Here is a 288,358-nt window from a genome sequence, read left to right as displayed (position 1 = left end):
TCGATGGAACATTTAAAGAAGATGTGAACTTTTGATGTGACTGATGAATGACTTTTCAGAAATCTGTTTGGTCTGCTGAGCGAATTAACAAAGCGGGCAGATTGTTAACCTGCTTGATTATTTGCTTCTGTCCTCGTTTCTTTTTCATTAATTAAGTGATAATTTTCATAGTTCATCAGGATTTTTTCTTAAATATACATAGTAGGGTGGCTTATGAGATAGATACTTATTTTTTTCGAAAAACAGTTTTTCTTTGGGTGTGTAAGTTAAATGGAAAATGGCGCAGATTTTTCTTCATTAGAGATTACATAGCATTCTTCTCTTTGTTTAATTTTATTGTTTTGGCGTTTTCGGAGACTGTGTCTGCATTCCCCAGATTATTTTTCAGGATTAAGTATAAATATTTTTTCCCTCTACAGGGCTTTCCTGTTTTAGGGCCGTGTGTTGCTTTTTTTTTGTAGCTGCGGGGAGGAATTAAGGAAAGCTTTTAAAATTAACAATATAAAATGGGCAGCTCGCGAAGTCTTTCTTTTGTTTTACTTCTATAGGGATGCATTTCGCTTTTCTTTGCTGAATTACGGGTTTTTCGGTGTGGTCGGAGGACTGGGGTTAGTTTTGAGTTATAAGATTAATTGTAGGATTTATTTTAGTTTTCTTTTTTATATTATTTCCCAGTACGGAGTTCCGGAGCATAAATGTTTTGTATATGGTTATATTTCTCACCGCCAGTTTTGATTAGCCCGCGCTGGTATGCCTGAATTTATGTGTTAAATAAAATAGTTTTTTTTTCTGTTAACTAGCAGAAAATAGTTAGAAGTTGGAAGATACGTGATTAAAATCATCCTGTAAGCGCAAGGGGACTTTTAAAACCATTAATCGAATCCAACCCGATATAATTTTTGCTCAGGAAACGCATATCAGAACGGGCGTTTTGAATAGATTTTTTAAATGTGGAAGGGCCTTCAAATTCAGGCTACGTCGAAATAAAACAAAGGGAGTATCTATTTTTATTAAATCTAATATTTTATTCATCGAAGAAGACATTGTGTCAGATATTAATGGTGGATTTTTAATTGTTAAAGGATAAATTTGTAATAGAAAAATTGCCCTGGTTAATCTATATGGACCTAATGTAGATGACGCTTCTTTTAAAAAAATTGCTTTGTTAGCGGATTTGAATGAATATATGTTGTTAATGTGGAGTGAATTCAACTGTTGTTTAGATCCTTTGATTGACAAAAGTTCAACAGATCAGCGGCTTCCGAGTTGTTCAGCATCACTTGTTAACTATTTTTTATTTGAATTTGGCCTAGGTGCAATTTGGAGACATTTACATCTTGATGATAGAGATTGTTCTTTTTTTCCACATGTTCAAAAAAATATTCGAGAATCGATTATTTTATAGCTGATCCCCGATTTTTGTCCAAAGTCCAGAAATGTGAATATGTTGCTATCGTTCACTCAGATCATGCACATTTAAGCTTAACTTTTGAATTGAATGATGTTGTTATTGCAAATTTGCCTTGGCGTGTTCCAGAAATTTATTACAAATTTCGGACTTTGTCAAATTTATTGCGACTCAGATAAAAGATTTTTTTTCTTTTTAACAATACCGGAGATGTTGAAATTGATTATATGGGATGCAATTAAAACACTTTTGCGCGGTCAGATAATCTTCTATTTATCTAAGCTTAAGAAGCAGACAAAAACAGATTTAGATAAGATTACAAAACAAATTAAAGACTTGGATAATATTTATGCAATTTCTCCTAACATTAATTTATTCAAACCAAGAGTTGAACTCCAATCACAATGTTATTTATTATTAAGTTATCCTATTGAAAGAAGTTTGCTTAAACTGAAAAGTCAATTTTATGTGTTTGTGAATAAAAAATAATAAGCTATTAGCATCTCAATTAAAAGCAGATAGAGCTAAAAGACAGATTTTAAAAATTCGTAAGGGAGACGGTATTTCAGCATGTAACTATGAAGATATTATTAAAATTTGTCAAGACTTTTACATTGAACTTTATAAATCTCACTTTCCAGTTGATTCTTCTAAAATGAATGCGTTTTTACAAAATATCGTTTTTTCCTGGACTTTCTGTTGAAGATCAAGAAACTCTTGAGCTCCTATTACGGAAAACGAATTTCAGAAAGCTATTGTTTTCCAATGCAATCTGGTAAGGCTCCTGGACTGGTTGGTTATTCTGTAGGATTTTACAAAAGATTTGAAAAATTGCTTTCTCCTTATATTTTGGAAATGCTTAAACCTTTTTTGATGGGAGAGTTACCTCCCACATTTAATATAGCTTCTACTTTTTTTAATATTAAGAAAGGTAAAGACCCTACTGACTGTGCTTCATATAGTACTGTTAAATTATTAAAATGGGGATGCTAAACGTCTTTCAAAAATAATGGCTAAACATCTGGAGAATTTCTAGCTAAAATTATCTCTCAAGATCAAACAGGTTTTGTAAAGGGCCGTTATTCTCTAATGTCTGGAAAATGTTAAATGTAATAAACTTATCCTTCTCTAAGTCTCCCCAATGTGCTGTCTCTCAATGCTGAAAAGACATTTGACAGAGTTGAATGGAAATACTTATTTAAGGTTTTAGTGAAATTCGGCTTAAGTATTATTTTCAATAAGTGGATCTGAATGATATATAAAAGGTCTAATGCTACTCTTATTACTAATAACTGCACATCTCGTTATTTCTTTCTCTCGCAGGGTGCGAGACGAGGATGTTCGTTAAGCCCTTGCTATTTAATTTGATGTTGGAACCCTTGGCTATTGTACTTCGTGAAGCTAAAGATAGTCATGGAATTTTCATAAATAGGGCAGTTCATAAGATCTCCCTTTATGCTGACGATCTCGTAGTATATATTTCGAATCCCGAAGAATCCATTCCTTTTAATATTGAAACTAATAAACAAATTTGGAAAGTTTTCGAGATATAATCTAAACCTTCATTAAAGTAAATTATTTCCCGAAACGATTCCACTTGTATATATGACTCGTTTAAATATTTAGGTATTATTATTACTAAAAATTATAAAAATCTCTGTATAGTTAATTTGCTTCCTTTAGTGGATTTTATGAAGCAATTATTTTGTAGATGGAATCCACTTACACTTTCATTAGCCGGCCGAATTCATGCAGTTACATTTAGGATTTTACCAAATAAACAATTGTGTTTCCCCCTCCAATTGAAGAATTTCGCATTCCCAACGTTGTAATACATCCGAAATACCTTTGCCCTCTCTCGGAACCTGTTCATATAACTGTGCAGACTATCCATATCCAAAATTAATCTACTTTTCATATTAGTGTGATCAGTAAAATGAACTTCGCATCGCTGTGTCCCCTCGTCCAACCCGGTGATATGGAGGGTGAACTTTTATGGGCCCTGATCGAAACCGCTTAGTTTTCCGCTCACCACTGAAGCCCATCCAGAGGAACATCGGTGGGAGGAGTATAGCTGAGACATTGGGGTTTGTAGGATGAGCGACGGAGTCAGAGACAGGAAACGGCCGCGTCATTGGGAGCAGGGGTGGTCAGTGGCAGGAGGGGGAGCGATTCCCCATTACAGCCTCTCCAGTGTATTCATCTCACATCTATTCTCGCTTCTCTGCCACTTGTATAGAAACTTCGCCGTCAGTCGGCTCTGCTGACAGCCACCGGACTGTCACCTTTCTCAAACAATGTAGGTCCAGCGGGGTGTGATTTGGGTCCCAGCAATCCAGAAAGCTGGGAGGTTTTCAATAACGGAATCCCGACCTGAGCGACGGCGGTGTAAATATTACCCATATGCAGTTGTGCATCGGTAAGGTATAGCAGATTATACACCGTATAGAATTATAACGTATGTTTACGAATTCCAGCTTCAGCGAACAGTTATCAAGAGGAAACGAAGAAAAATCAAAAGGTCCATTAACTCTCAAAGATGCATCTCACACTGATGGTTTCTATGCTCGTTGTTTTTCGCCCATTTGTTTCCCTTTTGATCTACCATGGGAGTGGGTTTTGGGGTCGATATTTTTGCTCTGTTCTGCGCGGGGCAGGGTGATTGGGGGTTGGAGATCGGGATACTGCTCCTTTCTGTGCGGTGTGGGGTTCATTTTTCTCTCTGAACGGTTTTTCTATTCTCTCCTCGTCTCGTTCCTATCTCGGTAGGTGCACAGATGGGAACGGGTGTGGAAGGCTAATATCCCGGTGTACGACGAAGGTGGAATGTAGGTCGGCACCAATAGGAAGGGACAAGGATCATAGAACATTACAGCTCAGAAACAGGCCTTTTGGCGCTTCCTGGCTATGCCGAACCATTTTTCTGCCTGGTCCCACTGACCTGCACCTGGCCCATATCCCTCCATTCACCCCTCATCCCTGTACCAAGCTTCTCTTAAATGTTAGAAATGAGCCCGCATTTACAACTTCATCTGGCAGCTCATTCCACACTCCCACCTCTCTCTGTGTGAAGAAGCCCCTCCCCCAGCGTTCCCTTTAAACTTTTCCCCCTTCACCCTTAAACCGTGTTATCTGGATATTTTTATCCCCTCGCCTCAGTGGTAAAAGCCCGCTTGCATTTATTCTAACTATACCCATCATAATTTTATATACCTCTGTCAAGACTCCACTCATTCTTCGACGCTCCAGGGAATAAAATCCTAACCTATTCAACCTTTCTCTGTAACTCAGTTTCTCAAGTCCCGGCAACGTCACTGCAAACCTGCGCTGCACTCTTTCAACCTTACTAATATCCTTCCTGTAATACGGTGACCATATCTGCATAGAATACTCCAAATTCGGCCTCACTAATGCCTTATACAACCTCAACATGATATTCCAACTCTCATACTCAATACTTTGATTTACAAAGGTCAATGTACCAAAAGCTCCCTTTACTACCCTATCTACCTGTGACGCCACTTTTAGGGAATTATATATCCCTAATTTTAGGGAATTATGTTCTACTGCACTCCTCAGTATCCTACCTTTTACCTTGTATGTTCTACCTTGGTTTTTTCTTCCAAGGTGCAATACCTCACACTTGTCTGCATAAAACTCCATCTGCCATTTGTCAGCCCACTTTTCCAGCTGGTCCAGATCACTCTGCAAGCTTTAAAAACTTTCCTCATTGTCCACTACACCTCCAATCTTTGTGTCATCAACAAATTTGCTGATCCAATTTACCACATTATCATCCAGATCATTGATACAGATGACAAATAACAATGGAGCCAGCACTGATCACTGTGGCCTCCACTCAGAGAAGCAATACTCCACTACCACTCTCTGACTTCATCCATTGAGCCAATGTCTAAATCCAATTTACTACCTCTCCATGTGTACGTATCGACTGAATCTTCCGAACTAACCTCCCATTTGGTACCTTGTCAAAGGCCTTACTGAAGTCAACGTAGACATCATCCAATGCCTTCCCTTCATCCACTTTCCTCGTATCCTTCTCGAAAAAATCTAATAAATTTGTTAAACATGACCTACCAGGCACAAAGCCGTGTTGACTCTCCCTAATAAGTCCCTATCTATCTAAATACTTGTAGATCTAATCTTCCAATAATTTACATACTACCGACGTCAAACATACCGGCCTATAGTTTCCCGGGGTCAGGTTGTGCGCGCGCTGTTCGATAACTCTGCAACCTTTCCCTAAGAATCCTGCCGAGTATCTTACATACCCCTGAAGTGAGGCTGGTCTATGTTTTTCAAGAGTTCCCATCCCGCTTCTAAATTAACAATTACTTTTATAATTGGCTTTCTGGAATCTTGCTTGTGGCTGGGGAGAACCCAAATTTATTGGTTATATCCGCAGTATACCCATCTCCTCCTTCTCAATAATACACATGCTAAATGGTTATGTGATGTTTAAATCTGGAGAAGATTCATTGTTCGATTTCCCATGCTAAACAATATTTTCAAACGTTATGGAGACCCTTTCTGAACCATTTTAAAAACCTTTCAATTCTTATTGTAACATAGATCCGGGATATTATTATAAAGTACTCTTTTCTTTTTTTCTTGTTTTTCTTTCTCCAACCAGCTTCGTCTTGTTAGGGGATATAGATCTTTTTTAAATAATGTAATCAATCATGCTAATGTACTTCATGACTCCATTTATTTTATTTGATAGACTATCAATATGGGATACTGTGATTGTATGACTATGATTTATATATAGTGCATTTTGTGCTATCTTATTTTGATTTATAATAGGTCTCCTTATGAACTCTATGTTTGCGTATCCGAAATTAAAATAAAAATTAAAAAAAACGAAAGAAAGAACACGCAGTGATCTGGAAAGCCTGTTCCCGTTCTGTCCCTTTCTGGTTCGGTGAGACCAGAACTGGAGAACCGAGTGAATCTCTGGTCGTCCGCCTCAGAAAGGACGTAATTAAGCTAGACAGGCGCGGTAAGGATTCACAGATTCTGTTGCCGTGACGGGAGGACTCGAGTCAGAAGGAGACTGGATAGTGACTGTGCTCGGATCCCAGATATGAGCGTGGTACAACAATGATTGTTCCCTCCGTCGCAACAAGTCCCACTGTCACGAAACATTTGTGGGGAAATGTAAACAGAGGCAAATTACACAAGCTGTTCGTAAGAGGAAATGCGCGACATCATTCACAAACTCCATCATCGAATTGTTGTGTTCACTTCACCAGTCGGTGTCTGACATAATGACGAAAGTGTAGAGCGACTGGATTTTGGTTCATTCGGAATCAAAGTAAAGGTCTCCGACTTTTGTTATAAACTGAAAATTCAGGGACATATTTTTCTCGCAAAACCCTACTCGGCCAGAATGCAGGTCGGCAATGACTGGAGGAGGGAGAGGGTCTGTCCATGTGCTTGTAAATCTACTTCCTCTCCCTAACAATCCTCTCCAGTAACTTACCAACCCCTGACATGAGGTAGGTCTGTCTTTTTCAGGAGTATGGAACCCGCTTCGAAATTGAAAATAATATTTAATATTGGCTTTCTTGGATCTACTTGTGGGTAAGGAGAACCCAAATATATTGGTCAAATCCGCAGTATACCCTTCTCCTCCCTTTCAATAATGTGCAGTCAATCCCGTCAAGGCGCTGGAAACATATCCCGCTTAATGCTCTTTAAGATACTAGACACGACCTCCTTCGTGCCCTTGTACTGAGACGAATTCAAAACAAGTTTGTATCCCTGCAGAGTAGTGAAGGTTTGGTCACAAACTCTGACAGCAGGGAACGGCCACTCCAGCACATGCTCAAAGCGACCGAGGTACATCCAAGCCAACTCCTGTCCCAGAGGAGATGAGTCAAACGCAGGCAGTTGTTTTCGCACGATTTATTTATTTATTTGTTTGTTTTTAATTTAGTGTCCTTTACGATATTTCTCCCGAGACTGCTGGGGGGGGGGGGGGGGGGTGTGGAGGAAAAAAAGTCAACCGTTGTAACAGAGTAATGTCAAAACTGACCCATCATGTTTTCTGGAAATGTGAGTTACAAATCTTTTTTTCCGACTGGAATGAATTGCCGGGACGATGTTAGAGGCAGAGCCGATGGAGGGTATTAGAATCCACAGGAATATAAGGAAAATAGAGGGATGTGGACCTTGTGTGGGCAGACAAGATTGGTTCAGCTCGGCAGGAAATTACCAGTTCAATTGTTTCAAAACAGGCAGTGATCGGAAAGGCCTGTTCCCGTTCTGACCCTTTCTGGTTTGGTGAGACCACAGCTGGAGAACCGTGTGAATCTCTGTTCGCCCGCCTCAGAAAGGACGTAATGAACCCAGACAAGCGCGGTAAGAATTCAGGTCTTTTGTTACCGGGACGGGAGGACTCGAGTCAGGAGGAGACTGGATAGTGACTGTGCTCTGATCCCAAATATGAGCGTGGTGTAACAATGATTGGCCCCTCCGTCGCAACAAGTCCAACTGTCACGAAACATTACTGGGGCAAAGTAAAATGAGGCAAATGACATAACTGTTCATAAGAGGAAATGCTCGACATCATTCAAAAATTCCATCATAGAATTGGTGTGTTCACTTTACGAGGCGGTGCCTGATCTAATGACGAAAGTGTAGAGCGACTGGTTTTGGTTTGTTTTGAATCACAGTAAAGGTCTCCGACTTTTGTTATAAACTGAAAAGTCACGGCCGTGTTTTACTCGCAAATTCCTACGAGCCTGCGTTGATTGCGTACTCATCCCAGAATTCAGACCCACCACTACAACCACACGGTGCACTATGTCCCGACAGCAAAACCAGTAAATGCATGTAAATTGTCCACCTTCCCGATCTCCAGCCCCGCATTGACGGTGGGGAGAACTTACATTCAAGGTAGGTCACTCATGAAGCGGAATAAGGCCCAGGGCTGGGCAAACTCTATAACACAGCTCCCCCGCCCCACTTCCTGGCATCATCCTCGTAAATCGTTTGTGTACACTTTCCACTTTGACCACATTTCGCTGTCACTCATACACACACACACACACACACACACACACACACACACACACACACACACACACACACACACACACACACACACACACACACACATACACAATCTCGCTCGTTTTTCCAATCACCTCGCTCGGCCACTGTCTCAAGGCTCCCCCTTACAACCACATCCCTCTCTCCCTCGATCACGATGCACGCTCTTTCATACTCTTCTAGTCCACACCCCTGCTGCTCCAAATGCCCAGGCCCTGCCTGTCCATGGAACACATCTCCCGGAAATAACACATGATAGATCAGGCGGTGAATGTGAGGATCTGGGGACCGGACTGGAGACACTGCTGCCGCCTCCAGACTCCGCTCAGTGCGCGGCTTGAGTAATGAACTGAAGCACCGAGGTGAACGGATATTTCACCGCGCTGATCACCTGCTCCCTGAATTTCGACTGAGTGACCGCGTAAATAAATGTGTTCGTGCAGCAGTTGAAATTCTTCAGCAAGGCTCCAACGTAGTGAAAGATCCATTCAGAATCATTGAAATTGAATCCTATTCCTGAGATCTCATAATACATGAAATTTACAACGTTCGTCATCCACAGGAGGATGAAGCTGCCGGAGATGGTGAAGAGTAAAACCACAGACCTCCTCCGGCTCTCCATCTCGGGGTCTCTGCTGTTCTCCCCCTTGCTCTGACCCCTCAGCCCCTTACGGACACGACTGGCCACAACAATGTGCCTGACCGTCAGAGCGTTGAGCAGCAGAATCACAAGGAAAGGGATGAACGGATTTAAAACTATGTCGAGCCAATCGTATACTATCCACCCGAGGTCAATGAAAGAATTGGCCGTAAGTTTACAGAACCACGGTACATTGTTGACTATCTTTCTGTGTTCAAAAAGAAAATAGCGGGGAACGTTTTTCAGAAAAGACAGCACGCCGGTTGTTGTGAGAACCACAGCCGCAGTTTTCCCGGTGCAATATTTTGTTTTCAGCTTCTGACAGCAGATGGCGACAAATCGATCAAAAGTGAAGGTGACGGTGAACCAGACAGAGCAGTATGTGGCTGTGAGTCTCAGTACCTCGATAACCTTGCACGTAGGGTAAATCCTCAGAAAATTCCACCGAAAGTAATAATCTAAGACTTGACGCACAAGGACCTCTATGACTACGGTCAGTAGATCCCCCGCTGCCATGGCCACCAGGTAGCGAGTGGTGCAGGTAGAGAGGCCGCACTTTCCCCGGGACAGGATCAAAATCGCCGCTAAATTCACTGCAGGGGGAGAGAAGAGAACAGACACCGGACATTATTAAACTCATTCTCCGGAAATGGACACAGGTTCGGGTTTCAGCCAGAGGTCAGGAGACTAGATGCGGTGAACGGCTACTCATCCAACACCAAACATGCGTCACATTGTCTCTGACCTGTCTTCTTCAGTGTGGAGATAAGGCGATGTGTCGGTAATCGTCGGGGTTAAACACGAGCTGCACGAACAACAACGATCGGTACTTAACGCGATTCTAGTCGCTGGTGGGGCCGGTTTCACTGATTTCCAGTGAATAACCGGCCTCTGGAAACTCAGCACCTGACGGGGCCGAAACAGTATCCACAGGGTGAAAACGCACACTAATTGCTGCTGGAACTCAGCAGTTTTCGCGATATTGTACAGACACTCGAGATATCCGTCCGAGACCTTTTTTCAGGGCCGAAGTGTGAACCGAGCTATGTCGGGCCTCTGAGGGAAAGCCGGGACAACATAGTAACCAGATGCCGAGTGGCTCCGTTAATGGATTACTTCTACAGCGCAGCTCATTTCGACAACCCGCGTCAGTAGATCTGTGCACTCAGGTTTGGAGATCAGACACAATTATTGGTAAACAGACAATAGAATGCGACTGTGACAGGTTCCACAGGGAGAAGTAAAACACAGGAGCAAGGGTTCAATCTGATCAGAAACACAATGACTGAAATTCAGTCTCTGCATTCGTTCCCAGTCACACCGTCCCGGAGTGCTGCCCGTCCCCAAGACTGGGACAACTCTGGAGACGGTGCCACTGAAGGTCTCCTAGTCTCCCCTTCCTGGAGAGCTGTCTGTCCCCAACAGTGGGTCAACATGGACAAGGTACCATTAAAATTTCCCAGTCACACCTTCCTGGAGGATTCACGGCTCCCACATTGACACAACATGTACAGGGTTTCATTAAAGGACCTAGTATTCACTCCGGTTAATAACTCATTAACAGTCAACACCACAATGTATAACATTCCTAGTCTCACATTCCCGGAGAGCTGCCTGTCCGCAGCATTGGTACCACTCTGCACAAAATTCCATCAAATGCAGGAATAACGTTTTAGTCGATCCCGAAAATTGGAGGAGAGACAGGGGTTTAGTTCAGTATTTCATTAAATATGATAAATCAGAATATTGAAGAGACAGGATAGATATCACTGACGGATATTACTGCCACGAGCATCAAGCGGGAAGCTTGTAAAATGACACCAAACAGGCTCACTCCGGTTTACAGACAGAAGCGCCAAACACGAATATCTGTGCTCACTCACCAGGAACTCCAATGGCGACAATGAACACGTGCAGTATTTTATACACAGGTCGGAACCTATTCAACAATGCAGGCATTTTCTCTAGCCTGTCCCCGTGTGCTACAGAATATCTCCCGAAATGAAATGTCGAGGCTGCACATACCTGGGGTTTTAATGCTATTTCGCTACTCCACGGGGACAGGTTTCAACAGATTTAAAAAGAATCATTTTTAAAATTTATTTACAGTCTGATTAAGTCAGCCAAGTGCAGTCCCTGGTTGCAACACTCTGATTACCTCAGTGAATTAATTGAGAAACTGAAACAATGGAAATTGTGATGTGACTAAGGGTTGTAAATACCGAGTGGCATTCCTGCAGCAAAGGGGATATTGTTTCACACTCCATCAGACCCAGCTCTCCTATGTCTTATGGTCTTATGGTATTCCAAGGGAGATAACAGGCACAAAATGCTGGGGGAACTCAGCAGCAGTCGCCACGTTGAACACACACTCAAAGTACGAGATCGAGGCCATTCTTCAGGGCAAAACGGGGCACTACTTGATGTCGGGCCTCTGAGGGAAAGCGGGGACAACATAGTAACCGGATGCCGAGTTGCTCCGTTGATAGATTACTTCTACAGCGCAGCTCGTTTCCAAAACCCACGTCAATAGATCCGAGGACTAGTTACAGGAGATCAGACCCAATTATTGACAAACAAACAATAGAATGCGACTGTGACAGGTTCCACAGGGAGAAGTGAAACACCGGAGCAAGCGTTCAATCTGATCAGAAACACAATGACTGATTTCAGTCTCTGGAAATCGCTCCCAGTTACACCGTCCCGGAGTGCTGCCCGTTCCCAAGACTGGGACAACTCTGGAGGCGGGGCCACTGAAAGTCTCCTAGTCTCCCCTACCTGGAGAGCTGTCTGTACCCAGCATTGGGACACCATGGACGAGGTGCCATTAAAACTTCCCAGTCACACCTTCCCGGAGGATTCCCGGCTCCCAACAGTGGCATATCATGGAGAGTGTTTCATTAAAAGACCAAGTATTCACTCCGGTCAATAACTCATAAACAGTCGTCACCTCAATGTATAACATTCCTAGTCTCACATTCCCGGAGAGCTGCCTGTCCCCAGCATTGGTACCACTCTGAACAAAATTCCATCAAATGCAAGAATAACATTCGAGTCGATCCCGTGAGTTAGAGGAGAGAAAGGGGTTTAGTTCAGTTTGTCATTAAATATGATAAATCAGAATATTGAATAGACATGATCGATATCACTGATGGATATTACTGCCACGAACATCAAGCGGGAAGATTGTAAAATGACCCCAAACAGGCTTACACCGGTTTACAGACAGAAGTGCCAAATATAAATAGCTGTGTTCACTCACCGGGAACTCCAATAGCGACAATGAACACGTTCAGTATTCTGTACACAGGATGGAACCTATCAAACAATGCAGGCATTTCCTCCAGCGAGTGATCTGGCCCCGTGTGCTACAGAAGATCTCTCGGAATGAAATGTCGAGGCTGCACATACCTGGGGTTTTAACGCTATTTCGCGAATCCACGGGGACAGGTTTCAGCAGATTTAAAAAGAAACATTTTAAAATAATATTTATAATCTGATTACGTCACCCAAGTGCAGTTCCTGATTGCAACACTATGATTACCTCAGTGAAATAATTGTGAAACTGACACAATGGAACGTGTGATGTGACTAAGGGTTGTAAATTCCGAGTGACATTCCGGCAGCAAAGGGGATATTGTTTCAAACGCCATCAGACCCAACTCTCCACCTCATCTTGCGTCAGTACGACTCTTGTCCATCGGCTGAGCAAAGAGACTGAGAGTAAAGCGGCCTCTCCACTCTAATTCTCCACCAATTGTAATCACATCTGATCTCACTATAACCTTATCTCCCAGTCCCAGCACAAGAAACCATCCTCAGCTTTTCCGGGTGAAGTGTGCCAAACTTTGTCCCGGGTCGTAAACATGTTTACGTTCTTCACCGTTTAGAGGAATGTTTGCTCTGAGAAAAGAAACTTTTGTTTTCTGCTTGTCCTACATAGAACAGAGAAAGTTAAAGAACGGGAACAGGCCCTTCGGCCCACAGTACTTGTGCCAACCATGACGTCATATTTAACGGAACCCTCCTACCAATGCATGATCAGACGCCGTACTCTCCCTGACTGTCCACGTGTCAACCCTCCGAACAGCAATCTTGGGCTTCTGGGATCTCAGTTCTCAGAAGCTTTTTGACCATCTGTGTGGATTAGTTGCAACCACCAAAAGCGACTGAACGTTCAGAAATGTCTCATCAATTGCAAACTGCTTCCACTGTAAATCTGTACTTCAACGGAACCTTTTCTCAGGCACAACATCTTGAATTGTAACATTATAGATTTTTTTAAATGTATTGTTACCAGGATTAAGGCCCCTTGACGTAATTTGGGTTTCAGAGTCTCTGCCGAGAGTGTGTCCAAGAAAATGCTTATTTGTGGTGATGAATAAACACCTTCATATCCACCAAGCTGTCAAGTGTCTTCAGTGACTCCCTCACAGTCAGAATATTTGTGGACTCCTTCAGGACCCACCCCTAAACCTAATGCATGACCACCAAACTCAGCAGTCTAAGTGAATGAATGTGTGTCAAAAGACCACGACGGAGAGCTGGACGGGCGGATAAGAGAGTGTACTTGTGTATGTGTGCTCTCCACAGCACTGTATCGGTCCCTAAACTAATCACACTGCCCCCGCTTAATCCAGAGCACTGTATCAGCGTCTAAACTAATCCCAACGACACCTCTCATTCACAGCACTGTACCCTTTCTAATCTACTCTCACTGCTTGGCGGCTCCTTATCGACGTCACTATATACGTCATAAACGCATCCCACTGTCCCCTCGCTCTCCACAGCACTGTATCTTTCCTCAAACTATTCCCATTGCTCTGCACTATCGTCACCGCTCCGAGTCGATCGACAAAATAATATAACACTGTCTGTACCAACAGCCCAGAGCCAATCCCCAAAATAATCCATCGGCAACACTCTTTCGCCACAGTTGGAGAGACAAAGAGGAAACGTAAGTCAGAAATGTGGGAAATGTTCAGGGGATATTAGCGTGGAGTTCTGCATTGGTAAGTTCTAATCAGAAAGGAAAAGGATGGTAGGGTACAGGAACAGAGGTGAACCAAGACAGTTAAAAATCTAGTCAAGAATAAAAGAAAGCTTAAGAAAGATTCGAAAACCTACGTAATAATAGAGATCATGAAGATTATAAGGCACGCAGGATGGAGCTTAAGAATGAAATTAGGAGAGCCAGAAGGGGCCGTGAGAAGACCGTGGCGAGTAGGATTAAATAAATCTACAAGGGATTCCACAAGTATGTGAAGATAAAGAGGATAAGCCGTGGGAGAATAGGACCAATCAAATGTGACAGTGAAAAAGACTGTGTATAGAACGTTAGAATATAGCTGAGGTACTGCAAAAGGATCTTGGCGATTGCAGAGATGGCTTACAGCGGATTGAAAAGCTTGAGCATATACACATTAAGGACGAGTATGTGCTGGAGCTTTTAGATAGCATAAAGTTAGACAAGTTTGTGGGACCGGATGAGAGGTGTCCCAGCTAATGTGGGAGTCGAGGGAAGAGATTGCTTGAGCCTCTGGTAAGGATCTTTGCATCTTCAATCGGGATGGGAGAGGTTCCAGTGGATTATAGGGTTTCGGATGTGGTTCCATTATTCCCGAGCGTGAGAAGGGATAGCCAAGGAAATTATAGACCAGTGAGTCTTACTTCAGTAGTCACTAAGCTGATGGAGAAGACACTGAGAGGCAGGATTTATGAACAGCTGGAGAGGCATAATGATCAGGAATTGTCAGTATGGCTTTGTCAAAGGCAGGTCGTGCTTTGCAAGCTTGAATGATTTTTTGAGGATACGACGAAGGACATTGATGAAGGTAGACCACTAGATGTAGTGTACATGGATTTCAGCAAGGCATTTGATAAAGTACACCATGTAAGTCTTGTTGAGAAATATGGTGGCGTGCGTTCCAAGGGGATCTTGCTTAATGGATCCAGAACTGGCTTGCCCACAGAAGGCAAAGAGTGGTTGTAGACGGTTCATATTCTACATGGAAGTTGGTCACCAGTGGTGTGCCTCATGGATCTGTTGTGGTACCCCTTCGCTTCGTGATTTTTATAAATTACTTGGATCAGGATCTGTAGGGCTGGGTTAGTAAGTTTGTTGATGACACAAAGGTTGTGGGTGTTGTAGATTGTCTGGAGGGCTGTCAGAAGTTACGGTGGGATATTGATAGGATGCAATACTGGGCTGAGAATTGGCAGATGGAGTTCAACCCAGATAAGTGTGACGTGGTTCATTTTAGTCGGTCAAATATGATGACGAATAGCATTAGTGGTAAGATTCTTGGCAGTGTTGAGGATGTTTCTTGGCGTCCGAGTCCATAGGATATTCCAAGCTGCATTGGCCTTCATCAACCATGGGATTGAGTTTAAGAGCCGTCAGGTAATGTTACACATATATAGGACCTTTGCAGACCCAACTTGGAGTACTGTGCTCAGTTCTGGTCACATCACTGCAGGAAGGATGTGGAAACGACAGAAAGGGTGCAGAGGAGATTTACAAGGATGTTGCCTGGATTGGGGAGCATGTCTTATAAGAATAGGTTGAGTGAACTTGGCCTTTTCTCCTTGGAGCGACGGAGGATGAGAGGTGACCTGATAGAGGTGTACAAGATAATGAGAGGCATTGATCGAGTGTGTAGTTCGAGGCTTTTTTTTTCAGGGTTGAAACCGTTGCCACAAGAGGACACAGGTACTGGGAAGTAGGCACAGATTAGATGTCAGGGGTAAGGCTTTTACGCAGAGAGTGGTCAGTGCGTGAGATGGGCTGCCGGCGACGGTTGTGGAAGTGGATGCGATAGGATCTTTTAAGAGACTCTTGGATAGGTACGTGGAGCTTACAAAGAGGGCTGCGGGTAACCCGAGGTAATTTCTAAAGTCAGTATGTGTTCGGCGCAGCTTGTGGGCCGAAGGGCCTGGATTGTGCTGTACTTTTTCTCTGCTGTCCTCCGCCGGTGGTGTTTCGAAATATTCTAATGTGTTTCCCTTTACCACCATACCAGGCAGAGCATGTCAGGCATCCGCCACTCTCTGAGTAAAGATATTTACCTCTCACATTACCCTCGATCCTATCCCCTCTCGCTGTCAATGCACGCTCTCTGGTATCAGACCTTTCAGCACTGTGGAGCAGACACTCCCTGTGCCTTATAAAGCCTCGGAATTCCACCCTTGCCGGTACACTCTCGTCCTCTTGAAATGAATGCGAAAACTGTATTTGCCTTCGTCTCCACCCACTCAACCTGCAAACTTACCCGAGGACTTCCAACAACCTTTGCACCTCCCACTTTTGGATTTCCTCTCCGTTTAGAAATATTCCTTGCTTTTATACCTACTAGCAAAGAAAATGACCTTACACTTCCAGACACTGTATTTCATTTGCCATTTATTTGCCCATTCTCCTAATCTGGACAAGATCCTCTGCAGCTTCCCTGCTACCTCCACAGCAGATACGGCTCAAACTCCTCTTAGTATCTTCGGCAAAATAGTCCACAAAGCCATCAATTCACATACATCGTAAAAACAATCGCTCGCGACATCGACACCTGCAGAACACTACTAGCCACAGGTAGCTAATCAGAAAAGACTTTCTTTGTCCCACACTTTCTTTCCTGCCAACGAACCAATGCTCTATCCATGCGAGTAGCTTTCCTGTAATATGACTGGATCCAATCTTGTTTAACAGACTCATTATGCAGCACCTTGTAAAATGCCACTGAAACATAATGCTGCTTATTTCCTCAAAGAAAATCCAGCGGATTTGTTATACAAGATATTCCCTCAGAGAAACCAGGCTGATTTTATCTTGTGCCTCCAAGTACCGGAAACAACTTCCTTATCAGTTAAGTCAAAGATCTTCCAAACCACTGACGTCAATCTAGTTGTTTCTTGAAATATCATTCCTAACGCCTCCGGCTTCAGAACCCTGAGTTGCGGTCCCTCTCGTCAGCTAACGTTCTGGCCGTTCAGATTCCGTAACACTTCTCCCTGGTAGTAGCAACCGTTATCACTTCTGCCCCCTGACACCCCACAACTTCCAGCATACTGTTCTGCCACCCGCAGTGACGGCTGATGTAAAACAAAAACATTTTCTGTTCGTCCGCCATTTCTTTATTCCCAATTACTACGTTTCCAGTGTAATTATCCAGCCGTACAACATCTTTTCTCGCCTCTCTGTCTCTTTTTATATATGAAGCCCCTTCACCAGGCTTGAATAAAAACGTAGCTGGTTAACAGGCTCTGCTAACAGCCACTAGACTGGACGGAGAACAATTCATCTTTCTCAAACAATGTAGGTCTAGGGTCGGTGTGATTTCGGCCCCACCAAACCAGAAAGCTGCGAGTTTTCGAATAACGGAAGCCCGATTTAATCGATCACGGTGTAAATATTGCCAATATGCAATTATCCTTCGGCAAGGAATAACAGATCGTAAAACGTATGCAATGGTAATGTAAATATATTTACTAATTTCAGCTTTAGCGACCAGTTATAAAGAGGGAAAAAAATAAACAGTAAAAACAAACAAAGGGCCGATTGACAATTAAACCAGTCTAAATGCACCGGAGCTCATATCTTCCAAAAGCTGGGTGTGTACTTTAATCATGGCGCCGACTCACATCAACGATCAGCGGAAAACCTCCCATCTTCGAACCCTGCCGCCGTCTCCACTGATCTTCGTCTCTCCCCAGCTCCCCCGAAAAGACCCCGAAACGCAGCAGTGTCCCTCACAAATCGCTTTCTGCCCAGCTATGCCTGAAACCTTTCCTATTCCCCCACCCTGAATGGTTGACATATTAGTTTGTCATCACCGTCCCCTTATCCTTAACTGAAACTTAAACTCTACCAACAGAGCTCGCCGCTTCCACAGAAAGATAGAAAATGAAATCTCCTACAGCGCTCGCAGTGGAAATCTTAACTACGGCAGTACATATATCTGCAAAATCTTTGATATTGTTGCTAGCTTGCCTTCCTATTTCATATTTTCTCTGATGTCTCTTTAGTTTCCCTCTGGTGATTTTTTTCTTAAAGTTTTACAATCCTCTAAGTTCCCACCAATTTTCGTTCTGTTATATGACCTCTCATTTGATTTAATGTTGACTTTGACTTACTTGTCAGCCATGGTTCCGTCATCAATCCTGCTTCTTATTCGGGATATGTGGCTTTTGGGAATTGCTCCCAGAAACTCCAGCCATTGTTGCTTAGCTCTGATTCCTGCAAATTTCCCCTTCCAATCAGCATTGCCCTGCTTCTCTCTCATACCCGTGTGATGCCCTTTACTCCACTGTAATACTGAAAGATCTGACTTTCCCTTCTCCCTCTCAAATTGCAGGGTGCATTCTCTGGTATTAATTTTTTTAATTCTTTTACCGAATGTGGGCGTCGCTAGCTAAGCCAGAATTCATTGCCCATCTCTATTATTTTGATCACAGTCTCCGAAAAGTTCCTCCACCGTAAGCGCCCTAATCAAATCCGGTTCAGAACGCACACCCGATCCAGATTAACCGAGCCCCCTGTGGGTCAGCCAGGAGCTGCTCTGAAATGCCATTCTACTAGTTTCCTCTCTTCAGATCCAACACCAAACTGATTGTGGCAAACTGCCTACCTTTTGAAATCCCCTATGACTCCACAAACATTGTCCTTTTGAGATGATAATTCTGTTCACCCTTTGTAATGTGTGGAGCATATCTTTGCAACTGTTCTGAGTTCTGTGTGTAATTCCCATCAAGGTCCTTTTACCCTCGCAGTTTCTCGGTTCTACCCACAACGATTCTACACCTTCCGATACTGTTACACCTCTTCACCGTGGTTGTGTTTCATTATTATTATGTATCTTTACCAATAGATCCACCTCATCCACTCCGGCTGCCTTCCTGTGCTTTCGATACAATCTGTATCCTTGGACTTTAAGCTCCCTGCTAGAATATTCTTCCCGCCACGATTCAGTGATACGCGCAATGTCACTCCTGCGAATTGTATAACTATGCCAGAATTTTATTCTCCTTATTCCGCACACCGCGTGCGTTCATTATAACATCCTCAGTCCTGTATTCATCAATCGTTTTGATTTTGTCCCCTTCCTCCATTGCATTTAATTCCGTTGACTGCAAATTTGCCCTGTCATGGGCATCGTCTTTCTGACGGGATCACGACACAGGGCATCTGTTTTTAAACCAAATTCTCCGTCCTCAGCCCGATCTTCCCGGTTCCATTCCTTCCGACAAATTAGTTTAAACCCTCCCGAACAGCTGCCGTTTTTGTGTAAAGTGTCCTTTCTGTGCAGGTCGTACCTTCCCTAGATAATATCCCAACGATTCGGGGACATCGAGAGAGAGAGAGAGAGAGAGAGAGAGAGAGAGAGAGAGAGAGAGAGAGAGAGAGAGAGAGAGAGAGAGAGAGAGAGAGAGAGAGAGAGAGAGAGAGAGAGAGAGAGAGAGAGAGAGAGAGAGAGAGAGAGAGAGAGAGAGAGAGAGAGAGAGAGAGAGAGAGAGAGAGAGGGGGGGGAGAGAGAAAGAGAGAGAGAGAGGGGGGAGAGAGAGGGAGAGAGAGAGGAAAGAGAGGAAGAGGGGGAGAAAACCAAGAGAGAGTACAAGAGAGATCGGCAGCAGATGGGGAATAGGGAGAGTGCATGGGATGGACGGGGAAAGGTTTTGAGAAAGACCGGTGTAGAGAAGGTGCAGAGACAGGACGAGAGGTGGGGAGAGGTGGAGAGAGAAGGAAGATCGAGGGGAATTCGGCGTGTGGAGAGCAGAGGAGAGAGTTAGGGAGGAAGGAGGTTCTGGGTAGGGGAGAGTTGTGGGCTGGAAGACTGATAGGGCAGATGGGAAACAGGAGAGACGGTCTGACGATTGGAGTTGGTGCTGCACTTTATCGTTGTCCTTCTCCAGTGACGTTTCAAGTCTGAGCTCAGCGCGGAGACGGTTTAACCCCGCGGAGTAGCGAGCTGAACCGGCCCCTCCTTCTTCACTCTCCGGTAAATCCGGACCGTTTCCACGGCGTTCGGCAGTGGAGAAGTACTTCGACGCGAAACTGTCCTGCTTCTCTGCGGTAAATCTTCGTCAGTGGGAAGTGACTGGCACCAGGTAGACTGATCAACGTAATGTCTGAGCAAGGGAGCGTCACAAATTTGTGAGAGGTGCGGGCGAGGGAGCAACTGAAGGAGACGGGGAGTGCTGTAGGTGAAGGACGCGATGATGGATCCCCGGAGGTGTGTAGGGGAGGGAGGAGTGACGAGGACGGTGTGGGATGCAGGAGAAGGAGGGGATGGGCAGAGAGGGAGTCACGAATTCGGGAAGAGACTGGGGGACGAGGTTCCGCTAGGGTATGGAGAAGGGAGTGGGTAACGGCTGTAGGAAAGGGAAGTTTGAGTAGACGGTGAGGGCTGTAGGTACCTAATTGAATGATGAGCTCTCTAAAGTGTTCAGAGAGGGGAGCGGATATGGGGGTGATCGGCGTATCGAGGACGGAGCGGTTGCCGGTACAGGGGTAGGGTAGAATCGACTAACACATTAAGTTGCGTAGCAGGTGCAGGGGTGACGGAGGCGCGGAACTCTTCCCTAGAGAGAGGAGTTCTTAGAGTCCGAGTGAGTCATTGGGAAGGGAGTGGCAACGGAGATGGGGTATAGTGTAGAGGTGGATAGAGGATGAGGGGAGGGGCGATGTAATGACAATCTCTCACAAACTCTCCTCCCCTCTGTCAATCACAGTTCGATATCAGACTGACCCTAAACTATCTACATCTTAAACCGCTCTCTCAGCGTTGTGAAGAGCAAGCCTACTTCGGACTTCAAGGAAACTACGGGAGGAACGACTCTCAGGTTCCCCTCCTCTGTAGCCGGCGGAGGGAGTGAGGACTGGAGAAAGGAGGGATGTGGACCTTGTGTGGGCAGAAGAGATTGGTTCAGCTCGGCATGAAATTACCAGTTCAATTCGTTCAGAAAAACGCACTGAGCAGAAGGACTTGTTTCCGTTCTGTACCTTTCAGGTTTGGTGAGAACAGAAATGCATTGGTCAAATCCACAGTATACCCATCTCCTCCCTTTCAATAATATGCAGTAATTCCTGTCAGGCGCTGGAAACATATCCCGCTTAATGCTCTTTAAGAGACCCAACACGACTTTCTCAACGGCCACATGCTTATACAAACTTAAAAGACGTTTTGTTTCTCCTCATGGTTTTGTATGCTTGCAGGATAGTGAAGGTCTGGTCATACACACGGACGGCGGGGACAAAGACCCTTCAGCGCATGTGCAAAGCGACGGGTGTCTATTCGAGCCAATTCCTGTCCCGGGGAGATGGTTGAAACGCAGGCACTTGTTCTTTAACTATTTATTTATTTATTTATTTGTTTGTTTGTTTGTTGTTTTAATTTAGTATCATTTTGCATCTTTTCCCGACACTGATGCGGGGGGAAATAAAACCACAAACTGTATAACACAGTAATGTTAAACCTTAAAATAATGGACTCAAGAGATGTGCGTTGCAAGTGTTACCTTTCTCATAGTGGTGAGTGTCTGGAATGAATTACAGGGGAAATGGTAGAAACAGAGGCGATGGAGGATATCAGAATCCTCATGAGGAGAATGGAGGGATGTGGACCTTGAGTGTGCAGATGGGATTGATTCAGCTAGGCATGAAATTACCAGTTCAATTGGTTCAGAACAGCACAATGAGCAGAAAGGCCTGTTCCGGTTCTGCCTCATCCGGGTTTGGTGAGATATGTCATAGGGTGGCAAGCTTCAGACTCTGAAATACCAGGCACAAGACTAGGGGTGTCAAGAAAGCAAGGGAAGTGGGAATGAAATGACGGTGGACAAGACACAGGACCTGTACGAGACTAGGATACAGAGCCTGGTCTAGGACTAGACTAGGAAAGCAGGACCTGGACGAGGATCTAGGAACTTGGAACCTAACAAGGACTCCGACCCAAAGACTGGACTGGGAATTGGAACCTGGGTCTTGACTTGGGCTCGGACTTCGGATCTAGGCGGGGGACAATGCAAGGCAACAGGATTGGACGTGGGACTCATGGGCTGGATGCGGACATGAAGCTCAGACTTGGACTTGGCAGACTGGAACACAGAGCCTTGGTCTTGGGAGACAGGAACACAGAACACAGAGCCTTGGTCCTGGGAGACAAGAACACAGAACACAGAACCTTGGTCCTGGGAGACAGGAACACAGAACACAGAGCCTTGGTCCTGGGAGACAGGAACACAGAACACAGAACCTTGGTCCTGGGAGACAGGAACACAGAACACAGAGCCTTGGTCCTGCGAGACAGGAATGCAGAACACAGAGCTTTGGTCCTGGGAGACAGGAATGCAGAACGCAGAGCCAGAACCCCTCCTTGGGAACAGGACGTAGGACCGGGACTCATACACAGGCGGTGCCTGACATGATGACGAAAGTGTAGAGCGACCGGGTTTGGTTTCTTTGGAATCAAAGTAAAGGTCTCCGACTTTTGTTATAAACTGAAAAGTCACGGATATGTTTTACTCGCAAAATCCTACGAGCTTGCGTTGACTGCGAACTCATCACAGAATTTAGACCCACCACGACAACGACGCAGTTCACTATGTCCCGACTGCAAAACTACAAAAATGCATGTGAATTGTCCCCAATCCCCATCTCCATCCCCGCATTGACGGTGGGTAGAACTAACAAACAAGGCACGTCACTCATGAAAGAGAATAAGGACCCAGGCTGGACAAACTCTGTAATACAGCTCCCCCACCCCACTTCCTGGCATCAGACCCGTAAATTGTTTCCGTACACTTTGCACTTTGACCAAATTTCACTCCCTGTCCTACACACACACACACACACACACACACACACACACACACACACACACACACACACACACACACACACACACACACACACACACACACACACACACACACACACACACACACACACACACACACTCCACCATCTGCTTCTGGTCCACACCCCTGCTGCTCCTAATGTCTAGAGACTGCCGGTCCAAGGAACACTCCTCCAGGAAATGACACATGAGACATCAGCGGGTGCATGTGAGTATCTGGGGCCTGGACTGGAGACACTGCTGCCGCCTCCAGACTCCGCTCAGTGCGCGGCTTGAGTAATGAACTGAATCACCGAGGTGACCGGATATTTCACCGCGCTGATCACCTGCTCCCTGAATTTCGACTGAGTGACCGCGTAAATAAATGTGTTCGTGCAGCAGTTGAAATTCTTCAGCAAGGCTCCGACGAGGTGAAAGACCCATTCAGAATCATTGAAATTGAATCGTAATCCTTTGATCTCATAATACATGAAATTCAGCACCCACGTCATCCACAGGAGGATGAAGCTGCCGGAGAGGGTGAATAGTAAAACCACAGACCTCCTCCGGCTCTCCATCTCCGGGTCCCTGCTCTTCTCCCCCTTGCTCTGACCCCTCAGCCCCTTACGGACTCGACTGGCCACAACAATGTGCCTGACCGTCAGAGAGTTGAGCAGCAGAATCACCACGTAACGGATGAACGGATTTAAAACTGTATCGAGCCAACGGTTTACTACCCATCCGAGGTCAGTGGAAGTGTTGGCCGTGAGTTTACAGAACCATGGTACATTGTTGATTATCTGTCTGGGTTAATGGAGAAAGTAGCGGGGAACGTTTTTCAGAAAGGACAGCACGCCGGTTGTTGTGAGAACCACAGCCGCAGTTTTCCCGGTGCAATATTTTGTTTTCAGCTTCTGACAGCAGATGGCGACAAACCGATCAAAAGTGAATGTGACGGTGAACCAGACAGAACAGTATGTGGCTGTGAGCCTCAGTACTTCGATAACCCTGCACGCTGGGGCAATTTTCAGAAAATTCCATCGAAAGTAATGATTTATAACTCGACGCACAAGGACCTCTATGACTACGGTCAGCAGATCCCCCGCTGCCATGGCCACCAGGTAGCGAGTGGTGCAGGTAGAGAGGCCGCACTTTCCCCGGGACAGGATCAGAATTGTCGTTAAATTCACTGAGGGGAGAGAGAAGAGAACCGACACCGGCCATTATTAAACTCATTCTCCGGGAATGGACACAGGTTCGGGTTTCCGCCAGAGGTCAGGAGAGCTGGATGCGGTGAACGGCTTCTCATCCAACACCAAACATGGGTTCCGCTCTCTCCGACCTGTCTTCTTCAATGTGGAGATAAGGCGATGTGTTGGTAATGGACTAAAGGTTCCCAATTACACCTTCCTGAAGGATTCCCGGATCCCAGCCCTGGGACAAGATGGAAAGGGTACCATTAAAGGACCAATTATTCAATTGGGTCAATAACTCAAAGCATTCAGTGTCTCACATTCCCACAGGGCTGCCTGTTCCCAGCATTGGCACCACTCTGCACAAAATCCCATTGAATGCAAGATCAACGTCCGGGTCGATTTCGTGAGTTAGAGGAGAGACAGGGGTTTAGTTTCGTTTGTCATTAAGCATTTTAAACCAGAATATTGAATAGACAAGATCGATATCACTGACGGATATTACTGCAACCAGCATCAAGCGGGAAGCTTGTAAAATGACCCCAAACAGGCTTAGTCCGGTTAACAGACCGAAGTGCCAGACACGAATATCTGTGCTCACTCACCAGGAACTCCAATGGCGACAGTGAACACGTTCAGTATTTTGTCCACACGGAGGTACCTATCAAACAGTGCTGGCATTTTCTCTGATCAGCGATCTGTCCCCGTGAACCACAGGCGATCTCCAGGAATGAACTGTCGAGGCTGCACATACCTGGGGTTTTAATATCATTTACCGATTCCACGGGGACAGGTTTCAACAAATTTAAAAATAAACTTTTTAAAAATTTATTTTCCATCTGATTGCCTCAGCCAAGTGCAACCTTGGGTTGCGACATTGTGATTAACTTAGTGAATTAATTGCGAAACTGCAAACAATGGAAATTGTGATGTTACTAAGGGTTGCAAACAGCGAATGGCATTGCTCCAGCAAAGGGGATCTTGTTTCAAACTCCATCAGACCCAACTCTCCACCTCACCTTGTGTCAGTGCGACTCCTGTCCATCGGCTGAGCAGATAAACTAAGAGTTCAGCAGCTGCTCCACTCTGATTCTCCACCAACTGTAATCACAGCTCATCTCACTGTAACCTTATCTCCCACTCTCGAGACTAGAAACCATCCTCAGCTTGTTCGGGTGAATTGCACCAAGTCTTGTTCTGGTTCGAAAACATGTCTACATTCATCACCACTGACAGGATTGTTTGCTCTGAGAAAAGAAACTTCTGCCTTCTGTTTGTCCTACATGGAACAGAGAAAGGTAAAGAACGGGAACAGACCACTCGGCCCACACTGACTGAGCTAACCAAGCCGTCGTATTAAGGGGAAACAACTTTCCTTCTATCTTATCTATCCCTTTCAATATTTGGTATGTATCTATAAGATCCCCTCTCATTCTTCTGAATTCCGGAGAGTATAGTCCCAGGCGACTCAATTTCTCCTCATAGCTTAACCCCTTCCACCCTGGAATCAACCTGGTCAACCTCCTCTGCACTGTTTTCAATGCCAGTATTTGCTTCTTCAAGTATGGAGACCAGAACTGCACATAGTATTCCAGGTGCGGACTCACCTGTACCCTGTATAGTTGCAGCATGACCTCCCTGCTCTTGAATTCAATCTATGTAGCAATGAAGACCAACATTCCGTTTGCCTTCTGAATATCCTGTTGTACCTGCAAGCCAACTTATTGCAATTCATGAACAAGCACTCGCAAGTCTATCTGCACAACAGTATGCTGCAATATTTTACCATTTAAATAATAATCTGCTTTTCTATCATTCCTTCTAAAGTGGATGATCTCGCATTTACCAGCGTTGTGTTCCATCTGCTAGACCTTGGCCCACGCACTTAATCAATCTTTATCCCTCTGCAGACTCTCCACATCCTGTGTACAATTTGCTTTTCCACTCAGTTTAGTGTCATCAGGAAAATTTGCTACGCTACACTCAGCCCCCTTTTCCAAATCATCAATGTAAATGGTAAACAGCTGCGGGCCCAGCACCGACCCCTGTGGCACCCTACTCACCACTGACTGCCGACCGGAGAAACACCCATTTATACCAACTCTCTGCCTTCTGTCGATTAATCAATCAACTATCCATGCCAATAAACTTTCTCCGACTCCATGCATCCGTATCTTATTTATAAGTCGATTGTGCGGCACCTTATCGAACGCCTTCTGGAAATACAAGTATACAACATAAGAACCATAAGTAATAGGAGCAGGAGAAGGCCCCATCCGGCCCATCGAGCCTGCCCCGCCATTCAATAAGATCATGACTGATCTGTCCGTAAACTCAGCTCCATCTACCTGCCTTTTCCCTATAATCCTTAATTCCCTTACTATATTAAAATCTATCTAACTATGTCTTAAATATATTTATTGAAGAAGCTCAAATGCTTCCCTAGGCAGGGAATTCCACAGATTCACCACTCTCTGGGAAAAGCAGTTTTTCCTCATCTCCGTCCTAAATCTTCTCCTTGAATCTTGAGGCAATGTTCCCTAGTTCAAGTTTCACCTACCGATGGAAACAACTTTCCTACTTCTATCGCATCTATCCGTTTCAAAATTTTATATGTTTCTATAAGATAAACTCTCGTTCTTCTGAATTCCAGAGAGTATATTCCTAGGAGGCTCAATCTCTCCTCATAGGCTAACTCTTCATCTCTAGAATGAACCTGGTGAAGCTCCTCTGCACTGGCTCCAAAGCCAGTATATCCTTCCTCAAGTATGGGGATAGGACTGCACACAGTACTCCAGGTGCGGCCTCATCAGTACCCTGTCTAGGGCAGCATGACCTCCCTGCTCTTGAATTCAATCCCTCTTGCAATGAAGACCAACATTCCGTTTGCCTTCTTAATAACCTGTTGTACCTGCAAGCCAACTTGTTGCGATTCATGCACAAGCAGTCCAAGTTGTTCTGCACAACAGCGGAGGAGTATGGCGGAGAAGTCTCGATGGGTAAAATGGCCTAATTCTGGACCGATATCTTATGGACAGGAGATGCACACAATACTCAAAGTGAGGTTTGACCAAACGTTTATATGTTTGCAGTATGACTTCCTAACTGTTATGCTCAACAGCCCTACCAATGAAGGGAGGCATACCGTACAATTGATTCATTTGTGTAGCTACTTACAGTGAACTGCGTGCTTGGAAATCCAAATCATTCTTTACATCAATGCTATTAAGCGGTTACCCATTAAGTGTATACCTTGCCTTCCGTTTTACCTCACAAAATAAAGCAACTCACAATTACGCGGATTAAACACCGTGTACCATTTCTCTGTGAATATCTATAACCGACTGTGCTTTTGATCTTCTTAATATTGCAGACAATCCCATCAGACTTTGTATCATCAGCATTATTGGTAATGCACCTATGTATTCGTTTAGCAAAATCATCGATATAAATGATTTGGCAAAGTATAGTTCTCTAATCAATTCATATATTGCAAACACGAGTCAATCTTCAGATGCTGGAAAATCAAACAACACACACAGAATGCTGGTTGAATATGATCTTATTGAATTCTTATATTGTCATGTTCCGGCCCGAAGTCGCATTCCAGTTCATGGTCCGGTTCACAGACTCCGGACTCCGGGTCCTCCGGCTATCCCTAGTTTCGGTTGGACTTAACCTGATGCTCATCTTAGTACTGGGCATCTTGGTACTGGGAATAAAAGTGGCCCTGGGATTGAGTGTGTTTGCGGGGTCGTCTTGCCAAGATTCCCTGGGAGCAAATGGCCGGTGGAAGGCTAGAACAGCCACTTGCCAGCTTTAGGCCGCGTTGGAGAACCATTGCTTCTTGGAGCCTTGCTATCAGTAGTCGGAGCTGTCATTGTGGTATGGATTCAGCCGTTTCCCGGGCCAGATGGGTGGCCGCCAGCCACTCCGAGCTAGGTAGTGATGCAGTTGTTTCCGTAGCCAGCCAAGGCTGCTGGACGTAACTGCGACTCGGAGCTACCCCGATGCAGAGATGGAACTGTCTGAAGTTCTTTGGTGTTTGTCTCTTCCTGTCCTCGCCTCCGTGGGTTCTTAGTCTTCCTCCAAGCTCCAGCCTCCGAGTTATCCAAGCCTCATGACTCAAGACCCCAGCCTCAAGCCTCAAGACCCCAGATTCAAGCTTCAAGCCTCAAGACCCCATCCTCAAGCATCAAGACCGCAGCCTCGAGCCTCAAGACCCCAGCCTCAAGACTCGAACCTCAAGACCCCAGCCTTAAGACTTCAACTTCGTCTCAAGTCTCAAGAACCCAGTCTCGAGTCTCAAGAGCACAGCCACGAGCCTGAAGACCCAAAACTCAAGCCTCACGACCCCAGCCTGAAGCCTCAAGCATCAGGAACCCAGCCTCAAGCCTAGAGCCTCGACCCCAAAGTCAAGCCTCAAGACCTCAACCTCAAGCGTCGAGCCTCAAGACCCCAACCTCAAGCCTCAAGACCCCAGCCTCAAGCCTGGTCTCAAGATCCCAGCCTCAATCCTCAAAACTCAAGACCTCAGCTTCAGGCCGCGTCTCAAGACCCCAGCCACGAGCCTCCAGACCCAAAACTCAAGCCTCGAGCCTCAAGAACCCAACCTGAAGCCTCAAGCCTCGACTTCAGCTTCAAGCCTCGATCCTCAAGACCCCAAACTCAAGACTCAAGACCCCAGCCTCAAGCCTCGTCTCAAGATCCCAGCCTCAATCCTCAAAACTCAAGACCTCAGCTTCAGGCCGCGTCTCAAGACCCCAGCCACGAGCCTCCAGACCCAAAACTCAAGCCTCGAGCCTCAAGAACCCAACCTGAATCCTCAAGCACCACGACCCCAGCCTCGAGCCTCAGTACCCAAGGCTGGAGCGTCAAGACCCCAAACTGAAGCCTCAAGACCCCAGCTTCAAGCCTCAAGCTTCGAGCCTCAAGACCCCAAACTCAAGCCTTGAGCCTTAAGACCCCAGCCTCAAGCTTCGATCCTCAGGACCCCAGCCTCAAGCATCAATCTTCAAGACCTCAGCCCCAAGTCTCAAGCTCCAAGAACACAGGCCTCGTCACGTCTTCTCCTGGTTTGGGGTCCGAGCCCGAGTCAAGACCCAGGTTCCGGGTAATTGTCCGTCTCGTGCTCGGAGTCCACGCACAGGCTCTTTGTTCCTAGTCCCTCGTCCTGGACCTCTTCCCTAGCCTAGTCTGCGACCTGTCCCGTCCTTCAGTTTTGTCCCGTCCTGTTCCTAGTACTTCAGTGTCTGTTTCCTGCATTTGGGTCCATTCCCAACGCCGCCCTTATGACATATATATTACCACAGTCCTGGACTTTCAGCCAGAATGACTCACGCCCCTCACCCCCTTTCTCAGCCCCCTCTGGGTTAGCCAGTTCCCAATCCAAACTGCCAATTCACACTGGCTCCCACGAGTCTTTCTATTCAGAATCAACTTCTCACCTGTGACCTTATCGAATGCCTTACTGAGGCCCACGTTCATATCCACTGCCTTGCCGTCAGAAAGAACCTCAATCACTGCCTCAAAAAAAGAACGAACCTCAGAAAGTTCAAAGTTCAAAATTCAAAGTAAAATTTATTATCAGAGTACATACGTGTTACCATATACAATCCGGATGTTCTTTTCCTGAGGGCATACTTAACAAATGTATTGAACACTAGCTTTGAACTATAAAGATAAGGAACAGTAAACTCTAAACACACTATGCAAATGCCTATATAAATAAATAGTAATAAAAATTAGCATGAAATAACAATATAACTAAATAAGAGTCCTTTAATGAGTTCTTAAATGATATAGACATCTCATTTTGTACAGGTGCCTGATGATCAAGGGGTAGTAATTGTTCCTGAACCTGGTGGTGTGAGCCCTGAGGCACCGGTAACCTCTACCTGAGGGCAGCGGCGAGAAAAGAGCATGGCCAGTGGGTTGAGGATATTTGACGATGGATGCTGTTTTTATGCGGAAAGTTCCATTCAGATATGCTTTACCCGTGATGTGTTGGGCCTAAGATTTTCCGTTCAAAGCCATTGGTGTCCCCATACCAGGCTATGTCACAGCCAGACAGCACACCTTCCAACATACATATATAGAATTTTGCCAAGAGTTTTTAATGACATCCCGAACCTCCGTAGACTCCTGGGGAAGTAGAGGCGCTGTCGTGCGCTCTTTGCACTTACATTTATATGATGGGTCAAGGAAGGTCCTCTAAGATAGTGACACCCGGGAATATAAAGATATCGACCCTATCCACCTCTGAAACTCCGATGATTACTGGCTCATGGACCTCTGGTTTCCCCCTCCTGAATTCAACAATCAGCCCATTGGTCTTATTGACATTGAGTGAGACGAAGTTGTTATTACGCCTATCAGCCAAGTTTTCAAACTCCCTCCTGTATGCTGATTCATCACCCCCTTTGATACAGCCCACAACAGTGGTGTCGTCAGAAAACTGGCATATGGTGTTGGACCTGTACTTAGCCATGCAGTCGTCGGTGTAAAGTGAGTAGACCATAGGGCTACGTAAACTTCCCTGCGGTGCTCCTTTGCTGATGGAGATTGTGAAGATGTGTTTGCCAATCTGAACTGAGTGGGGTCTGCAATTAAAGAAATTCAGGATCCGGTTGCAGAAAGCAGCATTCGGCCCAGGTCTCTGAGTTTACTGACTGGATTTGAGTGAATGGTGGTGTTATATGCCGAGCTGTAATTAGTAAAGTGCATCTTGATAAATGCGTCTTTGCTGTCCAGATGTTCCAGAGTTGCGTGGAGCGAATGAGATAGTTTCCGCTGTAGACCTCTATGGTAAGCTATATGGAGAGGATCCAGGTCGAAATTCAGACAGGAGCTGATATGCTTCAACACTAGCCTCTGAAAACACTTCATCACTGTGGATGTACTGGGCGTTAATGATTTAGACAAGTTACCACGCTCTCCATAGCGGGGACTAGGGGCAGGAAGCAGGAAATTCGGCCACTTCGAGATTCCTGCTACATTCCCCAGACCAGGCTGATCATTCCCCCCCCCCCCCACCCCCCAGCATGTTTATCCACTGAGCAAATCCCACGGCCTCGATCATGCTGGTTGTCGGGAGAGCTGTGAGCGACAAAATGATGCGAGGTCTGGGCGGACAGAATCGCAAAGAGCCATTGCACTCGAATGGATGGGGGGATGGAGGGAGCGGAACAGAGAGGTGGTTATAGTGGAAGTTTGGCAGCGCTGAAGATGGAGGGGCAGGTGGAGAGGCGAGAGAGCACCGATTGTGGGAAGACAGGGTGCGGAAAGGAGAGGGTGGGGTAGGAGGGTGTTGGCAGCAGAAGAGACAGTAAAGTGAGAAAGAGGGCGAGAAAAGGGAGAGAGGGAAACTGAGTATCGGAGAGAGCGAGAAAGAGAGAATGGGACAGAGAGGGAGAGAGAAGGGGACCGACAGAGGAACAGAAAATGAGATGGAGTATGGAATACGGATGATCATATAATCACACTTCAGTGCAGTGTAAGTGATCGCTGCAGACTCAGGGTCACAACCGAGGTACCTGTCAATTTAACATAATTACATCTGCTAGACTTCTGTATGTATTGCCCATATCAAAGTCAGCAAAATCATTCTCGCCCCATGCAATCACAGCCCAGGACACTGGTGTAATACCTTAGGTCCACCAAGAGAAAACTGGGTCCGGGCATCCGGCGGAAGCTGCGCTGCTGGACACGAGGCGGAATTGTGTGGATGAGGGCTCGTCGTGAGCCATTGGGAATTAAACCTGGATAGCGGCCATTGAAGGGCAGGGCAGGAAATCAGCCAAAATGCCCCCATCCCGCGGGCGGGGGATGTTCACATATATAGATGTTCAGAGTTGCACTTTCACTCCGGGTCTGGGTTCCTGCAGAGATCTCAATTCCTTCATCCCAGTCCAGCTGAATAGATTCTCCACTAACCTGAAGCAGATGGGATAGTAAAGAGGAAATTAACAGAATGTAGAACAGTGTCAGTAACAGTGGACTGGGGTTAATATTTCAACATCTCTCATTGACAAATATCATCAGAAAACCAATGGTTTCGCTGATATTTTATCACATTGAACATTAACACAAACACTCACCAGATCCACTCCAGACTCGGGAGGGTCAGGATGAGTCGGCGGAGAGCGGGGACAGATTGGTCTGTCAGCGAGTTTGATTCCAAGTTCAGCATCGTCAGTGATCGGATTTTGTTGAGAGCACAGATGAGATCCTCGGCACCAGCATCTGTGAGACCGACACCCCCCAGCCTGGAGATGAGAGAGAGTGAGGGTGAAGGACACAGAGAGACAGGAGACGGTACAAATCCACAGGGTTTATCAGTAACACAATTACTGATCATATTAATGTTCAGTATCAGACACCCAGTGACTGTAAACACAATCTCCCACAGTCTGGTACTTACCACAGTTTCTGTATTTTACACTCCGGGTTCCTCAGAGCCGCAGACAGCAGTTTCACTCCTGAATCTCTCAGTACATTATGACTCAGCTTTACCTCCGTCAACGATCGGTTTCTACTGAGCGCGGAGCCGAGATCCTCGGCACCAGAATCAGTAAGACCAACCTTCCTCATCCTGTAGATAAGAAACAGTGAGGGTGAAGGACACAGAGAGACAGGAGACGGTACAAATCCCCAGTGTTTATCAGTAACACAATTACTGATCACATTAATGTTCAATGTCAGACACCCAATGATTCTATGCACAATCTCCCACAGTGTGATACTTACCACAGTTTCTGTATTTTACACCCCGGGATCCTCAGAGCATCAGACACCATTTTCACTCCTGAATCCCCGAGGTCATTATCCCCAAGGCTAAACACAAACAGACAAATTGATGATCAAATTGGTTTACACTGCAGGTCTGAGAAAAGCTCAACACTCGGATATTTCAGGAAATATTAAACCTATCACAGTCAATATCCCTCACTGTCTAGTTGCAGGTTATTCACCGAATGTCAAGATGTTAGTCTGTCGGCGTGACCCTGTAAGCAACCAGCATACTGACTCATTTCGAGACGTTTAGAAAAATGTTCCTGAAGTGAGTGGGTCGGAAAGGGACAGTGTTAAGCGATGAGAGAAACTCCCGCTTAGTATGGGAAAATGTCCCCGGATGATAGCGGAAAAGACACTCACATGAGGAAAAGGTATAAGAAGGAAGATCGCTAGAGGAGAAAATGGGATGGGGAAGAGAAATAGCGATGTGAAACAGCAGATGATGCGTTGGTGTGAATTGAGGCCCACAATATGGAAATGTCCACATCGGGGTTGTGAATCTGCTAGTCAGCAAAGTCCCGCAAGAGGAGAGATGGTGATAGTCGGACCCGGGGAAAAGCAGGGGGAAGACCATTGCATAGAGGTGCTTCTCGCCCTGTCACTGAACCGACGATTAAAACTCACCGGGGAGAGGGTGTGAAACCTGTTGTAGTCAGGTTGGACTGGGTGTCAGTAACAGTGAGAAGGAAATTTGCGAATGGACTTGACACACGTTCTGAGAAACATGGCTATTCCCACATAGGAGATTGGTGGGTAAAATCAAAGCTCATGGCATTGGGGGGAAGACATTGACATGGATAGAAAACTGGTTGGCAGATAGAAAGCAAAGGGTAGCGGTGAATGGGTGATTCTCGGAATGGCAGGTGGTGACTAGTGGGGTGCCACAGGGCTCGGTATTGGGACCACAGCTGTTTACGATTTAAGTCAACGATTTAGATGAAGGCATTGAGAATAACATCAGCAAATTTGCTGATGATACTAAGCTGGGTAGCAGTGTGACATGTGATGAGGATGTTAGAAGAATTCAGGGTGACTTGGATAGGCTGGGTGAGTGGGAAGATAATTGGCAGATGACGTTTAATGTGAATAATTGTGAGGTTATCCACTTTGGGAGTAAGAACAGGAAGGAAGATTATTATCTGAACGGTATAAAGTTAGGTAAGGGAGAAATACAAAGAGATCTAGGAGTCCTTGTTCATCAGTCGCTGAAGGTGAATGAGCAAGTGCAGCAGGCAGTGAAGAAGGCTAATGGAGTGTTGGCCTTTATTACAAAGGAAATTGAGTACAAGAGCAAGGAAATCCTCTTGCATTTGCACAGGGCCCTGGTGAGACCACACCTGGAGTATTGTGTACAGTTTTGGTCTCCAGGGTTAAGGAAGGACATCCTGGGTGTAGAGGAAGTGCAGCGTAGATTCAAAAGGTTAATTCCTGGGATGTCAAGACTGTCTTACGCAGATAGGTTAGAGAGACTGGGCTTGTACACGCTGGAATTAAGGAGATTGAGAGGGGATCTGATTGAAACATATAAGATTATTAAGGGATTGGACAAGATAGAGGCAGGAAATATGTTCCAGATGCTGGGAGAGTCCAGTACCAGAGGGCATGGTTTGAGAATAAGGGGTAGGTCATTTAGGACAGAGTTAAGGAAAAACTTCTTCTCCCAGAGAGTTGTGGGGGTCTGGAATGCACTGCCACAGAAGGCAGTGGAGGCCAATTCTCTGGATGCTTTCAAGAAGGAGCTAGTAATGTATCTTATGTATAGGGGAATCAAGGGATATGGGGATAAGGCAGGAACCGGTTATTGATAGTAGATGATCAGCCATGATCTCAAAATGGCGGTGCAGGCTCGAAGGGCCGAATGGTCTACTTCTGCACTTATTGTCTTTTGTCTATGTCTATTGTCTATTCCTGTGATTTAAGATTAAACCACTGGACGTTGTTCACTGATCTGCTGAACTCTCCAACATCCCTTCACAAAGAACTACAGAACCTTCCCGTCCTTGGGGAATTACTGGCCGATCCCCTGGCATTTGTCACAATTCTTCACAATCTGATTTACTACAGTTTTACCCAAAAAAACCTATACATTGAAATAACAGAATGGAACAGTTTCACCGTTCAGAGGAAGAGACAAGTCAAGTTACCCCAACTCCAGGCACTTGTGCAGCCCGGGTCCCAGCCGCTGGATTCCTTCATACTGAATGATACAGTTCTCCAGGTCGAGGTGTTTTATTGTATCACAGAATCCGATGACATGAGACAGGACCGCGCAATCGATCGGGGTCAGTGTCATTCCACTGAATGAAAGTGTTTCCACAGATCCCAGTGCGTCCTGAGCCAGTCCACTATTCTGAGACTCAAACAGGTAGTGCAAAGTTTTCAGGAGGCTCCTTTTACCATATTCCCCAGTAGAGTTTTCATTCTGGCGTTTCACCTCCTCCTTCACCCAGTCAATCACCCGGCAGGTTGTTTGATGAGGAAATGGACCCAGAAATTCTTCCAGCCCCCGAGCTGTCATTGGGGAGGAGAGACCAGCAACAAAACGGAGAAATACCTCAAACCGCCCATCTGTCGTGCTGTGGGCTTCAGTGAGGAATTTCACGATATCCCCTTGATGTGGAGTCAGAAATTGTGCGACTGCAGCTATAAACTCTTGGATGGTGAGGTGTGGGAATGTGTACACCACACACAGGGCAGAATTATCTTTCTCCAAAAGCTCCATCAGGAATCCGGACAGGAACTGGCAAGGCTGTAGATTGTGTTTTTTTAAATCTTCATCTGTAAAAATAATCTTCCTCTTGGTCACTCCTCTAAAGGCCATCTGACCAACCCTGAGTAACACATCACGGGGGCTCTCAATCTCACGGCCGTGGTTTTTCAGGATGTTGTAAATATAGTAGGAGTACAGTTGGGTGATGGTCTTGGGAATTCGCTGCGGGTCCCTGATTCTTTGTGTGAAGAAGGGGCCCAGAGCCAGAGCGAGGATCCAACAGTAGGAGGGGTTGTAGCTCATGGTGTACAGGATCTCGTTCTCCTTCACGTGTTTGAAAACAGCTTCCGCCACCGTCTGATCTTCAAAATGTCTCATGAAATATTCCTTCCGTTCCTCACCAACAAATCCCAGGATTTCAGCCCAGACACTGATCTCTGCCTTTTCCAATAAATGTAACGCAGTGGGGCGGGTGGTCACGAGCACTGAACACCCTGGGAGCAGCTTGCCCTGGATTAAACTGTAGACAATGTCGGACACTTCACACCACCACTCGGGATCTGGGCACTGGTGCTTGGGTTCTGTATACCTCCGACTGTCGGCAAAATCATTTGTGTGTTTGTATTCATCCAAACCATCGAATATAAACAGCAATCCCTCTGGGTTCTTCCAGACCTCTCTCAGTAAATTCCTAAAGTAAGGATACTGATCCAGAATCAGTTCCGTCAGGCTTTTTCTGCCGTTAATGGAGTTTAAATCCCGGAACCTAAAACTGAAGACGAACTGGAATTGTTGGTATATTTTCCCTGTGGCCCAGTCGTAAACAATTTTTTGTACCATTGTTGTTTTCCCTATCCCCGGGACTCCGGCCACTGTTGCCTTACATCCGGGAATCTTTTGGCCCCGTCTACTATGTGAGTAATTTCTCTGAAACAGATGTCTGGTGCTGATTTTCTCCAGCTCTCTCCGCAGATGTTTCTCTCTCCACTCTTCATGGTCTCTGCCTCTTGCCAGCAGCTCATGTTCCATCAGGCTCCGATCTCGAACAGTAGAAATGACCGTGAGCTCAGAGTATTGATCCACCAGCTGGAAAACCTTCTCCTTCTCCCTCATCAGAATCGTGTTCACTCTCATTGTTTCAGTTTGTTCCCGCAGAGTTTCCTTGTGTTTGCTCTGAACATCTTAAAACATAAAGACAAAAAATGAATGTATCTATCCTGATTGCATTGGGTCTGTCAGCACATTTTTTTTTTGCTAGGACTTGTTTTGCAAGTTTAACTGTCAGCTGGACTCCGACTTATAGAGCTGGAAATGAATACTGGAGCAAAATCATTAAAGAATTCCCAATTCCCGTACCCCATGCGTTTTAAGTCTTTCTCCTTTGAAAATAATTTGCAGCTTCCCCGAAACTCCAGTGAACATGAGGTCAACGCAAAGTCTTGGATAGTTCACTGTAGTGTTTTGTTTTTCCTTTCACCCGTGTGCTTCCCTAAGACTCTCTTAAATGCTGTAACATATCAGTTTATCACCGCCCTCAGAAACCACTCTCCGGGGAAAGAATAGATAAAACTACCTCCGACATCTCCCTTTAATTCCCCTGATATACAGTAAACGGGACTGTTATGAAACGGAGGGATGTGGGAGTGCCAGTGCATATTTGGCTGAAAGCAGCATCTCAGGTAGATAGGCTGGTGAAGAAGGTGTTCCGCACAGTGGCCTACCACGGTTAGCGCATTGACGATACCTTGCGGTTATCAGATGCTTCTGAGGACTCACGTGGAGCACTTTTTACAGATTTAGTCACCTCTTTATAGTATAGATGTTATTAAACTAGAACGAGTGTAAAGAAGGTTTACCAAGATGTTGCCAGGACACGAGAACCCGTTACAAGGAGCGACTGCATAAATAAGATAATATACGATGGCGTGTAGGAGACTGAGTGATGACCGGATAGAGGTACACAGATAGGGTTCTCATCATCTTTTCTCATGAGAAATGATGCTAAAATCAAGTGGTTCTAGGGTTAAGATCAGCGGTGAAAAAACTCGAAAGAGGTTTCAGGGGTAGCTTCTTCACACGTATTGGGAATGGGCTGCCAGATGTAATGGTTCAGACGGGCACATTATCGACGTTTAAAACCCATCGAGATAAGCACATGGATAGGAGAGGTTTAGAGGGTTTTTGACCAGACGCGTTTAGATGGGACTAACTCGCTGAGTAACACTATTTGTTTGATGTCTTTGGCCTAAGGGCTTTTTCCATGTTGTAAGAGTCCATGACTCTGTTTATCCATCACGTCATCAGTGAAAATTGTAAGTTACAACTATTGGATTATTGTTGATTTCCACCTGCTGCTCCGGTTTCCTTGTGATTTGATGTAGATTGAAACTCTCAGTACCAAGCAACTTCCAATACGAACCAATATACTTTCCTTATCCGGTCTGAGCCAGTGCTGGTCCTAAAACCTCCGTAATATCTGCACTGCCGCCTTTACTCTGAGGACCTGACACTGTGTGTTCCGTTCAGTCGCTTACCTTTCAGATGCGCGGGCACTTCAGATAAACCCCGATCAGTGTCCATGTAGGTGAACTGGCCGTCACCTGTTCAAACAGATTAACCTGCATGAAGTCTGTTCTGTGTAATACTGTAAATTCATCAACTTTTACATCTGTAACACAGTGTACTTTTCAACATACCACATTCCCGTATTTCCTCCAATATTCTGCTCAGCTTCGGTAACGTGTTATGTATTTTCACAAAGGACTCCCACATCACCCTCCGGGCCCCGGAGCCCTTCTCCATCACCAGATCCAGGAGGAGTTTGGAAGCGCCCGCTCGGTTTCCCTTGGCCGCGAGTTCACTCACTTTCTGTAATGAACAATGGGGGACATATTGAGGAGAGGAGGGATCCGGGATCCAGGCGGTAAAAGAGGGTCAGCTGCAGAACAGGAGCCCAAAGGACAGTAGGCACAGACTCAGAAACTGGGCGAGTACTGGCCCACCCTGTACACGGACGAACACAACATCAGGTCATACTATGAAAGTGTCACTCTCGGGTTTCCCAGGGTAAACACAGCCGGTTCATGCTTCACTGCCGGGCTCCATGAGTGGGCAACGCTCAGCTACCATTCAGTCTGGGTGGCAACAGGTGAATGTGACCCCGGAACACAAGTTCCACTAGAAAGCGGTCCCTTGCAAATTTGTGTTAATTTGCACATTCATACAACATTATATTATTTAACTATATTAATTTTGCAATCACTGTGTTAGCAATTCTTTGTTCAGAGGATGGTAAATCGCTGGAATTGCCACAGATGCCTCTGGAGACCACGCTATTGGGTATATTTAAAGCGGAGGATGTTATTTTCTTGATTATTCAGGGCATCAAAGGTCACGGTGAGAGGCATCAGTTGAGAGATATGTTAAATCAGCTGTGATGGCATAGCGGAAGAGAATCAACGGACCGAATGGCATAATTCTGATCATATGTCTTATGTTTTTAACATTACATGTAGCGAGAATTGCAAACTGTAAATCTGATAGTGACAAGGAGCAGTTACTGTACTGCTTCATCATTTGTACTGTACAGGCACATGATTAAATACAAGAGGTTTACAGTTCCAAAGGGAGACGATATCAGTACCGCCTGGTTACTTGACGATGGAAGAACAGGTAGACTCAAGGGATGGGCTGAAAAGCAAGTCACTGTGTGTTTGATTTGTGGGAAACGGAAGGGTGGTCATCACGGGAACACAGACTGCTGAATGGACATTAAGGTTGAGTTTAGGGAACATGATACGAAGTCAGAGAGAGTGGTATAAACTTGTTCTCTGCCCACTTGCAATATCTGTCAATTGTCACATCATTAACATCACCTGTCAATCATTGTCTTTAACACGAAGACGGGAAATTCTGCAGATGCGGGAAATAAAAGCAACACACACAAAATACTGGAGCAGCCCAGCGGGCAAATCAACACATAGAGGAAAGAGTAAACAGTCTTCGTCGCGGTCCGAGACCCTTCATTGGGACTTGAGATAAAATGAGAAGTTAAGAGCACAAAGGTGGTGGACGGGAGAAAGACGAGTAATTTGGTAGATGACAGGTGAAACTGTTAGACCAGGAACTAAGGAACTGGTAAGCGGATCAGTGAAACAGATAAAAGGCGGTAGAAGGGGGAATCTGATCGGAGAAGACAGGAAGTCATGGAAGGAAGGAAAGCGGGAGGAGCATCAGAGGATGGTCATGGGCAGATATCGACATAAGATGAGAGAGGGAAAAGGGAATTGGAATGGTGAATTGGGATGAGACACTTAACGGAAGTTCGTGAAATTGATCTTCATGCCATCAGGTTGGAGAGTACGCACATGGAACATAAGTTGTTGCTCCTCCAACCTGAGTGCGGCCTCGTCGCGGCAGCAGAGCAGGCCATGGACTGACACGTCAGAATGGGAATGGGAAACAGAACTGAAACAAGCGATTTCCGGGAGATCCAGTTTTCTTGGCGGACGGAGCGTAGGTGCTGGCCTAAACGTTCTACCAATGTAAATCTGGTCTCTCCGATATAAAGGAGACCATACCGGGAGCACCGGGTACAGTAGATGACCCCGACGGACTCACAGGTGAAGAATCCTCTGGTCTGGCAGAACTGTTTGGGGCCGTGAATGGTAGACAGAGAGATATGTTGGGCCAGGTATGGCGGCTGTTCCGTTTGGAATGATAAGGTTCAGGAGGCTGATCAATGGGGAGGAATGAATAGACGAGTGAGACTGGAGCAGCCTTTATCTAAATACTAAACAGTCTAAAAATGAATGTGTTCAGATAATTGGAGCGAGACTTGTATTGGCCAAATAAAGGCTCAGTGTAACTGTGTACGGATCACAGACAATTCCCTATTTCATAGCCAGCGGTTCTTTTACACCAGTTCTATTGGGACTTTTTTAGAAGAACCTACAATCAGTATGTTTCAGTTTTACTTACATCATACTCCCGCCCTGTGAAGTGATCCTCGCGTGTTAACATGAGGCCGAACGGCCCCACGCCCTCCTCGATTGACTGTTCAAGTCTGGCCCGATAGAATGTTGTCAACTGAAACAGTTGGTGATCGTCACAATTTGACAGGAAGGCGGAGAATGCAGAACTCTGATCTGTGAATAGTCAGAGAAGATCACAACACGATCGTGCCAACTACGATGCGAATTTATAACAACCACGCTACATCCACCTGGCAAATATTCATCCACTCCGGCTCATTCATGATCTTTAACGCGTCTCGGATGCTGCTGAGTTTCTGCTTCCAGTCCCTCCCTTGGCAGCTCATTCCCGACTCTTATCACTCTCTCTGTAAAACATGCATCCTAAATCTACATTAAACATTCCCCTCTCATCGTCAACCTATTCCCTCTAGTATCTGACATTTTGCACATTGAGTCAAAGCACCTTGTCGATGTTTCTCATAAATGTATATAATTCTATGTGAAGACCTCAGCCTCCCACTTCTTAAAGAAAACAATCCAAGTTTGCCCAGTCTATCCTGATGTCCAATATTCTGTAACCCAGGCAGCATCGTGATGAGCCTCATGTGTATTTTCTCCAGATCATCAAAGTCATTTGTGTGATGTGGTGACCAGATCTGCGAACAACACTGAAATCGTGTCTTAAGCAAAGTTCCATCCAGGTCCATCGCGCATTTCCAACACTAAAAATCAACATCTCAATGAATTGTGTTCCTTGTCGTTAGCACCCTACCTACTTGCGTTGCCACTTTCAGGGAGACGTATACATACACCCCAATATCAATCTTCCTCAGCGTCCTGACCTTTACTGTGGACCTCGCTCTTACATTTGATCTCCCAAAGCGCAACTCCTCATATTTGCCAAATTAAACCTAAAATGCACCTCCCATATTGCTGATTGGATAATACTCTGCTGAACACTTTGGCAAAAGTCCCAATTTCCACAACTCCGCCAATCATCTGTAAATTGGCGAATCAGACCTCTTTGCTTTTAAAAATGATATATATCCTACAATTTAGATAATGCATCATGGATAATTGTTGTCTATTAATTAAATTGTTTACGTACGTATATCACACAACAGAGGGCTCAATATTTATTCTTGTAGAACACGACTGGTCACCTGGTTATAGTCTAGATGTTATGAAACTAGAGCGAGTGCAAAGAAGATATACCAAGATGTTGCCAGGACCCGAGAGCCGGTTACAAGGAGCGACTGCATAGAATATGACAGTATACGATGGAGTGTAGGAGACTGAGTGATGACCGAATAGAGGTGCACAGACACGGTTCTCACCATCTTTTCTCATGAGAAATGATGCTAAAACAGGTGGGTCTAGGGTTAAGATCAGAGGTGAATAAGTCGAAAGAGGTTTCAGGGGTAGCTTCATCACACGTATTTGGAATGGGTTGCAGATGTAGTGGTTCAGGCGGGCACATTATCGATGTTTCAAACAAATCTAGATAAGCACATGGACAGGAGAGATTTAAAGGGTTATGAACCAGACGCGGAAAGATGAGACTAACTCGCTGGGTAACACTACTCGTATGATGTCTTTCGCCTAACGGCCTGTTTCCATGTTGTAAGAGTCCATGACTCTGTTTATCCATCACATCATCAGTGAAAATTGTAACTGACAACGATTGGATTATTGTTGATTTCCACCTGCTGTTCCGGTTTCCTTGTGATTTGCTGTAAATTGAAACTCTCAGTATCAAGCAACTTCCAATACGAACCAATATACTTTCCTTATCCGGTCTGAGCCAGTGCTGGTCCTAAAGCCTCCGTAATATCTGCACTGCCGCCTTTACTCTGAGGACCTGACACTGTATGTTCCGTTCAGTCGCTTACCTTTCAGATGCGCGGGCACTTCAGATAAACCCCGATCAGTGTCCATGTAGGTGAACTGGCCGTAACCTGTTCAAACAGATTAACCTGCATGAAGTCTGCTCTGTGTAATACTGTAAATTCATTAGCATTTACATCTGTAACACACAGTGTATTGTTCACTGTACCATATTCTCGTATTTCCTCCAATATTCTGCTCAGCTTCGGTAACGTGTGATGTAGTTTCACAAAGGATTCCCACATCACCCTCCGGGCCCCGGAGCCCTTCTCCATCACCAGATCCAGGAGGAGTTTGGAAGCGCCCGCTCGGTTTCCCTTGGCCGCGAGTTCAGTCACTCTCTGTAATGAACAATGGGGAATATATTGAGGAGAGGAGGGATCCGGGATCCAGGCGGTAAAAGAGGGTCAGCTGCAGAACAGGAGCCCAAAGGACTCTAAGCACAGACTTCAGAGATTGATCGATTACTGGCCCACCCTGAACACGGGCGAACAGAACATCAGGTCATTCCATGAAAGTGTCACTCTCGGGTTTCCCGGGGTAAACACAGCCGGCTGATGCTTCACTGCTGGGCTCCATGAGTCGGCAAGGCTCAGCTACCATTCAATTTGGGTGGCAGCAGGTGAATGTGACCGAGGAACTCAAGGACCACTGGAAAGCGGTTAGTGAGTAATTCTGTGTCAATGTGCGCATACATACAATATTATATCTTAATTATATTAATTTTGCAATCTCTTTGTTAACAACTCTTTGTTCAGAGAGTGGTGAATCTCCAGAAGTAATTGTTACAGATGCCTCTGGAGATCGGGTCATTACGAATATTTGAAGCGGCGGATGTTGCGCTCTTGATTATTAAGGGCATCAAATGCCACGGAGAGAGGCAGCAGTTGAGAGGGATGATAAATCATCCAAAGGGAGACGATCTCAGTACCACCTGATCATTTGACGATGGAGGTGAACGAAGACTCAAGAGATGGGATGAAAAACAAGTCACGATGTGTTTGATTTGTGGGAAACAGGAGAGTGGTGGTCATCACGGGAACACAGACTGCTGAATGGACATTAAGGTTGAGCTTAGGGAACATGATACGAAGTCAGAGAGAGTGCTGTAAAGTTGTTCTCCGCCCACTTGCAATATCTGTCAATTGTCACATCATTAACATCACCTGTCAATCATTGTCTTTAACAAGAAGAGAGGAAATTCTGCAGATGCTGGAAACAAAAGCAACACACACGAAATACTGGAAGAGCTCAGCAGGCAACGCAACACATAGGGAAAAGAGTAAACAGTCGGCGTTGCGAAACGAGACCCTTCATTGGGACTTGAGATAAAATGAGAAGTTAAGAAGCAAAAACAGGTGGTGGACGGGAGAAAGACGAGTAATTTGGTAGATGATAGGTGAAATTGTTAGACCTGGAGGGGTGAACTAAGGAACTGGTAAGCTGATCGGTGAAACAGATAAAGGGCGGTAGAAGGGGGAATCTGATCGGAGAAGACAGGAAGTCATGGAAGGAAGGAAAGCGGGAGGAGCATCAGAGGATGGTGATGGGCAGGTATGGACATAAGATGAGAGAGGGAAAAGGGAATTGGAATGGTGAATTGGGATGAGACACTTAACGGAAGTTCGTGAAATTGATCTTCATGCCATCAGGTTGGAGAGTACGCACATGGAACATAAGTTGTTGCTCCTCCAACCTGAGTGCGGCCTCGTCGCGGCAGCAGAGCAGGCCATGGACTGGCATGTCAGAATGGGAATGGGAAACAGAACTGAAACAGGTGATTACCGGGAGATCCAGTTTAATTGGCGGACGGAGCGTAGGTGCGGGGCTAAACGTTCTACCGAAGTAAGTGTGGTCTCTCCGATATAAAGGAGACCATATCGGGTGCACCGGGTACAGTAGATGACCCGAACAGACTTACAGGTGAAGAATGCTCTGATCTGGCAGGACTGTTTGGGGCCGTGAATGGTAGTCAGAGAGATGTGTTGGGTCAGGTATGGCACTTGTTCGCTTGGAATGATAAAGTTCAGGAGGCAGACCAATGGGGAGGAATGAACGGACGAGTGAGACTTGAACAGCGTTTATCTGAATACTAACCAGTCTAAAAATGAATGTGTTCAGATAAATCGAGGGAGACTTTTATTGCTTGAATAAAAGCTCAGTGTAACTCTGTACGGAGTCTCCTTTGTTACCACTGACCACAGGCAATTCCGTATTTCATAGCCAGCGGTTGTTTTACACCAGTTCTATTGGGACATCTTTAGAAGAACCTACAATCAGTATGTTTCCCTTTTACTTACGCCATACTCCCACCCTGTGAAGTGATCCTCGCGTGTTAACATGAGGCCGAACGGCCCCACGCCCTCCTCGATTGACTGTTCAAGTCTGGCCCGATAGGATATCGTCAACCGGAACAGTTGGTGATCGTCACAATTTGACAGGAAGGCGGAGAATGCAGAGTTCCGATCTGTGAATAGTCATAGAAGATCAGAGCATGATTGTGCCGACTACGATGCGAATTTATAACAACCACGGTACAGCCACCTGGTAAATATTCATCCACTCCGGCTCATTCATGAGCTCTAACGCGTCTCAGATGCTGCTGAGTTTCTGCTTCCAGTCCCTCCCTTGGCAGCACATTTGGAACACTGATCACTCTCTGTGTAAAACATGCATCCTAATTCTGTATTAAACATTCCCCTCTCGTCGTCAACCTATTCCCTCTTGTAGTCGACATTTTTCACATTGATTCAAAGCACTTTATCTACGTTTCTCATAAATTTATAAACTTCTATGAGAAGACCTCAGCTTCCAACACCTCAAAGAAAACAATCGAAGTTTGCCCAGTCTATCCTGATTTCCAATATTCTGTATCCCAGGCAGCATCGTGATGAGCCTCATGTGATTTTCTCCAGATCATCAACATCATTCCTATGACGTGGTGACCAGATCTGCGAATAACACTGAAATCGTGTCTTAACCAAAGTTCCATCCAGGTACATGGCGCATTTCCAACACTAAAAATCAACATCTCAATGAATAGTGTTCCTTGTCGTTAGCACCCTACCTTCTTGTGTTGCTACTTTCAAGGGGATATATACTTATACCCCAAAGTCCCTGGGTATATCAATCTTCCTCAGGCTCCTGACTTTTACTGTTGACTTCGTCCTTACATTCGATCTCCCAAAGCACAGCTCCTCACATTTGCACAAATTAAAATTACAATGCACCGGCCCAATATTCCTAATTGGATAATGCTCTTCTGAACACTTTGACAACAGTCCCAAATTTCCACAATTCCGCCAATCATCTGTAAATTGGCGAATCAGCCCTGTTTGCTTTTACAAATCATATATAAATATACATAGACACACACACCTTATGATTCAGATAATTTAGATAATACATCATGTATTATTTGTTTGTTTATTAATTATTTTATTTATTTACTTATATCACACAACAGAGAGTTCAATATTTTTTCTTGTAACACTGGTCATAAATCTCCAGCCAGAAGTGCATCCTCCAGTCCTGGCCCTCATTTGTGTGGCTACGCCAACCATTGAGGAATGCAGTAGAACAGAGTGATCTAATAGTGCATAGTTCCCTGAAGGTGGAATCTCATGTGGATAGGGTGGTGAAGAAAGCTTTTAGTATGCTGCCCTTTGTAAATCAGAGCGTTGAGTACAATGGCTTTTTTCCATTGAGAGTAGGGGAGAATCAAACAAGAGGACATGAGTTGAGATTTAGGGGGCAAAAGTTTAGGGGTAACACGAGGGGTAAATTCTTTACTCAGATAGTGGTAGCTATGTGGAACGAGCTTCCAGTAGAAATGGTAGAGGCAGGTTCGGTATTGTCATTTAAAGTAAAATTCGATAGGTATATGGACAGGAAAGGAATGGGGGGGGGTATGGGCTGAGTGCGGTCCAGTGGGACTAGGTGAGAGTAAGCGTTCGGCACGGACTAGAAGGGCCTTCAACGGGAAATTAGGTTTGCCCTTCCAAAATATGAAATGTTTTATGTAATGTTCACTTCTAACTCAATCCCTAAATTCCCAGAAATGTTCCAACCACCGGAAGCTGTCTTCTACAATTGAAAACAACACCTGTTCCTCCAATTGACGTGTTGGAGACAATTCCCATATCGGAGTGTGCCAAGGGCTGAAATAAATTCGATCAGTTTCCTGGTCTGTTGCATTGCCCCAGGACAACCGTTGCCATATTCCTGTCTGTGTGTCAGCTGCACTCAGCTGATTCAGGACCTACTTTTCTTTTAATTCAGATGAAGATCTGAATGGTGAGCGGAGTGCTTCGACTATTCCCTGTGTTAGGTCCCTGCGCTGGAACTGGCGGGTTGTACTGATACTCAAAGCCGCTTTGCAGTAAGAAAAATGACCCCGTTTGATGGCACTTTGCCGTGTCCCCTTAGCGCCTCAGTAAGTTTGTTCCACTGAACTGTTGATGATTTGACTACACGTGTACCATAAGGTTTTAATCAGAAAGAGCCCAGTTAGTATACCTGTGTCCATTCTGACTCTGACTGACGATGGCTGATTGTCGGCTTCGTGTTCGGTCCGTGGGGAAGAATACTCCGCCCGCAGGCAATGCTCTGAATTACACAAAATAAACGGAACGAGTAAGTGGCAGTACGATTATAACGGCCATGTCTACATACTTACCAGAGCAGCAGCTCGATTAGGATCTAAGTATTCGTCGTTACCATTAAATTCTACATCATCTATGTCCAGTGACTTCCGGTCCATTCCACTGAAAGATTCACAAAGGAATACACCATGGACACAGGCTATTCGGCCTAACGAATCTATGCCGATCCCGATGACCATCAGCGGGCCCAACTTCCATGCGTTAGGCTAATATTCCATGATCCCGTTGTCCCTGCCTAAAATACTTCCTCTGGAAAATCATTCCACATACTCAGCAACCTCTCGCTGAATGTCCTGCTGCTTCGGTCCTTTTACAACCTTATATCTCAGCTTTAATCTATTTCCCTACTTTTGCTTTCTCTTGACTTCGGGGAAAAGACCTGTTCATACCGACCTTATCGCAGTGCTTCATAATTAAAAACACTTCTGTAAGGTCGATTCTCATTCTCCTACATTCGAAGGAGTAAATACATAGAGTACATCCTCTCCTTAGAACTGAGGACTTCGGGTACTGACAATACTGCAAACCTTCTGTGCACACTTTGCAGTTTAATCAAGCACTGTTCATAATATGCGGCCTGAACTGTGCTTAATACAACTGCAATATAATCTCCCAGTTTCTGCACTCACTGTCCCGACTGATGAAGGCAGGGGTGATAAATGGCTTTCCATCTCCCTGTCTTGCCACTTTAAGCGAAATATGCACTTACACTCTTATGCTTCTCCGTTCCGTTACACTAGCTGGTAAACAGCCATTCATTGCGTAAGTACTCCGCTGGTTTGATTTCCAGAATGGTCAGCATTTCACACTTAACTATACTGAAATCTAACACGAGGAAATCTGCAGATGCTGGAAATTCAAAACAAAAACACACAAAATGCTGGCTGAAGCCAGCAGGCCAGGCAGCATCTATAGGGAGAAACACTGTCGACGTTTCGGGGCGAGACCCTTCGTCAGGACTAACTGAAAGGAAAGATAGTAAGAGATTTGAAAGTAGGAGGGGGAGGGGGAAATGGGAAATGATAGGAGAAGACCGGAGGGGGTGAGATGAAGCTGAGAGCTGGAAAGGTGATTGGCAAAAGGGATACAGAGCTGGAGAAGGGAAAGGATCATGGGACGGGAGGCTTACGGAGAAAGAAAGTGGGAGGGGAGCGCCAGAGGGAGATGGAGAACAGGCAGAGTGATGGGCAGAGAGAGAGAAAAAGGAGGGGGGAGAAAAAACTAAATATATCAGGGATGGGTACGCATTTCAATTCTACGTCCGAGTCCCATTCTGATATGTCTATCCATAGCCTCCTCTATTGTCAAGATGAAGCCACACTCAGGTAGGAGGAACAACACCTTATATTCTGGCTGGGTAGCCACTAACCTGATGGCATGAACATTGACTTCTCTAACTTCCGTTAATGCCCCTCCTCCCCTTCTTACCCTATCCCTGATATATTTAGTTCTTTGCCTGTTCTCCATCTCCCTCTGGTGTCCCCCCTCTCCTTTCTTTTTCCCGAGGCCTCACGTCCCATGATCCTTTCCCCTCTCCAGCTCTGTATCAGTTTCGCCGATCACCTTTCCAGCTCTTAGCTTCATCCCACCCCACAGGTCTTCTCCTATCATTTTGCATTTGCCCCTCTCCCCACTACTTTCAAATCTCTTACTATCTTTCCTTTCAGTTAGTCCTGACGAAGGGGCGGCCTGAAACGTCGACTGTGGTTCTCCCTATAGATGCTGCCTGGCCTGTTGCGTTCCACCAGCATTTCTGTCCACTTCCCAAACCGAGCACAATCCCGATTATTTACGATAATCTTCTTCAGTATCACCAACGTTTTGTAATTTGTATTACCTGCAAAGCTATTGATCAAGACTTGTTCAGTCATATCCAAATCATTGATATAGATACCGAAATAAACAAAGATCGAAACACCAACCGCTGGGTCATACGAGCATCCATCTGCCTAACCCACCTACTCACCCTGCTTCACTTGTTGCTTCCCAGCTCTTCATGCACTCTCCACTTCGCCAACGTATACCATACAAAATAAAATCTACAGAAGCTAGAAATCAAATCTACACACACAAAATGCTTGGGGAACTCTGCAGGCCAGGAGGCATCTATGGAAAAGAGTAAACATTCGACGTTTGGGGCCGAGAGCCTTCCTCGGGACTAGAGAAATGTCCTGAGACTCTGGTTCTTCTACCCTATCCCATCAGATTCCCTATTCTCCAGCCCTTTATCTCTTTCACCAATCAACGTTCCAGCTGTATACTTCACTAAGCCCCACCCCTCCCTTTTCCACCTATCACCTACCACCTTGTGCATCTTGCTCTCCCACCTCCGACTTCTTACTCTGATTTCTAATCTTTTTGTCCCCCAGTGCTGATGAATGGTCTCGCCCGAACCGTCGACTGTCTCATCTTTTCCGAAGACGCTACGGGGCGTTCTGAGCTCCTCCATCATTTTGTGTGTGTTGACCCTCTGTGAGTCATCCAGGGAGGGGGGCGTCGACCTGAAATGGTGACTGTCCTTTTCCCTCCATAGATGCTGGCTTGCCCGTTTTGTTCCTACAGCAGTTTTATCCTTTCACTGCAAAACACGTGTGAGCGATAAGTTCAGGATTTTGCATATTTCATATGGAATCTAGATAAAGCACGAAATAATTGTGTGAGATAATTTTCGCTCTGATACCCTGTAACGCTTGAAATAAGATACAATGTAGATTTGTTCTCCCTCAGTACCCATTTCATTTTAATATCTTCCGCACCAAATCAGCCACAATTTCTGTCAGTTCTACAAAACTAGCTGACCTCACATTTTTCACATTAGACTCCAGTTCCAACAAACTCACTCCGCCTGCATCATCTCGACGCAGCTGGACATGATCATAAATGTTCAATCTGACTGAGTTCTGTCAGGTCTAGTCGCGGCTATTGCCAAGTGCACAAGTCCGGGTACAGAGGTATCTAGACCTTCATTAGAATCAAAGACTTTGCCTCCACTGGCGATTCAGGTCTCACACTGTTGCTTTGAAACAGATGGCCGTTGTTCTAGAGTTGTTCTTCATCTTTACTTAACCTGTGGAAAACGTCAATCGTGCAAACAGGAAACAGTAGGAACACACAAATAACCACAGCCAGAAGTGACTTAAAACGGAGAAAATATCTCCTTGATCGCTGATCCAATGAACAAACAACTGGTTGTTTGGATTAAAGATCCGAAATTAAGATCAGAAGTTGAATTATTCTCACCTCAATTCCCCAAGAGTATGCTGACAGAGCGGATGCAGTGTATCGTTTCTGACAAATAACCCCGTCCACCGTCCCACACGGATCTCTCGTAACCATGGCAACACACTCAATGCTGGAGAAACTCAACAGGCCAGGCAGCATCTATGGATGGGCGTAAACCGTCTACTTTGCAGACCATGAGGAGGAGGAGGGTAGATGATTGACTGATTTGGAAGGTGCGGCTTGTTGTTTTGTGAGACTCGGTGCTCAGGGTCTGCGAGCAAGCAGCTGCCTGTCCGTCACATTCCTCAGAACAGGGAGCGGCCGCTCCGCTGAATTCAAATCCAAACCGGTTCGACAAGACACTGTTGTTGAAATGTGAAGAACGTTTAATATTATATTTAACCCTTTCTGCTATAGGGAAAAGCGGTAGAACCAAAGATGCGAAGTAAAGAACATTACTAGTGGCCTTGAAGTTCGACTATACTGTTTTTCCATTGATTCTGCCTGGCCTGCAGAGTTGCTCCAGCATTGTGTTTGTGTTCCTCGGGTTTCCAGCATTTGCTGTTTTTCTCTTGTTTGAGAGAGATCGGTGACTGGTCACTGTGTGTGGGGTATTTCACATATCACTGCCAGGGTGAAAGATGCCTTTTGCACGCACTCAGTAGAAACCACACTGGAGATTACTTGTTGTTGACGTCGTTTCTCTTAATTCATTTCGACAAAAATGGGCTCATTAACAGAAAAATGTCAGATCTCCCTTCTCCCACTAAATTCACTCCCAATCTCTACCAAACCCGAGTCTCGCTATAAACGCTGAATCGTTGTGCAGAATCATAGACAACACTTACCTCTGATGTTGTTCAGGCTGGTCCGGGAAATCAGTCTGACATCCCGGGTGAGCGACAATGGTCCTGTACCGGTGTGCTCACCCTGTACGGAGAGTTGGGTCTGAGCTGCTGCTCCCGAGGCCACTCGGCTCTGATGTGTCCGTCGCTCATTACAGATGGACAGGGCCGGGTGAGCCGGGGTAGAGCGGGACTGCCGCGGTCTGGGTCACACTAACTCTCACCGGCTCAGGACGGGTCTGACAGCGGGAGGAGGCGGGAGTGGGATCAGTGTAGCAACCCTAAAGAGGAAAACAAACAGGCTGCGTTAACCTTTCTGTCCGGATTTCCGTGTGGATCTCTCCTTTTTCTTTCATCGTAACCAGTGGGGCGGAGTCTCTCTGTTTAACTCAGCGAATCCCAGGCTGAGAATCGTATAGCCCGGGTTCTGGGAGAAGCTGAGCTCCGCCCTCTGTGTCAAAGGGACTGCCCGGCTCAGGTAGAATTTCAACTCAAATGTCCCTCACCTGTTCCGATACAGGGAGCTGTCTTTCCATCTAGTCATAGGTCCCCATGGGGATGAATAAAGTATCTATCTATCTATCTACATAGGAGAGGCAACCATTGATGAGCAATCTCTACCTTCTCCCACAATGCTAATTTCTACTCTAATTTATGACTTCACTCTGAATGCCAAGCGAATGAATTTTCTTGATCAACCTCTCACGTGGGTACTTGTCAAATGCAAAGTTGACAACATCGACTGCCTTGCCTTCATCAACTTTCCTGTTGACATTCCTCGTAACTTCGTCGAGCACAAAGCACAAAGTCATGCTGACAATTCATAATTTGTCCTCAAATATTCAAATACTCATATATCCGCTCCTATCAATAACTTCCCCACTACTGATGTCAGGCACACCGGCCCATAATTTCCTGCTTAATATTTTGGAAGATTTCTTAACCAGCGGAACAAAAATTAGTTAGCTTCCAATCCTCTGCTACCATACCCGTCGTTGATAATAATTTCAGTACATTGGCTACATCCTTGCAGTTTCCGCACTTGCCTCCTACGGGGTCCTGAGGACCCAGTCACTGTGGCTTTAGCGACCTGTTTCTCCTCAAGTCAGCGACCACGTCCTCCTTTGTAATCTCCATCACGTCCATGACCTACTTCTGCTTTGTCCGACTTGTATAGATTCTATCCATTTCCCAAGTAAATACAGAGGTAAGAACTCCTTTTAAGATCTCCCTAATCTTTTTGTCTCCACGCCATAACTGCCATACTGAAAATCCAGAGGGTACATTTGTCCCTTGCAATCCCTTTCTCCTTAAAATATCTGTAGAGTCGCATAGAATCTCCATCATCTTGTCTGCTAGAGCAAACGTCCTGGTTTCTTTATTAAGTGTTCCCTTGAATTTATTATACTCCATAAGTACCTAATTTATTCCTACCCGCCTCTACATGCCCCACACCTCAATTTTACTCTTTACCGGGGCTCAGTATCTCTTCAAAACCAAGATTCCCCAAAGCCGAAGCATTTAATTTTTGTTCTGAAAGGCATATACAAGCATTGAAGTCTCAAAGCTTCACCGTTGACGTTCTCCCACTGACACGGTCCACTTTCGCCAGGAAACAGCCTGTTCCAATCCACACTTTCTGATGCCGTCAAATTGTCCTTTCTCCAATTTAAAATCTCAGCTCAAGAAACAAAGTATCCTTTTCTATATTTTCTTTCAAGCTAAAGACGTTTATATAGTTCCCCTTTATAAGCCTTTGTCACGTGTCCTGTTTCATTCCCTAATAAGAGATCAAGGATCACACGCTCTCTCGTTGCAGCTTCCACACACTAATTAAGGAAACATTCCTGAACACCGTTGGTAAACACTATCTCATCCATTTATTTTACCGTATTTGAGTCCCAGTCCTTTGTGGATAGTTAAAATCTCCTACTCTAACAAATTATGTCTCTTGCAATAACGCAATCTCTCTGCAAATCTGTTTCACTAAACCCGTGGACTGTTGGATGGTCTGTAACGTAGACCCATTAACGTCCATACATTTTATATTCCTCAGTTCCAGCCATAAAGCCTCATTACATTTGATACTTAGGGGCCAGAAAGGGTATTCTGTGACCGCCAGAAAGAGAGCCGGTGGTATCACCATCGGACTTTGAGGCAAATTGTCCGAAGTTCGAATCAGGCCGGTCACTGCACGCTTTTAACTCGGCGTTGTAAATTAGGTTCTAAGGAAACGGCAAGAAATGCCACCCGAGTGCCACAAGATGTGAAAACGAACGAGACACCAGGATTGTGTGTTACCTCCTGACTGCTAGGGCCCATGATGTATCAGAACATCGGCTGGGTGTTCTGAAGATGGAGGTGGGGTGACAGCCAGAGCTCGTGGTGCATATTGGAATCAATGACATAGTCAGAAATCGGGAAGAGATCCCACACAGTGAGGATATAGAGTTGGAAAGAGGCTGATGAGAAGAATCTCTAAGGTTGTAATTTACGGATTAATCCCTGTGCCGCGGCTACTGCAGGTAGGAATGGGGTAACGCACGGATGAATGAGTGGTTGAGGAGATGGTGCAGGACACGGGGTTTCAAGTTCATTGGTCATTGTAACCTTTTCTTGGGAAGGGATAACCAGTACAAGAGGGTCGGGCTGCTCCTGAATTGACGGGGGATGAATATATTGGACGGAGGTTCGCTGATGCTGCTTGGGAGAGTTTACACTAGTTTTGCATGGGGCTGGGAAGTGACGCTCCAGGTCGGTAAGGGAAGCATCGGACTAGAAGGTAGATGTAAGGGAACGTGCTGAAAAGCAAAATCGATATAACAATTATGATTGATCGGAGAGTTTGAGTGTGTATGTTTTAATACTAGGAGTAATATGGGTAAAGGTGATTAACTTCGAGCATTGACCAGAACCTGAAACTACGATGAAATTAAAACATGAAACTACAAATTGCCCGAAGTTCGAATCAGGCCAGTCATTGCACGCTTTTAACTCGGCGTCCAATATATTAATTCCCCGTCAACTCAGGTGCAGCCCGTCCCTCTTGTACTGGTTATCCCTTCCCAAGAAAATGTTCCAATGATCAATGAACTTGAAACACTGTGTCCTGCACCACCTCCTCAACCACACATTTATCCGTACATCACCCATGCGCAGGCATTAATCCAGAAATTACAATCTTGGAGATCCCTCTCATCAGCCTCTTTCCGACTCTATACTCTACATGTGTAGGATCTCTTTCCCATTTTTGACTACCTCATCGTTTCCAGTATGCACCACGAGTCATGTAGCCATGACTAAAACTTGGTTGAGACAGGGACAGGAATGAATTATTAATGTATCAAGTTTGTGAAGTTTTCGAAAAGATAGAGGAGCGGTGAAAGTGGGGGGAAAGGGGAGTTGCACAGCTGCACTCAGGGGAGATACAATGGAAGGGTCAGACTGGGTCCATTTCGGAAAAATTCCGGAAGAGGGAGGGTGTAATCACACTGATGGCGTTGTACTACATCCCCCTCCCCCATCCCCCCAATAGACACCGGAACACTGAGGCATATATATGCAATCAGATTAAGGACATTTGTAAAAATAATTGGGTTGCTGTCATGGTGGGTTTCAACGTCCCTAATATAAATGGGGTCCTACTTAATGAAAGGGTTTAGATGGGGCAGAATTTCTTAAGTGTTTACGGAGTGGTTTCTTAATTTAATATGTGGAGAGTCCAACGTGAGGAGGGGCCATATTGGACATAGTGTTAGATAATGAGTCTGGCCAGGTGGGTGAACAGTTAGAGAAGGCTGATCACAACTCCTTACTTTCAGGATAGGAATGGATACGGAGAGGCATAGTTCCAGAAGGAGAGCTTTAAATTGGAGTAGGGCAAATTACAAGGGTATTAGGCAGGAACTAAGAAGCGTTAATTGGGAATATCTTTTATCTGGGAAGTCCACATTAAATATGTGCAGGGGGATAAAATATCAATTGGACAGAGTACAGGAAAGGAATTTTTGGATTAGAAGGATGGATGGGGATGGAAAGACATGAGTACGTCAGATGTACAGAGAGATGATGAATTTAGTCAAGAAGGAAATGGAAACGCATGTAAAGTTTCAGAAGTTAGCATCAAACAAAGCACACGAGGACTATAAAGATGTCAGAAAAGAAGTGATAAAGGGAATTAGGAAATCCAAGAGGGACGATGAAAAGTCATTGGCAAGTTGGGTTAAGGTAGGCATGTATAGGATCCTAAGGCATTCTATACATACATCAGGAGCAGGAGGATAACGAGGGAGAGGGATGGACGACTCAACGATATAGGGGCAACATTTTCGTGGATGCAGAGAGTGAGGTACGTAATGAGCACATTTCTTCAGTATTTAACAAGGAAAAGTATATTGAGCACCAGGAAATCAGTGCAGAGTGTACAAATACGTTAGGGCGTGTGGAAGGCAAGGAGGAGGAAGGGCCTAATGGGATTTACACCAGGTTATTGACAAAGGCAAGGAATTAGATTTCTGCGTGGTTGACTAGTATACTGTATTTCTGTCACCTCTAGCCCCAGACACGGTTCTGGAAGACTGGCAAGTGGCTAATGCTGCACCTCTCTTTATGGAAGGAACAAGGATAAATCCTGGGACATACAGACCAGTGAGTCTCACGTGAGTTGGAGTGGAAGTGCTGAAGCAAATTATTCGCGATGGGATATATGAGTATTTGCCTGATTTGGGAGAACCAGCATGGCCTTGTGCGGAGCCCTACCAACGTGCTTCAGATATTTTGACAAGACGACAAGAGTGATTAATGAAGGTAGGGTACTGAATGTTGTCTACATGTATATTAGTAAGACATTTGACAAAGTCACTCATGGGGGCTATTCCAGAAGATAAGGATACATGAGTTCCGCATCGCATTGGTTGTTTGAATTCAGTACTGGCTTAACCCATAGTTTAATCCAGATAAATTCGAGGTGTTGCACTTCGGTAGGGCAAATGCAAGGAGATAATACACTGTTAAGGGCAAGATCATTAACAGTGTGGCAGAGCAGAGCGATCTTGGATCCAATCTCATAGTTCCCTGAAAGTGGCTACACGGGTCGATAGGTAGTGAAGTTGGTTTATGAAATGCCTGCTTTTATTAGTCAAGCCGTTGAGTTCAAAAGTCAGGAGGTTATGTTGCAAATTTGTACAACTCTAGTTAGGTCACATCTGGAGTATTGCATACAGTTCTGGTCTCTGCACTATAGGGAGGATGCTGAGGCTTTGGATGGGGAGCAGAAGAGGTTTACCGGGTTGCTGCCTGGTTCAGAAGGCATATGCTCTCACGAGAGACTGGATAAACTTTGTTTTTTTTTGTAGTGCTGCAGGCTGAGGGGAGATCTGACAGAGGTTTACAAGATTATGAGAGACATAGTTAGAGTGGATGGAGTATCTGATTCCCAGGGTGGAAATGTCTAATACCACAGGGCATGAATTGAAGGTGAGAGAAGGTAAATTAACGGGAGTTGTGAGGGTTAAGGTTCTCTATACAGAGAGTTGTTAATGCCTGGAGTGTGCAGAGACAAAGGTATTAGAGGCTTTTAAGATGTAAGCAAGACGGAGGGATATGGACATGGTGTATATGGACAGGGATCAGTGTTTCGCTGTTGTGATTTTCCTTTTAGCTGATTCGCACATCATTTCCGGCCACGTGGACTGTCCCTGTGCTGTACTCTTCCATGTTCTATGTGGCAGTGTTCTCCGGTCTGTGTTGACTGAGAAATGATGTGGCATTTTACCTGATTAGGAACGCCACAAGCTCCCTTTCATCACCTCCTCCGACTCTGTTGCATTTAAAATAATGGAACCCCTAAATATTGAGCTGCCAGTCCTGCCTCCTGAACCAAGTCTAATGGCTACAATAGGTCATCTGCCTTTCCTTTAAGACTTCCTACATTGTAATATATGCAACTCAATTCATTAGTCACAGCATGATTAATCTTTTGATTCCCGACTTTGTCTGAGGTCTTAACAAAATCTGTTTGAGAAACTTAGATAAGTACATGGATGGGAGGGGATGGAGGGCAAGTCAATAGGAACGGTGTAGAGTGAAACTCCCGGTGTGAGAGAGGGAGACAGGAAATCGTGTGCCGTGGATTTGTTCAGTGAATTGTGATCAGCCATGACTAACATCCTTGGTACTGCTGATGAATAAGTAGTTAATCTGATACTTTATAGCGGACACAGCGTATCTCTTCACTCATCTATGCCTCCGTACCACGGCTCTCCTTCACCCTGCTCTCTTCGGCATCCCTCGCACTGTCCCCTCCCAACCCTTCGCACTCTACTCGCCACCCATCATCCTCATCCCTCCTTTTTTACCACCTCCTCGTGCTCATCCCGCACCTTCACTACTTCGGCCTCAAACCGGCCATCTTCACCCCTCTCTCATTTACGCCATTCCCACTCACCAGCCCTTTCTCCCTGAATAACTCCTCCCTCCTCACTGGATGTCCACAACCTCTCTTACCTCGACTCGCATCTCACTCGTCCCCCTCTCCTCTCATCTCCGTTGGCAGACATCCTTGCGCGCTGTCCCTCTCGCTCAGCCATCCCACCTCGCCCCCTCGTCACCCTCCTCTCTGACTATACAGCCTTCACCCCCTTCCCTCCCCATCTCTCTACCACTCTCCCTAAATTATGGACAATCACTCCCTCTCTACTCTTATTGCACACGCACCCACGGCAGTCACTTTACTTAACGCCATCCCCTCTCTACCCACACTCTCCCCTTTTCTCCCCAATCTCTACCCCTCACATACCTGCTACCCATCTCTCCCACACTCTCTAGCTTTCTCTCTCTCCTCTCTCTAGCCATCGCCCTAAGCCACTCTCTCTTTCTCTTTCTCCTTCCGTCTCTCATACTCTCTCCCCCTCTACCTCCACTCACACACTCCTTCATCAGATTTCCCATCACACTGTTCACCCCTCACTCTCCCCCTGCCCCGCACCCTCACCAACATTTGAAAGGTTCTTGGAAACTAGAACTGGGAACGTTGCAGTTTCCAGACCCTAGAGTAAATATCTTTATCTTAAGATATGTCGCAGTTCGGAATCTCAGGAACTGAATTTTTTAAAAGATCCTTGAAGAATATTTTAACCCAACTGCAGATGATACGACTCTGAGATAACCATAAAATGCTGGAAGCTCGCGGCAAACAGGGCAGAGACTGTAACTGGTCATGTTGCGGGTTCGAAACCCTCGGTGATTTTCTTTAAATCATGTTAAAGGTTCTCCCGCTGTTCCCTGCACCCCAAATCTTGGCGTTATCTGTAAGTCTGCTGATCCAGTCAACCACATTATCATCCAGATTGTTGACAAAGTACAACCGAGCCAGCACTGATCCCTGCAGCACTCCATTGTTGACAGACCTCCAGTCAGAGAGGTGACCATCTACTCCCACATCGCAGCTTCTCCCACCAAACCAGTGTGTAGTTCAATTTACTGGCTTTTTTAATGTTGAGCAACTGAAACTTTTTGACTAAGCTCCCGTGTGGAACCTTGGCGAGTGCCTTGCTAAAGTTCATGAAGACAACGTCCACTGTCTTGTCTTTTATAAGATTGCTGAGACACGACCTTTCACGCACAACACCATGCTGACCATCCTGAATCTGTCAATGTCTATCCAACTAGTCATATATCCGGTCCCTTAGAATAGCTTTCAATAACATTCTCACTACTCCTGATATCAGGATCCCCAGCCTCGAATTCTCTGGTTTATTTTCTGAGGTTTTCTGATACAGGGGAACAACATTCGCTATCTTCCAATCCTCCACCATCTTACCTGTCGCTATGGACGATGTAAATATCTCTTCTCGGGCCCCTGCAAGTTCTGCACTTGCATCACTCACGATCTGAGGGAAGATCTTGTCAGACCTTAGGGATTTACCCTCCCTAACCTGATAGAAGCCAGGAAACACCTCCTTCTCTCTAATCCGTATAGGTTCCATGACCTCACTACTGGTTTGCCTCAGTTCTGCAGACACTACGTTCATCTGCTGAGTTAATACAGATGCAAACTTCCACGTAAGCTCACCTCAATCTCTTTTTGGCTTCATTTACAGTTCTGATCTTCCAGAGGACCAGTGTTATCCTTTGCCATCCTTTTGCTCTTGTCTGTGGAATCCGTTAGTGGGGGCCTTCACCTCATGCATTCCTTTAGCACTCCTGATTTCTAAAGTGTTCTCTTGCATTTCGTAAACTCCATAAATACATCATTTCTCCCTACCTGACTATACCTACAGTGAAGCTCCTTTTATCTCTTAACTTGAGCCTCAACATCTCTCACAGATCAAGGTTTGCTAAAACAATTATCCTAGCCTTTTATTCTGACAGACACATACAAACTTTATACTCTCACAATTTCACTTTTGAAGGTCTACCGCTCATTAGAACACCTTTGCCAGAAAACAGCCTGTCCCATTCCACATTTGCTAGATAATTTCTGATACCATCCAATTTGCAATGTCAACCCACTCACGGAGCAGAGCTAACCTTGATCATATTTCCCTTTATTCCAAATGACTTTCAAAAGAGCTCCCATACATAAAAGACTGTCACATGCCCTAACTCATTCCGTTACAGGAGATCAAGTATCACTCAGTCTCTCATTGTGAATTCAATGTCGAGTTTAAGGAAAGTTCCCTAAACATATTTGACACCCTTTTCATGGAGTCATTTTACAGTATGGAAATCCCAGTCCATATGTGAAAAGTTAAAATCACCTACCAACACAAATTATGTTTCTTGCAGCAGTGTGCAACCTCTCTGGAGATGTGCTCCACTAACTCTCATAGACTGTTGGGTTGTCTGTAATATAGCCCCGTTAATGTGGTCATATATTTCTTATTCCTCAGTTCTGCCCATAAAGCCTCACTAGACAAGTTCTCCAGTCTTTCCTGACTGAGCACTGCCGGGACATTTTCCAGGTGAACTAATGCTACGCCTCCGCCATTTGATTCCACATACACTGTCGCTTTTAAAACAACGGAAACCCAGAACAGTCAGTTCTGCCGCACCTGCGACCAAGCCTCTCGAATGGTTGCGAACGTGGTAATTCCACGTGTTGATCCTTGCCCTGAGCACACTTGCCTTTCCTTTAATACTTCGTGCATTGAAATATACTCAGTTCAGAACGTTAGTCGCATCATGGTTAACCTGCCATTCCTGACTTTGTCTGCGGTCCTAACAACATCTCTTTGAGAAACTTGGATAAGTACATGGATGGTATGGGATGGACAGCAGGTCAATGGGGCTTGGCAAGTTAACAGATCGACACGGAGACCGGGAACGGTGCAGAGCTAAACGCCCAGTATTGGATATAGTCATGGGGATCATGCACAGTAAAACTCCCGGTATGGGATATGGTGATTGATGAGATACAGAGACTGGGACTCGTGACCGGTAATACTCCCTATGTGGGTTGCAGAGATTGGGAGCCGTGCATGGTAAAACACCTGCTCTGGGTTGGAGACGGGGAACAGTGTGGGGCAAAGCTCCCCATGTGGAATCGCAAGACAGCGAACTGTAACCTCACTGTGGATTTGTTCAGTGACGTGATAGACTATGGCTAACACCCTTGCCTCTGTGAATGAATAAATAGCTTGTCTAATAATTCTGACCAGGCTCAGTGCCTCCCTCACTCATCCATGTCTCTTTCACTCTGGTCTCTTCTCTAATCCTCTCCCTCACCACCATTCACCCTCACCCCTCCTTTCTCACCTCCCACTCGTACTCACCCTGCACTCTGCACCACACACCTTCATTCCTGCCTCAAACCCCTCCCTCACCCCTCTCTCATTGATGGCATTTACACTCACCCATTTTTCCTCGCCGCCAATCTCAGTCACTCTTCATCCACACTGCATAGTCCACACCGCACACCCTTGTCACCCTTCTTACTCATCCCTCTCTCCTCGCCTCCCCTATTACTCAGCCCTTCATGCCCTCTGCCCTGTCCGTCACCCATCCCACCACACCCCCACGTACTCACTAATCCTCCCTTACCCTCTCTCACCCCACAATCCTCAGCTCCTGTCCCTAACTCACACAATGTCACTCCGGCTCTATTCCTACCATCACACTCTCCCTTGCGCTCACACATCCCCTTAATCCTCGCTGTCTCCTCCTCTCCCCCATTTCATTCAAACTTCAAACCTCTCTACCCTTCTCACTCAACCACTCACCAACCGTCCCACGCCATTTCTCTCCCTCTATCTCTCCCCCTCTCCAGCTCTATCTCCCTCTCCCTCCCCTTTTCTCTGTAACACTTCCCTCTCTGTGTTTCTGTCTCTGAGCTGCCTCCCCTTACACTCACCTTCATCTTCAGCTTCCTGTTGATCCTGTTCACCCCTCACTCTGCTCCTGCCCCTCACCCTTACCTCAACAGCATTTGAAAGATTCGAGGAATCTGTAACTGGGAACGCTGCAGGTTCCAGTTCCGGGGTAATGTTCTTCATATCAAGGGAAGTCGCGATTGGGAATGCCATGGACTGTTTTATTTAAACGATCTTTGAAGATTATTTTTAACCCAACTGCAGATGTTACGAGTCTGAGCTAAACACAAGATACTGGAAACTCGCAGCAAACAGGGCAGCAACTGTAATTGGTAACATTACGGGTTCGAGACCCTAGGAAATTTTCTTTTAGTCATGTTAAAGATTCTATCACTCTACCCTGCAGCTGAAATGGTTAAATACAATATTAAAGAGAATTTGTTCACACCCGAAGGAGAGCGAATTGTCAATCCGATTAGATTTGATTTCAGCAGAAAGCCGCTCCCTGTTCTAAGGTATGTTCTCGGACCAGCAGCTGCTGGCACGCAGACCCTGAACTGAGATTCAAACAGAACAACAACCCGCATCGTCGAAATCAATGATATGTCCTCTTCCTCATTCCTTTCCAATTCCACTGAGGTGTCTCGGCCTGAAACGTCCATTTATTATTCAGTTCCATAGATGCTGCCGGACCTGCTGAGTTCCTTCAGCATCTTGTGTGTTTCCATGGGTACGAAAGATCGGCGAGAGGGAGCATGTGGGGCAGTGAGCAAGCCAGTGTGAAACGACTTCAAACATAACTACACTGTTGGAATATTCTTGGAATTAGGTGTGAATAATTCAACTTCTGTTATTTATTTTGAGCCATCATTTAATCAGCTTGTTGTCTGTATTATGGATCGGAGATCAAGGAGTCAAAGAGTCATAGAAAAGTCCAGCACAGGAACAGCACTTTGGCCGAGGAATTTAAACTGCCTAATCCCACCGACCTGCGCTGAGGCCACAGTCCACCATACCCCTGCCATCCAAATGATTAATCCCACCGACCTGCGCTGGGGCCACAGCCCACCATACCCCTGCCATCCAAATGATTAATCCCATCGGCCTGCGCTGGGGCCACAGCCCACCATACCCCTGCCATCCAAATGATTAATCCCACTGACCTGCGCCGGGGCCACAGTCCAACATACCCCTGCCATCCAAATGATTAATCCCACCAACCCGCGCCGGGGCCACAGTCCACCATACCCCTGCCATCCAAATGATTAATCCCACCGACCCGCGCCGGGGCCACAGTCCACCATACCCCTACCATCCAAATGATTAATCCCACCGACCCGCGCCGGGGCCACAGTCCAACATACCCCTGCCATCCAAATGATTAATCCCACCAACCCGCGCCGGGGCCACAGTCCACCATACCCCTGCCATCCAAATGATTAATCCCACCGACCCGCGCCGGGGCCACAGTCCACTATACCCCTGCCATCCAAATGATTAATCCCACCGACCCGCGCCGGGGCCACAGTCCACCATACCCCTGCCATCCAAATGATTAATCCCACCGACCCGCGCCGGGGCCACAGTCCACCATACCCCTACCATCCAAATGATTAATCCCACCGACCCGCGCCGGGGCCACAGTCCACCATACCCCTGCCATCCAAATGATTAATCCCACCGACCCGCGCCGGGGCCACAGTCCACTATACCCCTGCCATCCAAATGATTAATCCCACCGACCCGCGCCGGGGCCACAGTCCACCATACCCCTGCCATCCAAATGATTAATCCCACCGACCCGCGCCGGGGCCACAGTCCACCATACCCCTGCCATCCAAATGATTAATCCCACCGACCCGCGCCGGGGCCACAGTCCAACATACCCCTGCCATCCAAATGATTAATCCCACCGACCCGCGCCGGGGCCACAGCCCACCATACCCCTGCCATCCAAATGATTAATCCCACCGACCCGCGCCGGGGCCACAGTCCACCATACCCCTGCCATCCAAATGATTAATCCCACCGACCCGCGCCGGGGCCACAGTCCAACATACCCCTGCCATCCAAATGATTAATCCCACCGACCCGCGCCGGGGCCACAGTCCACCATACCCCTGCCATCCAAATGATTAATCCCACCGACCCGCGCCGGGGCCACAGTCCAACATACCCCTGCCATCCAAATGATTAATCCCACCGACCCGCGCCGGGGCCACAGTCCACCATACCCCTGCCATCCAAATGATTAATCCCACCGACCCGCGCCGGGGACACAGTCCAACATACCCCTGCCATCCAAATGATTAATCCCACCGACCCGCGCCGGGGCCACAGTCCACCATACCCCTGCCATCCAAATGATTAATCCCACCGACCCGCGCCGGGGCCACAGTCCACAATACCCCTGCCATCCAAATGATTAATCCCACCGACCCGCGCCGGGGCCACAGTCCACCATACCCCTGCCATCCAAATGATTAATCCCACCGACCCGCGCCGGGGCCACAGTCCAACATACCCCTGCCGTCCAAATGATTAATCCCACCGACCCGCGCCGGGGCCACAGTCCAACATACCCCTGCCATCCAAATGATTAATCCCACCGACCCGCGCCGGGGCCACAGTCCAACATACCCCTGCCGTCCAAATGATTAATCTCACCGACCCGCGCCGGGGCCACAGTCCACCATACCACTACCATCCAAATGATTAATCCCACCGACCCGCGCCGGGGCCACAGCCCACCATACCCCTGCCGTCCAAATGATTAATCTCATCGGCCTGCGCCGGGGCCACAGACCACCATACCCCTGCCATCCAAATGATTAATCCCACCGACCCGCGCCGGGGCCACAGTCCAACATACCCCTGCCATCCAAATGATTAATCCCACCGACCCGCGCCGGGGCCACAGACCACCATACCCCTGCCATCCAAATGATTAATCCCACCGACCCGCGCCGGGGCCACAGTCCACCATACCCCTGCCGTCCAAATGATTAATCCCACCGACCCGCGCCGGGGACACAGCCCACCATACCCCTGCCATCCAAATGATTAATCCCACCGACCCGCGCCGGGGCCACAGTCCACCATACCCCTGCCATCCAAATGATTAATCCCACCGACCCGCGCCGGGGCCACAGCCGACCATACCCCTGCCATCCAAATGATTAATCCCACCGACCCGCGCCGGGGCCACAGCCCACCATACCCCTGCCATCCAAATGATTAATCCCACCGACCCGCGCCGGGGCCACAGCCCACCATACCCCTGCCATCCAAATGATTAATCTCATCGGCCTGCGCTGGGGCCACAGCCCACTATACCCCTGCCGTCCAAATGATTAATCCCACCGACCCGCGCCGGGGCCACAGACCACCATACCCCTGCCATCCAAATGATTAATCCCACCGACCCGCGCCGGGGCCACAGTCCACCAAACCCCTACCATCCAAATGATTAATCCCACCGACCCGCTCTGGGGCCACAGTCCACCATAGCCCTGCCATCCAAATGATTAATCCCACCGACCCGTGCCGGGGCCACAGTCCACCATACCCCTGCCGTCCAAATGATTAATCCCACCGACCCGCGCCGGGGCCACAGTCCACCATACCCCTACCATCCAAATGATTAATCCCACCGACCCGCACTGGGGCCACAGTCCACCATACCCCTGCCATCCAAATGATTAATCCCACCGACCCGCGCCGGGGCCACAGTCCACCATACCCCTCCCATCCAAATGATTAATCACACCGACCCGCGCCGGGGCCACAGTCCAACATACCCCTGCCATCCAAATGATTAATCCCACCGACCCGCGCCGGGGCCACAGTCCAACATACCTCTGCCATCCAAATGATTAATCCCACCGACCCGCGCCGGGGCCACAGTCCAACATACCCCTGCCATCCAAATGATTAATCCCACCGACCCGCGCCGGGGCCACAGTCCAACATACCCCTGCCATCCAAATGATTAATCCCACCGACCCGCGCCGGGGCCACAGTCCAACATACCCCTGCCATCCAAATGATTAATCCCACCGACCCGCGCCGTGGCCACAGTCCAACATACCCCTGCCATCCAAATGATTAATCCCACCGACCCGCGCCGTGGCTACAGACCACCATACCCCTGCCATCCAAATGATTAATCCCACTGACCCGCGCCGGGGCCACAGTCCACCATACCCCTGCCATCCAAATGATTAATCCCACTGACCCGCGCCGGGGCCACAGTCCAACATACCCCTGCCGTCCAAATGATTAATCCCACCGACCCGCGCCGGGGCCACAGTCCAACATACCCCTGCCATTCAAATGATTAATCCCACCGACCCGCGCCGGGGCCACAGTCCAACATACCCCTGCGATCCAAATGATTAATCCCACCGACCCGCGCCGGGGCCACAGACCACCATACCCCTGCCATCGAAATGATTAATCCCACCGACCCGCGCCGGGGCCACAGTCCACCATACCCCTGCCATCCAAATGATTAATCCCACCGACCCGCGCCGGGGCCACAGACCACCATACCCCTGCCATCCAAATGATTAATCCCACCGACCCGCGCCGGGGCCACAGTCCACCATACCCCTGCCATCCAAATGATTAATCCCACCGACCCGCGCCTGGGCCACAGACCACCATACCCCTGCCATCCAAATGATTAATCCCAGCGGCCTGCGCCGGGGCCACAGTCCACCATACCCCTGCCATCCAATTGATTAATCCCACCGACCCGCGCCGGGGCCACAGTCCACCATACCCCTGCCATCCAAATGATTAATCCCACCGACCCGCGCCGGGGCTACAGTCCACCATACCCCTGCCATCCAAATGATTAATCCCACCGACCCGCGCCGGGGCCACAGTCCACCATACCCCTGCCATCCAAATGATTAATCCCACCGACCCGCGCTGGGGCCACAGTCCACCATACCCCTGCCATCCAAATGATTAATCCCACCGACCTGCGCCGGGGCCACAGTCCACCATACCCCTGCCATCCAAATGATTAATCCCACCGACCCGCGCCGGGGCCACAGTCCACTATACCCCTGCCATCCAAATGATTAATCCCACCGACCCGCGCCGGGGCCACAGTCCAACATACCCCTGCCGTCCAAATGATTAATCCCACCGACCCGCGCTGGGGCCACAGTCCACCATACCCCTGCCATCCAAATGATTAATCCCACCGACCCGCGCCGGGGCCACAGTCCACCATACCCCTACCATCCAAATGATTAATCCCACCGACCCGCGCCGGGGCCACAGTCCAACATACCCCTGCCATCCAAATGATTAATCCCACCGACCCGCGCCGGGGCCACAGTCCAACATACCCCTGCCATCCAAATGATTAATCCCACCGACCCGCGCCGGGGCCACAGTCCAACATACCCCTGCCATCCAAATGATTAATCCCACCGACCCGCGCCGGGGCCACAGTCCAACATACCCCTGCCATCCAAATGATTAATCCCACCGACCCGCGCCGTGGCTACAGACCACCATACCCCTGCCATCCAAATGATTAATCCCACTGACCCGCGCCGGGGCCACAGTCCAACATACCCCTGCCATCCAAATGATTAATCCCACCGACCCGCGCCGGGGCCACAGTCCACCATACCCCTGCCATCCAAATGATTAATCCCACCGACCCGCGCCGGGGCCACAGTCCACCATACCCCTGCCATCCAAATGATTAATCCCACCGACCCGCGCCGGGGCCACAGTCCACAATAACCCTGCCATCCAAATGATTAATCCCACTGACCCGCGCCGGGGCCACAGTCCAACATACCCCTGCCGTCCAAATGATTAATCCCACCGACCCGCGCCGGGGCCACAGTCCAACATACCCCTGCCATCCAAATGATTAATCCCACCGACCCGCGCCGGGGCCACAGTCCAACATACCCCTGCGATCCAAATGATTAATCCCACCGACCCGCGCCGGGGCCACAGACCACCATACCCCTGCCATCCAAATGATTAATCCCACCGACCCGCGCCGGGGCCACAGTCCACCATACCCCTGCCATCCAAATGATTAATCCCACCGACCCGCGCCGGGGCCACAGACCACCATACCCCTGCCATCCAAATGATTAATCCCACCGACCCGCGCCGGGGCCACAGTCCACCATACCCCTGCCATCCAAATGATTAATCCCACCGACCCGCGCCGGGGCCACAGACCACCATACCCCTGCCATCCAAATGATTAATCCCATCGGCCTGCGCCGGGGCCACAGTCCACCATACCCCTGCCATCCAAATGATTAATCCCACCGACCTGCGCCGGGGCCACAGTCCACCATACCCCTGCCATCCAAACGATTAATCCCACTGACCTGCGCCGGGGCCACAGTCCACCATACCCCTGCCATCCAAATGATTAATCCCACCGACCCGCGCCGGGGCCACAGTCCACCATACCCCTGCCATCCAAATGATTAATCCCACCGACCCGCGCCGGGGCTACAGTCCACCATACCCCTGCCATCCAAATGATTAATCCCACCGACCCGCGCCGGGGCCACAGTCCACCATACCCCTGCCATCCAAATGATTAATCTCATCGACCCGCGCCGGGGCCACAGTCCACCATACCCCTGCCATACAAATGATTAATCCCACCGACCCGCGCCGGGGCCACAGTCCACCATACCCCTGCCATCCAAATGATTAATCCCACCGACCCGCGCCGGGGCCACAGACCACCATACCCCTGCCATCCAAATGATTAATCCCATCGGCCTGCGCCGGGGCCACAGTCCACCATACCCCTGCCATCCAATTGATTAATCCCACCGACCTGCGCCGGGGCCACAGTCCACCATACCCCTGCCATCCAAATGATTAATCCCACCGACCCGCGCCGGGGCCACAGTCCACCATACCCCTGCCATCCAAATGATTAATCCCACCGACCCGCGCCGGGGCCACAGTCCACCATACCCCTGCCATCCAAATGATTAATCCCACCGACCCGCGCCGGGGCCACAGTCCAACATACCCCTGCCATCCAAATGATTAATCCCACCGACCCGCGCTGGGGCCACAGTCCACCATACCCCTGCCATCCAAATGATTAATCCCACCGACCCGCGCCGGGGCCACAGTCCACCATACCCCTACCATCCAAATGATTAATCCCACCGACCCGCGCCGGGGCCACAGTCCAACATACCCCTGCCATCCAAATGATTAATCCCACCGACCCGCGCCGGGGCCACAGTCCAACATACCCCTGCCATCCAAATGATTAATCCCACCGACCCGCGCCGGGGCCACAGTCCAACATACCCCTGCCATCCAAATGATTAATCCCACCGACCCGCGCCGGGGCCACAGTCCAACATACCCCTGCCATCCAAATGATTAATCCCACCGACCCGCGCCGTGGCTACAGACCACCATACCCCTGCCATCCAAATGATTAATCCCACTGACCCGCGCCGGGGCCACAGTCCAACATACCCCTGCCATCCAAATGATTAATCCCACCGACCCGCGCCGGGGCCACAGTCCACCATACCCCTGCCATCCAAATGATTAATCCCACCGACCCGCGCCGGGGCCACAGTCCACCATACCCCTGCCATCCAAATGATTAATCCCACCGACCCGCGCCGGGGCCACAGTCCACCATACCCCTGCCATCCAAATGATTAATCCCACTGACCCGCGCCGGGGCCACAGTCCAACATACCCCTGCCGTCCAAATGATTAATCCCACCGACCCGCGCCGGGGCCACAGTCCAACATACCCCTGCCGTCCAAATGATTAATCCCACCGACCCGCGCCGGGGCCACAGTCCAACATACCCCTGCGATCCAAATGATTAATCCCACCGACCCGCGCCGGGGCCACAGACCACCATACCCCTGCCATCCAAATGATTAATCCCACCGACCCGCGCCGGGGCCACAGTCCACCATACCCCTGCCATTCAAATGATTAGTCCCACCGACCCGCGCCGGGGCCACAGACCACCATACCCCTGCCATCCAAATGATTAATCCCACCGACCCGCGCCGGGGCCACAGTCCACCATACCCCTGCCATCCAAATGATTAATCCCACCGACCCGCGCCGGGGCCACAGACCACCATACCCCTGCCATCCAAATGATTAATCCCATCGGCCTGCGCCGGGGCCACAGTCCACCATACCCCTGCCATCCAAATGATTAATCCCACCGACCTGCGCCGGGGCCACAGTCCACCATACCCCTGCCATCCAAATGATTAATCCCACTGACCCGCGCCGGGGCCACAGTCCACCATACCCCTGCCATCCAAATGATTAATCCCACCGACCCGCGCTGGGGCCACAGTCCACCATACCCCTGCCATCCAAATGATTAATCCCACCGACCTGCGCCGGGGCCACAGTCCACCATACCCCTGCCATCCAAATGATTAATCCCACCGACCCGCGCCGGGGCCACAGTCCACTATACCCCTGCCATCCAAATGATTAATCCCACCGACCCGCGCCGGGGCCACAGTCCAACATACCCCTGCCGTCCAAATGATTAATCCCACCGACACGCGCTGGGGCCACAGTCCACCATACCCCTGCCATCCAAATGATTAATCCCACCGACCCGCGCCGGGGCCACAGTCCACCATACCCCTACCATCCAAATGATTAATCCCACCGACCCGCGCCGGGGCCACAGTCCAACATACCCCTGCCATCCAAATGATTAATCCCACCGACCCGCGCCGGGGCCACAGTCCAACATACCCCTGCCATCCAAATGATTAATCCCACCGACCCGCGCCGGGGCCACAGTCCAACATACCCCTGCCATCCAAATGATTAATCCCACCGACCCGCGCCGGGGCCACAGTCCAACATACCCCTGCCATCCAAATGATTAATCCCACCGACCCGCGCCGTGGCTACAGACCACCATACCCCTGCCATCCAAATGATTAATCCCACTGACCCGCGCCGGGGCCACAGTCCAACATACCCCTGCCATCCAAATGATTAATCCCACCGACCCGCGCCGGGGCCACAGTCCACCATACCCCTGCCATCCAAATGATTAATCCCACCGACCCGCGCCGGGGCCACAGTCCACCATACCCCTGCCATCCAAATGATTAATCCCACCGACCCGCGCCGGGGCCACAGTCCACAATAACCCTGCCATCCAAATGATTAATCCCACTGACCCGCGCCGGGGCCACAGTCCAACATACCCCTGCCGTCCAAATGATTAATCCCACCGACCCGCGCCGGGGCCACAGTCCAACATACCCCTGCCATCCAAATGATTAATCCCACCGACCCGCGCCGGGGCCACAGTCCAACATACCCCTGCGATCCAAATGATTAATCCCACCGACCCGCGCCGGGGCCACAGACCACCATACCCCTGCCATCCAAATGATTAATCCCACCGACCCGCGCCGGGGCCACAGTCCACCATACCCCTGCCATCCAAATGATTAATCCCACCGACCCGCGCCGGGGCCACAGACCACCATACCCCTGCCATCCAAATGATTAATCCCACCGACCCGCGCCGGGGCCACAGTCCACCATACCCCTGCCATCCAAATGATTAATCCCACCGACCCGCGCCGGGGCCACAGACCACCATACCCCTGCCATCCAAATGATTAATCCCATCGGCCTGCGCCGGGGCCACAGTCCACCATACCCCTGCCATCCAAATGATTAATCCCACCGACCTGCGCCGGGGCCACAGTCCACCATACCCCTGCCATCCAAATGATTAATCCCACCGACCCGCGCCGGGGCCACAGTCCACCATACCCCTGCCATCCAAATGATTAATCCCACCGACCTGCGCCGGGGCCACAGTCCACCATACCCCTGCCATCCAAATGATTAATCCCACCGACCCGCGCCGGGGCCACAGTCCACCATACCCCTGCCATCCAAATGATTAATCCCACCGACCCGCGCCGGGGCTACAGTCCACCATACCCCTGCCATCCAAATGATTAATCCCACCGACCCGCGCCGGGGCCACAGTCCACCATACCCCTGCCATCCAAATGATTAATCTCATCGACCCGCGCCGGGGCCACAGTCCACCATACCCCTGCCATACAAATGATTAATCCCACCGACCCGCGCCGGGGCCACAGTCCACCATACCCCTGCCATCCAAATGATTAATCCCACCGACCCGCGCCGGGGCCACAGACCACCATACCCCTGCCATCCAAATGATTAATCCCATCGGCCTGCGCCGGGGCCACAGTCCACCATACCCCTGCCATCCAATTGATTAATCCCACCGACCTGCGCCGGGGCCACAGTCCACCATACCCCTGCCATCCAAATGATTAATCCCACCGACCCGCGCCGGGGCCACAGTCCACCATACCCCTGCCATCCAAATGATTAATCCCACCGACCCGCGCCGGGGCCACAGTCCACCATACCCCTGCCATCCAAATGATTAATCCCACCGACACGCGCCGGGGCCACAGTCCAACATACCCCTGCGATCCAAATGATTAATCCCACCGACCCGCGCCGGGGCCACAGTCCACCATACCCCTGCCATCCAAATGATTAATCCCACCGACCCGCGCCGGGGCCACAGTCCACCATACCCCTACCATCCAAATGATTAATCCCACCGACCCGCGCCGGGGCCACAGTCCAACATACCCCTGCCATCCAAATGATTAATCCCACCGACCCGCGCCGGGGCCACAGTCCAACATACCCCTGCCATCCAAATGATTAATCCCACCGACCCGCGCCGGGGCCACAGTCCAACATACCCCTGCCATCCAAATGATTAATCCCACCGACCCGCGCCGGGGCCACAGTCCAACATACCCCTGCCATCCAAATGATTAATCCCACCGACCCGCGCCGTGGCTACAGACCACCATACCCCTGCCATCCAAATGATTAATCCCACTGACCCGCGCCGGGGCCACAGTCCAACATACCCCTGCCATCCAAATGATTAATCCCACCGACCCGCGCCGGGGCCACAGTCCACCATACCCCTGCCATCCAAATGATTAATCCCACCGACCCGCGCCGGGGCCACAGTCCACCATACCCCTGCCATCCAAATGATTAATCCCACCGACCCGCGCCGGGGCCACAGTCCACCATACCCCTGCCATCCAAATGATTAATCCCACTGACCCGCGCCGGGGCCACAGTCCAACATACCCCTGCCGTCCAAATGATTAATCCCACCGACCCGCGCCGGGGCCACAGTCCAACATACCCCTGCCGTCCAAATGATTAATCCCACCGACCCGCGCCGGGGCCACAGTCCAACATACCCCTGCGATCCAAATGATTAATCCCACCGACCCGCGCCGGGGCCACAGACCACCATACCCCTGCCATCCAAATGATTAATCCCACCGACCCGCGCCGGGGCCACAGTCCACCATACCCCTGCCATCCAAATGATTAATCCCACCGACCCGCGCCGGGGCTACAGTCCACCATACCCCTGCCATCCAAATGATTAATCCCACCGACCCGCGCCGGGGCCACAGTCCACCATACCCCTGCCATCCAAATGATTAATCTCATCGACCCGCGCCGGGGCCACAGTCCACCATACCCCTGCCATCCAAATGATTAATCCCACCGACCCGCGCCGGGGCCACAGTCCACCATACCCCTGCCATCCAAATGATTAATCCCACCGACCCGCGCCGGGGCCACAGACCACCATACCCCTGCCATCCAAATGATTAATCCCATCGGCCGGCGCCGGGGCCACAGTCCACCATACCCCTGCCATCCAATTGATTAATCCCACCGACCTGCGCCGGGGCCACAGTCCACCATACCCCTGCCATCCAAATGATTAATCCCACCGACCCGCGCCGGGGCCACAGTCCACCATACCCCTGCCATCCAAATGATTAATCCCACCGACCCGCGCCGGGGCTACAGTCCACCATACCCCTGCCATCCAAATGATTAATCCCACCGACCCGCGCCGGGGCCACAGTCCACCATACCCCTGCCATCCAAATGATTAATCCCACCGACCCGCGCTGGGGCCACAGTCCACCATACCCCTGCCATCCAAATGATTAATCCCACCGACCTGCGCCGGGGCCACAGTCCACCATACCCCTGCCATCCAAATGATTAATCCCACCGACCCGCGCCGGGGCCACAGTCCACTATACCCCTGCCATCCAAATGATTAATCCCACCGACCCGCGCCGGGGCCACAGTCCAACATACCCCTGCCGTCCAAATGATTAATCCCACCGACCCGCGCTGGGGCCACAGTCCACCATACCCCTGCCATCCAAATGATTAATCCCACCGACCCGCGCTGGGGCCACAGTCCACCATACCCCTGCCATCCAAATGATTAATCCCACCGACCCGCGCCGGGGCCACAGTCCACCATACCCCTACCATCCAAATGATTAATCCCACCGACCCGCGCCGGGGCCACAGTCCAACATACCCCTGCCATCCAAATGATTAATCCCACCGACCCGCGCCGGGGCCACAGTCCAACATACCCCTGCCATCCAAATGATTAATCCCACCGACCCGCGCCGGGGCCACAGTCCAACATACCCCTGCCATCCAAATGATTAATCCCACCGACCCGCGCCGGGGCCACAGTCCAACATACCCCTGCCATCCAAATGATTAATCCCACCGACCCGCGCCGTGGCTACAGACCAACATACCCCTGCCATCCAAATGATTAATCCCACTGACCCGCGCCGGGGCCACAGTCCAACATACCCCTGCCATCCAAATGATTAATCCCACCGACCCGCGCCGGGGCCACAGTCCACCATACCCCTGCCATCCAAATGATTAATCCCACCGACCCGCGCCGGCGCCACAGTCCACCATACCCCTGCCATCCAAATGATTAATCCCACCGACCCGCGCCGGGGCCACAGTCCACCATACCCCTGCCATCCAAATGATTAATCCCACTGACCCGCGCCGGGGCCACAGTCCAACATACCCCTGCCGTCCAAATGATTAATCCCACCGACCCGCGCCGGGGCCACAGTCCAACATACCCCTGCCATCCAAATGATTAATCCCACCGACCCGCGCCGGGGCCACAGTCCAACATACCCCTGCGATCCAAATGATTAATCCCACCGACCCGCGCCGGGGCCACAGACCACCATACCCCTGCCATCCAAATGATTAATCCCACCGACCCGCGCCGGGGCCACAGTCCACCATACCCCTGCCATCCAAATGATTAATCCCACCGACCCGCGCCGGGGCCACAGACCACCATACCCCTGCCATCCAAATGATTAATCCCACCGACCCGCGCCGGGGCCACAGTCCACCATACCCCTGCCATCCAAATGATTAATCCCACCGACCCGCGCCGGGGCCACAGACCACCATACCCCTGCCATCCAAATGATTAATCCCATCGGCCTGCGCCGGGGCCACAGTCCACCATACCCCTGCCATCCAAATGATTAATCCCACCGACCTGCGCCGGGGCCACAGTCCACCATACCCCTGCCATCCAAATGATTAATCCCACTGACCTGCGCCGGGGCCACAGTCCACCATACCCCTGCCATCCAAATGATTAATCCCACCGACCCGCGCCGGGGCCACAGTCCACCATACCCCTGCCATCCAAATGATTAATCCCACCGACCCGCGCCGGGGCTACAGTCCACCATACCCCTGCCATCCAAATGATTAATCCCACCGACCCGCGCCGGGGCCACAGTCCACCATACCCCTGCCATCCAAATGATTAATCTCATCGACCCGCGCCGGGGCCACAGTCCACCATACCCCTGCCATCCAAATGATTAATCCCACCGACCTGCGCCGGGGCCACAGTCCACCATACCCCTGCCATCCAAATGATTAATCCCACCGACCTGCGCCGGGGCTACAGTCCACCATACCCCTGCCATCCAAATGATTAATCCCACCGACCCGCGCCGGGGCCACAGTCCACCATACCCCTGCCATCCAAATGATTAATCCCACCGACCCGCGCCGGGGCCACAGTCCACCATACCCCTGCCATCCAAATGATTAATCCCACCGACCCGCGCCGCGGCCACAGTCCACCATACCCCTGCCATCCAAATGATTAATCCCACCGACCCGCGCCGGGGCCACAGTCCACCATACCCCTGCCATCCAAATGATTAATCCCACCGACCCGCGCCGGGGCCACAGTCCACCATACCCCTGCCATCCAAATGATTAATCCCACCGACCCGCGCCGGGGCCACAGTCCACCATACCCCTGCCATCCAAATGATTAATCTCATCGACCCGCGCCGGGGCCACAGTCCACCATACCCCTGCCATCCAAATGATTAATCCCACCGACCTGCGCCGGGGCCACAGTCCACCATACCCCTGCCATCCAAATGATTAATCCCACTGACCTGCGCCGGGGCCACAGTCCACCATACCCCTGCCATCCAAATGATTAATCCCACCGACCCGCGCCGGGGCCACAGTCCACCATACCCCTGCCATCCAAATGATTAATCCCACCGACCCGCGCCGGGGCCACAGTCCACCATACCCCTGCCATCCAAATGATTAATCTCATCGACCCGCGCCGGGGCCACAGTCCACCATACCCCTGCCATCCAAATGATTAATCCCACCGACCTGCGCCGGGGCCACAGTCCACCATACCCCTGCCATCCAAATGATTAATCCCACCGACCCGCGCCGGGGCCACAGTCCACCATACCCCTGCCATCCAAATGATTAATCCCACCGACCCGCGCCGGGGCCACAGTCCACCATACCCCTGCCATCCAAATGATTAATCTCATCGACCCGCGCCGGGGCCACAGTCCACCATACCCCTGCCATCCAAATGATTAATCCCACCGACCCGCGCCGGGGCCACAGTCCACCATACCCCTGCCATCCAAATGATTAATCTCATCGACCCGCGCCGGGGCCACAGTCCACCATACCCCTGCCATCCAAATGATTAATCCCACCGACCCGCGCCGGGGCCACAGTCCACTATACCCCTGCCAACCAAATGATTAATCCCACCGACCCGCGCCGGGGCCACAGTCCACCAAACCCCTGCCGTCCAAATGATTAATCCCACCGACCCGCGCTGGGGCCACAGTCCACCATACCCCTGCCATCCAAATGATTAATCCCACCGACCCGCGCCGGGGCCACAGTCCAACATACCCCTGCCATCCAAATGATTAATCCCACCGACCCGCGCCGGGGCCACAGTCCAACATATCCCTGCCATCCAAATGATTAATCCCACCGACCCGCGCTGGGGCCACAGTCCACCATACCCCTGCCGTCCAAATGATTAATCCCACCGACCCGCGCTGGGGCCACAGTCCACCATACCCCTGCCATCCAAATGATTAATCCCAGCGACCCGCGCCGGGGCCACAGTCCAACATACCCCTGCCATCCAAATGATTAATCCCACCGACCCGCGCTGGGGCCACAGTCCAAAATACCCCTGCCATCCAAATGATTAATCCCACCGACCCGCGCCGGGGCCACAGTCCACCATACCCCAGCCATCCAAATGATTAATCCCACCGACCCGCGCCGGGGCCACAGTCCACCATACCCCTGCCATCCAAATGATTAATCCCACCGACCCGCGCCGGGGCCACAGTCCACCATACCCCTGCCATCCAAATGATTAATCCCATCGACCTGCGCTGGGGCTACAGACCACCATACCCCTGCCGTCCAAACGATTAATCCCATCGGCCTGCGCTGGGGCCACAGCCCACTATACCCCTGCCGTCCAAATGATTAATCCCACCGACCCGCGCCGGGGCCACAGTCTACCATACCCCTACCATCCAAATGATTAATCCCACCGACCCGCGCCGGGGCCACAGCCCACTATACCCCTACCATCCAAATGATTAATCCCACCGACCCGCGCCGGGGCCACAGTCCAACATACCCCTGCCATCCAAATGATTAATCCCACCGACCCGCGCCGGGGCCACAGTCCAACATACCCCTGCCATCCAAATGATTAATCCCACCGACCCGCGCCGGGGCCACAGTCCAACATACCCCTGCCATCCAAATGATTAATCCCACCGACCCGCGCCGGGGCCACAGTCCAACATACCCCTGCCATCCAAATGATTAATCCCACCGACCCGCGCCGTGGCTACAGTCCACCATACCCCTGCCATCCAAATGATTAATCCCACCGACCCGCGCCGGGGCCACAGTCCACCATACCCCTGCCATCCAAATGATTAATCCCACCGACCCGCGCCGGGGCCACAGTCCACCATACCCCTGCCATCCAAATGATTAATCCCACTGACCCGCGCCGGGGCCACAGTCCAACATACCCCTGCCGTCCAAATGATTAATCCCACCGACCCGCGCCGGGGCCACAGTCCAACATACCCCTGCCATCCAAATGATTAATCCCACCGACCCGCGCCGGGGCCACAGTCCAACATACCCCTGCCGTCCAAATGATTAATCCCACCGACCCGCTCCGGGGCCACAGACCACCATACCCCTGCCATCCAAATGATTAATCCCACCGACCCGCGCCGGGGCCACAGTCCACCATACCCCTGCCATCCAAATGATTAATCCCACCGACCCGCGCCGGGGCCACAGACCACCATACCCCTGCCATCCAAATGATTAATCCCACCGACCCGCGCCGGGGCCACAGTCCACCATACCCCTGCCATCCAAATGATTAATCCCACCGACCCGCGCCGGGGCCACAGACCACCATACCCCTGCCATCCAAATGATTAATCCCATCGGCCTGCGCCGGGGCCACAGTCCACCATACCCCTGCCATCCAAATGATTAATCCCACAGACCTGCGCCGGGGCCACAGTCCACCATACCCCTGCCATCCAAATGATTAATCCCACCGACCCGTGCCGGGGCCACAGTCCACCATACCCCTGCCATCCAAATGATTAATCCCACCGACCCGCGCCGGGGCTACAGTCCACCATACCCCTGCCATCCAAATGATTAATCCCACCGACCCGCGCCGGGGCCACAGTCCACCATACCCCTGCCATCCAAATGATTAATCTCACCGACCCGCGCCGGGGCCACAGTCCACCATACCCCTGCCATCCAAATGATTAATCCCACCGACCTGCGCCGGGGCCACAGTCCACCATACCCCTGCCATCCAAATGATTAATCCCACCGACCCGTGCCGGGGCCACAGTCCACCATACCCCTGCCATCCAAATGATTAATCCCACCGACCCGCGCCGGGGCTACAGTCCACCATACCCCTGCCATCCAAATGATTAATCCCACCGACCCGCGCCGGGGCCACAGTCCACCATACCCCTGCCATCCAAATGATTAATCTCATCGACCCGCGCCGGGGCCACAGTCCACCATACCCCTGCCATCCAAATGATTAATCCCACCGACCTGCGCCGGGGCTACAGTCCACCATACCCCTGCCATCCAAATGATTAATCCCACCGACCCGCGCCGGGGCCACAGTCCACCATACCCCTGCCATCCAAATGATTAATCCCACCGACCCGCGCCGCGGCCACAGTCCACCATACCCCTGCCATCCAAATGATTAATCCCACCGACCCGCGCCGGGGCCACAGTCCACCATACCCCTGCCATCCAAATGATTAATCCCACCGACCCGCGCCGGGGCCACAGTCCACCATACCCCTGCCATCCAAATGATTAATCCCACCGACCCGCGCCGGGGCCACAGTCCACCATACCCCTGCCATCCAAATGATTAATCTCATCGACCCGCGCCGGGGCCACAGTCCACCATACCCCTGCCATCCAAATGATTAATCCCACCGACCTGCGCCGGGGCCACAGTCCACCATACCCCTGCCATCCAAATGATTAATCCCACTGACCTGCGCCGGGGCCACAGTCCACCATACCCCTGCCATCCAAATGATTAATCCCACCGACCCGCGCCGGGGCCACAGTCCACCATACCCCTGCCATCCAAATGATTAATCCCACCGACCCGCGCCGGGGCCACAGTCCACCATACCCCTGCCATCCAAATGATTAATCTCATCGACCCGCGCCGGGGCCACAGTCCACCATACCCCTGCCATCCAAATGATTAATCCCACCGACCTGCGCCGGGGCCACAGTCCACCATACCCCTGCCATCCAAATGATTAATCCCACCGACCCGCGCCGGGGCCACAGTCCACCATACCCCTGCGATCCAAATGATTAATCCCACCGACCCGCGCCGGGGCCACAGTCCACCATACCCCTGCCATCCAAATGATTAATCTCATCGACCCGCGCCGGGGCCACAGTCCACCATACCCCTGCCATCCAAATGATTAATCCCACCGACCCGCGCCGGGGCCACAGTCCACCATACCCCTGCCATCCAAATGATTAATCTCATCGACCCGCGCCGGGGCCACAGTCCACCATACCCCTGCCATCCAAATGATTAATCCCACCGACCCGCGCCGGGGCCACAGTCCACTATACCCCTGCCAACCAAATGATTAATCCCACCGACCCGCGCCGGGGCCACAGTCCACCAAACCCCTGCCGTCCAAATGATTAATCCCACCGACCCGCGCTGGGGCCACAGTCCACCATACCCCTGCCATCCAAATGATTAATCCCACCGACCCGCGCCGGGGCCACAGTCCAACATACCCCTGCCATCCAAATGATTAATCCCACCGACCCGCGCCGGGGCCACAGTCCAACATATCCCTGCCATCCAAATGATTAATCCCACCGACCCGCGCTGGGGCCACAGTCCACCATACCCCTGCCGTCCAAATGATTAATCCCACCGACCCGCGCTGGGGCCACAGTCCACCATACCCCTGCCATCCAAATGATTAATCCCACCGACCCGCGCCGGGGCCACAGTCCAACATACCCCTGCCATCCAAATGATTAATCCCACCGACCCGCGCTGGGGCCACAGTCCAAAATACCCCTGCCATCCAAATGATTAATCACACCGACCCGCGCCGGGGCCACAGTCCACCATACCCCTGCCATCCAAATGATTAATCCCACCGACCCGCGCCGGGGCCACAGTCCACCATACCCCTGCCATCCAAATGATTAATCCCATCGACCTGCGCTGGGGCTACAGACCACCATACCCCTGCCGTCCAAACGATTAATCCCATCGGCCTGCGCTGGGGCCACAGCCCACTATACCCCTGCCGTCCAAATGATTAATCCCACCGACCCGCGCCGGGGCCACAGTCTACCATACCCCTACCATCCAAATGATTAATCCCACCGACCCGCGCCGGGGCCACAGCCCACTATACCCCTACCATCCAAATGATTAATCCCACCGACCCGCGCCGGGGCCACAGCCCACCATACCCCTACCATCCAAATGATTAATCCCACCGACCCGCGCCGGGGCCACAGCCCACTATACCCCTACCATCCAAATGATTAATCCCACCGACCCGCGCCGGGGCCACAGCCCACCATACCCCTACCATCCAAATGATTAATCCCACCGACCCGCGCCGGGGCCACAGTCCACCATACCCCTGCCATCCAAGTGATTAATCCCACCGACCCGCGCCGGGGCCACAGTCCACCATACCCCTGCCATCCAAATGATTAATCCCACCGACCCGCGCCGGGGCCACAGTCCACCATACCCCTGCCATCCAAATGATTAATCCCACCGACCCGCGCCGGGGCCACAGTCCACCATACCCCTGCCATCCAAATGATTAATCCCACCGACCCGCGCCGGGGCCACAGTCCACCATACCCCTGCCATCCAAATGATTAATCCCACCGACCCGCGCCGGGGCCACAGACCACCATACCCCTGCCATCCAAATGATTAATCCCATCGGCCTGCGCCGGGGCCACAGTCCACCATACCGCTGCCATCCAATTGATTAATCGCACCGACCTGCGCCGGGGCCACAGTCCACCATACCCCTGCCATCCAAATGATTAATCCCACCGACCCGCGCCGGGGCCACAGTCCACCATACCCCTGCCATCCAAATGATTAATCCCACCGACCCGCGCCGGGTCTACAGTCCACCATACCCCTGCCATCCAAATGATTAATCCCACCGACCCGCGCCGGGGCCACAGTCCACCATACCCCTGCCATCCAAATGATTAATCCCACCGACCCGCGCTGGGGCCACAGTCCACCATACCCCTGCCATCCAAATGATTAATCCCACCGACCTGCGCCGGGGCCACAGTCCACCATACCCCTGCCATCCAAATGATTAATCCCACCGACCCGCGCCGGGGCCACAGTCCACTATACCCCTGCCATCCAAATGATTAATCCCACCGACCCGCGCCGGGGCCACAGTCCAACATACCCCTGCCGTCCAAATGATTAATCCCACCGACCCGCGCTGGGGCCACAGTCCACCATACCCCTGCCATCCAAATGATTAATCCCACCGACCCGCGCCGGGGCCACAGTCCACCATACCCCTACCATCCAAATGATTAATCCCACCGACCCGCGCCGGGGCCACAGTCCAACATACCCCTGCCATCCAAATGATTAATCCCACCGACCCGCGCCGGGGCCACAGTCCAACATACCCCTGCCATCCAAATGATTAATCCCACCGACCCGCGCCGGGGCCACAGTCCAACATACCCCTGCCATCCAAATGATTAATCCCACCGACCCGCGCCGGGGCCACAGTCCAACATACCCCTGCCATCCAAATGATTAATCCCACCGACCCGCGCCGGGGCCACAGTCCACCATACCCCTGCCATCCAAATGATTAATCCCACCGACCCGCGCCGGGGCCACAGTCCACCATACCCCTGCCATCCAAATGATTAATCCCACTGACCCGCGCCGGGGCCACAGTCCAACATACCCCTGCCGTCCAAATGATTAATCCCACCGACCCGCGCCGGGGCCACAGTCCAACATACCCCTGCCATCCAAATGATTAATCCCACCGACCCGCGCCGGGGCCACAGTCCAACATACCCCTGCGATCCAAATGATTAATCCCACCGACCCGCGCCGGGGCCACAGACCACCATACCCCTGCCATCCAAATGATTAATCCCACCGACCCGCGCCGGGGCCACAGTCCACCATACCCCTGCCATCCAAATGATTAATCCCAGCGACCCGCGCCGGGGCCACAGACCACCATACCCCTGCCATCCAAATGATTAATCCCACCGACCCGCGCCGGGGCCACAGTCCATCATACCCCTGCCATCCAAATGATTAATCCCACCGACCCGCGCCGGGGCCACAGACCACCATACCCCTGCCATCCAAATGATTAATCCCATCGGCCTGCGCCGGGGCCACAGTCCACCATACCCCTGCCATCCAAATGATTAATCCCACCGACCTGCGCCGGGGCCACAGTCCACCATACCCCTGCCATCCAAATGATTAATCCCACTGACCTGCGCCGGGGCCACAGTCCACCATACCCCTGCCATCCAAATGATTAATCCCACCGACCCGCGCCGGGGCCACAGTCCACCATACCCCTGCCATCCAAATGATTAATCCCACCGACCCGCGCCGGGGCCACAGTCCACCATACCCCTGCCATCCAAATGATTAATCCCACCGACCCGCGCCGGGGCCACAGACCACCATACCCCTGCCATCCAAATGATTAATCCCATCGGCCTGCGCCGGGGCCACAGTCCACCATACCCCTGCCATCCAATTGATTAATCCCACCGACCTGCGCCGGGGCCACAGTCCACCATACCCCTGCCATCCAAATGATTAATCCCACCGACCCGCGCCGGGGCCACAGTCCACCATACCCCTGCCATCCAAATGATTAATCCCACCGACCCGCGCCGTGGCCACAGTCCACCATACCCCTGCCATCCAAATGATTAATCCCACCGACCCGCGCCGGGGCCACAGTCCAACATACCCCTGCGATCCAAATGATTAATCCCACCGACCCGCGCTGGGGCCACAGTCCACCATACCCCTGCCATCCAAATGATTAATCCCACCGACCTGCGCCGGGGCCACAGTCCACCATACCCCTGCCATCCAAATGATTAATCCCACTGACCTGCGCCGGGGCCACAGTCCACCATACCCCTGCCATCCAAATGATTAATCCCACCGACCCGCGCCGGGGCCACAGTCCACCATACCCCTGCCATCCAAATGATTAATCCCATCGGCCTGCGCCGGGGCCACAGTCCACCATACCCCTGCCATCCAAATGATTAATCCCACCGACCTGCGCCGGGGCCACAGTCCACCATACCCCTGCCATCCAAATGATTAATCCCACCGACCCGCGCCGGGGCCACAGACCACCATACCCCTGCCATCCAAATGATTAATCCCACCGACCCGCGCCGGGGCCACAGTCCACCATACCCCTGCCATCCAAATGATTAATCTCATCGACCCGCGCCGGGGCCACAGTCCACCATACCCCTGCCATCCAAATGATTAATCCCACCGACCCGCGCCGGGGCCACAGTCCACCATACCCCTGCCATCCAAATGATTAATCCCACCGACCCGCGCCGGGGCCACAGACCACCATACCCCTGCCATCCAAATGATTAATCCCATCGGCCTGCGCCGGGGCCACAGTCCACCATACCCCTGCCATCCAATTGATTAATCCCACCGACCTGCGCCGGGGCCACAGTCCACCATACCCCTGCCATCCAAATGATTAATCCCACCGACCCGCGCCGGGGCCACAGTCCACCATACCCCTGCCATCCAAATGATTAATCCCACCGACCCGCGCCGTGGCCACAGTCCACCATACCTCTGCCATCCAAATGATTAATCCCACCGACCCGCGCCGGGGCCACAGTCCAACATACCCCTGCGATCCAAATGATTAATCCCACCGACCCGCGCTGGGGCCACAGTCCACCATACCCCTGCCATCCAAATGATTAATCCCACCGACCCGCGCCGGGGCCACAGTCCACCATACCCCTACCATCCAAATGATTAATCCCACCGACCCGCGCCGGGGCCACAGTCCAACATACCCCTGCCATCCAAATGATTAATCCCACCGACCCGCGCCGGGGCCACAGTCCAACATACCCCTGCCATCCAAATGATTAATCCCACCGACCCGCGCCGGGGCCACAGTCCAACATACCCCTGCCATCCAAATGATTAATCCCACCGACCCGCGCCGGGGCCACAGTCCAACATACCCCTGCCATCCAAATGATTAATCCCACCGACCCGCGCCGTGGCTACAGACCACCATACCCCTGCCATCCAAATGATTAATCCCACTGACCCGCGCCGGGGCCACAGTCCAACATACCCCTGCCATCCAAATGATTAATCCCACCGACCCGCGCCGGGGCCACAGTCCACCATACCCCTGCCATCCAAATGATTAATCCCACCGACCCGCGCCGGGGCCACAGTCCACCATACCCCTGCCATCCAAATGATTAATCCCACTGACCCGCGCCGGGGCCACAGTCCAACATACCCCTGCCGTCCAAATGATTAATCCCACCGACCCGCGCCGGGGCCACAGTCCAACATACCCCTGCCATCCAAATGATTAATCCCACCGACCCGCGCCGGGGCCACAGTCCAACATACCCCTGCCATCCAAATGATTAATCCCACCGACCCGCGCCGGGGCCACAGTCCACCATACCCCTGCCATCCAAATGATTAATCCCACCGACCCGCGCCGGGGCCACAGTCCACCATACCCCTGCCATCCAAATGATTAATCCCACCGACCCGCGCCGGGGCCACAGTCCACCATACCCCTGCCATCCAAATGATTAATCCCACTGACCTGCGCCGGGGCCACAGTCCACCATACCCCTGCCATCCAAATGATTAATCCCACCGACCCGCGCCGGGGCCACAGTCCACCATACCCCTGCCATCCAAATGATTAATCCCACAGACCCGCGCCGGGGCTACAGTCCACCATACCCCTGCCATCCAAATGATTAATCCCACCGACCCGCGCCGGGGCCACAGTCCACCATACCCCTGCCATCCAAATGATTAATCCCACCGACCCGCGCCGGGGCCACAGTCCACCATACCCCTGCCATCCAAATGATTAATCCCACCGACCCGCGCCGGGGCCACAGACCACCATACCCCTGCCATCCAAATGATTAATCCCATCGGCCTGCGCCGGGCCCACAGTCCACCATACCCCTGCCATCCAATTGATTAATCCCACCGACCTGCGCCGGGGCCACAGTCCACCATACCCCTGCCATCCAAATGATTAATCCCACCGACCCGCGCCGGGGCCACAGTCCACCATACCCCTGCCATCCAAATGATTAATCCCACCGACCCGCGCCGGGGCCACAGTCCACCATACCCCTGCCATCCAAATGATTAATCCCACCGACCCGCGCTGGGGCCACAGTCCACCATACCCCTGCCATCCAAATGATTAATCCCACCGACCTGCGCCGGGGCCACAGTCCACCATACCCCTGCCATCCAAATGATTAATCCCACCGACCCGCGCCGGGGCCACAGTCCACTATACCCCTGCCATCCAAATGATTAATCCCACCGACCCGCGCCGGGGCCACAGTCCAACATACCCCTGCCGTCCAAATGATTAATCCCACCGACCCGCGCTGGGGCCACAGTCCACCATACCCCTGCCATCCAAATGATTAATCCCACCGACCCGCGCTGGGGCCACAGTCCACCATACCCCTGCCATCCAAATGATTAATCCCACCGACCCGCGCCGGGGCCACAGTCCACCATACCCCTACCATCCAAATGATTAATCCCACCGACCCGCGCCGGGGCCACAGTCCAACATACCCCTGCCATCCAAATGATTAATCCCACCGACCCGCGCCGGGGCCACAGTCCAACATACCCCTGCCATCCAAATGATTAATCCCACCGACCCGCGCCGGGGCCACAGTCCAACATACCCCTGCCATCCAAATGATTAATCCCACCGACCCGCGCCGGGGCCACAGTCCAACATACCCCTGCCATCCAAATGATTAATCCCACCGACCCGCGCCGTGGCTACAGACCACCATACCCCTGCCATCCAAATGATTAATCCCACTGACCCGCGCCGCGGCCACAGTCCACCATACCCCTGCCGTCCAAATGATTAATCCCACCGACCCGCTCTGGGGCCACAGTCCACCATACCCCTGCCATCCAAATGATTAATCCCACCGACCCGCGCCGGGGCCACAGTCCAACATACCCCTGCCATCCAAATGATTAATCCCACCGACCCGCGCTTGTGCCACAGTCCAAAATACCCCTGCCATCCAAATGATTAATCCCACCGACCCGCGCCGGGGCCACAGTCCACCATACCCCTGCCATCCAAATGATTAATCCCACCGACCCGCGCCGGGGCCACAGTCCACCATACCCCTGCCATCCAAATGATTAATCCCATCGACCTGCGCTGGGGCTACAGACCACCATACCCCTGCCGTCCAAACGATTAATCCCATCGGCCTGCGCTGGGGCCACAGCCCACTATACCCCTGCCGTCCAAATGATTAATCCCACCGACCCGCGCCGGGGCCACAGTCTACCATACCCCTACCATCCAAATGATTAATCCCACCGACCCGCGCCGGGGCCACAGCCCACTATACCCCTACCATCCAAATGATTAATCCCACCGACCCGCGCCGGGGCCACAGCCCACCATACCCCTACCATCCAAATGATTAATCCCACCGACCCGCGCCGGGGCCACAGCCCACTATACCCCTACCATCCAAATGATTAATCCCACCGACCCGCGCCGGGGCCACAGCCCACCATACCCCTACCATCCAAATGATTAATCCCACCGACCCGCGCCGGGGCCACAGTCCACCATACCCCTGCCATCCAAATGATTAATCCCACCGACCCGCGCCGGGGCCACAGTCCACCATACCCCTGCCATCCAAATGATTAATCCCACCGACCCGCGCCGGGGCCACAGTCCACCATACCCCTGCCATCCAAATGATTAATCCCACCGACCCGCGCCGGGGCCACAGTCCACCATACCCCTGCCATCCAAATGATTAATCCCACCGACCCGCGCCGGGGCCACAGTCCACCATACCCCTGCCATCCAAATGATTAATCCCACCGACCCGCGCCGGGGCCACAGACCACCATACCCCTGCCATCCAAATGATTAATCCCATCGGCCTGCGCCGGGGCCACAGTCCACCATACCCCTGCCATCCAATTGATTAATCGCACCGACCTGCGCCGGGGCCACAGTCCACCATACCCCTGCCATCCAAATGATTAATCCCACCGACCCGCGCCGGGGCCACAGTCCACCATACCCCTGCCATCCAAATGATTAATCCCACCGACCCGCGCCGGGGCTACAGTCCACCATACCCCTGCCATCCAAATGATTAATCCCACCGACCCGCGCTGGGGCCACAGTCCACCATACCCCTGCCATCCAAATGATTAATCCCACCGACCTGCGCCGGGGCCACAGTCCACCATACCCCTGCCATCCAAATGATTAATCCCACCGACCTGCGCCGGGGCCACAGTCCACCATACCCCTGCCATCCAAATGATTAATCCCACCGACCCGCGCCGGGGCCACAGTCCACCATACCCCTGCCATCCAAATGATTAATCCCACCGACCCGCGCTGGGGCCACAGTCCACCATACCCCTGCCATCCAAATGATTAATCCCACCGACCTGCGCCGGGGCCACAGTCCACCATACCCCTGCCATCCAAATGATTAATCCCACCGACCCGCGCCGGGGCCACAGTCCACTATACCCCTGCCATCCAAATGATTAATCCCACCGACCCGCGCCGGGGCCACAGTCCAACATACCCCTGCCGTCCAAATGATTAATCCCACCGACCCGCGCTGGGGCCACAGTCCACCATACCCCTGCCATCCAAATGATTAATCCCACCGACCCGCGCCGGGGCCACAGTCCACCATACCCCTACCATCCAAATGATTAATCCCACCGACCCGCGCCGGGGCCACAGTCCAACATACCCCTGCCATCCAAATGATTAATCCCACCGACCCGCGCCGGGGCCACAGTCCAACATACCCCTGCCATCCAAATGATTAATCCCACCGACCCGCGCCGGGGCCACAGTCCAACATACCCCTGCCATCCAAATGATTAATCCCACCGACCCGCGCCGGGGCCACAGTCCAACATACCCCTGCCATCCAAATGATTAATCCCACCGACCCGCGCCGGGGCCACAGTCCACCATACCCCTGCCATCCAAATGATTAATCCCACCGACCCGCGCCGGGGCCACAGTCCACCATACCCCTGCCATCCAAATGATTAATCCCACTGACCCGCGCCGGGGCCACAGTCCAACATACCCCTGCCGTCCAAATGATTAATCCCACCGACCCGCGCCGGGGCCACAGTCCAACATACCCCTGCCATCCAAATGATTAATCCCACCGACCCGCGCCGGGGCCACAGTCCAACATACCCCTGCGATCCAAATGATTAATCCCACCGACCCGCGCCGGGGCCACAGACCACCATACCCCTGCCATCCAAATGATTAATCCCACCGACCCGCGCCGGGGCCACAGTCCACCATACCCCTGCCATCCAAATGATTAATCCCACCGACCCGCGCCGGGGCCACAGACCACCATACCCCTGCCATCCAAATGATTAATCCCACCGACCCGCGCCGGGGCCACAGTCCATCATACCCCTGCCATCCAAATGATTAATCCCACCGACCCGCGCCGGGGCCACAGACCACCATACCCCTGCCATCCAAATGATTAATCCCATCGGCCTGCGCCGGGGCCACAGTCCACCATACCCCTGCCATCCAAATGATTAATCCCACCGACCTGCGCCGGGGCCACAGTCCACCATACCCCTGCCATCCAAATGATTAATCCCACTGACCTGCGCCGGGGCCACAGTCCACCATACCCCTGCCATCCAAATGATTAATCCCACCGACCCGCGCCGGGGCCACAGTCCACCATACCCCTGCCATCCAAATGATTAATCCCACCGACCCGCGCCGGGGCCACAGTCCACCATACCCCTGCCATCCAAATGATTAATCCCACCGACCCGCGCCGGGGCCACAGACCACCATACCCCTGCCATCCAAATGATTAATCCCATCGGCCTGCGCCGGGGCCACAGTCCACCATACCCCTGCCATCCAATTGATTAATCCCACCGACCTGCGCCGGGGCCACAGTCCACCATACCCCTGCCATCCAAATGATTAATCCCACCGACCCGCGCCGGGGCCACAGTCCACCATACCCCTGCCATCCAAATGATTAATCCCACCGACCCGCGCCGTGGCCACAGTCCACCATACCCCTGCCATCCAAATGATTAATCCCACCGACCCGCGCCGGGGCCACAGTCCAACATACCCCTGCGATCCAAATGATTAATCCCTCCGACCCGCGCTGGGGCCACAGTCCACCATACCCCTGCCATCCAAATGATTAATCCCACCGAACTGCGCCGGGGCCACAGTCCACCATACCCCTGCCATCCAAATGATTAATCCCACTGACCTGCGCCGGGGCCACAGTCCACCATACCCCTGCCATCCAAATGATTAATCCCACCGACCCGCGCCGGGGCCACAGTCCACCATACCCCTGCCATCCAAATGATTAATCCCATCGGCCTGCGCCGGGGCCACAGTCCACCATACCCCTGCCATCCAAATGATTAATCCCACCGACCTGCGCCGGGGCCACAGTCCACCATACCCCTGCCATCCAAATGATTAATCCCACCGACCCGCGCCGGGGCCACAGACCACCATACCCCTGCCATCCAAATGATTAATCCCACCGACCCGCGCCGGGGCCACAGTCCACCATACCCCTGCCATCCAAATGATTAATCTCATCGACCCGCGCCGGGGCCACAGTCCACCATACCCCTGCCATCCAAATGATTAATCCCACCGACCCGCGCCGGGGCCACAGTCCACCATACCCCTGCCATCCAAATGATTAATCCCACCGACCCGCGCCGGGGCCACAGACCACCATACCCCTGCCATCCAAATGATTAATCCCATCGGCCTGCGCCGGGGCCACAGTCCACCATACCCCTGCCATCCAATTGATTAATCCCACCGACCTGCGCCGGGGCCACAGTCCACCATACCCCTGCCATCCAAATGATTAATCCCACCGACCCGCGCCGGGGCCACAGTCCACCATACCCCTGCCATCCAAATGATTAATCCCACCGACCCGCGCCGTGGCCACAGTCCACCATACCCCTGCCATCCAAATGATTAATCCCACCGACCCGCGCCGGGGCCACAGTCCAACATACCCCTGCGATCCAAATGATTAATCCCACCGACCCGCGCCGTGGCCACAGTCCACCATACCCCTGCCATCCAAATGATTAATCCCACCGACCCGCGCCGGGGCCACAGTCCAACATACCCCTGCCATCCAAATGATTAATCCCACCGACCCGCGCCGGGGCCACAGTCCAACATACCCCTGCCATCCAAATGATTAATCCCACCGACCCGCGCCGGGGCCACAGTCCACCATACCCCTACCATCCAAATGATTAATCCCACCGAAACGCGCCGGGGCCACAGTCCAACATACCCCTGCCATCCAAATGATTAATCCCACCGACCCGCGCCGGGGCCACAGTCCAACATACCCCTGCCATCCAAATGATTAATCCCACCGACCCGCGCCGGGGCCACAGTCCACCATACCCCTGCCATCCAAATGATTAATCCCACCGACCCGCGCCGGGGCCACAGTCCACCATACCCCTGCCATCCAAATGATTAATCCCACTGACCCGCGCCGGGGCCACAGTCCAACATACCCCTGCCGTCCAAATGATTAATCCCACCGACCCGCGCCGGGGCCACAGTCCAACATACCCCTGCCATCCAAATGATTAATCCCACCGACCCGCGCCGGGGCCACAGTCCAACATACCCCTGCGATCCAAATGATTAATCCCACCGACCCGCGCCGGGGCCACAGACCACCATACCCCTGCCATCCAAATGATTAATCCCACCGACCCGCGCCGGGGCCACAGTCCACCATACCCCTGCCATCCAAATGATTAATCCCACCGACCCGCGCCGGGGCCACAGACCACCATACCCCTGCCATCCAAATGATTAATCCCACCGACCCGCGCCGGGGCCACAGTCCATCATACCCCTGCCATCCAAATGATTAATCCCACCGACCCGCGCCGGGGCCACAGACCACCATACCCCTGCCATCCAAATGATTAATCCCATCGGCCTGCGCCGGGGCCACAGTCCACCATACCCCTGCCATCCAAATGATTAATCCCACCGACCTGCGCCGGGGCCACAGTCCACCATACCCCTGCCATCCAAATGATTAATCCCACTGACCTGCGCCGGGGCCACAGTCCACCATACCCCTGCCATCCAAATGATTAATCCCACCGACCCGCGCCGGGGCCACAGTCCACCATACCCCTGCCATCCAAATGATTAATCCCACCGACCCGCGCCGGGGCCACAGTCCACCATACCCCTGCCATCCAAATGATTAATCCCACCGACCCGCGCCGGGGCCACAGACCACCATACCCCTGCCATCCAAATGATTAATCCCACCGACCCGCGCCGGGGCTACAGTCCACCATACCCCTGCCATCCAAATGATTAATCCCACCGACCCGCGCCGGGGCCACAGTCCACCATACCCCTGCCATCCAAATGATTAATCCCACCGACCCGCGCCGGGGCCACAGTCCACCATACCCCTGCCATCCAAATGATTAATCCCACCGACCCGCGCCGGGGCCACAGACCACCATACCCCTGCCATCCAAATGATTAATCCCATCGGCCTGCGCCGGGCCCACAGTCCACCATACCCCTGCCATCCAATTGATTAATCCCACCGACCTGCGCCGGGGCCACAGTCCACCATACCCCTGCCATCCAAATGATTAATCCCACCGACCCGCGCCGGGGCCACAGTCCACCATACCCCTGCCATCCAAATGATTAATCCCACCGACCCGCGCCGGGGCCACAGTCCACCATACCCCTGCCATCCAAATGATTAATCCCACCGACCCGCGCTGGGGCCACAGTCCACCATACCCCTGCCATCCAAATGATTAATCCCACCGACCTGCGCCGGGGCCACAGTCCACCATACCCCTGCCATCCAAATGATTAATCCCACCGACCCGCGCCGGGGCCACAGTCCACTATACCCCTGCCATCCAAATGATTAATCCCACCGACCCGCGCCGGGGCCACAGTCCAACATACCCCTGCCGTCCAAATGATTAATCCCACCGACCCGCGCTGGGGCCACAGTCCACCATACCCCTGCCATCCAAATGATTAATCCCACCGACCCGCGCTGGGGCCACAGTCCACCATACCCCTGCCATCCAAATGATTAATCCCACCGACCCGCGCCGGGGCCACAGTCCACCATACCCCTACCATCCAAATGATTAATCCCACCGACCCGCGCCGGGGCCACAGTCCAACATACCCCTGCCATCCAAATGATTAATCCCACCGACCCGCGCCGGGGCCACAGTCCAACATACCCCTGCCATCCAAATGATTAATCCCACCGACCCGCGCCGGGGCCACAGTCCAACATACCCCTGCCATCCAAATGATTAATCCCACCGACCCGCGCCGGGGCCACAGTCCAACATACCCCTGCCATCCAAATGATTAATCCCACCGACCCGCGCCGTGGCTACAGACCACCATACCCCTGCCATCCAAATGATTAATCCCACTGACCCGCGCCGCGGCCACAGTCCACCATACCCCTGCCGTCCAAATGATTAATCCCACCGACCCGCTCTGGGGCCACAGTCCACCATACCCCTGCCATCCAAATGATTAATCCCACCGACCCGCGCCGGGGCCACAGTCCAACATACCCCTGCCATCCAAATGATTAATCCCACCGACCCGCGCTTGTGCCACAGTCCAAAATACCCCTGCCATCCAAATGATTAATCCCACCGACCCGCGCCGGGGCCACAGTCCACCATACCCCTGCCATCCAAATGATTAATCCCACCGACCCGCGCCGGGGCCACAGTCCACCATACCCCTGCCATCCAAATGATTAATCCCATCGACCTGCGCTGGGGCTACAGACCACCATACCCCTGCCGTCCAAACGATTAATCCCATCGGCCTGCGCTGGGGCCACAGCCCACTATACCCCTGCCGTCCAAATGATTAATCCCACCGACCCGCGCCGGGGCCACAGTCTACCATACCCCTACCATCCAAATGATTAATCCCACCGACCCGCGCCGGGGCCACAGCCCACTATACCCCTACCATCCAAATGATTAATCCCACCGACCCGCGCCGGGGCCACAGCCCACCATACCCCTACCATCCAAATGATTAATCCCACCGACCCGCGCCGGGGCCACAGCCCACTATACCCCTACCATCCAAATGATTAATCCCACCGACCCGCGCCGGGGCCACAGCCCACCATACCCCTACCATCCAAATGATTAATCCCACCGACCCGCGCCGGGGCCACAGTCCACCATACCCCTGCCATCCAAATGATTAATCCCACCGACCCGCGCCGGGGCCACAGTCCACCATACCCCTGCCATCCAAATGATTAATCCCACCGACCCGCGCCGGGGCCACAGTCCACCATACCCCTGCCATCCAAATGATTAATCCCACCGACCCGCGCCGGGGCCACAGTCCACCATACCCCTGCCATCCAAATGATTAATCCCACCGACCCGCGCCGGGGCCACAGTCCACCATACCCCTGCCATCCAAATGATTAATCCCACCGACCCGCGCCGGGGCCACAGACCACCATACCCCTGCCATCCAAATGATTAATCCCATCGGCCTGCGCCGGGGCCACAGTCCACCATACCCCTGCCATCCAATTGATTAATCGCACCGACCTGCGCCGGGGCCACAGTCCACCATACCCCTGCCATCCAAATGATTAATCCCACCGACCCGCGCCGGGGCCACAGTCCACCATACCCCTGCCATCCAAATGATTAATCCCACCGACCCGCGCCGGGGCTACAGTCCACCATACCCCTGCCATCCAAATGATTAATCCCACCGACCCGCGCTGGGGCCACAGTCCACCATACCCCTGCCATCCAAATGATTAATCCCACCGACCTGCGCCGGGGCCACAGTCCACCATACCCCTGCCATCCAAATGATTAATCCCACCGACCTGCGCCGGGGCCACAGTCCACCATACCCCTGCCATCCAAATGATTAATCCCACCGACCTGCGCCGGGGCCACAGTCCACCATACCCCTGCCATCCAAATGATTAATCCCACCGACCCGCGCTGGGGCCACAGTCCACCATACCCCTGCCATCCAAATGATTAATCCCACCGACCTGCGCCGGGGCCACAGTCCACCATACCCCTGCCATCCAAATGATTAATCCCACCGACCCGCGCCGGGGCCACAGTCCACTATACCCCTGCCATCCAAATGATTAATCCCACCGACCCGCGCCGGGGCCACAGTCCAACATACCCCTGCCGTCCAAATGATTAATCCCACCGACCCGCGCTGGGGCCACAGTCCACCATACCCCTGCCATCCAAATGATTAATCCCACCGACCCGCGCCGGGGCCACAGTCCACCATACCCCTACCATCCAAATGATTAATCCCACCGACCCGCGCCGGGGCCACAGTCCAACATACCCCTGCCATCCAAATGATTAATCCCACCGACCCGCGCCGGGGCCACAGTCCAACATACCCCTGCCATCCAAATGATTAATCCCACCGACCCGCGCCGGGGCCACAGTCCAACATACCCCTGCCATCCAAATGATTAATCCCACCGACCCGCGCCGGGGCCACAGTCCACCATACCCCTACCATCCAAATGATTAATCCCACCGACCCGCGCCGGGGCCACAGTCCAACATACCCCTGCCATCCAAATGATTAATCCCACCGACCCGCGCCGGGGCCACAGTCCAACATACCCCTGCCATCCAAATGATTAATCCCACCGACCCGCGCCGGGGCCACAGTCCACCATACCCCTGCCATCCAAATGATTAATCCCACCGACCCGCGCCGGGGCCACAGTCCACCATACCCCTGCCATCCAAATGATTAATCCCACTGACCCGCGCCGGGGCCACAGTCCAACATACCCCTGCCGTCCAAATGATTAATCCCACCGACCCGCGCCGGGGCCACAGTCCAACATACCCCTGCCATCCAAATGATTAATCCCACCGACCCGCGCCGGGGCCACAGTCCAACATACCCCTGCGATCCAAATGATTAATCCCACCGACCCGCGCCGGGGCCACAGACCACCATACCCCTGCCATCCAAATGATTAATCCCACCGACCCGCGCCGGGGCCACAGTCCACCATACCCCTGCCATCCAAATGATTAATCCCACCGACCCGCGCCGGGGCCACAGACCACCATACCCCTGCCATCCAAATGATTAATCCCACCGACCCGCGCCGGGGCCACAGTCCATCATACCCCTGCCATCCAAATGATTAATCCCACCGACCCGCGCCGGGGCCACAGACCACCATACCCCTGCCATCCAAATGATTAATCCCATCGGCCTGCGCCGGGGCCACAGTCCACCATACCCCTGCCATCCAAATGATTAATCCCACCGACCTGCGCCGGGGCCACAGTCCACCATACCCCTGCCATCCAAATGATTAATCCCACTGACCTGCGCCGGGGCCACAGTCCACCATACCCCTGCCATCCAAATGATTAATCCCACCGACCCGCGCCGGGGCCACAGTCCACCATACCCCTGCCATCCAAATGATTAATCCCACCGACCCGCGCCGGGGCCACAGTCCACCATACCCCTGCCATCCAAATGATTAATCCCACCGACCCGCGCCGGGGCCACAGACCACCATACCCCTGCCATCCAAATGATTAATCCCATCGGCCTGCGCCGGGGCCACAGTCCACCATACCCCTGCCATCCAATTGATTAATCCCACCGACCTGCGCCGGGGCCACAGTCCACCATACCCCTGCCATCCAAATGATTAATCCCACCGACCCGCGCCGGGGCCACAGTCCACCATACCCCTGCCATCCAAATGATTAATCCCACCGACCCGCGCCGTGGCCACAGTCCACCATACCCCTGCCATCCAAATGATTAATCCCACCGACCCGCGCCGGGGCCACAGTCCAACATACCCCTGCGATCCAAATGATTAATCCCACCGACCCGCGCTGGGGCCACAGTCCACCATACCCCTGCCATCCAAATGATTAATCCCACCGAACTGCGCCGGGGCCACAGTCCACCATACCCCTGCCATCCAAATGATTAATCCCACTGACCTGCGCCGGGGCCACAGTCCACCATACCCCTGCCATCCAAATGATTAATCCCACCGACCCGCGCCGGGGCCACAGTCCACCATACCCCTGCCATCCAAATGATTAATCCCATCGGCCTGCGCCGGGGCCACAGTCCACCATACCCCTGCCATCCAAATGATTAATCCCACCGACCTGCGCCGGGGCCACAGTCCACCATACCCCTGCCATCCAAATGATTAATCCCACCGACCCGCGCCGGGGCCACAGACCACCATACCCCTGCCATCCAAATGATTAATCCCACCGACCCGCGCCGGGGCCACAGTCCACCATACCCCTGCCATCCAAATGATTAATCTCATCGACCCGCGCCGGGGCCACAGTCCACCATACCCCTGCCATCCAAATGATTAATCCCACCGACCCGCGCCGGGGCCGCAGTCCACCATACCCCTGCCATCCAAATGATTAATCCCACCGACCCGCGCCGGGGCCACAGACCACCATACCCCTGCCATCCAAATGATTAATCCCATCGGCCTGCGCCGGGGCCACAGTCCACCATACCCCTGCCATCCAATTGATTAATCCCACCGACCTGCGCCGGGGCCACAGTCCACCATACCCCTGCCATCCAAATGATTAATCCCACCGACCCGCGCCGGGGCCACAGTCCACCATACCCCTGCCATCCAAATGATTAATCCCACCGACCCGCGCCGTGGCCACAGTCCACCATACCCCTGCCATCCAAATGATTAATCCCACCGACCCGCGCCGGGGCCACAGTCCAACATACCCCTGCGATCCAAATGATTAATCCCACCGACCCGCGCCGTGGCCACAGTCCACCATACCCCTGCCATCCAAATGATTAATCCCACCGACCCGCGCCGGGGCCACAGTCCAACATACCCCTGCCATCCAAATGATTAATCCCACCGACCCGCGCCGGGGCCACAGTCCAACATACCCCTGCCATCCAAATGATTAATCCCACCGACCCGCGCCGGGGCCACAGTCCACCATACCCCTACCATCCAAATGATTAATCCCACCGACCCGCGCCGGGGCCACAGTCCAACATACCCCTGCCATCCAAATGATTAATCCCACCGACCCGCGCCGGGGCCACAGTCCAACATACCCCTGCCATCCAAATGATTAATCCCACCGACCCGCGCCGGGGCCACAGTCCACCATACCCCTGCCATCCAAATGATTAATCCCACCGACCCGCGCCGGGGCCACAGTCCACCATACCCCTGCCATCCAAATGATTAATCCCACTGACCCGCGCCGGGGCCACAGTCCAACATACCCCTGCCGTCCAAATGATTAATCCCACCGACCCGCGCCGGGGCCACAGTCCAACATACCCCTGCCATCCAAATGATTAATCCCACCGACCCGCGCCGGGGCCACAGTCCAACATACCCCTGCGATCCAAATGATTAATCCCACCGACCCGCGCCGGGGCCACAGACCACCATACCCCTGCCATCCAAATGATTAATCCCACCGACCCGCGCCGGGGCCACAGTCCACCATACCCCTGCCATCCAAATGATTAATCCCACCGACCCGCGCCGGGGCCACAGACCACCATACCCCTGCCATCCAAATGATTAATCCCACCGACCCGCGCCGGGGCCACAGTCCATCATACCCCTGCCATCCAAATGATTAATCCCACCGACCCGCGCCGGGGCCACAGACCACCATACCCCTGCCATCCAAATGATTAATCCCATCGGCCTGCGCCGGGGCCACAGTCCACCATACCCCTGCCATCCAAATGATTAATCCCACCGACCTGCGCCGGGGCCACAGTCCACCATACCCCTGCCATCCAAATGATTAATCCCACTGACCTGCGCCGGGGCCACAGTCCACCATACCCCTGCCATCCAAATGATTAATCCCACCGACCCGCGCCGGGGCCACAGTCCACCATACCCCTGCCATCCAAATGATTAATCCCACCGACCCGCGCCGGGGCCACAGTCCACCATACCCCTGCCATCCAAATGATTAATCCCACCGACCCGCGCCGGGGCCACAGACCACCATACCCCTGCCATCCAAATGATTAATCCCATCGGCCTGCGCCGGGGCCACAGTCCACCATACCCCTGCCATCCAATTGATTAATCCCACCGACCTGCGCCGGGGCCACAGTCCACCATACCCCTGCCATCCAAATGATTAATCCCACCGACCCGCGCCGGGGCCACAGTCCACCATACCCCTGCCATCCAAATGATTAATCCCACCGACCCGCGCCGTGGCCACAGTCCACCATACCCCTGCCATCCAAATGATTAATCCCACCGACCCGCGCCGGGGCCACAGTCCAACATACCCCTGCGATCCAAATGATTAATCCCACCGACCCGCGCTGGGGCCACAGTCCACCATACCCCTGCCATCCAAATGATTAATCCCACCGAACTGCGCCGGGGCCACAGTCCACCATACCCCTGCCATCCAAATGATTAATCCCACTGACCTGCGCCGGGGCCACAGTCCACCATACCCCTGCCATCCAAATGATTAATCCCACCGACCCGCGCCGGGGCCACAGTCCACCATACCCCTGCCATCCAAATGATTAATCCCATCGGCCTGCGCCGGGGCCACAGTCCACCATACCCCTGCCATCCAAATGATTAATCCCACCGACCTGCGCCGGGGCCACAGTCCACCATACCCCTGCCATCCAAATGATTAATCCCACCGACCCGCGCCGGGGCCACAGACCACCATACCCCTGCCATCCAAATGATTAATCCCACCGACCCGCGCCGGGGCCACAGTCCACCATACCCCTGCCATCCAAATGATTAATCTCATCGACCCGCGCCGGGGCCACAGTCCACCATACCCCTGCCATCCAAATGATTAATCCCACCGACCCGCGCCGGGGCCACAGTCCACCATACCCCTGCCATCCAAATGATTAATCCCACCGACCCGCGCCGGGGCCACAGACCACCATACCCCTGCCATCCAAATGATTAATCCCATCGGCCTGCGCCGGGGCCACAGTCCACCATACCCCTGCCATCCAATTGATTAATCCCACCGACCTGCGCCGGGGCCACAGTCCACCATACCCCTGCCATCCAAATGATTAATCCCACCGACCCGCGCCGGGGCCACAGTCCACCATACCCCTGCCATCCAAATGATTAATCCCACCGACCCGCGCCGTGGCCACAGTCCACCATACCCCTGCCATCCAAATGATTAATCCCACCGACCCGCGCCGGGGCCACAGTCCAACATACCCCTGCGATCCAAATGATTAATCCCACCGACCCGCGCTGGGGCCACAGTCCACCATACCCCTGCCATCCAAATGATTAATCCCACCGACCCGCGCCGGGGCCACAGTCCACCATACCCCTACCATCCAAATGATTAATCCCACCGACCCGCGCCGGGGCCACAGTCCAACATACCCCTGCCATCCAAATGATTAATCCCACCGACCCGCGCCGGGGCCACAGTCCAACATACCCCTGCCATCCAAATGATTAATCCCACCGACCCGCGCCGGGGCCACAGTCCAACATACCCCTGCCATCCAAATGATTAATCCCACCGACCCGCGCCGGGGCCACAGTCCAACATACCCCTGCCATCCAAATGATTAATCCCACCGACCCGCGCCGTGGCTACAGACCACCATACCCCTGCCATCCAAATGATTAATCCCACTGACCCGCGCCGGGGCCACAGTCCAACATACCCCTGCCATCCAAATGATTAATCCCACCGACCCGCGCCGGGGCCACAGTCCACCATACCCCTGCCATCCAAATGATTAATCCCACCGACCCGCGCCGGGGCCACAGTCCACCATACCCCTGCCATCCAAATGATTAATCCCACTGACCCGCGCCGGGGCCACAGTCCAACATACCCCTGCCGTCCAAATGATTAATCCCACCGACCCGCGCCGGGGCCACAGTCCAACATACCCCTGCCATCCAAATGATTAATCCCACCGACCCGCGCCGGGGCCACAGTCCAACATACCCCTGCCATCCAAATGATTAATCCCACCGACCCGCGCCGGGGCCACAGTCCACCATACCCCTGCCATCCAAATGATTAATCCCACCGACCCGCGCCGGGGCCACAGTCCACCATACCCCTGCCATCCAAATGATTAATCCCACTGACCCGCGCCGGGGCCACAGTCCAACATACCCCTGCCGTCCAAATGATTAATCCCACCGACCCACGCCGGGGCCACAGTCCAACATACCCCTGCCATCCAAATGATTAATCCCACCGACCCGCGCCGGGGCCACAGTCCAACATACCCCTGCGATCCAAATGATTAATCCCACCGACCCGCGCAGGGGCCACAGACCACCATACCCCTGCCATCCAAATGATTAATCCCACCGACCCGCGCCGGGGCCACAGTCCACCATACCCCTGCCATCCAAATGATTAGTCCCACCGACCCGCGCCGGGGCCACAGACCACCATACCCCTGCCATCCAAATGATTAATCCCACCGACCCGCGCCGGGGCCACAGTCCACCATACCCCTGCCATCCAAATGATTAATCCCACCGACCCGCGCCGGGGCCACAGACCACCATACCCCTGCCATCCAAATGATTAATCCCATCGGCCTGCGCCGGGGCCACAGTCCACCATACCCCTGCCATCCAAATGATTAATCCCACCGACCTGCGCCGGGGCCACAGACCACCATACCCCTGCCATCCAAATGATTAATCCCACTGACCTGCGCCGGGGCCACAGTCCACCATACCCCTGCCATCCAAATGATTAATCCCACCGACCCGCGCCGGGGCCACAGTCCACCATACCCCTGCCATCCAAATGATTAATCCCACCGACCTGCGCCGGGGCTACAGTCCACCATACCCCTGCCATCCAAATGATTAATCCCACCGACCCGCGCCGGGGCCACAGTCCACCATACCCCTGCCATCCAAATGATTAATCCCACCGACCCGCGCCGGGGCCACAGTCCACCATACCCCTGCCATCCAAATGATTAATCCCACCGACCCGCGCCGGGGCCACAGTCCACCATACCCCTGCCATCCAAATGATTAATCTCATCGACCCGCGCTGGGGCTACAGACCACCATACCCCTGCCATCCAAATGATTAATCCCACCGACCCGCGCCGGGGCCACAGTCCACCATACCCCTACCATCCAAATGATTAATCCCACCGACCCGCGCCGGGGCCACAGTCCACCATACCCCTGCCATCCAAATGATTAATCTCATCGACCCGCGCTGGGGCTACAGACCACTATACCCCTGCCATCCAAATGATTAATCCCACCGACCCGCGCCGGGGCCACAGTCCAACATACCCCTGCGATCCAAATGATTAATCCCACCGACCCGCGCTGGGGCCACAGTCCACCATACCCCTGCCATCCAAATGATTAATCCCACCGACCCGCGCCGGGGCCACAGTCCACCATACCCCTACCATCCAAATGATTAATCCCACCGACCCGCGCCGGGGCCACAGTCCAACATACCCCTGCCATCCAAATGATTAATCCCACCGACCCGCGCCGGGGCCACAGTCCAACATACCCCTGCCATCCAAATGATTAATCCCACCGACCCGCGCCGGGGCCACAGTCCAACATACCCCTGCCATCCAAATGATTAATCCCACCGACCCGCGCCGGGGCCACAGTCCAACATACCCCTGCCATCCAAATGATTAATCCCACCGACCCGCGCCGTGGCTACAGACCACCATACCCCTGCCATCCAAATGATTAATCCCACTGACCCGCGCCGGGGCCACAGTCCAACATACCCCTGACATCCAAATGATTAATCCCACCGACCCGCGCCGGGGCCACAGTCCACCATACCCCTGCCATCCAAATGATTAATCCCACCGACCCGCGCCGGGGCCACAGTCCACCATACCCCTGCCATCCAAATGATTAATCCCACCGACCCGCGCCGGGGCCACAGTCCACCATACCCCTGCCATCCAAATGATTAATCCCACTGACCCGCGCCGGGGCCACAGTCCAACATACCCCTGCCATCCAAATGATTAATCCCACCGACCCGCGCCGGGGCCACAGTCCAACATACCACTGCGATCCAAATGATTAATCCCACCGACCCGCGCCGGGGCCACAGACCACCATACCCCTGCCATCCAAATGATTAATCCCACCGACCCGCGCCGGGGCCACAGTCCACCATACCCCTGCCATCCAAATGATTAGTCCCACCGACCCGCGCCGGGGCCACAGACCACCATACCCCTGCCATCCAAATGATTAATCCCACCGACCCGCGCCGGGGCCACAGTCCACCATACCCCTGCCATCCAAATGATTAATCCCACCGACCCGCGCCGGGGCCACAGACCACCATACCCCTGCCATCCAAATGATTAATCCCATCGGCCTGCGCCGGGGCCACAGTCCACCATACCCCTGCCATCCAAATGATTAATCCCACCGACCTGCGCCGGGGCCACAGACCACCATACCCCTGCCATCCAAATGATTAATCCCACTGACCTGCGCCGGGGCCACAGTCCACCATACCCCTGCCATCCAAATGATTAATCCCACCGACCCGCGCCGGGGCCACAGTCCACCATACCCCTGCCATCCAAATGATTAATCCCACCGACCCGCGCCGGGGCTACAGTCCACCATACCCCTGCCATCCAAATGATTAATCCCACCGACCCGCGCCGGGGCTACAGTCCACCATACCCCTGCCATCCAAATGATTAATCCCACCGACCCGCGCCGGGGCCACAGTCCACCATACCCCTGCCATCCAAATGATTAATCTCATCGACCCGCGCCGTGGCCACAGTCCACCATACCCCTGCCATCCAAATGATTAATCCCACCGACCCGCGCCGGGGCCACAGTCCACCATACCCCTGCCATCCAAATGATTAATCCCACCGACCCGCGCCGGGGCCACAGACCACCATACCCCTGCCATCCAAATGATTAATCCCATCGGCCTGCGCCGGGGCCACAGTCCACCATACCCCTGCCATCCAATTGATTAATCCCACCGACCTGCGCCGGGGCCACAGTCCACCATACCCCTGCCATCCAAATGATTAATCCCACCGACCCGCGCCGGGGCCACAGTCCACCATACCCCTGCCATCCAAATGATTAATCCCACCGACCCGCGCCGGGGCTACAGTCCACCATACCCCTGCCATCCAAATGATTAATCCCACCGACCCGCGCCGGGGCCACAGTCCACCATACCCCTGCCATCCAAATGATTAATCCCACCGACCCGCGCTGGGGCCAAAGTCCACCATACCCCTGCCATCCAAATGATTAATCCCACCGACCTGCGCCGGGGCCACAGTCCACCATACCCCTGCCATCCAAATGATTAATCCCACCGACCCGCGCCGGGGCCACAGTCCACTATACCCCTGCCATCCAAATGATTAATCCCACCGACCCGCGCCGGGGCCACAGTCCAACATACCCCTGCCGTCCAAATGATTAATCCCACCGACCCGCGCTGGGGCCACAGTCCACCATACCCCTGCCATCCAAATGATTAATCCCACCGACCCGCGCTGGGGCCACAGTCCACCATACCCCTGCCATCCAAATGATTAATCCCACCGACCCGCGCCGGGGCCACAGTCCACCATACCCCTACCATCCAAATGATTAATCCCACCGACCCGCGCCGGGGCCACAGTCCAACATACCCCTGCCATCCAAATGATTAATCCCACCGACCCGCGCCGGGGCCACAGTCCAACATACCCCTGCCATCCAAATGATTAATCCCACCGACCCGCGCCGGGGCCACAGTCCAACATACCCCTGCCATCCAAATGATTAATCCCACCGACCCGCGCCGGGGCCACAGTCCAACATACCCCTGCCATCCAAATGATTAATCCCACCGACCCGCGCCGTGGCTACAGACCACCATACCCCTGCCATCCAAATGATTAATCCCACTGACCCGCGCCGGGGCCACAGTCCAACATGCCCCTGCCATCCAAATGATTAATCCCACCGACCCGCGCCGGGGCCACAGTCCACCATACCCCTGCCATCCAAATGATTAATCCCACCGACCCGCGCCGGGGCCACAGTCCACCATACCCCTGCCATCCAAATGAATAATCCCACCGACCCGCGCCGGGGCCACAGTCCACCATACCCCTGCCATCCAAATGATTAATCCCACTGACCCGCGCCGGGGCCACAGTCCAACATACCCCTGCCGTCCAAATGATTAATCCCACCGACCCGCGCCGGGGCCACAGTCCAACATACCCCTGCCATCCAAATGATTAATCCCACCGACCCGCGCCGGGGCCACAGTCCAACATACCCCTGCGATCCAACTGATTAATCCCACCGACCCGCGCCGGGGCCACAGACCACCATACCCCTGCCATCCAAATGATTAATCCCACCGACCCGCGCCGGGGCCACAGTCCACCATACCCCTGCCATCCAAATGATTAATCCCACCGACCCGCGCCGGGGCCACAGACCACCATACCCCTGCCATCCAAATGATTAATCCCACCGACCCGCGCCGGGGCCACAGTCCACCATACCCCTGCCATCCAAATGATTAATCCCACCGACCCGCGCCGGGGCCACAGACCACCATACCCCTGCCATCCAAATGATTAATCCCATCGGCCTGCGCCGGGGCCACAGTCCACCATACCCCTGCCATCCAAATGATTAATCCCACCGACCTGCGCCGGGGCCACAGTCCACCATACCCCTGCCATCCAAATGATTAATCCCACCGACCCGCGCCGGGGCCACAGTCCAACATACCCCTGCCATCCAAATGATTAATCCCACCGACCCGCGCCGGGGCCACAGTCCACCATACCCCTGCCATCCAAATGATTAATCTCATCGACCCGCGCCGGGGCCACAGTCCACCATACCCCTGCCATCCAAATGATTAATCCCACCGACCTGCGCCGGGGCCACAGTCCACCATACCCCTGCCATCCAAATGATTAATCCCACCGACCCGCGCCGGGGCCACAGTCCACCATACCCCTGCCATCCAAATGATTAATCCCACCGACCCGCGCCGGGGCCACAGTCCACCATACCCCTGCCATCCAAATGATTAATCCCACCGACCCGCGCCGCGGCCACAGTCCACCATACCCCTGCCATCCAAATGATTAATCCCACCGACCCGCGCCGGGGCCACAGTCCACCATACCCCTGCCATCCAAATGATTAATCCCACCGACCCGCGCCGGGGCCACAGTCCACCATACCCCTGCCATCCAAATGATTAATCCCACCGACCCGCGCCGGGGCCACAGTCCACCATACCCCTGCCATCCAAATGATTAATCTCATCGACCCGCGCCGGGGCCACAGTCCACCATACCCCTGCCATCCAAATGATTAATCCCACCGACCTGCGCCGGGGCCACAGTCCACCATACCCCTGCCATCCAAATGATTAATCCCACTGACCTGCGCCGGGGCCACAGTCCACCATACCCCTGCCATCCAAATGATTAATCCCACCGACCCGCGCCGGGGCCACAGTCCACCATACCCCTGCCATCCAAATGATTAATCCCACCGACCCGCGCCGGGGCCACAGTCCACCATACCCCTGCCATCCAAATGATTAATCTCATCGACCCGCGCCGGGGCCACAGTCCATCATACCCCTGCCATCCAAATGATTAATCCCACCGACCTGCGCCGGGGCCACAGTCCACCATACCCCTGCCATCCAAATGATTAATCCCACCGACCCGCGCCGGGGCCACAGTCCACCATACCCCTGCCATCCAAATGATTAATCCCACCGACCCGCGCCGGGGCCACAGTCCACCATAGCCCTGCCATCCAAATGATTAATCTCATCGACCCGCGCCGGGGCCACAGTCCACCATACCCCTGCCATCCAAATGATTAATCCCACCGACCCGCGCCGGGGCCACAGTCCACCATACCCCTGCCATCCAAATGATTAATCTCATCGACCCGCGCCGGGGCCACAGTCCACCATACCCCTGCCATCCAAATGATTAATCCCACCGACCCGCGCCGGGGCCACAGTCCACTATACCCCTGCCAACCAAATGATTAATCCCACCGACCCGCGCCGGGGCCACAGTCCACCAAACCCCTGCCGTCCAAATGATTAATCCCACCGACCCGCGCTGGGGCCACAGTCCACCATACCCCTGCCATCCAAATGATTAATCCCACCGACCCGCGCCGGGGCCACAGTCCAACATACCCCTGCCATCCAAATGATTAATCCCACCGACCCGCGCCGGGGCCACAGTCCAACATATCCCTGCCATCCAAATGATTAATCCCACCGACCCGCGCTGGGGCCACAGTCCACCATACCCCTGCCATCCAAATGATTAATCCCACCGACCCGCGCCGGGGCCACAGTCCAACATACCCCTGCCATCCAAATGATTAATCCCACCGACCCGCGCCGGGGCCACAGTCCAAAATACCCCTGCCATCCAAATGATTAATCCCACCGACCCGCGCCGGGGCCACAGTCCACCATACCCCTGCCATCCAAATGATTAATCCCACCGACCCGCGCCGGGGCCACAGTCCACCATACCCCTGCCATCCAAATGATTAATCCCACCGACCCGCGCCGGGGACACAGTCCACCATACCCCTGCCATCCAAAGATTAATCCCATCGACCTGCGCTGGGGCTACAGACCACCATACCCCTGCCGTCCAAACGATTAATCCCATCGGCCTGCGCTGGGGCCACAGCCCACTATACCCCTGCCGTCCAAATGATTAATCCCACCGACCCGCGCCGGGGCCACAGTCTACCATACCCCTACCATCCAAATGATTAATCCCACCGACCCGCGCCGGGGCCACAGCCCACTATACCCCTACCATCCAAATGATTAATCCCACCGACCCGCGCCGGGGCCACAGCCCACCATACCCCTACCATCCAAATGATTAATCCCACCGACCCGCGCCGGGGCCACAGTCCACCATACCCCTGCCATCCAAATGATTAATCCCACCGACCCGCGCCGGGGCCACAGTCCACCATACCCCTGCCATCCAAATGATTAATCCCACCGACCCGCGCCGGGGCCACAGTCCACCATACCCCTGCCATCCAAATGATTAATCCCACCGACCCGCGCCGGGGCCACAGTCCACCATACCCCTGCCATCCAAATGATTAATCCCACCGACCCGCGCCGGGGCCACAGTCCACCATACCCCTGCCATCCAAATGATTATTCCCACCGACCCGCGCCGGGGCCACAGTCCACCATACCCCTGCCATCCAAATGATTAATCCCACCGACCCGCGCCGGGGCCACAGTCCACCATACCCCTGCCATCCAAATGATTAATCCCTCCGACCCGCGCCGGGGCCACAGTCCACCATACCCCTGCCATCCAAATGATTAATCCCACCGACCCGCGCCGGGGCCACAGTCCACCATACCCCTGCCATCCAAATGATTAATCCCACCGACCCGCGCCGGGGCCACAGTCCACCATACCTCTGCCATCCAAATGATTAATCCCACCGACCCGCGCCGGGGCCACAGTCCACCATACCCCTGCCATCCAAATGATTAATCCCACCGACCCGCGCCGGGGCCACAGTCCACCATACCCCTGCCATCCAAATGATTAATCCCACCGACCCGCGCCGGGGCCACAGTCCACCATACCCCTGCCATCCAAATGATTAATCCCACCGACACGCGCCGGGGCCACAGACCACCATACCCCTGCCATCCAAATGATTAATCCCATCGGCCTGCGCCGGGGCCACAGTCCACCATACCCCTGCCATCCAAATGATTAATCCCACTGACCCGCGCCGGGGCCACAGTCCACCATACCCCTGCCATCCAAATGATTAATCCCACCGACCTGCGCCGGGGCCACAGTCCACCATACCCCTGCCATCCAAATGATTAATCCCACTGACCCGCGCCGGGGCCACAGTCCACCATACCCCTGCCATCCAAATGATTAATCCCACCGACCCGCGCCGGGGCCACAGTCCACCATACCCCTGCCATCCAAATGATTAATCCCACCGACCCGCGCCGCGGCCACAGTCCACCATACCCCTGCCATCCAAATGATTAATCCCACCGACCCGCGCCGGGGCCACAGTCCACCATACCCCTGCCATCCAAATGATTAATCCCACCGACCCGCGCCGGGGCCACAGTCCACCATACCCCTGCCATCCAAATGATTAATCCCACCGACCCGCGCCGGGGCCACAGTCCACCATACCCCTGCCATCCAAATGATTAATCTCATCGACCCGCGCCGGGGCCACAGTCCACCATACCCCTGCCATCCAAATGATTAATCCCACCGACCTGCGCCGGGGCCACAGTCCACCATACCCCTGCCATCCAAATGATTAATCCCACTGACCTGCGCCGGGGCCACAGTCCACCATACCCCTGCCATCCAAATGATTAATCCCACCGACCCGCGCCGGGGCCACAGTCCACCATACCCCTGCCATCCAAATGATTAATCCCACCGACCCGCGCCGGGGCCACAGTCCACCATACCCCTGCCATCCAAATGATTAATCCCACCGACCCGCGCCGGGGCCACAGTCCACCATACCCCTGCCATCCAAATGATTAATCCCACCGACCTGCGCCGGGGCCACAGTCCACCATACCCCTGCCATCCAAATGATTAATCCCACCGACCCGCGCCGGGGCCACAGTCCACCATACCCCTGCCATCCAAATGATTAATCCCACCGACCCGCGCCGGGGCCACAGTCCACCATAGCCCTGCCATCCAAATGATTAATCTCATCGACCCGCGCCGGGGCCACAGTCCACCATACCCCTGCCATCCAAATGATTAATCCCACCGACCCGCGCCGGGGCCACAGTCCACCATACCCCTGCCATCCAAATGATTAATCTCATCGACCCGCGCCGGGGCCACAGTCCACCATACCCCTGCCATCCAAATGATTAATCCCACCGACCCGCGCCGGGGCCACAGTCCACTATACCCCTGCCAACCAAATGATTAATCCCACCGACCCGCGCCGGGGCCACAGTCCACCAAACCCCTGCCGTCCAAATGATTAATCCCACCGACCCGCGCTGGGGCCACAGTCCACCATACCCCTGCCATCCAAATGATTAATCCCACCGACCCGCGCCGGGGCCACAGTCCAACATACCCCTGCCATCCAAATGATTAATCCCACCGACCCGCGCCGGGGCCACAGTCCAACATATCCCTGCCATCCAAATGATTAATCCCACCGACCCGCGCTGGGGCCACAGTCCACCATACCCCTGCCATCCAAATGATTAATCCCACCGACCCGCGCCGGGGCCACAGTCCACCATACCCCTGCCATCCAAATGATTAATCCCACCGACCCGCGCCGGGGCCACAGTCCACCATACCCCTGCCATCCAAATGATTAATCCTATCGACCTGCGCTGGGGCTACAGACCACCATACCCCTGCCGTCCAAACGATTAATCCCATCGGCCTGCGCTGGGGCCACAGCCCACTATACCCCTGCCGTCCAAATGATTAATCCCACCGACCCGCGCCGGGGCCACAGTCTACCATACCCCTACCATCCAAATGATTAATCCCACCGACCCGCGCCGGGGCCACAGCCCACTATACCCCTACCATCCAAATGATTAATCCCACCGACCCGCGCCGGGGCCACAGCCCACCATACCCCTACCATCCAAATGATTAATCCCACCGACCCGCGCCGGGGCCACAGTCCACCATACCCCTGCCATCCAAATGATTAATCCCACCGACCCGCGCCGGGGCCACAGTCCACCATACCCCTGCCATCCAAATGATTAATCCCACCGACCCGCGCCGGGGCCACAGTCCACCATACCCCTGCCATCCAAATGATTAATCCCACCGACCCGCGCCGGGGCCACAGTCCACCATACCCCTGCCATCCAAATGATTAATCCCACCGACCCGCGCCGGGGCCACAGTCCACCATACCCCTGCCATCCAAATGATTAATCCCACCGACCCGCGCCGGGGCCACAGTCCACCATACCCCTGCCATCCAAATGATTAATCCCACCGACCCGCGCCGGGGCCACAGGCCACCATACCCCTGCCATCCAAATGATTAATCCCTCCGACCCGCGCCGGGGCCACAGTCCACCATACCCCTGCCATCCAAATGATTAATCCCACCGACCCGCGCCGGGGCCACAGTCCAACATACCCCTGCGATCCAAATGATTAATCCCACCGACCCGCGCCGGGGCCACAGTCCACCATACCCCTGCCATCCAAATGATTAATCCCACCGACCCGCGCCGGGGCCACAGTCCACCATACCCCTACCATCCAAATGATTAATCCCACCGACCCGCGCCGGGGCCACAGTCCACCATACCCCTGCCATCCAAATGATTAATCCCACCGACCCGCGCCGGGGCCACAGTCCACCATACCCCTGCCATCCAAATGATTAATCCCACCGACCCGCGCCGGGGCCACAGTCCACCATACCTCTGCCATCCAAATGATTAATCCCACCGACCCGCGCCGGGGCCACAGTCCACCATACCCCTGCCATCCAAATGATTAATCCCACCGACCCGCGCCGGGGCCACAGTCCACCATACCCCTGCCATCCAAATGATTAATCCCACCGACCCGCGCCGGGGCCACAGTCCACCATACCCCTGCCATCCAAATGATTAATCCCACCGACACGCGCCGGGGCCACAGACCACCATACCCCTGCCATCCAAATGATTAATCCCATCGGCCTGCGCCGGGGCCACAGTCCACCATACCCCTGCCATCCAAATGATTAATCCCACTGACCCGCGCCGGGGCCACAGTCCACCATACCCCTGCCATCCAAATGATTAATCCCACCGACCTGCGCCGGGGCCACAGTCCACCATACCCCTGCCATCCAAATGATTAATCCCACCGACCCGCGCCGGGGCCACAGTCCACCATACCCCTGCCATCCAAATGATTAATCCCACCGACCCGCGCCGGGGCCACAGTCCACCATACCCCTGCCATCCAAATGATTAATCCCACCGACCCGTGCCGGGGCCACAGTCCACCATACCCCTGCCATCCAAATGATTAATCTCATCGACCCGCGCCGGGGCCACAGTCCACCATACCCCTGCCATCCAAATGATTAATCCCACCGACCCGCGCCGGGGCCACAGTCCAACATACCCCTGCCATCCAAATGATTAATCCCACCGACCCGCGCCGGGGCCACAGTCCAACATACCCCTGCCATCCAAATGATTAATCCCACCGACCCGCGCTGGGGCCACAGTCCACCATACCCCTGCCGTCCAAATGATTAATCCCACCGACCCGCGCTGGGGCCACAGTCCACCATACCCCTGCCATCCAAATGATTAATCCCACCGACCCGCGCCGGGGCCACAGTCCAAAATACCCCTGCCATCCAAATGATTAATCCCACCGACCCGCGCTGGGGCCACAGTCCACCATACCCCTGCCATCCAAATGATTAATCCCACCGACCCGCGCCGGGGCCACAGTCCACCATACCCCTGCCATCCAAATGATTAATCCCACCGACCCGCGCCGGGGCCACAGTCCACCATACCCCTGCCATCCAAATGATTAATCCCACCGACCCGCGCCGGGGCCACAGCCCACTATACCCCTGCCATCCAAATGATTAATCCCATCGACCTGCGCTGGGGCTACAGACCACCATACCCCTGCCGTCCAAACGATTAATCCCATCGGCCTGCGCTGGGGCCACAGCCCACTATACCCCTGCCGTCCAAATGATTAATCCCACCGACCCGCGCCGGGGCCACAGTCTACCATACCCCTACCATCCAAATGATTAATCCCACCGACCCGCGCCGGGGCCACAGCCCACTATACCCCTACCATCCAAATGATTAATCCCACCGACCCGCGCCGGGGCCACAGCCCACCATACCCCTACCATCCAAATGATTAATCCCACCGACCCGCGCCGGGGCCACAGTCCAACATAACCCTGCCGTCCAAACGATTAATCCCACCGACCTGCGCTGGGGCCACAGTCCACCATACCCCTACCATCCAAATGATTAATCCCACTGACCCGCGCCGGGGCCACAGCCCACTATACCCCTACCATCCAAATGATTAATCCCACCGACCCGCGCCGGGGCCACAGTCCAACATACCCCTGCCATCCAAATGATTAATCCCACCGACCCGCGCCGGGGCCACAGTCCAACATACCCCTTCCATCCAAATGATTAATCCCATCGACCTGCGCCGGGGCCACAGTCCACCATACCCCTACCATCCAAATGATTAATCTCATCGGCCTGCGCTGGGGCCACAGTCCACCATACCCCTGCCATCCAAATGATTAATCTCATTGGCCTGCGCTGGGGCCACAGTCCACCATACCCCTGCCGTCCAAATGATTAATCCCACCGACCCGCGCTGGAGCCACAGTCCACCATACCCCTGCCATCCAAACGATCGCTTAAACAGTGACACCGTGTTCGCATGCACTACTCTTGCTGGCCGCTCATTCCAGACCCTCTGAGCGAAGAAGCTTCCGCTCATGTTCCTCTTAAACTCTTCATCTTTCACCAATCACCCATGACCTCTGGTTGCAATCCCGCTCATCCTCGGTGGAAAAACCTTGCTTGCACTTACCCTACCTATAATGCCTCATAATTTTGGATACCTCGATCAAATCTCCTCTCAATCTTCCAACCTGTTCAATCTGTCCTTGTGACTCAGTTCATCCAGACCCGGCAACGTCCTTGTACAATTTTTCAGCACTCCGATAACCGTATTCACATCTTTACTGCAGGTCGGTGACCAATCCTTCACACTGTACTCCAAAGTCTTATACAAATTCAACATAGCATCCCATCTCCAGAACTCAATACATAGATTTATAAAGGCGAATGTTTGAAAATGTTTTCTTTACGACCCTATCTGACTGTCACGCTACATTCAATGAATTATGGAATCGTAACCCCAGATCCCTTCGTTCTTCCACACTCCTCAGTACCCTATCGTTCACTGCTTCAGTCCTACCCCGGCTGTTCCTACCGGAGTGTAACACCTCGCCCTTGTCCGCGTTCAATTACCTTTGACGGTTTTCGCCCACTTTTGCAGCCGGCCCAATTCCCGCTGAGAGTCATGATAACCTTCCTCGTTATCCACTACACCCCTAATCTTGGCGTTATCTGCAAATTTGCTTATCCAGTTAACTACACTATCATGTACATTGTTGCTTTCGATGACAAAGAACAACCGAGCCGGCGCTGATCTCTGCAGCTTTACACAAGTCACAGGCCTCCAGTCGGAGTGGTAACCATCTACAGCTACTTTCCGGTTTCTCCCACCAAGACAATGTCTTATCCAGCCTATTGAATGCCGAGTGACTGAACCGTCTTGACTATCCTCCCATGCGAGACCTTGGCAATTCCCTTCTAAAGATCATGAAGACTATATCCACTGCATTGTCTTCATCAAATTTCGTGGTAACACCCTCATGTAGATTGTTACTTTCTCCCACTTATTAGAACGCCTTTTCCAGACAACAGCCTGTCCTATTCCACAGTGGCCAGGTCAATTCAGCTACCATCAAAATTGTCCTTTCTAAATTTTAATCTCAGCCCATGCAGATACCCCTTTCCATAATTCCTTTGAATCTGGTGGCATTGTGATCACGAGATGCAATAAGTACCCCTCCACACCTCTCTCTCCTTTGCCGCCCACCTCACTGATTCCTCTCCCCTATGCTTCCCGGTCACTCACCCTTCTTGCTCACTGCACTTCTCTCTCACAGCTCCCACTCGTCTCGTCCTGCACACTCCTTCCTGTCTCTCACCCAACCCTCCTCGCACCCTTCTCCATCATCGTCTTCCCCATTTTGCTGAACGCTCTCCCTCCACTCCCTCCCTTCTCCCCCTTTTCCCACCTTTCGTTCTCCTCTCCTATCCCCCCTCCTTACCCGTAACTCACCCTCTCTCCAACTCTTTCTCATCTCTCCCAGCCACGCTGGCTCCCCCTCTCACTTACCCAATCCCTATGCCTCACACCCTTTCTCTCAAATTTTCCCTTGCCTCCGCCCTCCATTTGTCCCCTCCTTTCTCCCCCTTTCCCTCCAGCTGTTTCACTGACCCCTCTTTCTCTGTCTTCCCCTCTCTCTCGCCCTCTCCATGCCCCCATCTCTTTAACACTCTCCCACTCTTCCTGCTCCCGACCTAACTTTATCTTCCCCCCTGCAACTTCCACACACTCATCCTGCCCCTCCTCCGCCTGCTCACCCCTTCAACACGCCCTCTCCTCCTTTCTATCAGCCTCTCCCTCCCCCCTCACCCTCGCGGTTACAGGAAACATTTAAAAATTACTGGCAGCGGTAACTGGGAACATTGCCAAGTTAATGTTGCGGTTAGGAATGCCACGGACTGATTATTTGAAGGAATCCTGAAAATACTTGTAGAATAATTGCAGATGATTCGAGTCCGAGGGGAACATAAAATTCTGGTAACTCGCAGCAAACACTCGCAGCATTGTAACGGGTAATGCTGCGGGTTCGAGACCCCAGGTAAATTTCTTAAAGACACATTAATGGTTCTATCGGTCTTCACCGCAGCAGAAATGGTTAAATACATTATAAAAGTGAGTTATTTCACACCTGAATGACAGTGAATTGTCGAACCGGTCGGATTAGATTTCAGCAGAAAGGCCGTTCCCTGTTCCGAGGAATGTGCGGGTCCAGCAGATGCTTTCACAGAGACCCTGAGCTCCGAGTTTCCCAGAACAACCACCCGCATCCATGATCTGCCCTCTTTTACCCTCCTTTCCAGTTCCACTGAAGGGTCTTGGCCCGAAAGCTCGACTTATTTCTCCGTTCCACAGATGCTACCGGTCCTGCTGGGTTCCTCCAGCATTTTGTGTGTTACCATGGTTACGAAAGATCAGCGGGTGGGGCAGAGAAGGGGCAGCTTGAAAAGTCCTCAGAGCATATCCTCCTTGTTAGAATATTCTTGGGGAATTAAGCTGTGAGAAATTAAACTAATGAAGATGATTTCTGATTTTTGTTTAACAAACCCGTTGTCTCTGTTATGAACCAGAGATCAAGGTGACATAGAAAAGTACAACACAGAAACAGGCCTTTCGGCTGAGCCATTTAAACTGCCAATCCCTTCGAGCTGTACCGGGGCCAAAGCTTTCCACACACCTCCCATCCAGACTGTCTCTTAATGGTTGAAATTGAACTCGCTTGTAACATGTGTAGCCAGCAGCACGTTCCGCACTCTCAGGACCTTCTGAGTGAAGATGTTTCCTCTCATGATCCTCTGAAACTTTACATCTTCAAACCTTCACCCATGACCTCTGGTTGTAGCTCCACCCAACCTCAGTGGAAAACGACTGATTGCGTTTACCCCCTCAATCTGTCTCATAATGTTCTATACCTCTGTTATATCTCCTCTCGATCCACTTCGTTCAAAGGAATAAAGATCGAACCTACTCGATCTTTCCTTACAATTCATTTTTTCTAAAACTTGTTTTTTTATATTTAAAAATATTTTAAAATAATGCAGATGAATCGAGTCTGAAGTAAAAATAAAATGCTGGAAACTCGCTGCGAACGGGGTAGAGTGACTGGTGAAGTTGCGAGTTGAAGACCCCAGGTAGTTTTCTTTGAATCATGTTAAAGATCCTATCACTCTTCTCTGCAGCAGAAATGGTTAAATACAATATTAAAGTGGCGTTGTTCACACCTGAATGAGAGTGAATCGTCGAACCGGTAGGATCTGATTTCAGCAGAAAGGCTGCTCCCTGTCCTGAGGAATGTGGGCGGACAGGCCGCTGCTGTCACACAGACCTGAGCCCCGAGTCTCTCAGAACAACAACCCGAACCTTCCGAATCAATCAGTAACCCGGCCTCTTCCCAGACTGGCGAGAGGGAGCGTTTGGTGTTGTGGGCAGGGCAGTTTCAACGACTTCAAAACAGATCCAAGAACATACTTGGGGAATTTAGGAGTGAATAATACAACTTCTGATATTTACTTCGGATCTTTGTGTAATCAACCCGTGGACTGTTGTGAATCAGCGACCAAGGATTTATTCCATGCTGGGGATTTATTCCCCCCGCCCCACCAAGTTCAGGGGCAAACCGGCTATTCTGTACAATTCCCAGCTTCCCTGCCGCGCGCCGATGCTTTACGTACTCAGTCGGCGAACCTGATTGGGCGACGTCTTCGGATTCAGCGGACACTGCGGATTCAGATTGGCCGCTGCTCAAAAGCGGTACAAATCCCCAGTGTTTATCAGTAACACAATTACTGATCACATTAATGTTCAGTGTCAGACACCCAGTGACTGTAAACACAATCTCCCACAGTCTGGTACTTACCACAGTTTCTGTATTTTACACTCCGGGTTCCTCAGAGCCGCAGACTCGGGTTCCACTCTGAATCAATCACGTCATTCCAGACAAGTCTAAACAAACAAAAACAAAGTGACTCAAACCCTGGGTCCGGAGGAGTTTCTCTGCCATGGGTAATTTCGGATCTGCACTGTAGTGTAGCAGTAAGTATTCTGCTATCAAAGCACCAACGACCGGGTTCCATTCCCGAGACTGTCTGTTTGTCCATTCTGCCCGTCACTGTGTGTGTTTTCTCCGGGTGCTCCAGTTTCCTCCCACTTCCCATAGGTGTACGGTTCCGTAGAATAATCGGTCATATTGGTGTAATTGGATAGCAAGAAATTGTTGGGTCCGTAGGTCCTGTTCCTCTTCCTTATCTTTACAATAAAATAAAGTAAAATTCACGAAGCATCAAACCTTCCGGAAGTGTCAGTCTGTCAATGCCCCTCACACCCCAGCTCCAGTGTGCTCGGTAAACTGACTCGCCGACGGAGGGAAATATTTCTGACGTGAGAGGGTCAGAGGGGACTAGAGGGATGGATGCGAGGAAGTCCTATAGAAGGTGGAGTATGGGTGGGAAATAATCCAAAGGAGTTAGTGGGATAATTCACACGGGAGAGGGGAGGACAACAGGGATTGCGCAGGAGGGGGTGACGGGGAAGAGAGATCCCCACAGGAGGGAGAGGATTCAGAAAAAGAGATCTCACCAGTGGAGGGGGTTGGGGAAGTGAATCGCAGAGGGAGGGGTGGTTGAAATGAGGCCGACAATGGAGAGAGACAAGAAATCCGGATGGCTGGTGTGGCGGGAATGACAAGAGTCTTGCAGGAGAGAGTGATGATAGTAACTCACGGTGGCAGGAAGGGGAGTGGGGTGAGCAGAATGTCACAGATGTACCCCTCTCCCTCTCGTGGCCCTCAACAGAAAGAGGCTGTGAAGCTCTGACACAGCGACTGTTACAGTTAGGAACAAGGTCCAAGTCAAAGGCACCGAAAAACACGGCCATTCCTGTGATTGACGGCCATTAAACCAATCTGATGATTACTCCAACATAACACAAGCTCTTTCAACATGACTCTAGGTCTCGGAACGCCGACTGTTTACTCTTTTCCGTGATGCCGTCTGGCCTGCGTGGGTTCCTCCAGCATTTTATGTATATTACTGATGTCCAGCATCTGCAGATTTTAAAGAGCAAACACGAGGAAATCTGCAGATGCTGGAAATTCAAACAACACACACAAAATGCTGGTGGAACGCGGCAGACAGAGTCCTGACGAAGGGTCTCGGCCCGAAACGTCGACAGTGCTTCCCCCTATAGATGCTGACTGGCCTGCAGTGTTCCACCAGCATTTTGTGTGTGTTATCTGCAGATTTTCTCTTGTTTGCGATTCCACCTTGTATTCTTTGGTAGCCTCCAACATGAATGCATGAAATCAATCCCTCCTCCGGGTAAACAAATTTCGCTCTATTCCCGTCACTGACTTTTTGCCTCTTCTCACCTACCTGTATCCTCCCTCAGGGCCCCGCCTCCTTACACTTTGGTCCAGCTGGAGGAAACCCCACCTGCTGGTGACATTCTGAATTACTCACAACAAGCAGACATTGAGTCCGATTGTCTCTTATTGGTGAGTAAGAGATAGCACGATTACTTTGCAAACATGGCAGTATTTTCTTCCTCTCTATCGGAGCAGCAGTCGGCGTAGGGAGCAAACATTCCCCATTACCCTCAACGTCCACACCATATCTTCATGCCTGTCCACTGATATCTGTTGCATCCAATGATAGAGTCGCAGACCATGCATACAGTCCCTTCTGCCCAGTGGGACTATGCTGACCACTGTGACCACCATGATGCTCCCAATTTCCCGTGATAGTCCCAATTCGCTCCGGGCCCCGAGCCTCTATGCACCAATCTAAACTGCTTCTTGAATAATACTGCATTAAATAATGTCCCTCTGTTATTCCTCTGGCAGCTCACTACACATATTGTACAAGCTCTGCTTGAAAAAGTGGTGGATCACATACCTTTTAAATATTCCCCTCTCACCATGAATCTCATTTCCTAGTTTGCGCTCCACCTCCAAAAAGGAAGCACACATAGAGGTCTGGCACCTAATCAAGTTCACTGCCTAGTTCTAGACAAGCTACAGCATCTCATCCAGCTGGCCCAACCACATAGTATGTCAGGAATTCTTCCGGGACTCGCATAGCATTCTACCCAGTTTTCTGAAGCATTTTTTAATAAAGAGGTGGGAATCAACACTAGGGAAATTGAAATCATCAACTATAACAATCAAGTTATATTTTCACCTTTCCAGAAGCTACCAGCTTATCATCTCCTCATTGTCCCAATGCTATTAGCGGGAGGGGAGGCTATAGAATACTTCCAGGGCGATTACACCTTTCCTGCCATTACACTAATCCTGTTGAAGGGATTCGGTCTGAAACGTCAACTGTTGTTTTTTTTTCAATAGTTGCTGCATGACCTGCTGAGTTCCTCCAGCATTTTGTGTGTGTTACACGTTTCCTGTTTCTGACATTCACCTACACTGAATCCGTGTCTGCTACTCCTTGTCCCGGTGAACACTGGGTTGGGGAGGTGCGATAGAACACTCCCAGTGTGATTATTTCCTTACTGTTTCCGACTTTCACTCATAAAAGACGGTGTAAACATATATCATCTATCTACTGAACATTGTACTAAGTTACTGCTATTCTTCATACTTACTGTATTGACGCGAACACATTTCAAAGCATCCAACTGACTACATGACGCCCTGTCCACAGCTTATCCTGACACAGTCTCGCTGAACGTCGAGTCTACACTTATATCAACTGCTCCATCATTTGACCTAACACGCAGCTTCCATCCCTCATATCAGCCGAGTTTAAACAGACACCAGCAACTCCAGCAGACCTGCCTGCAAGGTATATCCCGTTCCCTTTGTACACGTTGAAATGGGAACAAAGCTTCCTTCCAATTCCCACTTCTCCTTAATCACAGGGTCAAAGAATCTGACAATTCAATTCATAGAAAATACCTAACGATACTTGACGTATATAAATGTAAATTACTGGTTGGTATTTGCACAGGACTAAAAGAAATGTTACGTTGGGACATGTCGCTCCAAGAGGGCTTGTTCTCAGCAGAGGCTGCACAACAATACACTCGAGTGTCAGTATATCATTGCAGCTTGCAATGACCAGAAAGTCAATGAAATACTACTGCTGTACATGGTAATTTCACAATTGCACGGGTGGGACCTGTACCAAACCCGAGGAGGGCCTATATTTTCGTGGGCATATTTACTAGAGCTGTTGGGAGACATTCGTGGCTTAAAGAAGCCCACAGTTGGAAGATAAATATCAAAGGATAAACATTTTTTTTCGAAAGAACAGACAGGAAGGCACAGGCTGTGGTGTGTCTCTATCGGTAAGAGCGAATTTATTGAACGCCTACGAGATGGCTCTTTAGAGCAGCTTGTGCTTGAGCCCACTCGGGGAATGGCTCTCTTAGATTGGGTTTTGAGTAATAATCCAGATCTTATTAGGAAGCTTAACGTAAATGAACCCTTAGGAGGCACTGGGCATAATATGATCGAATTCATACTGCAGTTGGAGAGGGTGAAGCATAACTCACATGTATCAGCATCGCAATGGAACAAAGGAAATTACTGAGGCATGAGAGGGGAGCTTGCCCAGCTGGATTGGAGGAGGGTACTGACAGGATGACGACAGAGCAGAAATGGCTGAGGCTTCTGAGAATAGTTCAGAAGGCGCAGGATTATTATTCCCTACAAAGGAGCAAATTCTCAAATGGCAGGCGTAGGCAACCATGGCTGACAAAGGAAGTTAAGAACTGCATAAAAGCCAAGGAAAGGGCAAATAAGGCAGCAAGCTGTGCAGGAAGATGGATGATTGGAAAGCTTTTAAAATCCAACAAAAGGCAACTAAAAACAGCTATAAAAATAGAAAAGATGAACTATGAGGGCAGACTAGACAATAATATAAAGTAGGATAACAAAAGTATGATTGGAGGGTTGCGGATGTTGTTCCCTCATTCAAAAAAGGGAATTGAGATAGCCCAGGAAATTATAGACCAGCGAGTCTTAATTCTGTGGTTGGTAAGTTGATGCAGAAGATCCTGAGAAGTAGGATTTATGAACATCTGGAGAGGCATAATATGATTAGGAATAGTCAGCATGGCTTTGTCAAAGGCAAGTCGTGCCTGACGAGCCTGACTGAATTTTTTGAGAATATGACTAAACACATTGGCGAAGGTAAAGCGGTAGATGTAGTGTATATGGATTTCAGTGAGGCAGTTGATAAGGTACCCCATGCAAGGGTAATTGAGAAAGTAAGAGGGCAATGGGTCCAAGGGGACATTGCTTTGTGGTTTGTGGATCCAGAACTGTCTTACCCACAAGGAATGGTTGTAGACACGGAGCCTGGACTTGGACTTGGACACAGGACGACAAAACCAAACAACTATCTTGGCTCGGAGGTAGCAGCAAAACGGCCTGCAGTACTCAGCTGGACACAAGAGGACAAGAACAAACAACAACAGACAATTCGTATCTTTATTCAGAGTGGCGGTAAACGGCCAACAACTCAGCTGGCCAGGGGAGCAACAGAATTCTCAAAGCAACCCGGGCATCGAAGCAACTTACAGTCCACTATTCTCGGCGTCTTGGAAGACGGTCCAAATTCCTGGCGGCCGGAACGAGCATTGCCACACAACCCCGGAGACGCACCCGCAGCGAGTAGATGTGAGCCATAGTTTCTATGCTGCCCGTTCGAAAGAGGATCAGGTACCCCAATCAAGGAGCCCAGTGGAACGCGGGGGAAAGGAAATTAACTGAAATGAGTGGATCGTGACAACTTCCTGCTCTGGGAGAAAGGACAGTTGATTTACTGAATTGAAATATTCCTGAATAATTTTGAACAATTTAGCAAGGTATTTGGCAGGGTCTCACATGGGAGATTAGTTAAGAAGGTTCAGAGGCTTGGCATTCGAGGTGATGTGTTAAACTGGCTTTGACATCGGCTTCTCGGGAGAAGCCAGTAAGAGGTAGAAAATGGACTGATCATCACCAGTGAGCAGTCGGGTGCCGCGGGGATCGGCGCTGGGTCCATTTTTGCGTAACATCTATGTCAGCGAACTGAATGATAAAATTACTGCAATGTTTGTTTTTGGTTTTGCGAGAGGTAACTTACATCTTGGACTATACTCATCGGTTTAGAATAACAGTGGTCAGAGAATTTCTTGTGAAAATAACTCACAGAAGTTGTCCACTCTGCCCATCCAGACTGCTGCCCCATACAGTGAGATCATGACTTTTGTTCCGCAGTGCCGCCCGCCGCTTTCTGTAACTGGTCACCTATTCCCCCCCCCCCCCACCCCACTGTTTACTACGTATCGAGGCACTGAACAGAATTGAGGACTTTGCTTCTGCAGGACATTGAGGAAATCAGCTTGAAACACCCACAATGAACACATTCGCAAAGAGAAAACAACACGAATTCATCTGAAATGACAAGACTTGGAAACGGAACTCCTGCTGCCAAAACAGTCCGCGTGCTTTGAAATCGTAAACCCTGGTCTGAGAACTGTATTTTTTAAATCTCGACGAGCTCAGTAGTTCAGATGAAAACTGCAGGATCAATATTACCACCACCGCCAGAGGAGGGTTATATGTCAAAACACAGATAACGCGCTAATCGGAAATAAAGATCGGAAATAAATATCAGAAGCTGAATTAGTCTCACCTCAATTATCCTAGAATGTTCTGTCTCGGTCTGGATATATTTTCAGGTCGCTTTCTTCCACCTTCATACAGACAATCAGGCGAGGATCATTCAGTACATATGGGGGAGGGGCCGGGTTGCTGTTCTGTGAGACTCACAGCGCGATTTTCTGCGGCCTGTCCACAGGACGGATAGCGACACGTAGGCATTCCTCAGAGCAGGGAGTGTCTTTTCTGCTGAAACCAAATCCAAATGGTTCGACATTCCGCGCTCGCATTCAACTATGAACAAAGTTTTCTCAATACTGTTTTTAAGTACTTCTGTTACAGGGAATGAACTATAAAAAGAATGATATAGAAAAGCAGGTTCTCCAGTGTCTGCAATCTGAATGTCCACTTGCTACAATTGCTATCAGACTTTATTAGTTTCCAGTATTTTAATTTTACCTCAAACTCCCATCATCTGTTGTTTTAATGTGCGTTTTTGGGCAACTTAATTCAAGAAATCGATCTGTGATATGTGGCATTCTGAACGGCAACGTTCCGAACAGTCCCTCAGTTATTCTGAATAGTTTCTGTGCTTGTGCGTGCGTGTGTGTGTGTGTGTGTGTGTGTGTGTGTGTGTGTGTGTGTGTGTGTGTGTGTGTGTGTGTGTGTGTGTGTGTGTGTGTGTGTGTGTGTGTGTGTGTGTGTGTGTGTGTGTGTGTGTGTGTGTGTAAGATCAAGAGAGAGAGATCAGAGGCGGAAATGCTCCATCCCTGATTCATTTATTTACTTCCCCCTCCCCTTTTTGTTCTCTCGCTGCCCATCACTCTGCCTGTTCTCCATCTCCATCTGGTGCTGCCCTCCCCCTTTCTTTCTCCCTAGGCCTCCCGTCCCTTGATTCTTTCCCTTCTCCAGCTCTGTATCTCTTTTCCCAATCAACTTTCCGGCTCTCAGCTTCACCCCACCCCCTCCGGTCTTCTCCTATCATTTTGCATTTCCCCCTCCCCCTCCTACTTTCAAATATCTTGCTATCTTTTCTTTCAGTTAGTCCTGATGAAGGGTCTCGGCCAGAAACGTCGACAGTGCTTCTTCCTATAGACGCTGCCTGACATGCTGTGTTCCACTTTGTGTGTGTTGCTTGAATTCCAGCATCTGCGGATTTCCTCGGGTGTGGATAGAGATGCATTGTTTAAAACGGAGATGATGGGGAACGTCTTTAGCCGGAGGGAGAGTCACTCTGTGTCTGACCCCGGGAGTGTGTGATGGGACGGTGCGGAGTGAGTTTCACACTGTGTGTGACTCCCGGCCTGTGTCATGGGACAGTGTGGAGGGAGATTCACTCTGTGCCTGACTCAGGGAGTTTGTGTTGGGACGGTGTGGAGGGAGCTTCACTCTGTGTCTGAACCCGGGAGTGTGTGATGGGACGGTGTTGAGGGAGCTTAACTTTGTGTCTGAGCCTAACTTTGTGTCTGATCTGGGAATGTATGATGGGACAATTTGGAGGGAGATTCACGCTGTGTCTGACCCCGGGTGTGTGTGTGACGTGACGGAGTGGAGGGAAATTCACTCTGTGTCTGACCCCGGGAGTGTGTGATGGGACGGTGTGGAGGGAGATTCACTCTGTGTCTGACCCCGGGAGTGTGTGATGGGACGGTGTGGAGGGAGATTCACTCTGTGTCTGACCCCGGGTGTGTGTGTGACGGGACGGAGTGGAGGGAAATTCACTCTGTGGTGACGCCGGTTTTCCATTCCCCATCCCTCTCGTACTTCGGACCTCAGTGGACTCACGTCGATTTTATCTGTCTGCGGGGAGCAGGAGCGCGTTAGTTAGCCAGAAAGGGGGTTGGGTGGAGATGAGATCCTGAACACCCAGACTCTGCCAGTCCGACCTGCCTCAGCCTGGAGCTGAGACGCTGCTGTGTCAGTGTGAGGAGCTCCGACCCACTGTTGCAGTGCACAGGGTGCGGGGGGCAGCAGAAACCTCAAATAAAACTCTCCGGCAGCAGGACAGGAAGTTACAGCGGTTTATTGATTTCATCATGACAAATGTAAATTAAACAATGTATAAGCTTCTGACGTGCGGGAATAATTAAGCTGCTCCCGACTCACTCACAGTCACACACAATTAACTGACCAGCGACAAGAAGTGACCGGTTGAATAATCAGTCCCGTCTTTCACCGTCACTCTGCATCTGGGAACTGATGATTATAAAATCACACTTCAGGGCCGTGTCCGGCATCGCTGCAGATCCAGGGTCACTGCCGAGGGATTTGTCAATTTAACATCATTATATCGGCCAGGCTGCCGAATGCACCGTCCTCAGCAAAGGGAGCAAAAGGATTCTCTCCCGGGATCATCCCCCCCACCCCGGGACACCGGTGTCCCAGACTGAGCCCCGGCCCCCGGGCTCTTCCGGTCTGGGAAATTCCCCGGGGTGTCACGTGGGAGTCTCCAACAACGCACATCCGGCGGAAGCTGTCCCGCCGGACAACAGGCGGAAATACGTCACGGCGGGACCGTTCCGAGCGACGCACAGCGCGAGACCAGAGCCGGTTCCTTTTAAATTGTTGGGAATCACCCCGGGCGCGCGGCCATTAAAGGTAAGGTCGGGAGTTAAAGGGGAGGGCGGGGAGTCGGCCAAATGTCCCCATCCCGCGGGCGGGGATGTTCACACATTCAGATGTTCACAGATCACTGTCAGTCCGGGTCTGAGTTCCTGCAGAGATCTCAGTTCCTTCCCCCCGGTCCGACTGAACCGATTGTCCGGCAGCCTGAAATGGATGGGAAAATAAAGATGAAATAAACAGATGACACAACAGTATCAGTAACAGGGGACCGGGGTTAATGTTTCAACAACACTCACAGACAAATATAACCAGAAAAACCGCGGATCCGCTGATATTTTATCACATTGATCATTAACACAAACACTCACTGGATCCGCTCCAGAATCGGGAGGGTCTGTATGAGGCGGCGGAGAGCGGGGACAGATCGGTCTGTCAGAGAGTTTGATCCCAGGTTCAGCTCCATCAGTGATGGGTGTGTACTGAGAGCGGAGACGAGATCCTCGGCACCAGAATCTGTGAGACCGACACGGAACAGCCTGGAGATGAGAGAGAGTGAGGGTGAAGGACGCAGAGAGACAGGAGACGGTACAAATCCCCAGTGTTTATCAGTAACACAATTACTGATCACAGTAATGTTCAGTGTCAGACACCCAGTGACTGTAAACACAATCTCCCACAGTCTGGTACTTACCACAGTGTCCGTATTTTACACTCCGGGTTCCTCAGAGCCGCAGACACCAGTTTCACTCCTGAATCTCCCAGTTTATTACCACTCAGGTCCAGCTCCGTCAGTGATGGGTTTGTACTGAGAGCGGAGGCGAGATCCTCGGCACCAGAATCTGGGAGACCGACAGCCCACAGCCTGGAGATGAGAGAGAGTGAGGGTGAAGGACACAGAGAGACAGGAGACGGTACACATCCTCAGTGTTTATCAGTAACACAATTACTGATCACAGTAATGTTCAGTGTCAGACACCCAGTGACTGTAAACACAATCTCCCACAGTCTGGTACTTACCCCAGTTTCTGTATTTTACACTCCGGGTTCCTCAGAGCCGCAGACACCAGTTTCACTCCTGAATCTCCCAGTTTATTACCACTCAGGTTCAGCTCCGTCAGTGATGGGTTTGTACTGAGAGCGGAGGCGAGATCCTCGGCACCAGAATCTGTGAGACCGACATTCCTCAGCCTGGAGATGAGAGAGAGTGAGGGTGAAGGACACAGAGACAGGAGACGGTAAAAATCCCCAGTGTTTATCAGTAACACAATTATTGATCACATTAACGTTCAGTGTCAGACACCCAGTGACTGTAAACACAATCTCCCACAGTCTGGTACTTACAGCAATTTCTGTATTTTCCACTCCGGGTTCCTCAGAGACGCAGACACCAATTTCACTCCTGAATCTCCCAGTTTATTCTCACTCAGGCTCAGCTCCGTCAGTGATGGGTTTGTACTGAGAGCGGAGGCGAGATCCTCGGCACCAGAATCTGTGAGACCGACACTGTTCAGCCTGGAGATGAGAGAGAATGAGGGTGATGGACACAGAGAGACAGGAGACGGTACAAATCCCCAGTGTTTATCAGTAACACAATTACTGATTTGTTTTTCTTCAGCACGACTGCGCAAGTCGGCCAGTGAGAACAGCGAGAAGAGTTTAAAAGGAAGACAGATTTACAGAGCGAGCGTCAGAGGAGCGGGAGACAGAGTAGGAAGGCTTTGGCTCAACGGGGCTTCGGCGATAAATGGTCGAGGCGAGGTAGGTTATCTGTTTACAATACAGACAGAGAGTATGTGTGTGAGGCTGGTCTTCTGTGCTCGGTGTCAGATGTGGGAGATCCTGGAGACTCCCAGCCTCCTGGACGGCAACATCTGCACCCGGTGTGTCGAGCTGCAGCTCCTTAGGGACCGAGTTAGGGAACTGGAGATGCAGCTCGATGACCTTCATCTGGTCAGGGAGAGTGAGGAGGTGATAGAGAGGAGTTACTGGCAGGTGGTCACACCGGGGCCACGGGAGACTGAAGAAGTGGGCCACAGTCAGGAGAGGGAAGGGCAAGAAGCACGTTCTAGAGAGTACCCCTGTGGCTGTACCCCTTGACAATAAGTTATCCTGTTCGAGTACGGCTGGAGAGGGAGCAACAACAGCTACACCTCTGGCACAGAGTCTGGCCCTGTGGTTCAGAAGGGTGGGGAAAGGAAGAGGAAGGCAGCAGAGATAGAGGACTATAGTTAGGGGGTCAGACAGATGATTCTGTGGACGCAGTAAAGAAGCTCAGATAGTAGTTTGCCTCGCAGGTGCCAGGGTCCGGGATTTTCTGATCACGTCCAAGATATCCTGCAGTGGGAGGGAGAACAGCCAGAGGTCGTGGTACATATTGGTACCAATGACATAGGTAGGAAAAGGGAAGAGGTCCTGAAAGCAGACTACAGGGAGGTAGAAAGGAAGTTGAGAAGCAGGTCCTGTGCCACGTGACAGTGAGAATAAGATTAGGATGAGGTGGAGGATAAATGCATTGACTGAGGGATTGGAGCAGGAGGCAGGGATTCAGATTTCTGGATCATTAGGACCTCTTTTGGAGCAGGTGTGACCTGTACAAAAATGACGGGTTGTACTTGAATTCCCGGGGGACCAATATCCTGGCAGGAAGGTTTGCTAAGGCTACTGGGGAGAGTTTAAACTAGAATTGCTGGGGGGAGGGAACCAAATTGATGTGATGGAGGAGAGGGAAGTTGGCTCACAAATAGAGAGAATTTGGAGTCAGTGTGAAAGGAGGGTACGCAGGTGATAGAGAAGGGAGGCACTCTGTCCGATGGTTTCAGATGTGTTTATTTTAATGCAAGGAATAAAGCGGATGAGCTTAGAGCGTGGTTCAGCTCTTGGATCTATGATGTGGTGGTCATTAGAGAGACTAGGATGGCTCAGGGGCAGGAACGGCTACTTCAGATGCCAGGCTTTAATTGTTTCAGAAAGGACAGTGAGGGAGGCAAAAGAGGTGGGGACCTGGCACTGTTGATCAGAGATAGTGTCACGGCTACAGAAAAGGAGGACGTCATGGAGGGGTTGTCTACGGCGTCTCTGTGGGTGGAAGTTAGAAACAGGAAGGGGTCAATAATTCTACTGGGTGTTTTGTATAGACCACCCAACAGTAACAGGGACATCGAGGAGCAGAAAGGGAGACAGATTCTGGAAAGGAGTAATAATAACAGGGTTGTTGAGGTGTGAGATTCTAACTTCCCAAATATTGATTGACAGCTCTCTAGAGTGAGGAGTTTAGATGGGGTGGAATTTGTTAGGTGTTTTCAGGATGGTTTCTTGACGCAATATGTAGATAAGCCTACAAGAGGAGAGGCTGTACTTGATCTGCTATTGGGAAATGAACCTGGCCTGGTGTCAGGTCTCTCAGTGGGAGAGCATTTTGGAGATAGTGATCACAATTCTATCTCTTTTACCATAGCATTAGAGAGGGATAGAAACAGACAAGTTAGGGAAACCTTTAATTGGAGAAAGGAGAACTATGAGGCTATCAGGCTGGAACTTGTAAGCATAAATTGGAAACAGATTTTCTCAGGGAAACGTACCGAACAAATGTAGAAAATGTTCAGGGGATATTTGCATGGGGTTCTGAGTAGGTACGTTCCAATGAGACATGGAAAGGATGATAGGGTACAAGATCCATGGTGCACAAAGGCCGTTGTAAATCAAGTCAAGAAGAAAAGAAGAGCTTATGAAAGGTTCAAAAAACGAGTTAATGATATGAATCTGGAAGATTATAAGGCTAGCAGGAAGGAGCTTAAGAATGAAATCAGGAGAGCTAGAAGGGGCCATGAGAAGGCCTTGGCGGACAGGATTAAGGAAAACCCCAAAGCATTCTGCAAGTATGTGAAGAGCAAGAGGATAAGATGTGACAGAATAGGATCAAACTGGTGTGACAATGGAAAAGTGTGTATGGAACCGGAGGAAATAGCGGAGGTATTTAATAAACCATTTGCTTCGGTATTCATAACGGAAAAAGGATCTTGGCAATTGTAGGGATGACTTGCAGTGGACTGAAAAGCTTGAGAATGTAGATATTAAGAAAGAGGATGGGGTGGAGCTTTTGGAAAGCATCAATTTGGATAAGTCACCGGGACCGGAAGGTAGAGCAGTAGATGTAGGGTGTATGGATTTCAGCAAGGCATTTGATAAGGTACCCCATGCAAGGCTTATTGAGAAAGTAAGGAGGCATGAGATCCAAGGGGACATTGCTTTGTGGATCCAGAACTGGCTTGCCTACAGAAGACAAAGAGTGGTTGTAGATGGGTCATATTCTGCATGGAGTTTGGTGACCAGTGGTGTGCCTCAGGGACCTGTTCTGGGACCCCTAGTCTTTGTGATTTTTATAAATGACCTGGATGAGGAAGTGGAGGGTAGTGTTAGTAAGTTTGCTGATGACACAAAGGTTGGGGGTGTTGTGGATAGTGTGGAGGGCTGTCAGAGATCACAGCAGGACACCAAAAGGATGCAAAACTGGGCTGTGAAGTTGCAAATGGAGTTCAACCCAGATAAGTGTGAAGTGGTTCATTTTGGTAGGTCAAATATGCTGGTAGAATATAGTGTTAATGGTAAGAGTCTTGACAGTGTGGAGGATCAGAGGGATCTTGGGGTCCGAGTACATAGGACATTCAAAGCTGCTATGCAGGTTGACTCTGTAGCTAAAAAGGCGTACGGTGTATTGGCCTTCATCAGTCATGGGATTGAGTTTAAGAGTCGAGAGGTAATGTTTAAGAGTTGACAGGTTATGATGGGGATAGATCGAGTTGACGTGGATAGGCTTTTTGCATTGAGAGTAGGGGAGATTCAAACAAGAGGAATGATTTGAGAGTTAAGGGGCAAAAGTTTAAGGGTAACACGAGGGGGAATTTCTTTACTCAGAGAGTGGTGGCTGTGTGGAATGAGCTTCCAGTAGAAGTGGTAGAGGCAGGTTCGGTATTGTCATTTAAAGTAAAATTGCATAGGAATATGGACAGGAATGGAATGGAGGGTTATGGGCTGAGTGCAGGTCGGTGGGACTAGGTGAGAGTAAGCGTTCGGCACGGACTAGAAGGGCCAAGATGGCCTGTTTCCGTGCTGTTATGGTTATATGTTGCAGCTATATAAGACACTGATCAGACCCCACTTGGAGTACTGTGCTCAGTTCTGGTCGTCTCACTATAGTAAGGACATGGAAACCATTGAAAGGGTGTCGAGGAGATTTACAAGGATGTTGCCTGGATTGGGGAGCATGCCTTATGAGAATAGGTTGAGTGAACTCGGCCTTTTCTCTTGGAGAGACAGAGGATGAGAGGTGATTTGATAGAGGTGTACAAGATAATGTGAGGGATTGATCGTGTGGATAGTCAGAGGCTTTTCCCCAGGGCTGAAATGGCTAACACGAGAGGGCATACTTTAAGATGCTAGGAAGTAGGTACAGAGGAGATGTCAGGGGTAAGTTTTTTTACACAGAGAGTGGTGAGTGCGTGGAATGGGCTGCTGGCGGCGGTGGTGGAGGGGGAAACGATCGGATCTTTTAACTCCAGGATGGCTACATGGAGCTTAGAAATATGGAGGGCTATGGGTAAAACCGAGGTAATTCTAAGGTAGAAACATGTTCAGCACAGCTTTGTGTGCCGAAGGGCCTGTATTGTCCTGTATGTTTTCTATGTTTCTTTGTTTCTACTGATCACACTAATGTTCATTGTCAGACACCCAGTGACTGTAAACACAATCTCCCACAGTCTGGTACTTACTCCAGTCTCTGTATTTTACACTCCGGGTTCCTCAGAGCTGCAGACACCAGTTTAACTCCTGAATCTCCCAGTTGGTTTTCCCCAAGTCTAAACACAAACAGACAGATTGATGAACAAAGTGATTCAAACCGTGGGTCTGGGTGAATTTCTCTCACTCGGATATTTCAGGAAACATTAAACCCTTCAGTAAATCACTGATCGGAGTTCCCATCACTGTCAATGTCCCTCACTGCCCAGCTCCAGGGTATTCGCCGAACGTGGGTGATTTAGTCTGTCGGTGTGACCCTGTAATCTCCACATATTCTGTCCCATTCCCCGATAGAGAGAAAAGTGTTCCTGACCGAAATGCAGAAATGTCAATGGGACATTTTGAAATAGACCCACACGAGCTAAAGGGATGGGATAGAGAGATCCCACAAGAAGAGTGGGGGATGGGAACAGAGGCCCCATACGAGAAAGTGTGATGGTGAATAGAGATCCCACAGGAGGAAGGGGGATGGGGAAGAGAAATCCCTCTGGAGGAAGGGGGATGGGGAAGAGAGATCCCACAGGAGAAAGGGGGATGGGGAAGAGAGATCCCTCAGGAGGAAGGGGGATGGGGAAGAGAGATCCCACAGGAGAAAGGGGGATGGGGAAGAGAGATCCCACAGGAGAAAGGGGGATGGTGAAGAGAGATCCCACAGGAGAAATGGGGATGGGGAAGAGAGATCCCAGAGGAGGAAGGCGGATGGGGAAGTGTGATCCCACTGGAGGAAGTGGGATGGGGAAGAGAGATCCCAGAGGAGGAAGGCGGATGGGGAAGAGATATCCCACTGGAGGAAGGGAGATGAGAAAGATAGATGCCTCAGGAAGAGGGGAAAGGGAACAGAGGCCCAACAACATGAAGGGGGATGGTGAAGAGAGATCCCACAGATGGAAGGGAGATGGGGAAGAGATAGATCCCTGAAGAGGAAGGAAGATGTGGAAGGGAGATCCCACAAGAATATTGGAGGATGGGGAACAGAGATCCCACAGGAGTATGTGGGATGGGAAGAGAGATCCCACAGGAAGAAAGGGGGTGGGGAAGATAAATCCCATTGGAGGAAGGGGGATGGGGAAGAGCAATCCCACAGGAGGAAGTGGAATGGGGAAGAGAGATCCCACAGGAGGAAGGGGGATGGGGAAGAGATAAACCAGAGGAGGATGGGGGATGGGTAAGAGATCCCACAGGAGGAAGGGGGATGGGGAAGAGAGATCCCACTGTAAGAAAGAGGATGGGGATGAGATATCCCACTGGAGGAAGAGGAAGAGAGATCCCACAGGAGGAAGGGACACGAGAAAGACACATGCCACAGGAAGAGGGGAATGGGAACAGAGATCCCACAGGAGGAATGGGGATTTGGAAGAGAGATCCAACATGAGGAAAGGGGATGGCTAAGAGATCCCACAGGAGGAAAAGCGATGGGGAAGTGACATCCCACAGGAGGAAGGGGGATTCAGAAGAGAGAACGCACAGGAGGAAGAGGGGTAGGGAACAGAGATCCCACAGGAGGAAGGGGGCTGGGAAAGAGAGAGCCCACAGCATTAAAGGGGAAGGGGAAAGGAGATCCAACAGCAGGGTTGGGGAAGAGAGATCCCACAGGAAGAAAGGTGGTGGTGATGATAAATCCCATTGGATGAAGGGGGATGTGGAACAGATAGATCCCTTAATATGAAGGAAGATGTGGAGGAGAGATTCCAAAAGAAGAGTGGGGGATGGGAACAGAGGCCACACACGAGAAAGGGAGATGGTGAATAGAGATCCCACGGGAGAAATTCAGATGGACGAGTGATCACAATGGAGGAAGAGGAATGGGGTGAAAAATCCCACTGGAGGAAGGAAGATGAGACAGACAGATGCCACAGGAAGAGGGAATGGGAACCGAGGCCGAACAGCAAGAAGCGGGATTGCGAAGAGAGATCAGGAGGAGGTAGGGTGGACGAGCGATCTAAAAGTAGGAAGGGGGATGGGGTAGGATCCCACAGGAAGTGGAGGGAATGGGAACGAAGACCACACAGGCGGAAGGTGGATGGGGAAGAGAGATCCCACAGGCCGAAGGTGGATGGGGAAGGAGAGAACCCACAGGAGGATGGGGGATGGGGAAGAGAGATACCACAGGAGGACTGGGAATGGGGAAGGAAAGATCCCACAGGAGGAAGGGGGATTGGAAGGGAGATACTACAGGAGGAAGGGGGATGGGGAAGAGAGATCCCACAGGAAGAGGAGGGATGATGAAGAGAGACCATACAGGAGGAAAGGGAATGGGGAAGAGAGATCATACAGGCGGATGGGTGATGAGTCGGAGAGATAACTCAGGAGGAATGGATTTGGGAAAGAGAGATCCCACAGGTTGAGGGGGCATGAGAACAGAGGACCCACAGGAGGAAGGGGGATGGGGATGAGAGATCCCACAGGAGGATGGGGGATTGGGAAGAGAGATACCACAGGAGGAAGGGGGATGGGGAAGAGAGATCCCACAGGAAGAGGAGGGATGGTGAAGAGAGATCATACAGGAGGAAGGGGGATGGGGAAGAGAGACCATACAGGAGGAAAGGGGATGGGGAAGAGAGATCATACAGGAGGAAAGGGGATGGGGAAGAGAGATCATACAGGAGGATGGGTGATGAGTCGGAGAGATAACTCAGGAGGAATGGGTTTGGGAAAGAGAGATCCCACAGGTTGAGGGGGCATGAGAACAGAGGACCCACAGGAGGAAGGGGGATGGGGAAGAGAGATCCAACAGAAGGAAGGGGGATGGGGAAGAGCGATCCCACAGGAAGTGTGGGGATGGGAACGGAGGCCGCACTGGAGAAAGGGTGATAGGGAGTCACACTCTTCTTATGGGATCTCCCTTCCACATTCCCCTTCCTGGTTTTAGATCACTCGTCCATCTGACCTCCTCTGGGCTCTCTCTTCACTGCACCACTTCCTGCTGTTGGGCCTCTGTTCCCATTCCCCTCTTCCTGTGGAATCTGTCTTTCTCATGTCCCTTCCTCCTCTGGGATCTCTCTTACCCATCCCCCATCCTCCTGTGGGATCTCTCTTCCCTATCCCCCTTTTTCCTCTGGGATCTCTCATCCCCATTCCCCTTCCTCCTGTGGGATCTCTCTTCCCCATCCCCCTTCCTCCTGTGGGATCTCTCTTCCCATCATTCCTGCTGCTGGATCTCCCTTCCCCTTCCCCATTCCTTCTGAAGAGAGACCCCATAGGATGTGGGTGTATCCGACAGGAAGTGGCGGCAATTCGAACAGAGGCCGTACAGGAGTAAGGGGATGGGTAAGAGAGATCCCACATGAAGAAAGGGGTTGGGAAGATAAATTCCATCGGAGGATGTGGGATGGGGATGAGAGATCCCAAAGAAGGATGTCGGATGGACGTGCGATCCCAAAGGAGGAATGGGGATGGGGAAGAGATAAACCAGAGGAGGAAGTGGGATGTGTAAGAGATCCCACAGGAGGAAGGGAGATGGGGAAGAGAAATCCCACAGGAGGCAGGTGGATGGAGAAGAGCAATCCCACAGGATGAAGTGGGATGGGGAGGAGAGATCCCACAGGAGGGAAGGAGATGGGGATGAGCAATCCCACAAGATGAAGTGGGATGGGGATGAGAGATCCCAAAGGAGGAAGGGGGATGGGGAAGAGAGTTCCCACATGAGGAAGGGAGATGAGAAAGACAGATGCCACAGGAAGAGGGGAAAGGGAACAGAAGCACAACAACATGAAGGTAGATAGTGAAGAGAGATCCCACCGATGGAAGGGAGATGGGGAAGAGATAGATCCCTGAAGAGGAAGGAAGATGTGGAAGGGAGATCCCACAAGAGGATTGGAGGATGGGGAACAGAGATCCCACAAGAGAATGTGGGATGGGTAAGAGAGATCCCACAGGAAGAAATGGGGTGGGGAAGAGAGAGCTCACAGCATGAAGGAGGAAGGGGAAGGGAGATCCAACAGCAGGGTTTGGGAAGAGAGATCCCACAGGAAGAAAAGGGTGGGGAAGATAAATCCCATCCGAGTAAGTGGGATGGGGATGAGATATCCCAACGAAGGATGTCGGATGGACGTGCGATCCTAAAGGAGGAATGGGGATGTGGAAGAGTTAAACCAGAGGAGGAAGGGGGATGGGTAAGAGATCGCACGGTAGGAAGGGAGATGGGGAAGAGAGATTCCACAGGAGGAAGGGGGATGGGGAAGATAGATACCACAAGAGGAAGGGGGATGGGGAAGGAAAGATCCCACAGGAGGAAGGGGGATGGCGAAGAGAGATCCCACCGGAGGAAGGGGGATGGGAAGAGAGATCCCACAGGAAGTGGAGGGATGGTGAAGAGAGATCATACAGGAGGAAAGGGGATGGGGAAGAGAGATCATACAGGAGGAAGGGCGATGGGGAAGAGAGATCATACAGGGAGAAGGGGGATGGGGAAGTGAGATCATACAGGTGGAAGGGGGATGGGGAAGAGAGACCATAGATGAGGAAAGGGGATGGGGAAGAGAGATCATACAGGAGGAAAGGGGATGGGGAAGAGAGATCATACAGGAGGAAGGGCGATGGGGAAGAGAGATCATACAGGAGGATGGGTGATGAGTCGGAGAGATAACTCAGGAGGAATGGGTTTGGGAAAGAGAGATCCCACAGGTTGAGGGGGCATGAGAACAGAGGACCCACTGGAGGAACGGGGATGGGGAAGAGAGATCCCACAGGACGAAGGGGGGTGTGGAAGAGAGATCCCACAGGAGGATGGGCGATGGGGAAGAGAGATACCACAGGAGGAAGGGGGATGTGGAAGAGAGATACCACAGGAGGAAGTGGGATGGGGAAGAGAGATCCCACAGGAAGAGGAGGGATGGTGAAGAGAGATCATACAGGAGGAAGGGGGATGGGGAAGAGAGACATACAGGTGGAAGGGGGATGGGGAAGAGAGACCATACAGGAGGAAAGGGGATGGGGAAGAGAGATCATACAGGAGGAAAGGGGATGGGGAAGAGAGATCATACAGGCGGAAGGGCGATGGGGAATAGAGATCATACAGGAGGAAAGGGGATGGGGAAGAGAGATCATACAGGAGGATAGGTGATGAGTCGGAGATATAACTCAGGAGGAATGGGTTTGGGAAAGAGAGATCCCACAGGTTGAGGGGGCATGAGAACAGTGGACCCACAGGAGGAAGGGGGATCGGGAAGAGAGATCCCACAGGAGGAAGGGGGATGCGGAAGAGCGATCCCACAGGAAGTTTGGGGATTGGAACGGAGGCCGCACAGGAGAAAGGGAGAGAGGGAATCACACTCTTCTTAAGGGATCTCCCTTCCACATTCCCCTTCCTGGTTTTAGATCACTCGTCCATCTGACCTCCTCTGGGCTCTCTCTTCACTGTACCCCGTCCTGCTGTTGGGCCTCTATTCCCATTCCCCTCTTCCTGTGGAATCTGTCTTTCTGATGTCCCTTCCTCCTCTGGGATCTCTCTTCCCCATCCCCCTTCCTCCTGTGTGATCTCTCTTCCCATCCTTCCTGCTGTTCGATCTCCCTTCCCCTTCCCCATTCCTTCTGAAGAGAGACCCCACAGGATGTGGGTGTATCCGACAGTAAGTGGCGGGTATTCGAACAGAGGCCCTTCAGGAGTAAGGGGATGGGTAAGAGAGATCCCACAGGAAGAAAGGGGGTGGGAAAGAGAGAGCTCACAGCATGAAGGAGGAAGGGGAAGGGAGATCCAACAGCAGGGTTTGGGAAGAGAGATCCCACAGGAAGAAAGGTGTGGGGAAGGTAAATCCCATCGGAAGAAGTGCGATGGGGATGAGAGATCCCAAAGAAGGATGTCGGATGGACGTGCGATCCCAAAGGAGAAATGGGGATGGGGAAGAGATAAACCAGAGGAGGGAGGGGGATGGGTAAGAGATCCCACAGGAGGAAGGGAGATGGGGAAGAGAGATCCCACAGGAGGACTGGGGATGGGGAAGAGCAATCCCACAGGAGGAAGTGGGATTGGGAAGAGAGATCCCACAGGAGGAAAGGAGATGGGGAAGAGAGATTCCACTGGAGGAAGGGAGTTGGTGATGAGAGATCCCACTGGAGGAAGGGAGATGAGAAAGACAGATGGCACAGGAAGAGGGGAAAGGGAACAGAGGCCCAACAACATGAAGGTGGATGGTGAAGAGAGATCCCACAGATGGAATGGAGATGGGGAAGAGATAGATCCCTGAAGAGGATGGAAGATGTGGAAGGGAGATCCCACAAGAGCATTGGAGGATGGGGAACAGAGATCCCACAGGAGTATGTGGGATGGGTAAGAGAGATCCCACAGGAAGAAAGGGGGTGGGGAAGAGAGAGCTCATAGCATGAAGGAGGAAGGGGAAGGGAGATCCAACAGCAGGGTTTGTGAAGATAGATCCCACAGGAGGAAAGGGGGTGGGGAAGAGTGAGCTCACAGCATGAAGGAGGAAGGGGAAGGGAGATCCAACAGCAGATTTTGGGAAGAGATATCCCACAGGAAGAAAGAGGGTGGGGAAGAGAGAGCTCACAGCATGAAGGAGGAAGGGGAAGGGAGACCGAACAGCAGGGTTTGGGAAGAGAGATCCCACAGGAAGAAAGGTGTGGGGAAGGTAAATCTCATCGGAAGAAGTGCGATGGGGATGAGAGATCCCAAAGAACGATGTCGGATGGACGTGCGATCCCAAAGGAGGAATGGGGATGGGGAAGAGATAAACCAGAGGAGGAAGGGGGATGGGTAACAGATCCCACAGGAGGAAGGGAGATGCGGAAGAGAGACCCCACAGGAGGAATGTGGATGGGGAAGAGCAATCCCACAGGAGTAAGTGGGATGGGGAAGAGAGATCCCACAGGAGGAAAGGAGATGTGGAAGAGAGATCCCACTGTTGGAAGGGAGTTGGGGAAGAGAGATCCCACTGGTTGAAGAGAGATGAGAAAGACAGATGCCACAGGAAGAGGGGAAAGGGAACAGAGGCCCAACAACATGAAGGTGGATGGTGAAGAGAGATCCCACAGATGGAAGGGAGATGGGGAAGAGATAGATCCCTGAAGAGGAAGGAAGATGTGGAAGGGAGATCCCACAAGAGGATTGGAGGATGGGGAACAGAGATCCCACAAGAGTATGTGGGATGGGTAAGAGAGATCCCACAGGAAGAAAGGGGGTGGGAAAGAGAGAGCTCACAGCATGAAGGAGGAAGGGGAAGGGCGATCCAACAGCAGGGTTTGGGAAGAGAGATCCCACAGGAAGAATGGGGGAGGGGAAGATAAATCCCATCCGAGGAAGTGGGATGGGGATGAGATATCCCAACGAAGGATGTCGGATGGACGTGCGATCCCAAAGGAGGAATGGGGATGGGGAAGAGATAAACCAGAGGAGGAAGGGGGTTGGGTAAGAGATCCCACAGTAGGAAGGGAGATGAGGAAGAGAGATCCCACAGGAGGAAAGGGGATGAGGAAGACAGATACCACAAGAGGAAGGGGGATGGGGAAGGAAAGATCTCACAGGAGGAAGGGGGATGGTGAAGAGAGATCCCACCGGAGGTAGGGGGATGTGAAGAGAGATACCACAGGAGGTAGGGGGATGGGGAAGAGAGATCCCACAGGAAGAGGAGGGATGGTGAAGATAGATCATACAGGAGGAAGGGGGATGGGGAAGAGAGATCATGCAGGTGGAAGGGGGATGGGGAAGAGAGACCATACAGGAGGAAAGGGGATGGGGAAGAGAGATCATACAGGAGGAAAGGGGATGGGGAAGAGAGATCATACAGGAGGAAGGGCGATGGGGAAGAGAGATCATATTGGAGGAAGGGGGATGGGGAAGAGAGACCATACAGGAGGAAAGGGAATGGGGAAGAGAGATCATACAGGAGGATGGGTGATGAGTCGGAGAGATAACTCAGGAGGAATGGGTTTGGGAAAGAGAGATCGCACAGGTTGAGGGGGCATGAGAACAGAGGACCCACAGGAGGAAGCGGGATGGGGAAGAGAGATCCCACAGGAGGAAGGGGGATGGGGAAGAGAGATCCCACAGGAGGAAGGGGGATGAGGAAGAGAGATCCCACAGGAGGAATGGGGATGGGGAAGAGCAATCCCACAGGAGGAAGTGGGATGGGGAAGAGAGATCCCACAGGAGGAAAGGAGATGGGGAAGAGAGAATCCCACTGGAGGAAGGAGTTGGGGAAGAGAGATCCCACTGGAGGAAGGGAGGTGAGAAAGACAGATGACACAGGAAGAGGGGAAAGGGAACAGAGGCCCAACAACATGAAGGTGGATGGTGAAGAGAGATCCCACAGATGGAATGGAGATGGGGAAGAGATAGATCCCTGAAGAGGAAGGAAGATGTGGAAGGGAGATCCCACAAGAGGATTGGAGGATTGGGCTCAGAGATCCCACAGGAGTATGTGGGATGGGTAATAGAGATCCCACAGGAAGAAAGGGGGTGAGTAAGGGAGAGCTCATAGCATGAAGGAGGAAGGGGAAGGGAGATCCAACAGCAGGGTTTGTGAAGATAGATCCCACAGGAAGAAAGGGGGTGGGAAAGAGAGAGCTCACAGCGTTAAGGAGGAAGGGGAAGGGAGATCCAACAGCAGGGTTTGGGAAGAGAGATCCCACAGGAAGAAAGGTGTGGGGAAGGTAAATCCCATAGGAAGAAGTGCGATGGGGATGAGAGATCCCAAAGAACGATGTCGGATGGACGTGCGATCCCAAAGGAGGAATGGGGATGGGGAAGAGATAAACCAGAGGAGGAAGGGGGATGGGTAAGAGATCCCACAGGAGGAAGGGAGATGGGGAAGAGAGATCCCACAGGAGGAATGGGGATGGGGAAGAGCAATCCCACAGGAGGAAGTGGGATGGGGAAGAGAGATCCCACTGGAGGAAAGGAGATGGGGAAGAGAGATCCCACTGGAGGAAGGGAGATGTGAAAGACAGATGCCACAGGAAGAGGGGAAAGGGAACAGAGGCCCAGCAACATGAAGGTGGATGGTGAAGAGAGATCCCACAGATGGAAGGGAGATGGCAAGGGAGATCCCACAAGAGGATTGGAGGATGGGGAACAGAGATCCAACAGGAGTATGTTGGATGGGTAAGAGAGATCCCACAGGAAGAAAAGGGGTGGGGAAGACAGAGCTCACAGCATGAAGGAGAAAGGGGAAGGGCGATCCAACAGCAGGGTTTGGGAAGAGAGATCCCACAGGAAGAAAGGGGGTGGGGAAGATAAATCCCATCTGAGGAAGTGGGATGGGGATGAGATATCCTAACGAAGGATGTCGGAATGACGTGCGATCCCAAAGGAGGAATGGGGATGGGGAAGAGATAAACCAGCGGAGGAAGGGGGATGGGTAAGAGACCCCACGGTAGGAAGGCAGATGGGGAAGAGAGATCCCACGGGAGGAAGGGGGATGGGAAAGACAGATACCAGAAGAGGAAGGGCGATGGGGAAGGAAAGATCTCACAGGAGGAAAGGGGATGGTGAAGAGAGATCCCACCGGAGGAAGGGGGATGGGAAGAGATATACCACAGGAGGAAGGGGGATGGTGAAGAGAGATCCCACAGGAAGAGGAGGGATGGTGAAGAGAGATCATACCGGAGGATGGGGGATGGGGAAGAGAGATCATGCAGGTGGAAGGGGGATGGGGAAGAGAGACCATACAGGAGGAAAGGGGATGGGGAAGAGAGATCATACAGGAAAAAAGGGGATGGGGAAGAGAGATCATACAGGAGGAAGGGCGATGGGGAAGAGAGATCATATTGGAGGAAGGGGGATGGGCAAGAGAGACCATACAGGAGGAAAGGGAATGGGGAAGAGAGATCATACAGGAGGATGGGTGATGAGTCGGAGAGATAACTCAGGAGGAATGGGTTTGGGAAAGAGAGATCCCACAGGTTGAGTGGCCATGAGACCCAGAGAGGATCATACAGAGGACCCAGAGAGGAAGGGGGATGGGGAAGAGAGATCCCACAGGAGGAAGGGGGATTGGGAAGAGAGATCGCACAGGAGGAAGGGGGATGTGGAAGATAGATCCCACAGGAGGATGGGGGATGGGGAAGAGAGATCCCACAGGAGGAAGGGAGATGGGGAAGAGAATTCCAACAGGAGGAAGGGGGATGGGGAAGAGAGATCCCACTGTAAGAAAGACGATGGGGATGAAATATCCCACCGGAGGAAGAGGAAGAGAGATCCCACAGGAGGAAAGGGGATGGGGAAGAGAGAGCCCACAGCATAAAGGGGGATTTGGAAGAGAGATCCAACATGAGGAAGGGGAATGGGGAAGAGATATACCACAAGAGGAAGGGGGATGGGAAGAGAGATACCACAGGAGAAAGGGGGATGGGGAAGAGCGATCCCACAGGAAGAGGAGGGAGGGTGAATAGAGATCATACAGGAGGAAGGGGGATGGGGAAGAGAGATCATACAGGAGGAAGGGGGATGGGGAAGAGAGATCCCTCTGTAAGAAAGAGGATGGGGTTGAGATATCCCACCGGTGGAAGAGGAAGAGAGATCCCACAGGAGGAAAGGACACGAGAAAGACACATGCCACAGGAAGAGGGGAATGGGAACAGAGATCTCACAGGAGGAAGGGGGATTTGGAAGAGAGATCCAACATGAGGAAAGGGTTTGGCTTAGAGATCCCACAGGTGGAAAAGCGATGTGGAAGTGGGATCCCACAGGAGGAAGGGGGATGGTGAAGAGAGAACGCACAGGAGGAAGAGGGGTAGGAAACGGAGATCTCACAAGAGGAAGGGAGATGGGGAAGAGAATTCCCACAGGAGGAAGGGGGACGGGGAAGAGATATCGCACTGTAAGAAAGACGATGGGGATGAAATATCCCACCGGAGTAAGAGGAAGAGAGTCCCACAGGAGGAAGAGGAAGAGAGATCCCACAGGAGGAATGGACACGACAAAGACAGATGTCACAGGAAGAGGGGAATGGGAACAGAGATCCCACAGGAGGAAGGGGGATTTGGAAGAGAGATCCAACATGAGGAAGGGGGATGGGTAAGAGAGAAAGCACAGGAGGAAGAGCGATAGGGAACAGTGATCCCACAGGAGGAAGGGGGCTGGGAAAGAGAGAGCCCACAGCATAAAGTGGGATTTGGAAGAGAGATCCAACATGAGGAAGGGGGATGGGGAAGAGAGATACCACAAGAGGAAGGGGGATGGGAAGAGAGATACCACAGGAGAAAGAGTGATGGGGAAGAGAGATCCCACAGGAAGAGGAGGGATGGTGAAGAGAGATCATACAGGAGGAAAGGGGATGGGGAAGAGAGATCATACAGGTGGAAGGGGGATGGGGAAGAGAGTGCTCACAGCATGAAGGAGGAAGGGGAAGGGAGATCCAACAGACGGGTTTGGGAAGAGAGATCCCACATGAAGAAAGGGGTTGGGTTGATAAATTCCATCGGAGGATGTTGGCTGGGGATGAGAGATCCCAAAGAATGATGTCGGATGGACGTGCGATCCCAAAGGGGGAATGGGGATGGGGAAGAGATAAACCAGAGGAGGAAGGGGGATGGGTAAGAGATCCCACAGGAGGAAGGGAGATGGGGAAGAGAATTCCCACAGGAGGAAGGGGGATGGGGAAGAGTGATCCCACTGTAAGAAAGACGATGGGGATGAGATATCCCACAGGAGGAAGAGGAAGAGAGGTCCCACAGGAGGAAGAGGAAGAGAGATCCCACAGGAGGAAGAGGAAGAGAGATCCCATAGGAGGAAGGGACCCGAGAAAGACAGATGTCACAGGAAGAGGCGAATGGGAACAGAGATCCCACAGGAGGAAGGGGGATTTGGAAGAGAGTTCCAACATGAGGAAGGGGGAGGGATAAGAGATCCCACAGGAGGAAAAGCGATGGGGAAGTGAGATCCCACAGGAGGAAGAGGGATGTGGAACAGATAGATCCCTCAATATGAAGGAAGATGTGGAGGAGAGATTCCAAAAGAAGAGTGGGGGATGGGAACAGAGGCCCCACAGGAGAAAGGGAGATGGTGAATAGAGATCCAACAGGAGAAATTCAGATGGACGAGTGATCACAAAGGGGGAAGAGGAATGGGGAAGAGAGATCCCACAGGAGGAAGGGTGATGGGGAAGAGTTGACCAACCGGAGGAAGGGGGATGGGAAACAGATGACTCACTGGAGGAAGGGGGATGTGGAAGAGAGATCCCACAGGAGTAAGAGGGATGGGGAAGAGACATACCACAGGAGGAAGGGCGATGGGTAACAGATGTCTCACCGGAGGAAGGGGCATGGGGAAGAGAGATCCCACAGGAAGAGGGGAATGGGAACAGAGATCTCACAGGAGGAAGGGGGATTTGGAAGAGAGCTCCAACATGAGGAAAGAGTTTGGCTTAGAGATCCCACAGGTGGAAAAGCTAAGGGGAAGTGGGATCCCACAGGAGGAAGGGGCATGCGGAAGAGAGAACGCACAGGAGGAAGAGGGGTAGGAAACGGAGATCCCACAGGAGGAAGGGAGATGGGGAAGAGAATTTCCACAGGAGGAAGGGGGATGCGGAAGAGAGAACGCACAGGAGGAAGAGGGGTAGGAAACGGAGATCCCACAGGAGGAAGGGAGATGGGGAAGAGAATTCCCACAGGAGGAAGGGAGATGGGGAAGAGAGATCCCACTGTAAGAAAGACGATGGGGATGAAATATCCCTCCGGAGGAAGAGGAAGAGAGATCCCACAGGAGGAAGAGGAAGAGAGATCCCACAGGAGGAAGGGATACGACAAAGACAGATGTCACGGGAAGAGGGGAATGGGAACAGAGATCCCAGAGGAGGAAGGGGGATTTGGAAGAGAGATCCAACATGAGGAAGGGGGATGGTTAAGAGAGAAAGCACAGGAGGAAGAGGGACAGGGAACAGTGATCCCACAGGAGGAAGGGGGATTTGGAAGAGAGATCCAACATGAGGAAGGGGGATGGGTAAGAGAGAAAGCACAGGAAGAAGAGGGATAGGGAACAGTGATCCCACAGGAGGAAGGGGGCTGGGAAAGAGGGAGCCCACAGCATAAAGGGGGATTTGGAAGAGAGATCCAACATGAGGAAGGGGGATGGGGTAGAGAGATACCACAAGAGGAAGGGGGATGGGATGAGAGATACCACAGGAGAAAGGGGGATGGGGAAGAGAGATCCCTCAGGAAGAGGAGGGATGGTGAAGAGAGATCATACAGGAGGAAGGGGAATGGGGAAGAGAGATCATACAGGTGGAAGGGGGATGGGGAAGAGAGTGCTCACAGCATGAAGGAGGAAGGGGAAGGGAGATCCAACAGACGGGTTTGGGAAGAGAGATCCCACATGAAGAAAGGGGTTGGGATGATAAATTTCATCGCAGGATGTGGGATGGGGATGAGAGATCCCAAAGAATGATGTCGGATGGACGTGCGATCCCAAAGGAGGAATGGGGATGGGGAAGAGATAAACCAGAGGAGGAAGGGGGATGTGGAAGAGAGATCCCACAGGAGGAAGTGGGATGGGGAAGAGAGATACTACAGGAGGAAGGGGGATGGGGAAGATAGATACCACAGGAGGAAGGGCGATGGCGAAGAGAGATCCCACAGGCGGAAGGGGGATGGGGAAGAGCAATCCCACAGGATTAAGGGGGATGGGGAAGAGAGATCCCACTGTAAGAAAGACGATGGGGATGAGATATCCCCCCGGAGGAAGAGGAAGAGAGGTCCCACAGGAGGAAGAGGAAGAGAGATCCCACAGGAGGAAGAGGAAGAGTGATCCCATAGGAGGAAGGGACCCGAGAAAGACAGATGTCACAGGAAGAGGCGAATGGGAACAGAGATCCCACAGGAGGAAGGGGGATTTGGAAGAGAGATCCAACATGAGGAAGGGGGAGGGATAAGAGATCCCACAGGAGGAAAAGCGATGGGGAAGTGAGATCCCACAGGAGGAAGAGGGATAAGGAACAGAGATTCCCACAGGAGGAAGGGGGATGTGGAACAGATAGATCCCTCAATATGAAGGAAGATGTGGAGGAGAGATTCCAAAAGAAGTGTGGGGGATGGGAACAGAGGACCCACAGGAGAAAGGGAGATGGTGAATAGAGATCCAACAGGAGAAATTCAGATGGACGAGTGATCACAAAGGAGGAAGAGGAATGGGGAAGAGAGATCCCACAGGAGGAAGGGTGATGGGGAAGAGAGATCCCACAGGAGTAAGAGGGATGGGGAAGAGAGATACCACAGGAGGAAGGGCGATGGGTAACAGATGTCTCACCGGAGGAAGGGGCATGGGGAAGAGAGATCCCACAGGAAGAGGGGAATGGGAACAGAGATCTCACAGGAGGAAGGGGGATTTGGAAGAGAGATCCAACATGAGGAAAGAGTTTGGCTTAGAGATCCCACAGGTGGAAAAGCGATGGGGAAGTGGGATCCCACAGGAGGAAGGGGGATGCGGAAGAGAGAACGCACAGGAGGAAGAGGGGTAGGAAACGGAGATCCCACAGGAGGAAGGGAGATGGGGAAGAGAATTCCCACAGGAGGAAGGGGGATGCGGAAGAGAGAACGCACAGGAGGATGAGGGGTAGGAAACGGAGATCCCACAGGAGGAAGGGAGATTGGGAAGAGAATTCCCACAGGAAGAAGGGGGATGGGGAAGAGAGATCCCACTGTAAGAAAGACGATGGGGATGAAATATCCCTCCGGAGGAAGAGGAAGAGAGATCCCACAGGAGGAAGAGGAAGAGAGATCCCACAGGAGGAAGGGACACGACAAAGACAGATGTAACAGGAAATGGGGAATGGGAACAGAGATCCAAGAGGAGGAAGGGGGATTTGGAAGAGAGATCCAACATGAGGAAGGGGGATGGTTAAGAGAGAAAGCACAGGAGGAAGAGGGACAGGGAACAGTGATCCCACAGGAGGAAGGGGGCTGGGAAAGCGAGAGCCCACAGCATAAAGGGGGATTTGGAAGAGAGATCCAACATGAGGAAGGGGGATCGGGAAGAGAGATACCCCAAGAGGAATTGGGATGGGGAAGGAAATATCCCACAGGAGGAAGCGGGATGGTGAAGAGAGATCCCACAGGTGGAAGGGGGATGGGAAGAGAGATACCACAGGAGGAAGAGGGATAGGGAACAGTGATCCCACAGGAGGAAGGGGGCTGGGAAAGAGAGAGCCCACAGCATAAAGGGGGAAGGGGAAGGGAGATCCAACAGCAGGGTTGTGGAAGACAGATCCGACAGGAAGAAAGGTGGTGGGGAAGGTAAATCCCATCGGATGAAGGTGGATGTGGAACAGATAGATCCCTGAATATGAAGGAAGATGTGGAGCAGAGATTCCAAAAGAAGAGTGGGGGATGCGAACAGAAGTCACACACGAGAAAGGGAGATGGTGAATAGAGATCCCACAGGAGAAATTCAGATGGACGAGTGATCACAAAGGAGGAAGAGGAATCGGGAAGAGAGATCCCACAGGAGTAAGGGAGATGGGGAAGAGATGACCCACCGGAGGAAGAGGGATGGGAAACAGATGACTCACTGGAGGAAGGGGGATGTGGAAGAGAGATCCCACAGGAGTAAGAGGGATGGGGAAGAGAGATACCACAGGAGGAAGGGCGATGGGTAACAGATGTCTCACCGGAGGAAGGGGCATGGGGAAGAGAGATCCCACAGGAAGAGGGGAATAGGAACAGAGATCTCACAGGAGGAAGGGGGATTTGGAAGAGATATCCAACATGAGGAAAGAGTTTGGCTTAGAGATCCCACAGGTGGAAAAGCGATGGGGAAGTGGGATCCCACAGGAGGAAGGGGGATGCGGAAGAGAGAACGCACAGGAGGAAGAGGGGTAGGAAAGGGAGATCCCACAGGAGGAAGGGAGATGGGGAAGAGAATTCCCACAGGAGGAAGGGGGATGCGGAAGAGAGAACGCACAGGAGGATGAGGGGTAGGAAACGGAGATCCCACAGGAGGAAGGGAGATGGGGAAGAGAATTCCCACAGGAGGAAGGGGGATGGGGAAGAGAGATCGCACTGAAAGAAAGACGATGGGGATGAAATATCCCTCCGGAGGAAGAGGAAGAGAGATCCCACAGGAGGAAGAGGAAGAGAGATCCCACAGGAGGAAGGGACACGACAAAGACAGATGAAACAGGAAATGGGGAATGGGAACAGAGATCCAAGAGGAGGAAGGGGGATTTGGAAGAGAGATCCAACATGAGGAAGGGGGATGGTTAAGAGAGAAAGCACAGGAGGAAGAGGGACAGGGAACAGTGATCCCACAGGAGGAACGGGGCTGGGAAAGCGAGAGCCCACAGCATAAAGGGGGATTTGGAAGAGAGATCCAACATGAGGAAGGGGAATGGGGAAGAGATAAACCACAAGAGGAAGGGGGATGGGAAGAGAGATACCACAGGAGAAAGGGGGATGGGGAAGAGCGATCCCACAGGAAGAGGAGGGAGGGTGAATAGAGATCATACAGGAGGAAGGGGGATGGGGAAGAGAGATCCCACTGTAAGAAAGAGGATGGGGTTGAGATATCCCACCGGTGGAAGAGGAAGAGAGATCCCACAGGAGGAAAGGACACGAGAAAGACACATGCCACAGGAAGAGGGGAATGGGAACAGAGATCTCACAGGAGGAAGGGGGATTTGGAAGAGAGATCCAACATGAGGAAAGGGTTTGGCTTAGAGATCCCACAGGTGGAAAAGCGATGTGGAAGTGGGATCCCACAGGAGGAAGGGGGATGGTGAAGAGAGAACGCACAGGAGGAAGAGGGGTAGGAAACGGAGATCTCACAGGAGGAAGGGAGATGGGGAAGAGAATTCCCACAGGAGGAAGGGGGACGGGGAAGAGATATCGCACTGTAAGAAAGACGATGGGGATGAAATATCCCACCGGAGTAAGAGGAAGAGAGTCCCACAGGAGGAAGAGGAAGAGAGATCCCACAGGAGGAATGGACACGACAAAGACAGATGTCACAGGAAGAGGGGAATGGGAACAGAGATCCCACAGGAGGAAGGGGGATTTGGAAGAGAGATCCAACATGAGGAAGGGGGATGGGTAAGAGAGAAAGCACAGGAGGAAGAGCGATAGGGAACAGTGATCCCACAGGAGGAAGGGGGCTGGGAAAGAGAGAGCCCACAGCATAAAGTGGGATTTGGAAGAGAGATCCAACATGAGGAAGGGGGATGGGGAAGAGAGATACCACAAGAGGAAGGGGGATGGGAAGAGAGATACCACAGGAGAAAGAGTGATGGGGAAGAGAGATCCCACAGGAAGAGGAGGGATGGTGAAGAGAGATCATACAGGAGGAAAGGGGATGGGGAAGAGAGATCATACAGGTGGAAGGGGGATGGGGAAGAGAGTGCTCACAGCATGAAGGAGGAAGGGGAAGGGAGATCCAACAGACGGGTTTGGGAAGAGAGATCCCACATGAAGAAAGGGGTTGGGTTGATAAATTCCATCGGAGGATGTTGGCTGGGGATGAGAGATCCCAAAGAATGATGTCGGATGGACGTGCGATCCCAAAGGGGGAATGGGGATGGGGAAGAGATAAACCAGAGGAGGAAGGGGGATGGGTAAGAGATCCCACAGGAGGAAGGGAGATGGGGAAGAGAATTCCCACAGGAGGAAGGGGGATGGGGAAGAGTGATCCCACTGTAAGAAAGACGATGGGGATGAGATATCCCACAGGAGGAAGAGGAAGAGAGGTCCCACAGGAGGAAGAGGAAGAGAGATCCCACAGGAGGAAGAGGAAGAGAGATCCCATAGGAGGAAGGGACCCGAGAAAGACAGATGTCACAGGAAGAGGCGAATGGGAACAGAGATCCCACAGGAGGAAGGGGGATTTGGAAGAGAGTTCCAACATGAGGAAGGGGGAGGGATAAGAGATCCCACAGGAGGAAAAGCGATGGGGAAGTGAGATCCCACAGGAGGAAGAGGGATGTGGAACAGATAGATCCCTCAATATGAAGGAAGATGTGGAGGAGAGATTCCAAAAGAAGAGTGGGGGATGGGAACAGAGGCCCCACAGGAGAAAGGGAGATGGTGAATAGAGATCCAACAGGAGAAATTCAGATGGACGAGTGATCACAAAGGGGGAAGCGGAATGGGGAAGAGAGATCCCACAGGAGGAAGGGTGATGGGGAAGAGTTGACCAACCGGAGGAAGGGGGATGGGAAACAGATGACTCACTGGAGGAAGGGGGATGTGGAAGAGAGATCCCACAGGAGTAAGAGGGATGGGGAAGAGACATACCACAGGAGGAAGGGCGATGGGTAACAGATGTCTCACCGGAGGAAGGGGCATGGGGAAGAGAGATCCCACAGGAAGAGGGGAATGGGAACAGAGATCTCACAGGAGGAAGGGGGATTTGGAAGAGAGCTCCAACATGAGGAAAGAGTTTGGCTTAGAGATCCCACAGGTGGAAAAGCTATGGGGAAGTGGGATCCCACAGGAGGAAGGGGCATGCGGAAGAGAGAACGCACAGGAGGAAGAGGGGTAGGAAACGGAGATCCCACAGGAGGAAGGGAGATGGGGAAGAGAATTTCCACAGGAGGAAGGGGAATGCGGAAGAGAGAACGCACAGGAGGAAGAGGGGTAGGAAACGGAGATCCCACAGGAGGAAGGGAGATGGGGAAGAGAATTCCCACAGGAGGAAGGGAGATGGGGAAGAGAGATCCCACTGTAAGAAAGACGATGGGGATGAAATATCCCTCCGGAGGAAGAGGAAGAGAGATCCCACAGGAGGAAGAGGAAGAGAGATCCCACAGGAGGAAGGGATACGACAAAGACAGATGTCACAGGAAGAGGGGAATGGGAACAGAGATCCCAGAGGAGGAAGGGGGATTTGGAAGAGAGATCCAACATGAGGAAGGGGGATGGTTAAGAGAGAAAGCACAGGAGGAAGAGGGACAGGGAACAGTGATCCCACAGGAGGAAGGGGGATTTGGAAGAGAGATCCAACATGAGGAAGGGGGATGGGTAAGAGAGAAAGCACAGGAAGAAGAGGGATAGGGAACAGTGATCCCACAGGAGGAAGGGGGCTGGGAAAGAGGGAGCCCACAGCATAAAGGGGGATTTGGAAGAGAGAACCAACATGAGGAAGGGGGATGGGGTAGAGAGATACCACAAGAGGAAGGGGGATGGGATGAGAGATACCACAGGAGAAAGGGGGATGGGGAAGAGAGATCCCACAGGAAGAGGAGGGATGGTGAAGAGAGATCATACAGGAGGAAGGGGGATGGGGAAGAGAGATCATACAGGTGGAAGGGGGATGGGGAAGAGAGTGCTCACAGCATGAAGGAGGAAGGGGAAGGGAGATCCAACAGACGGGTTTGGGAAGAGAGATCCCACATGAAGAAAGGGGTTGGGATGATAAATTTCATCGCAGGATGTGGGATGGGGATGAGAGATCCCAAAGAATGATGTCGGATGGACGTGCGATCCCAAAGGAGGAATGGGGATGGGGAAGAGATAAACCAGAGGAGGAAGGGGGATGGGTAAGAGATCCCACAGGAGGAAGGGTGATGGGGAAGAGATGACCCACCGGAGGAAGGGGGATGGGGAAGAGATGACCCACCGGAGGAAGGGGGATGTGGAAGAGAGATCCCACAGGAGGAAGTGGGATGGGGAAGAGAGATACTACAGGAGGAAGGGGGATGGGGAAGATAGATACCACAGGAGGAAGGGCGATGGCGAAGAGAGATCCCACAGGCGGAAGGGGGATGGGGAAGAGCAATCCCACAGGAGGAAGGGGGATGGGGAAGAGAGATCCCACTGTAAGAAAGAGGATGGGGTTGAGATATCCCACCGGTGGAAGAGGAAGAGAGATCCCACAGGAGGAAGGGACACGAGAAAGACACATGCCACAGGAAGAGGGGAATGGGAACAGAGATCTCACAGGAGGAAGGGGGATTTGGAAGAGAGATCCAAGATGAGGAAAGGGTTTGGCTTAGAGATCCCACAGGTGGAAAAGCGATGTGGAAGTGGGATCCCAGAGAAGGAAGGGGGATGGTGAAGAGAGAACGCACAGGAGGAAGAGGGGTAGGTAACGGAGATCCCACAGGAGGAAGGGAGATGGGGAAGAGAATTCCCACAGGAGGAAGGGGGACGGGGAAGAGATATCCCACTGTAAGAAAGACGATGGGGATGAAATATCCCACCGGAGTAAGAGGAAGAGAGATCCCACAGGAGGAAGAGGAAGAGAGATCCCACAGGAGGAATGGACACGACAAAGACAGATGTCACAGGAAGAGGGGAATGGGAACAGAGATCCCACAGGAGGAAGGGGGATTTGGAAGAGAGATCCAACATGAGGAAGGGGGATGGGTAAGAGAGAAAGCACAGGAGGAAGGGAGATGGGGAAGAGAATTCCTACAGGAGGAAGTGGGATGGGGAAGAGTGATCCCACTGTAAGAAAGACGATGGGGATGAGATATCCCACCGGAGGAAGAGGAAGAGAGGTCCCACAGGAGGAAGAGGAAGAGTGATCCCATAGGAGGAAGGGACCCGAGAAAGACAGATGTCACAGGAAGAGGCGAATGGGAACAGAGATCCCACAGGAGGAAGGGGGATTTGGAAGAGAGATCCAACATGAGGAAGGGGGAGGGATAAGAGATCCCACAGGAGGAAAAGCGATGGGGAAGTGAGATCCCACAGGAGGAAGAGGGATAAGGAACAGAGATTCCCACAGGAGGAAGGGGGATGTGGAACAGATAGATCCCTCAATATGAAGGAAGATGTGGAGGAGAGATTCCAAAAGAAGAGTGGGGAATGGGAACAGAGGCCCCACAGGAGAAAGGGAGATGGTGAATAGAGATCCAACAGGAGAAATTCAGATGGACGAGTGATCACAAAGGAGGAAGAGGAATGGGGAAGAGAGATCCCACAGGAGGAAGGGTGATGGGGAAGAGATGACTCACTGGAGGAAGGGGGATGTGGAAGAGAGATCCCACAGGAGTAAGAGGGATGGGGAAGAGAGATACCACAGGAGGAAGGGCGATGGGTAACAGATGTCTCACCGGAGGAAGGGGCATGGGGAAGAGAGATCCCACAGGAAGAGGGGAATGGGAACAGAGATCTCACAGGAGGAAGGGGGATTTGGAAGAGAGATCCAACATGAGGAAAGAGTTTGGCTTTGAGATCCCACAGGTGGAAAAGCGATGGGGAAGTGGGATCCCACAGGAGGAAGGGGGATGCGGAAGAGAGAACGCACAGGAGGAAGAGGGGTAGGAAACGGAGATCCCACAGGAGGAAGGGAGATGGGGAAGAGAATTCCCACAGGAGGAAGGGGGATGCGGAAGAGAGAACGCACAGGAGGATGAGGGGTAGGAAACGGAGATCCCACAGGAGGAAGGGAGATTGGGAAGAGAATTCCCACAGGAAGAAGGGGGATGGGGAAGAGAGATCCCACTGTAAGAAAGACGATGGGGATGAAATATCCCTCCGGAGGAAGAGGAAGAGAGATCCCACAGGAGGAAGAGGAAGAGAGATCCCACAGGAGGAAGGGACACGACAAAGACAGATGTAACAGGAAATGGGGAATGGGAACAGAGATCCCAGAGGAGGAAGGGGGATTTGGAAGAGAGATCCAACATGAGGAAGGGGTTGGTTAAGAGAGAAAGCACAGGAGGAAGAGGGACAGGGAACAGTGATCCCACAGGAGGAAGGGGGCTGGGAAAGCGAGAGCCCACAGCATAAAGGGGGATTTGGAAGAGAGATCCAACATGAGGAAGGGGGATCGGGAAGAGAGATACCCCAAGAGGAAGGGGGATGGGGAAGGAAATATCCCACAGGAGGAAGGGGGATGGTGAAGAGAGATCCCACAGGTGGAAGGGGGATGGGAAGAGAGATACCACAGGAGGAAGAGGGATAGGGAACAGTGATCCCACAGGAGGAAGGGGGCTGGGAAAGAGAGAGCCCACAGCATAAAGGGGGAAGGGGAAGGGAGATCCAACAGCAGGGTTGTGGAAGACAGATCCGACAGGAAGAAAGGTGGTGGGGAAGGTAAATCCCATCGGATGAAGGTGGATGTGGAACAGATAGATCCCTGAATATGAAGGAAGATGTGGAGCAGAGATTCCAAAAGAAGAGTGGGGGATGCGAACAGAGGTCACACACGAGAAAGGGAGATGGTGAATAGAGATCCCACAGGAGAAATTCAGATGGACGAGTGATCACAAAGGAGGAAGAGGAATCGGGAAGAGAGATCCCACAGGAGTAAGGGAGATGGGGAAGAGATGACCCAGCGGAGGAAGAGGGATGGGAAACAGATGACTCACTGGAGGAAGGGGGATGTGGAAGAGAGATCCCACAGGAGTAAGAGGGATGGGGAAGAGAGATACCACAGGAGGAAGGGCGATGGGTAACAGATGTCTCACCGGAGGAAGGGGCATGGGGAAGAGAGATCCCACAGGAAGAGGGGAATGGGAACAGAGATCTCACAGGAGGAAGGGGGATTTGGAAGAGATATCCAACATGAGGAAAGAGTTTGGCTTAGAGATCCCACAGGTGGAAAAGCGATGGGGAAGTGGGATCCCACAGGAGGAAGGGGGATGCGGAAGAGAGAACGCACAGGAGGAAGAGGGGTAGGAAAGGGAGATCCCACAGGAGGAAGGGAGATGGGGAAGAGAATTCCCACAGGAGGAAGGGGGATGCGGAAGAGAGAACGCACAGGAGGATGAGGGGTAGGAAACGGAGATCCCACAGGAGGAAGGGAGATGGGGAAGAGAATTCCCACAGGAGGAAGGGGGATGGGGAAGAGAGATCCCACTGTAAGAAAGACGATGGGGATGAAATATCCCTCCGGAGGAAGAGGAAGAGAGATCCCACAGGAGGAAGAGGAAGAGAGATCCCACAGGAGGAAGGGACACGACAAAGACAAATGAAACAGGAAATGGGGAATGGGAACAGAGATCCAAGAGGAGGAAGGGGGATTTGGAAGAGAGATCCAACATGAGGAAGGGGGATGGTTAAGAGAGAAAGCACAGGAGGAAGAGGGACAGGGAACAGTGATCCCACAGGAGGAACGGGGCTGGGAAAGCGAGAGCCCACAGCATAAAGGGGGATTTGGAAGAGAGATCCAACATGAGGAAGGGGAATGGGGAAGAGATATACCACAAGAGAAAGGGGGATGGGGAAGAGCGATCCCACAGGAAGAGGAGGGAGGGTGAATAGAGATCATACAGGAGGAAGGGGGATGGGGAAGAGAGATCATACAGGAGGAAGGGGGATGGGGAAGAGAGATCCCACTGTAAGAAAGAGGATGGGGTTGAGATATCCCACCGGTGGAAGAGGAAGAGAGATCCCACAGGAGGAAAGGACACGAGAAAGACACATGCCACAGGAAGAGGGGAATGGGAACAGAGATCTCACAGGAGGAAGGGGGATTTGGAAGAGAGATCCAACATGAGGAAAGGGTTTGGCTTAGAGATCCCACAGGTGGAAAAGCGATGTGGAAGTGGGATCCCACAGGAGGAAGGGGGATGGTGAAGAGAGAACGCACAGGAGGAAGAGGGGTCGGAAACGGAGATCTCACAGGAGGAAGGGAGATGGGGAAGAGAATTCCCAAAGGAGGAAGGGGGACGGGGAAGAGATATCGCACTGTAAGAAAGACGATGGGGATGAAATATCCCACCGGAGTAAGAGGAAGAGAGTCCCACAGGAGGAAGAGGAAGAGAGATCCCACAGGAGGAATGGACACGACAAAGACAGATGTCACAGGAAGAGGGGAATGGGAACAGAGATCCCACAGGAGGAAGGGGGATTTGGAAGAGAGATCCAACATGAGGAAGGGGGATGGGTAAGAGAGAAAGCACAGGAGGAAGAGCGATAGGGAACAGTGATCCCACAGGAGGAAGGGGGCTGGGAAAGAGAGAGCCCACAGCATAAAGTGGGATTTGGAAGAGAGATCCAACATGAGGAAGGGGGATGGGGAAGAGAGATACCACAAGAGGAAGGGGGATGGGAAGAGAGATACCACAGGAGAAAGAGTGATGGGGAAGAGAGATCCCACAGGAAGAGGAGGGATGGTGAAGAGAGATCATACAGGAGGAAAGGGGATGGGGAAGAGAGATCATACAGGTGGAAGGGGGATGGGGAAGAGAGTGCTCACAGCATGAAGGAGGAAGGGGAAGGGAGATCCAACAGACGGGTTTGGGAAGAGAGATCCCACATGAAGAAAGGGGTTGGGTTGATAAATTCCATCGGAGGATGTTGGCTGGGGATGAGAGATCCCAAAGAATGATGTCGGATGGACGTGCGATCCCAAAGGGGGAATGGGGATGGGGAAGAGATAAACCAGAGGAGGAAGGGGGATGGGTAAGAGATCCCACAGGAGGAAGGGAGATGGGGAAGAGAATTCCCACAGGAGGAAGGGGGATGGGGAAGAGTGATCCCACTGTAAGAAAGACGATGGGGATGAGATATCCCACAGGAGGAAGAGGAAGAGAGGTCCCACAGGAGGAAGAGGAAGAGAGATCCCACAGGAGGAAGAGGAAGAGAGATCCCATAGGAGGAAGGGACCCGAGAAAGACAGATGTCACAGGAAGAGGCGAATGGGAACAGAGATCCCACAGGAGGAAGGGGGATTTGGAAGAGAGTTCCAACATGAGGAAGGGGGAGGGATAAGAGATCCCACAGGAGGAAAAGCGATGGGGAAGTGAGATCCCACAGGAGGAAGAGGGATGTGGAACAGATAGATCCCTCAATATGAAGGAAGATGTGGAGGAGAGATTCCAAAAGAAGAGTGGGGGATGGGAACAGAGGCCCCACAGGAGAAAGGGAGATGGTGAATAGAGATCCAACAGGAGAAATTCAGATGGACGAGTGATCACAAAGGGGGAAGCGGAATGGGGAAGAGAGATCCCACAGGAGGAAGGGTGATGGGGAAGAGTTGACCAACCGGAGGAAGGGGGATGGGAAACAGATGACTCACTGGAGGAAGGGGGATGTGGAAGAGAGATCCCACAGGAGTAAGAGGGATGGGGAAGAGACATACCACAGGAGGAAGGGCGATGGGTAACAGATGTCTCACCGGAGGAAGGGGCATGGGGAAGAGAGATCCCACAGGAAGAGGGGAATGGGAACAGAGATCTCACAGGAGGAAGGGGGATTTGGAAGAGAGCTCCAACATGAGGAAAGAGTTTGGCTTAGAGATCCCACAGGTGGAAAAGCTATGGGGAAGTGGGATCCCACAGGAGGAAGGGGCATGCGGAAGAGAGAACGCACAGGAGGAAGAGGGGTAGGAAACGGAGATCCCACAGGAGGAAGGGAGATGGGGAAGAGAATTTCCACAGGAGGAAGGGGGATGCGGAAGAGAGAACGCACAGGAGGAAGAGGGGTAGGAAACGGAGATCCCACAGGAGGAAGGGAGATGGGGAAGAGAATTCCCACAGGAGGAAGGGAGATGGGGAAGAGAGATCCCACTGTAAGAAAGACGATGGGGATGAAATATCCCTCCGGAGGAAGAGGAAGAGAGATCCCACAGGAGGAAGAGGAAGAGAGATCCCACAGGAGGAAGGGATACGACAAAGACAGATGTCACAGGAAGAGGGGAATGGGAACAGAGATCCCAGAGGAGGAAGGGGGATTTGGAAGAGAGATCCAACATGAGGAAGGGGGATGGTTAAGAGAGAAAGCACAGGAGGAAGAGGGACAGGGAACAGTGATCCCACAGGAGGAAGGGGGATTTGGAAGAGAGATCCAACATGAGGAAGGGGGATGGGTAAGAGAGAAAGCACAGGAAGAAGAGGGATAGGGAACAGTGATCCCACAGGAGGAAGGGGGCTGGGAAAGAGGGAGCCCACAGCATAAAGGGGGATTTGGAAGAGAGAACCAACATGAGGAAGGGGGATGGGGTAGAGAGATACCACAAGAGGAAGGGGGATGGGATGAGAGATACCACAGGAGAAAGGGGGATGGGGAAGAGAGATCCCACAGGAAGAGGAGGGATGGTGAAGAGAGATCATACAGGAGGAAGGGGGATGGGGAAGAGAGATCATACAGGTGGAAGGGGGATGGGGAAGAGAGTGCTCACAGCATGAAGGAGGAAGGGGAAGGGAGATCCAACAGACGGGTTTGGGAAGAGAGATCCCACATGAAGAAAGGGGTTGGGATGATAAATTTCATCGCAGGATGTGGGATGGGGATGAGAGATCCCAAAGAATGATGTCGGATGGACGTGCGATCCCAAAGGAGGAATGGGGATGGGGAAGAGATAAACCAGAGGAGGAAGGGGGATGGGTAAGAGATCCCACAGGAGGAAGTGTGATGGGGAAGAGATGACCCACCGGAGGAAGGGGGATAGGGAAGAGATGACCCACCGGAGGAAGGGGGATGTGGAAGAGAGATCCCACAGGAGGAAGTGGGATGGGGAAGAGAGATACTACAGGAGGAAGGGGGATGGGGAAGATAGATACCACAGGAGGAAGGGCGATGGCGAAGAGAGATCCCACAGGCGGAAGGGGGATGGGGAAGAGCAATCCCACAGGAGGAAGGGGGATGGGGAAGAGAGATCCCACTGTAAGAAAGAGGATGGGGTTGAGATATCCCACCGGTGGAAGAGGAAGAGAGATCCCACAGGAGGAAGGGACACGAGAAAGACACATGCCACAGGAAGAGGGGAATGGGAACAGAGATCTCACAGGAGGAAGGGGGATTTGGAAGAGAGATCCAAGATGAGGAAAGGGTTTGGCTTAGAGATCCCACAGGTGGAAAAGCGATGTGGAAGTGGGATCCCAGAGAAGGAAGGGGGATGGTGAAGAGAGAACGCACAGGAGGAAGAGGGGTAGGTAACGGAGATCCCACAGGAGGAAGGGAGATGGGGAAGAGAATTCCCACAGGAGGAAGGGGGACGGGGAAGAGATATCCCACTGTAAGAAAGACGATGGGGATGAAATATCCCACCGGAGTAAGAGGAAGAGAGATCCCACAGGAGGAAGAGGAAGAGAGATCCCACAGGAGGAATGGACACGACAAAGACAGATGTCACAGGAAGAGGGGAATGGGAACAGAGATCCCACAGGAGGAAGGGGGATTTGGAAGAGAGATCCAACATGAGGAAGGGGGATGGGTAAGAGAGAAAGCACAGGAGGAAGGGAGATGGGGAAGAGAATTCCTACAGGAGGAAGTGGGATGGGGAAGAGTGATCCCACTGTAAGAAAGACGATGGGGATGAGATATCCCACCGGAGGAAGAGGAAGAGAGGTCCCACAGGAGGAAGAGGAAGAGTGATCCCATAGGAGGAAGGGACCCGAGAAAGACAGATGTCACAGGAAGAGGCGAATGGGAACAGAGATCCCACAGGAGGAAGGGGGATTTGGAAGAGAGATCCAACATGAGGAAGGGGGAGGGATAAGAGATCCCACAGGAGGAAAAGCGATGGGGAAGTGAGATCCCACAGGAGGAAGAGGGATAAGGAACAGAGATTCCCACAGGAGGAAGGGGGATGTGGAACAGATAGATCCCTCAATATGAAGGAAGATGTGGAGGAGAGATTCCAAAAGAAGAGTGGGGAATGGGAACAGAGGCCCCACAGGAGAAAGGGAGATGGTGAATAGAGATCCAACAGGAGAAATTCAGATGGACGAGTGATCACAAAGGAGGAAGAGGAATGGGGAAGAGAGATCCCACAGGAGGAAGGGTGATGGGGAAGAGATGACTCACTGGAGGAAGGGGGATGTGGAAGAGAGATCCCACAGGAGTAAGAGGGATGGGGAAGAGAGATACCACAGGAGGAAGGGCGATGGGTAACAGATGTCTCACCGGAGGAAGGGGCATGGGGAAGAGAGATCCCACAGGAAGAGGGGAATGGGAACAGAGATCTCACAGGAGGAAGGGGGATTTGGAAGAGAGATCCAACATGAGGAAAGAGTTTGGCTTTGAGATCCCACAGGTGGAAAAGCGATGGGGAAGTGGGATCCCACAGGAGGAAGGGGGATGCGGAAGAGAGAACGCACAGGAGGAAGAGGGGTAGGAAACGGAGATCCCACAGGAGGAAGGGAGATGGGGAAGAGAATTCCCACAGGAGGAAGGGGGATGCGGAAGAGAGAACGCACAGGAGGAAGAGGGGTAGGAAACGGAGATCCCACAGGAGGAAGGGAGATGGGGAAGAGAATTCCCACAGGAGGAAGGGGGATGCGGAAGAGAGAACGCACAGGAGGATGAGGGGTAGGAAACGGAGATCCCACAGGAGGAAGGGAGATTGGGAAGAGAATTCCCACAGGAAGAAGGGGGATGGGGAAGAGAGATCCCACTGTAAGAAAGACGATGGGGATGAAATATCCCTCCGGAGGAAGAGGAAGAGAGATCCCACAGGAGGAAGAGGAAGAGAGATCCCACAGGAGGAAGGGACACGACAAAGACAGATGTAACAGGAAATGGGGAATGGGAACAGAGATCCCAGAGGAGGAAGGGGGATTTGGAAGAGAGATCCAACATGAGGAAGGGGTTGGTTAAGAGAGAAAGCACAGGAGGAAGAGGGACAGGGAACAGTGATCCCACAGGAGGAAGGGGGCTGGGAAAGCGAGAGCCCACAGCATAAAGGGGGATTTGGAAGAGAGATCCAACATGAGGAAGGGGGATCGGGAAGAGAGATACCCCAAGAGGAAGGGGGATGGGGAAGGAAATATCCCACAGGAGGAAGGGGGATGGTGAAGAGAGATCCCACAGGTGGAAGGGGGATGGGAAGAGAGATACCACAGGAGGAAGAGGGATAGGGAACAGTGATCCCACAGGAGGAAGGGGGCTGGGAAAGAGAGAGCCCACAGCATAAAGGGGGAAGGGGAAGGGAGATCCAACAGCAGGGTTGTGGAAGACAGATCCGACAGGAAGAAAGGTGGTGGGGAAGGTAAATCCCATCGGATGAAGGTGGATGTGGAACAGATAGATCCCTGAATATGAAGGAAGATGTGGAGCAGAGATTCCAAAAGAAGAGTGGGGGATGCGAACAGAGGTCACACACGAGAAAGGGAGATGGTGAATAGAGATCCCACAGGAGAAATTCAGATGGACGAGTGATCACAAAGGAGGAAGAGGAATCGGGAAGAGAGATCCCACAGGAGTAAGGGAGATGGGGAAGAGATGACCCAGCGGAGGAAGAGGGATGGGAAACAGATGACTCACTGGAGGAAGGGGGATGTGGAAGAGAGATCCCACAGGAGTAAGAGGGATGGGGAAGAGAGATACCACAGGAGGAAGGGCGATGGGTAACAGATGTCTCACCGGAGGAAGGGGCATGGGGAAGAGAGATCCCACAGGAAGAGGGGAATGGGAACAGAGATCTCACAGGAGGAAGGGGGATTTGGAAGAGATATCCAACATGAGGAAAGAGTTTGGCTTAGAGATCCCACAGGTGGAAAAGCGATGGGGAAGTGGGATCCCACAGGAGGAAGGGGGATGCGGAAGAGAGAACGCACAGGAGGAAGAGGGGTAGGAAAGGGAGATCCCACAGGAGGAAGGGAGATGGGGAAGAGAATTCCCACAGGAGGAAGGGGGATGCGGAAGAGAGAACGCACAGGAGGATGAGGGGTAGGAAACGGAGATCCCACAGGAGGAAGGGAGATGGGGAAGAGAATTCCCACAGGAGGAAGGGGGATGGGGAAGAGAGATCCCACTGTAAGAAAGACGATGGGGATGAAATATCCCTCCGGAGGAAGAGGAAGAGAGATCCCACAGGAGGAAGAGGAAGAGAGATCCCACAGGAGGAAGGGACACGACAAAGACAGATGTAACAGGAAATGGGGAATGGGAACAGAGATCCAAGAGGAGGAAGGGGGATTTGGAAGAGAGATCCAACATGAGAAAGGGGGATGGTTAAGAGAGAAAGCACAGGAGGAAGAGGGACAGGGAACAGTGATCCCACAGGAGGAACGGGGCTGGGAAAGCGAGAGCCCACAGCATAAAGGGGGATTTGGAAGAGAGATCCAACATGAGGAAGGGGGATCGGGAAGAGAGATACCCCAAGAGGAAGGGGGATGGGGAAGGAAATATCCCACAGGAGGAAGGGGGATGGTGAAGAGAGATCCCACCGGAGGAAGGGGGATGGGAAGAGAGATACCACAGGAGGAAGAGGGATAGGCAACAGTGATCCCACAGGAGGAAGGGGGCTGGGAAAGAGAGAGCCCACAGCATAAAGGGGGAAGGGGAAGGGAGATCCAACAGCAGGGTTGTGGAAGACAGATCCGACAGGAAGAAAGGTGGTGGGGAAGGTAAATCCCATCGGATGAAGGTGGATGTGGAACAGATAGATCCCTGAATATGAAGGAAGATGTGGAGCAGAGATTCCAAAAGAAGAGTGGGGGATGCGAACAGAGGTCACACACGAGAAAGGGAGATGGTGAATAGAGATCCCACAGGAGAAATTCAGATGGACGAGTGATCACAAAGGAGGAAGAGGAATCGGGAAGAGAGATCCCACAGGAGTAAGGGAGATGGGGAAGAGATGACCCACCGGAGGAAGGGGGATGGGGAAGAGAGATCCCACAGGAGGAAGGGGGATTTGGAAGAGAGATCCAACATGAGGAAGGGTGATGGGGAAGAGATGACCCACCGGAGGAAGGGGGATGGGGAAGAGAGAGCCCACAGGAGGAAGGGGCATGTGGAAGAGAGATACCACAGGAGGAAGTGGGATGTGGAAGAGATGTCCCACCGGAGGAAGGGGGATGGGGAAGAGATATCATACAAGAGGAAAGGGGATGGGGAAGAGAGATCATACAGGAGGATGGGTGATGAGTCGGAGAGATTCCTCAGGAGGAATGGTTTTGGGAAAGAGAGATCCCACAGGTTGAGGGGGCATGAGAACAGAGGACCCACAGGAGGAACGGGGATGGGGAAGAGAATTCCCACAGGAGGAAGGGGGATGGGGAAGAGAGATCCCACTGTAAGAAAGACGATGGGGATGAAATATCCCACCGCAGGAAGAGGAAGAGAGATCCCACAGGAGGAAGAGGAAGAGAGATCCCACCGGAGGAAGGGATACGACAAAGACAGATGTCACAGGAAGAGGGGAATGGGAACAGAGATCCCAGAGGAGGAAGGGGGATTTGGAAGAGAGATCCAACATGAGGAAGGGGGATGGGTAAGAGAGAAAGCACAGGAGGAAGAGGGATAGGGAACAGTAATCCCACAGGAGGAAGTGGGCTGGGAAAGAGAGAGCCCACAGCATAAAGGGGGATTTGGAAGAGAGATCCAACATGAGGAAGGGGGATCGGGAAGAGAGATTCCACAAGAGGAAGGGGGATGGGGAAGGAAATATCCCACAGGAGGAAGGGGGATGGTGTAGAGAGATCCCACCGGAGGAAGGGGGTTGGGAAGAGAGATACCACAGGAGAAAGGGGGATGGGGAAGAGAGATCCCACAGGAAGAGGAGGGATGGTGAAGAGAGATCATGCAGGAGGAAGGGGTATGGTGAAGAGAGATCATACAGGTGGAAGGGGGATGGGGAAGAGAGAGCTCACAGCATGAAGTAGGAAGGGGAAGGGAGATCCAACAGACGGGTTTGGGAAGAGAGATCCCACATGAAGAAAGGGGTTGGGAAGATAAACTCCATCGGAGGATGTGGGATGGGGATGAGAGATCCCAAAGAAGGATGTCGAATGGACGTGCGATCCCAAAGGAGGAATGGGGATGGGGAAGAGACAAACCAGAGGAGGAAGGGGGATGGGTAAGAGATCCCACAGGAGGAAGGGAGATGGGGAAGAGAATTCCCACAGGAGGAAGGGGGATGGGGAAGAGAGATCCCACTGTAAGAAAGACGATGGGGATGAGATATCCCACCGGAAGAAGAGGAAGAGAGATCCCACAGGAGGAAGAGGAAGAGAGATCCCATAGGAGGAAGGGACACGAGAAAGACAGATGTCACAGGAAGAGGCGAATGGTAACAGAGATCCCACAGGAGGAAGGGGGATTTGGAAGAGAGATCCAACATGAGGAAGGGGAATAGGGAACAGAGATCCCACAGGAGGAAGGGGGATGTGGAACAGATAGATCCCTCAATTTGAAGGAAGATGTGGAGGAGAGATTCCAAAAGAAGAGTGGGGGATGGGAACAGTGGCCCCACAGGAGAAAGGGAGATGGTGAATAGAGATCCAACAGGAGAAATTCAGATGGACGAGTGATCACAAAGGAGGAAGAGGAATGGGGAAGAGAGATCCCACAGGAGGATGGGTGATGGGGAAGAGATGACCAACCGGAGGAAGGGGGATGTGGAAGAGAGATCCCACAGGAGTAAGAGGGATGGGGAAGAGAGATACCACAGGCGGAAGGGCGATGGGGAAGAGATGTCCCACCGGAGGAAGGGGCATGGGGAAGAGAGATCCCACTGGAGGATGGGGGATGTGGAAGAGAGATCCCACAGGAGGAATGGGGATGTGGAAGGAATGATCCCACAGGAGGAAGGGGGATGTGGAAGAGAGATCCCAGAGGAGGAAGGGGGATGTGGAAGAGAGATCCTACAGGAGGAATGGGGATGTGGAAGAGTGATACTGCAGGAGGAAGGGGGATGGGGAAGATACATACCACAGGAGGAAGGGCGATGGGGATGAGAGATCCCACAGGAGGAAGGGGGATGTGGAAGAGATGTCCCAGAGGCGGAAGGGGGATGGGGAAGAGCAATCCCACAGGAGGAAGGAGGATGGGGAACAGAGATCCCACTGTAAGAAAGAGGATGGGGATGAGATATCCCACCTGAGGAAGAGGAAGAGAGATCCCACAGGAGGAAGGGACACGAGAAAGACACATGCCACAGGAAGAGGGGAATGGGAACAGAGATCTCACAGGAGGAAGGGAGATTTGGAAGAGAGATCCAAGATGAGGAAAGGGTATGGCTTAGAGATCCCACAGGTGGAAAAGCGATGGGGAAGTGGGATCCCACAGGAGGAAGGGGGATGGTGAAGAGAGAATGCACAGGAGGAAGAGGGGTTGGTAAAGGAGATCCCACAGGAGGTAGGGGGTTTGGAAAGGGAGAGCCCACAGCATGAAGGGGGAAGGGGAAGGGAGATCCAACAGCAGGGTTGGGGAAGAGATATCCCACTGTAAGAAAGAGGATGGGGATGAAATATCCCACCGGAGGAAGAGGAAGAGAGATCCCACAGGAGGAAGGGACACGAGAAAGACACATGCCACAGGAAGAGGGGAATGGGAACAGAGATCTCACAGGAGGAAGGGAGATTTGGAAGAGAGATCCAACATGAGGAAAGGGTATGGCTTAGAGATCCCACAGGTGGAAAAGCGATGGGGAAGTGGGATCCCACAGGAGGAAGGGGGATGGGGAAGAGACAATGCACAGGAGGAAGAGGGGTAGGTAAAGGAGATCCCACAGGAGGTAGGGGGTTTGGAAAGAGAGAGCCCACAGCATGAAGGGGGGAGGGGAAGGGAGATCCAACAGCAGGGTTGGGGAAGAGATATCCCACAGGAATAAAGGTGGTGGGGAAGATAAATCCCATCGGATGAAGGGGGATGTGAAACAGATAGATCCCTCAATATGAAGGAAGATGTGGAGGAGAGATTCCAAAAGAAGAGAGGGGGATGGAAACAGAGGCCCCACAGGAGAAAGGGAGATGGGGAATAGAGATCCCACAGGAGAAATTCAGATGGACGAGTGTTCACAAAGGAGGAAGAGGAATGGGGAAGAAAGATCCCACTGGAGGAAGGAAGATGAGACAGACAGATTCCACAGGAAGAGGGGAATGGGAACCAAGGCCGAACAGCAAGAAAGCGGATTGCGAAGAGAGATCAGGAGGAGGTAGGTTGGACGAGCGATCTAAAAGCAGGAAAGTGTTGGGGTAGGATCCCACAGGAAGTGGGGGGGATGGGAACAAAAACACCACAGGCCGAAGGTGGATGGGGAAGAGAGATCCCACAGGCGGAAGGGTGATGGGGAAGAGAGATCCCTCAGGAGGAAGGGGGATTTGGAAGAGAGATCCCACAGGAGGATGGGGGATGTGGAAGAGACGCCCCACCAGAGGAAGGGGCATGGGGAAGAGAGATCCCACTGGAGGAAGGGGTATGTGGAAGAGAGATCCCACAGGAGGAAGGGGGATGGGGAAGAGAGATACCACAAGAGGAAGGGGGATGGGGAAGAGAGATCCCACAGGAGGAAGGGGGATGTGGATGGAAAGATCCCACAGTAGGAAGGGGGATGGGGAAGAGAGATCCCTCCGGAGTAAGGGGGATGGGGAAGAGAGATACCACAGGCGGAAGGGGGATGGGGAAGAGAGATCCCACAGGAGGAAGGGGGACGGTGAATAGAGATCATACAGGAGGAAGGGGGATGGGGAGGAGAGATCCCACAAGAAGAGGAGGGATGGTGAAGAGAGATCATACAGGGGGAAGGGTGATGGGGAAGAGAGATCATACAGGAGGAAGGGGGATGGGGAAGAGAGACCATACAGGAGGAAAGGGGATGGGGAAGAGAGATCATACAGGAGGAAAGGGGCTGGGGAAGAGAGATCATAAAGGAGGATGTGTCATGAGTCGGAGAGATACCTCAGGAGGAATGGGTTTGGGAAAGAGAGATCCCACAGGTTGAGGGGGCATGAGAACAGAGGACCCACTGGAGGAATGGGGATGGGGAGGAGAGATCCAACAGGGGAACGGGGATCGGGAAGAGAGAACCCACAGGAGGAAGGGGGATGGGGAAGAGCGATCCCACAGGAAGTGTGGGGATGCGGACGGAGGCCGCACAGGAGAAGGGAGATAGGGAATCACACTCTTCTTATGGGATCTCCCTTCCACATTCCCCTTCCTGGTTTTAGATCTCTCGTCCATCTGACCTCCTCTGGGCTCTCTCTTCACCGTTCCCCTTCCTGCTGTTGTGCCTCTGTTCCCATTCCCCTCTTACTGTGGAATCTGTCTTTCTCATGTCCCTTCCTCCTCTGGGATCTCTCTTTCCCATCCCCCATCCTCCTGTGGGATCTCTGTTCCCAATCCCCCTTCTTCCTCTGGGATCTCTCTTCCCCATTCCCCTTCCTCCTGTGGGATCTCCCTGCCCCATTCCCCTTCCTCCTGTGGGATCTCTCTTCCCGTTCCCCCTTCATCCTGTGGGATCTCTCTTCCCATCCTTCCTGCTGGTGGATCTCCCTTCCCCTTCCCCATTCCTTCTGAAGAGTGACCCCTCAGGATGTGGGTATATCTGACAGGAAGTTGCGGGTATTCGAACAGAGGCCCTACAGGAGTAAGAGGATGGGTAAGAGAGATCCCACAGGAAGAAAGGGGGTGGGGAAGAGAGAGCTCACAGCATGAAGGAGGAAGGGGAAGAGAGATCCAACAGACGGGTTTGTGAAGAGAGATCCCACAGGAAGAAAGGGGGTGGGGAAGATAAAACCCATCGGAGGAAGTGGGATGGGGATGAGAGATCCCAAAGAAGGATGTCGGATGGACGAGCGATCCCAAAGGAGAAATGGGGATGGGGAAGAGATAAACCAGAGGAGCAAGGGGGATGGTTAAGAGATCCCACAGGAGGAAGGGGGATGGGGAAGAGAGATCCCACTGCAAGAAAGACGATGGGGATGAAATATCCCACCGGAGGAAGAGGAAGAGAGATCCCACAGGAGGAAGAGGAAGAGACATCCCACAGGAGGAAGGGACACGACAAAGACAGATGTCACAGGAAGAGGGGAATGGGAACAGAGATCCCACAGGAGGAAGGGGGATTTGGAAGAGAGATCCAACATGAGGAAGGGGGATGGGTAAGAGAGAAAGCACAGGAGGAAGAGGGATAGGTAACAGTGATCCCACAGGAGGAAGGGGGCTGGGAAAGAGAGAGCCCACAGCATAAAGGGGGAAGGGGAAGAGAGATCCAACAGCAGGGTTGTGGAAGACAGATCCGACAAGAAGAAAGGTGGTGGGGAAGGTAAATGCCATCGGATGAAGGGGGATGTGGAACAGATAGATCCCTCGATATGAAGGAAGATGTAGAGGAGAGATTCCAAAAGAAGCGTGGGGGATGCGAACAGAGGACCCACACGAGAAAGGGAGATGGTGAATAGAGATCCCACAGGAGAAATTCAGATGGACGAGTGATCACAAAAGAGGAAGAGGAATCGGGAAGAGAGATCCCACAGGAGGAAGGGCGATGGGGAAGAGATGTCCCACCGGAGGAAGGGGCATGGGGAAGAGAGATCCCACAGGAGGAAAGGGGATGTGGAAGGAGAGATCCCACAGGAGGAAGGGGGATGGGGAGGAGAGATCCCAGAGGAGGAAGGGGGATTGGGAACAGAGATCCCACAGGAGGAAGGGTGATGGGGAACAGAGATCCCACAGGAGGAAGGGTGATGGGGAAGAGATGACACACCGTAGGAAGGGGCATATGGAAGAGAAATCCCACAGGAGGAAAGGGGATGTGGAAGGAGAGATCCCACAGGAGGAAGGGGGATGGGGAGGAGAGATCCCAGAGGAGGAAGGGGTATTGGGAACAGAGATCCCACAGGAGGAAGGGTGATGTGGAAGAGAGAGCCCACAGGAGGAAGGGGGATGTGGAAGAGAGATTCCACATGAGGAAGCGGGATGGGGAAGTGAGATACCACAGGAGGAAGTGGGATGTGGAAGAGATGTCCCACCGGAGGAAGGGGGATGGGAAAAGATATCATACAGGAGGAAATGGGATGGGGAAGAGAGATCATACAGGAGGATGGGTGATGAGTCGGAGAGATTCCTCAGGAGGAATGGTTTTGGGAAAGAGAGATCCCACAGGTTGAGGGGGCATGAGAACAGAGGACCCACAGGAGGAACGGGGATGGGGAAGAGAGAACCCACAGGAGGAAGGGGGATGGGGAAGAGCGATCCCACAGGAAGTGTGGGGATGGGGACGGCTGGAGGCCGCACAGGAGAAAGGGAGATAGGGAATCACACTCTTCTTATGGGATCTCCCTTCCACTTTCCCCTTCCAGGTTTTAGTTCACTCGTCCATCTGACCTCCTCTGGGCTCTCTCTTCACTGTACCACTTACTGCTGTTGGGCCTCTGTTCCCATTCCCCTCTTCCTGCGGAATCCGTCTTTCTCATGTCCCTTCCTCCTCTGGGATCTCTCTTCCCCATCCCCCTTCTTCCTCTGGGATCTCTCTTCCCCATTCCCCTTCCTCCTGTGGGATCTCCCTTCCCCATTCACCTTCCTCCTGTGGGATCTCTCTTCCCATCCTTCCTGCTGTTGGATCTCCCTTCCCCTTCCCCATTCCTTCTGAAGAGAGACCCCTCAGGATGTGGGTATATCTGACAGGAATTTGCGGGTATTCGAACAGAGGCCCTACAGGAGTAAGAGGATGGGTAAGAGAGATCCCACAGGAAGAAAGGGGGTGTGGAAGAGAGAGCTCACAGCATGAAGGAGGAAGGGGAAGGGAGATCCAACAGACGGGTTTGTGAAGAGAGATCCCACAGGAAGAAAGGGGGTGGGGAAGATAATTCCCATCGGAGGAAGTGGGATGGGGATGAGAGATCCCAAAGAAGGATGTCGGATGGACGAGCGATCACAAAGGAGGAATGGGGATGGGTAAGAGATCCCACAGGAGGAAGGGTGATGGGGAAGAGATGACCCACCGGAGGAAGGGGGATGGGGAAGAGATGACCCACAGGAGGAAGGGGAATGGGGAAGAGAATTACCACAGGAGGAAGGGGGTTGGTGAAGAGAGATCCCACAGGAAGAGGAGGGATGGTGAAGAGAGATCATACAGGAGGAAGAGGGATGGGGAAGAGAGATCCCACTGCAGGAAAGACGATGGGAATGAAATATCCCACCGGAGGAAGAGGAAGAGAGATCCCACAGGAGGAAGGGTTATGGGGAAGAGATGACCCACCGGAGGAAGGGGGATGGGGAAGAGATGACCCACCCGAGGAAGGGGGATGGGGAAGAGATATCCAACAGGAGGAAGGGGAATGGGGAAGAGAATTACCACAGGAGGAAGGGGGATGGGGAAGAGAGATCCCACTGTAAGAAAGACGATGGGGATGAAATATCCCACCGGAGGAAGAGGAAGAGAGATCCCACAGGAGGAAGATGAAGAGAGATCCCACAGGAGGAAGGGACACGACAAAGACAGATGTCACAGGAAGAGGGGAATGGGAACAGAGATCCCAGAGGAGGAAGGGGGATTTGGAAGAGAGATCCAACATGAGGAAGGGGATGGGTAAGAGAGAAAGCACAGGAGGAAGAGGGATAGGGAACAGTGATCCCACAGGAGGAAGGGGGCTGGGAAAGAGAGAGCCCACAGCATAAAGGGGGATTTGGAAGAGAGATCCAACATGAGGAAGGGGGTTGGTGAAGAGAGATCCCACAGGAAGAGGAGGGATGGTGAAGAGAGATCATACAGGAGGAAGAGGGATGGGGAAGAGAGATCATACAGGTGGAAGGGGGATGGGGAAGAGAGAGCTCACAGCATGAAGGAGGAAGGGGAAGTGAGATCCAACAGACGGGTTTGGGAAGAGAGATCCCACATGAAGAAAGGGGTTGGGAAGATAAATTCCATCGGAGGATGTGGGATGGGGATGAGAGATCCCAAAGAAGGATGTCGAATGGACGTGCGATCCCAAAGGAGGAATGGGGATGGGGAAGAGACAAACCAGAGGAAGAAGGGGGATGGGTAAGAGATACCACAGGAGGAAGGGAGATGGGAAAGAGAATTCCCACAGGAGGAAGGGGGATGGGGAAGAGAGATCCCACTGTAAGAAAGACGATGGGGATGAGATATCCCACCGGAGGAAGAGGAAGAGAGATCCCACAGGAGGAAGAGGAAGAGAGATCCCACAGGAGGAAGAGGAAGAGAGATCCCATAGGAGGAAGGGACACGAGAAAGACAGATGTCACAGGAAGAGGCGAATGGGAACAGAGATCCCACAGGAGGAAGGGGGATTTGGAAGAGAGATCCAACATGAGGAAGGGGGAGGGATAAGAGATTGCACAGGAGGAAAAGCGATGGGGAAGTGAGATCCCACAGGAGATAGAGGGATAGGGAACAGAGATCCCACAGGAGGAAGGCGGTTGTGGAACAGATAGATCCCTCAATATGAAGGAAGATGTGGAGGAGGATTCCAAAAGAAGAGTGGGGAATGGGAACAGAGGCCCCACAGGAGAAAGGGAGATGGTGAATAGAGATCCAACAGGAGAAATTCAGATGGACGAGTGATCACAAAGGAGGAAGATGAATGCGGAAGAGAGTTCCCACAGGGGGAAGGGTGATGGGGAAGTGATGACCCACAGGAGGAAGGGGGATGGGAAACAGATGACCCACCGGAGGAAGGGGGATGTGGAAGAGAGATCCCACAGGAGTAAGAGGGATGGGGAAGAAAGATACCACAGGAGGAAGGGCGATGGGGAAGAGATGTCCCACCGGAGGAAGGGGCATGGGGAAGAGAGATCCCACAGGAGGAAAGGGGATGTGGAAGGAGAGATCCCACAGGAGGAAGGGGGATGGGGAGGAGAGATCCCAGAGGAGGAAGGGGGATTGGGAACAGAGATCCCACAGGAGGAAGGGTGATGGGGAAGAGATGACCCACCGGAGGAAGGGGCATGTGGAAGAGAGATCCCACAGGAGGAAAGTGGATGTGGAAGGAGAGATCCCACAGGAGGAAAGGGGATGGGGAAAGAGAGATCCCACAGGAGGAAGGGGGATGGAGAAGAGAGATCCCACTGTAAGAAAGACGATGGGGATGAGATATCCCACCGCAGGAAGAGGAAGAGAGATCCCACAGGAGGAAGAGGAAGAGAGATCCCACAGGAGGAAGAGGAAGAGAGATCCCATAGGAGGAAGGGACACGAGAAAGACAGATGTCACAGGAAGAGGCGAATGGGAACAGAGATCTCACAGGAGGAAGGGGGATTTGGAAGAGAGATCCAACATGAGGAAGGGGGAGGGATAAGAGATTGCACAGGAGGAAAAGCGATGGGGAAGTGAGATCCCACAGGAGGAAGAGGGATAGGGAACAGAGATCCCACAGGAGGAAGGCGGTTGTGGAACAGATAGATCCCTCAATATGAAGGAAGATGTGGAGGAGGATTCCAAAAGAAGAGTGGGGAATGGGAACAGAGGCCCCACAGGAGAAAGGGAGATGGTGAATAGAGATCCAACAGGAGAAATTCAGATGGACGAGTGATCACAAAGGAGGAAGAGGAATGCGGAAGAGAGTTCCCACAGGGGGAAGGGTGATGGGGAAGTGATGACCCACAGGAGGAAGGGGGATGGGAAACAGATGACCCACCGGAGGAAGGGGGATGTGGAAGAGAGATCCCACAGGAGTAAGAGGGATGGGGAAGAAAGATACCACAGGAGGAAGGGCGATGGGGAAGAGATGTCCCACCGGAGGAAGGGGCATGGGGAAGAGAGATCCCACAGGAGGAAAGGGGATGTGGAAGGAGAGATCCCACAGGAGGAAGGGGGATGGGGAGGAGAGATCCCAGAGGAGGAAGGGGGATTGGGAACAGAGATCCCACAGGAGGAAGGGTGATGGGGAAGAGATGACCCACCGGAGGAAGGGGCATGTGGAAGAGAGATCCCACAGGAGGAAAGTGGATGTGGAAAGAGAGATCCCACAGGAGGAAAGGGGATGGGGAAAGAGAGATCCCACAGGAGGAAGGGGGATGGAGAAGAGAGATCCCACTGTAAGAAAGACGATGGGGATGAGATATCCCACCGCAGGAAGAGGAAGAGAGATCCCACAGGAGGAAGAGGAAGAGAGATCCCACAGGACTAAGAGGAAGAGAGATCCCATAGGAGGAAGGGACACGAGAAAGACAGATGTCACAGGAAGAGGCGAATGGGAACAGAGATCCCACAGCAGGAAGGGGGATTTGGAAGAGAGATCCAACATGAGGAAGGGGGAGGGATAAGAGATTGCACAGGAGGAAAAGCGATGGGGAAGTGAGATCCCACAGGAGGAAGAGGGATAGGGAACAGAGATCCCACAGGAGGAAGGCGGTTGTGGAACAGATAGATCCCTCAATATGAAGGAAGATGTGGAGGAGAGATTCCAAAAGAAGAGTGGGGAATGGGAACAGAGGCCCCACAGGAGAAAGGGAGATGGTGAATAGAGATCCAACAGGAGAAATTCAGATGGACGAGTGATCACAAAGGAGGAAGAGGAATGCGGAAGAGAGTTCCCACAGGGGGAAGGGTGATGGGGAAGTGATGACCCACAGGAGGAAGGGGGATGGGAAACAGATGACCCACCGGAGGAAGGGGGATGTGGAAGAGAGATCCCACAGGAGTAAGAGGGATGGGGAAGAAAGATACCACAGGAGGAAGGGCGATGGGGAAGAGATGTCCCACCGGAGGAAGGGGCATGGGGAAGAGAGATCCCACAGGAGGAAGGGGGATGTGGAAGGAGAGATCCCACAGGAGGAAGGGGGATGGGGAGGAGAGATCCCAGAGGAGGAAGGGGGATTGGGAACAGAGATCCCACAGGAGGAAGGGTGATGGGGAAGAGATGACCCACCGGAGGAATGGGCATGTGGAAGAGAGATCCCACAGGAGGAAAGTGGATGTGGAAGGAGAGATCCCACAGGAGGAAAGGGGATGGGGAAAGAGAGATCCCACAGGAGGAAGGGGGATGGAGAAGAGAGATCCCACTGGAGGAAAGGGCATGTGGAAGAGAGATCCCACAGGAGGAAAGGGGATGTGGAAGGAGAGATCCCACAGGAGGAAGGGGGATGGGGAGGAGAGATCCCAGAGGAGGAAGCGGTATTGGGAACAGAGATCCCACAGGAGGAAGGGTAATGGGGAGGAGAGAGCCCACAGGAGGAAGTGGGATGTGGAAGAGATGTCCCACCGGAGGAAGGGGGATGGGAAAAGATATCATACAGGAGGAAAGGGGATGGGGAAGAGAGATGCCACAGGGGAAGGGGGATGGGGAAGAGAGAACCCACAGGAGGAAGGGGGATGGGGAAGAGCGATCCCACAGGAAGTGTGGGGATGGGGACGGCCGGAGGCCGCACAGGAGAAAGGGAGATAGGGAATCACACTCTTCTTATGGGATCTCCCTTCCACTTTCCCCTTCCTGGTTTTAGTTCACTCGTCCATCTGACCTCCTCTGGGCTCTCTCTTCACTGTACCACTTACTGCTGTTGGGCCTCTGTTCCCATTCCCCTCTTCCTGCGGAATCCGTCTTTCTCATGTCCTTTCCTCCTCTGGGATCTCTCTTCCCCATCCCCCTTCTTCCTCTGGGATCTCTCTTCCCCATTTCCCTTCCTCCTGTGGGATCTCCCTTCCCCATTCACCTTCCTCCTGTGGGATCTCTCTTCCCGTTCCCCCTTCCTACTGTGGGATCTCTCTTCCCATCCTTCCTGCTGTTGGATCTCCCTTCCCCTTCCCCATTCCTTCTGAAGAGAGACCCCTCAGGATGTGGGTATATCTGACAGGAAGTTGCGGGTATTCGAACAGAGGCCCTACAGGAGTAAGAGGATGGGTAAGAGAGATCCCACAGGAAGAAAGGGGGTGTGGAAGAGAGAGCTCACAGCATGAAGGAGGAAGGGGAAGGGAGATCCAACAGACGGGTTTGTGAAGAGAGATCCCACAGGAAGAAAGGGGGTGGGGAAGATAAAACCCATCGGAGGAAGTGGGATGGGGATGAGAGATCCCAAAGAAGGATGTCGGATGGACGAGCGATCACAAAGGAGGAATGGGGATGGGTAAGAGATCCCACAGGAGGAAGGGTGATGGGGAAGAGATGACCCACCGGAGGAAGGGGGATGGGGAAGAGATTACCCACAGGAGGAAGGGGAATGGGGAAGAGAATTACCACAGGAGGAAGGGGGATGGGGAAGAGAGATCCCACTGCAGGAAAGACGATGGGAATGAAATATCCCACCGGAGGAAGAGGAAGAGAGATCCCACAGGAGGAAGGGTTATGGGGAAGAGATGACCCACCGGAGGAAGGGGGATGGGGAAGAGATGACCCACCCGAGGAAGGGGGATGGGGAAGAGATATCCAACAGGAGGAAGGGGAATGGGGAAGAGAATTACCACAGGAGGAAGGGGGATGGGGAAGAGAGATCCCACTGTAAGAAAGACGATGGGGATGAAATATCCCACCGGAGGAAGAGGAAGAGAGATCCCACAGGAGGAAGATGAAGAGAGATCCCACAGGAGGAAGGGACACGACAAAGACAGATGTCACAGGAAGAGGGGAATGGGAACAGAGATCCCGGAGGAGGAAGGGGGATTTGGAAGAGAGATCCAACATGAGGAAGGGGATGGGTAAGAGAGAAAGCACAGGAGGAAGAGGGATAGGGAACAGTGATCCCACAGGAGGAAGGGGGCTGGGAAAGAGAGAGCCCACAGCATAAAGGGGGATTTGGAAGAGAGATCCAACATGAGGAAGGGGGTTGGTGAAGAGAGATCCCACAGGAAGAGGAGGGATGGTGAGGAGAGATCATACAGGAGGAAGAGGGATGGGGAAGAGAGATCATACAGGTGGAAGGGGGATGGGGAAGAGAGAGCTCACAGCATGAAGGAGGAAGGGGAAGTGAGATCCAACAGACGGGTTTGGGAAGAGAGATCCCAAATGAAGAAAGGGGTTGGGAAGATAAATTCCATCGGAGGATGTGGGATGGGGCTGAGAGATCCCAAAGAAGGATGTCGAATGGACGTGCGATCCCAAAGGAGGAATGGGGATGGGGAAGAGACAAACCAGAGGAGGAAGGGGGATGGGTAAGAGATCCCACAGGAGGAAGGGAGATGTGGAAGAGAATTCCCACAGGAGGAAGGGGGATGGGGAAGAGAGATCCCACTGTAAGAAAGACGATGGGGATGAGATATCCCACCGGAGGAAGAGGAAGAGAGATCCCACAGGAGGAAGAGTTAAGAGAGATCCCACAGGAGGAAGAGGAAGAGAGATCCCACTGTAAGAAAGACGATGGGGATGAGATATCCCACCGGAGGAAGAGGAAGAGAGATCCCACAGGAGGAAGAGTAAGAGAGATCCCATAGGAGGAAGGGACATGAGAAAGACAGATGTCACAGGAAGAGGCGAATGGGAACAGAGATCCCACAGGAGGAAGGGGGATTTGGAAGAGAGATCCAACATGAGGAAGGGGGAGGGATAAGAGATCGCACAGGAGGAAAAGCGATGGGGAAGTGAGATCCCACAGGAGGAAGGGGGTTGTGGAACAGATAGATCCCTCAATATGAAGGAAGATGTGGAGGAGAGATTCCAAAAGAAGAGTGGGGAATGGGAACAGAGGCCCCACAGGAGAAAGGGAGATGGTGAATAGAGATCCAACAGGAGAAATTCAGATGGACGAGTGATCACAAAGGAGGAAGAGGAATGCGGAAGAGAGTTCCCACAGGGGGAAGGGTGATGGGGAAGAGATGACCCACAGGAGGAAGGGGGATGGGAAACAGATGACCCACCGGAGGAAGGGGGATGTGGAAGAGAGATCCCACAGGAGTAAGAGGGATTGAGAAGAAAGATACCACAGGAGGAAGGGCGATGGGGAAGAGATGTCCCACCGGAGGAAGGGGCATGGGGAAGAGAGATCCCACTGGAGGAAGGGGGATGTGGAAGAGAGATCCCACAGGACGAATGGGGATGTGGAAGGAGAGATCCCACAGGAGGAAGGGGGATGTGGAAGAGAGATCCCACAGGACGAATGGGGATGTGGAAGGAGAGATCCCACAGGAGGAAGGGGGATGTGGAAGGAGAGATCCCACAGGAGGAAGGGGGATGGGGAAGAGAGATCCCACAGGAGTAAGGGAGATGGGGAAGAGAGATACTACAGGAGTAAGGGAGATGGGGAAGAGATGACCCACCGGGGGAAGGGGGATGGGGAAGAGATGACCCACCGGAGGAAGGGGGATGTGGAAGGAGAGATCCCACAGGAGGAAGGGGGATGGGGAGGAGAGATCCCAGAGGAGGAAGCGGTATTGAGAACAGAGATCCCACAGGAGGAAGGGTAATGGGGAAGAGAGAGCCCACAGGAGGAAGTGGGATGTGGAAGAGATGTCCCACCGGAGGAAGGGGGATGGGAAAAGATATCATACAGGAGGAAAGGGGATGGGGAAGAGAGATCATACAGGAGGATGGGTGATGAGTCGGAGAGATTCCTCAGGAGGAATGGTTTTGGGAAAGAGAGATCCCACAGGTTGAGGGGGCATGAGAACAGAGGACCCACAGGAGGAACGGGGATGGGGAAGATAGATACCACAGGGGAAGGGGGATGGGGAAGAGAGAACCCACAGGAGGAAGTGGGATGGGGAAGAGCGATCCCACAGGAAGTGTGGGGATGGGGACGGCCGGAGGCCGCACAGGAGAAAGGGAGATAGGGAATCACACTCTTCTTATGGGATCTCCCTTCCACTTTCCCCTTCCTGGTTTTAGTTCACTCGTCCATCTGACCTCCTCTGGGCTCTCTCTTCACTGTACCACTTACTGCTGTTGGGCCTCTGTTACCATTCCCCTCTTCCTGCGGAATCCGTCTTTCTCATGTCCTTTCCTCCTCTGGGATCTCTCTTCCCCATCCCCCTTCTTCCTCTGGGATCTCTCTTCCCCATTTCCCTTCCTCCTGTGGGATCTCCCTTCCCCATTCACCTTCCTCCTGTGGGATCTCTCTTCCCGTTCCCCCTTCCTACTGTGGGATCTCTCTTCCCATCCTTCCTGCTGTTGGATCTCCCTTCCCCTTCCCCATTCCTTCTGAAGAGAGACCCCTCAGGATGTGGGTATATCTGACAGGAAGTTGCGGGTATTCGAACAGAGGCCCTACAGGAGTAAGAGGATGGGTAAGAGAGATCCCACAGGAAGAAAGGGGGTGTGGAAGAGAGAGCTCACAGCATGAAGGAGGAAGGGGAAGGGAGATCCAACAGACGGGTTTGTGAAGAGAGATCCCACAGGAAGAAAGGGGGTGGGGAAGATAAATCCCATCGGAGGAAGTGGGATGGGGATGAGAGATCCCAAAGAAGGATGTCGGATGGACGAGCGATCACAAAGGAGGAATGGGGATGGGTAAGAGATCCCACAGGAGGAAGGGTGATGGGGAAGAGATGACCCACAGGAGGAAGGGGAATGGGGAAGAGAATTACCACAGGAGGAAGGGGGATGGGGAAGAGAGATCCCACTGCAGGAAAGACGATGGGAATGAAATATCCCACCGGAGGAAGAGGAAGAGAGATCCCACAGGAGGAAGGGTTATGGGGAAGAGATGACCCACCGGAGGAAGGGGGATGGGGAAGAGATGACCCACCCGAGGAAGGGGGATGGGGAAGAGATATCCAACAGGAGGAAGGGGAATGGGGAAGAGAATTACCACAGGAGGAAGGGGGATGGGGAAGAGAGATCCCACTGTAAGAAAGACAATGGGGATGAAATATCCCACCGGAGGAAGAGGAAGAGAGATCCCACAGGAGGAAGATGAAGAGAGATCCCACAGGAGGAAGGGACACGACAAAGACAGATGTCACAGGAAGAGGGGAATGGGAACAGAGATCCCGGAGGAGGAAGGGGGATTTGGAAGAGAGATCCAACATGAGGAAGGGGATGGGTAAGAGAGAAAGCACAGGAGGAAGAGGGATAGGGAACAGTGATCCCACAGGAGGAAGGGGGCTGGGAAAGAGAGAGCCCACAGCATAAAGGGGGATTTGGAAGAGAGATCCAACATGAGGAAGGGGGTTGGTGAAGAGAGATCCCACAGGAAGAGGAGGGATGGTGAGGAGAGATCATACAGGAGGAAGAGGGATGGGGAAGAGAGATCATACAGGTGGAAGGGGGATGGGGAAGAGAGAGCTCACAGCATGAAGGAGGAAGGGGAAGTGAGATCCAACAGACGGGTTTGGGAAGAGAGATCCCAAATGAAGAAAGGGGTTGGGAAGATAAATTCCATCGGAGGATGTGGGATGGGGATGAGAGATCCCAAAGAAGGATGTCGAATGGACGTGCGATCCCAAAGGAGGAATGGGGATGGGGAAGAGACAAACCAGAGGAGGAAGGGGGATGGGTAAGAGATCCCACAGGAGGAAGGGAGATGGGGAAGAGAACTCCCACAGGAGGAAGGGGGATGGGGAAGAGAGATCCCACTGTAAGAAAGACGATGGGGATGAGATATCCCACCGGAGGAAGAGGAAGAGAGATCCCACAGGAGGAAGAGGAAGAGAGATCCCACAGGAGGAAGAGGAAGAGAGATCCCATAGGAGGAAGGGACATGAGAAAGACAGATGTCACAGGAAGAGGCGAATGGGAACAGAGATCCCACAGGAGGAAGGGGGATTTGGAAGAGAGATCCAACATGAGGAAGGGGGAGGGATAAGAGATCGCACAGGAGGAAAAGCGATGGGGAAGTGAGATCCCACAGGAGGAAGAGGGATAGGGAACAGAGATCCCACAGGAGGAAGGGGGTTGTGGAACAGATAGATCCCTCAATATGAAGGAAGATGTGGAGGAGAGATTCCAAAAGAAGAGTGGGGAATGGGAACAGAGGCCCCACAGGAGAAAGGGAGATGGTGAATAGAGATCCAACAGGAGAAATTCAGATGGACGAGTGATCACAAAGGAGGAAGAGGAATGCGGAAAAGAGTTCCCACAGGGGGAAGGGTGATGGGGAAGAGATGACCCACAGGAGGAAGGGGGATGGGAAACAGATGACCCACCGGAGGAAGGGGGATGTGGAAGAGAGATCCCACAGGAGTAAGAGGGATGGAGAAGAAAGATACCACAGGAGGAAGGGCGATGGGGAAGAGATGTCCCACCGGAGGAAGGGGCATGGGGAAGAGAGATCCCACTGGAGGAAGGGGGATGTGGAAGAGAGATCCCACAGGACGAATTGGGATGTGGAAGGAGAGATCCCACAGGAGGAAGGGGGATGTGGAAGAGAGATCCCACAGGACGAATGGGGATGTGGAAGGAGAGATCCCACAGGAGGAAGGGGGATGTGGAAGGAGAGATCCCACAGGAGGAAGGGGGATGGGGAAGAGAGATCCCACAGGAGTAAGGGAGATGGGGAAGAGAGATACTACAGGAGTAAGGGAGATGGGGAAGAGATGACCCACCGGGGGAAGGGGGATGGGGAAGAGATGACCCACCGGAGGAAGGGGGATGTGGAAGAGAGATACTGCAGGAGGAAGGGTGTTGGGGAAGATAGATACCACAGGAGGAAGGCCGATGGGGATGAGAGTTCCCACAGGAGGAAGGGGGATGTAGAAGAGATGTCCCAGAGGCGGAAGGGGGATGGGGAAGAGCAATCCCACAGGAGGAAGGCGGATGGGGAACAGAGATCCCACTGTAAGAAAGAGGATGGGTATGAGATATCCCACCGGAGGAAGAGGAAGAGAGATCCCACAGGAGGAAGGGACACGAGAAAGACACATGCCACGGGAAGAGGGGAATGGGAACAGAGATCTCACAGGAGGAAGGGAGATTTGGAAGAGAGATCCAAGATGAGGAAAGGGTATGGCTTAGAGATCCCTCAGGTGGAAAAGCGATGGGGAAGTGGGATCCCTCAGGAGGAAGGGGGATGGGGAAGAGAGAACGCGCAGCATGAAGGGGGGAGGGGAAGGGAGATCCAGCAGCAGGGTTAGGGAAGAGATATCCCACAGGAAGAAAGGTGGTGGGGAAGATAAATCCCATCGGATGAAGGGGGATGTGAAACAGATAGATCCCTCAATATGAAGGAAGATGTGGAGGAGAGATTCCAAAAGAAGAGAGGGGGATGGAAACAGAGGCCCCACACGAGAAAGGGAGATGGGGAATAGAGATCCCACAGGAGAAATTCAGATGGACGAGTGTTCACAAAGGAGGAAGAGGAATGGGGAAGAAAGATCCCACTGGAGGAAGGAAGATGAGACAGACAGATGCCACAGGAAGAGGGGAATGGGAACCGAGGCCGAACAGCAAGAAGGCGGATTGCGAAGAGAGATCAGGAGGAGGTAGGTTGGACGAGCGATCTAAAAGCAGGAGGGGGGATGGGGTAGGATCCCACAGGAAGTGGGGGGGATGCGAACAAAGACACAACAGGCCAAAGGTGGATGGGGAAGAGAGATCCCACAGGAGGAAAGTGGATGGGGAAGAGAGATACCACAGGCGGAAGGGGGATGGGGAAGAGAGATCCCTCAGGAGGAAGGGGGATGTGGAAGAGAGATCCCACAGGAGGATGGGGGATGTGGAAGAGACGCCCCACCAGAGGAAGGGGCATGGGGAAGAGAGATCCCACTGGAGGAAGGGGTATGTGGAAGAGAGATCCCACAGGAGGAAGGGGGATGGGGAAGCGAGATACCAGAAGAGGAAGGGGGATGGGGAAGAGAGATCCCTCCGGAGTAAGGGGGATGGGGAAGAGAGATACCACAGGCGGAAGGGGGATGGGGAAGAGAAATCCCACAGGAGGAAGGGGCATGTGGAAGAGAGATCCCACAGGAGGAAAGGGGATGTGGAAGGAGAGATCCCACAGGAGGAAGGGTGATGGGGAAGAGAGATTCCACATGAGGAAGCGGGATGGGGAAGAGAGATACCACAGGAGGAAGTGGGATGTGGAAGAGATGTCCCACCGGAGGAAGGGGGATGGGGAAGAGATATCATACAGGAGGAAAGGGGATGGGGAGGAGAGATCATACAGGAGGATGGGTGATGAGTCGGAGAGATTCCTCAGGAGGAATGGTTTTGGGAAAGAGAGATCTCACAGGTTGAGGGGGCATGAGAACAGAGGACCCACAGGAGGAACGGGGATGAGGAAGAGAGATGCCACAGGGGAAGGGGGATGAAGAAGAGAGAACCCACAGGAGGAAGGGGGATGGGGAAGAGCTATCCCACAGGAAGTGTGGGGATGGGGACGGAGGCCGCACAGGAGAAAGGGAGATAGGGAATCACACTCTTCTTATGGGATCTCCCTTCCACATTCCCCTTCCTGGTTTTAGATCACTCGTCCATCTGACCTCCTCTGGGAACACTTTTCACGGTACCCATTCCTGCTGTTGGGCCTCTGTTCCCATTCCCCTCTTAATGTGGAATCTGTCTTTCTCATGTCCCTTCCTCCTCTGGGATCTCAATTCCCCATCCCCCATCCTCCTGTGGGATCTCTCTTCCCTATCCCCCTTCTTCCTCTGGGATCTCTCTTCCCCATTCCCCTTCCTCCTGTGGGATCTCCCTTCCCCATTCCCCTTCCTCCTGTGGGATCTCTCTTCCCATTCCCCCTTCCTCCTGTGGGATCTCTCTTCCCATCCTTCCTGCTGTTGGATCTCCCTTCCCCTTCCCCATTCCTTCTGAAGAGAGACCCCGCAGGATGTTGGTGTATCACACAGGAAGTGGCGGGTATTCGAACAGAGGCCCTACAGGAGTAAGAGGAAGGGGAAGGGAGATCCAAAAGACGGGTTTGGGAAGAGAGATGCCACAGGAAGAAAGGGGGATGGGTAAGAGCAATCCCACAGGAGGAAGTGGAATGGGGAAGAGAGAACCCACAGGAGGAAGGGGGATGGGGAAGAGAGATCCCACAGGACGAAGGGGGATGTGGACGGAGAGTTCCCACAGGAGGAAGGGGGATGGGTAAGAGAGATCCAACAGGAGGAAGGTGGATGGGGAAGAGAGATCACACAGGAGGAAGGGTGATGGGGTAGAGATGACACACCGGAGGAAGGGGGATGGGGAAGAGAGATACTACTGGAGGAAGGGGGATGTGGAAGAGATGTCCCACGGAGGAAGGGGCATGGGGACGAGAGATCCCACAGGAGGAAAGGGGATGGGGAAAGAGAGATCCCACAGGAGGAAGGGGGATGGAGAAGAGAGATCCCACAGGAGGAAGGGGCATGTGGAAGAGAGATCCCACAGGAGGAAAGGGGATGTGGAAGGAGAGATCCCACAGGAGGAAGGGGGATGGGGAGGAGAGATCCCAGAGGAGGAAGGGGTATTGGGAACAGAGATCCCACAGGAGGAAGGGTAATGGGGAAGAGAGAGCCCACAGGAGGAAGTGGGATGTGGAAGAGATGTCCCACCGGAGGAAGGGGGATGGGAAAAGATATCATACAGGAGGAAAGGGGATGGGGAAGAGAGATCATACAGGAGGATGGGTGATGAGTCGGAGAGATTCCTCAGGAGGAATGGTTTTGGGAAAGAGAGATCCCACAGGTTGAGGGGGCATGAGAACAGAGGACCCACAGGAGGAACGGGGATGGGGAAGAGAGATGCCACAGGGGAAGGGGGATGGGGAAGAGAGAACCCACAGGAGGAAGGGGGATGGGGAAGAGCGATCCCACAGGAAGTGTGGGGATGGGGACGGCCGGAGGCCGCACAGGAGAAAGGGAGATAGGGAATCACACTCTTCTTATGGGATCTCCCTTCCACTTTCCCCTTCCTGGTTTTAGTTCACTCGTCCATCTGACCTCCTCTGGGCTCTCTCTTCACTGTACCACTTACTGCTGTTGGGCCTCTGTTCCCATTCCCCTCTTCCTGCGGAATCCGTCTTTCTCATGTCCCTTCCTCCTCTGGGATCTCTCTTCCCCATCCCCCTTCATCCTCTGGGATCTCTCTTCCCCATTTCCCTTCCTCCTGTGGGATCTCCCTTCCCCATTCACCTTCCTCCTGTGGGATCTCTCTTCCCGTTCCCCCTTCCTACTGTGGGATCTCTCTTCCCATCCTTCCTGCTGTTGGATCTCCCTTCCCCTTCCCCATTCCTTCTGAAGAGAGACCCCTCAGGATGTGGGTATATCTGACAGGAAGTTGCGGGTATTCGAACAGAGGCCCTACAGGAGTAAGAGGATGGGTAAGAGAGATCCCACAGGAAGAAAGGGGGTGTGGAAGAGAGAGCTCACAGCATGAAGGAGGAAGGGGAAGGGAGATCCAACAGACGGGTTTGTGAAGAGAGATCCCACAGGAAGAAAGGGGGTGGGGAAGATAAATCCCATCGGAGGAAGTGGGATGGGGATGAGAGATCCCAAATAAGGATGTCGGATGGACGAGCGATCACAAAGGAGGAATGGGGAAGGGTAAGAGATCCCACAGGAGGAAGGGTGATGGGGAAGAGATGACCCACAGGAGGAAGGGGAATGGGGAAGAGAATTACCACAGGAGGAAGGGGGATGGGGAAGAGAGATCCCACTGTAAGAAAGACGATGGGGATGAAATATCCCACCGGAGGAAGAGGAAGAGAGATCCCACAGGAGGAAGATGAAGAGAGATCCCACAGGAGGAAGGTACACGACAAAGACAGATGTCACAGGAAGAGGGGAATGGGAACAGAGATCCCAGAGGAGGAAGGGGGATTTGGAAGAGAGATCCAACATGAGGAAGGGGATGGGTAAGAGAGAAAGCACAGGAGGAAGAGGGATAGGGAACAGTGATCCCACAGGAGGAAGGGGGCTGGGAAAGAGAGAGCCCACAGCATAAAGGGGGATTTGGAAGAGAGATCCAACATGAGGAAGGGGGATCGGGAAGGAAATATCCCACAGGAGGAAGGGGGTTGGTGAAGAGAGATCCCACAGGAAGAGGAGGGATGGTGAGGAGAGATCATACAGGAGGAAGAGGGATGGGGAAGAGAGATCATACAGGTGGAAGGGGGATGGGGAAGAGAGAGCTCACAGCATGAAGGAGGAAGGGGAAGTGAGATCCAACAGACGGGTTTGGGAAGAGAGATCCCACATGAAGAAAGGGGTTGGGAAGATAAATTCCATCGGAGGATGTGGGATGGGGATGAGAGATCCCAAAGAAGGATGTCGAATGGACGTGCGATCCCAAAGGAGGAATGGGGATGGGGAAGAGACAAACCAGAGGAGGAAGGGGGATGGGTAAGAGATCCCACAGGAGGAAGGGAGATGTGGAAGAGAATTCCCACAGGAGGAAGGGGGATGGGGAAGAGAGATCCCACTGTAAGAAAGACGATGGGGATGAGATATCCCACCGGAGGAAGAGGAAGAGAGATCCCACAGGAGGAAGAGGAAGAGAGATCCCACAGGAGGAAGAGGAAGAGAGATCCCATAGGAGGAAGGGACATGAGAAAGACAGATGTCACAGGAAGAGGCGAATGGGAACAGAGATCCCACAGGAGGAAGGGGGATTTGGAAGAGAGATCCAACATGAGGAAGGGGGAGGGATAAGAGATCGCACAGGAGGAAAAGCGATGGGGAAGTGAGATCCCACAGGAGGAAGAGGGATAGGGAACAGAGATCCCACAGGAGGAAGGGGGTTGTGGAACAGATAGATCCTTCAATATGAAGGAAGATGTGGAGGAGAGATTCCAAAAGAAGAGTGGGGAATGGGAACAGAGGCCCCACAGGAGAATGGGAGATGGTGAATAGAGATCCAACAGGAGAAATTCAGATGGACGAGTGATCACAAAGGAGGAAGAGGAATACGGAAGAGAGTTCCCACAGGGGGAAGGGTGATGGGGAAGAGATGACCCACAGGAGGAAGGGGGATGGGAAACAGATGACCCACCGGAGGAAGGGGGATGTGGAAGAGAGATCCCACAGGAGTAAGAGGGATTGAGAAGAAAGATACCACAGGAGGAAGGGCGATGGGGAAGAGATGTCCCACCGGAGGAAGGGGCATGGGGAAGAGAGATCCCACTGGAGGAAGGGGGATGTGGAAGAGAGATCCCACAGGACGAATGGGGATGTGGAAGGAGAGATCCCACAGGAGGAAGGGGGATGTGGAAGAGAGATCCCACAGGACGAATGGGGATGTGGAAGGAGAGATCCCACAGGAGGAAGGGAGATGTGGAAGGAGAGATCCCACAGGAGGAAGGGGGATGGGGAAGAGAGATCCCACAGGAGTAAGGGAGATGGGGAAGAGAGATACTACAGGAGTAAGGGAGATGGGGAAGAGATGACCCACCGGGGGAAGGGGGATGTGGAAGAGAGATACTGCAGGAGGAAGGGTGTTGGGGAAGATAGATACCACAGGAGGAAGGCCGATGGGGATGAGAGTTCCCACAGGAGGAAGGGGGATGTAGAAGAGATGTCCCAGAGGCGGAAGGGGGATGGGGAAGAGCAATCCCACAGGAGGAAGGCGGATGGGGAACAGAGATCCCACTGTAAGAAAGAGGATGGGTATGAGATATCCCACCGGAGGAAGAGGAAGAGAGATCCCACAGGAGGAAGGGACACGAGAAAGACACATGCCACAGGAAGAGGGGAATGGGAACAGAGATCTCACAGGAGGAAGGGAGATTTGGAAGAGAGATCCAAGATGAGGAAAGGGTATGGCTTAGAGATCCCTCAGGTGGAAAAGCGATGGGGAAGTGGGATCCCTCAGGAGGAAGGGGGATGGGGAAGAGAGAACGCGCAGCATGAAGGGGGGAGGGGAAGGGAGATCCAGCAGCAGGGTTAGGGAAGAGATATCCCACAGGAAGAAAGGTGGTGGGGAAGATAAATCCCATCGGATGAAGGGGGATGTGAAACAGATAGATCCCTCAATATGAAGGAAGATGTGGAGGAGAGATTCCAAAAGAAGAGAGGGGGATGGAAACAGAGGCCCCACACGAGAAAGGGAGATGGGGAATAGAGATCCCACAGGAGAAATTCAGATGGACGAGTGTTCACAAAGGAGGAAGAGGAATGGGGAAGAAAGATCCCACTGGAGGAAGGAAGATGAGACAGACAGATGCCACAGGAAGAGGGGAATGGGAACCGAGGCCGAACAGCAAGAAGGCGGATTGCGAAGAGAGATCAGGAGGAGGTAGGTTGGACGAGCGATCTAAAAGCAGGAGGGGGGATGGGGTAGGATCCCACAGGAAGTGGGGGGGATGCGAACAAAGACACAACAGGCCAAAGGTGGATGGGGAAGAGAGATCCCACAGGAGGAAGGTGGATGGGGAAGAGAGATACCACAGGCGGAAGGGGGATGGGGAAGAGAGATCCCTCAGGAGGAAGGGGGATGTGGAAGAGAGATCCCACAGGAGGATGGGGGATGTGGAAGAGACGCCCCACCAGAGGAAGGGGCATGGGGAAGAGAGATCCCACTGGAGGAAGGGGTATGTGGAAGAGAGATCCCACAGGAGGAAGGGGGATGGGGAAGCGAGATACCAGAAGAGGAAGGGGGATGGGGAAGAGAGATCCCTCCGGAGTAAGGGGGATGGGGAAGAGAGATACCACAGGCGGAAGGGGGATGGGGAAGAGAAATCCCACAGGAGGAAGGGGCATGTGGAAGAGAGATCCCACAGGAGGAAAGGGGATGTGGAAGGAGAGATCCCACAGGAGGAAGGGTGATGGGGAAGAGATGACCCACCGGAGGAAGGGGAATGGGGAAGAGAGATCCCACAGGAGGAAGGGTGATGGGGAAGAGAGATTCCACATGAGGAAGCGGGATGGGGAAGAGAGATACCACAGGAGGAAGTGGGATGTGGAAGAGATGTCCCACCGGAGGAAGGGGGATGGGGAAGAGATATCATACAGGAGGAAAGGGGATGGGGAGGAGAGATCATACAGGAGGATGGGTGATGAGTCGGAGAGATTCCTCAGGAGGAATGGTTTTAGGAAAGAGAGATCTCACAGGTTGAGGGGGCATGAGAACAGAGGACCCACAGGAGGAACGGGGATGAGGAAGAGAGATGCCACAGGGGAAGGGGGATGAAGAAGAGAGAACCCACAGGAGGAAGGGGGATGGGGAAGAGCGATCCCACAGGAAGTGTGGGGATGGGGACGGAGGCCGCACAGGAGAAAGGGAGATAGGGAATCACACTCTTCTTATGGGATCTCCCTTCCACATTCCCCTTCCTGGTTTTAGTTCACTCGTCCATCTGACCTCCTCTGGGAACACTTTTCACGGTACCCATTCCTGCTGTTGGGCCTCTGTTCCCATTCCCCTCTTAATGTGGAATCTGTCTTTCTCATGTCCCTTCCTCCTCTGGGATCTCAATTCCCCACCCCCCATCCTCCTGTGGGATCTCTCTTCCCTATCCACCTTCTTCCTCTGGGATCTCTCTTCCCCATTCCCCTTCCTCCTGTGGGATCTCCCTTCCCCATTCCCCTTCCTCCTGTGGGATCTCTCTTCCCATTCCCCCTTCCTCCTGTGGGATCTCTCTTCCCATCCTTCCTGCTGTTGGATCTCCCTTCCCCTTCCCCATTCCTTCTGAAGAGAGACCCCGCAGGATGTTGGTGTATCACACAGGAAGTGGCGGGTATTCGAACAGAGGCCCTACAGGAGTAAGAGGAAGGGGAAGGGAGATCCAAAAGACGGGTTTGGGAAGAGAGATGCCACAGGAAGAAAGGGGGATGGGTAAGAGCAATCCCACAGGAGGAAGTGGAATGGGGAAGAGAGAACCCACAGGAGGAAGGGGGATGGGGAAGAGAGATCCCACAGGACGAAGCGGGATGTGGACGGAGAGTTCCCACAGGAGGAAGGGGGATGGGGAAGAGAGATCCAACAGGAGGAAGGTGGATGGGGAAGAGAGATCACACAGGAGGAAGGGTGATGGGGTAGAGATGACACACCGGAGGAAGGGGGATGGGGAAGAGAGATACTACTGGAGGAAGGGGGATGTGGAAGAGATGTCCCACGGAGGAAGGGGGATGGGGAAGAGAGATACCACAAGAGGAAGGGGGATGGGGAAGAGAGATCCCACAGGAGGAAGGGGGATGGGGAAGAGCAATCCCACAGAAGGATGTGGGATGGTGAAGAGAGATCCCACAGGAGGAAAGGAGATGGGGAAGGGAGATCCCACTGGAGGAAGGGAGATGAGAATGACTGATGCCACAGGAATTGTGGAAAGGTAACAGAGGCCCAACAACATGAAGGGGGATGGTGTAGAGAGATCCCACAGGAGGAAGGGTGATGGGGAAGAGAGATTCCACATGAGGAAGCGGGATGGGGAAGAGAGATACCACAGGAGGAAGTGGGATGTGGAAGAGATGTCCCACCGGAGGAAGGGGGATGGGGAAGAGATATCATACAGGAGGAAAGGGGATGGGGAGGAGAGATCATACAGGAGGATGGGTGATGAGTCGGAGAGATTCCTCAGGAGGAATGGTTTTAGGAAAGAGAGATCTCACAGGTTGAGGGGGCATGAGAACAGAGGACCCACAGGAGGAACGGGGATGAGGAAGAGAGATGCCACAGGGGAAGGGGGATGAAGAAGAGAGAACCCACAGGAGGAAGGGGGATGGGGAAGAGCGATCCCACAGGAAGTGTGGGGATGGGGACGGAGGCCGCACAGGAGAAAGGGAGATAGGGAATCACACTCTTCTTATGGGATCTCCCTTCCACATTCCCCTTCCTGGTTTTAGTTCACTCGTCCATCTGACCTCCTCTGGGAACACTTTTCACGGTACCCATTCCTGCTGTTGGGCCTCTGTTCCCATTCCCCTCTTAATGTGGAATCTGTCTTTCTCATGTCCCTTCCTCCTCTGGGATCTCAATTCCCCACCCCCCATCCTCCTGTGGGATCTCTCTTCCCTATCCACCTTCTTCCTCTGGGATCTCTCTTCCCCATTCCCCTTCCTCCTGTGGGATCTCCCTTCCCCATTCCCCTTCCTCCTGTGGGATCTCTCTTCCCATTCCCCCTTCCTCCTGTGGGATCTCTCTTCCCATCCTTCCTGCTGTTGGATCTCCCTTCCCCTTCCCCATTCCTTCTGAAGAGAGACCCCGCAGGATGTTGGTGTATCACACAGGAAGTGGCGGGTATTCGAACAGAGGCCCTACAGGAGTAAGAGGAAGGGGAAGGGAGATCCAAAAGACGGGTTTGGGAAGAGAGATGCCACAGGAAGAAAGGGGGATGGGTAAGAGCAATCCCACAGGAGGAAGTGGAATGGGGAAGAGAGAACCCACAGGAGGAAGGGGGATGGGGAAGAGAGATCCCACAGGACGAAGCGGGATGTGGACGGAGAGTTCCCACAGGAGGAAGGGGGATGGGGAAGAGAGATCCAACAGGAGGAAGGTGGATGGGGAAGAGAGATCACACAGGAGGAAGGGTGATGGGGTAGAGATGACACACCGGAGGAAGGGGGATGGGGAAGAGAGATACTACTGGAGGAAGGGGGATGTGGAAGAGATGTCCCACGGAGGAAGGGGGATGGGGAAGAGAGATACCACAAGAGGAAGGGGGATGGGGAAGAGAGATCCCACAGGAGGAAGGGGGATGGGGAAGAGCAATCCCACAGAAGGATGTGGGATGGTGAAGAGAGATCCCACAGGAGGAAAGGAGATGGGGAAGGGAGATCCCACTGGAGGAAGGGAGATGAGAATGACTGATGCCACAGGAATTGTGGAAAGGTAACAGAGGCCCAACAACATGAAGGGGGATGGTGTAGAGAGATCCCACAGATGGAAGGGAGTTGGGGAAGAGATAGATCCCTGAAGTGGAAGAAAGATGTGGAAGGGAGATCCCACAAGAAGATTGGAGGATGGGTGACAGAGAACCCACAGGAGTATGTGGGATGGGTAAGAGAGATCCCACATGAAGAAAGGGGGTGGGGAAGAGAGATCCCACAGGAGGAAGAGGGACGGTGAATAGAGATCATACAGGAGGAAGGGGGATGGGGAAGAGAGATCTCACAGGAAGAGGAGGGATGGTGAAGAGAGATCATACAGGAGGAAGGGGGATGTGGAAGAGAGATCCCACAGGAGGAAGGGGGATGGGGAAGAGCAATCCCACAGGAGGATGTGGGATGGTGAAGAGAGATCCCACAGGAGGAAAGGTTATGGGGAAGAGAGATCCCACTGTAGGAAGGGAGATGGGGAAGGGAGATCCCACTGGAGGAAGGGAGATGAGAATGACTGATGCCACAGGAAGTGTGGAAAGGTAATGGAGGCCCAACAACATGAAGGGGGATGGTGTAGAGAGATCCCACAGATGGAAGGGAGTTGGGGAAGAGATAGATCCGTGAAGTGGAAGGAAGATGTGGAAGGGAGATCCCACAAGAAGATTGGAGGATGGGTGACAGAGAACCCACAGGAGTATGTGGGATGGGTAAGAGAGATCCCACATGAAGAAAGGGGGTGGGGAAGAGAGATCCCACAGGAGGAAGAGGGACGGTGAATAGAGATCATACAGGAGGAAGGGGGATGGGGAAGAGAGATCCCACAGGAAGAGGAGGGATGGTGAAGAGAGATCATACAGGAGGAAGGGGGATGGGGAAGAGAGATCATACAGGACGAAGTGGGATGCGGAAGAGAGATCATACAGGAGGATGGGTGATGAGTCGGAGAGATTCTTCAGAAGGAATGGGTTTGGGAAAGAGAGATCCCACAGGTTGAGGGGGCATGAAAACAGTGGACCCACAGTGGAATGGGGATGGGGAAGAGAGAACCCGAAGGAGGAAGGGGGATGGGGAAGAGCAATCCCACAGGAGGATGCGGGATGGTGAAGAGAGATCCCACAGGAGGAAAGGAGATGGGGAAGAGAGACCCACTGTAGGAAGGGAGATGGGGAAGGGAGATCCCACTGGAGGAAGGGAGATGAGAATGACTGATGCCACAGGAAGTGTGGAAAGGTAACGGAGGCCCAACAACATGAAGGGGGATGGTGTAAAGAGATCCCACAGATGGAAGGGAGTTGGGGAAGAGATAGATCCGTGAAGTGGAAGAAAGATGTGGAAGGGAGATCCCACAAGAAGATTGGAGGATGGGTGACAGAGAACCCACAGGAGTATGTGGGATGGGTAAGAGAGATCCCACATGAAGAAAGGGGGTGGGGAAGAGAGATCCCACAGGAGGAAGAGGGACGGTGAATAGAGATCATACAGGAGGAAGGGGGATGGGGAAGAGAGATCCCACAGGAAGAGGAGGGATGGTGAAGAGAGATCATACAGGAGGAAGGGGGATGGGGAAGAGAGATCATACAGGACGAAGTGGGATGCGGAAGAGAGATCATACAGGAGGATGGGTGAAGAGTCGGAGAGATTCTTCAGGAGGAATGGGTTTGGGAAAGAGAGATCCCACAGGTTGAGGGGGCATGAAAACAGTGGACCCACAGTGGAATGGGGATGGGGAAGAGAGAACCCGAAGGAGGAAGGGGGATGGGGAAGAGCAATCCCACAGGAAGTGTGGGGATGGGGACGGAGGCCGCACAGGAGAAAGGGAAATAGGGAATCACACTCTTCTTATGGGATCTCCCTTCCACATTCCCCTTCCTGGTTTTAGATCACTCGTCCATCTGACCTCCTCTGGGCTCTCTCTTCACTGTACCACTTACTGCTGTTGGGCCTCTGTTCCCATTCCCCTCTCCCTGTGGAATCTTTCTTTCTCATGTCCCTTCCTCCTCTGGGATCCATCTTCCCCATTCCCCTTCCTCCTGTGGGATCTCCCATCCCCATTCACCTTCCTACTGTGGGATCTCTCTTCCCGTTCCCCCTTCCTCCTGTGGGATCTCTTCCCATTCTTCCTGCTGTTGGATCTCCCTTCCCCTTCCCCATTCCTTCTGAAGAGTGACCCCACTGGATGTGGGTGTATCCGACAGGAAGTGGCGGGTATTCGAACAGAGGACCTACAGGAGTAAGAGGATGGGTAAGAGAGATCCCACAGGAAGAAAGGTGGTGGGGAAGAGAGAGCTCACAGCATGAAGGAGGAAGTGGAAGGGAGATCCAACAGACGGGTTTGGGAAGAGAGATGCCACAGGAAGAAAGGGGGTGGGGAAGTTAAATCCCATCGGAGGAAGTGGGATGGGGATGAGAGATCCCAAAGAAGGATGTCGGATGGATGAGCGAGCACTATGGAGGAATGGTGATGGGGAAGAGATAAACCCGAGGAGCAAGATGGATGGGTAAGAGTTCCCACAGGAGGAAGGGAGATGGGGAAGAGAATTCCCTCTGTAAGAAAGACGATGGGGATGAGATATCCCCCCGGTGGAAGAGGAAGAGAGATCCCACAGTAGGAAATGGGATAGGGAAGAGAGTTCCCACAAGAAGAAAGGGGTGGGGAGTTTAAATCCCACAGATGGAAGTGTGATCGGAACAGAGGCCCCAGAGGGTGAAAGGCGATGCGGAAGAGAGATCCGACAGGAGCATGGGGGGTGGAGAAGAGAGATTCCACTGTAGGAATGGGGATTGGGAAGAGAGATTCATCAGGAGGAAGGGAGCTGGTGATGAGAGATCCCACAGGAGGAAGGTGTATAGGGAACAGAGCGCCCACAGGAGGATGGTGGATGCTGAGGAGAGATCCAACAGTTGAAAGGAAGTGGGAGTGGGAACAGGGAGGCCAGAGGATGAAAGGTGGATGGGAAAGCGAGATCTCACAGGTGGATTGCTACCCGTGCCACGTGCTAGTGAGGCTAGAAATAGGAAGATAATGCAGCTAAATACGAGGCTGAGGGGATGGTGCATGAGGGAGGGGTTCATGTTTCTGGACAATTTGGCTTTCTTCCAGGGGAGGTGCGACCATTTCGAATTGGACAGTTTGCACCTGAACTGGACGAGACTAATATCCTTGCGGTAGGTTAGCAAGTTCTCCTCCGGGGGTTTTAAATTAGATTTCAGGGGGAGGGAAACCAGAGTGTTAGAGCGGATAGTGAGGTGGAGGAGGGTAAGGGTCATGCGAGGACTGCTTATATAGACAGATATCAAAGGTTTGTACGTGATAGAAATGTTCTCAGGTGCATCTATTTCCATGCAAGGAGTATTGCAGGTAAGGCAGATGAGTTTAGGGAGTGGATTGGCACGATTATATCGACATTATTGCTATTAGTAAGACTTGGTTTGCAGGAGGGGCAGGACTGGCAGCTTCATGTTCCGGGTTTCCATTGTTTCAGACGTGATAGGGGGAGGGATGAAAGGCGGAGGAGTGGCATTACTAGTCAGGGAGAATATCACAGCTGTGCGTAGACGGGACAGCCCGGAGGGTTTGTCTACAGAGGCCGTATGGGTGGAGCTGAGGAACGGGAAAGGTGTGACCACACTAATAGGGTTGTATTATATACCGTCCAATAGTCAGAGAGAATTGGAGGAGCAAATCTGTAGAGAGGTAGCACACCAATGTAAGAAACAGGAAGTTGTAATCGTAGGGGATTTTAACTTTCCACATATTGACGGGGACTCCCATTCTGAGAAAGGGTTAGATGGCATGGAGTTTGTCAAATGTGTTCAGGAAAGTTTTCTAAATCAATATCTTGAGGTACCAACGAGAGAGGGTGCAGTACCTGATCTCCTATTAGGGAACCAGACAGGTCAGGTGACAGAAGTATATGTAGGTGAACAATTTGGGTCCAGTGAACATAATGTCATTAGTTTCAAGGTAATTATGGATAAGGATAGGACTGGTCCACCAGTTAAGGTTCTGAATTGGAGAAGGGCCAATTTTGTTGAAATGAGAGAGTATCTGGGAAGACTGAATTGGGATAAGTTGTTTTCTGGCAAGGATGTGTTCAGTAAGTGGAACGCCTTCAAGGGTGAAATTTTGAGAGTGCAGAGTTTGCATGTTCCTGCCAGGATTAAAGGCAAAGTTAACAGGCAAAGGGAACTTGGTTTTCAAGGGATATTGGCGATCTGGTTAAGTAGGTGTTTAGCAGGTACAGGCAACAAGGAACAAATGAGGTACTTGAAGAGTACAGAAAATGTAAGCGAATACTAAAGAAAGGAATCAGGAAGGCAATAAGAAGACATGAGGTTGCTTTGGAAGATAATGTGAAGGTAAACCCGAAGGGTTTCTACAAGTATATTGAGAGTAAAAGGGCAGTAAAGGACAAAATTGGTCCCTTGGAAGATCAGAGTGGTCGTCTATGTGTGGAGCCTCAGGAGATGGGGAAGATCTTAAACAGTTTTTTTGCGTCAGTGTTTACTCAGGAAACTGGCATAGCGTATATGGAATTAAGGCAAACAAACAGTAGTGTCATGGAACATATAGAGATTAAAGAGGAGGAACTGTTTGCTCCCTTACAGTGAATAAAGGTAGATAAATCCCCCGGGCCTGACATGATATTTCCTCGGACCTTGAGAGAGACAAATGTAGAAATTGCAGGGGCCCTGGCAGAAATATTTAAAATGTCCTCAGCCACGGGTGAGGTGCCGGAGTATTGGAGGGTAGCTCATGTTGTTTCGTTGTTTGAAAGAGGCTCCAAAAGTACACCAGTTAATTACAGACCAGTAAGCCTGACATCAGTAGTAGGTAAATTTTCAGAAGGTGTTCTGAGAGATCGGATATACAAGGATTTGGACAGCCAAGGGCTGATAAAAGATAGTCAACATGGCTTTATATGTGGTAGATCCTGTTTAATGAATCTTGTAGTGTTTTTCGAGGAGTTTACCAAGAATGCATATGAAGGAAAGGCTGTGGATGTTGTCTACATGGACTTTTGTAAGGGCTTTGACAAGGTCCCACATAAGAGGTTAGTTCTAAAAGTCCAGACACTAGGTATCCCTGGTGAGGTTGTAAACTGGATTCAAATTGGCTGTGTGGGAGAAGACAGAGAGTGGTAGTGGATGATTGCTTCTCAGACTGGAGGCCTGAGACCAGTGGTGTATCTCAGGGATCTGTGCTGGGACCATTGTTGTTTGTTGTCTATATCAATGATCTAGATGATAATGTGATAAATTGGATCAGCAAGTTTACTGATGACACTAAGATAGAGGCGTTGTGGAAAGCGAGCAAGGCTTTCAAAACTTGCAGAGGGATCTGGACCAACTGGAAGAATGGGCAAGAAAATGGCAGATGGAGTTTAATACAGACAAGTGTGAGGTGTTCCATTTTGGAAGGACAAATCGAGATACGACATACACGATAAAAGTTAGGGCACTGAAGAGTGCGGAGGAACAAAGGGATCTGGGAGTTCCGATACATAAGTCCCTGAAAGTGGCATCACAGGTGGAGAGGGTTGTAAAGAAGGCTTTTGGCATCCTGGCATTAATAAATCAAAGTATTGAGTATAGGAGTTGGAATATTATGTTGAGGTTGTATGAGACATTGGTGAGGCCAAATTTGGAGTATTGTGTGCAGTTCTGATCACCTAACTATAGGAAGGGTATCAGTAAGTTTGAAAAAGTGCAGAGGAGATTTACTAGGATGTTGCCAGTTCTTCAGGAGTTGAGTTACAAGGAAAGATTGAACAGGTTAGGACTTTATTCCTTCGAGCATAGAAGAATGAGGGGAGATTGGATAGAGGTTCACAAAATTATGAGAGTATAGACAGGGTAAATGTGAATAGACTCTTTCCGGATAGATTAGGAGAGATAAATATGAGAAGACATGGCTTCAGCGTGAAAGGGGAAAGGTTTAGGGCGAGCATTAGGAGGAACTTCTTCACTCAGAGGGTGGTGAGTGTGTGGAACGAGCTGCCATCTGATGTGGAAAATGTGGACAGTCTTAAGCTTTAAGAATAAATTGGGTAGCTACATGGATGGGAGAGGACTGGAGGGTTATGGACTGGGTGCAGGTCAATTGGACTAGCAGAATAAGGTTTTGGTACAGACTAGAAGGACTGAATGGCTTCTTTTCTGTGCTGTAGTGTGCTATGATTTTAAGATTCTATGGGGAGAAGAGTTCCCACAGGCGAAATGGGGATGGGGATGGGGAAGAGAGATACCAAAGGAGGAAGGGGATGGGGAAGCGAGATCCCACAGGAGGAAGGGGGATGGGGAAAAGAAATCCCACAGGAGGAAGGGGGATGGGGAAGAGGGAACCCACAGGAGGAAGGGGGATGGGGAAGAGGGAACCCACAGGACAATGGGGCATACCAAAGAGAGATCCGACAGGAAGAAGTCAATGGGGGAGAGAGATCGCACAGGAGGAATGGGTATGGGGAAGAGAATTCCAACAGCAGGAAGGGATAGGGAAGAGAAATCCATAGAAGGAAGGGGGATGGGGAAGTGCGATCTCATAGGTGAAAGGGAGATGGGGAAGAGAAATCCCACAGGATGAAAGGGAGATGGGGAAGACAGATCTCACAGGAGGAAGAGGGATGGGGAGGAGAGATCCCACAAGAAGAAGGGGGATGGGGAAGAGAGATCTCACAGGAAGGGGATGGGGAAGATAGATCCCACAGGAGGAAGCGGGATATAAAGAGAGATTAAACAGGATGAAGTGGGAAGGGGTTGAGAGATCGGCCAGGAGGAGGAGAGATGTGGAAGAGAGTTTCCACAGCAGAATGTGGGATTGGGAAGATAAATCTCACAGGAGAAAGGGGTTGGGGAAGAGAAATTGCACAGGACAATGGGGCATGCCAAAGAGAGATCCGACAGGAGGAAGTCGATGGGGAGAGAGATCCCACAGGAGGAAGTCGATGGGGGAGAGAGTTCCAACAGCAGAAAGGGATGGGAAAGGGAAATCCATAGAAGGATGGGGAATGGGGAACAGCGATCTCATAGGTGAAAGGGAGATGGGGAAGAGAGATCTCACAGGAGGAAGATGGATGGGGAGGAGAGATCTCACAAGAGGAAGGGGGATGGGGAGGAGAGATCTCACAGGAAGGGAGGGGGGGGGTTGTGTGGAAAAGACATCCCACAGGAGGATGAGGAAAGAGTAATAGAGAGCCCACAGGAGGAATGGGGATGGGGGTGAGATTCCAAAGAATGGAAGGGGGATTGGGATGAGAGGTCCCACAGGAGGATTCCAAGGGTAAACGATAATCCTACAAGACGACAGGAGGCAGAAATTTTCTGTACGTGTGTGTTGGGTCTGAACAGAGCCCCAGAGGAGATGCGCCCTCGCTCTTTGCGTATCTGGAGGTGAGCAAAGTCACACACGGGGAAAGGCAGTGGGAGGACAATCTCACAATGGTATTTCTTTCCTTCTCACTGGGACAGTCTGCTGACGATCTCTTGTCCCTCACCGGGAAGGGGGTGTGAATCTCTGACCCACCTTCTGCAGTCAGTGTCGGTCTGGGTGTCAGTAACAGTGAGAAGGAACATTGTCAATGGACGTGTCACAGGCAGCAGGAAACACGGCCATTCCTGTGATTTACTACCATTATACCAATGGCCATTGTTATCTGATTTGATGAAGTCTCCAACATCCCTTCACAAGGAACCACAGAACCCTCCCGTCCTTGGGGAATTACTGAACGATCCCCTGGGCATTTGTCACAATTCTTCACAATCCGATTTACTACAAATTTACCAAAATTCCTTTACATTGAAACAACACAATGAGACAGTTTCACAGTTCAGAGTGAGAGATAAATCAAGTTACCTCAACTCCTGGCACTTGTGCAGCCCGGGTCCCAGCCGCTGGATTCCTTCACACTGAATGTGGCAGAGAGCCAGGTTGAGGTGTTTTATTGTATCACAGAGTCCGATGGCATGAGACAGGACCGCGCAGTCAATCGGGGTCAGTGTCATTCCACCTAATGAAAGTGTTTCCACAGATCCCAGTGCGGCCTGAGCCAGTCCACGATTCTGAGACTCAAACAGGTAGTGCAATGTGTTCAGGAAGCTCCTTTTACCAGCTTCCCTCCTCGTGTCTCCACTCTGGCGTTTAACCTCCACCATCATCCAGTCAATCACCCGGCAGGTTGTGTGATGAGGAAATGGACCCAGAAACTCCTCCAGGCCCCGAGCAGTCATTGGGTTGGAGAGACCAGCAACAAAACGGAGAAATACCTCAAACTGCCTATCCTTCACGCAGTGGGCTTCAGTGAGGAGTTTCATAATATCTCTGCCATCTTGGATCAGGAATTGTGCGACTGCAGCTACAAACTCTTGGATGGTGAGGTGTGGGAAAGTGTACACCACACTCCGGGCAGAATTCTCTCTCTCCAAAAGCTCCATCAGGAACCCGGACAGGAACTGGGAAGGCTGCAGGTTGTACTTGATCAAATCTCTATCTGTAAACACAATCTTCCTCTCAGACACTCCTCTGAAGGCCATCTGACCAACCCTGAGTAACACATCACGGGGGTTCTCAATCTCACGGCCATGGTTTTTTAGGATGTTGTAAATATAGTAGGAGTACAGTTGGGTGATGGTCTTGGGAACTCGCTGCCGGTCCCTGACTCTTTGTGTGAAAAAGGGGCCCAGTGTCAGAGCGAGGATCCAGCAGTAGGAGGGGTTGTAGCTCATGGTGTACAGGATCTCGTTCTCCTTCACGTGTTTGAAAACAGCTTCCGCCACCGTCTGATCTTCAAAATACCTCATGAAATATTCCTTCCTTTCCTCACCAGAAAATCCCAGGATTTCAGCTTCGGTACCGATCTCAGCCTTTTCCAATAAATGTAACGCAGTTGGGCGGGTGGTCACTAGCACTGAACACCCCGGGAGCAGCTTGTGCTGGATTAAACTGTGCACAATGTCAGACACCTTGCACTTGAATTCAGGATCTGTGCATGTTGACCGAGGTTCTGTGTCTCTCTGACTGTCAGCAAAATCGATTTTGTCATTGAATTCATCCAAACCATCGAATATAAACAGCAATCCCTCTGGGTTCTTCCAAACCTCTCTCAGGATATTCCCAAAGTAAGGATACTGATCCAGAATCAGTTCCTTCAGGTTTATTCTACAGTTAATGGAGTTTAAATCGCGGAATTTGAAACTGAAGACAAATTGGAACTGTTGGTATATTGTCCCTGTGGCCCAGTCATAAACAATCTTTTGTACCATTGTTGTCTTCCCTATCCCCGGGACTCCAGCCATTGCTGCTGAACTCCCAGATTTGGATTTACTCCGGGAAAAGCTGCTCTGGAACAACTGATCAGTCCGGATTTTTTCCAGCTCTCCGCGGAGATGTTTCTCTCTCCACTCCTCGTGGTCTCTGCCTCTTGCCAGCAGCTCATGTTCCACCAGTCTCCGATCTCGAACAATAGAAATGACCGTGAGCTCAGCGTATCGATCAACCAGCTGGAAATCCTTCACCTTCTCCCTCATCAGGATCGTGTTCACTCTCAGTGTTTCAGTTTGTGCCCGCAGAGTCTCCTTGTGTTTCTGTTGAACATCTTCCATGGGAACAGACAGTGGACAAACTGTTAGATGCCTCAACTCAAAACTCAGTATTTAAGCACACAAGAGTTAGCTCAAAGCTATTGCATAAATTGGATTTGTCCATGGATGTTCGGACAGTAAAGTAAATTCAATTAACAGACCGCTGACAGGACAGAGAGGCCTGGTCCAGATAAACACCAGGTCATCACATTTCCACATTAATTGTGCTGTGAAGGTGAGTATTTCCCTGGTAGTTTACTGACCCTCAACTGTCCCGTACTGGACAACTTCTCACTACTGCCACAGATATCATTGCTCTTGAGGAAGAATCTTTTAATCCCTAGTGTTGATGTGGTGTATGGAGATAGATAAGAGGATAGTGGGCATTCTGTCAAAGGAACAGGTCGGGGAATCACAGCTCACCCTCCCCTCTCACCGTCACTGAATCAAAATGCAAAGAAGCATCTTTGCTGATCAGAACATGCACTGTGGGTGGGTGGGTGGAATGCGTGGGATCTCAAAGTGTGTTCGAAACCTGTCAGGGGTGTGTCGGGTTATGCACTGTGTCCAGCCTCTTCCAGGGATGTATGGGGAGGGCACAGTGTGTCAGGAACATGTCAGGTGTGTGTGGTCTCACAGTGTGTCAGGACCCTGTCAGGTTTGTGTGGGGTCTAACAGTGTGTCAGTATCCTGTCAGGGGCATATGGGGTCCCACAGTGTATCAGGACACTGTCAAGGGCGTATGGGGTCTTACAGTGTGTCAGGACCCTGTCAGAAATGTGCGGAGTCTGGTAGTGTGTCAGGAACCTGTTTAGGAGTGTGAGGGGTTTCACATCCTGTCAGGACCGTGCCAGGTGTGTGGGGGGTCCCAGTGTTTCAGGAGCCTGTCAGGGGTGTGTGGGGTCTCACAGTGTGTCAGGACCCTGTCAGGAGTGTGTGGGGTCTCACAGTGTGTCAGGACCCTGTCAGGAGTGTGTGGGGTCTCACTGTGTGTCAGGACCCTGCCAGGGGTCTGTGGTGTTTCACAGTGTGTCAGGACCCTGTCAGGGGTGTGTGGGGTCTCACTGTGTGTCAGGACCCAGCCAGGGTTGTGTGGGGTCTCACAGTGTGTCACGACCCAGCCAGGGGTGTGTGGTGTCTCTGGGTTTGTCAATTGATAATAGACAATAGGTGCAGGTGCAGGCAATTCAGCCTTTTGAGCCAGCACCGCCATTCAATGTGATCATGGCTGATCAGCCACAATCAGTACCCCGTTCCTGCCTTCTCCGCTTATCCCTTGACTCCGCTATCTTTAAGAGCTCTATCTAACTCTTTCTTGAAAGCATCCGGAGAATTGGTCTCCACTGCCTTCTGAAGCAGAGCATTCCATAGATCCACAACTCTCTGGGTGAAAAAGGTTTTCCTGAACTCCGTTCTAGATGGCCTACCCCTTATTGTTAGCTGTGGCCTCTTGTTCTGGTCTCGGGAACATGTTTCCTGTCTCTAGCGTGTCCAATCCCTTAAAAATCTTATATATTTCAATCAGATCCCCTCGCATCCATCTAAATTCCCGTGTATCAGGACCCTATCAGGGGCGTATGGGGTCTCCCAGATTGTCAGCGCCCTACTAGGCATCTGTGAGGTCTCACTGTGTGTCAGGACCCCGCCAGGGGTGTGTGGGTTCTCACAGTGTGTCAGGACCCTGTCAGGGGTGTGTGGGTTCTCACAGTGTGTCAGGACCCCGCCAGGGGTGTGTGGGGTCTCACAGTGTATCGAGACCCTGTCAAGGGTGTGTGGGGTCTTACAGTGTGCCAGGACCCTGTCAGGGGTGTGTGGGGTCTAACAGTGTGTCAGGACCCTGTCAGGGGTGTGTGTGGTCTCATGGTTTGTCAATTGAAAATAGACAATAGGTGCAGGTGTAGGCAATTCAGCCTTTTGAGCCAGCACCGTCATTCAATGTGATCATGCATGATCATCCACAAACAGTACCCCGTTCCTGCCTTCTCCCCATACCCCTTGACTCCACAATCTTTAAGAGCTCTATCTAACTCTTTCTTGAAAGCATCCAGAGAATTGGTCTCCACTGCCTTCTGAAGCAGAGCATTCCATAGATCCATAACTCTATGGGGAAAAAAGTTTTTCCTGAACTCCGGTCTAAATGGCCTACCCCTTATAGTTGGCTGTGGCCTCCTGTTCTGGTCTCAGAAACATGTTTCCTGTCTCTAGCGTGTCGAATCCCTTAAAAATCTTATATATTACAATCAGATCCCCCCGCATCCTTCTAAATTTCTGAGTATCAGGACCCTATCAGGTGTGTGTGGGGTCTCACAGTGTGTCAGGACACTGTCAGGTGTGTGTGGGGTCTCACAGTGTGTCAGGACACTGTCAGGTGTGTGTGGGGTCTCACAATGTATCAGGACCCTGTGAGGTGTGTGTGGGGTCTCACAGTGTGTCAGGACACTGTCAGGTGTGTGTGGGGTCTCACAGTGTGTCAGGACCCTGTCAGGTGTGTGTGGGGTCTCACAGTGTATCGGGACCCTGTCAAGGGTGTGTGGGATCTCACAGTGTGTCAATACCATGTCAAGGGCGTATGGGGTCTCACAGATTGTCAGCGTCCTGCTGGGCATCTGTGGGGTATCACTGTGTGTCAGGACCCTACCAGGGGTGTGTGGGGTCTCACAGTGAGTCAAGACCCTACCTGGGTTGTTTGAGGTCACATTTTATGTCAGGACCCTGTCAAAGTTGTGTTAGGTCTAACAGTGTGTTAGGACTCTGCCACGGGTTTGTGGGGTCTCACATTGTGTCAGGACCCTGTTAAGAACGTGTAGGCACCCGTAGTGTGTCACTAACCTGTTTAGGGGTGTGAGGGGTCTCAGCGTGTGTCAGTATCCGGTTAGGACTGTGGGGTCTAACATCCTGTCAGTCGTGTGTGGTGTCTCACAGTGTATCGAGACCCTGGCAAGGGTGTGTGGGGTCTCACAGTGTGTCAGGACCCTGTCAGGGGCATATGGGGTTTCACAGATTGTCAGCGCACTGCTAGGCATCTGTGGGGTCTCACTGTGTGTCAGGACCCTGCCAGGGGTCTGTGGTGTTTCACAGTGTGTCAGGACCCTGTCAGCGGTGTGTGGGGTCTCACTGTGTGTCAGGACCCAGCCAGGGTTGTGTGGGGTCTCACAGTGTGTCACGACCCTGTCAAGAGTGTGTGGGGTCTCTGGGTTTGTCAATTGATAATAGACAATAGGTGCAGGTTTAGGCAATTCAGCCTTTTGAGCCAGCACCACCATTCAATGTGATCACGGCTGATCATCCACAATCAGTACCCCGTTCCTGCCTTCTCCCCATACCCCTTGACTCCGCAATCTTTAAGAGCTCTATCTAACTCTTTCTTGAAAGCATCCAGAGAATTGGTCTCCACTGCCTTCTGAAGCAGAGCATTCCATAGATCCACAACTCTCTGGGTGAAGTAGTTCTTCCTCAGCTCTGTTCTAAATGGCCTATCCCTTATTGTTAGCTGTGGACCTTGTTCTGGACTCGGGAACATGTTTCCTGTCTCTAGCGTATCCAATCCCTTAAAAATCTTATGCGTTTCTATCAGATCCACTTGCATCCTTCTAAATTACAGTGTATCAGGACCCTATCATGTGTGTGTGGGATGTCATGGTGTATCAGGAACCTGTCAGGGGAGTGTCGGGTCGCACAGTGTCTCAGGACCCTGTCAGGGGTGTGTCGGGTCTCACAGTGTGTCAGGACCCTGTCAGGGGTGTGTGGGGTCTCACAGTGTGTCAGGAGCCTGTCAGGGGTGTGTTGGGTCTCACAGTGTGTCGGGACCCTGGCAAATGTGTGCTGGATCTCACAGTGTCTCAGGACCCTGTCAGGGGTGTGTCGGGTCTCACAGTGTGTCAGGACTCTGCCACGGGTTTGTGGGTCTCACGGTGTTCCGGGACCCTGGCAAATGTGCGCGGGGTCTCACAGTGTGTCAGGACGCTGTCAGGGCTGTGTGGGGTCTCACATTGTGTCAGGACCGTGCCAGGGGTGTGTGGGGTCTCACAGTGTGTCAGGACCCTGTCAGGGGTGTGTGGGGTCTCACAGTGTGTCAGGAACGTGCCAGGGGTGTGTGGGTTCTCACAGTGTGTCAGGACCCTGTCAGGGGTGTGTGGGGTCTCACAGTGTGACAGGACCCTGTCAGGGGTGTGTGGTGTCTCACAGTGTGTCAGGAACCTGTCAGGGGTGTGTTGGGTCTCACACTGTGTCAGGACTCCGCCACGGGTTTGTGGGGTCTCACGGTGTGTCGGGACACTGGCAAATGTGTGCGGGGTCTCACAGTGCGTCAGGACGCTGTCAGGGCTCTGTGGGGTCTCACATTGGGTCAGGAACCTGTCAGGGGTGTGTTGGGTCTCACAGTGTGTCAGGACCCTGTCAGGGCTGTGTGGGGACTCAAATTGGGTCAGGATCCTGTCAGGGGTGTGTGGGGTCTCACAGTGTGTCAGGACCCTGTCAGGGGTATGTGGGGTCTCACAGTGTGTCAGGACCCTACAGTGGAGTCTCATGTCTCACAGCGTGTCAGGACCGGGTCAGGGGCGTATGGGGTCTCACAGTCTGTCAGTACCCTGTCAGGAATGTGTGGAGACTCGTAGTTTGTCAGGAACCTGTTTAGGGATGTGAGGGGTCTCGGCGGGTGTCAGTATCTGATTAAGAGTGTGGGGTCTCACATCCTCTCAGGACCGTGCCAGGCGTGTTTGGGGTCTCACACTGTTTCAGGATCGTGCCAGGTGTGAGTGGGGTCTCAGTGTTTCAGGAGCCTGTCAGGGTGTGTGGGATCTCACTGTGAGTCAGGACCCTGTCAGGGGTGTGTGGGGTCTCACAGTGTGTCAGGACTCTGTCAGGGGAGTGTTGGGGTCTCACAGTGTGTCAGGACCCTGTCAGGGGTGTGTGGGCTCTCACAGTGTGTCAGGACTCTGTCAGGGGAGTGTGGGTGTCTCACAGTGTGTCAGGACCCTGTCAGGGGTGTGTGGGCTCTCACAGTGTGTCAGGACCCTGTCAGGCGTGTGTGGGGTCTCACATTGTTTCAGGAGACTGTCAGGCGTGTGTGGTGTCTCACAGTTTGTCAGGATCCTGCCAGGAGTGTGTGGGGTCTCACGGTTTGTCAATTGATAATAGACAATAGGTGCAGGTGTAGGCAATTCAGCCTTTTGAGCCAGCACCGCCATTCAATGTAATCACGGCTGATCATCCACAATCAGTACCCCGTTCCTGCCTTCTGCCCATATCCCTTGACTCCGCAATTTTTAAGAGTTCTATCTAACTCTTTCTTGAAAGCATCCAGAGAATTGTTCTCCACTGCCTTCTGAAGCAGAACGTTCCACAGATGCACAACCCTCTGGGTGAACAATTTCTTCCTGATCTCCGTTCTAAATGACCTACCACTTATTGTTAGCTGTGTCCTCTTGTTCTGGACTCGGGAACATGTTTCCTGTCTCTATCGTGTCTATTCCCTTAAAAATCTTATATGTTTCAATCAGATCCCCTCGCATTCTTCTAAATTTCAGAGTATCAGGAACCTATCAGGTGTGTGTGGGATGTCATGGTGTATCAGGAACCTGTCAGGGGAGTGTCGCGTCTGACAGTGTGTCAGGACTCTGTCAGGGGAGTGTGGGTGTCTCACAGTGTGTCAGGACCCTGCCAGAGTTCTGTGGGGTCTCACAGTGTGTCAGGACCCTTTCAGGGGTGTGTGGGGTCTCACAGTGTGTCATGGACCTGTCAGGGGTTTATGGGGTGTCACAGTGTGTCAGGGCCCTGTCAGGGGTGTGTGGGGTGTCACAGTGTGTCAGGACCCTGGCAGGGGCGTATGGGGTTTCACAGATTGTCAGCGCACAGCTAGGCATCTGTTGGATCTCACTGTGTGTCAGGAGCCTGTCAGGGGTGTGTGGGGTCTCACAGTGTGTCAGGACCCTGTCAGGGGTGTGTGGGGTGTCACAGTGTGTCAGGGCCCTGTCAGGGGTGTGTGGGGTGTCACAGTGTGTCAGGACCCTGGCAGGGGCGTATGGGGTTTCACAGATTGTCAGCGCACAGCTAGGCATCTGTTGGATCTCACTGTGTGTCAGGAGCCTGTCAGGGGTGTGTGGGGTCTCACAGTGTGTCGGGACCCTGGCAGGGGTGTGTGGGGTCTCACAGTGTGTCAGGAGCCTGTCAGGGGTGTGTGGGGTCTCACAGTGTGTCAGGACCCTGTCAGGGGTGTGTGGAGTCTCACAGTGTGTCAGGACCCTGTCAGGTGTGTGTGGGGTCTCCCAGTGTGTCAGGAACCTGTCAGGGTTGTGTGGGGTGTCACAATGTGTCAGGAACCTGTCAGGGGTGTGTGGCGTGTCATAGAGTGTCAAGACCCTGCCTGGGTTGTGTGGGGTCTCTGGGTTTGTCAATTGATAATAGACAATAGGTGCAGGTGCAGGCAATTCAGCCTTTTGAGCCAGCACCGCCATTCAATGTGATCATGGCTGATCATCCACAATCAGTACCCTGTTCCTGCCTTCTCCGCTTATCCCTTGACCCCGCAATCTTTAAGAGCTCTATCTAACTCTTTCTTGAAAGCATCCAGAGAATTGGTCTCCACTGCCTTCTGAAGCAGAGCATTCCATAGATCCACAACTCTCTGGGTGAAAACGTTTTTCCTCAACTCTGTTTCAAATGGCCTACACCTTATTGTTAGCTGTGGCCTCTTGTTCTGGACTCCCTCAACATCGGGAATGTTTCCTGTCTTTAGCGTGTCCAATCCCTTAAAAATCTTATATATTCCAATCGGATCCCCTCGCATCCTTCTAAATTCCAGTGTATCAGGACCCTATCAGGTGTGTGTCGGATGTAATTGTGTATCAGGATCCTGTCGGGGAAGTGTCACGTCTGACAGTGTATCAGGAACCTCTCAGGGATATGTGGCATCTCACAGTGTGTCAGGACGATGTCAGAGGTGTGTGGAGTCTCGTAGTGTGTCCGGACCCTGTCAGGGGTGTATGCCGCCTCTCTGTGTGTCAGGATGATGTCAGGGGTGTGTAGTGACCCGTAGTGTGTCAGTAACCTGTAAGGATGTGTGGGGTTTCACAGTGTATAAGGACCCTGTCAGGGGTGTGTGGGGTGTCACAGTGTGTCAGGACCCTGCCAGAGTTCTGTGGGGTCTCACAGTGTGTCAGGACCCTGTCAGGGGTGTGTGGGGTCTCACAGTGTGTCATGAACCTGTCAGGGGTGTGTGGGGTGTCACAGTGTGTCAGGACCCTGTCAGGGGTGTGTGGGGTGTCACAGTGTGTCAGGACCCTGTCAGGGGCGTATGGGGTTTCACAGATTGTCAGCGCACAGCTAGGCATCTGTTGGATCTCACTGTGTGTCAGGAGCCTGTCAGGGGTGTGTGGGGTCTCACAGCGTGTCGGGACCCTTTCAGGGGTGTGTGGGGTCTCACACTGTGTCTAGGAATCTGTCAGGGGTTTGTGGGGTGTCTCAGTGTGTCAGGACAAAATCAGGGGTGTGTGGGGTCTCACAGTGTCTCAGGACCCTGCCAAAGTTCTGTGTGGTCTCACAGTGTGTCGGGACCCTGTCAGGGGTGTGTGGGGTGTCACAGTGTGTCAGGACCCTGCCAAAGTTCTGTGGGGTCTCACTGTGTGTCGGGACCCTGTCAGGGGTGTGTGGGGTGTCACAGTGTGTCAGGACCCTGCCAAAGTTTTGTGGGGTCTCACAGTTTGTCAGGAAGATGTCAGAGGTGTGTGGAGTCTCGTAGTGTGTCAGGACCCTATCTGGGGTGTGTGCGGTCTCACAGCGTGTCAGGATGATGTCAGGGGTGTGTAGTGACTCGTAGTGTGTCTGGATCCTGTCAGGGCTGTGTAGTGTCTGACACTGTGTCTGGAACCTTTGAGATGTTTGTGAAATCTCACAGTTTTTCAGGACTGTGTCAGGGGTGTACCGGGTCTCACAGTCTGGCAGGACCCTGTCAGGGGTGTGTGGATTCTCACAGTGTGTCAGGTCCCTGTCAGGGGTGTGTGAGGTCTCACAGTTTGTCTAGGAACCTGTCAGGGGTGTGTGTGGTGTCCCAGTGTGTCAGGACCCTATCAGGGGTGTGTGGGGTCTCACAGTGTGTCAGGACCCTGCCAAAGTTCTGTGGGGTCTCACTGTGTGTCGAGACCCTGTCAGGGGTGTGTGGGGTGTCACAGTGTGTCAGGACCCTGTCAAGGTTGTGTGTGGTCTCACAGCCTGTCAGGACCCTTTCAGGGGTGTGTGCTGTTTCACAGTGTGTCAGGACCCTGTCAGGGGTGTGTTGGATCTCACAACGTGTCAGGACCCTTTCAGGGGTGTGTGTGGTCTCACAGCGTGACAGGACCCTTTCTGGGGTGTGTGGGCTCTCACAGTGTGTCAGGACCCTGTCAGGGGTGTGTTGGATCTCACAACGTGTCAGGACCCTTTCAGGGGAGTGTGGGTGTCTCACAGTGTGTCAGGACCCTGTCAGGGGTGTGTGGGCTCTCACAGTGTGTCAGGACCCTGTCAGGCGTGTGTGGGGTCTCACATTGTTTCAGGAGACTGTCAGGCGTGTGTGGTGTCTCACAGTTTGTCAGGATCCTGCCAGGAGTGTGTGGGGTCTCACGGTTTGTCAATTGATAATAGACAATAGGTGCAGGTGTAGGCAATTCAGCCTTTTGAGCCAGCACCGCCATTCAATGTAATCACGGCTGATCATCCACAATCAGTACCCCGTTCCTGCCTTCTGCCCATATCCCTTGACTCCGCAATTTTTAAGAGTTCTATCTAACTCTTTCTTGAAAGCATCCAGAGAATTGTTCTCCACTGCCTTCTGAAGCAGAACGTTCCACAGATGCACAACCCTCTGGGTGAACAATTTCTTCCTGATCTCCGTTCTAAATGACCTACCACTTATTGTTAGCTGTGTCCTCTTGTTCTGGACTCGGGAACATGTTTCCTGTCTCTATCGTGTCTATTCCCTTAAAAATCTTATATGTTTCAATCAGATCCCCTCGCATTCTTCTAAATTTCAGAGTATCAGGAACCTATCAGGTGTGTGTGGGATGTCATGGTGTATCAGGAACCTGTCAGGGGAGTGTCGCGTCTGACAGCGTATCAGGACCCTGTCAGGGGTGTCCGGTGTCTCACAGTGTGTCGGAACCGTGTCAGGTGTGTGTGGGGTCTCAAAGTTTGTCGGAACCATGTCAGGGGTGTGTGGGGAGACACAGTGTGTCAGGACCCTGCCAGGAGTCTGTGGTGCCTCACAGTGTGTCGGGACCCTGTCAGGGGTGTGTGGGGTGTCACAGTGTGTCAGGACCCTGCCAGAGTTCTGTGGGGTCTCACAGTGTGTCAGGACCCTTTCAGGGGTGTGTGGGGTCTCACAGTGTGTCATGGACCTGTCAGGGGTTTATGGGGTGTCACAGTGTGTCAGGGCCCTGTCAGGGGTGTGTGGGGTGTCACAGTGTGTCAGGACCCTGGCAGGGGCGTATGGGGTTTCACAGATTGTCAGCGCACAGCTAGGCATCTGTTGGATCTCACTGTGTGTCAGGAGCCTGTCAGGGGTGTGTGGGGTCTCACAGTGTGTCAGGACCCTGGCAGGGGTGTGTGGGGTCTCACAGTGTGTCAGGACCCTGTCAGGGGTGTGTGGGGTCTCACAGTGTGTCAGGACCCTATCAAGGGTGTGTGGGGTCTCACAGTGTGTCAGGACCCTGCCAAAGGTCTGTGGGGTCTCACAGTGTGTCAGGAGCCTGTCAGGGGTGTGTGGGGTCTCACAGTGTGTCAGGACCCTGTCAGGGGTGTGTGGAGTCTCACAGTGTGTCAGGACCCTGTCAGGTGTGTGTGGGGTCTCACAGTGTGTCAGGAACCTGTCAGGGTTGTGTGGGGTGTCACAGTGTGTCAGGAACCTGTCAGGGGTGTGTGGCGTGTCATAGAGTGTCAAGACCCTGCCTGGGTTGTGTGGGGTCTCTGGGTTTGTCAATTGATAATAGACAACAGGTGCAGGTGCAGGCAATTCAGCCTTTTGAGCCAGCACCGCCATTCAATGTGATCATGGCTGATCATCCACAATCAGTACCCTGTTCCTGCCTTCTCCGCTTATCCCTTGACCCCGCAATCTTTAAGAGCTCTATCTAACTCTTTCTTGAAAGCATCCAGAGAATTGGTCTCCACTGCCTTCTGAAGCAGAGCATTCCATAGATCCACAACTCTCTGGGTGAAAACGTTTTTCCTCAACTCTGTTTCAAATGGCCTACACCTTATTGTTAGCTGTGGCCTCTTGTTCTGGACTCCCTCAACATCGGGAATATTTCCTGTCTTTAGCGTGTCCAATCCCTTAAAAATCTTATATATTCCAATCGGATCCCCTCGCATCCTTCTAAATTCCAGTGTATCAGGACCCTATCAGGTGTGTGTCGGATGTAATTGTGTATCAGGATCCTGTCGGGGAAGTGTCACGTCTGACAGTGTATCAGGAACCTCTCAGGGATATGTGGCATCTCACAGTGTGTCAGGACGATGTCAGAGGTGTGTGGAGTCTCGTAGTGTGTCCGGACCCTGTCAGGGGTGTATGCCGCCTCTCTGTGTGTCAGGATGATGTCAGGGGTGTGTAGTGACCCGTAGTGTGTCAGTAACCTGTAAGGATGTGTGGGGTTTCACAGTGTATAAGGACCCTGTCAGGGTTGCGTGCAGTCTCACAGTGTGTCAGGACCCTGCCAAATTTCTGTGGGGTCTCACAGTGTGTCGGGACCCTGTCAGGGGTGTGTGGGGTGTCACAGTGTGTCAGGACCCTGCCAGAGTTCTGTGGGGTCTCACAGTGTGTCAGGACCCTGTCAGGGGTGTGTGGGGTCTCACAGTGTGTCATGAACCTGTCAGGGGTGTGTGGGGTGTCACAGTGTGTCAGGACCCTGTCAGGGGTGTGTGGGGTGTCACAGTGTGTCAGGACCCTGTCAGGGGCGTATGGGGTTTCACAGATTGTCAGCGCACAGCTAGGCATCTGTTGGATCTCACTGTGTGTCAGGAGCCTGTCAGGGGTGTGTAGGGTCTCACAGCGTGTCGGGACCCTTTCAGGGGTGTGTGGGGTCTCACAGTGTGTCTAGGAATCTGTCAGGGGTTTGTGGGGTGTCTCAGTGTGTCAGGACAAAATCAGGGGTGTGTGGGGTCTCACAGTGTCTCAGGACCCTGCCAAAGTTCTGTGTGGTCTCACAGTGTGTCGGGACCCTGTCAGGGGTGTGTGGGGTCTCACAGTGTGTCATGAACCTGTCAGGGGTGTGTGGGGTGTCACAGTGTGTCAGGACCCTGTCAGGGGTGTGTGGGGTGTCACAGTGTGTCAGGACCCTGTCAGGGGCGTATGGGGTTTCACAGATTGTCAGCGCACAGCTAGGCATCTGTTGGATCTCACTGTGTGTCAGGAGCCTGTCAGGGGTGTGTGGGGTCTCACAGCGTGTCGGGACCCTTTCAGGGGTGTGTGGGGTCTCACAGTGTGTCTAGGAATCTGTCAGGGGTTTGTGGGGTGTCTCAGTGTGTCAGGACAAAATCAGGGGTGTGTGGGGTCTCACAGTGTCTCAGGACCCTGCCAAAGTTCTGTGTGGTCTCACAGTGTGTCGGGACCCTGTCAGGGGTGTGTGGGGTGTCACAGTGTGTCAGGACCCTGCCAAAGTTCTGTGGGGTCTCACTGTGTGTCGGGACCCTGTCAGGGGTGTGTGGGGTGTCACAGTGTGTCAGGACCCTGCCAAAGTTTTGTGGGGTCTCACAGTTTGTCAGGAAGATGTCAGAGGTGTGTGGAGTCTCGTAGTGTGTCAGGACCCTATCTGGGGTGTGTGCGGTCTCACAGCGTGTCAGGATGATGTCAGGGGTGTGTAGTGACTCGTAGTGTGTCTGGATCCTGTCAGGGCTGTGTAGTGTCTGACACTGTGTCTGGAACCTTTGAGATGTTTGTGAAATCTCACAGTTTTTCAGGACTGTGTCAGGGGTGTACCGGGTCTCACAGTCTGGCAGGACCCTGTCAGGGGTGTGTGGATTCTCACAGTGTGTCAGGTCCCTGTCAGGGGTGTGTGAGGTCTCACAGTTTGTCTAGGAACCTGTCAGGGGTGTGTGTGGTGTCACAGTGTGTCAGGACCCTATCAGGGGTGTGTGGGGTCTCACAGTGTGTCAGGACCCTGCCAAAGTTCTGTGGGGTCTCACTGTGTGTCGAGACCCTGTCAGGGGTGTGTGGGGTGTCACAGTGTGTCAGGACCCTGTCAAGGTTGTGTGTGGTCTCACAGCCTGTCAGGACCCTTTCAGGGGTGTGTGCTGTTTCACAGTGTGTCAGGACCCTGTCAGGGGTGTGTTGGATCTCACAACGTGTCAGGACCCTTTCAGGGGTGTGTGTGGTCTCACAGCGTGACAGGACCCTTTCTGGGGTGTGTGGTATCTCACAGTGTGTCAGGACCCTGTCAGGGGTGTGTGGTGTCTCACAGCGTGTCGGGACCCTTTCAGGGGTGTGTCGGGTCTCACAGTGTGTCTAGGAATCTGACAGGGGTTTGTGTGGTGTCACAGTGTGTCAGGACACTATCAGGGGTGTGTGGGGTCTCACAGTGTGTCAGGACCCTGCCAAAGTTCTGTGGGGTCTCACAGTGTGTCAGGACCCTGTCAGGGGTGCGTGGGGTGTCACAGTGTGTCAGGACCCTGCCAAAGTTCTGTGGGGTCTCACAGTGTGTCAGGACGATGTCAGAGTTATGTGGAGTCTCGTAGTGTGTCAGGACGCTGTCTGGGGTGTGTGCGGTCTCACAGTGTGTCAGGATTATGTCAGGCGTGTGTAGTGACTCGTAGTGTGTCAGGAACCTGTAAGGATGTGTAGGGTCTCACAGTGCATCGGTAACCCGTCAGTCTGTGGGATCTCACAGATTGTCAGGATCCTGTCAGGGCTGTGTAGTGTCTGACACTGTGTCTGGAACCTTTGAGATGTTTGTGAAATCTCACAGTTTTTCAGGACTGTGTCAGGGGTGTATGGGGACTCACAGTCTGGCAGGACCCTGTCAGGGGTGTGTGGAGTCTCACAGTGTGTCAGGACCCTGTCAGTGGTGTGTGTGTGTGTGTGTGTCACAGTGTGTCAGGACCCTGCCAAAGTTCTGTGGGGTCTCACAGTGTGTCAGGACCCTTTCAGGGGTGTGTGGGGTCTCACAGTGTGTCATGGACCTGTCAGGGGTTTGTGGGGTGTCACAGTGTGTCAGGGCCCTGTCAGGGGTGTGTGGGGTGTCACAGTGTGTCAGGACCCTGTCAGGGGCGTATGGGGTTTTACAGATTGTCAGCGCACAGCTAGGCATCTGTTGGATCTCACTGTGTGTCAGGAGCCTGTCAGGGGTGTGTGGGGTCTCACAGTGTGTCAGGACCCTGGCAGGGGTGTGTGGGGTCTCACAGTGTGTCAGGACCCTGTCAAGGGTGTGTGGGGTCTCACAGTGTGTCAGGACCCTGCCAAAATTCTGTGGGGTCTCACAGTGTGTCAGGAGCCTGTCAGGGTTGTGTGGGGTCTCACAGTGTGTCAGGACCCTGTCAGGGGTGTGTGGAGTCTCACAGTGTGTCAGGACCCTGCCAGAGTTCTGTGGGGTCTCACAGTGTGTCAGGACCCTTTCAGGGGTGTGTGGGGTCTCACAGTGTGTCATGGACCTGTCAGGGGTTTATGGGGTGTCACAGTGTGTCAGGGCCCTGTCAGGGGTGTGTGGGGTGTCACAGTGTGTCAGGGCCCTGTCAGGGGTTTATGGGGTGTCACAGTGTGTCAGGACCCTGGCAGGGGCGTATGGGGTTTCACAGATTGTCAGCGCACAGCTAGGCATCTGTTGGATCTCACTGTGTGTCAGGAGCCTGTCAGGGGTGTGTGGGGTCTCACAGTGTGTCAGGACCCTGTCAGGGGTGTGTGGGGTGTCACAGTGTGTCAGGGCCCTGTCAGGGGTGTGTGGGGTGTCACAGTGTGTCAGGACCCTGGCAGGGGCGTATGGGGTTTCACAGATTGTCAGCGCACAGCTAGGCATCTGTTGGATCTCACTGTGTGTCAGGAGCCTGTCAGGGGTGTGTGGGGTCTCACAGTGTGTCAGGACCCTGGCAGGGGTGTGTGGGGTCTCACAGTGTGTCAGGAGCCTGTCAGGGGTGTGTGGGGTCTCACAGTGTGTCAGGACCCTGTCAGGGGTGTGTGGAGTCTCACAGTGTGTCAGGACCCTGTCAGGTGTGTGTGGGGTCTCACAGTGTGTCAGGAACCTGTCAGGGTTGTGTGGGGTGTCACAATGTGTCAGGAACCTGTCAGGGGTGTGTGGCGTGTCATAGAGTGTCAAGACCCTGCCTGGGTTGTGTGGGGTCTCTGGGTTTGTCAATTGATAATAGACAATAGGTGCAGGTGCAGGCAATTCAGCCTTTTGAGCCAGCACCGCCATTCAATGTGATCATGGCTGATCATCCACAATCAGTACCCTGTTCCTGCCTTCTCCGCTTATCCCTTGACCCCGCAATCTTTAAGAGCTCTATCTAACTCTTTCTTGAAAGCATCCAGAGAATTGGTCTCCACTGCCTTCTGAAGCAGAGCATTCCATAGATCCACAACTCTCTGGGTGAAAACGTTTTTCCTCAACTCTGTTTCAAATGGCCTACACCTTATTGTTAGCTGTGGCCTCTTGTTCTGGACTCCCTCAACATCGGGAATGTTTCCTGTCTTTAGCGTGTCCAATCCCTTAAAAATCTTATATATTCCAATCGGATCCCCTCGCATCCTTCTAAATTCCAGTGTATCAGGACCCTATCAGGTGTGTGTCGGATGTAATTGTGTATCAGGATCCTGTCGGGGAAGTGTCACGTCTGACAGTGTATCAGGAACCTCTCAGGGATATGTGGCATCTCACAGTGTGTCAGGACGATGTCAGAGGTGTGTGGAGTCTCGTAGTGTGTCCGGACCCTGTCAGGGGTGTATGCCGCCTCTCTGTGTGTCAGGATGATGTCAGGGGTGTGTAGTGACCCGTAGTGTGTCAGTAACCTGTAAGGATGTGTGGGGTTTCACAGTGTATAAGGACCCTGTCAGGGGTGTGTGGGGTGTCACAGTGTGTCAGGACCCTGCCAGAGTTCTGTGGGGTCTCACAGTGTGTCAGGACCCTGTCAGGGGTGTGTGGGGTCTCACAGTGTGTCATGAACCTGTCAGGGGTGTGTGGGGTGTCACAGTGTGTCAGGACCCTGTCAGGGGTGTGTGGGGTGTCACAGTGTGTCAGGACCCTGTCAGGGGCGTATGGGGTTTCACAGATTGTCAGCGCACAGCTAGGCATCTGTTGGATCTCACTGTGTGTCAGGAGCCTGTCAGGGGTGTGTGGGGTCTCACAGCGTGTCGGGACCCTTTCAGGGGTGTGTGGGGTCTCACACTGTGTCTAGGAATCTGTCAGGGGTTTGTGGGGTGTCTCAGTGTGTCAGGACAAAATCAGGGGTGTGTGGGGTCTCACAGTGTCTCAGGACCCTGCCAAAGTTCTGTGTGGTCTCACAGTGTGTCGGGACCCTGTCAGGGGTGTGTGGGGTGTCACAGTGTGTCAGGACCCTGCCAAAGTTCTGTGGGGTCTCACTGTGTGTCGGGACCCTGTCAGGGGTGTGTGGGGTGTCACAGTGTGTCAGGACCCTGCCAAAGTTTTGTGGGGTCTCACAGTTTGTCAGGAAGATGTCAGAGGTGTGTGGAGTCTCGTAGTGTGTCAGGACCCTATCTGGGGTGTGTGCGGTCTCACAGCGTGTCAGGATGATGTCAGGGGTGTGTAGTGACTCGTAGTGTGTCTGGATCCTGTCAGGGCTGTGTAGTGTCTGACACTGTGTCTGGAACCTTTGAGATGTTTGTGAAATCTCACAGTTTTTCAGGACTGTGTCAGGGGTGTACCGGGTCTCACAGTCTGGCAGGACCCTGTCAGGGGTGTGTGGATTCTCACAGTGTGTCAGGTCCCTGTCAGGGGTGTGTGAGGTCTCACAGTTTGTCTAGGAACCTGTCAGGGGTGTGTGTGGTGTCACAGTGTGTCAGGACCCTATCAGGGGTGTGTGGGGTCTCACAGTGTGTCAGGACCCTGCCAAAGTTCTGTGGGGTCTCACTGTGTGTCGAGACCCTGTCAGGGGTGTGTGGGGTGTCACAGTGTGTCAGGACCCTGTCAAGGTTGTGTGTGGTCTCACAGCCTGTCAGGACCCTTTCAGGGGTGTGTGCTGTTTCACAGTGTGTCAGGACCCTGTCAGGGGTGTGTTGGATCTCACAACGTGTCAGGACCCTTTCAGGGGTGTGTGTGGTCTCACAGCGTGACAGGACCCTTTCTGGGGTGTGTGGGCTCTCACAGTGTGTCAGGACCCTGTCAGGGGTGTGTTGGATCTCACAACGTGTCAGGACCCTTTCAGGGGAGTGTGGGTGTCTCACAGTGTGTCAGGACCCTGTCAGGGGTGTGTGGGCTCTCACAGTGTGTCAGGACCCTGTCAGGCGTGTGTGGGGTCTCACATTGTTTCAGGAGACTGTCAGGCGTGTGTGGTGTCTCACAGTTTGTCAGGATCCTGCCAGGAGTGTGTGGGGTCTCACGGTTTGTCAATTGATAATAGACAATAGGTGCAGGTGTAGGCAATTCAGCCTTTTGAGCCAGCACCGCCATTCAATGTAATCACGGCTGATCATCCACAATCAGTACCCCGTTCCTGCCTTCTGCCCATATCCCTTGACTCCGCAATTTTTAAGAGTTCTATCTAACTCTTTCTTGAAAGCATCCAGAGAATTGTTCTCCACTGCCTTCTGAAGCAGAACGTTCCACAGATGCACAACCCTCTGGGTGAACAATTTCTTCCTGATCTCCGTTCTAAATGACCTACCACTTATTGTTAGCTGTGTCCTCTTGTTCTGGACTCGGGAACATGTTTCCTGTCTCTATCGTGTCTATTCCCTTAAAAATCTTATATGTTTCAATCAGATCCCCTCGCATTCTTCTAAATTTCAGAGTATCAGGAACCTATCAGGTGTGTGTGGGATGTCATGGTGTATCAGGAACCTGTCAGGGGGTGTGTCGCGTCTGACAGCGTATCAGGACCCTGTCAGGGGTGTCCGGTGTCTCACAGTGTGTCGGAACCGTGTCAGGTGTGTGTGGGGTCTCAAAGTTTGTCGGAACCATGTCAGGGGTGTGTGGGGAGACACAGTGTGTCAGGACCCTGCCAGGAGTCTGTGGTGCCTCACAGTGTGTCGGGACCCTGTCAGGGGTGTGTGGGGTGTCACAGTGTGTCAGGACCCTGCCAGAGTTCTGTGGGGTCTCACAGTGTGTCAGGACCCTTTCAGGGGTGTGTGGGGTCTCACAGTGTGTCATGGACCTGTCAGGGGTTTATGGGGTGTCACAGTGTGTCAGGGCCCTGTCAGGGGTGTGTGGGGTGTCACAGTGTGTCAGGACCCTGGCAGGGGCGTATGGGGTTTCACAGATTGTCAGCGCACAGCTAGGCATCTGTTGGATCTCACTGTGTGTCAGGAGCCTGTCAGGGGTGTGTGGGGTCTCACAGTGTGTCAGGACCCTGGCAGGGGTGTGTGGGGTCTCACAGTGTGTCAGGACCCTGTCAGGGGTGTGTGGGGTCTCACAGTGTGTCAGGACCCTATCAAGGGTGTGTGGGGTCTCACAGTGTGTCAGGACCCTGCCAAAGGTCTGTGGGGTCTCACAGTGTGTCAGGAGCCTGTCAGGGGTGTGTGGGGTCTCACAGTGTGTCAGGACCCTGTCAGGGGTGTGTGGAGTCTCACAGTGTGTCAGGACCCTGTCAGGTGTGTGTGGGGTCTCACAGTGTGTCAGGAACCTGTCAGGGTTGTGTGGGGTGTCACAGTGTGTCAGGAACCTGTCAGGGGTGTGTGGCGTGTCATAGAGTGTCAAGACCCTGCCTGGGTTGTGTGGGGTCTCTGGGTTTGTCAATTGATAATAGACAACAGGTGCAGGTGCAGGCAATTCAGCCTTTTGAGCCAGCACCGCCATTCAATGTGATCATGGCTGATCATCCACAATCAGTACCCTGTTCCTGCCTTCTCCGCTTATCCCTTGACCCCGCAATCTTTAAGAGCTCTATCTAACTCTTTCTTGAAAGCATCCAGAGAATTGGTCTCCACTGCCTTCTGAAGCAGAGCATTCCATAGATCCACAACTCTCTGGGTGAAAACGTTTTTCCTCAACTCTGTTTCAAATGGCCTACACCTTATTGTTAGCTGTGGCCTCTTGTTCTGGACTCCCTCAACATCGGGAATATTTCCTGTCTTTAGCGTGTCCAATCCCTTAAAAATCTTATATATTCCAATCGGATCCCCTCGCATCCTTCTAAATTCCAGTGTATCAGGACCCTATCAGGTGTGTGTCGGATGTAATTGTGTATCAGGATCCTGTCGGGGAAGTGTCACGTCTGACAGTGTATCAGGAACCTCTCAGGGATATGTGGCATCTCACAGTGTGTCAGGACGATGTCAGAGGTGTGTGGAGTCTCGTAGTGTGTCCGGACCCTGTCAGGGGTGTATGCCGCCTCTCTGTGTGTCAGGATGATGTCAGGGGTGTGTAGTGACCCGTAGTGTGTCAGTAACCTGTAAGGATGTGTGGGGTTTCACAGTGTATAAGGACCCTGTCAGGGTTGCGTGCAGTCTCACAGTGTGTCAGGACCCTGCCAAATTTCTGTGGGGTCTCACAGTGTGTCGGGACCCTGTCAGGGGTGTGTGGGGTGTCACAGTGTGTCAGGACCCTGCCAGAGTTCTGTGGGGTCTCACAGTGTGTCAGGACCCTGTCAGGGGTGTGTGGGGTCTCACAGTGTGTCATGAACCTGTCAGGGGTGTGTGGGGTGTCACAGTGTGTCAGGACCCTGTCAGGGGTGTGTGGGGTGTCACAGTGTGTCAGGACCCTGTCAGGGGCGTATGGGGTTTCACAGATTGTCAGCGCACAGCTAGGCATCTGTTGGATCTCACTGTGTGTCAGGAGCCTGTCAGGGGTGTGTAGGGTCTCACAGCGTGTCGGGACCCTTTCAGGGGTGTGTGGGGTCTCACAGTGTGTCTAGGAATCTGTCAGGGGTTTGTGGGGTGTCTCAGTGTGTCAGGACAAAATCAGGGGTGTGTGGGGTCTCACAGTGTCTCAGGACCCTGCCAAAGTTCTGTGTGGTCTCACAGTGTGTCGGGACCCTGTCAGGGGTGTGTGGGGTCTCACAGTGTGTCATGAACCTGTCAGGGGTGTGTGGGGTGTCACAGTGTGTCAGGACCCTGTCAGGGGTGTGTGGGGTGTCACAGTGTGTCAGGACCCTGTCAGGGGCGTATGGGGTTTCACAGATTGTCAGCGCACAGCTAGGCATCTGTTGGATCTCACTGTGTGTCAGGAGCCTGTCAGGGGTGTGTGGGGTCTCACAGCGTGTCGGGACCCTTTCAGGGGTGTGTGGGGTCTCACAGTGTGTCTAGGAATCTGTCAGGGGTTTGTGGGGTGTCTCAGTGTGTCAGGACAAAATCAGGGGTGTGTGGGGTCTCACAGTGTCTCAGGACCCTGCCAAAGTTCTGTGTGGTCTCACAGTGTGTCGGGACCCTGTCAGGGGTGTGTGGGGTGTCACAGTGTGTCAGGACCCTGCCAAAGTTCTGTGGGGTCTCACTGTGTGTCGGGACCCTGTCAGGGGTGTGTGGGGTGTCACAGTGTGTCAGGACCCTGCCAAAGTTTTGTGGGGTCTCACAGTTTGTCAGGAAGATGTCAGAGGTGTGTGGAGTCTCGTAGTGTGTCAGGACCCTATCTGGGGTGTGTGCGGTCTCACAGCGTGTCAGGATGATGTCAGGGGTGTGTAGTGACTCGTAGTGTGTCTGGATCCTGTCAGGGCTGTGTAGTGTCTGACACTGTGTCTGGAACCTTTGAGATGTTTGTGAAATCTCACAGTTTTTCAGGACTGTGTCAGGGGTGTACCGGGTCTCACAGTCTGGCAGGACCCTGTCAGGGGTGTGTGGATTCTCACAGTGTGTCAGGTCCCTGTCAGGGGTGTGTGAGGTCTCACAGTTTGTCTAGGAACCTGTCAGGGGTGTGTGTGGTGTCACAGTGTGTCAGGACCCTATCAGGGGTGTGTGGGGTCTCACAGTGTGTCAGGACCCTGCCAAAGTTCTGTGGGGTCTCACTGTGTGTCGAGACCCTGTCAGGGGTGTGTGGGGTGTCACAGTGTGTCAGGACCCTGTCAAGGTTGTGTGTGGTCTCACAGCCTGTCAGGACCCTTTCAGGGGTGTGTGCTGTTTCACAGTGTGTCAGGACCCTGTCAGGGGTGTGTTGGATCTCACAACGTGTCAGGACCCTTTCAGGGGTGTGTGTGGTCTCACAGCGTGACAGGACCCTTTCTGGGGTGTGTGGTATCTCACAGTGTGTCAGGACCCTGTCAGGGGTGTGTGGTGTCTCACAGCGTGTCGGGACCCTTTCAGGGGTGTGTCGGGTCTCACAGTGTGTCTAGGAATCTGACAGGGGTTTGTGTGGTGTCACAGTGTGTCAGGACACTATCAGGGGTGTGTGGGGTCTCACAGTGTGTCAGGACCCTGCCAAAGTTCTGTGGGGTCTCACAGTGTGTCAGGACCCTGTCAGGGGTGCGTGGGGTGTCACAGTGTGTCAGGACCCTGCCAAAGTTCTGTGGGGTCTCACAGTGTGTCAGGACGATGTCAGAGGTATGTGGAGTCTCGTAGTGTGTCAGGACGCTGTCTGGGGTGTGTGCGGTCTCACAGTGTGTCAGGATTATGTCAGGCGTGTGTAGTGACTCGTAGTGTGTCAGGAACCTGTAAGGATGTGTAGGGTCTCACAGTGCATCGGTAACCCGTCAGTCTGTGGGATCTCACAGATTGTCAGGATCCTGTCAGGGCTGTGTAGTGTCTGACACTGTGTCTGGAACCTTTGAGATGTTTGTGAAATCTCACAGTTTTTCAGGACTGTGTCAGGGGTGTATGGGGACTCACAGTCTGGCAGGACCCTGTCAGGGGTGTGTGGAGTCTCACAGTGTGTCAGGACCCTGTCAGTGGTGTGTGTGTGTGTGTGTGTCACAGTGTGTCAGGACCCTGCCAAAGTTCTGTGGGGTCTCACAGTGTGTCAGGACCCTTTCAGGGGTGTGTGGGGTCTCACAGTGTGTCATGGACCTGTCAGGGGTTTGTGGGGTGTCACAGTGTGTCAGGGCCCTGTCAGGGGTGTGTGGGGTGTCACAGTGTGTCAGGACCCTGTCAGGGGCGTATGGGGTTTTACAGATTGTCAGCGCACAGCTAGGCATCTGTTGGATCTCACTGTGTGTCAGGAGCCTGTCAGGGGTGTGTGGGGTCTCACAGTGTGTCAGGACCCTGGCAGGGGTGTGTGGGGTCTCACAGTGTGTCAGGACCCTGTCAAGGGTGTGTGGGGTCTCACAGTGTGTCAGGACCCTGCCAAAGGTCTGTGGGGTCTCACAGTGTGTCAGGAGCCTGTCAGGGGTGTGTGGGGTCTCACAGTGTGTCAGGACCCTGTCAGGGGTGTGTGGAGTCTCACAGTGTGTCAGGACCCTGTCAGGTGTGTGTGGGGTCTCACAGTGTGTCAGGAACCTGTCAGGGTTGTGTGGGGTGTCACAGTGTGTCAAGACCCTGCCTGGGTTGTGTGGGGTCTCTGGGTTTGTCAATTGATAATAGACGATAGGTGCAGGTGTAGGCAATTCAGCCTTTTGAGCCAGCACCGCCATTCAATGTGATCATGGCTGATCATCCACAATCAGTACCCTGTTCCTGCCTTCTCCGCTTATCCCTTGACCCCGCAATCTTTAAGAGCTCTATCTAACTCTTTCTTGAAAGCATCCAGAGAATTGGTCTCCACTGCCTTCTGAAGCAGAGCATTCCATAGATCCACAACTCTCTGGGTGAAAACGTTTTTCCTCAACTCTGTTTCAAATGGCCTACACCTTATTGTTAGCTGTGGCCTCTTGCTCTGGACTCCCTCAACATCGGGAATGTTTCCTGTCTTTAGCGTGTCGTATCCCTTAAAAATCTTATATATTCCAATCAAATCCCCTCGCATCCTTCTAAATTCCAGTGTATCAGGACCCTATCAGGTGTGTGTCGGATGTAATTGTGTATCAGGAACCTCTCGGGGAAGTGTCACGTCTGACAGTGTATCAGGAACCTCTCAGGGTTATGTGGCATCTCACTGTGTGTCAGGATGATGTCAGGGGTGTGTAGTGACTCGTAGTGTGTCAGTAACCTGTAAGGATGTGTGGGGTCTCACAGTGTATCAGGACCCTGTCAGTGGTGCGTGCGGTCTAACAGTGTGTCAGGATGATGTCAGGGGTGTGTAGAGACTCGTAGTGTGTCAGGAACCGGTAAGGGTGTGTGGGGTCTCACAGTGCATCGGTAACCAGTCAGTCTGTTGGATCTCACAGATTGTCAGGATCCTGTCAGGGCTGTGTAGAGTCTGAAACTGTGTCTGGAACCTTTGAGACGTTTGTGAAATCACACAGTTTTTCAGGACCGTGTCAGGGGTGTATGGGGTATCACAGTCTGTCATGACCCTGTGAGGGGTGTGTGGAGTCTCACAGTGTGTCAGGACCCTCTCAGGGGTGTGTGGGATCTCACAGTGTGTTAAGACCCTGTCAGTGGTATGTGGGGTCTCACAGTGTGTCAGGTCCCTGCAAAGCGTGTGTGGGGTCTCACAGTCTATCAGGACCCTGTCAGGGGTGTGTGGGGTCTCACAGTGTTTCAGGACCATGTCATGGGTGTCTGGGGTCTCCCAGTGTGTCAGGAACCTGTCAGGGGTGTGTGGGGTTTCACAGTGTGTCAATAGATAATAGGCAATACGTGCAGGAGTAGGCCATTTGGCCCTTCGAGCCAGCACCGCCATCCAATGTGATCATGGCTGATCGTCCACAATCAGTACCCCGTTCCTGCCTTCTTCCCATATCCCTCGTCTCCGCTATCCTTAAGAGCTCTATCTAACTCTTTCTTGAAAGCATCCAGAGAATTGGTCTCCACTGCCTTCTGAAGCAGAGCATTCCATAGATCCACAACTCTCTGGGTGATAAAGTTTTTCCTGAACTCCGTTCTAAATGGCCTACTCCTTATTGTTAAAGTGTGGCCTCTGTTTCTGGGCTCCCCCAACATTGGGAACATGTTTCCTGCCTCTAGCGTGTCGAATCCCTTAATTATTATATATGTTTCAATCAGATCCCCTCTCATCCTTCTAAATTCCAGTGAATCAGGACCCTGTCAGGGTGTCTGGTGTCTCACAGTGTGTTAGAACACTGTCAGGGTGTGTGTGGGTTCTCACAGAGTGTCAGGATCCTATCAGGAGTGTGTGGGATCTCAGAGTTTGTCAGGGACCTGCCCGGGTTATGTGGGGTCTCGCAGTGTGTTAGAACCTGTCGGGTGTGTGGGGTCTCAGAGTGTGTCAGGACCCTGTCAGGTATGTGTGGGGTCTCGCAGTATGTCAGAACCTGTCAGGGGTGTGTTGGGTCTGACAGTTTGTCAGGACACTGTCAGGGGTGTGTGTGGTCTAACAGTGTGTCAGGACACTGTCAGGAGTGTGTGGGTTCTCACAGTGTGTCAGTGTCAGTGGTGGAGGCTAAAACATTAGGGGTATTTAAGAGCCTCTTGTACAGGCACATGGATGAAAGAAAAATGCAGGGTTTTTGGGTAGTGTGGGTTTAGTACTTTTTTTAAGGATATATGGGTCAGCACAACAGGGAGGGCTGAAGGGCCTGTACTGTGCTGTAGTGTTGAATATTCTATGTTCTATGGTGTGTGGGGTCTCACAGTGTGTCAGGAACCTGTCTGGGGTGTGTGGGTTGTCACAGTGTGTCAAGACCCTGCCTGGGTTGTGTGGGGTCACTGGGTTTGTCAATTGATAATAGACGATAGGTGCAGGTGTAGGCAATTCAGCCTTTTGAGCCAGCACCGCCATTCAATGTGATCACGGCTGATCATCCACAAACAGTACCCCGTTCCTGCCTTCTCCCCATACCCCTTGACTCCGCAATCTTTAAGAGCTCTATCTAACTCTTTCTTGAAAGCATCCAGAGAATTGGTCTCCACTGCCTTCTGAAGCAGAGCATTCCATAGATCCACAACTCTCTGGGTGAAAACGTTTTTCCTCAACTCTGTTTCAAATGGCCTACACCTTATTGTTAGCTGTGGCCTCTTGTTCTGGACTCCCTCAATATCGGGAATGTTTCCTTTCTTTAGCGTGTCCAATCCCTTAAAAATCTTGTATATTCCAATCAGATCCCCTCGCATCCTTCTAAATTCCAGTGTATCAGGACCCTATCAGTTGTGTGTCGGATGTAATTGTGTATCAGGAACCTCTCGGGGAAGTGTCACGTCTGACAGTGTATCAGGAACCTCTCAGGGTTATGTGGCATCTCACAGTGTGTCAGGACGATGTCAGAGGTGTGTGGAGTCTTGTAGTGTGTCAGGACCCTGTCAGGGGTGTGTGCGGTCTCACTGTGTGTCAGGATGATGTCAGGGGTGTGTAGTGACTCGTAGTGTGTCAGTAACCTGTAAGGATGTGTGGGGTCTCACAGTGTATCAGGACCCTGTCAGTGGTGCGTGCGGTCTAACAGTGTGTCAGGATGATGTCAGGGGTGTGTAGAGACTCGTAGTGTGTCAGGAACCGGTAAGGATGTGTGGGGTCTCACAGTGCATCGGTAACCAGTCAGTCTTTGGGATCTCACAGATTGTCAGGATTCTGTCAGGGCTGTGTAGAGTCTGACACTGTGTCTGGAACCTTTGAGACGTTTGTGAAATCACACAGTTTTTCAGGACCGTGTCAGGGGTGTATGGGGTATCACAGTCTGTCATGACCCTGTGAGGGGTGTGTGGAGTCTCACAGTGTGTCAGGACCCTCTCAGGGGTGTGTGGGATCTCACAGTGTGTTAAGACCCTGTCAGTGGTATGTGGGGTCTCACAGTGTGTCAGGTCCCTGCAAAGCGTGTGTGGGGTCTCACAGTCTATCAGGACCCTGTCAGGGGTGTATGGGGTATCACAGTCTGTCATGACCCTGTGAGGGGTGTGTGGAGTCTCACAGTGTGTCAGGACCCTCTCAGGGGTGTGTGGGGATTCACAGTGTGTCAATAGATAATAGGCAATACGTGCAGGAGTAGGCCATTTGGCCCTTCGAGCCAGCACCGCCATCCAATGTGATCATGGCTGATCATCCACAATCAGTACCCCGTTCCTGCCTTCTTCCCATATCCCTCGTCTCCGCTATCCTTAAGAGCTCTATCTAACTCTTTCTTGAAAGCATCCAGAGAATTGGTCTCCACTGCCTTCTGAAGCAGAGCATTCCATAGATCCACAACTCTCTGGGTGATAAAGTTTTTCCTGAACTCCGTTCTAAATGGCCTACTCCTTATTGTTAAAGTGTGGCCTCTGTTTCTGGGCTCCCCCAACATTGGGAACATGTTTCCTGCCTCTAGCGTGTCGAATCCCTTAATTATTATATATGTTTCAATCAGATCCCCTCTCATCCTTCTAAATTCCAGTGAATCAGGACCCTGTCAGGGTGTCTGGTGTCTCACAGTGTGTTAGAACACTGTCAGGGTGTGTGTGGGTTCTCACAGAGTGTCAGGATCCTATCAGGAGTGTGTGGGATCTCAGAGTTTGTCAGGGACCTGCCCGGGTTATGTGGGGTCTCGCAGTGTGTTAGAACCTGTCGGGTGTGTGGGGTCTCAGAGTGTGTCAGGACCCTGTCAGGTATGTGTGGGGTCTCGCAGTATGTCAGAACCTGTCAGGGGTGTGTTGGGTCTGACAGTTTGTCAGGACACTGTCAGGGGTGTGTGTGGTCTAACAGTGTGTCAGGACACTGTCAGGAGTGTGTGGGTTCTCACAGTGTGTCAGTGTCAGTGGTGGAGGCTAAAACATTAGGGGTATTTAAGAGCCTCTTGTACAGGCACATGGATGAAAGAAAAATGCAGGGTTTTTGGGTAGTGTGGGTTTAGTACTTTTTTTAAGGATATATGGGTCAGCACAACAGGGAGGGCTGAAGGGCCTGTACTGTGCTGTAGTGTTGAATATTCTATGTTCTATGGTGTGTGGGGTCTCACAGTGTGTCAGGAACCTGTCTGGGGTGTGTGGGTTGTCACAGTGTGTCAAGACCCTGCCTGGGTTGTGTGGGGTCACTGGGTTTGTCAATTGATAATAGACGATAGGTGCAGGTGTAGGCAATTCAGCCTTTTGAGCCAGCACCGCCATTCAATGTGATCACGGCTGATCATCCACAAACAGTACCCCGTTCCTGCCTTCTCCCCATACCCCTTGACTCCGCAATCTTTAAGAGCTCTATCTAACTCTTTCTTGAAAGCATCCAGAGAATTGGTCTCCACTGCCTTCTGAAGCAGAGCATTCCACAGATCCACAACTCTCTGGGTGAAAACGTTTTTCCTCAACTCTGTTTCAAATGGCCTACACCTTATTGTTAGCTGTGGCCTCTTGTTCTGGACTCCCTCAATATCGGGAATGTTTCCTTTCTTTAGCGTGTCCAATCCCTTAAAAATCTTGTATATTCCAATCAGATCCCCTCGCATCCTTCTAAATTCCAGTGTATCAGGACCCTATCAGTTGTGTGTCGGATGTAATTGTGTATCAGGAACCTCTCGGGGAAGTGTCACGTCTGACAGTGTATCAGGAACCTCTCAGGGTTATGTGGCATCTCACAGTGTGTCAGGACGATGTCAGAGGTGTGTGGAGTCTTGTAGTGTGTCAGGACCCTGTCAGGGGTGTGTGCGGTCTCACTGTGTGTCAGGATGATGTCAGGGGTGTGTAGTGACTCGTAGTGTGTCAGTAACCTGTAAGGATGTGTGGGGTCTCACAGTGTATCAGGACCCTGTCAGTGGTGCGTGCGGTCTAACAGTGTGTCAGGATGATGTCAGGGGTGTGTAGAGACTCGTAGTGTGTCAGGAACCGGTAAGGATGTGTGGGGTCTCACAGTGCATCGGTAACCAGTCAGTCTTTGGGATCTCACAGATTGTCAGGATTCTGTCAGGGCTGTGTAGAGTCTGACACTGTGTCTGGAACCTTTGAGACGTTTGTGAAATCACACAGTTTTTCAGGACCGTGTCAGGGGTGTATGGGGTATCACAGTCTGTCATGACCCTGTGAGGGGTGTGTGGAGTCTCACAGTGTGTCAGGACCCTCTCAGGGGTGTGTGGGATCTCACAGTGTGTTAAGACCCTGTCAGTGGTATGTGGGGTCTCACAGTGTGTCAGGTCCCTGCAAAGCGTGTGTGGGGTCTCACAGTCTATCAGGACCCTGTCAGGGGTGTATGGGGTATCACAGTCTGTCATGACCCTGTGAGGGGTGTGTGGAGTCTCACAGTGTGTCAGGACCCTCTCAGGGGTGTGTGGGGATTCACAGTGTGTCAATAGATAATAGGCAATACGTGCAGGAGTAGGCCATTTGGCCCTTCGAGCCAGCACCGCCATCCAATGTGATCATGGCTGATCATCCACAATCAGTACCCCGTTCCTGCCTTCTTCCCATATCCCTCGTCTCCGCTATCCTTAAGAGCTCTATCTAACTCTTTCTTGAAAGCATCCAGAGAATTGGTCTCCACTGCCTTCTGAAGCAGAGCATTCCATAGATCCACAACTCTCTGGGTGATAAAGTTTTTCCTGAACTCCGTTCTAAATGGCCTACTCCTTATTGTTAAAGTGTGGCCTCTGTTTCTGGGCTCCCCCAACATTGGGAACATGTTTCCTGCCTCTAGCGTGTCGAATCCCTTAATTATTATATATGTTTCAATCAGATCCCCTCTCATCCTTCTAAATTCCAGTGAATCAGGACCCTGTCAGGGTGTCTGGTGTCTCACAGTGTGTTAGAACACTGTCAGGGTGTGTGTGGGTTCTCACAGAGTGTCCGGATCCTATCAGGAGTGTGTGGGATCTCAGAGTTTGTCAGGGACCTGCCCGGGTTATGTGGGGTCTCGCAGTGTGTTAGAACCTGTCGGGTGTGTGGGGTCTCAGAGTGTGTCAGGACCCTGTCAGGTATGTGTGGGGTCTCGCAGTATGTCAGAACCTGTCAGGGGTGTGTTGGGTCTGACAGTTTGTCAGGACACTGTCAGGGGTGTGTGTGGTCTAACAGTGTGTCAGGACACTGTCAGGAGTGTGTGGGTTCTCACAGTGTGTCAGTGTCAGTGGTGGAGGCTAAAACATTAGGGGTATTTAAGAGCCTCTTGCACAGGCACATGGATGAAAGAAAAATGCAGGGTTTTTGGTTAGTGTGGGTTTAGTACTTTTTTTAAGGATATATGGGTCAGCACAACAGGGAGGGCTGAAGGGCCTGTACTGTGCTGTAGTGTTGAATGGTTCTATGTTCTATGGTGTGTGGGGTCTCACAGTGTGTCAGGACCCTGCCAGAAGTGTTTGGGGTCTCAGTGTGTCAGGACCCTGCCGGTGTGCGTGGGGCCTTAGTGTGTCAGGAGACTGTCAGGGGTGTGTGGGGTCTCACAGTGTGTTAGGAACCTGCCAGGGTTGTGAGGGGTCTCACAATGTGTCAGGACCTGTCAGGGAGTGTGTGTGCTCTCCACACAACTTAATCGGGTGAAACGGGGAGCGTAGGAAAACATTTATTGTTGAAATGTTTACTTTGGAGAATGTGACAGTGGGAGAAATAATTTTCCTCAATAATCAGGGATAGAGTCTGTTCTGTATTCAGAAATAAATGTGGGAATGTCACAGCCATGACTGTTCCCTCGGCAAACAGCATGAAGAACAGTGAAGAATAAGTTTACAGGGAGATTGTCGAGAATTACCAAATCCTTAGTGCAGGGAATCGGAGGGGTTTTTTTGTCTGAATGTGGACTGGAAAAGCAGTAACACAGGTGACAGAAATGTGAGCAGTTTGAAAAATTCTTTTGATACCTTTTGAAAATTAACATTTTTGGCCAAAGAGGAGTGATCCCTTTCAGCAAACTCACCAATTCTCTACGTGCTTCCTCATACTGTCCTGTGAAAACTCTCCCTCCAGCAAACATTTTTCCCTGTGTCTCACTGCGCTGTGACACGGTGGAACATTTACCTGATCAAATCCCCGTGGCTCAACAACAACATGGCCCCACACAACATCAACCTTTGATGGAAACAGCGGTTTCTTCTCTTACCTTTCAGCTCACTGGGAATCTCCGGTACGGGTCGATGGACCGGAACACAACCTGTTCAAATTTAAACAATTTGACACGTTTCAATTCCTCAAATTATAAGTGCGTAATGTTTGATTCCAAAATTAAATTAATCTCTGATACTATCTCACCATGTTCCTGTATTTCTTTCAGTATTTTGTCCAACTTTGGGACACCAATCCGCATTTTCACAAAGGTTTCCCACATCACCCGCCGGGCGCGGGACCCTTTCTCCATCACCAGGCTCAGGAGGAGTTTAGAACTGTCCGCCCGCTCTCCCTTATCAGCGAGATCAGAGATTTTCTGTGAAGAGTAACGGTGAACATATTGGGGACTGACAAATTCACACAGAGAGTGAGAAGTAAATGATGTGCTCTGTAACGGAATCACACTGAGCAGTCACCCGGACGGGTGCTGATTCTGTCTGGACATGGACTGTACATTCTGAGGGCAGAGTACACGGCGGGACATTCACCGTGAACCTGGTCCACCAGTCAATGAGATCCTGGCTGGTCTGTGACCGCTTCATTGACGTGGCTCCAAATCCATAAATAATCCCTCACCGGATTTGACCGTGTAAAACAAAATCAGAAAATAGTGGTCACAGATGAAGAAACAAGTCAATAGACAATAGACAATAGACAATAGGTGCAGAAGTAGACCATTCGGCCCTTCGAGCCAGCACCGTCATTTTGAGATCATGGCTGATCAATTCCTATCAATACCCGGTTCCTGCCTTGTCCCCATATCCCTTGATTCACCTATCCATAAGATACCTATCTAGCTCCTTTTTGAAAGCATCCAGAGAATTGGCCTCCACTACCTTCCGAGGCAGTGCATTCCAGACCCCCACAACTCTCTGGGAGAAGAAGCTTTTCCTTAACTCTGTCCTAAATGACCTACCCCTTATTCTCAAACCATGCCCTCTGTGTGGTGAACTACATATACCTGTCTGGACTGCTCCTGTTGCTCCTCCCACAGACCCCTGCTGACTGCTTCTGTGGCTCCTCCCACAGACTCCTGTATAAAGGCGATTGAAGCCTGATGCCCGGCCTCATTCTCCAGGATGTAGTGTTGTTCATTCTTCCAGTCAATAAAAGCCGATACCTCGCTTCTTACGTCTCGGAGTGAGTTAGTGATGGTGCATCACTCTGGTACTGGACTCTCCTAGCATCTGGAACATATTTCCTGCCTCTATCTTGTCCAATCCCTTAATAATCTTATATGTTTCAATCAGATCCCCTCTCAATCTCTTTAATTCCAGCGTGTTCAAGCCCAGTCTCTCTAACCTCTCTGCGTAAGACAGTCCAGACATCCCAGGAATTAAACTCGTGAATCTACGCTGCACTTCCTCTACAGCCAGGATGTCCTTCCTTAACCCTGGAGACCAAAACTGTACACAATACTCCAGGTGTGGTCTCACCAGGGCTCTGTACAAATGCAAGAGGATTTCCTTGCTCTTGTACTCAATTCCCTTTGTAATAAAGGCCAACATTCCATTAGCCTTCTTCACTGCAGGCTGCACTTGCACATTCACCTTCAGTGACTGATGAACAAGGACTCCGAGATCTCTTTGTATTACTCCCTTACCCAACTCTACACTGTTCAGATAATAATCTGCCTTCCTGTTCTTACTCCCAAAGTGGATAACCTCACACTTATTCACATTAAACACCATCTCCCAAGTATTTGTCCACTCACCCAGCCTATCCAAGTCACCCTGAATTCTCCTAACATCCTCATCACATGTCACACTGCCACCCAGCTTAGTATCATCAGCAAATTTGCTGATGTTATTTTCTATGCCTTCATCCAAATCGTTAACGTAAATGGTAAACAGCTGTGGTCCCAATACCAAGCCCTGTGGCACCCCACTAGTCACCACCTGCCATTCTGAGAAACATCCATTCACCGCTACCCTTTGCTTTCTATCTGCCAACCAGTTTTCTATCCATGTCAATGCCTTCCCCCCGATGCCCTGAGCTTTGGCTTTACCCACCAATCTTCTATGTGGAACCTTAACAAATGCCTTCTGAAAATCGAGGTGCATTACATCCACTGGATCTCCCCCGTCTAACTTCCTGGTTACATCCTCGAAAAACTCCAACAGATTAGTCAAGCATGATTTAAGCTTGGTAAATCCATGCTGGCTCGGCCCAATCCTATCACTGCTATCTAGATATGCCACTATTTCATCCTTAATAATGGACTCTAGCATCTTTCCCACCACCGATGTCAAGCTGACAGGTCGATAGTTCTCTGTTTTCTCCCTCCCTCCTTTCTTAAAAAATGGGATAACATTATCCATTCTCCAATCCTCAGGAACTCATCCTGAATCTAAGGAACATTGGAAAATGATTACCAATGCATCCGCAATTTCCAGGGCCACTTCCTTTAGTACCCTAGGGTGCAGACCATCTGGACCTGGGGATTTGTCAGCCTTCAGTCCCATCAGTCTTCACATTACTGTTTCCTTCCGAATGTCAATCTGTTTCATTTCCTCTGTTACCCTATGTCCTTGGCCTATCCATACATGATAGGAGATGGTGGTGGACTTTAGGAGATCTAGGCCTCATATGGAGCCAGTGATCATTAATGGAGAATGTGTGGAGCAGGTTAAGACCTACAAGTATCTGAGAGTACAGTTAGACGAGAAGCTAGACTGGACTGCCAACACAGATGCCTTGTGCAGGAAGGCACAGAGTCGACTGTACTTCCTTAGAAGGTTGGCGTCATTCAATGTCTGTAGTGAGATGCTGAAGATGTTCTATAGGTCAGTTGTGGAGAGCGCCCTCTTCTTTGTGGTGGCGTGTTGGGGAGGCAGCATTAAGAAGAGGGACGCCTCACGTCTTAATAAGCTGGTAAGGAAGGCGGGATCTGTCGTGGGCAAAGTACTGGAGAGTTTAACATCGGTAGCTGAGCGAAGGGCGCTGAGTAGGCTACGGTCAATTATGGAAAACCCTGAACATCCTCTACATAGCACCATCCAGAGACAGAGAAGCAGTTTCAGCGACAGGTTGCTATCGATGCAATGCTCCTCAGACAGGATGAAGAGGTCAATACTCCCCAATGCCATTAGGCTTTACAATTCAACTGCCAGGAGTAAGATATGTTAAAGTGCCGGGGTTGATTGTATTTAATGTATTTAAGTAAACTACTTAAGAACTTTTTAAAAGCTATTATTAATGCTTTTTGAGAGAGTGATTTTGATGCATATCATATTTTTACTGAGTTAAGTATTGTATGTAATTAGTTTTGCTACAACAAGTGTATGGGACATTGGAAAAAATGTTGAATTTCCCCATGGGGATGAATAAAGTATCTAACTATCTACATCTGGGAGATTGCTTGTGTCTTCCTTAGTGAAAACAGATCTAAAGTAGTCATTAAATTCTTCTGCCATTTCTCTGTTTCCCATAACAATTTCACCGAATTCATTCTTCAAGGGCCCAACATTGTTCTTAACTATCTTCTTTCTCTTCACATACCTAAGAAAGCTTTTGCTATCTTCCTTTATATTCCTGGCTAGCTTGCATTCGTACCTCATTTTTCTCCCCGTATTGTCTTTTTTAGTTAAGTTCTGTTGTTCCTTAAAAACTTCCCAATCATCTGTCCTCCCACTCACCTTAGCTCTGTCATATTTCCTTTTTTTTTTAATGCTATGCAATCTCTGACTTCCTTTGTCAACCACTGAGTCCCCTTTCCCCTCTTTGAATCCTTCCTTCTCTGGGGGATGAACTGATTTTGCACCTTGTGCATTATTCCCAAGAATACCTGCCATTGCTGTTCCACTGTCTTTTCTGCTAGGCTATCCGTCCAGTCAACTTTGGCCAGCTCCTCCCTCATGGCTCCATAGTTTCCCCGGTTCATCTGCAACACTGACACCTCTGAGCTGCCCTTATCCTTCTCAAATTGCAGATAAAAGCTTATCATATTGTGATCACTACCTCCTAATGGCTCCTTTACTGCGAGATCGCTTATCAAATCCTGTTCATTGCATAACAGTAAATCCAGAATTGTCTTGTCCCTGGTCGGCTCTCGTACAAGTTGTTCCAAGAATGCATCCCGTAGGCACTCTACAAACTCCCTATCCTGTGGTCCAGCACCAACCTGATTCTCCCAGTTCACCTGCATGTTGAAATCCCCCATAACTACAGCGACATTACCTTTGCCACATGCCAATGTTAACTCCCTGTTCAATTTGCACCCAATATCCATGCTACTGTTTGGTGGCCTGTAGACAACACCCATTTCGGTCCATTTGCCCTTACTGTCCCTCAGTTCTATCCACACAGACTCTACTTCTCCTGACCCTATGTCCCCCCCTTGCAAAGGACTGAATCTCATTTTCACCAACAGGGCCACCCCACCCCCTCTGCCCACATTTCTGTCCCTACGATAGCACGTATACCCTTGTACATTCATTTCCCAGGTCTGATCTCCCTGTAGCCATGTCTCCGTTATCCCAACAACATCATAGTTACCCATTCGCACCTGGGCTTCAAGCTCATCCGCCTTATTCCTGACACTTCGTGCAGTCAGGAGGGTTTTTATTACAGAGTGAGCAGTCTCGGAGAAGTTGCAGAAAAGATAATGTGATTCATCTCCTCAGTCCGCCAGTGTCCAACATGACAGTGGATTACCGGCTGACACCTGATGCCTTTCCTTTGCCTTTTCCAGTGGAGGTTTATTCAGTGATTACACATTTCAACATGGCAGTATTCCCCGATCCACACTGTTTGCAATTACAGATATTAACGGAATCATCTCCATCCAGAACAGAACACACTCGAGCTCCTGTGGCATCCACTGATGATGCCCCGGTTCTCACTGACATCCTGCCGTCATGCTGCACGGTCTTTTCAAAATGAAAATTCCGACCATATTTCCATTTAAACTTCTTTATTGCAACCTCATACAATAGTTACCTGCTCCCCTCGCTCTGAGCATTGAGCCGCCATTGGAGTGTTTACACCTCTTTCAATCATTCCTTCAGATTCACAGTTTTAAGAATTATATATATTTATTTCTGATTTGTTTTCATGCTTTATTATCCGATGAGTGAGAGTCCCGACACCCATCAGTCCTGTGATGTGTGAAAATTCAAACCCATTCTCCCTCCCACTCACCCGATGTTCCTCTCCGCTGAACTGATACTCGGCCGTTAACGCCAGGCTCACTCCGTGCACCCCTCCTTCCATCGCCTGCTCCAGCCTGTCCCGGTAAAAGTCTGTTAACTGCAGCAGCTGGAAATCATTCCAGCTTGCCAAGAGCGCGGTGATCGCTGAGCTCGGACCTGTGAAGCAAAACAGTGAAAATGAAATAAATTACTGACCCATATTGGACAGTAACTTTCTCTCTGGAACCTAAAGATCCCCAAACACAGACCGAAATATATATATATGGGGTGGGGTTGAGTGTGAAGGAACGGGCTTGGACTGAAGGTTGGGGGTGCCGGGGGTGTAGGAGGGGTATACCTCCATCTGTTGAAGGCTGCTTTGTCCCTGGGAATATACCTCTCTGTTTTGGAAAGGACTCTGCTTATTGCTGAGAATATAGTAGCCATCACCATCACTCTCCTGGTACTGCCCATCACCACCGCTTGGCTCTGGGTTACTGTCAGCCTGCCTGGTCAACACTTTCCTCAGCAAATCTCTGGTGTTTCTCACAAAATGCTGGAGGTGCTCAGCAGGTCAGGCAGCATCTATGGAGGAGAATAAACAATCAACGTTTCGGACCAAGGCCCTTCATCGGACTGGAAATGAGGGGACAGAAATTCCAGATATTTCCACATTACTTTCTATTCCTTGTTGTCCTGATCTGAAACGTCGACTGTTTATTCCTCTCCATGGATGCTGCCTGATCTGCTGAGTTCTGCCAATCTGTTGTGTGTCTTTGTGTTGCGCAGAACTTGCAGCATCTGCAGAATGTCTTGTCTTCCGGAGTAACTCGCTATTTTAATGTGCATCACAATCTGTTAGAGGAGCAGGAGCAGACGGTAATTGTACTCCTTCCACGTGTGACTGTTTCCCCCAGAGATGTCAACTCTCTCTCTCTCATCTCTCTGCTCAGTTTTCAAAAATACTTTGTGAATTGCCTATATTCAATTAAACACAGACGCAGAATCCGCAGCGTATTTATAAATTTAAATAATTCGCCAACATACCCGTGTCCTTTCCCGATGTTGACGTCATTGGAGCTCCTCCACTGCTCGAACCTTGACCCATTTTGGGGACAGGTGTGATCAGTTTTTACTGTTCTGTAACAAAACAAAACAACAACAGGAGGGTCAGACATTAATTAAAGGAGAATACTGTTTTGTTTTTAAATGGAGGCAAACACTTCCAAACATCTTGGGCCGATCCACTGAAGCCTTGACATGGCCTGATCCACCTGTGCCCATCCACCCACAGTCACACAATGTCCATTTCCGATCTCTCCATGGATTGTGCACTGGACCAGAATTCTCCAGGGTATCTACTCTCTGTATTGCAGGCAATTCCCTTTTAGGAACCAATCTTGTGTCCTGGACCAAGAATGTTGCGTCTACAGAATGCCGAGGCAGATTGAGCAGACAGCGCCCACTGCCATGGTCCTCCTACCACTGGTGGCGCTATGGTGAGTAATGGACAAGTGTTACAGCAGTGTGGGCTGAATCATTTCTGCTGATGATGAGACTTCTATTCCTCTCGTCACTGGATTATACAGATTTCTCGGTCAGACCTGATTCTCACCGTCCCCTTTCAGGTTATCATTGCCTGGCCTTGACACCTACGGCAATATATGATTTGAGTCTATAGAGAGACACTCTGACATCCTGAACAATGCAATATCACCTATAGCATCGTGACATCTTGTCCTGAACCACTATAGTTTTTCCGGTAGGACTTTAAGACCATTATTAGCATCAAAACTCGGTTAAGATTTCTTTGAGCCTATCACCTGGCTATTATCAGATAGTTAGTTATATGACACCTTGTTAAACACAATGTCGACATGCCATACATCCAAAACAACAAGTTGGGAAAAATCATTAACATAAATAAAATAAGATGCTGGAGTTATTCAACAAGACAGAGAGTATGTTAATATTTCGGGTAGAAGACCCTGTATCAGAGCTGAGCCTGTGTGTAGGAGCCATCTATCTGTTCTCTATCAGCATTGCATCCTGCGTTGTGTATTTATGATGTTTTTTATGGTAACTAGTTGCATCAGTGGGGGTGTGGTACACGCAAAGGGAGTCAGTTATATATTTGTGCTTTGTTCCATGCAGTACACAGCCCTAATGCCCTTCCTTCAGACAACATTGGTGGCGTGAAGAGGGGAGACTTGCAGCTCGGGCTACTGCCGATCTTCCATAAGAAAAATACCTTGCCCAGGCTTGCGCCCTGGAAACTTTCCAAGGTGCAAATCCATGTCTATCGAGACTAACAGAGGCCGAGTACACTACACAGCTGGGGACTGACGGATGTCATATATTTTGTTATTATCCACTCAGATACGCTGAACTTAAACTTGGGTACAGATCAGTTTCATCGCTTCAAGATTGTATGATTACTGTTTGCCAATAAAGGATCGAATACTTATCACTGACATTTGTAACAATCATTATTGGATTTGAGGGCACGTCGTGCAAGTAGAACAAACCTGTGGGGGGGTCGCCAGCAATGGCAAATTAACTTGGTTACATTTCACCGCTACATTGTCAACAGATGTTTCTCAACCTGCTGATCATTTGAATATTCTGAGATGCTGAGTATTTTGCTTCAGTTTTCACCAGTGAAAAGGACCTTGGCAATTGTGGGGATGACTTACAGCAGACTGATACACATGAATCTATGGACTTTAAGAAAGAGCATGCACTGGATCTTTTGAGAGGTTTTAAGTTAGATAAGTTGCCGGGACTGAACGAGATATACCCCATGCTACTGTATGAATCGAGGGAGGAGATTGCTAATCCCCTGACGATGATCTTTACATCATCAATTATGTGGGGAGAAGTACCAGAGGATTGGAAGTTTGCAAATGTTGTTCCCTTGTTTAAGAAAGGGAGTAGATAACTCAGGAAATTATAGACTAGTAAGCAGTTGGAGAGACATAATCTGATTAGGGATAGTCAGCACGGCTTTGCCAAAGTCAGGTCACGCCTTATGAACCTGATGAATTCTTTGAGGATGTAACAAAACACATTGATGAAGGTAGAGCAGTGGAAGTACTGTATATGGATTTCAGTAAGAGGTTAGCTAAGGTTCCCCATGGAAAGCTCATTCAGAAACTAATGAGGGATGGGATCCAAGGAGACCTTGCTTTGTGGATCCAGAATTGGCATGCCCACAGGAGGCAAAGGGCGGTTGTTGATATTTCGTATTCTGCATGGATGATGATGGCCGATAGTGTTTCTTTGGTTCTGTTCTGGGATCCCTTCTCTTTGTGATTTTTACAAATGACCCGGATGAGAAAGTTGAAGGATGGGTTAGTAAGTTTGCTGAAGACACAAATGTTGGGAGTGTTGTGGATCGTCTGCAGGGTTGTCAGATGTTACAGTGCAACATCGGTAGGGTGCAGAACTGGGCAGAGAAGTGGCAGATGGAGTTCAATACTGATCAGCGTGAAGCGGTTCATTTCGGTCAAATTTCAAGATAATATATTAATGGTAATACTCTTGTCAATCTGGAGGGTCAGTGAGATCTTGGGGCTAGTGTCGATAGAACACTCAAAGCTGCTGCACAAGTTGACAGTGTTGATAAGAAAGCTTATGGTGTGTTGACATTTATCAGCCACGGAATTGAGTTCAAGAGCGTGAGGTAATGTTACAGATATATAAGACCTTGATTAGAACCCGCTTGGAAGTACTGTGTTCAGCTCTGGCCACCTCACTACAGGAAACGATATGACTGCTATAGAGGGAGCACAGAGGAGATTTACAAGGACTTGCTTTGGATCCAGAATAACAATTATTTTATTCTTCTTTACACTTGTAAACAATCTTGAATCTTGAACCCTGGGGATAATACCACGACCAACCACATTATCTATGCTCCCACTTGATTTCATAAACTCCTACAATGTCACCCTCATTCTCCTCTGGAATAAAGATCCAACTCGGCCAACCACTTCCTATGACTCGGCCCTCTAATCCAGGCAACATCTTCAGCAATCTCGTCTGCACCCTATCCAACTTGATAGTATCTTTCCTACAGCAGGGTCAACACAACTGTACAGAATACTCTGTGTAGCCACACCAACAATATAATGCCCATAATCCAGCACTCAGTGCCCTATCTGATGAAGGCCAGCATAATTAAATCCTTCTTTTCCTCCCTCTATATTTGCCCGTCCACTTTCAGTGACTGTACTCTTGTACTCCCAGGTCGCTCTGTTCCACAACACTTGGTGCCCTCCCATTCACTACACCAGTCCCACCTAGTTTGACTGTCCAAAATGCACCGTCGCTCACCTGTCCAAGTTGAAAACCATTTGGCATTACTCAGCCCATCTCCATAACTGACTAAGATGTTTTTGAAATTCATTGTCACCTGTTGCCTTATAAGCCAGTCTCCCGAATTTAGTCTCCCTGTATGCACATGAATGTGTCGCCACCCACAGCTCTAATCTGCTAATTAAGTTTGTCGACGACACCACATAGATTGGCCTCTTCTCAAGCAATAACGAGGTGGCCTACAGGGAAGAGGTCATCTCTCTGACACAGCAGTGGCAAAGTAACAACCTTCCTCTCAATGTCACAAAAACAAAGGAGCTGGTTGTGGACTACAGAGGAATGGGGACAGGCTAATCCTTATTGACATCAATGGATCTGGGGTTGAGAGGGTGAACAGCTTTAAGTTCCTCGGCATCCACATCACCGAGGATCTCACGTGGTCTGTTCACACCAGCTGTGCGGTCAAAAAGGCACAAAAACACATCTTTCACCTCAGACGGTTGAGGAAGTTCGGTATCGGCCCCCAAATCCTAAGAACTTTCTACAGGGGCACAATTGAGAGCATCCTGACTGGCTGCATCACTATCTGGTATGGGAACTTTACTTCCTTCAATTGCAGGACTCTGCAGAGATTGGTGCGGACAGCCCGGCGTATCTGTAGTTGTGAACTTCCCATGATTCAGGACATTTACAAGGACAGGTGTGTAAAAAGGGCCCGAAGGATCATTGGGGACCAGAGTCACCTCAACCACAATCTATTCCAGCTGTTACCATCCGGGAAACGGTACCGCAGCATAAAAGCCAGGACCAACAAGCTCCGGAACAGCTTCTTCCACCAGGCCATCAGACTAGTTAACTCACGCTCAATTGAGTGTACTCTATATAATATGGACTGTTCAATATATTATAATTTATTATAATTTACTTACACTGCACATTGCACATTTTGACCGAGACGTAACGTAAAGATTTTTACTCCACATGTATGTGAAGGATTTAAGAAATGAATTCAATTTAATTCAATTCAAACGTGCTCATCGTGCCATGTACATTCATACACAAATCAATGGCATGAATAGTGAATTACAGAGGTCTCGACACTGACACACACATCCCACTCGTCACAGGCCTCCATTCGCTAAAACCATTTTCGATCATCTCCCCCTGCTTCTTGTTCTGGAGCCCGGTGTGAATCCACCTCGCCAGCTCCCCGTGACTCCCACGTGACCGAACCTTCCCGATCAGCTGCCATGCGGGATATTGATACAGACTTTAACAAAGTTCAGATGAACAATATCACTGCCCAACTTCACCTAACTCCCTAGTTAACTCTTAAATAATCTCCAAAATACTTGACAGATATGATGTCCTAGTGGGCAGTTTAGACGGTGATCTTCTGATAGCCAATGTCCAACATCCCTGGATTTCAGCTTCACTGCAGACTGAGAAAATTCCGATCCCAGCTGTCGAATTACCAACCTGGACAGAAGCCCGTAAACTGCCAGTTCCATATCCTCAGAGTCACCGGCCCAATACTATCACCCATACAAAGACGTTTTGGTGCCGGCAATTTGCCGTGGAGTTCCTGCCATTTCCGATTCACAAACTGAGTTAGAATTGAAACCTAATGACCCTCTGCCGGGGCCGGTGCTCAGTCTGGTTCCCTGGTCTGTATAGTGGATGCGGATACACTTCAGCCTGATTCCAGCAGCTAAACCGAGCACATTTGATCACAATCTTCCTGCTGTTTGGGATTTTGCCCAGCACAGCTGGCTGCCATGTTTCCTGCAGTGTAGCAGGAACAGAATGTAAAATTATAAAGTAGAAAATGCTGGGAACTCAGTACATCAGACTACATCTCTGAAAGGACAAATGGTGGAAGACCCAGTTCCAGAACTGAGACTGTCCAAGATGCTGCCGATCTGCTGAGCGTCTCCAGTATTTTCTGCTCTTCACTTTAAATTTCCTGCAACTGTAGTATTTCTTCCTCTTCATTTTAATGCACAGATAGTAAACTGATTGCCACCCTAAACTGTAAATACCATCCCACGCCAACCACTCTGTTATTTCTCAGTTCATTCTGACCCTGATGTAACACATCCCATACAGCCAATGCTCACAGCTTCCTTTCCTCCCACTATCACTCTGTTACATTTGCTCCCGAGGCCACTTTCTCTACGCTGAGAGGCGGTGACCACAGAGCGATAAAAACTGCAACACTTGCTGCAGCTCTGACGGGCTGTTACCCTGGAAACAGATGAAATGGCTTACCGAAAATAAACAAAAAAAGAAATAACAAACTCAACTTCAGATGCTATGGGTTACATTATGGCAAAGGTTAACACTGTAGCCATTTTGTAACGGTGAAACTAAAATTGAAATGGCTGCTTTTTACCCTGTCACTTGCTGTGTTCAATTAAACCTCTGGTAGTCCTAACTGTCAAAAAAACAATTCTGGAAAAGATGCAAAGCAAAACTTCACGATGAAGACAAAGTTTGAAAGAGAGATTGCTGAAATATATCATTGCAGCAATGGGAACAGTCTGGGCAGAGGTTGAACAAGATGGTTGATAAATATAATTGAGGTAGTGGGATACAGACTGGACCGAGGATTAACAAGATGGTTGATATATATCATTGAGGTTGTGGGATACAGACTGGACAGAGGTTGAATAAGATGGTCGAAATATATCACTGAGGTGATGGGATACAGTCTGAGCAGAGATTGGACAAGATGGTTGATATATATCACTGAGCTGGTGGGACAGAGGTTGGACAGAGTTTGAACCAAATCGGCAGGGGATGAGCAGATGGAGCCAGATGGGAGAATGGGATCAAGGGCAATCTCTGATGTTCCTCCCGCAATACACAGACCCTGAAATAATAGTACGCACGAGTAGATAACAGATTCCAATATAACAAAACCAGAACAAGCAACAAGAATTTTGGTATATGTCATTTTCTACTCGACACACTTAATCAATTCACCGCAGAAGGTATCCCATCCCAATACTTCACATCTTCATATAGCTACTACTCTTCCTTCAATTGAATGAAATAGTGGAGAACAGTGATAGAGCTGAGTACGTAATAGAAACCAACCTCCCCTCCATGGACTCTGTCTATTCTTCCCACTGCCTCAGTAAAACAGCCAACATAATGAAAGATCTCCACAACCCTGGACATTCTCACTTGTCACCCTCCCACAGGGGTGAAGATAAAATAAAACAGAGACATGCCACCGGGCTCAAGGACGGTGTCCATTCTGCTGTTAGAAGTGAACAGAGTGATGAGTGGACTCCTGACCTCACAGTCTAAATCGATGTGACCTTGCACCACATATCTACCTGCACTTCACTTTCTCTGTAACCAGAATGATTTGTTTTACCTCAATGTACTGCTGCAATGTATTGATCTCTGTGGAGAATACCGGAGACACGATTTTCACTCTAGCTCTGTACATGGAAAACAAAATAAAGATTCCCCATTTCAATCGTGTGGGAATATTACACAGCCTGGGTTGCTCCTTTGGAAATTCTGGGGGGAGTGTACACAATTCAGAGAAACCCAGATAAATAAACAAGACTTAATTCTCGCATTAATAGGGCCGCTTCCAGTGTGATGGAAATATGTAAAACAATTATCAACCCCAGGCGTCCATTCAGGTGATGTTTGGATCCGATACCGGGCCGGGTGATGGAGGTCAAGTTCACCAGGTACATCTTAATGGATGGGTTCGGTCTCGGCATCACCACCTCATCCCGCTCCTGGGACCAGAACACCAGGGGCTGAGCGGCGGCTCATCTCAGGCGGTTCCGTGTGAAGGTCCCATAACCCGGACCGACCACGACAGGTTGTTTTCAGGAAGCGGGACGAGACCACCGGTTCGAGGATGTTAACGGGACTCCCTGCCCATCATCAGGTTCCCCTCCCCCGGGATCGGCTTCAGTACTCACCGATGGGAAAATGTCGGTCGCGTTCACCCCTAGTGACCGGTTATCAATACTCGCCGATGAGAACTTGATCAATTGTTCCCGCAGACAGCGATCGGTCCTCCAGCTCCCAGCCGACGACCCGCTTCTACAGAGAACGGAACGAAAACCCCGCCCATCCGGAGACTGTGAGAGCGGGGCGGGGCCTCGGAAGCGAAAACCTGAGATGCTGCAGATCTGCGTTTGAAATGGGAGCGAGAACCTGGATCACGTGACGGGTGGGGGGTTTCCCACCTGAACCAGTGAATCTGCTTCTCGCCCCTCACACGCTGTCCAATCTACGAACCGCATTTTACAGATTATTTCATATTTAGCCCAGCTACATTTTAAATCTCTCCCTCCGCATCTTCCCCGTCCCAAGCGCTCCACCACCCGGTTCTCAGAGTTACTGGATCAATTCTCATCCCGGTCCGACACTGAATTCCCACCCGAAGAAGAATTGTGCAGGTTTCATTGAAATCACTTCTACGTTTATAAACACTAATTTCTATTCACATTCCTCCGGAGCCTTGCTGGACAGGAACACTGAAACATCAAGTGAGAAACAGGAGGAGGTGGCCATTCAGCTACTCAAACCAGCAACAAGATGACGGCTGCTCTCCCATCTCAGCCACATGTTTCTGCCTTATCCTCATTTCCTCGATCCCTTCGGTCTCCACAGATCTGCCGGCCTCTGTTTTATGTGAAGACGATCACAGAGACTTCATCGTCCTCCAGGAAACAGGCTGGTGAATCTCTAAAACAAACTCTCTCTTACTTGTTAGATAATCCTCCATATAATTTAATTCCATTTCTGCAGCCCCGTGTTGTCCCAGTCACTCACCTCCCACGCCTGTCACTATTTCCACCTTCCCACCTCCCCCTTCACCTGGATCCAGCTCTTGCCCCATCCCCACCCTTCACCTTTTTTCTCTGACTATTTCCCGTCCACTCTCAGTCCGGAGGGAGGGTCTCGGCCCGAAATGTTGATGGTCCATTTCCCTCCACAGATGCTGCTCGACCCACTGAGTTCCTCCGGCAGTTTGTTCTTTGGTCTGTATAAACCGTGTTAGTATGGGGAGTGGGATTTTACACCATATTCCAGGCACAATCTCAACAAAGCCCAAATAATTGTTACGGTAATTGCCACACTTAAACACGAGAAAGCTTGCAAATGCTGGAAATCCAAAGCAACAGACACAAAATTCTGGAGGATCTCAGCACAACTGGCAGTATGTATAGAAAAGAGTGAACAGTCGACAGTTTGGACCACGAGCCTTTTCATTCCTGAGGAGGAGGGGGAAGATATGTGAATAAAAATGTCAGCGAGGATAAAGTGGGGAGCTGGAAGGTGATAGGTGAAGTCAAGTGATGGTCAGGTCAAGGGCTGGAGAATAAAGAATCGGAGAGTTGTCAAAAGGAGAAAGGGAAAGAGGAGACCCGGGGGAAGTAATAGACTGGTGAGCGGAAATGAAATTTCAGAGTGGAGAAGAGTGAAGTGGGGGGCGATTTGTTTACTGGAAGGAGAATTCAATATTCATACAATCAGGTTGGAGGGTACCCAGATGGTGTTGTTCCTCCACCCTGAGGGCGGTCTCATCTTGGCACAAGAGGAGCCCATTGATCGAGATCTTTGAATGGGAATCCGAATTAAAATCTTAGGCCACTAGGAAGTCTCCCTTGTGGCAGATGGTACAGAGATTGTCGACAAAACGGTTTCCCAATTTATGGTGGGTCTCACCAATGTAAAGGAGGCCGCATCGGGAGCAGGGAATACAATAAGCGACCTCAGCAGATACGCAGATGAAGTGTTGCCTCACCTGGAAGGACTGTTTTGTGTCTGAATGGAGGTGAGGGAGGTGGTGTACGGGTAGGTGTAGCGCTTAGGCCGCTTGCAGGGATAAGTGGCTGGAGGGAGATCAGTGAGGAGGGATGAATGAACAAGGGAATTGTTGAGAGAGTGATCCCTGTTGAAAGAAGAAGGCGGGCTGCGAGCGAGGATGGTAAAGATATGTTTAGGTGTAATATCTCTCAGGAGAACGCTGCCAGTTCCGTAATCCTGGAGTCCCATCCCAGGATTATAGACCAAGCAACAACACTCCCAGGACTCTTACCATTCAGTAATATTCAGCAGTGTCTGGTCTAATCCCAGTTCTATAATTAACACTCCGCTCCATGCCATAATAGAACTAGAACTTGATGACGCTGTAACTGGGCGGGAAACCCGGGCCATGGGTCACCAGTGGGTGGGAATATATTTTAACTTGTCTTCAGCAGGTAATTTGAACGCTTCTGTTTATTTTCGTATTGCGGAGCGGGACCTGGATCAGTGTACTTCGCCGCCACTTCTCCCACAGTGAAACTACAAGAAAATGCTTTTAATATAAAATTGAAAATAAATCACTGGAAACTCAGGACAGGTTTTTGTCTTTTTGATGCACAGATATTGGCTAACTGCAAGATCTTTGTGGCATCCTGAAGAGATTTGCATAAATAAATACATACATTTATTCGTTATCTCTTTATTCCAACAGAAACGTCATATATTCCATATAGTAAATGCTCAAGGCATCCTGGCATCCACACCGGCTCCTGAGGCCACTGAGGGGCAGTGACCAGAGAGCGATAAAAATGTTCAACACTCTGCAGCTCTGGTGGGCTGTTACCCTGGTGATGGAGGAAGTGGCTCAGCAGAACTAACTGAAAATAGGAAATAAGGAACAACCTCACATGCTCTGAGTTTCATTATGACAAAAATGAATACTGAGCTCTCAGTCGTTTTGTAATGGGGAAGCTAAAATTCCATTTGCTGTTTGAACCCTGTCCCGAGGTGAATCCAGTAATTCTGCTGGTATATCCATCTCTACAGAACTTCCAGCAGAGCAGAAGCTGGTCAAAAATCAAAACACGTTGTTGGATGTGGCCTATCTGCTTCAAATGGCAACTATGGGATACTTAAAATTATATCACACAATACATTGTGGTGATAAACATAAAGTTTACTTCTTTGTTCAATTAAGTGGTTAAAATTCCATCATGTTCTTGTGGCTGCCAATAGCTTATATCTATGATCAACTCCAGGCATTGATACAGGTTCAATTCAGATCCTGTTACTGGACAGAATGATGGAAGAGCAGGTCCCCAGATACAATTGAATAGATTGAGCTTGTAACCTCAGTTACTAGACTCCCCTACTGTTAAATACATCTTGTGCCTATCCCCTCTATCCAGACCTCAGGATTTCATTGAGGTTCCTGTTCCCGGAGTCACCACCCCTCCATTGCGAACAGGTCCAGAAACACCAAATGCTCCTCATACATAAAACTTTTCATTCCAGAATCACTCTTGTGAACTTTGTAAACAACAACAGTAAAGAGCACATTCCCTCGGATACAGACAATTTGGTGACGGAATAATTTATTGAGACACATGTACTGCTTCGTACTGCCAAATTAACTGTCAAAAATGATCAGCGTCCTATCTAGTCCAGGCACTGAAAGAGATGGGTTAGATCTTCAATAATTTTTGTTTGCCTGCATTTACCTGGGAGACAGATACAGTGACTATAGAAATCGGGAAAAGTTCGTCTTGTTATAGATTGTATGCAGATTACAGAACAGGTGCTTGGTGAATTAGAATGGATAAATACCCCGGGCATGACAAGGTGTTCCCTCGGACCCTGTGGAAGACCAGTGCACAAACTGCTGAACACTGTCAGAGACATATGAAATGCACAGAGGTATAGATGATATGTCAGAGGATGGGAGGATAGCTGGTTTTGCTCATTTGTGTTAGAAAGGCTAGAAAAATAAGAAGGGATACTATAGGCACGTGATCCTGACGCCAGTCTTGGGTATGTCCTTGGAAGGTATTTTAAGAAATGGAATTCATAGTTTTCGAAATACTGGGTTTGATGAGGGATAGTCAGACTGGGAGTTCATGTCTAATCAAATTATTCTGCATAGGAGGCTGGTCCAAAAGGGAAAGGTAAATAAGATTCAGGTGGAAGCAAGTGGAGAACCCGGAGAGTGCTGGCAGATGGTTGCCTCTCTGAATGTAGGCATGAGACTCGCAAGGTGCTGCAAGGACAGCGACTGGGTGCTTGGTACTAACGTTAATATTTGAGATAACAGATGAAAATGTGGCAAACTAAAGCAGCAAATTTGTGAAATATGCCGAGATGGGATGTAGCAGGCAGTGAGAAAGGCTACCAAAGGTGCATTGCGCTCTGGACCAGCTGTGTAGTCAGGTTACAAACCAGCAGAGGGAATTTAATGTAAACAACAGCGAGCTGTTGCTATTTTGCAAGATAAACCGGGGTATGACTTGCAGAGGTAATGGCAATGGTCTGCGGTATGTGACAGAGTGAACTTACATGGGAATACAGATCTAGAATTGCTTAAAATTGACCCAACTGTTAGCTGCATTAACAAGCTACAAATGCAAGGCACACTCCAGAGATAAGGAACCGAACGGGTAAATAACAACTGAGCTGTTGGGATACAGGCTGGACAGAGGTTGAATAGGATGATTGATATATATCATTGAGTTGGTGGGGTACAGACTGGAAAGAGATTGAACAAGATGGTTGATATATATCACTGAGGTGGTGGGATACGGACTGGACAGAGGTTGAACAAGATGTTTGATATATATCATTGAGGTGGAGGGATACAGACTGGACAGAGGTTGAACATGATGGTTGATATATATATCAATGAGTTGGTGGGATACAAACTGGAAAGATATTGAACAAAATCGTCATGGAGTAAACTGATGGAACTACGTGGGAGAAAGGATCAATGACAATCACAGATGGTCCTCCAGCAATACGCGGATATAAATTAATTATGAATAAAACGATTCTCAAATGATAAAGATGGAGCAAACAACAGGAACTTTGAATTGTGACTTCTGTCCCTCAGCAAATTTCATCAATCTACCATAGAGAGTGTCCCATCAGGGTACTGCACACGTTCGTACGGCTACTGCTTTGCTCATGACAGCAAGGAACTGCAGAGAGCTGTGGACAGCTGAGGACATCACGGAAACCTGTCTGCCCACCATGGACTGTGCCTGTGCTTCCTGTGTGATCGGTAAAGCAGGCACAGAGTTACCTTACAACGCTGGACAGTCTGGAATCCTACTTGGGTAGAATATAGAAAATAAATGGAAAACACTACAAACAGGCTTAAGGACGGCTTCCATTCTGCTGTTATAAGCACAATGGACGGTCCCCAGCAAGATAAGGTGGATTTTAACCTCACAATATAACTTGTTATGTCCTTGCGCCATTTGTCTACCTGCCCTGCTGTTTCTGTGAAACAATAATGCATTGCTACGCTCTGTTATTGTTTATCTGATATCACCTCAATGTACTGTTCTGTTCTATTGATCTGTATGGATGGCATGCTCAACAGGATTTTCATTGCACCCAGTTACAGGAGAATAATAAGCAGATTTTAATTGTGTGTAGATAATGGACAAATTGGGCCAAAAAATATTTGAAAAGGCTGCAAAGAGACTTGAGAGTGCTTGTGTAGTTTTCCTGCAGGTTCGTGTTCAGGATAATTCGGTGGTGAAGAAGGCAAATGCGATCTTTGGATTAATTTCAAGAGGACTGTAACATAAAAGAAAGGATGTACTGTTGAGAATTTATAAAGTCCTGATGAGGCAACACTTAGAGCATTCTTAGCAGGTTTGGGCCCCTCACATAAGAAAAGATGCGTTAACAATGGAGAGGATTAAAAGGTGGTTCAGAAAAATGATTGCAGGTTTGATCCCAAAGAGCGTGTTCCTATGATGTACTGTTCTATGTTCTGTTCCATCCCCACTCGACCATACGATATAGGAGCAGAATTAGGCCATTTGACCCACCGAGTCTACTCCACAATTTCATCATGTCTGATCCAAGTTTGCTCTCATTCCCAGTCTCCGGCCTTTTCACCATATCCTTTCATCCTCTGACCAATCAGGAATCTATCAACCTCTGTCTTAAATATACACAAAGATTTGGCCACCACAGCTTCTGTGGCAAAAGATAAACTTCCACAGATTCAACATTCTATGGTAAAATAAATTCCTGCTCACCCCATTCTAATAGGGCGCCCCTCTATTCTGAGGTACGGTCATCTGTTTGTAGACTATCCCACCAGAGGAACCATCATCTCCATAGCAACTCTATCAAAGTTATTTTCACCATTCGTCAGGCTTCAATAAGGTCACCCCTCATGCTTCTGAATTCTACTGAATACTGGCCCAGAGTCATCAAACGCGGGTCATATGACAAACCATTCAATCATTGAATCACTTCCGTGAACAACCTTTGAATCCTATATAGGTAAAACACATTCCTTTCGAAGTTAAGAGGTGAAACCTGCTCAAAACACTCCAAGTGCGGCCTCAGCGGTGCTTTATGAAGTTTCAACATTACATCCCTGCTTTTATATTCTATTCCTCTTGAGATGAATGCTAACATCACATTTGACTTCCCCACCTCAGACTTAACCTGCAAATTAAACTTAAGAGAATCCTGCACAAGGATCCCCAAGTGCCTGTGCACCTCAGTTTTCTTTTCTATCTAGAAAAAAATTAACACTTCCATTTTGTCTGCCAAAGTGCATGACCATACACTTCTCGACACTGTATTCCATTTCATTGCCCAGTTTCCTAATTATTCCATGTCCTTCTGTAGCATTTCTAAATCCTCAAAACCACATGCTCCTCGAACTATCTTCATACCACCTGCAAACATTGCAACAAAGTCATTAATACCATTCTCCAAATCATTAACATATGACGTAAGAGAATCGATCCCAAAGCCGACTCCTGTGGAGTATCACGAGTCACTGGGAGTGGTTTCCAATCAAACACTGCTTTATCCATTTCAGAATCTGTCCGGTAACGCCATGATCTCGTAGCTTGTTAAGCAACCTTATGTGTGGCAGCGTAACAAAGACCTTCTGAAAATCCAAATGTGCAGCATCAACAGATTCTCCTTTGTCTATCATGCTTGTTATTTCTTCAAATAATTCCCCATTAGATTTATCAGGCAGGACTACGGCCTATTTTCTGACGGATCTCAAAGTACCCTGAGACCACATTCTTAATAATTAACTTCTATATCGTCCTAAATACTGAGGTCAAACAAACTGACACATGGGCTCCCTTCTGCCCCATTCCTTTCTTGAAGAGTGAAGTGACATTTGCAATTTTTAAGACTTCCGGAACCATTACAGAAGTGAGTGATTCTTGAAAGAACATTATTAATGTTCCACGATCTATTCAGCCACCGCTTTTAGAATTCTGAGATACACGCCATCTAGTCCAGGTGACATATCTGACTTTTCAGTTTCCCAATAAATCTTTCTCTCTAAATATGCTAACTTCACACACTTCATGCCCCCTGACACCCGGAACTTCCAATACACTGCTAGTGTCTTCCTCTATGAAGACTGGTGTAAAATGTATCTTCAGTTCGGCGGCCATTACTCCCCCTCCCCCTTTACTACCTCTCCAGTGTCGTTTTCCAGCGTTCTGATATCCAGTCGAGCCTCTCTTTTACACCATATATCTGAAAAAACGTTTAGTAACATCTTTAATATTGGTTCGTTTTCTTTGTTATTTCACCTTTACCTTTCTAATGACTTTTTGTTGCCTTCTGTTACAACCTCACCAATCCTCCAACTTCACACAAATTGCTGCTCTGCTGCCATCCCTGCGAGTAATTCCGGCCAATTCCCCTCTCCTGCCTCTGTAATTCCCTGTACGCCACTGTAATGATGGTACCTCTGTAATATCGTTGCGCCTGTCTTTAGCTTCCCCTTCTGGAGTTTCTATTTGACTCCCACTAGCTGAGAGACAGGGAGCAGTGAGAGGGACTTTCCAAACACGGATTGAACACTAAACCCCGGACCGTGTTCACTGGCAAACGCGGAGCAGCCCATTAACTCACAGCCTCTCACTGTGAGGGAAGAAAAGATAACTCCTTTTCTTCACTGATTCCAAAGGACCTCCAGAAGGAGGAACGGCCAGTCCCATCTGTTCAAGCAATAAGCTCGGGCGAAGCCCAAACACTGCAAATACTATATTCCTGTTCTCCCCATCCTAGCCTTATAACCCATGGCCCAGGACTTTTTACTGCCCAGTAACGTGCTGCAGTGTCTCAACTATTCCCAGTTCAAATCTAACACGCCTGAACCAACCCATGACGGAATAGTAACATGGAGGAAGCTTTGTCTGGACGGGGATCGGGGTTGAATTCCAGGCCTTGGGTCACAACGCGGACGCGGATACATTTCAGCTAATCTAAACTGAGCATACTTGGTGATTATTTTATTGTTGAGTGAGACCTCGACCAGGTTAGTTAGCCGCCTAATTTCCATACAGTAAATGCTTAAAGCATCCTGGAATCCACACTGGTTGCTAAGGTCACTCTGTCTCCATAGTGACTACAGTTGGATAAAATCTTCCCTCCTTGATGTTCTGGTGCTCTGTTACCCTGGTGACTGAGGAAGAGGCCCAGCACGTAAAGGAAAAAGGAAGCAACCTCACATGCTGTGAGTTTCTTTATGACCCAATGAAAACTGAACACTCAGCAATGTTTTAATGTTCAAACTGAAATACCAGTAAATCTGCTGTCAGCTCCTTCTCCACAGCACTTAAAGCAGTGTTGAAGCTGGTCATTAAATACGGTCAGTCTGCTTCAAAAGTCGGTTATCTGTTATTTGCAAAATATATTACTCAACACATTGTGGTGATATTCATGAAGCTTCCTTCTTTGCATTGTTAAGCGATTAAAAATTCTAACAAATTTTTGTAGCTTCGAATAAGGTAAAAGTAGAGTTGACAGTACAGGCAACATTCTGACCCTACTGCTGGATAGAATTATGGAGGAGAAGATTTGTAGATACAACTCAGTGATTTGTGAGGTTCTGTTATCTTTTCCAAGACATCTCTCATGATGAAAACATCTTCATCCGTCCACTCTATGGAGTCATCAGTATTTGCTACGTTTCAATGAATTTCCCCCTCCCAGCGTGCCCCATCATCCCTTTGAGAGCAGGCCCAGGGACAGTAAATGCTTCACATACATTAAGATTTTCATTCCAGAAATCATTATTATAAACAACTACTGTAATGAGCACATTTTCACGAGTAACAAACTATTTGGTGGCAGTATATTTGTTTGAGAAAACCTGCTGTTTCCTTACAGCCTTATTAACTGGACAAACGAACTTGTGAAGATCAACCTGCTCATGTACGTATGGAGCCAAAAGAAATGGGGGAGATCTTCAATGATTTATCTGGGTGTGCATGTATTTGGAAGACAGATATAGAGATGATAGAAATGAGGAAACGATCGCCAGGTGCTGGATTGTATCCAGTTTACAGAGCAGGTGCTTGCTCTGTTGAGCTGAATTGTGATGGATAAATCTCAGTAACCAGTGGAAGCTTTGTCTGGACAGGAATCGGGGTTGAATTCTGGGCCTTGGGTCACAGCGCGGACGCGGATATATTTCAGCTAGTCTCCGCAGGTAAACTGAAAACACTTCTTGATTATTTTATTGTTGAGTGGAGGGAGAAGATTTGCCTTTTCTACCGATACACAAATATTGACTGATTGCAAGATGTTCGTGACAGCCTGAAAGGATTTCCATAAATGCAATCCCAACATTCATTACTCATCTCTTCATTCCAATACAGGCATCATATATTCCATACAGTAAATGCTCAAAGCATCCTGGAATCCACACCTGTTTCTGAGGCTACTGTATCTCCACAGTGATTACAGTGCGATAAAACTTTCAACCCTCCTTGAAGTTCTGGTGGGCTGTTACCCTACTAACTGAAGAAGAGGCCCACCAGAAGTAAATGAAAAAGGAAGTAACAGTCTCAAACTCACATGCTGTGAGTTTCTTTATGACCACAATGAATACTGAACACTCAGCAATGCTGTAATGTTCAAACTAAAATACAAGTAAATCTGCTGTCAGCTCCTTCCCCACAACACTTTCAGCAGTGTTGAAGCTGGTCATTAAATACGGTCAGTCTGCTTCAAAAGTCGGTTATCTGATATTTACAAAATACATGACACTGCGTGGTGGTGATATTCATGAAGTTTCCTTCTTTGCTTAGTTATGCGATTAAAAATGTTTAAACAAATAGTTGTAGCTTCGAAAAACGTAGAAGTACAGTTGACAATACAGGTAAGTTTCTGACCCTACTAATGGATAGAATTATGGAGGAGAAGATTTGTAGATACAACTCAGTGGTTCGCGAGGTTTTGTTCTCTGTTCCAAGACACCTCTCCTGATGAAAACATCTTTATCCGTCCACTCTATGGAGTCACCAATATTTGCTAAGTTTCAATGAGTTTCCCCCTGCTAGCGTACCCCATCATCCCTTTGAGAGCAGGCCCAGGGACAGTAAATGCTCCACATACATTAAGCTTTTCATTCCAGAAATCATTATTATAAATAACTACTGTAATGAGCACATTTCCACGAGTAACAAACTATTTGGTGGCCGTATATTTATTTGAGAAAACCTGTTGTTTCCTTATAGCCCCATTAACTGGACAAACGAACTTCTGAAGATCAGCCAGATCATGTATGCATGGAGCCAACAGAAACGGGGGAGATCTTTAATGATTTCCCTGGGTCTGCATGTACTTGAGAGACAGATATAGAGATGAAAGAAATGAGGGAACGTTAGTCAAGTTATGGATTGCATCCAGTTTACAGAACAGGTGCTTGCTCTGTTGAGCTGAATTGGGATGGATAAATCTCAGGGCCTGACAACATATTCCCTGGAAGCATTTGGGACTCTAGTGTTGAAACTGCGCGAATGCTGCCAGAGACATATAAAATGGTCATAGCTACAGATGATGTGCCAGCCGACCAGAGGAGAGCCATAATTTTCTCATTTGTGTTGGGAAGGTTCGGTACATATGAAGGGAAACTGACATCAGGGCTGGGTAAGTTATTGGAAGGGATCACAAGGAATGAGATATGTAAGATTTCGATAGAAAGGGATAGTCAACCTGGCAGGCCCTATCTAATCTGATTATGGACGTTTTTGAGGAAATTATCAAGAAGCTTGATGAAGGGAATGTGGGGGGTTTTGCCTATATTGACGTTAACAAGGTGTTTGATAAAATTCTGCATGGGAGGCTGGTCCAAAACAGTAAGGTGCGTAAAATTCAGGATGAATCACGGGGAGAAGCCAGAGAATGCTTGCAGATTATTGTCCATCTGGGCTGAATAGAGGCATGTGACCTGCGGGGTGTTGCAGGGAAAGGGACGATTCCTTGGTATTGATATTAATAATTTAGATGAAAGAGGAAATGTACCAAGCTGGACCGGCAAATCTATGGATTATATCGAGATGGGGATGTAGGAGACAGTGCGAAACGCTACTGAAGTTGCTCAGTGTTCTCTACCAGCTGGGAAGTTGGGCTAAATCTAGAAGAGGGCATTTAATGCGGACAACGGTGGGCTGTTGCAGTTTGACAGGGGAAACCAGGGCATGACTTACACAGTGAATGGGAAAGGTCTGCGCTGTGTGACAAAATAAATTGACATGTGAATACTGATCCAGAATCCCCTGAAAGTAGCACTAGAGTTCGATGGCGTTTTAAAGAGAGCTCCGGGAATATTAGTCTTAATAAATCAGGGCACGGTCAGGGGAATTGGGATGTTAACGCTAAAGTTGTAGAAGACATTGTGAATCTAGATTTGCAGAATTGTGTGGACTGCTCATCAGCTACTTGAAGGAAAGATCTCAATAATCGTGTAAGAATCCAAAGGAAATGACACGGATGTTGCTAGTATTTAAGGAAATGATGGCAGGGGTAAGATGAACAGATTTGAACTTGAGTTACTGGTGCATAAGTAAGTCAGCGGAGATCCCAGCTGTGGTTTCTACACTTTTTAATATCATGCACCCTCTGATTAACCGAGGGGTGTATTGAACCATCTCCCAGCAGAGGTGGTAGCTGCAGGTTGAATTGCAGCATTTAAGAGCCGTTGTTTATATGTACAGTACCTGGATTGAAAAGTTATGGAAGAGAATAGTCGAGGTGCAGGTGGAAGGGGCCAGTCAAGGAATGGCACGGATTAGATGGGCTGAAAGTGTGCTATAGGAGAATGAATCTAAATTGAGCGTTCCATGCAAGTCCATTTCCCAGAAGAATTCAATCATTTCAGAGTAATGTCTTAAGAAGCCACAAATGAAAAAAAAACTAAAAAGTTGAAGAACTGAAAATAAACGAAAAGGGAAATATCAAACTCAAATCACAGCTGTGAGCTTCATTGTGATAAGGATCAACTCTACAGCCTATTTATAATTATGAGACAAAAATTGTAATGGCTAATTTAGCCCTGCTTCGAGCTGCATTCAATTAACCTTCTGGTGGTTCTGGAGAGAAAAACAAAACAAAACAAAACAAAAAATTCTTGGAAGACTCCGTGAGGGAAAAGGGAGAAGCAAGTAATTCACAGCGAAAACAAATGTTAGAATAAATATTGCAGATATATCAGTGAGTTCATGGGATACGACTGGACAGAGGGTGAACATGATTGTTGTTATATAGCACTGAGGGATTGGATACAGGTTGGGCAGAGTTTGAACACGATTGTCGATGTATATCCTCAAGGTGGGGGATACAGACTGGACAGAGGTTGAACAAGATGGTTGATATATATCATTGAGGTGATGGGATACAGACTGGACAGAGGTTGAACAAGATGGTTGATATATATCATTGAGGTGATGGGATACAGACTGGACAGAGGTTGAACAAGATGGTTGATATATATCATTGAGGTGATGGGATACAGGCTGGACAGAGGTTGAACAAGATGGTTGATATATATCATTGAGGTGATGGGATACAGACTGGACAGAGGTTGAACAAGATGGTTGATATATATCATTGAGGTGATGGGATACAGACTGGACAGAGGTTGAACAAGATGGTTGATATATATCATTGAGGTGATGGGATACAGACTGGACAGAGGTTGAACAAGATGGTTGATATATATCATTGAGGTGATGGGATACAGGCTGGACAGAGGTTGAACAAGATGGTTGATATATATCATTGAGGTGATGGGATACAGACTGGACAGAGGTTGAACAAGATGGTTGATATATATCATTGAGGTGATGGGATACAGACTGGACAGAGGTTAAACAAGTTGGTTGATATATATCATTAAGGTGGTTCGATACAGACTGGACAGAGGTTGAACAAAGTGGTTGATATATATCATTGAGGTCGTGGGATACAGGCTGGATATAGGGTGAATAGATGTTGAAGGAGGAATGGGCAGAAAAATGGTAGCTGGAGTTTAATGCGGACAGGTGTGAGGTGTTGCACTTTGGAAGGTCAAACCAAGGTAGAACATACAAGGTAAATGGCAGGACACTGAGGAGTGCAGAAAAATAGAGGGATCTGGGAGTACATATACATAATTCCCTAAAAGTGGTGTCGCAAGTAGATAGGGTTGTAAAGAGAGCTTTTGTTACATTGGCCTTTATAAATCAAAGTATAGAGTAAAAGAGTTGGAATGTAGTGGTGAAGTTGTATAAGACATTCGTGAGACCGAATTTGGAATATTGAGTGCAGTTTTGGTCACCTAATTACAGGAAGGATATTAATAAGTTTGTAACAGTGCAGAGAGGGTTTACAAGGATGTTGCCAGGACTTGAGAAACTGAGTTATAGAGAAAGGTTGAATAGGTTAGGACTTTATTCCCTGGAGAATGAGGGGTGATTTGATAGAGGTGTATGAAATATATGAACGGTATAGATAGAATGAATGCAAGCAGGCTTTTTCCATTGAGGCCAGGGGAGAAAAAAACCCCGAGGTCATGGGTTAAGGGTGAAGGGGGAAAAGTTTAAAGGGATCACGCAGAGAGGAGTGGGAATGTGGAATGAACTGCCAGATGAAGTGGTGAATGCGGGCTCACTTTTGACATTTAAGAAAAACTTGGACAGGTATATGGATAAGAGGCGTTTGGAAGGGTATGGTCAGGTGCAGGTCAGTGGGACTAGGCAGAAAAATGGTTCGGCACAACCAAGAAGGGCCAAAAGGCCTGTTTCTGTGCTGTAAAGTTCTATGGTTCTATGGAATGCATTTAGGTATTTGCCCCTTAGTTTTGGTAAGGTCATGAATTTAGGGTGACAAGTGAAATACTTAAGGGGAATCAGAGCGGGAACTATTTCACTCAGAGTGAGGGGTGAATGTGGAAGCAGCTCCCAGCGGAACTGATAGATGCGGGTTCAATTGCAGTGTCTAAGAGAAGTTTGCGTGGGTACATCGTTGAGAGAAGTATTGAGGCTGCAGTTTGTGTGCAGGGGATGAGTTCAGGCAGAGAATGTGACGGACTAGATGGGCTGAAAGGACTGAGCATTCTACGTGAGTCCATTTCCCAGAAAACACAAATCATTCCAAGCTAATGTTTTAAAAAGCTACAAAATCAAGAAACATTTTTAAGCTAATGAACCTAAAAAAGAAATAACAAACAACATCACATGCCATGAGATTCATTGGGACAAATATTAATGCTGCAGCCATTTTGTAACGGTGAAACTAAAAACTGTAATGGCTGCTTTCAGCCTTTAAGACCATAGATATAGGAGCAGCATTAGGCCATTTGGGCCATTGCGTCTGCTCCGTCATTTTATCGTGACTGATACATTTTTCTTCGGCCTCAGTTTTCTGCCTTTCCCCAAACTTCTGCCTTTCTCCCGATATCTCCACCTTAAATCTACACACAAACGGCCTCCGCAGCTGCCTGCGGGAAAGAAATCCACAGATACACCACTCTGATTAAAGAGATTCCGGCTCATCACCGTTCTAAAAGGGCGCCCCTCCTATCTGAAGCTGTGACCTCTGGTCTTAGACTCTTCCACCAGAGGAAACACCCCCTCCACATCCACTCTATCAAGGCTTTTCACCATTTGATACGATCCATTATGGCACCCCTCAGTCTTCTGAATTCCAGTGATTAATTGACCCAGAGTCATCAGACGCTCTTTATCTGACAAGCCGCTGAATCCTGGAACCATTTTCGTGAACCTCCTTTGAACCATCACATGTTTCAGCACATTCAGTCTATGATAAGCGATGCAGAACTGTTCACAGCATTCCATGTGAGTCCTCACCGGTGCTTTATGAAATCTCAACATTACTTTCTTGTTTTTATATTCTAGTCCTCTTGAAATGAATGTTAACATTGCATTTGCCTTCCTCACCACTGACTCAATCTGCAAATTAACCTTTATGGAAGCCTGTACCATATCTCCCCAGTCCCTTTGCGTCTCAGTTGTTTGTATTTTCTCTCCATTAAAAACAAGTAGTAAACCATTTCATTTCTTCTGCCAAAGTAAATGTCCAAACCTTTCCGGACACAAAATTTAATTTGCCACATATTTGCGCGTCCTCCTAATCTGTCCTAAATCCTTCTGTAGCCTCTCTACTTCCAGGAAACTACCCGGCCCTCCACCTCTCTTCATATCCTCTGCAAACATTACTACAACCATCAATTTCATCATCCAAATCATTGACATATAAGGCAAAAATAATCGGTCCCGTCACAGACCCCTGTGGAACACCGCTAGTCACCGGCAGCCGAACAGTAAAGGCTCGCTTTATTCCCACTCCTCGTCTCCTGCCAAACGACTAGTGGTCTGTCCATGCGAGAGTCTTTCCTGCCATACCCTAGGATCGTAGCTTATACTTCTTACCTTACCAGGTGTTGCATTCAAATTACATCTAACTAACAAAAAAAAAGATTCCTGGAAAACTCATTGAGATTAAATGTGCAAGATAATACTTCACAATGAAGACAAAGGTTACAGGAAACATTGCTCATATACTGTACATCATTGAGGTGGGTACACACGGGCTGGAGAGAGGTTGCACAAGATGTGAGTGAATGAGGAGATGGAACCATGTGGGTGAGGGATCAAGGACACTCACTGGTGGTCATTCAGCAATATACGGGGACTGAATAATAACATAGAAAAAGATCCTAAAATGACAAACCTAGATCAAACAACGATAACTTTGTCTTAGGAACATTGCCCCTCCCCAAACCTTATCAAAGCGCCACAGAAAGTATCCCATCCGGATACATAACGCCTTCATAAGGCTACCGCTCTACCCTTGACTGCAAGGAACTGCAGGAAACTGTGGGCACAGCTGAGGACATGACAGAAACCAGACTCCCCTCCCTGGACTGTGACTGCACTTCCCATTGCATCAGTAAAGCAGGCAGCATCAAAGATCCTCATAACCCTCGCTATTCTCTCTTCTCAGCCGGATCAAAGATTTAAAATAACATTGAAAACACAGAGCACCAGGCTCCAGGAAACCTTCCAGACTGCTGTTGAAAGCACATTGAATGTTCCCCGGTGATAAGTTAGACTCTTGACCTCACTGTCTAACTCGATGTACACTGTACACTTCTGAGAAGCCCAGATAACTGGAAAAGGCTTATTTCTCGCATTTAATGGGGTTATAAAACCGGAACCATTGGCTGCGCTGCAGCAAGTCGGAACAGTGGCATGGATTCAACAAAAATAAACACAGCGATGGCCACCCAAAACGAGAGGCCGTGAGAGATCTGGATCTCACTGCCTTGTCTGAACGGGTGAAAGATGGATCTACTCAGACAGATGGAGCAGTGTCCCGAAGGTGCGATTACTCGGTTTAACTTCTCTGTCTGCAAGAACACAACAGGTGGAAGGGCCGCTTCCCGCGCCCTGGAATGATAAACAATTGTAGACACCGGCTATCGATCCAGGTGAGGTTTGGACCCGATGCGGGGCCAAGAGATGAAGGTAAAGTTCCCGGGTTAAACCTCAATGGATGAGTGCAGTCTCGGTATCATCACCCCATCACGCTCCCAGGACCAGGGCAAGAGGGGCTGAGCGGCGGCTCATCTCAGTCTGAATGTTGTGAATGTCCCCCAACACAGACCGACCCCGGCAGGTTCTGTTCAGCAAGCGCAGAGAGGCCGCCAGATCGGGGAAGTTAACTGGATGCATTACCTTACATCAGACGTCCACACTCGGGACCGGCCTCAGTACTCACCGATGAGAACTTGTTTTCACGCCCAGACAGTGAACCCTCCCCCGTATTCCCGACTCTGGGGGTGATGGTCGTCTCCTAATCCGGATCCTGCAGACGATCCGCCGCCGCCGCCGACCCGCTTCAACACAGAACTGAAGGAAAGTCAGGACTGTAATTTATGTCATCAGAGCTGGGGGCGGAGCCTCGGAAACAAGGCAGATCTGCGATAAAATGGGAGCGGGGAAAAGGTTCACGTGACTTACACGTGTATGTACGTCCATGAAATTTTGCAACATTCCACGCACAGATACTGATGTGAACCGCACATGCGCAGTTACCTGAATCATGTCTAAAATAGCTGCTGACGCAGTTAGCAAATACAATGGTTTAATTTATGAGAATTAGTCAGAGACTTTTCTGCCTTCCATGTTGCATCAGGATGTGGGTAGTAAGGAGGGTAAGAAAGGTTTGTCCTTGTCCAGGGATGAATTTATAGCGGAACAAAGTCGAGATTCTGAAATTGCTGCGTTGAAGGAGACAGCTCTCACAGAAGAGGAGGTTTAGAGAGAGTCAGTAGGATATTATCTTAAGGATGGTATGTTACTGAGGAAGTGGAGATCACCTACTGTGCCTGCAAGTGTGGACTGGGCCATTGAACATCAAGTTGTGGTCCCGAAAGTTTACAGGTCTGAGATTTAAAAAATGGCTCATAGTATGCCTTTAGGTGGACACTTTGGAGTGAGGAAGACAGTAAACAGGATTATGAATGGATTCTACTGGCCTAATTTAAGGAAGGATGTTGTGAACTTTTGAAGGACTTGTCATACCTGTCAGGTTGCAGGAAAACCTAATCAGGTGATGCCAGCGGCACCACTCAGATCAATACCTGCTTTTGGTGAAACTTTTTCTAGGATCATAGTGGATTATGTTGGCCCATTGCCAAGGACTGCAGATGGCTATGAGTATTTGTTAACCATCATGTGTGCGATGTCTAGGTTCCATGAAGCGGTGCCTCTCAGGAACATCAAGGCCAAGACTGTGGTAAAAGCACGTAACAAATTTTTCACACTGGTATGTCTACCAAAAGAAATCCAATCTGAAGTAGCTTTACTTCGTAAACATTCCCGGGGATAGTTAATGAATTGAGAGCTAAGCAGATTGTGTCACCTTTGACCCTACTCAGAGAGCAATGGTCAGATCAGAATGCGAGTAGGAGCGTGCTTAGTTACGTTTTGGAATTCAGAGACAGACTTAACAAGGCTTGTGACCTTGTGAAGCAGAATTCACAGCACTCTCAGATAAACATGAAACAGGAGTATGACAGAAGAGCGAGGGAGCAGAGATATCGTGCTGGAGGAAGTGTCCTGATGCTGTTCCCTTTCCTTACCAACCCCCTTCAAGCGAGATTTAGTGGACCATATGAAATAATTAAGAAAAATTGATTATTTACATAATGTTAGGACTCCTGACCGGTGAAAGGATACCCAGCTCGTCCACGTAAATATGATCAAGCGTTATCATTACCCCGATCCTGTACCAGTGAGTACCGTTATGAGATCAGAGGAGATTGTGGTGTCTGGTACTGGGATACCAGAGCTCCATGTAGTTTCCACAAGTCTCAGAAATTCTGATGTTTTGAAAAATCTTGATGGAAAGACTCAGCATTTGCAGTCAAAGCAACGAAAACAACTGAAGAGTTTAATTAGCAAGTATAAAGATTTATTCCCTGACCTTCCTGCGGTGCATGACGTAGTTGTAGATGAAGTTGAACCCATTAAGCAGCACCCTTGCAGAATGAACCGGGACGAAAATAAAATGGTTGAACAAGAAATTGAATACATGCTAACAGCCGGCATAATTAGGCCAACCACTTCAGACTGGGCGTCACCGTGCGTGATTGTCCCTACGTCGGATGGGGGTATGAGATTCTGTAGTGATAATAGGAAAGTAAATGCAGTAACTAAGGCAGATGCTTATCCCATCCCAAGAGTGGATGACTGTATTGACAGAGTGGGGAGGGTTAAATACCTTACAAAATCGACCTGTTGAAAGTTTACTGGTGTGTTCCTTTAACAGAAAGAGCTAAAGAAATATCTGCATTTGTGACACCATCTGGATTGTATGAGTACAATGTATAACTATTTGGGATGAAACATGATCCAAGGACGTTCCAAAGGATGAGGAATTCAGTGATTCAGGCTTTAGAGAATACTGGGGCTTATACTGATGACTTAGTTGTATGGAATGACAACTGGGAGGAGCATATCTCAGCAGTAGAGAAACTGTTTGAACGGCTGTCCAAGGGAAAACTCACTGCAAACCGTGCTAAAAGTGAATATGCCCACGCCACTGTCACGTATCTCGGCTATGTAGTAGGCCAGGGCCAACTGGCACGCGTGCAGGCCAAGGTTCAGACTATTGCTGAGGTTCCCGTTCCGACGGGAAAGAAAGCGTTATGAAGGATTTTAGGAATGGTTGGGTATTACCGTAAGTTTTGTAAGAACAACGCAGATATTGCATTTCTCTCCCCCTAACGAAACTCCTAGGGAAGAGTGAAAGATTTGTGTGGAATGACCTCTGCCAAGAGGCATTTGACCGCCTGAAAACCATTCTGTGTTGTCACCCTGTGCTCAAAGCACCTGATTTCAATAAACCATTTTCAATGGCGGTAGACGCTCGTGGTGAAGCTGCTGGGGCGGTATTGTTGCAAAAGTGCAGGTCGGTGGGACTAGGTGAGAGTCAGTGTTCGGCACGGTCTAGAAGGGCCGCGATGGCCTGTTTCCATCAGGCTGTAGTTGTTATATGGTTAAAGCATGATGATGGAATTGAACATCCCGTAGTTTATTTCTCAAATAAATTTAATGTGCATCAGGAAAATAACTCCACTGTTGAAAAAGAGTTGCTAGCGCTCATGTTAACATTGCAATGCTTCGATGTCTACATATGTCCTGCGCGGAAACCACATGTGGTTTACACGGACCATAATCCATTCGTGTTTCTGTGTAAAATGAAGGATAAGAATAGAAGGTTGCTTAACTGGAGTCTGATCTTGCAAGAGTATGACATGGAAGTAAAACACGTGAAAGGCACTGACAGTGATATAGCAGATTGTTTGTCTAGATGCGAAGTTTAAGTTTGTAATGCTTTGCTGTTACCTAATAATTACACTGTATTGCTTTTAGCTGTATAATCGATAGTTAAGACGCAAATTTTGCTGTTTCATCAAAATTCTTCCTAAAAGAAGAGGGGTGTGACGAGACCTGAAGGATTATTCTAAAGTGGACTGTTCCTTTAAACGAGGGAGAGAGAGAGAGAGAGAGAGAGAGAGAGAGAGAGAGAGAGAGAGAGAGAGAGAGAGAGAGAGAGGGAGAGAGAGAGAGAGAGAGGGGGAGAGAGAGAGAGAGAGAGAGAGAGAGAGAGAGAGAGAGAGAGAGAGAGAGAGAGAGAGAGAGAGAGAGAGAGAGAGAGAGAGAGAGAGAGAACAGTTTGCGTGCTATTTCAGCAGCAGGGAGAAAGTCTATGAGTTGCCTTGGACAACGAAAGGCGGAGCTATGTGCTGGAGAGCTGGTGTTCAGCACTTGGAGATATATGCCAGGTCAGTCGACTTTTTACTCAGACACACGGGACACACAGGAGACACACGACCCCTGAGGAACGGAGGACACTGGTGAGCTTTGAGTGCCCACGACGAGGGTGGGGCTTTTGCTCACAGTGTGGACAAAGGGATGGCCGGTGGAGAGCTATCGGTGTGTTTAACCCTGGCCGGGGTTGATAGCGTTAAGGTGGAAACGGTCGCCTTTCCGTGGCCACAAGATGTTGACTTTAAATAAGTTTCGAAATAAAGGAGGACGGCGTGGAGACAAAACAACACTAATCCCAGAGGCCTGTGCCAGTACCAAAATAATGCCACCATCTCGCTATCTCCCCAGCCACGTGTCACCCCAAACTAACCCCAATGCCCCGTTCAGTCCCAGCTTATTCTGCACAGACCTGAGTCAGTCCTCAAACTAACCCGCTGCCCCGCTCTGTCCCCACACCCGCGTGTCAGTCCCCAATCGAATCCCCTTACCGCGATCTCTCCCCCGAACCTATGTCAGTCCCCGAATTAATCACACTGCCCTGCTCTGTCCCCACACCCGCCTGTCAGTCCCCAAACAAATCCCGTTACCACGATCTCTCCCTACGAACCTATGTCAGTCCCCGAACTGACGGCACTGTCCTGCTATCTCCCCATAGGACCGAAGTTTCCAAATTAATGAATTAGCTAAATGGAATTACGATGTTTTAGGCTGGAATCTCAGAGCAAAAACTGGGAATGGATGCACCCTGGAAAATGCACAACGGAAATGAGGAGGTACTTTAGGCAGCACATACAAAGGGTTCTGGGTAGGTGAAGACACTATGTTTGACAGAGATGTTCATCTAGTTAAGAGAAAGAATTAAACTGACCAGGTTCAGAAAGCTATGATCGGACACGGCTGTAGAGTTACAAGGCAGCCAGGGACGAACTAAAGAATGGAATTAGGGAACTTGAAACCTCTACAGAAGGCCTACAGCGGGATTAATGAAAACCCCACGACATTCTGGTTGTGTGTGAAGAAGAGGGTGACTAGAGTGAGAGTAGGACCGGTCAGGGATAGAGATGAAACTTACGGCTGCAGCTGGTGGAGGTGGGACAGGTCCTTAATGAGGACTTCACTTCAATTTTCACCAGTGAGAGATCCTGGCGTTTGTGAGGAAGCGTCAAACGGGCTTACGTGCGACAACTGGACGAGGTTAGAAAAGAGGATGCACAGGAACGATTGAAAAACATTCGGATAGATAAGTCCTCTTGTGAGGTTGCGAGAAACCCCAGGTTACGGTGGGAGGCGGAGGACGAGATTGCTGCGCCCTTGGCGATTACCTTTGCGTTATCACTGCCGCACATGCACTATCAGGAGATTGGAGATGGAAATACTATCTCTTTGCTCGGGAAAGGGAGTAAAGATACCATTGTATATCATAGCCCAGTGAATCCTACTTCAGTGACGGGCAAATTATTGGAGAACATTCCAAGAAACCGAATTTGCAAGGTTTGGGAGAACTTGATTTCGGAGAATCAGAATGGCTTTGGGAGTGGCAGGTCATAGCTCACTGCCTGGTTCAATTCTGTGACGATGTGACAAAACAGATTGGTAAAGGTAGAAAAGTTTATCAGGTATAAATAGATCTTAATAAGGCATTTGAAACGGTTAACCATGGTAGGACCGTTCATAGCGTCAGAAGGCTTGTTATCCAGGGAGAGTTGGCTGGTGGATTCAGGACGGACGCCCACAGAAGGCAGACTGTAGTTGTAGATCAAGCGTTTTCTCCCTGGATGTCGGTAACCAGTGGTGTCCTGCACGGATCAGTTTCAGACCCCCGGCTTTTGGGTTTTTATAAATGATTTTAGAAGGATGTCACCGATTTCAACAGGACAGTGACAGGACGCAGAGCAGCCCTGAGAAGTTACATATGGAGCTCAATCTGAATGTTACGAGGTGTTTCTCTTTGGGAGAATACATTTGAAGGCAGAGGTACTACTTGCTCGAATCAACCGACGGCCGCACATTAGTGCGAGTTCCACAATGGAAACAGAGTGAAGAGACTTCCTCCAATAAGCCGAGGACCGCTCATCGGTACGAGAACCACAATCGGCACGGAGCGGTGCACTGCAGGAGCAGAAGGAAGTGTGATTGACAGGTGAGCTTGAGCACATCCGCTGTTCTGTACATGCTTATAGTGACGATTGTTTTATGAAAACAGTTGAGTGAACTCGGCCTTTTATCCTAGGAGCGACGGAGGATGAGATGTGAGCTGATTCAGGTTTATAAGGTAATGAGAGGCATTGATCGTGTGGATAACCATATATAACCATATAACAATCACAGCACGGAAACAGGCCGTTCCGGCCCTCCTAGTCCGTGCCGAACTCTTAATCTCACCTAGTCCCACCTACCCGCACACAGCCCATAACCCTCCACTCCTTTCCTGTCCATATACCTATCCAATTTTACCTTAAATGACACAACTGAACTGGCCTCTACTACTTCTACAGGAAGCTCATTCCACACAGCTATCACTCTCTGAGTAACGAAATACCCCCTCGTGTTTCCCTGAATCTTTTGCCCCCTAACTCTCAAATCATGTCCTCTCGTTTGAATCTCCCCTACTCTCAATGGAAACAGCCCATTCACGTCAACTCTATCTATCCCTCTCAACATTTTAAATACTTCGATCAAATCCCCCCTCAACCTTCTACGCTCCAATGAATAGAGACCTAACTTGTTCAACCTTTCTCTGTAACTTAAGTGTTGAAACCCAGGTAACATCCCAGTAAATCGTTTCTGCACTCTCTCTAATTTATTGATATCTTTCCTATAATTCGGTGACCAGAACTGTACACAATATTCCAAATTTGGCCTTACCAATGCCTTGTACAATTTTAACATTACATCCCAACTTCTGTACTCAATGCTCTGATTTATAAAGGCCAGCGTTCCAAAAGCCTTCTTCACTACCCTATCTACATGAGACTCCACCTTCAGGGAACTATGCACTGTTATTCCTAGATCTCTCTGTTCCACTGCATTCCTCAATGCCCTACCATTTACCCTGTATGTTCTATTTGGATTATTCCTGCCAAAATGGTAGAACCTCACACTTCTCAGCATTAAACTCCATCTGCCAACGTTCAGCCCATTCTTCTAACCGGCATAAATCTCCCTGCAAGCTTTGAAAACCCACCTCATTATCCACAACACCTCCTACCTTAGTATCATCAGCATACTTACTAATCCAATTTACCACCCCATCTTCCAGATCATTTATGTATATTACAAACAACATTGGGCCCAAAACAGATCCCTGAGGCACCCCGCTAGTCACCGGCCTCCATCCCGATAAACAATTATCCACCACTACTCTCTGGCATCTCCCATCTAGCCACTGTTGAATCCATTTTATTACTCCAGCATTAATACCTAACGACTGAACCTTCTTAACTAACCTTCCATGTGGAACTTTGTCAAAGGCCTTGCTGAAGTCCATATAGACTACATCCACTGCCTTACCCTCGTCAACATTCCTCGTAACTACTTCAAAAAATTCAGTAAGGTTTGTCAAACATGACCTTCCACGCACAAATCCATGCTGGCTACTCCTAATCAGATCCTGTCTATCCAGATAATTATAAATACTATCTCTAAGAATACTTTCCATTAATTTACCCACCACTGATGTCAAACTGATAGGTCTATAATTGCCAGGTTTACTTCTAGAACCCTTTTTAAACAATGGAACCACATGAGCAATACGCCAATCCCCCGGCATAATCCCCATTTCTAATGACATCTGAAAGATCTCCGTCAGAGCTCCTGCTATCTCTACACAAACTTCCCTCAAGGTCCTGGGGAATATCCGGTCAGGACCTGGAGATTTATCCACTTTTAAATTTCTTAAAAGCGCCAGTACTTCCACCTCTTTAATTGTCATAGGTTCCATAACTTCCTTACTTGTTTCCCACACCTTACACCATTCAATATCCTTCTCCTTAGTGAATACCGAAGAGAAGAAATCGTTCAAAATCTCTCCCATCTCCCTCGGCTCCACACATAGCTGACCACCCTGATTCTCTAAGGGACCAATTTTATCCCTCACTATCCTCTTGCTTTTAATATAACTGTAGAAGCCTTTCGGATTTACTTCCACCTTATTTGCCAAACCAAACTCGTAACTTCTTTTAGCTTTTCTAATCTCTTTCTTAAGTTTCCTTTTACATTCTTTATATTCCTCGAGCAATTCCTTTACTCCATGCTGCCTATATCTATTGTAGACATCCCTCTTTTTTCGAACCAAGTTTCAAGGCTTTTTCCCAGTGCTGAAATGGCTGACGCAAGAGGACACAGGTTTAAGGTGCTTGGGTGTATGTACAGAGGAGATGTCAGGGGTATGTTTTTTTTACGCAGAGTGTGGCGAGTGCGTGGAATGGGCTGCCAACAACGGTGGTGGAGGCGGATACGATAGGGTCTTTTAAGATACTTTTGCATAGGTACATCGAGCTTTGAAAAATAGAGAGCTATGGGTAAACCTATTAATTTCTAAGGTAGGGACATGTTCGGCACAACGTTGTGGGCCGAAGGGCCTATATTGTGCTGTAGGTTTTCTATGTTTGTATGAAAGACAATATACCGGAAAGCAGATCAGGAGAAAAACAGACAACTACGTGGCAATTAATATCCTGAAAACCTGCGGAATGTTCACAGATTTTACCTGTTACTTTTGTTCAAACATAGAATGGATGACAAAATGCTGGTAGAATTGTAGCTGGTTTGAGCATATCTTTAAAGTTAAATAGAATGCATCGCACGTCACGGGTATGTGGTGGTCAGGTCATTCACTGGCAGAGGTCAGGTTCCTGCCAAACGGCCCATGTGTGCGCTGGAAATCATTGTTCTTCAAACTGTCCTCAGCCCTCGCTAATTTCCCAGGACACGTTCCCTTTTTGATCACAGGCCTCTGGAATATCACTGTCGATCTTTTAAATTGTTTGGAGGAATAGAAGTGCAGTGTTATTGTAATACATGTCAGCTGGCATTGTCAATTCCATCACTCACACCGCCCGGAATGACTGGAATGAACGAAAGAAAAGAATGAACGGATGTTCCCCTTTAATAAAGAAGTGTTCTCCAGTTCACCCGCCAGAACAAACTCCTTCCCTCAATTTCAGAAGCGAATGTGCACGGTCAAATATTACACAATAAATCGACTTCAATATGCATGACGACTTTAAAAGTAACATAGATACAAAAAAAGTCCTACTTAAATAGCTGAAGCCATGTATCATGGAAATTAACATGGAAAATTCACATCATGTTTTGTTTTAAAGTAAATAGATTGCAGTATCCCTTGAGGAGTAAAATTAATGACACAGGGACATTGAGTAAAAATAGTTTAACGTTATTGTTTGTGCAGTTGGTCGTCACTCATGTCCCTGACGTGATCGCCACGCTAATTGCCTCAGTGGAATTGCTCTCACCTCAATAAAAGTCCGCTAAACCGATCACCAGTCCATCTGAGCAGCTGAAACGTACCGTACAACTGAACGCTGCTTCTGACGGAATATGGGATATGCGGCGATTTACTACATCGCGGCCATTTTCTATCCCACACTTGTAGCGGTTGGTGTCCCCGGTAAGATGCCGGAGCTGGTCACTTTATGTATGGTGCCGTCGTTACTCTGCTGCGGTATCCGCACTGTTACTGAGCACAGATTCTACCGTCGTCTGAAACGTGTTTCCGGAATGGAGGATTCAGGCATCTAATGGTTTTATTTCCATTTTCCGTACTTCGATCGCAGTGTTTTCTTCTTCTGTCAATTATGTTGGTGCCGCCATTGCCACAGTTTCATAATTTAACCACCCTAGGCTTTCTTAAGTGATGCTGGTCTCTGCTTTTCTAGGTCCGAGTCTCTATCAGTGCAGACTCTTCGACCATATAACTACGTGGCAGTTTATTTAAATGAAGGTCCAGTATATTTCCAACATGTAGGACTGTTCTTCCGTGAGTCAGTAAATGAGCACTCGTGCTTTATATCTCCATGATGCCACTTTGTCACGGCTACAAACAATCCCTTCAGCTATTTCACCTCTAATAATGGAAATGGTGTTGTTTACAGGAGCGATCGACTGCTCACCGGTACGTGAGTCGTGGAACTCGGATGCCTCGCTCGAAACTGTGGGAATGTCGCCAATCCACTGACACTCACATCCGTCATTGTCCTCCAGCCGGAGTGCAGCGACCGAGACCGCACACACTGGATTGCCGCTTTCCACTTCCAAACAGACCATAACCTGCATAGCATCGGTAGAATGGGGGCATTCAGGGAGCTGACCATATTTCTATTTTATTTCCAAATTTCTTGCAGTTAATTTAACGGCGATTGTGATCCTGTCTCGGGGAAAATGCGGACTCTCCAAATGCATCACCCGTTACCTGGTTGGAATGGCAGCAGCGGATCTAATGGTGGTTATCGTTGTTGCTTTAGTGGAACAGACCAACAATATCTACATTTATTCCAAATCCCTGCTCATCACTCCTGTATGCGCACTGACACTTGTATTTCGGGTTGTAACGAGGGACTGTTCTGTTTGGTTTACGGTCAGTTTTACCTTCGATCGCTTCATCGCAATATGTTGCCGAAAGCTGCGGGAGCGATACTGCACCGAGAGAACAGCAACGGTGGTTATCGTGACCGTTGTTATAGTGAGCTGCGGGAAATGTGCCCCCTTTTACTTTGCCATTGAACCTTACGTCATCATTGACAACATGCCCTGGCGTTGCGCCCTCACATATGAGTACGCTAATTCACCCGTGTGGAGAGGATACGCATTACTGGATGGTATTTTAACACCATTGATACCAATAGCCTTAATCCTGGTGTTTAACGGGTTAAACGTAAGGCATATCGTTGTGGCAAATAGAGTCCGCAGAAGGCTTCGGCACAGCGGCGACAATCAGAAAGATGCCGAGGTGGAAAAACGCAGAAAATCGATGATTTTGCTGTTTTCTATATCAGCTAATTTCATATTATTTTGGATGCCCTCTGTAGCCTATTCTCTGAAATGGCAAGCGCAAAACTATTATTACCAGGACAGATATTTGAGTTCCCCGGTATACATCCTACAGCAATTTGGGTCCATGTTGCAAATGTTCAGCATGTGTACCAATACTTGTATCTATACACTGACACAGAGGAAATTCAGAGAAGAGCTGAGGAATGGAATGAAGTATGTGTTTACATTAAATGGCCATCTGTGTAGATAACGCCCGTGTCTACTGACGATTCAGCGGAGTTTTCAAATAAAGCCGTTTTACAATGAACAGGCTTGGCAAATATGTCATTAATTCAAACAATCATATGCCTGGGGTTCCGGAAAATGCAGAATTGGCGGAGTATTGCTGACGTCATACAGTTCAGGTAGGTAGCAATACAAACGCTCAATGCGGCTGGCGTGATTGTTACAATGGTTGAAGTATGTTCCAAACTATCACAGACACTCGACTGTCACAAGGGCAGGGATGGCTTCAGGAATTTCCGGGGTTTAGATGTTTCAAAATGGGCAGATTCGGGTAACAAAGTGGAAAGTGAGTGCGATGGGAAACCAGGGATAGTATCGCAGCTGCAGATACGGAGGGCAACAGTGAGACAAACAGAGATATGTGATCACCTCACTTGGACTATTCTATACAGCAGCCCCTCTAACAAAAGAAAAAAAAACTTGCAACGGGAACAGTGAGGAACCGATCAGGAAGCGGGACATGGACATTTGCCATATTATTGGCATGGGTAACTGAAACTTCCATAATATTCTTTGGCAACTCCCTAAGGTAAAAAGTTTCGTTATAGCATAATTTCTCAGTTGTGGCCAGGAAGGATTAATGTCACTATGAGAAGAGAGGTGGACTAGCGAACAGTCCGTACCGGATCTAATATTAGAAAAGGGAAACGGATCAGGTGACAGATCTTTCCGCGGCTCAGCATTACAGAACAACAGGGCACAACTCCCCTTCATTTACCTTGATCAGGGAGCATGGGATCTATTTAATTGGGGATCAGCGAATTATGGTGCGACCTGGCAGCAACTTGGGAAAGTAAATTGGGAAATGATGTACTCAGGGAAATGCGCAACAAATATGAGGGGATTGTATTGGGAGTACTGACATAGGGTTCAGTATAGGCTTGTCTCCCTGAAGCAGGGAAAGGATGATAGCGTAAAGTAACTCTGGGTGACAAGAAAGTTGGAACAACTCTTCAAGAGGAAGAAAGAACGATACTAAAAAATTAGGAAGAAAGAATCAGGTAAGGATATAACGGGTCAAAATGTAGAAAGGAAAAAATAAACAATGGAGTTAGAAGAGGTAGAAGGGGACTTGAGAAGTTCTTTGCGAATTGCACTGTGAAGAACAGGCGGAGACTGGAGAGAGTCTGGGCAGATCAGAGGAAAACTTGTATCTGGAGTCCAAAAAGGCACTGAAGCTCCTCACTGAATACATTGATGAATGTGAACACAGCGTAAAACGGCAGACGCTCAGAAAGAGGATTCGGGGGAAACTTCGAAAACATTATGATGGATGATTCCCCAGTGACAGAAGGGATATAGTCCAGGTAATTTGGGAAAGCGAGAGAAGATATTAGGAGCTTTTGGTCAGGATCTTTCTGTCTTCGCTGGCCACGGAAGTAGAACTAGATGACTTGGGGGTGGGGGGGGGGGTTGGAAAATATTGTTTATTTGTTGACTAAAGATAATAGGGATACCTCTTGGAATTACAGACAAGGGAGCCTCACATCAGTAGTGGGTAAACTCCTGGAGAGGATTATTGAAGAAGGAAATTATGAATATTTGGAGGAACGTAGTCTGGCTACGGAGAGACAACATTGCATGTTGTCCTTCATGAGTCAGATTGAGTTATTTGAAAAAAAAAAAGAAAATAAAACCAACAGATGAACCAGGACAGTCGATGTGGGAGCATTAATTCTGGTCAGGCGTTTGATCATTTCCCCATAGTAGACTCACTCAGAAAGTCAGGAGGCTTGGGATCGAAGGAAACCTGGTTGCGTTGATTCAGATTTGGCTTCCTAACAGAAGGTTGATCATGTAGTAGATAGGGTGAATTCTTGCTGGAAGAGAGCGGACAACCGTGTTCCGCACGGTAGGTCGAAATTGTGGTACAAGTTACAACTCTATTTTGGACTCTGCAGTTACAGTGTTCCGAGAAACAGGGCTGAGGGAAATAAGCGATTTAATCTGACCACCCAGCAACTGCTGGAAAGTTAATGGAATTAGGGGTGACGGTGTAAGCAAATCGCTGAACTATTGACTGGACCGGCACGTTATCTAATAGGGCTGAAGACGTAAGCAGATCGCTCAGCTATTGACTGAACCGACACGTTATCTAATCTAACCTTTCATTTACATAATACAGGGCAGATGCAACAATGACTTCAAAGCAATCATTTCCAATGGAGCCCTACAACTTAAAAACAGCATTTCAAAGTGTTCAGCAGAAGGTTTTTCTGTTTATTAAAATAACTTGCCTTCCAAAATGCCAATTCCAAATTCCCAGTTCAAGTACGCATCAAGTTATCCTAATGCCAATTTATCTCTGAATCGTGGTTTTATTGTATCGGGTGTAGATACGCTCATATTTCGATCCATTTTACCCTGAATCCACATGGCAGGTGTGGAATCCGTGTCTCCCTCTGAAATTAATAATAAATGAAACACACAGAACTACACAAACTAAAAACGCAGCGAAGGCAAAGCAAATATTCGGGCTGACACTTGTCTTCCTTTAAAACCATCGCAGGCTATTGGAGAATACAGAATAAACAATTTCCAAAGCTTCCATCCTTCATCATCTCACATCTGCGCTTCAGTGTGTGCAAGGACAGAGGGATCGAACAGTATCAACGACTTTCTAGATTGGTCGGTGCTGTGAGACACTAAAGCTCTAACCCAGGTATACAGTCAGACAGCCAGAGGAAACCACCGCACAGAAACAGGGTCTTCAGCCCGTCAGGTCAATGAGGAATTATTTAAACTGCCTACTGCCATCGACCTCATCCGGACCGTGGCCATCCATATACCAGTACCTATCCAGTCATCTCTGAAACGTTCACATCGGAATCTCAATAACCATTTTCGTAGGCAGCACTGTCTACACTTTGGAGTCCATCTGGGTGAAGAAGCTTCCCCTCCTATTTTCCTTAAACATTTCACATTTCACCCTTCACCCGTGATCTCCAGTTGTATTCTCGCCCAACATCAGTGGAGAAAGCCCGCTTGCATTTATACTCTCTATACGCGTCTTAATGTTGTATACCTCTATCATAATCTCCCCTCAGTCTTCTGCCCGCTCGGGAATAAAGTGCTAACATACCTAATCGTTCCATTTAATTCAAAACATCCAGTCCCGGCAATAGCCGTGTAACTTTGTTCTGCATTCGTTCAAACGTATTTATTTCTGCCCTGTTGGTAGTTGAGCAAAAACACAACATTATTCCAAATTAGGCCTCAATAATTTTTTAAACAGCATCGACATAACAGCCCAACTCCTGTACTTAGTACTTTCGTCTATGAGGGCCAATGTACGAAAAGCTTTCTAACTGCGCCACAACTTCCATTGAATATGGACCTGCATTCCCAGATTCATTTGTTCTATCGGACTCCTCAGTGCCCTGTTTCTCATTGTGTCAGATCAACCCTGGCTGGTCCTCCCAAAGTGCAACATCTGACTCTTGTGTATGTGTTACATGCGACCCGCCGTTTTTCAGCCCGTTGTTCAAATTGGTCCAGATCCCGCTTAATGCTCCGTTAGTCTTCCTCACTGAGGAGAAAGAGACTGGGGAATGTAAAGAGACGGCGGCGAGAGTCTGAGAAGGACGGGAGGGAGAGAGACGCAGCCGAGATTTTAGGAGAGGAGAAACGGCAGTGGGGGAGAGAAACTGAGCGAGACCGGGTGGGGCGGGGTAGAGGGAGAGACCGAGGGTAGAGGAAGAAAGACCAGGGGGAGGGAGACCGGGGAACTCGTGAGATCTGGAGTGAGAACAGATATTTGTGATGTGGAAAGATCAATGTGAGGAGGAAGATTAGAAGAGAACTCGGAAGGGGAAAGCCCAAGACAGGGGTGGATATGAGTGAAAGCGGGTAGGAAGAGAAATTGGCAGGAGGGGGGGGGAGGGTTGGGGAGACTGGTGGATACAGAGAGACGCGAAATTAAAATACTTGGGAGAGAAATAGACACTACGGGTTGAGAGAGATACTGGGATGAGGTCGGAAAGTGTGAGTCAGAGAATACTGTCCATAAATGCACTGAGCGATTAGAGGACTTTCCTTCCTGCAGGGAATTCTGGGATTACAGCGCTTCCATTCTAACGTCCTTCAGAAACAAGCAACCCGTGTCGTCTCGCTGACCTCTCTCACCACGCCTGCTTAACCACTCTCCTTCCCACACCGTATCCTCGATCTCGCTTTCCTAAACTGGTCTTCGCGGTCTTCACCCTCTCTCCGTTTCTGGGATCACATCCGTTGGCTCCTGTTACGAACGCCGCAAAGTAGTATGATGAAACATACTGAGTCATGTTAGTAACGGGACATTCTGGACAATTTACAGCGTGGGACCTTCTCCCCGGGTCCCTCTACTCATCTGTCGGCTGTATGACCTGCCCGACCATAAAGGGAAGCAAAGGAGGCTTACCAAAATGACTCTTTCGCGGCGGGCATTATCCGACCCTCATCTTCCCCTGTAGGCGCAGGATTCTTCTTTGTGGGGAAGAAGGACAGCTCACTGAGACCCTGCATTGTCTACCGTGGCCTGAGTAGCATTACTATAAAGAATAAGTGTCCACTGCACCTGATCAACTCTGCCTTTGAGCCACAATGTTCTCTAAGTTGAACCTGCGGAGTGCCTATCACCTGGTCAGGATAAGGGAGGGAGATGAGTGGGAAAACAGCTTGTAACACCCCTCTTGGTCATTTCGAATACCTGATCATGCCATTCGGCCTCATCAATGCCCCCGCTGTCTTCCAAGCCCTGATAAACTATGTCCTTACGGAATTTATTAACCGTTTCGTTTTCTTTTATTTGGACGACATCTCAATCTTCTCCCGCAGTCTTCAGGAACACACCCACCATGTCCATCAGGTTATTCAGAGGCTTTTGGAGAACAAGCTATTCGTTAAGGCAGAGAAGTGCAAGTTCCATGCCCGTTCCGTCAGTTTGCTGGAGTACATCATTGAGAGCGGGCAATTGAGGGCGGATCCCGAAAAGACACGGGCAGTGGCGGAGTGGCCAAACCCCACGACGCTTAAGCAACTCCAGCGATTTCTGGGGTTCGCAAATTTCTACCGTCGCTTCATCAGGGATTACAGCCGGGTGGCAGCGCCCCTTACTCGATTCACCTCTCCTGCGACCCCTTCAAACTGGACCACCAATGCGGAATCGGCCTATTCGGAGCTAAAGATGCTTTCACCTCCGCTCCCATCCTGGCCCAACCTGACCCTTCTAGTCAATTCATTGAGGAAGTCGACGCCTCCGACTCTGGCGTGGGACAGTTCCTCATCCAACGCTCCAACCCAGACCAAGAGCTCCATCCCTGCGCCTCCTTCTCTCGCCGCCTAAACCCCGCCGAACGGAACTACGACGTAGGGAACCGGGAGACACTGGCCGTCAAACTCGCTTTGGAGGAGTGGAGACATTGGCTAGAGGGCGCTGAACATCCATTCATCGTCTGGAAGAACTACAAGAACCTCGCATAACTCCAAAATGTCAAACGCCTGAAATCCCGCCAAGCACTTTGGGCATTACTTTTTGGCCGTTTCAGATTCACACTCGCCTATCGTCCTGGTCCCAAGAACGGGAAGCCCGATGCTCTCTGTCGTCAATATGTCTCCGAGTAGGGCTTCCCAACCCCGAGACCATCCTTCCACCATCCGGTGTGGTGGCTGCCCTCACCTGGGAGATCGAATCCATAGTCAGCGAGGCCCAGCGGACTCAGCCTGACCCAGGGAATGGACCCGATTGTCGTCTCTTCGTGCCTGACGCTGTTCGGTCTCAGGTTCTCCAGTGGGGGCACACTTCTCGTTTCGCCTGCCATCCCGGGATTGATCGGACTCTATCCCTTCTGAAGAGACATTTCTGGTGGCCCTTCATGGATGCTCACACTCGTTCCTTCGTCTCTGCCTGTTCTGTGTGTGCCCGTGTAAAAGCCTCACACCGACCACCTGCTGGATTGCTTCGTCCCCTACCTTTCCCTAGCCGCTTTTGGTCTCACATTGAGCTGAATGTCATTACGGGACGACCCCCTTCACATGGGATCACTGCCGCACTCACCGTGATGGACCGCTTCTCCAAACCTGTGCACTTCCTAACACTTCCCAAACTCCCTACAGCCGAAGCACCCGACCTCCTTCTTCATCACATCTTCCGTTATCATGGAATTCCCTCGGACATTATATCTGAGCGGGGTCCGCAATTCATCTCTCAAGTCTGGATATCCTTTTGTCAAGCCCTTGGAGCCTCAGTAAGTCTGTATTCCGGCTTCCACCCGCTGATTAATGGTCAAACAGAACGAGAGAACCAGGATTTGGAAGCAGCACTGCGCTGCATAACCGCCAGCAACCTGTAATCCTGGAGCACACATCTCGTTTGCGTAGAGTCCGCCCACAATTCCCTGCTCAGCACTGCCACTGGAATGTCGCCCTTCGAATGCTCCTTCAGTTACCAACCCCCTCTGTTTCACGTACATGAAGATGACATGACTGTGCCTTCAGTCAGGCCCGTCTCCGCCAGTGCCGCAAGATCTGGAAGGATGCATGCGCGGTATTGCTCGGTTGAGCCGACTGCAACCGGAGGATTGCCGATCGCCATCGAATTCCTGCACCCAATTATCTGCCTGGGCAGAAGGTTTGGCTCTCGTCAAAAGACATCCCCCTTAAGGATGAACCCAAGAAATTCGCCCCTCGCTACGTTGGACCATTCGAGATTATAATCAACCCCTCGGGTGTCAGACTCAAACTGCCAAAATCTATACACATTCTTCCTATATTCCACGTCTCCCAACTGAAACCGGTAACTGTCAGCCCTTTGTGCCCTCCTGCCGAACCCCCTCCACACGCCCTGATTGTTGATGACTACCCAGCATATAACGTCTGGCGAATACTGGATGTGCGCCACCGAGACAGGGGTCTCCAGTACCTGGTCGATTGGGAGGGATCCGGACCGGAGGAGTGCACCTAGATTCCCCGCTCCTTCATCCTGACCCCTTCCCTCATCCGTGATTTTCATCGAGACAACCTGGACAAGCCTGGTGGAGCCTCCCTTGCGGGGGGCGGGGAGTGGTGTGTGCTATCACGGTCCTGATCGTTAATTCCGTATTTGCTTGAACTTTCCTTTCATTATGCTACGGTTCCGACCGCTAATTTCCTATTTGCTCCGAAATCCCTTTGATGACGACACACCTGGTTTCCATCAGGACCTGCAGCGTAAAAGCCCTAGCGGCACAACCACTAGTTGCCAGATCGTTGGTTTTGCCTGTGTGGTGATTAACGTTTACCGACCGCTTAGGATAGTATGATCTAAGTTTTTTCTTCAGTATCGAGAATTACCTGTGAAACTCCGTCTCTTCGTGTGAAGATCAGTTTTCTAAGTGCAATTCCAGTTCAGAGGTTTACCTGTGAAACCCAGCCTCTCCGCGCAAAGGTAAGACTTCTAAAGTTTTACTTCAGTGTAACCCTGTCTCCATACTAAGAAGGGTTTTGTCCGCCGTTTCTTTCTCTAGGATCCGAGTCAAGATAAATTCTGTCCGACGACTCCTGCTTACCTGCTCTCCCTCCTGTTTGCCGTTTACGTCTCCATCCTAACCAAATCTCCGTGCCTGTGTCCTGCACTTGGGTTCGCCTCATTCGTTCTAACAAGTTCATCCTCTTCCTTAACAGCTACACACTTAATCTTCTCAGTCCACTGCAAGTCATTTCTACAATCGTAAAGATCCTTTTTTTCGCAGTGAATGCTGAAGTAAAGTATTCATTAGGTGTCTCTGTTATCTCCTCCGGTTCCCGACACACTTTTCCACGCTCCCCATTGATTGGTACTATTCTCTCACATTTTATCATCTTGCTCTTCACATACTTTTAGACAGCCTTGTGGTTTTCATCAATACTGCTCGGAAAGGCCTTCTTAGGGCACCTCAGAGCTTCGTAATTTCGATCCTAATCTCCATCCTGCTAGCATTCAAATCTTCTGGATCGTCATTATTACCTGTTGTTTTTTTAATTTCATGAGCATTTAATTCTGTATCTGGCAGTCTCTGTTACAGTGTGAGAGTGTGGGTTTCATTCTGTATCTGTCAGTCTCTGTTACAGTGTGAGAGTATGGGTTTCATTCTGTATCTGTCAGTCTCTGTTACAGTGTGAGAGTGTGGGTTTCATTCTGTATCTGTCAGTCTCTGCTACAGTGTGAGAGTATGGGTTTCATTCTGTATCTGTCAGTCTCTGTTACAGTGTGTGAGTGTGGGTTTCATTCTGTATCTGTCAGTCTCTGTTACAGTGTGAGAGTATGGGTTTCATTCTGTATCTGTCAGTCTCTGTTACAGTGTGAGAGTGTGGGTTTCATTCTGTATCTGTCAGTCTCTGCTACAGTGCGAGATTGTGGGGTTCATTCTGTATCTGTCAGTCTCTGTTACAGTGTGAGAGGGTGGGTTTCATTCGGTATCTCTCTGTCTCTGTTACAGTGTGAGATTGTGGGGTTCATTCTGTATCTGTCAGTCTCTGCTACAGTGTGAGAGTGTGGGTTTCATTCTGTATCTGTCAGTCTCTGTTACAGTGTGAGATTGAGGGGTTCATTCTGTATCTGTCAGTCTCTGCTACAGTGTGAGAGTGTGGGTTTCATTCTGTATCTGTCAGTCTCTGTTACAGTGTGAGATTGTGGGGTTCATTCTGTATCTGTCAGTCTCTGTTACAGTGTGAGAGTGTGGGTTTCATTCTGTATCTGTCAGTCTCTGTTACAATGTGAGAGTGTGGGTTTCATTCTGTATCTCTTAGTCTCTGTTACAGTGTGACAGCGTGGGTTTCATTCTGTATCTGTCAGTCTCTGCTACAGTGCGAGAGTGTGGGTTTCATTCTGTATCTGTCAGTCTCTGCTACAGTGTGAGAGTGTGGGTTTCATTCTGTATCTGTCAGTCTCTGCTACAGTGTGAGAGTGTGGGTTTCATTCTGTATCTGTCTCTCTCTGCTACAGTGTGAGAGTGTGGATTTCATTCTGTATCTGTCAGTCTCTGCTACAGTGTCAGAGTGTGAGTTTCATTCTGTATCTGTCTCTCTCTGCTACAGTGGGAGAGTGTGCGTTTCATTCTGTATCTGTCTCTCTCTGCTACAGTGTGAGAGTGTGGGTTTCATTCTGTGTCTGTCAGTCTCTGTTACAGTGTGAGAGTGTGGGTTTCACTCTGTATCCGTCAGTCTCTGCTACAGTGTGAGAGTGTGGATTTCATTCTGTATCTGTCAGTCTCTGCTACAGTGTCAGAGTGTGAGTTTCATTCTGTATCTGTCTCTCTCTGCTACAGTGTGAGAGTGTGGGTTTCATTCTGTGTCTGTCAGTCTCTGTTACAGTGTGAGAGTGTGGGTTTCACTCTGTATCTGTCAGTCTCTGCTACAGTGTGAGAGTGTGGGTTTCATTCTGTATCTGTCAGTCTCTGTTACAGTGTAAGAGTGTGGGTTTCATTCTGTATCTGTCAGTCTCTGTTACAGGGTGAGAGTGCGGGTTTCATTCTGTATCTGTCAGTCTCTGTTACAGTGTAATTTGAGAGTGTGGGGTTCACTCTGTATCTGTCAGCCTCTGCTGTAATTTGAGAGTGTGGGTTTCACTCTGTATCTGTCAGTCTCTGCTGTAATTTGAGAGTGTGGGTTTCACTCTGTATCTGTCAGCCTCTGCTGTAATTTGAGAGTGTGGGTTTCATTCTGTATCTGTCAGTCTCTGCTGTAATTTGAGAGTGTGTATTTCATTCTACAGGTGACACTCTCTACTCCCGTGTGAGTGTGGGGTTCGTTCTGTATCTGTCTGCTCCAGCGTTACGGGTGTTGTCTCAGTCCCGTACCTGTGAATATCTGACTCTGTGTGAGCGGCTGGGTTTTTTCTCCTTCTTTCCCGCTGTTCCACCAATCCAGTGAATACTCTTAAAATAGAATCTGTATTCACTGAGCTATTCTTAGAACAAGAGTCTTCTGCAGTTGGATTATGTTAAAATTGTGAGAGAGTGAGTGCACTGAAGAATAATGACGGTTGTGTTGCGCAGCACATTCAGTATCGTAGGGTCATATGGCAAACAAGCCATTCGGTTCGACGTAATTCTGCATGCTATTCGCTGCTAACCCACACAGCGCCAACTGAGCAGCATTTGATCTGTAAACCTCTATGGTTTGGCAACACAACCTCTGAAATGTTGAATGAACATTTTAAAAAATAATAAATATATTAATTAATTTTTAAAAATAACTTCGTAATTAATTTCATAAATTGATCGAAATAAAACCTGTCTCATGTACCAGCATTATTTATATGAATACATTTCCCTCAGCAATTCTAAATTGCTGCCTTCATCGTGTATCTCTGGACTCTCTTACGTTTGCTGATTCCGTCACATATTCCTCAATGTGAACCAGAGCCTGAATCTATTCGAGTTATGTCCCGCTCATCAATAATATAAGGATCATCTCGATTTTCTTTTGACAGTTTCGGACACTTCTGCAATATGCCATGAATTGTTGATTGAGAAAATTGTAACTACGTTGTTCGTTGCAGCACTGAGAGAGTTTGTGAGTAGGAATTCGAGGGAAGCTCAAGTCTGACATTTGGAATCATCTAAAGGTCCACATGGCAGCAGGCGGTTGACTGATGAACTCTGGGAAATTCCTGTCACTGCTACGTCACTGCACAGCCGAGAATGTTCCGCTCGTCAGGGACATGGCTGGCGGGAGAGCTTGTTCCGGTGTTGCATGACACCGTGCCTATATTACATCCGTCAGTGCAGAAGAACAAGATGAACTGAGGTGAATGGACAGCAGATGGTGAATGGCTTGACATTAAAATGTGAACACATCACCCGGACATGTAGGGATCATGAAAAAGCAGAGAACAGGAACAAGCCCTGTGACTCACTACTTCTGCACTGAACACGATACCGAATGAGACTAAACTCGGATGACTGTACATGACCCATCTCACTTCATTCACTGGATGCTCATGTGCTTTGACTGAATATTTACCTTTATGGGAATCTAGAGGTTATATTCCAACAGAAGGCAAACCTTTGTCATCAGCTCCCTTGATGAAGTAAATATTTGAGAAGGTAACAGAAAACACTGATGGATTAAAAAGGTGGAGGCTCACTTAAAGACATCCCCGGAAGGGAGTAGGAGGGCTGGTGAGTTAGCCAAACTGCAATCAAGTTGGGTGGTGAAATGAAATCTAGATATAGAGGTAGGAATGACAGAAAAACCAGCAGACTCTACAGATATAGAATTAGTCATGACCCAGCAACAGGATCAGGAGTTAGCAAAGGTACAAAGAGGAGAGGAGTCTGAAGATTATAGGAAATATCGATGGATACAGGCACAGATTTGGATTGTACTTGACAGTGGTAAGTTTGAGGTGCGGAATTGTGAAAGAAACCAGATGATGTACTTGCACCGTGACATTTGTGGGCATCAAGGAGCAGATAGATCTATGGAACAGTTGAAGAATCTGCGTTGGTGGCCAAAACTGCGAGGAAATGTACATTATTGTAAGAATTGTTTGATTTGTGAACAGTGATAACCCAGATAAATCGGCAATAGAAGCAGTTTTAAGACCCGCTCCGTAGAAGGACCATGTGTTAACTTGTAGGATTATGTTGCTGGATTTTCACCTCCATGCCATGGAGGACTCAACTATATCCTCGAGATAGTGGATGCGATCACCAAGTGGATAGAGGCTTTCCCAACTAGATGATGAAAACCGCCGACGTTACAGCCAGGATTATGTTGGACGGAATTTCCACCCTTTGGGGATTGCAAAGCTCTCTAGAATCATTCATGGTCCCCGCTACTCCGCAGATGTGATACAAAATGTAATGAAACTGTTTGGGGTAAAACACAGGTTGGTATCCCTTATCGACCACAACAGAGTGCAATTGCTGAATGGATGAGCGGGACTTTAAAGACAATGCTAGCGAAAATAAATAAAAGGTTGGAAACCTTGTCTGGGCTAGATTTATCATCAACTGAGCAATGAATTGACTCTATTAAGTCGGCCCATTGTGTCGCCGCCCATAAGAGGTGACGGAAGAAACAGCAGAACAAAGCTTATTTCGAGGTTCAAACAAAACCGCGGGAGTTGGAAATTGGACAGAAGGTTATAATGTTTTTACATCAGCCAAGCCCCTTTACAGCTTCGAGATTTGCAGGGACTTATGATATCGCTGACAGAGCCGACCCATCTGTATATCGAATTCAGACTGTTCCAAACAAATTGTGTTAGTATCATATTAACCAATTCAAACCCCTTGGAGATAGTCAATGTCATCTAGTAGCTCTGTTCCAGAAAGCATCTTGACAAAAGGATGCTCTGGACCGAGATAAGATCATATACTCTTAGATTCACGTTTCCGGCAATCGTTGGTAATGCAGATGAAGAGCAATTGTCCACTCAGTGAGTTGGGCACCCACTTCCGGTTTGTACCCGGAGGAGAAGGATAGTTCACATGTTTGTACTCGCCAGAGTCAAAGCGGGCAAAATGGGAGAGAGAAACAGATGGGAGATCGTGTTTATTACGTGGTCTTCTGCAAATAAAGTGGGGCTTAATGGATCTGGTATAAATGCATTTTAATAAGGCTTTGTTTAGCCATGGTAGGACCATTCATAAGGTCAGAAGGTTTGTTATCCAGGGATAGTTGGCTGGTGTACTCAGAAATGACGCCCACATAGGGCAAAGGATAGTTGTGGATGGAGTGTTTTCTCCCTGGATGTCGGTGACCAATGGCGTCCTGCAGAAATCAGTTGAGACCCCCGGATATTATGAACGAGTTGGATGAGGAGGTGGAAGGGTGATGTATTGTATTTGCGATGATGTGGAGGTTGGTGGAATTATGTATAGTGCCGATTACAAGAGGACAGTGACAGGACGCAGAGCAGCGCTGAGAAGTTACAGATGGAGTTAAACCCGGAACGTTACGGAGTGATTCACGTTGGAAGGATGAATTTGAAGTCAGAGGTGATAGTTTCTCGAGTCAACCGAGGGCCGCACGTTGGTACGAGTTCCGCAATGGAAACAGAGTGATGAGACACTCTCCAAAAAGCCGAGGGCCGCTCATCGGTACGAGAACCACAATGGACACGGAGCAGTGCACTGCAGGAGCAGAAGGAAGTTTGATTGACAGGTGAGCTTGAACACATCCTCTGTTCTGCCCGTATTCATAGCGACGCTCGAAAGGCAATATACCTGACAGTAAATCAGGAGAAAAAATACAACTTCGTGACAAATAATAGAACAGCCCGGGAACCTGCGGATAGGTCAAAGTTTTCACTAGCTACTTTTTTTTCAAAGAGCGAATGAATGGGAAAGACTGGTAGAATTGTGGCAGATTTGAGAATATATGTATAGTTCAACAGACTGCACCGCATGTCACGGTCAATTCATGCACTGGCAGAGGTCAGGTTCCTGCCAAACGGCCCATGTGTGCGCTGGAAAACATTGTTCTTCAAACTGTCCTCAACCCTCGCTAATCTCCCGAGGACACGCTCCCTTTTTGATCACACGTCTCTGGAATATCGCTGTGGATCTTTTAAAGTGTTTGGAGGAATATGTGCAGTGTATTTTAATGTAACACATGTCAGCTGTCGCTGTGATTCCCATCACTCAGAGCCCTGGAATGACTGGAACGAACGAACGAAAAGATGAACGGAAGTTCCCCTTTAATAAAGAAGTTTTCTCTATTTTACCTACCAAAACAAACACCTTCCCTCAATTTCGGAAGCGAAAGTGCTCCGTCAAATGTTACAAACTATATCGACATCAAGATGAATGCCTACTTTACAAGCAACACAGATCTAACAAATATCCTATTTAAATACCTGAAGCCAGGTATCATGGAAAATTCTCATCATATTTTGTTTTAAAGTAAATAGATTGCAATATCCCTTGAGGTGTCAAAATAATGACACGGTGACAGTGAGTTTAAATAGTTTAAAGTAAGTGTTTGAGCAGTTGGTTGTCACTAATGTCCCTGAAGTGATAGCCAGGCTAATTGCCTCAGTGGAATTGCTCTCACCTCAATAAAAGTCTGCTAAACCGATCACCAGTCCATCTGATCAGCTGAAACGTTCCGCACAACTGAACGCTGCTTCTGACGGAATATGGGATATTCGACGATTTACCACATCGCGGCCATTTTCTATCCCACACTTGTAGCGGTTGGTGTCCCCGGTAAGATGCCGGAGCGGGTTACTTTATGTATGGTGCCGTCGTTACTCTGCTGCGGTATCCGCACTGTTACTGAGCACAGATGCTACCATCGGCCGTACCGTGTTTCAAGCATCTCATTGTTTTATTTTCATTTTTGTACTTTGATCGAAGTGATTATCCTTTTGTCAATTGCTTATGTGCCGATATTGACATTTTTTTCATAATTTCACCTCGCTAGGCTTTCTGAAGTGATGCTGGTCTGTGCTTTTCTAGGTCCGAGTCTCTATCAGTGCAGACACTTCGAGCTTATAACATTGTGGCAGCTTATTTAAATGACGGTCCAGCCTATTTTCGACACGTAGGTCTGTTCTTCTGTAAGTCAGTAAACGATAAATTGTGTTTTGTATCTTTTGATTCTACTTTGTCACCGCTGCAAACAATCCCTTCAACAGTTTCGCCCCTAATAATGGAAATGATGTTGTTTACGATCTTCCGTTCAGCGGTCCGTGGACTCAGGTTCTTTGCTCTAAACTGTCCAGCCGGAGTGCAGCGACTGAGACCGCACACACTGGACTCCCGCTTTCCACCTCCAAACAGACCACGCCTCGGGGGCATTCAGAGAGTTGCTGCTGACCATATTTCTATTTTGCTTTCAAATTTCTTCCAGTTAATTTAACGGCGATTGTGATCCTATCTCGGGGAAAATGCGGACTCTCCAAATGCATCACCCGTTACCTGGTTGGAATGGCGACAGCGGATCTGATGGTGGTTATCGTTGCTGCTTTAGTGGAACAGACCAACAATATACACATTTATTCCAGATCCCTGCTCATCACTCCTGTGTGCGCACTGACAGTTGTATTTAGGGTTGTAACGACGGACTGTTCTGTTTGGTTCACGGTCAGTTTTACCTTCGATCGCTTCATCGCAATATGTTGCCGAAAGCTGCGGGAGCGATACTGCACCGAGAGAACAGCCACGGCGATTATCGTGACCGTGGTTATAGTGAGCTGCGGGAAATGTGTCCCGTATTACTTTGCCCTTGAACCTTACGTCATCATTGACAACACGCCGTGGCGTTGCATCCGCACATATGAATACGCTACTTCACCCGTGTGGAGAGGATACGAATTACTGGACAGTATTTTAACTCCATTGCTACCAATCGGCTTAATCCTGGTGTTTAACGGGTTAACCGTGAGGCATATCGTTGTGGCAAATAGAGTCCGCAGAAGGCTTCGGCACAGCAGCGACAATCAGAAAGATGCCGAGGTGGAAAAACGCAGAAAATCCATAACTTTGGTGTTTTCTATATCAGCTAATTTCATATTATTTTGGATGCCCTCTGTAGTCCATTCCCTGAAATGGCAAACGCAAAATTATTTTTTCCAGGACAGATATTTGAGTTCCCCGGTATACATGCTACAGCAGTTTGGGTACATGTTGCAAGTAGTCAGCATGTGCACCAATACTTGTATCTATACACTGACACAGAGGAAATTCAGAGAAGAGCTGAGGAATGGAATGAAGTATGTGTTTACATTAAATGGCCATCTGTGTAGATAACGCCGATGTCCAATTACAATTCAGCTGAGTTTTCAAATAAAGCCGTTTTACAATGAACAAGTTTGGCAAATATGTCATTAATTCAAACAATCATATGCTTGGTCATCCGGAAATTGCAGAATTGGCGGAAGATTGCTGACTTCATGCAGTTCAGGTAGGTAGCAATACAAACGTTCAATGCTGCTGGCGTGATTGTTACATTGGTTGAAGTATGTTCCAAACTATCACAGACACTCGACTGTCACAAGCACAGGGATGGCTGCAGGACTTCACGGGGTTTACAAGCTTCAGAATGGACAGGGTCTGGGAACAGAGTGTAAAGGGAGTGCGATGAGAAACCAGGGATAGTATCGCAGCTGCAGAAAGGGAGGACAACTTGTAGCGTTCGCTTGTTAACGGACTGTGAGACGAACACAGAAACATGATCACCCCATTTGGAGTATTCTGTGCAGCCGCATTTCTATCAAAATAAAAAACTGCAACGGGAACAGTGAGGAACCGGTCCTTTCTGAATACATTGATCAATGTGAACACAGCGCAGAAAAGGCAGATATGCTCTAACATGCCGACGCTGAAAAGAGGATGCGGTGGAAACTTGGAAAACATTATGACAGATGATTCCCCGGTACCGGAGGGGATATAGTCCAGGTAATTTTGGAAGGCGAGCTCAGATATTGTTGAGCTTTTGGACGGGATATTAGTGTCTTCGCTGGCCCCGGAATTAGAACTAGAAGATTGGAGGGTGGAAAATGTTGTTCATTTGTTGACGAAAAGTAACAGGGAGATTCTTGGAATTATAGACCAGGGAGTCTTACGTCAGTAGTGGGTAAACTACTGGAGACGATTATTGAAGATGGAATTTATGAGTATTTGGAGAAACGTAGTCTGTCTACGGAGTGAAAACATGGCATGTTGTCCTTTATGAGTCAGACTGAATTATTTGAAAAAGTGAATTTTAAACAAACAGAAGAACCAGGACAGTCGATATGGGTGCATTAATTTTGGTCAGGGGTTTGATCAGTTCCCCATAGTAGACTCATTCAGAAAGTCAGGAGGCATGGGATTTGAAGAAACCTGGCTGCATTGGTTCAGAATTGGCTTCCTAACGGAAGGCAGATGATGTAGTAGACAGAGTGAATTCTGGCTGGAAGACTAATGCAGCTGTGTTCCGCATGCAGTTTCGAAACTTCGGTACACTTTACAATTCTATTGCGAGTCTGCAGTTACCAGTGCTACAAGAAATAGGGCTGTGGAAATGATCGATTTAATCTGATCACACAGCAGCACCTGGATAATTTATGGAATTAGGGCTGACGACGTAAGCAAATCGCTGAACGATTGACTGCACCAGAGCGTTTCTGAACTGACCTGTCATTTACATATTACAGGGCAAATGCTACAATGACTTCAAAGCATCTTTTCCAACGGAGCCCTACAACTTAAAACCAGTATTTCAAAGTGTTCAGCAGCAGCTTCTGATGCTTATTACAAGAACCAGCCTTCCAAAATGCCAATTCCAAATTCCCCATTCAAGTACACACCAATTTATCCTAATGCCAATTTACCTCTGAATCGTGGTTTTATTGCATCGAGTGTAGATGCGCTCATATTTCGATCTATTTAACCCTGAATCCACATGACCGGTGTGGAATCTGTGTCTCTTTCTGAAATCATTAATAAACGAAACATACAGAACGACACAAACTAAAAACGCAGCGAGAGCAAAACAAATATCCGGGCTTTCACTTGTCTTCCTCCAAAACCATCGCAGGCAATTGGAGAATACAGAATAAACTACTTTCAAAGCTTCCATCTTCTCATGCTATAACCATCCATTAACTCAGTCTCCATGTTCCAGTGTGTGCAAGGACAGAGGGATCGAGCAGTATCAACGACTTTCTAGATTGGTCGGTGCTGTGAGACACTAAAGCTCTAACCCAGACATACAGTCAGACAGCCAGAGGAAACCACTGCACAGAAACAGGGTCTTCAGCCCGTCCAGTCAGTGAGGAATTATTTAAACTGCCTACTGCCATCGACCTCACCCGGACCGTGGCCATCCATATCCCTCTCATCCGTGTACTTCCCCAATCATCTCTTAAACGTTGACATCGGAAACTCAATTACCATTTGTGTTGGCAGCACTGTCTGCACTCTGTCGACCCTCTGGGTGAAGACTTTTCCCCTCATGTTTTCTTTAAACATTTCACGTATCAAATCTCCCCTCAATCTTCGACCCACTCGGGAATAAAGTGCTGACATATGTAATCTTTCCTTTTAATTCAAAACATTCAGTCCTGGCAATAGCCGTGTAACGAATCGGTATTGTTTTATTTATTATTATTATTATTATTATTATTATTATTATTATTATTATTATTATTATTATTATTATTATTATTATTATTATTATTATTATTATTATTATTTTAATATCACTTAATGTTCTTTTTTACAATTTCTTAGTAATTTCTTCCTCAGAACTTTAACAGTCCTTTGGTTCTTTTATTTTTCTCTTTCATGAATGCCATGTTCTTTGGAAGCTTGTTTAAACCAAGTTAATTGTCTTTTAGGCTTCTTCCAGGTGAATAGGAGTTCACTTTTTGAATAATAAGAATTATATATCACCACAGGGGGCATCAAGATTTTAGAGGTGATTAGGTGGGGCATGGTCAAAAAAAGGTTGGGAACCACTGGTCTGGAGTGTTCTTTAACCAGAAGCACTGGGTAAACAAGAGATCTGCAAAGTACTGAGCAGTAGATTCGAGGCAATATTTATCACATTTATTCATTATTATTATTTATCTGCAAGTTTTGTTTTACATTTTGCTGGGTTTGATAGTTGTCTATTGCTGTAGGCAGAGTTTCGTCAGATTCCCTGATGGTCTATTGGTTAGGATTCGGCGCTCTCACCGCTGCGGCCCGGGTTCGATTCTCGGTCAGGGAATTAAAATATTGCCTGCTGTAATTTCGTCAGACAGACATACTTTATAGATCCCGAAGGAAACTGGGTTTCGTTACAGTCGCACCAACCAAGAATAGTGTAGAAATATAGCAATATAAATCCATAAATGATTAAATAATAATAGGTAAA

General features: G+C 50.7%; 2 protein-coding genes and 1 long non-coding RNA gene across 4 annotated transcripts; all 3 read right to left on the bottom strand.

Annotated features, from left to right (window-relative positions):
- Positions 1-29,752: 29,752 nt before the first annotated feature.
- LOC140722888 (NACHT, LRR and PYD domains-containing protein 3-like) lies at positions 29,753-44,858 on the bottom strand. Its single transcript, XM_073037520.1, has 11 exons — positions 44,817-44,858; positions 42,686-42,857; positions 42,522-42,587; positions 40,634-40,800; positions 38,350-38,521; positions 38,188-38,253; positions 35,088-36,834; positions 32,896-32,982; positions 32,570-32,740; positions 32,247-32,414; positions 29,753-32,082 (listed from the first exon to the last, which is right to left on the bottom strand). Exons 1-11 carry the CDS (start codon positions 44,856-44,858, stop codon positions 31,995-31,997), a joined length of 2,946 nt encoding a protein of 981 aa, XP_072893621.1. The 3' UTR covers positions 29,753-31,994.
- A 79-nt stretch (positions 44,859-44,937) lies between these two features.
- LOC140722907 (uncharacterized) lies at positions 44,938-51,553 on the bottom strand. Its single transcript, XR_012097771.1, has 3 exons — positions 51,251-51,553; positions 47,035-47,124; positions 44,938-44,983 (listed from the first exon to the last, which is right to left on the bottom strand). It is a non-coding gene; the product is annotated as an uncharacterized lncRNA (long non-coding RNA).
- Positions 51,554-125,227: 73,674 nt separating this feature from the next.
- LOC140722908 (NACHT, LRR and PYD domains-containing protein 3-like) lies at positions 125,228-258,728 on the bottom strand. Of its 2 annotated transcripts, XM_073037545.1 has the most exons (12): positions 258,708-258,728; positions 234,354-234,446; positions 233,317-233,483; positions 228,319-228,490; positions 228,170-228,220; positions 197,425-199,162; positions 131,551-131,637; positions 127,127-127,297; positions 126,803-126,973; positions 126,477-126,647; positions 126,154-126,321; positions 125,228-125,989 (listed from the first exon to the last, which is right to left on the bottom strand). In XM_073037545.1, the coding sequence occupies exons 2-12, from the start codon at positions 234,412-234,414 to the stop codon at positions 125,887-125,889; spliced, it is 3,060 nt and encodes a 1,019-aa protein (XP_072893646.1). In that variant the 5' UTR covers positions 234,415-234,446; positions 258,708-258,728; the 3' UTR covers positions 125,228-125,886. The 2 variants fall into 2 exon arrangements, with proteins under 2 accessions (XP_072893646.1, XP_072893647.1); XM_073037546.1 differs by lacking the exon at positions 126,477-126,647.
- Between the last annotated feature and the right edge of the window lie 29,630 nt (positions 258,729-288,358).

This window comes from Hemitrygon akajei, unplaced genomic scaffold (genome assembly GCF_048418815.1).
Source record: "Hemitrygon akajei unplaced genomic scaffold, sHemAka1.3 Scf000092, whole genome shotgun sequence".
In the NCBI taxonomy this organism is placed as follows: Eukaryota; Metazoa; Chordata; class Chondrichthyes; order Myliobatiformes; family Dasyatidae; genus Hemitrygon; species Hemitrygon akajei.
Note: the sequence above shows the minus strand (reverse complement) of the source record. Positions and strands in the feature narration are given on the sequence as shown.

Coding starts and splice junctions, on each gene's coding strand:
- LOC140722888 (XM_073037520.1), bottom strand. CDS start 44,858: ATGTTAACACGCGAGGATCACTTCACAGGGTGGGAGTATGGC. Junction 42,588..42,685: donor GGAGGAAATACGAGAATATG/GTACAGTGAACA, acceptor CTGTTTGAACAG/GTTACGGCCAGTTCACCTAC. Junction 32,083..32,246: donor CCGAGTCTGGAGTGGATCTG/GTGAGTGTTTGT, acceptor CATCTGCTTCAG/GTTAGTGGAGAATCTATTCA.
- LOC140722908 (XM_073037545.1), bottom strand. CDS start 234,414: ATGGGTCAAGGTTCGAGCAGTGGAGGAGCTCCAATGACGTCAACATCG. Junction 233,484..234,353: donor AACATCGGGAAAGGACACGG/GTATGTTGGCGA, acceptor TTTGCTTCACAG/GTCCGAGCTCAGCGATCACC. Junction 126,974..127,126: donor TGGAAAATACAGAAATTGCT/GTAAGTACCAGA, acceptor TCTCATCTCCAG/GCTGAGGAATGTCGGTCTCA.